Raw genomic sequence first — 288358 nt, 5'->3', positions numbered from 1 at the left:
CATGCTCGTTGCTTAATCTTTTTTGATAATCTTGGTTTATCTTACTTTTTTCAGTTAATAGTTCTTTTTAATGTTTTTATTTAAATTTAACTAAATTTTAAAATGTAATAGCAGCCTGCTTTTTTTCTTTTTAGTTTACTCATTGCCTTGCACTGTTTATTTCATTTTATGTTACTTAATTTATATTTTATTTAGCATGACTGCTATTTTATTGTATTTGAGTCAATCATACTTAAGCCTATTTTCACTAGGTTATTATAATTTATTATCGTTATGCACACTTCATTTCGTAGCTACGATTTTTTTCGTCATTTGTTAGACTTACATGGAGATTTAAAATTTGGCTGAACAACGGAGATGTAGGCTATATCCGTCAATCTTTAGTCTGCTTTCGACAGAGGCACCATTTTTTTTTTCATTCGCGTAAAACTGTACGCTTCTGAAACAATAACAGCCTATATGGGTTTTCTCGAGACTGAGAGGATAACTACCACAGGTAAGAGAAAAGTTTGCGTCGATATATAGTCTACCATACCTCTTTCCCTGAGACATATTTGACGCTTTTGAATAGGCCTGTCATCTACTCGTTCAAATTAGTTTATTAACAGAACACTTAAGTAACATTAATCGAACTACTGATGAAGATGACTGCAATTGTCTGCAGTGAGTCTGCGGCGTCAATTCGGTTTATTGTTACGCTCGTTTATAACTGAAATGTATGTGAACATAACCGCATTAAACGGTCTGAATCAGAACTGACAACTGTAATGTGTTGATTGATGTGTGAACAGTAGCTTTATCAGACAGTAAGGCCTGAGGTATAGGCTATATGTAGTAATATTTATAAAATGTGACCCTGAATCACAAAACCAGTCATAAGGGTCAATTTAAAAAAACAAAAAAATGCTGAAAGCTGAATAAATAAGGTTTCCATTGATATGTGGTTTGTTAGAATAGGACTATATTTGGCCAAGATACAACTATTTGAATATCTGGAACCTGAGGGTGCAAAGAAAGCAAAATATTGAAAAAAATCACCTTTAAAGTTGTCCAAGTTGAGTCCTTAACAATGCATATTAGTAATCAAAATATCACGTTTTGATATATTTACGGTAGGACATTTACAAAATATCTTCATGGAAAAATCAATAATTTTGATACAATGTATTGTTGGCTATTGCTACAAATATACTCCTGAAACTTATGACTGGTTTTGCGGTCCAGGGTCACGAATGACAAACAACGACAGGAATTTTGAATTAATTATATAAAAAAGCAGTTTTTTGTTGTTTGTTTGTTTTAATGAATCACAATGAAGGATTCAGCTGAATCCATTGACACTCTCTTAGATGATTATTGTTTTGGTATGGGAGTAAAAAAAAAAAAAAAGGTAAAGAACAACTTCTCTGCACTTACAAATAAAGCATCTTTACATATTAAAGGAGCTCTAGAGCATGTCTTTTCTAATTCTGCAGAGATTAACAGGCACTGACTTCTTTAGATCTCATCATCCATTTCATTCCATTAGAAGAAATCGAAATACATTTTCTTTTCAATGAAACATCAACAAACCCTTGTACCATGGCAGCACTTCTGCTTGGAAAAGTCAAAGTTTGGTGGGGTGATCCTCCTCTGCACCGCACTCTTTAAAACCAGCCGTATCAGCAGAGCGTTGGCCCATGCTGGGGCTGCATGTGTTATTTAGCCCATGTCATCATGCTCTGTTTATCTCACTGAGGCCATTAAGTGTGACTAACGCGGCCGTGCAGCAGTTAGCCTGCACCACCCTGAGGCCCAGGGATCTGATGTCAGCCCTCTCTCCTGCAGTTTACTTCCAGTCTTGGGATACATTATATCATTTAATACTATGGGGCCATTGAATGCTTGAATCTGATTGGCTGACTAGCGTTCTAAGGTGTGCAGTTATTTTCAGGGAATAAAATAATAATGTGAGCGTCGTTTACAGTGTCTTTTGTCTATGTATATAAGTGCTTGTATGCCAATTGATTGACAGTCAGCTGGCACCCCGTCTCTAAGCCAAACACTATCAATGTCTAATTCAAGGTCAACAATGAAAATGTTACGATTGCACACAAATATGACCTTTTACGTGGTGGTGACCCACTGACTTGCAGCTTGCTCGCATATCCATGGAACATCTTCAATAGCTGGCGGGAATTGTTGCCTCTTTCTCTAGTTCTGCTAATGTTTTTATTTTATAGGCAGTTTTATGCAACCGCCACATCCCAGCATGCAGCTTCACCCAGATTGTTTAAATTTCCCAGTTCATATTTAATTTCAGTTGACCTCATTTTGCTTAACAGAAACATAGGCTGCATTTCTTAGAGTCTTCGCTCTGATTGTTTACATTCACTTCGGCTTCCTCCGCTTATGATTTCTCTATTTAATATTTGACTGTAGGCTAGCAGCAGCTATTGTTCCAGATGATGGCCCATGTTACACGTGGCTGAATGAAGTCAAGCATATTGTTTCCACTTTGACTTCAATTCTTTGTCTCTTTCTAGTTTTCCTGTGAACGAATGTGATTAAATAATCCTGGACAGGGACTTTTGCTCACTGTGTCGGAAAAGAACCGATTGAGGTGCTTTCGAGCTTCTTGCCGTGCTCTGATGGTAACAGAGGAATCTGTTACAGTGCTTGCTGGGTAAAAGAGCTTGCTCTATGTTTCCCCAGAGTCACCGGGGTGCCATTAAGAGCCCTTCTCTTCACGCATGAGATAGAGGGAGAGAGAGGGAATGAGCGGCTTGCGTAACATGCGGCAGAGCTGCAATGCAGGCAGCTGACGAGGGCAGTTTGTCCACGCTCCACTGAACCACAGCTGCGGTCCATCTGGAACTGGGCTGGCATTGTCTACTCTGCCCGCATGGGCTCGCTTGAGCCAGGCTGTGACTGACAGGCCACGGAAGGGTTAAAGGCCACCTTATTGAGCACGCTGACGAGCGGGAGATGAGCAACAAATATTGCCATTAGCTGCAGGTCATGCTGAGTAACATATATGAGGAATATAACATGTTCACATTCTTTTGGAGGGTCCTTTTTAAATCAGGTTTATGACTCATTCTTTTTTGGCTGAATCCATGTATTTATTACAAAGTAAATGAAGAATGCAACTCAGTCACTTCAATACATCTTTTCTGTGATGAGCATATTTCTAAATTAAAATTAATTTTGATATTCTTTGGGGACATAAAGTAAAAAATGTTAGCTGTGTTGATATCATATAAAATAAATTAGCCTAAATGAAAGATTAAAATTCTTATAACGAAAACTCTGTTTAGTAGATTGGCATTTTTTTTTTTCTTAAAAAACAAATGACAAGCAGTGAAGCGGTTTTGTTAAAATATTAAAATATTAATATACTTTTGTCTGTAAAAGCAAAGTCATGTGCTGCAAACAATGTGCTGAAACATGCTGGACAAAAGTGTAGACCCTCATCAACCCCCTCCCCCAAAGTAATGACATTTATGAATTATTAAGTCTTTAAAAAAATGCTTATTTTGAAAAATATATTTAAAAATATTAAGATGTGCACACTTGGATGTAAAAATAAAGCTTCACGATGCCACAGAAGAACCTTTTTGTCTAAATGGTTCCATAAAGAACCGTTAACATCTGAAGAAACTTTTTGTTTCACAAAAGGTTCTTTGTGGCGAAAGAAGGTTCTTCAGATTATTAAAAGGTAAGAAAGAGATGGTTCTTTAAAGAAACTTTGACTGAAAGGTTCTTTGTGGAACCAAAAATGGTTGTTTTATGGCATCGGTGTGAAGAACCTTTTAAGCACCTTTATTTTTAAGAGTGTATATTGTTGAACATAATTTTAAAAATGAAATGGAAAATAAATGGGTAATTTTGAACTGATTATTTTTATATCACATGCATTTTACACATGAAGAAATTAATCTCAACAGAATAGAGGAGTTTAGGTTGCCATACCGTTTCATTGGTTGCCATATAACATTCATTGAAGTCACTTCTCTTTCACCAACTTTTATATATCTCTGAATTTATATATCACTGTCAGCTTTAGCATTTATATATGTTAAAGGTGCAAATGATTTGTTCGTGCTCCTCTTCTGCAGAGGGCAGACTATTGACCCCCAGTATTACAGCAATGCTGCATTAAGCATTGCTCTGGTGTGTTTCCTGCTTTCCACCATTCAGGCATGAACTCAATACTGATTGGTTCCAGTTAAATGCACAGTCTGAATGGTCCTCACACCACACAAAAAGACAATCTCTACTCATGTTTGTCCAAGCTAACCACTTGCAACCAAAAAAAAAAAAAAAAGTTTTCTCTTTTTATTTTTTTTGTGAATATTTTTTCTAATAATAATAATAATGAAAATCTGTACAATGAGGAATATTGGCCTTGATATTTGCTAAATAACTGTAATGTTTTGTAATATTATAAAATTCAGCTCTCTTCTGCAGAAGAACTGTCTGAATGAAAGTCACTTCCACAGAGATGCTTATATAAAGTTGAAATGGAACAAATTTTTTAGTTGTTAAAAAAAAATGCAAACTCATTTAAAAGTGCAGATTGATATTTATATTTTTTTTGATTGATTGAGTTCACACTGTAGGTGCTCCTCAGACTATGCAAAAATGATATAGTTTTTAGTATAATGTTTGAAAACATCCTTCATCCACTACATAAGCACACTCAAATCTGTTTTAATGATTCCAAGTGGGTTCTGAATGAATGATTTAGCAAAATAAATAAGGTAACACTTTATTTTAAGCTGTCCTTGTTGCACATGTTATATGTACTCACTATTATTATAACAATAAATTATGCATAATTACATGCAAGCAACCCTAAGCTAAAGCCTAATAACCCTAACCATAAGTACATGTAGTTAATTCATATTATTCAGTACTTAAATGTATAATTACACTGTAACAAGGGCACCTTAAAACAAAGTGTAACATATCTGCTAGCGATTGTTACACGAACCTTTACTTTTTAATTATCACTCTGCTCTCTGAAATACTTGATTGTGATTGTCTATTGCAGCACCCAGGAGTCAGATATTTCCTAATATTGTCATGAGCATCTGCCGCCATCTTTCATCTCACTTATCGACTTCAATATAATTATACTGTAAGACTATATTTACATAGCAAAAGCTTTAGGATAATAATTTCAACCCAAATAAAATTTATTATGTCCACATTTATGAATGTACATATGCAAGTTTAGTTGTATAATAAGCAGGGAAAATCAAGCCAATATTTTTTGCAAAATAAATCCCTGCATTATTGCCTAAAATAAATCTCATGTCATGCAATCATTGTTTTACAAATGAATGTTGCTGCTTTGTTTCAATCAACAACAAACACATGATAATTGTATGTTGTCCTTGAATTGGACCCATGTAACTGGATTCCTGGATTCTTCTGGTTGCATTTGAATGGCGTCCTTGTCAAAATGTGTCTCTGAGCTGAAAATTTGCTGCCACTCCATTTCATGCTCTCTTTTCTTTATGTATCATACAGCGCTATAGATTTCTGGAATCTGGCTTTTACTTTGCAATCAATTCTTTTCAACAATTGGATTTGTCCCTGCCATTCCACTGGTGTTTGTTTTTTTTAAAGCTGAGTTTTCCCCTTCGCTAACCTTCATATATATATATATATACTGTAAGTACAAAGTCTTTGTTTTGTGGTTGTATTGAGAGTTCAGGTTCAACATACCTTTTCTCTCAAGGCCCTAATCTGTGGCTTCAGGGTTTTTATTTAGTTTCTTTCTTTAGATATACAATTGTATCTGTGTATCTAACTGTACAAAATATCTTGGGCATATTATTACTGACAAGATGGAAGATGATGCTGACATGTATAGGCAAAGACGAATGTTGTATATCCAAGCGAACATGTTAGTTAGGAAATTTCACTACTGTTCTGATGATGTGAAAGTGCATTTGTTTCGTGCTTATTGCACCCCTATGTATGCAGCACCATTATGGGTCAACTACAAAAAGGAGACCATGCGTAAACTGCAGGTAGCATATAATGATTGTCTGAGGATATTGTTGAAGAAGCCCAGGAGCAGCAGTGCAAGTAAGCTTTTTTGTGACTTGAGGCTAAGCTGTTTACAGGCCCTTTTGAGGATGTTTAAGTTTATGTGTCGACTTGATGAGTCACAAAACGGTATTATAGTAAGGCTCACAAGTCCCAGGTGTAGCTCGGTCCGATATCAATCACATCTATGGAAGCATTGGTATGACTGCCTTTTAAGACTCTTGTGAAAAATGTGTGTATTTTATAGGTTTATCTAAATGGGTTTTTTTTTGTGTGTTGTATGTGTTGTATGTCCTACTATTGGGCCTAGAGCCTGTAATAAAGATTATACTAATAACAGTGATGTTTAAATGTCTGAACTGATAAAGAGAGGCAGCAACTCTGAAAGACACAAAGATGACACCTTAATCCTCTTTATCGCTGAACAAAGATAGATTTTATTATTTTCAGAAATATTTATCTTATAAGTGAACAAAATGGGCTGTGAGAAAGCTGATTTAGTGATTTATTTGAATGTCTGTTGCGTCATCGACCATATTTTCAAGGAAGGCCTAACACATGTGCCAAAGATATACAGTATACTTAAATGAGGTGCTGTTTTTTTGGTTTTGATGATGTTTACAGGTGTTTCCATTTATAAAATAAAAGGATTCTTCTGTAGGGTTGGATTCTTCTGTAGGGTTGGTTGGTTGAACAAACTAGATGAGACCCTTTATAAAGGCACACACCAACCCACCGACACACTACTGACAGACCAGGACACAGCTGTGCAAGAGTGCGTTCCCATTCAGCGTTATTCTGAAAAACCATAGTGTTTGGAAGCAAAGCCATGGTGAATGTTCCATTTAAATCCACAGTGACTGGCTGATTGGACAGACTCTTGCAGTTTTTATGGAAAAGCACTGCTGTTTTGGCAAAGGTTACTAAAAGCATTAATGAGATGACTTTAAAAAATATTTGATTAAAAAGTAACCAAATTAATATGATGCGATTCCTTTCATGATGGTGCAACAAGTTCATTCTTATTTTTTCTGCACCATATGCTGGAGAGACTCAGATATTTGTGTAAGCTGTGATTCTAACACGTTCTGTGACCTTGGATGAATACATGAACAAAATTACCATGATCTTATTTAATAGACACTAATTCTTGCTAAATTGAATGTAAAGACCTCCAAATATACGACAGCTTATGCTGTATTTTCCTCACATTGACTAATGTATTTAGTATTCCCTCTAAAAAATCTATTACATTTATTATCTTTTTAGTTAGTGTTAAAATCAATTTAGTCAATCCTTTCATTCAACAATAAACTGAACATTTCTATACAAGTATCAAATAATATTATTCAATATCTTACTAGTAATTCAGTATCATTAATCCAAGGAAATACATAATCACATTATGATGAGAGAAATTAGTGCAGTAATTCACCAAACAACACAAAGTTTATTATTATTATTTTGATAAACATTGTTATGTCACTATTTGAATGCCAAATGTATTATGACTTTGATTTCAATTTTAACCATTGCAATGAAATCTCTTTTTTCTCTGTTTGAGTTTGTTTAAAGCAATGACTGTCAGCTGCTTATATTTTAAACACTGCAGAAATTGGAAAAAGGCCTACTTCAGTCTGTAATGGCAAAAGAAATGATGGTCTATTGAATACCCATACTTCCACCAATTTCATTTGAGCTAGTTTTGCAATCCAATTTTCTTGGAAAAATTAGACCTAATAATTTTAACACAAACAAAGCCATATTTAAGCCTGCACAAATTCAGCTTTTGTAGAATAGGTAACCTTCAACCTTTGTCATATATATAACCATCAAGTCAGTGGGCTACTGTGAAAGCAAAGCCCCCCACACGAGTTCCTCTGCACCTGTTCCTCACACACACATACACAGACACACACAAACAAACCTCATCTGCACCTGCTTCTCGTGCGATCTGGGCATCGTGATGATTCCGGTGGTAAAGCAGAAAAACTCTTCACTCTGTGATTGGAGAAAAGGGTTTGGTGGGTGGGCTTGACTTCTGCAGCTGGTCAGTTACTCTTCAGTGAAGGGCAGGAAGACAGACAAAGAGCTGAGCTGCCTCAAACATCCAAACAAATCAACAGCATCTTCTGAATTCTCATGTAAAACAATACAGACTGGAGGTCTTTCTGCCTTTTCAACTAAATCATCAGGCTTTCACTGAACATTTTATTCACCCTTGGTTCCTGATTTTAGGAACTTCCTGACGTCCTTTTTTATATCATGAAAAAGGTGTAAACAGTCCTCTGACAAAACCTTTACCATAAAAACTGTTACTAGTCTCTTCCGTGGCTTTCAGGTTGTTAAAATAACATCAGTGTGACTGAATCTGACAGAGCTATGGGATATTAAAAGAAAGAGAGAGACACATGGAACGTTACCAGAATACAAAACTATAAAAACTAATTATAATGAACTAAAATTAAATGAACCAAAAAAAGCAAGAAAAAATCTGAAAGCGACAAGGGAAATCATCCATGCTTTAACAGTAGGGAACCAAATATGTGGCAATCGACTTATCTCAGCTGAATTATAAAGCTTACAATAATAATAATAAAAATAAATAAAATGGCAGCAACAATTTCTTTAAAAGGTGTGACAGCTTGCCCCAGTCCTTTAAACTGATGCAAAAACTTGTGCAGACCAAACCAACTGCTATACAAGAAACACATGGCCTTGCACAACATTAAAACAACTTTAACATTAGTTAATGGAATATTTTGCTCAAAAATATTTTGTCATCATTCTGACCACACATTATGAAACACGACATAAGCAGAGTGTCCTAGCATCTGTTTTCCATACAAAAAAGGTGTTTTGAGTCTTGAACATTCTGCTTAAAGTCTTATGTTGAATTTCATAGAAAGGAATGAATAAGGGCAAAAATGGAAATTGAAAATGAATTAAAATTTCTATTTGTGAGTGAACTTCTCCAATAACTAGGCCTATGGGTTATCCAGTGTGAAAGTTGCACAAGGCCGTTTATAAGGCAGCTGAATTTATGTTGTTGTCTTTTTGCTTCATGGCAGAAAAAATAATATGTAGTTGGAAAGACATGTTGAACAGCAAACATATCAGGAAGTATTAGCTTCAGAACACCACCTGACACTTCCTACTAAAGCTGGTCCCTCAAAACTCTCTCAAGTGGCCTGAGTAAGGCCACAGTGAGGTGAAGAATCAGTCTGAAGGAGCTCAGAGTTCACTGGCTTGAGAATAAAGGTGAACCAATCAAGAGCTCTTCATAACAATTGCATGGGAGGGTCACACTCACAACATGCCAATGCAAATAGTATATTATTTTTCTTATACCAAATTCAAATTACCACATTTTCCAAAGAAAGGATTGATTAAGGGTCTGAATACTTTTGCAAAGGACTTTATTTGTCTACAATTATTTCTAGATTTCTGGTAATTATACATACATATATATATATATGCATTAGTTAGTTTCAGAAATGTGTTGATGGTAAAGGCGTATAACATCAACACAAATCTGAAACTTATTTTGATGCTGGTTTCATGTGACAGAAAATATATGTATACCACCACAAGTGACATTCACACATGCAAAATTTTCTGTGTCTCAAATGTAATTCAGACACTGGCCTGTGGGTACTGACATTTTGAGTGGTGAAAACACTCTTAAGAGGCCACTTGAAAGCCTTGGAGTTCATGCCCTCCCTGCCTGGCATCTGGTAACCTTGTCAGATAAGATCACCAGCATGCAGGACTTCAGCTTTCCTTGTAAACTGAGATGTAATCTCTTTAATTGGTGTCAGCTTAGAGTCTCTGCACCCGAGAGACACATCGAGGAGCTCTGGGAGGAGAGCCAGTCTTCGTGACCTTTTTTCAAACCACTTTTGCTATGCAAAGAGGGCATCCGTGACTGGGCCTTACTTTCTTGTATTTGCCTTGGATGATGAGTCCCTGCTCTTCATCAAATCATTGAAAAATTAAAGATGACGTGAGGGCCTCAAACTAGATTGTTGCCTGGGAACTCACCTCCATGCTGTGTTGGAAAACACAGTCATACTCAAGCTTATTATTTCAAGACAGACTATTTACAGTCACAAATGGGCTACAGTCCCAAAATAAACTCATGAAGCACTTAAAATTCTGTCTTGTCTGTACAAAATCTATTGTCTGTGCAAATAACAAATTTAGTTTGGTATAATATAATATAATATAATATAATATAACATAATATGATGAACTGCATCATAGATTGTTAAATTATATTGTCTGATTTTTGCCAGTGTAAGAATGGTCCTCACACAAAGTCTGATTTTAATATTGCAGTAGAAGGGAAATTCTGAGAAAACTGCCATTTGTGCACCATGTTTATCTCCATGACTTACAACGATATACATATTAACAGGTCACAGCAGTTTATTTGAGAGATTTACCTCTAGTGCTGAAGGGCAAAAAGTATAATAAATTATTATAGTTTAACTCTGAATAATAATTTATTATTATTATTAATAATTATTATAATAATATTTTAGATGCTTTTCAACAAGAGTGATAAAAAAAGAAAAAGACAACAAATCAACATTTGTTTCAACAACAAATGTATCAAGGCATCAGATAAAATTATTTCTTATTTCTTACTTTGAATCAGTCACAATGCATATATAAAGAAAGAAAGAAAGAAAGAAAGAAAGAAAGAAAGAAAGAAAGAAAGAAAGAAAGAAAGAAAGAAAGAAAGAAAGAAAGAAAGAAAGAAAGAAAAAGAACAAACAGTGATTTGTATTTTTAAAAGTTTGTTTGTTGTTTAGTATTGTATCATTAGAATTCACATTTTGTATATAATCCTTTAAAATTAATGGATTATATACAAAATTATAATTCTATAATTCTAATAGTAATGGAGTATTTACAAAATTAGAATGTATTTTTTTGACTTTATAGAAATAAAAATTTCATGCTTTGTTGTTGTTGTTTTTTAATGTTCATTGTGCCCCATTTTCTGATCCCTTTCAAATGATGTTTAATTGGATTTAAGTGAAGAACAAAGGTCATTTTTTATGTTTTTTATTTGTATATTATTATGATTACACTAATATTTCCCTTGTCGAATTATGTGGTTTTAGGGGAAAAAATAAATTTTTCAAAATGTCCTTGGCAAAAAGCACAATAATTTTTAATGTAAATGAGGATCGGTGCAACCCTTTTTTTCCAGTGAGGAAATGATTTATAGTTCAACAGCAAGCTTTTTAAATTAAACTATTCAGGCACAAATGGCACCAAATCCTGAGAATGACTTCAATATTGACCCCTTCCTTGACTCCTGAGACCTACCTGCCATGGCAATTACTATTGCACTACTAAATGAAACCTTTGATGAAACCATTAATATATGAAAAAATATAAATATGCATATTCTGCATTGTAAGACGCAAAGTTATAACCAGTGGGGTACATGTGGATTCATCCATATGTACTTGAAAAGTACTGTCAAAAGAAGCAATTATTTCAAGCTCAGTATGATCAGGGACCTACTGGGTTTGAGAAAAACCAGACCGATGATACATTCCTTAATATTCTCTTTGTTCAGATTTTATTAGTGTAAACATATGACTACAGCTGTCTAATCTAGAGAAATTTGCAACCTTGTTAAGTATATCATCTCTTTGTATTAAAATGATCATTTAGGAAAACTCAGGAGCCCAATAAATACAGCATACGCTTTACTGTGCATTTTTTGAAAGATTCCCTATTGGACTCCCACATGTTTGCCACTCTCCTGTCTGTTTCTTTTTACAGCACATGACCCAGCATAAGGACCCAGCCAGGAGACAAAGGGAAGAGACAGCGCAGGCAATCCACTGATGGAGGTGAGGGGAGAATGGTCACCAAGGTGATTCTGAAATTCAAAAGCAATGAAAACAAGTTGACCTTTGGGGGGCGGTTTGAATGTGTCTATTGTGGCACCCCGGGTGGGACCTCTGATGGCAAATGCCCTCCAATTTGCCTGTGTAGAAATCTGAATTGCTATGAGACTTTTCTGATGACAGAAACCATCTTGTATTCAATGTGTTAACAATATACATACTACACATTCAGGATCCACAAATGATTGTCGCTTTCGGCTACTTCTTCATAACTCTTAAAAATAAAGAAGAACCTTGAACATCATTGGAACATTTCAAATGCAGAAAAGGTTCTTTATAGTCAAAAAACTATAAGATTTTTAAAATGTTCTTCAAAATGGTTCTTTTAGGAACAGGTTCTTTTGGGAACCAAAAATGGTTCTTCTATGGCATCACTGCAAAAACACAGTTTTGGAAACTTTATTTTTAAGAGTGAAGAATGATTTCCTCAGAGAACCTTTCAAGATCCACAAATTAGTTATGTTTTTGGCTACTTTTTTTTAAATATAGGTTTCAAAAAGGAGTTTTCTGTAGTGATGCCATAGAAGAATCATTTTGGGTTCCTCAAAGAACCTTTGATTGAACAGTTCTTTAAATGAACCATGTTTTTTGTAGAGTGAAGAATATTTTTATATCATCTAAAGAAACTTTTTTCCACTATAAAAAAGGTTTTGTGCAATGAAGTTTCCATGGATGTTAAAAGTTCTTCATGGAACCATCAATGCCAATAAATAACTTTTTTTTAACAGTGTAATGCCACAGAATAACCATTATTTTTAAAGGGATAGTCCACCCAAAAATGAAAATTCTGTCATTAATTACTCACCCTCACGTCGTTCCAAACCCATCTTCAGAAAATAAATCAAAATATTTATTGATGAAATCCAGCAAGGGAACTACCACGTTCAAGGTAGTAAGGACATCCAGCCCCATTTCACTGCAATTCGTACATATTTTACGAGGTGACTAATTCATACGACCTCTCTTGTACAAATTCATATGATTTTTGCCAAATCGTACGTATTTTACTAGTTGCACAATTCATATGAATTTGTACGAATAACCTACACCAGACCCCGTCCCTAAACCTTCCCATCACTGGGGTTTAGACAAATCGTACAAAATCGAATGAGTGACCCTAGTAACCCTTATGGAACGACATGAGGGTTACTAATTAATGACAGCATTCTCATTTTTGGGGGGAACTACCCCTTTAAGAGTCTGATGCTATAGAAGAACTATTTCAGGTTCCTTTTCGTTGAACAGTTCTTAGAAGATTCATGTTTTTGTAGTGTGAGGAACAAGAACCTTTTTCTACTATAAAGAACGTTTTGTGCAATGGAAAGGCACCATCAAAGTAAAAGGTTCTTCAAGGAAGCATAGCTTACAGATATTTTTAAGAGAGCCGAGCCAATGTATTGTGTATCAGTGAGTTTTCTATGCCTGCGTTCATATTTCTATGCCTCTGGCTGCTTAAATACGGGTCTAATAGTGCGCACATGTGTGAGACCCCAGCACTTTTTTGTTCTCATTGTGCAGACACTTGAAGAGGCGCTCTGAGTTGTTCCAGGCGCAATCTCAATATTTGCCCACTCTACCCAGCAGGAATGCTTTCTCCTCATTACTTGGTGACAAAGTGCTGGCTTTAACAAGCATCCTTCTGCCCCTCCTCAGCATTTAGAGCCCCCCCACCCCACCCCACACACACACACAAAAAAAGAACATCATTTTAATTATGCAGTCAATCACAATTAGAAGCAAATGTTTTCCCTGTTGGGCCTGCCCCTCTTTTCAGGGCTTTGTGCCTTGCCCCTTTGTGCTCCGGGAGAAAGGCCTCAGCGGTCAATGGGGTGGCTGAGTGGTTGTGTGTGAGGTGGAGGCTCGCGTCCTTCAGCGCACCTCGGAACGTGTTTTGTCGGGGTAAGGGGAAGCAGGGGGTGAGGGGAGGAGTTGGAGTACATCCGTAGCACATTTGCTGAATTAAGGAGCACAGTGGGAAGACTATGGACGAGAGGCTGAGGGAACGAGGGGGGTGTTGATGGAAGACTTGTTGCTAGGTGACTAACAACCGCTGCGTGTCCGTCTTTTTCTTTTCCTTTATGCGCTGTTCAATTCTCCGTTCTGCTCCCAGATAGTCACATTGCTTTTTTCCCCCCTTTTCCTCGCCGTATCCTGTCCACTTACTCTGAAATAAAGAGAGGGAAAAAATTGTCTTGCGCTATTTGTGCCCTATAGAGTGATTCTCAGAAGGCTATTGAATAAAAACTCTGTCTATACAGCTAACTAATAGAACACAATATTTCAGCACAATGAAGCACCAAATGCTTGCTGTAACTGTGCGTTTAATGCTCTGCCATTTTTATATTTGCTATTCTATCGCTTTGCACACCGTATCATCATACTAAATTCATGTTTTTGTTTTGAATTTTAAAATATTTTTAGTATATAGTTTTACAGTTTAATGAATGGAAGCACTGACTGCTGCACAATATTGCATATCTGCTGTTTATTTGTAAAATCCTTTTTTAATTTATTGAAATAATAATATCAGGCATTTTACTTTATGTAATATTTATTCAAATGTTTTGTCCATTTATTCATTTTCCTTACACAATATGCATTCATTCATTTATTCACTCATTCAGTTATTGATCAAAAGTGTGAGAGAAATTTACATATGAATCGTGGTCAAAAATGTATTATGATTTATGATGGAATTTACAATTCCTTAAATATGATGTAAAAAATGAATGAATGAATAAACAAACAAATAAACAATAAAACAAATAAGTAAAGGTTTTCTATAATGCTTTGTCTATTTTTGACAAATTGTAAGATTTGTTTTTGTCCCAAATTTATTTTCTTTCTATCTTTCTTGATTCAGAGGTAATTTTCTTGATCATTTTTATCATTAGTTCAGCTGTGTTATAGAAATTTGATTTTGCATAGAAGTGAAGAAGAATTGTAAAGACGTTAAGGTTAATTACTGTCAGATTAAACAAGGGTTCATGTTTCCGTAGTGTTTCTACAATGATTAATTATGAATGCTTTTCTTTTGCATGCTTTGATTGCAAATGTGTCATTGAGCTTTGATTAAAGGTCATATGCTTAAAGCAATTGCCAGCTCTCTTTTTCCAGCATATTTGGTTGAACGTGATTTTTGACATCTGATTATAAGTCATCTCTCCTTATCCTGAAAAAAAAGAAAAATAAACAGCTTCTGTTGTCGCTAGTTGGATGACATCATGTTCTTCAGTGTGGAGCCGTCGCTGAGCTCATTGCATGATATCACAATCTTAAGGCTTGCATTGTTTGAGGTCTCAGAGCACCACTGTCATATACGGAGCATCAGTTCTGCCCAGTCCACCCGATGCATAAATCAGACATCATTTTCAGACATATCACACTATAACGTGCAATACGATGTAACATCCTGAGGATACATGAAGGATTTTGTGTGGGGTTACTGACGATCACAGAGGTCAGGATGACCCCCCCTCCCCTTAGGTCTTTGAGCCTCCATATTTGCACGTGGACAACAGTGCTCGCCACTGGCTGCACTTTCCGTTACACATGCATGTTAAGACAGGTTCCAGAGGGACTCTAAGCTCCTCCACCCGGTCTGGTGACAGCAAGCATCTGACCAGTTACATCAACATTGACGTGCCAACCAGCAACACGAGACTGCACCAGTGCCTATAAGTGACCTGATATGATGTAGGCCTCTGTGACATCTGTCCTTGCCATGCCCAGAAAATCCCTGCCTACTGTGAGAGGCGTTTTAACACATATTTCAGCATTTTCTTCCACTGTTAAGCTTGTGAAATCTTACACAATTCATCAACATGACCTCCTTGGCACTTCTGACAACAACAACAAAATGCAGTGAATAGTTGAATGAAAGAAAAAAAAAAAACTACATTTAAATAAAGAAACAAAAGATTGCACAATAGCTTTTTGGTTTAATCTCAACAATCTCAACAATTAAAAGCAAATTAAATAAATAATAAATACATTTAAATTAAATAAATATATTTCTTAAAGAAATACATTTATTTATTTGAAATAAATAAATTAAATAGCATTTAAACTCTTACCATGTATACTCTTAATAATAAAGGTTCCAAAAGGGCGTTTTTGGAGTAATGCCACAGATTTTTGGAATCTTTCAGTGAACAGTTCTTAAAATAAAAATAAATAAATAAATAAAGTTGTACATTAACCAAAGATTATTAGTATGTTTTACTAAAGATAGTGTATACCAGTAATGGTTTGTCAATCTTCCTTTGCTTAGCAGACAAGTATATGCTAGGCAATTTATGATATATATATATATATATTTATTTACTAATTTGTTTTTTGGAAAAAACTACAAAAATAAAAATCTCTTACATTACTTTATATAGCACCTATACCTTGATGTTGTGTGTGGCTTACTTTCAGCCTCCTTACCCAGGTATCTCCAGAAGTGATTAGGCAATAATGCCCCGTTTATGGACTTATGCCCCGAGCCACTCGTGCATCTGCTTAAGATCCACTGATCATATTAGCAAGCAAAGTCCACACTCCCTCCTCTCAATCCATCCCTAAGCCATGCTCCGATGTACACACAGTGGTAAAGTGATAGTTTCCAGTTCAAGCTGGAGAAATGGAATTAATTTTGTGGATTTAAGCAATTTAAGCTTTCATCTTTATGCGCAAGGATGAAAGGCCACTACATTTTTCTGAATGTACAAATTTGGTTTTATTTTGTTATTTTACTTTAATTTGTTATTCATTTATTTTCTAATTATTTATAGAGCCATATGTACCATATCCAGGATTTTAACCATATTTTTAAATGGTCATTTTAGCTGGTGTGGATTACAGGTCCCTTTCTGATTCCCATCTCCCCCTGGCTTGAACTTTATGAGTTTATAAGAGGCTCAGCAGCACTAAGATGGCATTACTGTAGGCCGCCTGGACATGTGTCACACATGAGGTCAATCTGTGCAGTGGTAACAGAAGGGTAGCCAGCCATCCAAAACAACTGATTAAACACTTGCTCGACTTCTGCAACAGCAGGGTTGATTTTATTTGATTTTAAAACTAAAGTAAAATAAACAACCATTGCAGATTCCATTCTCCATCCTCCAAAAATGTTGGAGAAAATAAAAATGTTGAGAATTTATGTAGAGGGAATTTAACAGTTAGCATTTAACATCTTTGTGACATCTCTATTTTCTATTAGGAGCCTATTCAGGATCTATTCAGGGTCTCAGGTTTTCACATACTGGCACAACAGGATGTTGCCGGTTTAGTCAGAGGTCAAAGAGGTGATGGCTATTTGCATAAACACAGATACTGTATATTTATATTCCCTGAGAGACTTAAGACTACACCTACTCCTAAAACACCTGGGTATATAGTACAGATTACGCAGATCAACAGCAGATTACTCATCTAAGTAAAACAAAGTTAAAACAACCTGACAAAGGGACTCTGGGAAAAGGTCAATATTGTTTAATATGTTGTAGTCTATATTTGTGATTGTGTATGTGTCTTTTACTTAAAGATATGACTGGATATGTTGATGGGATTTTGAAAAACATTTTTTCACAAATATAATGCTTAAATATCATTATTTAAAATTAACAATTATTTGAAACAATTATATTATATTATATTTGAATATGTATAGCCTACATGTCTCACTTGTTAACATTAATGCATATAAACTAGCTTGAACAAACAATGGGCAATATAACATATGAAACAAATGAAATCATATTGATGGCCATTTGGGGGGAAATCACACATATATAGATCTTTCTAGAATTTTTGTTTTCTGTGCATTTGCTGTTATTATCCTTATCACCGATAAAGTAATAATAATAAAACAATATTTATGTGCATCCTCTGTCTATGCAAATGCAATGCAAGCTTGTGTTTTCATATGTTGCCTATAAAAGATGCTGTTCAAATTCATAAGTCTGAGCTCATTAAGACTGACACACAGAAGAAAAAAGAGCCAAGCAAGCACATATATAATGTGGAAACAGGTAGAGAGTGTAGTCAAGTGGTGTGTGTGTGCAGGAGCAAGAGAGATTCTGTGGGGGCAGAAAGAGAGAGAGAGTTTTGCTCACCGAGGTGGAAATGAAAGTTCACTTGTCCTCTCGGTCTGACAAGCTGACACCCGTGAGATGCTCTCGACGCTCCCTGTGCACGGACATGGAGAGCAGGCATCATGAAAGTTGCATGGGTGCCATTGGCCCTCTTCATTATTCAACAGCTTCATATCCACACACAGCACTTTCTCCTAAGTATTAAACATGCACACCAGATCACTGCATGAGAAGAGCTGAGACTATCACAGCTTCCAGTGATCCTGAGAAAAAGGACATCTGATATCTATTGTGAAGATTTATTTGAACCTATTCAAATTCCAAAATAAGACACCAGTTTCAATTGTATTTATTCCATAATGCCACAAACCCATGTTAATGCAGTGTGAGGATATCCTCTGTTGCTTTAAAGTGTTATGTGGTGGTTCAAAAATGTCCCATAATTTATTTGTAGCTGGCAAGTCCTAAAATAGATGACTTAATCTTACTAGCTGAGGCTCTTAAATCGTGACCTATACTTGGAAATTAGGCGGTTCCATTTATAGTGGCAGTGCTATTCTACCTTTTTCTATTTAATTTATAATTCATGCTGTTCACTTACAATATACCAAACACTGATAAATAATTCTGTAGCAAATATGTAATTACAAACTATTTCTGTTATGCCATTTAAAAGCTTGCTTAATAACAAAAGCTTAACAAAACAAGCTACAAATCAAACTTTGAATGTTTGAAATCAATTTTTAATAAACATTAAAACAATAAGTGTGTACCGTATAGAAAATTATTATCATATTAAAAATAAAAATAATATATATATATTTTTTCCTTGAGAATCCATGTAGGCCACTATGCTAGTTTAATAACAAATAAAGCTAAAAATCATGCATTTTTTTCAAACTAAAAATCTAAATAGCTGTGTACTGTATGTAAAAAAGTAAATATTATTTAAAAAAAATATATTAAACTATCTATATATATATATATATATATATATATATATAATTTTAAAATATATATACATAAAAATTACAAAGCTTTTCCTTGAAAATCCATGTAAGCTAATAAGCTTGTTTAATAATGAAGTAAAAATCAAACTAATTTTTGTAGATTAGTCTGTACTGTGTATAAAATGTAAATATTAAGTAAATATTCATAAAAAAAAACTATTCAAATTATTTTCCTTACTTACATTAGAGCTACTGTGCCCTATTTATAATCATTTCTATATTTAAAATGTAGTGGTATTAGTGGTCAAGCAGAACAAACTGTTTCCAAACATTATTTATAGCACCTATCATGGTTCTTGGAATCTCCATAGGCTGGTTATAACCCTAATCTCGTCTGCTTGCAGCATTTAATAGATGTCAGTTCTTTATAATTGCCAGATTGGGCCGTCTTTAGAAAATGCACCTTAGGAGTTTAAAATAGAGCATGATCTACTTTGGTGAACACCTTTCAGACTCTCAGGACGCTCAAGGCTCCAATTGGATGAGTGGGCTGTGTGTGGACACTGAGCTGTCTGCGTGGGTGTGAATAGCAGTGGTCTGTAAAGGTCCTGGGCTCAAGGTCAAGCGAGTGTGTCATTAATCTTGAGGGCAGCTTTGTACAGCTTGAGTGTATTAGACTTTTACATCTACAACATCAATTAAGTGCTCATCTGTGAGCAATGGGGCTGGATTCACTGGGGTGTAATGAAAAAAAACTTGTTGCTGAGCAGGTCAATTTTCAGCGTGATTATGACCGTTTGAGGTTCTCTGTACACTATACTACAGAATGTGCTTTTTACTTAATATTCATAAATTCTAAAAACAGAATTTAAATGCAAAATATGCTAGAGCTGTGGCAGTGCTTTTGCTCTTGCAGTTGGCTCCAGGCACAGAGGTTTCTCATGTCCTCGCTGTCACCCTTACTTTGCTATCTACACTCTACTGTCCTATAAATAATAGTGAAAGTTTTAAATTTTTTTCCAAACAAAATCATGTTTTTAATTGTGCATTCCAATTAATTTCAATCAAACTGCAGTTGGGTTATTTTGATTAGATTAAAAAATAACAAAAAAAAATTGATGCACATAATATTAAACAAAAACAGTTTGCAAAAAATAAAAAATAAACTTAAGAAATATTCTTAGATTTCCTACTCTTAATATGCAATATTAGCTAAATAATACAAAGCAACTTCAATTTTACAATCAGTGAATACAAAACTGCAATTGTATTTTTTTAGTCATGATGGAACATTTAATTTTTGCAGTATATGAGTGATCTGTTAAGGCAACAAAAACAGGCAGCCTATAGAGAGAAGCAGGATATGCAGTAGCCTTGCACATCAAAACAACTTCAGTGAATTGACTAACACACGTGCAATTCTTGTGTGAAAATTAAAAAATGAATCATCAGAAAGAGAGCAATAAATATAAGCAGAGAAAACAGATTGTAATACCAGAAGAATTTCACAAGTTCAAGTTTATTTGTATAGCACTTTTTACGATACAAATTGTTGCAAAGCAGCTCTACAGGAAATTAAGTTTCCACAATATATTTATATACTGCAGAGCCTTAATATATTTAACTTATGGCAGAATTGGGTAATTCTGTATGTTGTCTGAGCGTTGGCATCCTCCGAAGTCCTCTGAGGGGTTGGCATTATCTTTTCTCAGGTGTTTGGTCATCTCAGATCATTTCAGGGTTGGATCCAGACTGAAGCTTCTGTAATTCCCAGTTACCACGGGATGTTAATCAGAAACAGAGAAACAAATAGAGACATAATTAGCGTAGCTGCTGTTCCATCTAAGCAAAAATGATTTGCTCAACCCAAGCTAAAGAATAATAATAATGTACATTTGATCAGATATAACTGCAGTACAAGATTATAAGATGCATTATGTAGATGCATTAAGAAGAATTTCACAGACCAACACCAAACCATAAGTCAGCCTTATGCGAAAGAACATCCTTCCTGGTCCCAACTAATCCAATCGTCACTTCTTCAGAACCTCTACAAGAGTAACACAAAATCTCTCTCGCACAGAAAGATAGCCTGACCCTCCAGCCAAACAAGTCATATTTACAACTGTGCCTTCTGAGCCGATTTACATTTGTTCCCAATAAGCCGATTAGCCAGAGGAAGCTTTGCGCTCTCTTGTGTCTTGTATCATAACGTTAAACATGGTTTAGTCATCATGCACAGACTGCTGGGAACTCCCATCTTCCTCACCCACCTTCCTCCCACCCTCTGGGCGCCTCCTAATAAGGCCTGCTACTCAACAGACTGAAAGTGCACTCACTCTCACCTTGGGCTGTTTGTTTGTGTATATGTGTGCAGACAGAAAAGATTATATACAACAGTGTGTTCATGTGGAAAGATTTATGCATGAAGCCAAAGCTTGCAGTAGCATTTAACCCAAGACAACACCACCACCTCTCTACATCGAGCTACTACATAGATATTTATGGAAGGTGGAATGTTTAAAATAGTTTTATTTCATGTTGGTTATGTATTAATCTAGAGTTCTGCAAAGAAATTAGATGCAAACAAAACAAAGATTACCGGAGTAGCTACGTTTTACTATTTCAGTCTTTCTAAGACAAAATTTCACATTTAATTCAGATGTGTTACTTGCCGTTTCTTTGTAATTAATTCAGAAATTTATTAGCAATTTCTAAGTTAAAAGTTGTTTCTACGCCGAAAGCTGCTGCTGTTTATGGGTAACTGACGTTAAACCTTATCCTAACTTTAAGCGATAAGATTCGAGAGACTAAGGCTGGTTTCACAGACAGGGCTTAGACTAAGCCAGGATTAGGCCATAGTTCAATTAGGACATTTAAGCAATTTTTATAAACATGCTTAGAAAAAAACATTACTGGGGTGCATCTTGAGACACAACAAATGCACTGATATATTTTAAGATCTGTCAGTGCAAGTTTATTTCAGTTGAAACAGCTCAGACTTATATTTTAGTCTAGGACTAGGCTTAAGCCTTGTCTGGGAAACCGGGGGTAAATGTTTGTATGTCCACACCAAACGCGACAACGTCAATCAAATCACAACCAATCATGATAGCGTGTGGGCGGGCTCTCTGTACATTCACTGCTCTCGCAACGAAATTGATAAATAGGCTACTGAAGGTATTACAAATAAACCACTGATAGACTGATAGAGTCTTTGTCATTGGGATAGACTTGTTTATGTATAGCCTACATAATGGTTACAGTTCAAAGTTCAAGTTGTTTCCTTTATTTTCAATTTGAGGTAAATTATCACTTTTGTTATGGTTTTAATTAGTAATGCACAATATAGCCTACAACTTAAACTAAACGATTTTATTATCATTATTATGAAATAAATTAACTTGATTTTTATACTATTTTCAAAAACCGTTTTAATTTAATGACTCCAACGGTGTAACCATAAAGTAAACATATTTCTTTTAGTCTGGGACACCTTAATTGTCATTTTAAAAATAAATAAGCAACAAAGTAGGCTATATATATATATATATATATATATATATATATATGTTTTAAAGGAAAAAAACATTTTTTTCCACAAACATTTACTACTTCAAACAATTAGTAATTAAAAAATATTTATTTTCTTTAGGAGTTGCACCACATGACATTTTACTACCCTGTCCTGCCATAAAATGTTTTTGATGAGGCTTCTTTTTTTTTTTTTAATTGACATGCAGATTCCTTCATTTTGAGTTTGACTGTTGATTAAAAATATCTTTTTTTTTTTTTTTAGATAATTTATATTAAAAAAAGAAGAAAAGAGTAAATATTATTTTAGTGCATTTTTGTATAAAACAAAAGTACTGGACATGCTGGATGACCATGAATTTTCCTGTGAGCCTGTGTGTGGTTGTGTGTGTGTTTTTGTCTGATAATAAATATGTATCTGTGTGCTATGGATATTACATATTCTCTGTTACTGTACATCCGTAGATTATGGTTTATAAAAAGACAGAAGTCAGCTCTTCTAATGCTGTATGGCACCATCCAGAGCAGCAGATTTATCCACTACATTATCCTCAACTGTCCAAATGATCCTGGGATCCCTGTCACTCTAAATGCCCATTTACAGCTTAACCATTGCATATTTAGACCACCAGAGGGGATGTTAATATGACTGCTGGCATGATACCTTAATTACAATATAATCCAGCCAGAGCAATTGCTCTCTGGCCTACGAGAATGTAGCCATGCTTTCTGAAAATTCGGTGGTGCCGTGACAAAATTAGGCCTGTGTTTGCTTAATCTGCTCCCTTATGGATATTTCAAAATTCACAATCTAATGGTCACTGATCCAACATGTTTGATGAACGATAATCCTTAGTTTGGCTAAACAAAGCCAGACATGTACTCTAGGCCATTTGAACAACAAAAGCATGATACTGTGACACTAGCTGTAGGCATGTAAAAGCCGGATGGTGTATATGAACAAGTGTTAGTGAAAGGCATGTTTAGGATGGATTTAGAAAGAGGGAAACAGAGGTGGAGATAACAAAGAGAGAGAGAGAGAGAGAGAGAGAGAGAGAGAGAGAGAAATGAGAGCAGTATGCTCTCAGTCTGTAGGCTGCACAGCACATCCAGAGGAATCTGGGGCAACTAATGGCCCCTCACCTACTATTCCTGCTCTCTCACTCCTTCTCTATCTCCTGCTTTTTTTTTTTTTTTTTGCTGTGGGGCATGCTGTGACCCCACACCGTGGGAATCTGTGGTCCACAACGAATGACTTTAACTGTCTCACAAGAAAAAGGTTGAAGAGACAGAACAAGAGTCTGTCTCTTTTTTTTTTTAATTAAACCTTTGCGATTTAAAAGCAGAGCAAAAATTAAAAATAACAACTGTAATAAATAATAATAATGATCAAATGTAAAATATTTAAACATTTACTATTTGTTTTTCTAATCATTTGCATGGTCATGTCAAAATCATACTAGTAATCATAATAATACATACATTTAAAAGATGTTACTGGAAAGCCAAGGAGAGTTTACCGCGCCCATCAAATGATTTTTGTTGCCTGTACTTTGTTTTTATTCAAAACCCATCACAAAACTAAAAAACGCTATTAATGACAAGCAGTCATCTTGCTCAACTCCACATATAGTATGAAAGTAGAGTATTTATTAATTTACGTCTATATAAATTTATGACATTTTCCCCGGTGATTGAAATGATACACTTAATAACAGAAATGTAAAATGTAAAATAAATTTAAACCCCTTAAAAGCAGTTTCAATGACGAACTTATGAATTTGACTGCAAATGACGAGCTTAGGCTATTTAATTTAATAATTTACCCAAATCCATCAAAAATATTCAGTCAGACAAAATATCAATTGAAAATAGCCTATCAATTCTGAAATCATTGCAGGAACATCTGTAACTTCTTTTCACAACTGAACCTATAGGCCACAGTGTTGCTTTTCTCATTCTTTGGAGCAACACAAAAGAAATTGTGCGGCTATTTCAAACTTACAAGACAGAACATAAAATATTAAACGGCCTGTAAATGTTTGAAGGCTTAAACATGTCAGGCCACTAAAACACCGTTTTTCTTGTTTCATATGCTCGTACTGCCCGCAGTGTTGAGTACGGGGCAATCCAAACCCTATACAATAGCAAGAATGTCTCTGATGAAATCTTCAGTGTTTCCCAGATAAATACAGGCTATTGAAATGTTAAACGAATGGGCTTCTCTTATCTATTTTCTCCTGTTTTAAAAGTTTAAATATTAATGAACCATTTAAGCTAATTAATAAATGCATCCGAAGTCCATAGGAAATGTTATCCTATATTTTTCCCATTCATGTTATTTATGCCTTTTATTATGAAATAGCCTGTTGCCCAAATTATTGTTTGATTTGCATTATTATTATTATTATTATTTTGTTTCGAATGTAACTTGCTGTTAATGGTGTGCAGGTTAAATTGTGTCCGAGGTAATGGTGCAAATCTAGATCTTGATGGTGTAAAGAAGGATCAGTCTCCGTGACATGACTGCAGTGCATGGAAATGAGCAGCTTTCTGTACACAGACGGTAGTTCTATAATCGGAGCTACGGGCAGCTCATACATCATGCAAAAACGGCCTGAAGGGTTTTCTTCAAATGAACTGTGTGGGTCTGTGAAAATAATATCAGGGGCTTTCCGTCAGAATGAACTTTTCCACTGTAGCCAGCCGTGAATTAATCTGACCCGACACTTCAAACCATCTACGCTATCCATCCGTCTTCTTATTTATTGCGAGCTGTAGCTGATACTATACCACACTTTTTATATGATATGGCATCTCCACAAACCGCATAAGTGACAGGTTTGTCCAATGATACCCCTCGCAAATCCTTATCAATTCCCAAATGAGCTCAAAAAATTTCATTGATGCAAAGGGCTGTGATAGCTATAAGAACACTGTAGTTTAAAAATCTAAATACAATAAATAAAAAAGCAATTAAAATACCTAGGACGAAAATATTTGCTTCAAATATTTGTTTATGCTTATTATTTTTGACATGGTCGATTATAACTGCTTATGTAAACTGTTAATAGAGTCTTTAGCCTGCTGGGAACCAAAGATCAGCAGACTCGTGTCCACGTGCAGCTGGAAGGCGGAATGGTTTGTCCAGTTAAGACTCATTTCATTCTAAACAGTGCGATATTAAATTCGACAGGGCAATGACTGTTACGCTGAGCTGTCATATGTCTACGAGCTCATATCGTTGAATGCGTAACTGAACGAATCTTTCTTAATTTGTATCCTTTTTGTGTCAGCGGCAGTTATACTTCACAAGCGAGACTCCGAGGCTGACGACTGACTTCTTCACTGAAAATCCACACAACAAACGGATGATCTTATTTAATGTCATCCGAACCATTCGCGCGGCGCAATGCGCTTCGGATACGTCTGCGCTCGCGTATTCGGAACGATAAAAAGCCAATCACGTCTTCTCCAGTGTTCAGACTATAAAAGCCGACGAGTGGCAGCTTAAATATAACATTTCGCGAACTGTGCTTTCCATTTGGGTTTAAAATTCTCAGAAAGTAGTTTAGGTCGCATAAGCGTCACTTAAAATGTGCGTAAATCACGCAATCGAGCATGATTAACTGGCGGGGATTCGGTAAAAGCAGAGGTCGCTGATGTTTACTTTCTAAAAAGGCGCTGTCGAGGTCTGGGAGGTGCTGAAATCTACTCGAGTTCAGTTCCGCGTGATTGGCACGCTTGACAGTGATTGACAGGCATCGGTGGAAACTACGCAACCAATCTGCCAAGTCCAATAGAAAAACAGAAGCGGGCAGCACGTCTTTTCCCTCCTCAAAAAACATCTTCATTCTTGTGCTATAATCTCGTGCCCTCGAACTCTCGGTGTCTCCAACCGAGGCAGCCTCAGACCGAGAGAGCGACATCTCTGTTTCTCTGCATCATTTACGTTCATCGGCTGACTCTGGAATTGCCTTTTTTTGTCTGGATTCGACTGAGGGAGACAGAGAAAAGCCACAGATAGCACGAAGCTGCTGTGCTTGAGGTAGCGAGGACTCCGAGGGGGAAACAGAAGCCTTCATGTTTCAGTTGCCAATATTGAATTTCAGTCCCCAGCAGGTAGCGGGGGTATGCGAGACTTTGGAAGAGAGCGGAGACATCGAGCGTCTCGGCCGATTCCTGTGGTCGCTGCCCGTCGCACCCGCTGCCTGCGAGGTGCTCAACAGAAATGAGTCTGTGCTGAGGGCTCGGGCTATCGTAGCCTTCCACACTGGGAATTTCCGTGAGCTTTACCACATTCTGGAGAACCACAAGTTCACCAAAGAGTCCCATTCCAAACTGCAAGCACTTTGGCTGGAGTCACACTACCAGGAGGCAGAGAAGCTCCGAGGCCGCCCGCTGGGGCCAGTGGACAAATACCGGGTACGGAAGAAGTTCCCTCTGCCTAAAACAATTTGGGATGGAGAACAAAAGACGCACTGCTTTAAAGAAAGGACCCGGCATTTACTTCGAGAATGGTACCTCCAGGATCCTTATCCGAACCCAAGTAAAAAGAGAGAGCTTGCACAAGCTACGGGACTCACTCCCACTCAAGTGGGGAATTGGTTTAAAAATCGAAGACAAAGGGACAGAGCCGCTGCCGCTAAAAACAGGTGTGTTTCCCCGATTTCAATCATGGGGCTTATAGTGAGCAAATATTTCGTCTTTTAGCTAAAAATGGGTACAAACTAACATAAAATATATCGATAAAATCTAAATGAATGTCTACAGATTTAATAAACGAAAGGCTAGGCTCAAGCATGACATATTGTCAAGGTTAATTGTAGCTAATTGTCAAGGTTAACAAATAAACCAGCAATAGCCTATTTAAACAAATATATATATATATCTATATATAGCCTATCTATGGAATAATCTACAGATGTGACCAGCTATTATTTGTAGCTTAACCGGAGCAATGTGTTTCTTTTCTGATTAAAGCCGACATTTGGTAGATTTAAAAAAATTTTTTATTTCATTTTCACTGAAATAAAGAAAAATAAAAGACAGAAGAAAAAAAACAGCACAAAAGGGGTCGTCACACGAACAAAATACTTGACTAAAATACTTGACTAAAACTCAATGGCTAGCTTTTGTGTGTTTATTATGGCTTGGGCCTAGTCTGCATCACTGAGTAAAAGTCCTTCTCGATATGCCAAATAATAATTAACCATAACTAAAAACTGCTACATCACTTAAATTATGCCCTTTTTCATTTTAGCCCGATAACTAATCTTGCTTGGTTTCGACAGTTTAGCTGAGAATTGAAGAAATTCTACCATGATATCAATAGGCTTTTTGTTATGCAAGGTGTTTGCTGGAGTGATACGAACAAGGACCGTTTCTCACAAATAATAATAATAATAATAATAATAATAATTTACCAAATTGTGTTCTATATTTCGTTTTAAATTTAAATTAAAAAGCTGACAGTAGCCTAACACTGTTAAAATTGGACTATAGTAGCTATTTTAAAACTGATATTTTAAAATCATTCTATTTTTGGTTAAAACGTGTTTAGACTAATAAACTAAGAATAAATGTTTCTACATTGCCATTCGTTTTATTAAACAAAGCCTAGATAGCAGATGTAGGCTAAACGCGCACTGGATCAGACGCTCCGTGTTCTTCCGGGGCATTCCGTTAGTACACTAAACCTGGAGCCCGGAATAAGCAGAGCATCATTTCATATGTGCATAGATTTCATACATGACGTTGACAGTAGGCTATTTTCATTTATTTCCAAAGTAGATTACGTGTTCTTGCATTCATTGCACGTTTTTATTATAAAAACAAATGCAGCAAAATCTACTCTTGTTAATCACCGATTTTATTTAGACTAGTTTTAATAAAACCCCTTAATCTAAACCTCATCCTTTTACTTTTTAAAGGTTACAACAGCAGGTGTTGTCTAATGGCTCGGTTCGGTCCCTAACTGGAGAGGATGGTGCTGTAGACCGACTGGGGAACGCGTCGAGCCCTGAAGCGAGCCTGTCGAGCAAAGCCGCTGCGTCGGCTATCTCCATCACTTCAAGTGACAGCGAATGTGACATCTAACATCGCACCACGATCCGGCCCGCGGGCTATACGGGAAGACTATGAGAAAATTAACACATACGAAGGAAATCGAGACAGACAATCAGCAAGATAAACAAGCACATTAGTGCCTGCCTTAACGTATCAGAGGCCGTGTTTTTATTTTATTTTATTTTTTATTTGGAGGCTGTTACACCAGCCCGGAATCGTGGGATTCATGGAATGCTTTATCTTTAAAATGTATTTATCTTTTTGTGAGAGCAAAGTGGGGGCAAATGCGGGAAAAAAATACTATCTGTATTAAAACTACTTTTGTAATCAATTGCCTCAAGCAAATAGGTGCCCCTACGGAAATGATATTCACACTTTTTGTTCATTTTGAAAAGGACTTCATGGTGAAAAGTTTTACCTCCCAGGTTTTCTAAGGTGTTTACGCATTAAATTGTTGCTCTTATAGAATCTGATTTTTATTTGCTTGGTCATTTCAAGTCTGGTCATTTTCGGTGTTAAACGATCGACTTTTAGAGCATGTGCGCCGATAGTGAAGATATTAGTGAATTACGGACTTACCTCTAATAAAACTTTGATGCTCAACGTAACCATACAGACTTATTCTCGTCAATTACCAATATTAAACCAAAGTCATGTTTATTTCCGATAGCCATTTTGTTGATAAACTAGGCTATAATTTATTATTATTATTAGGCTTTTATTATTATTATTATTATTATTATTATATAGTTACTATTGTGTGTTGGATTTTTTCATCATATTTTAGACTGCGGACTTCCTATTTTGTTTAATAACATTAGCATATGTTGTATCTGCATTCACCCTTCATTTATGCAGACAAACCACTTGAACTTTTGCCTCTGTATTCCTGGTATAAATGGTGTGAGGTTCACGCACAGCCAGTAATCGGTAAATGTAGGCTATAGTGGTGTGTTTTACCTGATAGCTTACTGCGCGTCCAGACGCGTTAACCGCCCCGTGTGATTGGCTTTGCCGTCCAGTAATGCTTTCTGACAGCAGGAGGTCAACGAGAGGGCGAAGCGCCTTGGTTTCAAAACGAGAAAGATAGAGAGGAAAAGCATCCAAAACTTTGTAAAATGTATAAGCCAATACTATAATTTATTGACTAATGTACTTTATAATGTGTGCTTTAATTGCTTTCAGAAATAGGCTTCCGCGGAATTGTGATCGTTTACAGCGTTTTGCCATTTTTGCTTTTTCATTTTCAAGGTCAAATCAAAACCTCAAACCCCTATGAATTTAAACATCTAAAAAAATGGCGCAGGCCTACATTTTTTGATTATTATAATAATGAAAACTCATCTTGTGCTTATGCCATTGTTTAGCCTAATTGCTTTTTTGTATCACGGTTAAATTCTTTTACTGCCGCTTTACGGGAAGGAAAGACAAACTGTATGTTTAAAGTCTGTTAATAATGCTTGGCTAACAAATTATTGAAGGGAAAAAAGAGCCATAGATGTGGGGAAAGGAGAGCACGCTATTGAGTGTGCAATGGGACAAAAGCGGAAAGATTAGGTGAAAAGAGTGTTTCTGACAGTCAATAAGGTTGTCAAACTCTTCAGCGCTAATCAGCGGTAATGACTGGTTCTCAAACCCAACTGGAACAATAGTGAGCTCTTCAAAGCTCTGTTGAGGTTAAGGGGGTGCTTTCTCCCCCAACGTGCTCCAAGAATACTTTTTCAGTGCATATTTATTACAAGAGAAAATATACTGTAAATAATGTGTGTGTTAATAGCAGTATTCTTCATATCATTAGGCACACCGCCGACAATTTTTTTTAAATAAACATGGCTAATTATTTTTTAACAAAAATATTTGGTATAGCTAGATTTTCTAAATATCACCATTAAAACTGAGCAGGGACTTTCATTCACTGAAGCTAAATGAGGTCTTTGAGGCTACAAATGAGTAGTATTTGGAATTCCTTGCCATGGGTTTTTGTGAACATGACACAAATTTGTAGTGCTCAAGGCCAGAGCATGCAGTTGATAGCCTACTAAAATTATGTTTGGAACAGCAAAAGTATCTTTGATAACAATGCTATCGCTTTCTGCGTTTTTATCCCGTCTTAAAATATAAATTATCGTTGCAAGTCACCAAAGGACAGTCAACTAAAATGCCCTAATGAGGCTGGGTGATGTGATGCATCAAAACAAGCACCCCTAGTCTCCTATGGCCCGAGTAAGATAGTAAGGATTACATGCAAAGACACTTATAAACTGATGGTCCAATAGGCCTTTCACATAAACACTTTCACATAAAATCGATTATATCGTGATTGCTTTAAAGCACAACAGACAATGTTATGATGGATTTTACAGTTAAAATGGCTCGGGTGTTTTTGTGGAAAAATAGTTACCACTCTGCAATTATTTGTCAGAATATGCCCTACGATTGCCATTTGGCTTTAAAAATGTACCGCTGTGGTGCGAATTTGCACAGAATTAATTCGTTTCAACATTCTCTTTATTGCTTTTTTTGAAGAGTGGAGCAGAACAAATACAAATTGCATGTAGGCTATTAAACAGTACAAGATTGCAGTAACACATATCTTCTCGATTTGCATTACAGAGTTTACAATATCAAGTTTGTTTGTTTGTTTGTTTGTTTGTTTTTCAACCCCTGATTTAAAAAAAAGAAGGTTACAGACGGTGTGGGTAATATCTTAGGTTAGACACACAGTACAGTGTCACTGTTCACTGTTAAAATGATCAATGACAATGTATCCTTCCCTCCCTTTTTTAAGGTTTTATTTTTATTTATTTATTTATTTTTTGAAAAGGACAAGGTCTTTTGTGTGGGAATGTAGAAATGTGGGGCAATACATTATGTTTGGCTTTGTTAGAGCTTAGCGCCATCTGCTGTTAAAAGGTGTTTATTAATCTGCCCACACCATGACCCTCAATGATTCCTAAAAAACCAAACAAAAAACTGTCTGTGTTTGAAAGCAGCTATCAGTTTGGGCAGAAGTTTTTGATGATTTGGTTAGCCTTAAATGCAAACAACAAAACAACAGGCTAATGTGAAAATAACATAATAAATAACTAAATACGCGAGTTATTATATGCAAGTAATATTAATGCATTATTAATGCATTTCTTGTGAAATTACCATTGTTTAGAATAGGCAACATTCCAAGGTTCCAAGGTTAGTCATGGCTTGCCTTGTAGGCCTAACTTCAGGGAACATGACTGTAATAACTTGAGGAGGCATGAGATCAGTTCATGAGTACGTTTACTCAGCAGGATGCATCAACAAACAGTACTCAATTCCAACACAGGTGGAGTCAATCTATCTGAACCAAGTTCTTCTCTGCTGCTTTTAAAGCAAAGACCCACAGTATTAACCTGCCCTCTACAGGTCATCAACAACAATTGACAATTCAGTGTCACTCTACAACAATGACCTGCACAGATGCGATATGCGATATTTTATAATATACCAAGTATACAATGGCTTTGCAATAATAATCCATTGAATCCGTTTTTTTTTGGCACTTTTACAGATTACATGGTTACATATTGAAGTTCCGCGTCGAGCATGAACTCACATCAGTCACAGGAGACGCAGATAAGCAGAAGTCAGTCAGGTGTCACACCAGATGTGTGTAGGACACACACGTACAGACCGTTACATCGCAGTTAGGAAACAAACATCATGCGTCCATGTCAGTAGCTGTCAGTATAATATCCAAGACCATTGATGACTTTGGAACCAACCGAAGAACCAGCTAAACGTAAGCAAAGATAATGAAACACTTCAAAGTCTCATCGTTTTATGACAGTGTGGTTTAAATAATATGTTCATTTCTGGAGTGTTTTCCCCAGTATTTTTAAAGAAATGTAAAATATTAGGATAATGATTAGTTTTAGTGTTGTCATAATTAGCAGATGCCGCCCCAAAATGTCATTTAATTAAAAGAGCGAGGTATAGCCTACGATTTATACTCTTTTCATTTTGTAGCCTATTTTAATTTGTTGTTTTATTTAAATGCACATTCATTGTAATACGCCCCCTGGTGTAAGACGTCCTCCTCACCTTTAATTTTCCTCTTGGCCATAGATGGCACTAAATCGCAATAAACACATTTTGTGAACGGCTTTGCTCCTCTTATATTCGACTTTTTATATTCGCAATTGTCAGATTTGTGGGGTAAATATGCTTTTGAAATGATAAAAGTGGCATGTTGTTACAGGTGTGATTTAATAATATATATATATATATATATATATATATATATATATATATATATACTTTTTATTTGTTGTATGTTACATTTCTAATTAAAAATTTTACATTATTAACAATTTCGAAATTATAACAGAAATTACATACACTATATTGCCAAAAGTATTGGGTCACCCCCTTCTTTAGAACAGAAAAAGCCACTAACAAAACTGTGGCAACAAAGATGGAAACATAATTTATGTATTTAAAAATTGTATTTTTAATCTCTGTTGCAACAGTTTTGGACGCGTCTAAAATGACAGTACCCTTATGTACAAGTTGATGAGTTTTTGGCTCAAGGTCTGCATTTAAAGTCACACCAGAGGTGTTCAGCTGGGATCAGGACTTGGCTTTCTGCAGACCAGTCTAGTTCTTCCACACTGACTGAATCAATCATGTCTTTTTGAACCGTGTCTTATACACAGAGGCACTGTCATGTTAGAATAGAAAAGGGTCCTGTCCAAACTGTTGCTATAAAATTAGAAGCACACAATTCCCTAGAATATCATTATATACTTAAACACTAAGGTTTGTACTCATAGAAATTACTAAAGTAGTCAAACATGTTCATTAGAAGAGGGTGACCCAGTACTTTTGGCAATATAGTGTATATGAATATTACAGATTCAGATGTGGGACAAGGTGCCTCAGGTAGGAAATCTTTATATTATTTTCAGTTTTATGTTACAACTAAAATAGCAATTTATTTCAATTCGTGCTCTGATGGCCTTGTCCTCTTAGTATAGCTCTAAGTAATGCAAGAAGAAAGACGCTATCTAAAGAATTACAAATGTAGTTTTAGAACATTATTGATGAGACTAAAAAGTAACACTGACTCTGCTCCAAAGATATAACAGATATTTGTATGGAACATCCATGTACTGCAGTGCAGAATCACACTACTTTCTTTTTAATTTCACCATAGGCTATTTGTGACTGTCCTGTAAATCTACTTTACTAATTGTTGTAGCTCATTTGTCTTGTACAATTTCACAATTTCAGCACCATGGCCAGTGCCTGTGCAATCTTCATATGTTTTTTTTTTCTTCTACCGTGCTCTTACGATCATGTGCATTTGTTTAAAGGCCCGTTCACACAAAAGACTACATCGATAAAGATCGATAGAGATCAATGTGAGTTACCGTTCTTGTTGTAGTGTAGTCTGAAGTAGAGGGATCAATGCAACTAGAAAGTTGCTGTCTTCACCATTCATCTACGAAACAGACTTACTTACTGTGAAAATTAAATCAAAGGTAAATCCAAACATAGTCTGCTTTACAGTTAACATATCAGTTACGCATTAAAGCTACAGTTACTTAATCGAACAAAGAAAAATACATTATTTATGTATTTTCTATGTATTTTTTTTATTAAAATTACTTATGAGGTTATTCGTGAATATAAAATAAATGTTCTTATTTTCTGTATATAATTGGAATTTGTTTTATCAGATCTTTCTAGTGTTGTATGATTTATCACTAATTATCTCTTCCCACAGTTGTAAGCGGTTAGGTATATTATGTGGACTGTTATATAAACTCTGTCCACTAGAGAGTGACAAATATAGTAAAATGCTGCACTTTCACGATTTCTTCTCTATCAAACCTGGATCTTTCTTACGTTATTTCACTTTCACATAATTAATAAAGTGCTCATTCAGAATACTTTATAAACTACATGGTTTGTGCGTCATTTTAATCCCACACCTCAACTTAATGCGTCGCTTTGATCATATCTAGAATTGTCAAATGTAACAAACTCTAAGCTCTGACTCTCTTGTAATACTCAGCAATGACCAAAAGATGGGGATCTACCAATGATTTGGCTAACTATTGGCTTCTGAGAATTTGTCCAAGAATTTGGACATGATGGGGGAATGGAAGCTTACAAACACTTTGCTTCTATATTTGTTACATTTTCCCAGTCTGTATGATATCCATTTGAAAGGTATGCCTATTTTTCAAATACTGGGCATTTTTATAACTAATAGTTTGTCACATACTGACTGTAACGACTAACCACTACACCTCATCACACAGTAAGGCAGATATGAAAATGGCAAATGGCTAAATGAAAATGAAAACATGACAAATGAAAAACACAATGGCTGGTTGACTGAATGGCTCATGAGAAACAAGGGATGCACAGCACTAGCTAATCCCATGAGTCCCCTGTAAACAAGCATATGCATATTGAGTCTTTGATCTTAATGAAAAGATGTAAAATGACTCTGGTAATGGCAGAAACTCTTCCTTTTTTTTTGCATGGAGACTTACCTGCAGTCCAGATGGCATGTGGCTTTTGTGCTCTTGTTAGTATGGCAACACATGAATGATGCAGTGACCAGTCTTGAAAACAAAATTGATCCCACAACAGATGCACTGATGGAAAATAAGGAAGACAAGAGTGCTTATTTTTTGTTTTCTATATTTTATTATTTAACAGGTTTAATGGCTTTTTTGTTTTTATGTTTTGGTTGTGCCCTCTCTCATACTTTGTTTGAAAATATACCAATATGATACAAATTTTCATGCATGCTCAGGATTGTTTTTTTCTTTGAGCAAAATGTATAGATTCCTCACATGATGAGTGGCACCAGTTAATAAGTGTACTTGTGTGAGGAGGGATGCTGACTTGAAATGTTACAGTAGGGGTTTTATAAATAACTCTGGTCTCTGGTTTCTGCAGCTGTCACCATAGTTAATTCCTGCTCCTTGTATCTCTCTGAGGACGGTCTGTGAACCCTAACAAGTCCTGGTGTACCAGATAGCTTGTAGATTCATTCAAGACCAATAAACATCCTGTTATAAAGAAAAGGCCACTGAAAAGTCCCTCATGGACTGTGCATTAAGACCATTTGTTGTGGGTTTTGACTTTAATATATTTGCTCTTTGAATATATTCAAAGATTCTTATCAATGGAATCTATTCTTTGAATAGAACACTTCTATATCATCCTGCTTTCAAATTATGAATATATTCAAAGGAGATGCAAATTATGGTTCATCATAGAAAGACCAGATACTCGCTTTTCTTTACAGTCTCTGTAAAGATAGGTACTTGGATACTTTTCATTTGTATTTCTTCCTGTATCCATAATTTGAAGCTTATCTTGCAATGTGAAACAGATCCTGGTTAAGGTGTGTTAAACCCTCATGCAACCCAGTAATTCTGGTCGAGGAGCAGCGGATGCCGACTGAGCCGCTGAATCTCTGTCCTCTTCGTTATTATCCCCGTCTGACACGCTGAACCCGGCGGGCCTTTAGATGAGACCGGGTGCTAATGAGGCTAAAGTGGCCTCTTCCGTGGGGAGCTGAGTGAAGAACACTCACTGGGGCATTAAGGCTTTGTCTCATTCTTTTGACACTGCAGTGAAATAGCTGTAATTAATTCAGTTCCTAGATGTTAAAGGACATAGAAGGAACTAAAAATCAGATGAGGAAGTTCACTTTTTTGGCCTGGCATGTATTCAAACATATATGCACAAAAATTTTAATTTTATCATTTGTAATTCTGCAATATAGTATTCATGGCAACTAGATAAATATATATTGATTTTAATTTAAATTTTTATACAAAAAGAATGGGAAATGTTAGTGACTTCAAGGAAAGAATGCATAGAAACAAAGTGGATGTGGTGTATTTGTGTGTATGTGTGCGCGTGTGTGTGTGTGTTTGTGTGTGTGTGTGTGTGTGTGTGTGTGTGAAACAAAATATATATATAATACATTTGGCAAGAAATTACTACTTTTCTGCAGGAATGCATTAAAAGTGACAGTGAAGGCATTTATGATGTCAAAAGATTTAAAAAATTTGATATAAACACTGTTCCTTTGAACTTTCTATTCATCAAAGAATAGACAAAAATGTACAGTTTCCACAAAAATATTAGGCAGCATTATTGATGATAATAAGAAATGTTTCTTGAGCAGAAAATCAGCATATTATAATGATTTCTGAAGGATCATGTGATACTAAAGACTGCAGTAATGTGGCTGCAAATTCAGCTTATTAAATGAATTGTGGGGAAGTCGTGGCCTATTGGTTAGAGAGTCGGACTCGTAATCTAAAGGTTGCGAGTTCGAGTCTCGGGCCGGCAGGAATTGTAGGTGGGGGGGAGTGAATGGACAGCGAATGTACTCTCCACCCTCAATACCACGACTGAGGTGCCCTTGAGCAAGACACCGGACCCCCAACTGCTCCCCGGGCGCTGCAGCATAAATGGCTGCCCACTGCTCTGGGTGTGTGTTCACAGTGTGTGTGTTAACTGCTGTGTTAACTGCTGTGTGTGTGCACTTTGGATGGGTAAATGCAGAGCACGAATTCTGAGTAGGGGTCACCATACTTGGCCGTATGTCACACCACTTTCATATTTTAAAATATAAAATATTTTAAGGTCTAATTCTCACTATTAACTAAGTATAACTGACTTTTGCCTCAATAAACTCTTAATTACTGCTCATAAATAATTAGTAAGGTAGTTATTGAGTATAGGATTAAGGATGTAGAATACATGGTCATGCATTGATATGTGCTTTATAAGTACTAATAAACAGTATTATTGTAATATAAAAATATTCTGTTTTACTGTGTTTTTGAACAATAAATGCTGCCTTGGTGAGCATGAAAGACCTTTTTCAAAAATATTTAACAACCTTACCGAACCCAAACTTTTCAACTGTAGTGTATATATGATGTAAGTGTTTTAACAGGTCGCCCACCTAACGATAATATTGGACTGACACCCTATATTTCTGCATCTGGTTTGAATATAACGTATTTACTATATACAGCTTATTTATGGAGACATTGGGCCATCAGGCCAAATATTTGTTACAGACTTTGTATTGAAAGTATGAATACATAAACTAACTTTATAATTCTTAACCATCTTCCGAGGTAGAAAATGCTGGCATAGAATAAAGATCCATAAAGATAATTGTTTTTGAACACAGGATACTGATAAACTCAGGACAGTGGCTGAACCTTTAAATTCTTCATCATGTCTGTTAGAATACATTGCAGAGACAATGCAGGATTAGAAATGATTTTATTTCTTGCACAGAGCCGTCCAGGCTTGTCTTAGACGCGGAGGACATCAAAGGTGTTTCGAGTTTGTCTCACCTTATGAGTTTATGCTTTGTCACTCATTTAACTCTCACGATAAGCTTCGGTGAAGCATGACCAGCTCTGCAATGAGCAGTGACAGACAGCACTAAACATTCCAAGCAGTGGGAAACGGGACAGCTGAGAAAGAGAAAGACAACTTGCTTGGTTTTGCAACATGTGACTGCTAAAGTATTTGACTTTTACTGCATGGAAACATCCAAATGCATAGCTTTTTCTTCTTCACTTTGTCACCTTCTCCCTGAGTCACCTCTCTGGCATCCTTCTCTTTTTTCCCTCTCACTCCTCCATCTCACTCTTCCCTCCATCATCTGCTAGGTGAACAGTATCCGCCAGGTTTGTGAGCCTCTTTTGTCTCGGAGCAGGAGATGTTGGTGCAGCCGGATCATGTTTCAAACTTTCATTTCCTGAAATGTTTGAGGGAACATCCAGGGTTTTATCAGTGCCTGTTACACTGAGCGAGGGAAGGGGAGGAAGGGGGAAAGAGCTCGAGTTACCTGGCCAGTCACTTAACCATCAATGAACAAACGACTCTCTCTTTGAGCTGAGATCAGGGGGCTCGTACAGGCCCCCTCCGTTACGATTCAGTTTTGATCAGCGCTCACTCGGACACACACATGCAAAATGTATCGTGCTCATGCTGTATTAACAATATATATATATATATTATATATATATATATATATATATATATATATATATATATAAAGCAGCATGTCAAGGTCAACAGTGTTGTTCCAGATCAAAACTAATGTGTTTAATATTGTGTGTGAACCCAACATAGACTAGCAAGAAGCTACATAAATATTATAGGATATTAATAGGATAGTTCACCTAAAAATGTAAATTCTGTCATCATTACTCACTGTCATGTCGTTACGAACCGGTTTGCTTTTTTCCTGTGAAACACACAGACACACACACCCACACACACACACAAAGATGTTTAAAAGAATGTTGAAAGAACTATTTTTGTCACTACAATGAAAGTCAATGGGGTAAAAAAAAAACATTATGAGAGAGAGTAAATACATTTTTTTCAGTGAACTATCGATTTAAATTCAGTGCAAATTAAAAAAGATTGACCTTCTCTCTTGGACGCAGATCAAGATGTTATGACAGGGTGTCTGTCAGCGCTGGTCACCTGTGAGTCTCCTCCCACAATGCCCCTCTTCACCTCTGTAATTGTGCGTGTCTTCACCTCTGCACTCTACAGGAAGGATCTCCTTTCTGTGTTTGTCAAGTCTACTTAAAAAAAACCAGTGTGGAAATGTCCAGTGTGAAACGATAGCTGGGTTTGTTCAGTTTAGAGCTTCAGAATATGTGTGTAAACAAACAGATATTCTCCCTCACCTTAGATGATCTCAGTCTTTGTGAGACTTTCTTAGATCGGTATCTACACGCTGCTTTTCTTATCATTTCAACTAGGAATGCACAATACTTAAATTAATTTCATGTTATTGCTGACAACAGATAAATGGCTGATATAAAAATGTTTACACTAAATACTTATATACTATAATTAAATATATTAAAAATAAATAATACTAAAATCAATTATTTAAAATTCTACAAATAAATTTTGGCATCACAACATAAATGTATACTTATTTTGAGATTTGCTAAAAAAAATTAAATAAGCTGTTATAAAGAACATTTAACATGCCAATAAATTATTTATTATAAATATATAAATCTAAATGTTTTTGCTCTTTAAAGTCTCTTATGCACACCAAGGCTGCATTTATTTGATCAAGAATACATTAAAAACAGTAAATCTGTGAAATACTATTACAGTTTAAAATATCATTTTTTTAAAAATGTAGTTTATTCCTGTGATGACAGTGCTTAATCTTTAGCATCATTACTCTTTAGTGTCTTCAGTGTAACATGATCCTTCAGAAATCATTATAATATGATGATTTGGTGCTCAAGAAACATTATTATTATTATTATTATTATCAATGTTGAAAACAGTCGTGCTGCTTAACATCTTTATGGAAACATCATACGTTTAAAAAAAAGTTTTTTTGATGAATAGAAAGTTCAATAGAATAGCATTTATTTTTGTAGTGTTATAAATGTCTTCATTGTCACTTTTAATGAATTTGCTGGCCCCAAACTTTTAAACTGTGGTTTGTGTATATTATCATTTCTAGATTATTCCTCCCTTTCTGCCTGTTTATTGCCATCTATATTTAGCACCTGTGCAATATTTCTTTTTTTATTTCTTTTTTTGAAGTACACTCAACCTTACTATGCAATGTAAGCCAGGCCTCCCATAGTCTTGAAAACATGAGGAACAGAATGAGTGTGTTTGTATGTGTGAATGTGACTGTGTACACACACATGTACATGTCCATTTATATGAGGCTGTGCATTCTATGTGCCGGCTGCTCCATGGTCATCACCCTTAAATACCTGCTCTATGAACCCTGGAGCGGCTGACGCCAGGCTCACAGCGAGTCTGTGAAAAACCCCTGCCCTCTTACTCTTCAGACGCTGCTGATGGAGGACTCCCTGCCTGGGTGACAACTGCCTCCACTCGTTTATCAGTGAGGCTTGGCTTTGAAACCTGAGCCTCTGTGACCGCTTGGAAGTAATCCGTTACCCAGCTCTGCAGAACAGACCATGACCATCGAGGGTGCTGGGAAAGCGTGTGACCCTAGACTTTTTACAGATAAAAGCGTGAAGTAATGCCAAATTGATGGAGTAATATTGCTGTCATTTTGACAAATCTATAAAAGACAAAAAACTTCCCCAGAGAGGAAGCTCATCTGAAATCAGCTGTAATTCTGCTGTACAGAGAGATGACGCACAGGCAGGTGTGCGGCACAGGCTTTAGTCCGCCTTTTATGACATGTGTTTGCTCGAGTGCTTGTCAATGCATAAGGGAACGTGGCATTTGTTTGTTCACAAGCGTTGCCTTTTTCTGACCTCCTACATTGAAAATTAGTTCCCTGTATTGTACCACGTGACGCCCTGTGAAGGTCTGAAGCTCTGATTATGTTTTTTCCAAACCTTCCTACATAAGATAATTACAATAATTAAAATGGTATTGTTAATGTAAAGGTTTATGTCATTTTGTAATGGAACACGATGCTGGTCGATCGATTGTCAGAGAAACACGCAGTCACTGTGGTGATGCCATTAGTCATAACTTCCTGTAAGGTGATACAACGTACTGCAATGGGCTCGTTCATCTAGCGTCATTCTTTTGTTTAGTTTGTTTTCGAGAAGAACGAACAAAACCAAAACAAAACAAAAATCTTTTAAAAGCTGTGCACTCATTTTAAACAAGTTATTTTGCCAAACAAGTGGGGAAAAAAATAGGTGACCCAAAAGTTTAAATTCTGTCAAGTCATTCCAAACCTGTATGACTGTCCTTCTTCTGTGGAACACAAAAAAAGGTATTTCAATTTATTTGTATTTTTCATATCTTTGTCTATGCTATGTTGTTTTAGACCCCATTGACTTTTATTGTATGGAAAAACACATTCTTTACAAATATCTTGTTTTGTATTCCACCGAAGAAACAAAATCACACAGGTTTGGACATCAAGGTGGATAAGTGATGAAGAATTGTATTTAATTTTTTCCCCTTTCCCTTTAATAATGGAATAAAAAATAGGGTAGCAATTTATTTTCGTGTTCTTGTTACACACGTGCTTACTGTGGTAATAACAGTAAATTATGCATAATTACTTGCAGGTAACACTAAACCAAACCCTAATCCTAAATCCAAAGTGTTAACTTTTATTACTCAGTTCTTAAACATATAATTACATTCTAACAAGGACACCTTAAAATAAAGTGCAACTGAAAATAGAATATTATTTAATAATATTGATAAATTTGATTTATGATTCAGTGAATTGTAATGAATGCTCCATTGAGATTTCAGAGTCCACTGCAGTTAATAAGGGATTCTCAGCACCTCTCCAAGGCCATATTCTTTGACGACACAACCATACGGAAAACTACTTTTGCGTATTATTGCAAATTCCCAGCCGTTCCTTAGCGCTCCAGTGATTTAAGATGTTAACACAAACTAAAATTTGCCTCCGACACAGAACCGTCTTAATCTTCTAAATCCTAAAGTTCATTTAAACAGTTTATGTCTATCTTTTCTCAACTATTTGTATGTTAATTTGTCATATGTGTGCTGTAGCCACACAGATTTCTCCACTTGATATTTCAAAAACTTTTCAGGCTACAGTTTCCAAAGGTTTTGTCTTGTGTGTATGTTGTTTGTTTGTCCCATCCTGTAATCCCATGATGCCTCACTGAGCCGAACCTCGAGGCGAGGAATGACCTGAGCTCAGGTGACAAAAGGTAATACAGGGAAGGGCAGGGAGCCATGAAGCCCACCTGTTCTCCCTTTACCCCCCTTAACAACTCCCAAAAGTCTCAACTATTATCTGTGAAGAAAATGGCACTCAGTCATTCCCCCTCCTAAACCCCACAAAGGCTGCTCACATTACAGCCGAACCCTTTTCTTCCCACATGAGGAACACTCTATTTGTCTCATTCACGTTCAGCACAGGCCTCTGCTTTGTGTGCTCACCTTGGTTTACAGTGCTGTAGAGCTCATGCTCCGACAGGGAATGAGGGACTGGAAACCTGAACTCTTTAAGAAAGCAGCTTTGGCCCACTAGAGCTCCAAACGCTCTTTCCCAACCTGCCCGCTTTTTGGGTGGTGACAAAATAGGAGCAAACCTTGGTTTAAAAGTTCATACTTATTCATATTTTATTTTCATCTATTATTAGTAATATTTTACTTTTGGTGCTCGGCTTTAAATGGTTGTGGCATATTGAATAAAGCTGTACAGCGCACCAAGGTATATTTGGTTTACTCTTTTTCTGTTTGAGTTCAGTTATCAATACTTAACATTTATTAAAGTGATAGTTCACCCAAAAATGGACAATTCTGTCATTATTGACTCTCCCTTAAGTCATAAAAAATCTGCATGACTTTCTTTCTTCTGTAGAACACAAAAGAAGATATTATGAAGACTGTTGAGGTCGTAAATGACATTAGATTAAATAGCTTTCATTGTATGGATAAAAAAGGATTTAAAAAACAAAATACCTTTCAAAATACCTTTTTTGTGTGTTTCACAGAATGAAGAAAGTTATAGGTTTGGAACAACATGAGGATGAGTAAATGATGAAAGGTTTTTTTGTTTGTTTTTTTTTGGGTGAACTGTCCTATAATTATAATTTTTAGAAAATGTGAATTAGGCTGTATTTGTTAAGAGCACAAGGTATCTCTTCTAATGTCATGTAGATGTATTGTCACATTTTTAAATATACACAAATACATGTTCTCTTCAAATAACATCCGTAAAATACGTTTTGACCATATGTTAACGAAGTGATCTTTTTTTTTTTTACATGAACAAATGTGGATTTACTACCACTGCTATACCACTATTTAACTATTCCTTTTCTCTAAAGCATTAACTAATTAAATTTATAAATACATTTATAAATAGGAAATAATACATTAATTTAACAAATTCTGAGTAGTTCGCTAATCGGATTATCTAATAATTAAAACAAAATAAAGGGAATGTAGATTAGAAACGGAAAATAAAAATGGTACCCGCACAGCTGTCAACCAATGTTGCATTCAACGTCAAAATCGCACGTTTTGGCACCCTTGGGGCAGAATTGAAGTCACCCCTCTATGGGCGGTTCTGGGCCTCCAGTGCTCTACAACGCGAACCTAGCGCAAGCAACTGGTTCCGATTAGCGACCGGAAATCCTCGGTACTCTCTGTTAAAAACAATTACCCTGACATGCGTGCGTGGAAGATGGGTGGGAGGCTGCCTGGTTACTCAACATTTAGCTGGCCTAACGATCAGGGGTCCTTGTAAATTCTTTGATCTGACCACATTTTAAATGAGCCAGCATTGAGCAAAGCCAAATAATGTAGTTGTTCTTTAAGGGTTAAAATTAGTGGAGGATATTTTCTTAATTATTTGTATTAGTATTAGTATTAATGTTGTTGTTGTTGTTGTCTGAAGACCATGAGATAACAAGAACATCAGTCAGCTGGCCCCAAAACCATGTTTGCGTTTTTGCTCAAAAGAAACTTATGAATGAAGCCACGTGAGTTTGCCTCCCGCAGCTGGTATGTCTTCTCTTTGGCCCAGAACCACCAGAACAAACATTGGGAGAGCGCAAAGTAAACACCCCACTACAAACCTAGCGATGCACTGCGACCACAAAAGCAACACGCGCCTCCTGAGGCTAAAGGAAGGCTTTTTGTTGACCCACATTATTAAAAGGACGTTTGTGACATGGGTAGCCTATATTATATAGCCTAATGATGAGCTGGATGAATTAGCCTATAAGAAGTAGGGCTATTATTATAAGAATTTGAATTACTAGCATCATGCAATAGGTATTTTATCTATTAATTTAATTTTTTTGTACATTTTAATAATTCGTTATTAGTTAGGCTATTTCATCATTTCTATTGGGCTGTGTCCTTTGTCAAATTTAAAAGCTAATGGTTTGTTATTCGAATTAAGTTTGATCTTGGATGAACAATGGAGCGGGGAAAAAACACGGTAGTTTTATTATACAATGGTTGCAATAGGATTTAGGAAATAATAGGATGTTTTTTTGTAGCAAATGTGCTTTAGAGTAGATGATGAGCGAGGATAGTTTCGTCTGATACATGAAGTGAATACTCGAATGTGTTATTTTTACCCTTAATTAAAACAAATCGTATTTAACTGTAACGGTGTAAGCTATTATATTCTGATTTTTTTACAGGTTATAATACAAAGACCTGACGCTTCATCTGTAAATATTTTTTTCACCATACCTTTGTCAAACAGATTTATGGCGAAAATTACCATCCCGAAATTGTATTTAAACAGAAATATGAGTTTTCCACTCATTCATCTTAGGATTTTATTGGTGCAAACAGAATGATGAAATGCTAGACGAACGTCTTATTAGTTTAAAGAAAAGAATCGTTTTATTAACTGCTTTTGGTTTGTCTTCTGACCAGTTTAATGACTTGGCAAATGTCAGTCCGTAATAGTCTACCACGGTAAATCGTACCACTGAGTATTTCTCTGAAAACCAGAGAACAATTAAGGAGTTTTACTTAGATTTATATACTGTTCTTTTCCCCTTATATATATTTATATATACAGTAAAAGTGGCAGATCTCAGTCTATATTTGGTACAAAATAAACAAAAATAAATAAAAGCTGAGTCGTAATCGCTTAAGAACCGAGGTCCACTAGGCTTGAAGTTAAAGGTCCCAGTAATGAATCCTGAAGCTGATGTGGGTGTCCTTGCATGCCGTGTACCGACTGTGAGGCGCCGAGGCCGGTCATGGAGTACGCGGACGCGCCGGGGTGGCTCATGTTACCCTGGAGCAGGAGCACGGAGTTCTGGTCAGGACTCTGCGGGGGTGAGAATTCGTCCTCCGAGCTTGACATCAGGGACTTCCCGCCGTCCAGCGGTGACAGCTGGTTCTGTTTGTTGGCGCCAGTGTTGTTGTTCTCGCTGTTCTCTCTGTCAAAGATAATGAGAGCAGGGTTAACTTTATACTGTAGATCAAATATGCTGTGTAAATTATACAGTCGTAGTTTTCTCGAATCTAATAAAATCAATTCTTACACATTCAAATTCAAATATATTTCATAATTACTGAACGGTAAATTGGCCATGGAAATAAAACGAATAATTTTAATTTGAATGATCTGAAAATACCGGTAGTTTATCTTTAATCTGGCTTCACTTGAATTCTCTTTATTCTGACTGTTGACAAAATAAAAATTGTAAAAATAAAAAAAGAAGTAAATATTTAAAAAGAAAAAATAGGTGCTCCATCTGATAACAAATTAATTGCTTAAAACACAACTGAATCAACCTAATTTTATTGGTCACACTAATAAATATATTATGTACAAGGACAGAAATAGATCCTTAAGGTAAGAATTGTGTGCTTTTACAGTGATAGGCTACGACGCTGATCTCTGTTTTGTTCTTTCTAAAATAAAGCAGCGCACTTGGAATCCAAATAAAAATGTCAACAATAGCATCATCAGCACTGCGACAGCCGTCAGCTGTAAAGTAAGTGTTATGAGCAGCTAAACTTGCTATATGAAACGCATTTTTATTTTGTTCTCAGGTGATCGAGATTACCTTTCTTTTGCCTCCGCTGCGCGATCCCTCTGCCGTCTGTTTTTAAACCAGTTGCTCACTTGTGTGGTGGTCAGCCCTGTGGCCTCGGCCAGCTCCCTCTTTTCCCGAGGAGATGGATAGGGGTTGTGCGTGTACCACTCCCGCAGCACACCGCGGGATTTCTCCTTAAAACAGTAGCTGGTCTCCTCGCCGTCCCATATTGTGCGTGGCAGAGGAAATTTCCTCCGCACCCGATATTTCCCCACCGCTCCCAGCGGTCGCCCCCTCAGCTTCTCAGCCTCAACGTAATGGGCCTTAAGCCACAGCTGCTGCAGCTTCGGGTGGTTGTGCGGAGAGAACTGGTGACTCTCTAGTATCTTATAAAGTTCCCTGAAGTTTCCACGGTGAAAGGCGACGACAGCCTTGGCTTTGAGGACGCTCTCGTTCTTGTGGAGATGGTCGCAGGCCGGAAGAGACCACAGAAAACGGCCGAGACGCTCAAGGTTCCCCCCTTGCTGCAGCACCTCACACACACACGCGACTTGCTCCTGAGTAAACCCGAAGGAAGGCAACATTGACATGACGTCTGACTCCCGCTACCAGACCGCTCTCCTCTAGATGCTGTGAAGGAAGCGGAATGGGAGACACCCCGTTTGCCTTCGTTTAATGAGAGCGATTAGGTCGCTTGACAAGATTTTGGGGTTTGGAGATGTCCACTGCGCGCGCCGTGAAGTTTTGGGTGTTTGTTGAAGACAGTTTGCTCACTATCGACTCGTGTCGCGCTAAAAGAGCACTGCGCGACTGCTGATTGGCTCTCCAGCTGCCCTATCCCCAGCAGCAGTGCGGAGAAAACTCTACTTCCATTTCCTCCCACGGGGACTCGGTGGTCTGAAACTGGATCCCCCGTCTCCAGTTCTACCTGAGGGAGCCGGGCACCTCGATATTAATCAATTATAGCAACTGTCTGAAGGCAGCGTTCACTCTTATTGCACCCAAAGCCATTTCATTCTTTTCTGGCACTTATTATTTTTTATCCTAAAAGAATTTGAATGCACAATGCTGTGTAAATGAAGACTGTCAAATGAACTGCATGGTCTTCATTTATTAACTAATAGCTTGAGAAAAGACGTTCCTCAGTTGAAAATTAATTATTAGATAGACTATTCTTATTCGTAACAGATAATCATGCAGTTGATTGCTACACAGTTATTTGTACTCTGCCTGGCTTGTGCCATTGTCAAGGGCACACGCTGCGCACAAGGTCTAGATGCGCACCGAGATATTTGGAGTCCCATTAAAAAGAATCAGCCTCTCGAGCTGCTAAGATAACCTAATGCTAGACACTAGATAAGTAGCGCCCCCGGCTTTTCAAACTGTTCGACCGAACGTGCAAGGCCGGTAAAATCTCTGAAATGGCGCTGCATGGTTACACAAACACTGTGAATCATTTATTTACAAGAAAACCTGAGCCAAATCCAAGTTTATATCGATAAATTACCCACTTCAATTGCTCAATATCTGCTGTTTATTTGAGTTCCACAAAATCTGTAAAGGAAAAATTAGAAAAAAATGAATAAACTTTATTAGGCTATAGAAAATATATTTAGATTAAAAGTACTATTTTTTATGCTTAGTTTTTACATTTAGAACAAAGAAACATTAGCCATAGCCTGTGGCACTTAAATGATTTGTATTCTATAGGCTCAGAAAAAAAAATGCATTCTTCCCAGCTCTTTCTTTCTAGTCCTCTCTCGTCTCTCTGTACAGTGAAATCTAAAACCGGTGCATTAGTAAATGAGTTCTGTGTTCGTCGAGGTCTTTGCCATCCAGACGCTGTTTTAAGGCATAGATCGCGTTTCTTTATCTTCGTCGAAATCTGCAACCTGACACCACGGCGACGCAAAACTCACAATCACTCACCCAGAATGAAGCACCTCTTTTAATTTAATTTGAGACGCGGCGTTCATTTTTGAGACGCTCTTTACGCATGGGGCCGTTAATGTGGCCTATAGCCTACTTAAGGAGCCTCCACTGTTCCCTCTATCTGGCGCTGAAATGATCTTGAAAGCCTCGAGACTTTGGCATAAAACGAGGACTTAATCGGTTTTAGCAGCCAATCCGTACACCTGTGAAAACAACTATTTGCCCACTGTCTCTGAAGGGTCAGAGAGGAGCAGGCTAATGAAAGCTGCCCCATCCATCAGTCCCGAAAGATCACCCAAGGCACAAAAAAAAAGAAAAAACATTTCAAATGTAAAAGCTCTACCACAAATTATTTTCTGGATGTACAAGTTGTTTTAAAATACAAAATTTAATTTTTAGGAAATCCCCAATTTTTTTGTTTACTTTTAAGGGTTGTCTCTTTTTACACAATTAAATAATAACACATAGCCTATCTTACAAAATGGCCTTGCTATAGCCTATATATAGGCCTATATTTTTTAAGGGTTATGGGAATATCTACAGTCTTATTATTTTGGCTTCTGTAGGCTATCACTTTATTTCTTATTGGATTAAATTAAGTTTCTTAAATTTGTAACGGCGGTTTCCTAATTCCTAACCAATTTTCCATTGCTGTGTGTGACTGTAGACTTTATTGAATTTAACGACATTTAGGTCTCTTCGTCAGTAGGGTCAAGTATCAGCTTCGGTGTAACAGCACACGGGCCTGTGATTGACGGCGCTCGGGTTGTCGTAATGTCTCCACCACATTGCGCCGCGCCCCCTCCTTAAACCTCAGAAATCGAAAGGCCGTGCCCGTTCTCAGGCCCTGATCATTTCAAGATGTGCTCTTTTATGGCCTAAAGGCGAGGGTTGGCAAGGTCGACGCTAACTCCTGCACACATACCAATGGTAAACACACCATAAACTGCTTCCCTCAAAAATACATCACGGTAGGCTATACATTGGATAACAATGAGGTAATTCTCTTAAAGTATGTTTCAGTCATGTCCATAACTCTGCAGACGTATTAAAGGAATATCTGAAATGCAGAACGCAATATTAAACCAGCAATAATTTCGTTCGTAAACAGGTTATCTTTATTTTTTAGCAGTTTGAGAGAACGATTTTTAACATGCACGTTCTATTAAAGCGCCATTACTGATTAACATCGGAGTAATCCAAAGAGTAGACAAAAACTGATTGCAAATAAATACATAAATAAAAGCAACTCGCAAATCTTGGTGTAACAAGAGAATCAAAGAAGGTTGCAACTTAAAGGACTTGTACATTCAATTAAGTCATAGGGTGAATTAAGGTAATCTGGGTTTAAAAAAAAGAGGGGAATTGGGTAATGGAACACTTATACTTTCCTCGATGTTGTGATATGGTAAATTACATGACATTGCTGATCTGACATAATGAAGGTAACAATCCCTGAGTCAACTGCAGAAATGTCAAAAATGACCCATGATTTTTCCCCCAATGATAATGATAATGGATTGTTAATATAAACTAATGGGCTTTCACAGTTCACCATCATTCAATTTATGATGCAAATATTTCATGGATAATGTTGGCATTAAGGTCTATTCTACATAAAGTCATTATTTATAGCTTCAGCAATATTCTCCTGGGAACCAGCAATTCTTGAGAACCTGAGTTTTTGTGCATTTCTCTGAGATTGTGCATGCTTAAATGTGACTGCACAAAAGCTTTTCAGAGATACCAGATATTTGGGGCTTAGCCCATGGCACCTTCCTCTTTTGGTTTATAAAAATATGAAAACCTGGCACTAAGAATGTGTATATTATTTATACATGATCTTTGTATTTTTTTTCAGATTGTTTCTTGTTTTCTACGCAGTGTTTAATTTACTGTAGAAGAAAGACATTGATTTTTTTTTCTTGTGTCCTCAGCAGAGGATATTAAGACTGTGTGTGTGTGTGTGTGTGTGTGTGCGTGCGTGTTTTCATCTCCTGGGGAGACACTACAGATTAATTACATAGCTTACTATTTAAAAAATGTTCCTATGAAATAAGATACTTCTATGAAACTTATTTCAGTGTTATTTGTATTACCAGTTGCTGCTAAAAACATGTTATTATAAAAAAACACATTGTGTAAGGTTGTGAATGTGAACTTTTTTATAACCAATGTCTTCACAAATTGTGGATATATCATTATATTATATAAATATAAATATATTTTTTTCTACAACAGTTATATTGTCTTATGTTTATTAATCCCGAAACACTACAATAAAATAATAATAATAAATAAATAACAAGGTGTTTTTGCTGGGTATCAGTATAGATACTGGACACTCATGATATGAACATAATTTTTTTTGTCACTTTTTTGTAGTCTTTTTCTCATTCTAATCAGAAACATCACTGATAATGATCAGTTCAATGCAGTTATTTCAGAAATTTGCCTCAAGACGTAGCTCCACATGTTGTTTTCATGACGGCTTGTAATAGAACACGTTTTTTTCCTTTTCATTAGCTTTTTATTTTGAGAGTTGTGTTTTTATGTGTGGTGTTATCAAGTCTTTGCTTTCACTACATCACAACCCTCATTAGCATTAATCTCTATATTTTGCTCCTGAGACAAAGTTTGCAAAGCCACAGAAGACCTAGAGCAGAAAGCTGAGCAGCCCTTACATTTAATGGACTATTGACATTGAAGTCATGCAGCACTGCCCCCTGCTGGTTTGGATGTTTTAAGGTGCCAAAAGTAAAAGAATAGTAATAATACAAATATATTGTGGTCAACTTTTTGCAATGACAATGTAAATATTTTAAATATTAATATAATCTCTTTTTCTTTTTTTTCTTTTTTTTTACAGTGACTGTGATAATGGATGTACACAAACCTGGCTTGCAACAACTTTCATCCTCAGAAATAAAAATGTTGACTCAGTAAAAAAAACTTAAACGTAGCTCCCTAAATTTTTTGTTCTCTTGATTTAAAAGGGGGTGTACAGAAGTGGTGGGTCTCAGACCCAGTTGCCCCTTGACCTCACATTAGCACAGTGTATAGTGCTGTGGCGCCGTGGGCACGAGGGTCCGGTTACATGTGCTTCACAGTCTGCTGTACTTCACTAAATGTCACACTTTGAAACCACCAGAAAAAGTCAGGGGTCAGGTTCTTTAATAAGCCTACTTCTGCAGGGTTCCTCCTTTTTTTATGGGCTGTCTTTTCCAGGATTTATGAACATCTTCAATGTTTTTAGAAACACACACTGAAAATTGCTGTCTTGTGGAATGTGAATCTATTATTACTTCCTTCATATCTGCTAAACCATTAAAAAAATGATGATTTTGATGTACTTCTCTCATATGTAATATTTGGTTTACTTCATTCACACTGAATGAGCGTTCCCTGTGCTTTACATTCTTTTGGTGAAACTGGAGAGTGAATTAAAAAGAAGGTGTTTTTCTTCTCTTCGGTGCCTTTTGTTATGAAGGATGAAAAGCACTTTAAGGTCACCCAATAAACCATCCCATTTACAGTACAAGGAGATGGAGTGACGTATTTTGTATTTAAATAATACAAAAAAACAACAACATAACACCGCTTCCCATGAAACGCACAGTGACATATAATCTGCCATGGGGAAATAGGGGACATGAAACATACATGTCCCTCTTTCTTGCAGCCACCAGTTCTTTGCTCAAAGCCCCAGACAATAGTGCTTTCTTACCCTTCAGGATTCCAGGAGGCGCCATCTGATACCTGGCAATCAGCTAATCTGGTGCCCTAGGCGACAGGGTCACCTTTGGGCAGGTAACAATAGATTCTTTACCCAATGTGCTTTTTTGTCTCCTCCTTTGTGCGAGGGAGCAAATCCTACCTGGGCGCCATTCAATTAGCGCTGACTCACACGGACTGGTGTAGACAACAGTGCGTCAAGAGAAGGAAATGTTCCCACGCCAGTAAACTGACTTTGTCTCCTACTTTCACACTTTTATGTACACAAAGTGTGCATAAATACCTGTCTCATTCATTTCATTACCTGCTGTCTTATTGCATTATACACAACAATATCTGGATATGGAAGAACAGAGAATGTCCTGTTTAGTAATACTAAGAAGAGAGTATATATCTTTTATCACCCTTTCATATAATCTACCAAATGATGAGCCTGTGTTTTGCCAAAGAGTTCGAGCCAAAAGTCTATTCCTGCTAGATCATGTGAGGACGGTTCAGGAAATCTAATAAGGATATGTAACTTCTCCTCATATACTCTGGCTTTTTGGATGACCTTTACTTTGAGGAATGTCATGACAGGTACCATATGACACTTTAAGAGTGAGCAGGGGCTTATTCAGCTGCCAGGCTTTGGCTAGAGATCACAGAGGACGCCCCTGGTGAGAACACAAGCTTGATCTCCACCATGCTGCATATGTGTTCGTCCATGCATTAGTAATGTCTGAGATCACCGCCAGCCATCCAGGGGGTCCAAGTTGTAGCCTGATCTGGTTAAATGGATAGTCTTGGATGTCCTTTAGGCAGACATCATGCCTGCCATTGGTTAAAAGCATATAGCTGACTTACCTGGTGCTTCCAATAAGAGATGATTCATTGAAAGTGATGTAATTTCCTTTACTTATTGAATTATCAGGCTTAGGACTCTAATGTGAAACAGCGGTGTCAGTGACATAGACAACCCTCCGATCATTCATTATATATGTACAAATATAAATATTTAATAGGGTGGAAGGGTTTAGAAAAATAGGTTTCTTTCAAGCAGGACTGACGTTTTAAGGTTACTTGTGGTTCTTGCAGTATGTACAGAGCTCGTGTTTGGTGTAAAGGTGCGGTCACATTAGCAAAATTAAATGACTGAAAAGATGCAAATTTGTATATTATTCACAGCTCACACAGAAGTCATTTTCGAATCAAGCAGCTTGCTGTTGGTCAACAAATTTGTGTGACTAACTTGAATCTGTTGCGAATCGGTGTGGGGAATCTTTCTCCCTCATGCAAAATTCCCAATTTGAATTGAAATTCGCTTATGAAAATTTGCCAAACTACTGTAAATGTGACCGCACCTTATGAATATTTATCTTGCCCTACAAAGAAACAAATGGCTTGTTTTCTAGCCTAGCTTCCTAGTATATTAACAGTTTTTGAGGACGGCACATGTGACCAGTTGCACTAATGGTCAAGATTATATACTTAAAAGTCCACATTGGGAAGCGTAGAAAGAGAGTTTGAATCAAAAATTCTGTAACATAAAAGTCCAACATAACAAAATAACCTTTATCAAATTTGTACCGTCACACTCAAAGAATTTAAATACAAAAGAGCATAAACAACAACAACAATAAAAACGCATCTGTGCTTCAATAAAATCTTGTTAAAAGAAAACAATCACTATAAAGCTGCATTTTTTGATTCAGTCTAGTCTTTTCATACATTTTTTTGAGGTGAGAGTAAAGACAGTGCATGTAAATAATCTTCAGAAGGTCAGTGCATTGCCTGGTACATTCTGCAGCCCTCTTAGTGCAAGTTGGGATATCTGAGGACAGGAAGGCACAGTTCGCATTTTATATCCATCATCAGGGTTCATTTGAAAATTTTTTGTGCTTACAGGGTCCGTAAGGGCACAATGTGGCGTGACAAAACCAGTGAAATGCAGCTCTTCATTGCTAATGATATCATCATAGGTCACTTCCATCATCGTCCATCTGTACAGTCTGCAGCTTGGCCAGCTCTTTCCCTTCCATGTCCAGATCCCCACAAACAACCATGATTGGGCCTTCTCCTGCCCTAGACACAACTTGCAGACTGTTGGGCAGCTGAACATCTTGAGACCTGTAGTCTGAAGACAGGACTACACTGTCCTCTTGAAGGCCACGTCCAGATTGATTCAGAGTGTGATGTACCTCGGTGCCGGAGAAGGCAGAGGTGACCGTGGCTGTGACGGTAGGGGGAAGTGAACCACCGGTAGAGGAAGAAGAAAGGAAAAGGGAGGCTGTGTAGCCCAGGTTGCTGCCTTGGTCCAGGGGCATTTCAGAAGGATAAGTGAAGCTTCCAGACACATCCAAAGGCTCCTGCTTCACAGTCTGGGTGTAAAGCAGGGTTTGGCTCGAGTGTTGAGGAGAGTCTCTGACCACGTTCCCCAAAGGAGCAGAGCCTAAATGGGGGATAAAAGAGAAGATCCAGTTCAATAAAGGTAGCTCTACACGTCTGGTAAGCTTCATAAATTATTGAATATATGCAATTAAAGCAATTAAAAAAAGAAATAAACTTGAACTTTGATATGTATTGTTTCAGAAGAACATTATGTTGTTTATGACAAAGTCTCAGATTTCAAATTCTGACAGTTTGTAAAATTTTAAACAGGAAATGTCTGTTTTGAAGTTCTTTAATGTAGCTTAGTAGTTAGCAAGAAAAAAATATTTAAGAGAAGAGCATACTGCAAAATATTGCTTAGGTATATTATTTATTAAGTATTACAAATGCATTATATTTTACATAACATCTCATTGATGAAATAATTATTTTATGTATGTCTGAATACATGTAATTCTGTCAAAAATTGAAGTTTGTAATCTTTAGTCTATTTTCTCAGAAAGGGGAGCTAATGTATTAAAACATAATAATTCAATAATTAGAAAGCAGAGACTTTCCTTTTTGATTCATTGCCTAAAACTGAAAACTTCAAGTTCAAACCGGTTCAACGAAAATGATGGGGCAGTTTGCATATAGTGCTGTACTTCAGGGTAACCCTAAACACTTTGGCCAGGACATCAACCCTTCCCAGTTTAACACAATGTTCTTTTCTTTTAGTTGGCAATAGCCGCTTGTAACAACTCAGTAGAGAATGGATGAGAGAGAAAGGACAGAGCGTGAAGGTGTGATCTGTTTATCCAGATGGGACTCCTTCGTTGCTATCTCAAGAGGTTTGCTTCTGTCCCTCTCTGTTTCTTTTATTTCATTCTTTTGGTCAATATGTCTTTGTACCTCTCTTGCTTCTTTTCTTCAGAACTTTTCTAGTGAACTGTAAAATGAAACACCTTTTTCATTTTCTGTTTGTAGTTAGACTTGCTATGATTTCCTTGTAACTCTAGAATGTGGTTCTTGGCACATGTCTCTTGCAGTGACAGCCTCTGGCTTTTAGCCAGACACTTTTCTTCCATTAGGCTTGCACAAATGTCTGATAAATAATCACAGCGCCCAAACCCCTCCTCCCCCGCTTCATACTCACTCACTTTCTGAAACTAGAACCAAGTTTTCTACAAGTTTTCTTTAGCTTCCCGCAGACATTGCTGGTGGGAGGGGGTTGTTGTATAGAGGGGGTCAGGAATACATTTTCTTTCCATCTGACTTGTACGGTTTACTCAGTCCTAGTTTTTCATCTGGACAACTATGCAGATGAAAAATCTGAAGCCATATCTCGCAATTTTTGACTTCATAGACAAAATGGTGCTGCAAGGAAATTTATATTGTTTCTTTGTGTTTGTGAGGCACTGGAGATCAAACTTTGTGTTTTTATGAAGACATGTTTTATTGAATTGCCTTGAAAATTATGGGCACAAGGAAACAGAGTTTTGGCTAAACAATTTTAATATCGTCTTTTTCTTGCTGGATCGTTTGGGCTCAACTGTTTTCCTTCTAAATCAAAAGTTCAGCCAGGGGTGGGTTTGTTTTTATGTGGCTCGTAAACTGCATATTAAAGGATAAAACAGACGAGCGAGAGAGGAGCAGAACGCAGCTAGCCTTGCTGTTATTGATGTGGCCATAAAATATTCATGGAAAGAACCATTAGTGAGTGGTTAGGGCCATGGAGGGGAGGTGGGGACCGTGTTGAGAGACTGCTTTTGGTATGATCCTCTAGCCAGTTGACCTGGACCCCCACATGCCTCTCACAACTTCACCCACAATGCACTCCAACTGTCCGTGACCCACAAGGCTTTCTTGCAAAACCTCTGCTCTTTTGCACTGAGCTCTGCGGTCACTTTTGGCGAGCTTAACCACATAAATGTTCGGTCACAGTATTCTCCAAAGTGATGATGTAATTACTCTGGCTCTCATGAGCTCACTAGAAGTGCTCGGACTACTTTAGATATTGTTGTTATTGTATCTTCAAAGACATATGCTTGAGACCCAGAGGCGCAAATCAGCCATTTTGAACTGGAAGTGTCAGGAAAACATTATGTATATACCCAATTTACAGAAAGAAATAACCCAAAAATGAATTAATTGCTCACTCTCATGTTGTTCCAAATCTGTATGCTGACAAAAGCCCATACAATGAAAGTTAATGGCATCCAAAACAACATTGAACCCCAATGGCATTTATTATATGCACAAAATATCTTCTTTTGTGTTCTTTAGAAGAAAGTCAGTCATAAAAGTTTGGAAGAACATGAAAGATTTGGGTGAACTGTCTCAATATATCTTATAAATGGCCTCCTACCGTGAGTGGATGATGTTGTGGATGGGGGCAGCATTAAAGGAGGAAGCCCCATGGTGGTTTCACTTCCAGGGAGATTTACCACACTATAACTGCTGAGATGAAGGCCTCCTGAGGTAGTGGATGGAGTGGAAGGGGCTGAAGCGAAGGAGACCACTGAAGAAATGACTCCATCTTCAGCATTGGAAACCAGAGTCTGCATGGCCTCCAGCTTTCCAGAAGCAGTTTCAGAAACCCCCATTGAGAACGGAGCATAAGACACAGAGGACCCACCTAACAGCCTCTCCTGACTGTGATGGGAGACTCTCTGGGGATCAAAGGTCAAGAAATGGCCACTCGTGGCGCCAAGTCCATTCAGGAGAGCATTGCTACTGTGTGACTGAACATAGGCTCCACCATTGATGTAGTGAGCATTCACGCTTGCTAGATCACCGTTAAAATTCATTCCTCCAGCTACGTGTGAAGGCATTTTGACATCTCCAATTTGTTGGATGACGGTTGTTCCTCCATCCGAGTAAACCGTAGGGGGGGCTGTTCTGTGTGCGACTGAGCTAGAAGAGCCGCTGGAGAGGGGACGTGGTGACAAGTCCTCCTGGCCTTTACTGGACTCATCTTCTGTACTGTGATTGCCATCTGACTCACTGAAAAAAAATAAAAAAATTTTAAGAAACAGACCAATGGTTTATTTATTGCTTTGGTGCTAAACAATTGTGTTTGGCATGAGATCCTGCTTTTCTACAAAGCCATCAACAATTTGCAGTCTTATGAATTTGGTTTGTTAATTTTGAATTGTTACAGTATGCTACATATTAATTGAAGAACTTTAACTAAATTTACTAACAGTAAATAGTATTAAAATGCCCACAATCATTTGAAAATCTGCTTGGTAAACTGGTAAACCTGTGAACTTTAAATCTGTCAAAAAACGTCATTTTCCAATTGATTTCTCAGTTTGTTTCTCTCATAATCAGTGAATTAAAAATACTTTGGAATTTCACAATGAAGAAAGTGTGTATGCCACTAACTGCTTTATCAGTAGCATTATATGCACTTGTGTTGAAACACTTTAGGAAATAAACTTTATAAACCAACTGTCCAACTTTGAAGCGCATTGCAGTCACAAACACTATTAAAGTCGACCTCTTGTGGACTTCTAAAAGCAGACCGCTATAATAAAAATCATTTTCTGTAAATATCTCAGTCTTCATTTCTAAAGTGGACCTCTTGCCCCCGGGGGTCAAAAATCAGATAAAAGGATATGAGCTCTTGGTGGCATTTGGTGGGTCTCTTTAGAGACTATGACAGCTGCGGGTGCATCGTTCACAGTGACTCGAGCAGGCAAGCCGCATCTATACAAAGATCTTTTTGACACGGCAAGCCGTTGGTCTTTTCTCGTCCAAAGAGCTCCCATAAGGAGTTCATGGACATCTTTGTTCAAACAATGAGTAATTATCTTTGTCATGGTTTGACAGTGCAACATCAAAGCAGCGCTTACTCTTGACGCATACGGAATAGCCTGACCTCGCTTATTTATGAGACTCAAGATTTATTATTTATGATAAAAGCAGCATTTTGCGGGCATAATGGTTAAGAGTTATGTCCACCTCAGTTTGAAACTCTAACGATCTGCAAGCAAAAGTTTACAAACACAGAGCTGCTTCTTATCTGCCTGAGATGCCTCAAGCTGTGAATAGGATTTTGGCCACGTCAGGAGATTGAGTGCAGATCTCTCTGACTGATTATCAGGGTGGGACAATGGTTTTAAAATCCAGAAACAAACATAGACAATGGCTATGGTAAGGTAATGGCTGATCATATCTAATGTAAACCTAAGATCTGTTGGGGATGTATTTGAAAACAGCACCATGTCTGTTAAAATGTTTGTAAGGCCTTTGTTTTGCTTATCCAATTAATGTGACCCTTTTAATTAAATCTGCCAATTTAAGAAATGTCTACATCGTTAAAAGAGGCTTGAGGTGAACTAACAACTCAAAATGTGGAAAAGAAGAACTTCTTCAAATAGCGTTTTCTACTTCAAAAAATGTAGGCTACTTTTTTTTAAAATTGTCTAGACTCATCTGAACGATCTATAGTGCATCATAAACTTTTTCATTTTAAAGTATCATAACCAACTCAAGAAGCCAAAAGGGCTTTTAATAAGTAAACGATTCTTTGGTGAACCAGTGAAGAACCTTTATTTTTAAGAGTAAACGCGTCAAGGTCTCCACGTTCTTCAAAACTGCACATCATTGAAGCGTTCAAAGCTTCGTATTTCAAAACATTGGTGAAACGTGTCCTCCAGTCGCTCTCGCGCATTCCATCATACGTTTTCCGCTCTCGATTAACGACTCCGATACAACTGCGGCTTACCTTTTTGACTGCGCCTCGGATGGATTTCTGTCTCTCTGCCTCCTGTTTTTGAACCAGTTGCTGACCTGCGTCAGAGAGAGTCCTGTCATTTTGGCCAGATTTCGTTTCTCGGCTGGAGATGGGTACCGGTTCCGCTTGTACATATCCTTCAGCGCGTTCCTAGACCTCTCTTTGAAACAATACACGGTCTCCTCTCCGTCCCAGATAGTCCGAGGCAGCGGATATTTCCTGCGTAAGCGATACTTGTCCACGGCACCCAGCGGTCGGCCCCGCGCCTTCTCCGCTTCGAAGTAGCGCGCCTTGTACCACATATCCTGCAGAGACGAGTGGTTTGACGGACTGAAACTGTGGTTCTCCAGAATGCAGTAGAGCTCTTGGTAGCGGGCCTGGTGGAACGCAACTATCGCTTGCGCTTTAAGGATGCTCTCGTTCCCCCGCAGCAGGTCACTCTGCGGCAGTGACCAGAGGAACCTGGCCAGGCGCTCCACGTTCCCACCCTGCAGCAGCGCTTCGCAGACGCATGCGACCTGCTCGGGGGAGAAGGCCAGGGAGGCCGGTGAGCAGTCCAAAAGTTCGGCATTCTCCATCGGCAACTCCGCGGGGTCCAGCACTGACAGCTTGACACTCCCACGATTCTCCCTCTTGATCTCATCGGCACTAATGACCTCGCTTGAGGAAGAAGACATTTTGAGCGCGTCCTGATAAGTCACTCCTCTGGGTTTCAGGCAGCACATCAGGCGATCGGATTTCGCCCCTCCATCCAAGCACGATCAGGTATCTGGCCGCTGTGTGGATAAGATCTGGCGTCCCCCGTTCCACCACAAGTTTAACTCCACAGCCCACGTTGGAAAGGAGTCCAAGTCCTGAGCGCATTTTGATTCGCCGTTCTGCTCCTGCGGGGAGGAGCGACTGGGATGTGAAGACAAATGTTTGCGCTGGGAACTTCCATCAGGCGTGCAGTGGGAACGCGGGTACCTGCGAAAGGTAATCCAGGCTGCACTACGTCCACACGTACACAATACACGCACATTTTCAAATGTACAAAACAGTTGCTTCCTTGTGTCATCACTCAGTAGTTACTCATAAGTAATTACCAAAACATGCCTTCTCTTGAAGAGAACAGCATAATTTTTTTTCAAAAAACAAAACTAAAAAAAAATCAGAAAATTGATATGCTATTGATGAGATTGTATGACCATCACCTTCCAGAGGCGATAGTCGAAGTTATAAGGCACTATGTAAAATATAAAGGATTTACAGTTGAACACAAACTTTGAGATATACGAAGGAGTAAAATTCATGTCATGATGATCATGAAGATTAAATGACCGATGTCATCTGAATAAGCAGATTGTCTTGTTTAGTGATATAAAGCATCCAGCTTTTACTAGCTTTCATCCATATGTTTAAAATACAAATATCATGAGCAGATGGGGAGGGTTGTAACATTTTCCATTTTACTTGTCTATATTTGCCACAGCCATAAGTATGACTCAGGCACACACAAAATGTCATGTTTTAACATTTTTAGCCTGCTTCATGTTTTTATATATTTTATTTGCTGAACTATTTACAATTTTTTATAAATTGTTTATTTAAATGTTTTAAGTGAAATGATGGTAAAAAATGTCAATACCACAAAATTTGAAACAGGTATTGGGGTAGGATGGAACAACACCTCTCTTTGTACTTGACATTCATTTTTATATTTCCAAACTGCTTCAATTTATAGCAGATACATATGGGAATATTTACAGTGACTGAAACAAAATGTGCTCTTCTATTTGACATTGTTGTATGAGCCAATTCATTGCTTAATTTCATCATGTATGATTACATACGTTTTGGAGAGATGAACCATTATTGTCTAGAAAGCTTCACCTTCAACAAAGAAATAATAGCTATTTAGTCATTTATTGTTTGCAGGTTGTATAAGAAGCAGATTTTCAGAATCTCAACTGTAGCTCTGCGACTCTTCCAACTGTTTATGTCTGTCCATTTGTCAGACAGGCACTGACAATCTGCCTCTTGATTGCACTCTTTTTTTCAGTTTGTCATGCTGTTTACTGGAAACCGAAGGTCTGAATGGGAGCCAGCAACCGCAACAGCTGAGAGGAGGCCCCAGAAACCTCTCACAAAAGCAGAGGGAAGTTTAACGTGATTGCATCCCTAAAATTAAACCTAGTACAAACAGAATACCTGGCAGCCGCTCTGGGCACAACCCTGCATTCACATGCTCTGTGGTATGATGGTGGCACGTAGGTACATAGGTTTCAGACTTTATACTGGTCAATTATTTTAGAAGCCCATGCCTGTCCCTGGGGAAAGGCTTTAAACGATGTCTATCTTCAGCCCTATCAGGAATGGACTATGTAATGATGAGAGCTGTCATAAAGCTGTGTTATGGTTTGTTACAAACATCAGGATAAAACCTCTATGTAATCTTGGGAGTGCACAGCTGTAAAATGGCCACATTATTGCCTTTATACCTTAGATTCCCAGTCTAGATTAGGTGAAGTGTTGCCTGTTGTTGTGGGGCAGGGCTTTTGTTAGAAGGTTTAAATTGGTTTAAATTGGCTGTTAGAAACCATTAGAGACAATGATTTATTGTTTGTTTTTTTGTCCTGCTGAATATTCTAAAGCATCGTCATTTGCACTTTGTCAAGTTTTGTAAGTTTGTTGTAGCTATACAAACTTTAGTTTTCCTCATTTCTCTTTAAAATGATGTTATCTGTAATCAGGGTATGATGAAATGTTGTGATATGAAGCGTTTCATTACAGTCAATCATTGTCAACAGAGCTGCATATACATGTGCACACTTCTACATTTTCACATGATTTTTGTTTTACATGCCTTTTCACTGCTTTTTTTGCTCCATTCCTATTGTTAGTTTCTGGACACTGGCTTCTTGGGTGGCTTGTGAAGATTTTCCTGCTTGAATCCTTGTACATGAGTGGGATGATAATAAGTTTGTCATAGGGGGCTGGGTGTTGGAATTCAGCAGAGAATTTCCTGCCAATTTAAATCCACAATATACCTGGAGCTTCAGCAGATGATCCAAAACACATGCAACCAAATCCATCACAATGCTTCAGTCAATTGGCCAAAATACACCAAGCAGAGAGAGAAAGAAAAAAGGAATGAAGGACACTCAAAATCTTTTCTGAAATGTTTGATCATTAATTTGTTCGTTATTCATTAATTAATTGAGCGATTAATTCATTAATTTTATTTAATACATTTTTATTTATTATTATTATTTTATTTTATATTGTCTATATATTTATAATATAATAAATATTTATTCTTATTGTTAATATTTATTATTATTTTGTATTGTTGTTTATCTATTTATTATTGCTTTTATGTACTTTATTTATTTATTTAAATTAGGTTGATCAAAATGTCAAAATTCCTTATGTTGTTTATTTATTTTTAATATTGTATTTTATTCTTTTTAAATGTATTTTTATTATTGCTTTTATTTATATTATTTATACCAGACTAATCAAAATGTCAAAGCTCCTTATAGGGAGTTTAAATTTGTTCATCATTTGATGAATAACTTTTGATGTTCTTGATGTCAAGGTATAAAGAGTGGATCCCTATTTCTCTGAAATATGGTCACTACCCGCTGTCTGTTTCATTGCTTGTGGCATCTCCACATGTGCAACACTATGACCATGAATGAATCCTTTGTGGCACTGCAACTGCACAGAAGCAACCCGCCCCAACCTCTTTGCAACCTCCACCCTTTCCTCCATATGTTCCCAATACATCTAAACCTGTGGCCTGGGGGGCTCCGACTAAGCACCTGCCCCTGCCCAGGCTACAATGGGGGCTATTCTTTAGGAAGGATGGACGGTCTAGCATTGATAATGGCTTAGGAATATCAGCAAGATATGAGGAAGTGGGTTAAGTGTCCTTTTATAGTTTTTCTGAAGGTGATGGTCTGTGAGAGAGCTGATGTGTGCATTTGTATGAGCATGTGTTTGTCTATGTTCTTTGTGCATCTGTTTGTGCACGTCTTTTAGTTTCCCCCATGTCTGGTTTTACCAGTCTTACAAAGGGGATTTTTTTTCAGTTTGTTCGCACCATGCAGTGAGCTGTTATCTGTTCGATCAATGCATGCTAAACGTAGGATAAAATGCCCTTGATTTGACTGTAATGCTGAGTTTAGGATGGAATGTAAGCAAAACAAGCCAGCGCAAGCATTTTTTATTTCTTCTGACAGAGGTTTGGCACAGCATCTTCAGATATGCTTGTCTTTAAAAATGATCAATTTAACTTGCTTCACAGTTTGAACAGAGTTCAGCTTCCTCACTTCACCAGTAATTATCTCATCATGGCTGTAAGTTTACGGCTGAGTGTCCTGATGGTTATGAAGGTTTAATAAGAATGCCAGAGGCAACATACACTTTGATGTAGAATTGTTGTTCTTTGAGAATTGGCTATTTCACGGCCATATTGGTAACAACGCAAAGAACAATATCATTGGAACGATTTTTTCCAGCTGATGAACAATAAATACATTGACAGCCAATCAGAATCCAGCTCGAGCATTTAAAATGGTAGACTTATAATAAACAGAAAGATGTTGTCCGTTGTTATGGACACTAATATAGTTATCATCCTTGGTGTGAACGGGTTTTAAGAGTGTGCGTGGTATGTGCATTAGCAGGAGTATGTTTGCATTAGTGTATGCGTCTCTGTGTGCTCAGGACCTGTTCAATGGGTAGTTCTGACAGACAAGGAAATAAACAGAAACTTGGAATGCCACAAGGGTAAACACACTCATTTAAGGTGAACCGCCCCACTGCGGAAACTGTCTCTCAGATGCTTCCTTCACCTTTATCATGTTGTCAAGGTGATGATGACCACCATGGCTGACTGATTGGTATCAAATATATTGCGTAGGCGCTTTGTAGCTGTTCCATTTTCCACCACTTAAATTGATTTCTAAAGAAATAAGTGTCTTGTCAAATGCTGCAGGCAATCTCTACCAGTAAATTCCATCAGATTAATTTTCTGACCTCTAGGTCTTTGCGGCATGCATACATGTGTTTAATCTAGTCGTCACTTTCTGCTGGAGGGTAAAAACTGACATCAGCCTTCTAAGAATGACTGACAGTGGGACAAGCCATAGTCTTGAAGAATGTGCTTTTTGTTTTTTGTTTCAGTCATGTTGCCTGAAAGGTTGTTGCAGCTAATCATCAACAGCTAATCTTGCACTCCGTATATCAAGTTAAGAGTCTTGCTACCTTTTGGCAAGGGTCCTGCTGTCTATCATCACTTACTGTCTCTTAATAAATATAATTAAATGCAATTTCAACTGTCTTATCTGCAAATAGAAAGGCGTGTAGTTAGAGGTCACACAAAAACCACTGTTGTGAGTCAGTGAAAGGGAAAATCACCTAATCAGTCCTATAGTGTTCAGCCATATCAGATTCCACCAATGAATATGAACAGCCACAGATAAGATGTTAAGATTATGCCTTTGAACACTGTAATGATATATGACATACATTCATTGTCAAATTAAGTGGCGTTACTAATGGCAACAAATAAATGTTAAAATGACAAAAATGACACTTGTATATTGTAGTGTGTCATCTGTGATGACTGTGCAGTATTTTGTATTGCCAACAAATCTTCCATTCCCAGGCCTCTCTGTCCAGGGTGTGTCTTAACCTTGTGTACTGTCAACAACAGAGGAGGGTCACAAACACACACACACACACACACACACACACATATAAATCAATATACAAATACCGACTACAGCCATGATTTCACTTACCTATTTTTGCTCTACAGTGCTTTTTATTTTCATATTAATTAACTGTATTAATCATATATTAATTATATTATGTTATTGTTAAAAGTATTTAAGTTAAGATGCTTTCTCTGAACTGTTCTGGAAAAAAATACATTAATGAATAATGTCATTGTGAATAATATGGTAGTAGTAGTAGTAATAAAGTACTAGTAATAATAATAATAAAAAAGATTGATTAGATACTTCATTTTATGGTTTTGATTAGATACTTAATTTCATGGTTATTGTTATTGGATATGTGAATAAATGTCAAGTTTTCTACCACTCACACACACAAAGTCTGTGTACATACAACCTCACAATGGATAACGGGCACTCTGAGGTTTTGTTGTTTTTTGTAATTACTTCTAAACAGTGTTGCTCAGTTTGGGAGCTTAAGCTGTGGACTTTGTCTTAAGACATCCAGGCTTTAAAAAAGACAGAATAAAAAAGATAAAGTGAACGAAGTATAAAAGCAAAAAATGAATAGTTCAGTATATTGATGAAGAAAGATCTCTTCAAATTCATTAAGCATCTGATAACCTCGCACAGTAGTTTTCCTTCTAGCCCCATCAATGTGGGAAATGTCTTGTCTTATCTTATCAGCTGTTGACTATCTCATTCTCCCTGAGCTTGCAGTGTTTGCATAGGGGCTGCTGCGGAGAGCTTGCAGGTGTGAAGTCTGCTCTGTCAGGGTTTTAGCTCTTGGCATAGTTGGCTCCCTTCGCTGTATTGTTGATGTATACCACCCTCTGGCATCTTTCCACCTTTCACAGGTATTTAATCCTCCATCTCCCCATCAAGCATGTCATTATCAGGCATTATTGTTAAAGAAATGCTTGAGAAAATGTTTTTCTTGGCTTCCGTCTTCTCGCTTGGAGAAAAGAACTCATATTTGGAATAATCCATGCCTCTTATTTTGCAAATGAGGTCTTTGGTTGTTATGATGTGGGAAAAAGATGAATAAGATGATTTTAATCCAATTAAACATAAATAGCTTTAAATAACATCACATATCAAACTTGCATTTCAGGTTGATCTTCAGGTTAATCTTTGAATCATCTTTCTTGATTCTCGTCACTCACGTAGTGATCAAACCCACATTAAAGGTAGTTATGGATGAGTGCCTGCTCCCCATGAAGATGATTACTCTTCACCAGTCTGCTACATGTTTACATAAGCAAAGCAGGCGTGCTGTTTGACAGAACCTCCTACGGTGATAATATTGACTAAAGGCGAGTTCTGCTTAATTTGACTTTTGCTTTGGTACCATCTGTGAATTCAAGCATTGTTAACAGCAAATCAGCTGATTGATTGGCAATGGTTTCTGAGACATGACAGTGAAAATATAGACTATATACTGTAGTATCATTTGAAGGTTTAGGGTTGGTAGATTTTTTAAATGCTTTTGAAAGCAGTCAAGTTAGGGTTTGAAATAAACCCTGTTATATTAAACTTTGGTGCATAATTCATCCTACTGTTTTAAGTGTTTATATACAAATTTTGAACCCATAGTAACACCAAGCAACCCATAACACCCTGGCAGTGCGTTTTGCATCACTTGCATTTACTTCAGAAATGATGTAAAGTTATTAATTATTTTCACAATGCCATTTGGTATTTGTAATGATGTGGAAATTAGACAATGCGCCTTTAAGATTTTTTTTTCTATGAGTGCATGTGCCATTGTTTTTGTAAAAATAGTTGCTGCAGCATTTAACGGATAATGCAGTCAACCCCAAGCACATGGCTGAACATGACTTATACAACACAGTACTCACAGAATTCCTCTTGTAAAGTCGTTGTTCTTCATGTGTTCTATTTTTTCCATCTATGTCCTCATGACAACTTTAATCTGGCCTGCTCATTTGTCTGTGATCAATATTATTCTCCAGAAGGATGAGAAATGGTCATTAGAGAACTGGAGAGTGAGTGCTCTCTTGCCATTACTATTTGCCATTATCTCTGCCTCCACTACTTTAGCCTCTCTCTCTCTCTCTCTCACACACACACACACACACACACATACATTCACAGACTCACTCTTTTCTTTACTTAGGCATGTTTTTTGCTGTCAGGTTTTTATAAGCCAGCTGCAGGAGACCTACATCGGCTCATCATAAATCACCCAGCATATTACAGTGTGAATATGGATCTTGAACCGTGGATGTGGCCAGACCAGCTGCCATTACTCAACTCTTTGTTTATTATACAGGGACAACACTTGTCCTTCAAGCAGTCAAAAAGAAAAAAGTTTGTGGTTAGTTTTTTTTTCCAACTATAAACAGGTTTATACCTCCTAAAATTAGCATCAGCAGTGCAGCAGTGTTGAAGTTTTCTGATGGAAGATTCAAATTTTGATTTCTCTTTTACAACACTGTCTTATGCATGCAGCACTGTTCAAAAGTTTGGGGTCGATAAGATTTTTAAAATGCTTTTTAAATATGCTCACATACTCATCGAGGATGCATTTATTTGATCAAAAATAAATGTATTAATGAACCCATTATTAAAACCCATTATTATTATTAATGTTGAAAACAGTGCTGCTTTATATTTTGTGAAAACACAAAATGATACCTACATTTTTTTCAGAATTCTTTGATGAATATAAGGTTTAAACCATAAAAATATATATTTTTTATTTGAAATAAAATAAACAATACATGAACTAAAATAAAAAAAATGTACATTTTATTTTGGGTAGTTGTCAATGCAACATTTGTAATTTTCATTTAACTTAGTGTACTAAAATAACTAAAACTACAATTTTATTAAAATAATTAAAAACTATATAAGCATAAAACTAATTAAAAAAATAATAATAAAATATAAAAACTAATTCATACTATTAATAAAAATAATATCACAGCATGAATATAAACATCAAAACAAACAAAAAAATCAGTATGAATTTAAAAGTCTTAACTGTCACGTTTGATCAATTTAATGCTTTCTTGCTGAATAGATGCAAATGAAAAAGATAATCTAAATGTAAAAATGTCAATCAGATGTCAAATAATAATCCATAGATGAGTCACTGCTGAAGATCAGGATTAATCCTCAAAGTTTTGAGCCTACGTTAGAAGTGGAAAGCCTTTATGTTTATATAGTCATATGTAATTTATTCACATCGATAAGTGGTGCAAAATGTATCTGAGTGCTCTGACTCATATATTCTGATTTGCTGAGATCTGATTTTCGCAGTGTGAGTGAATGTTTTCCTTACACATATCTTGGCAGTAGGCACCATGTGGAGTTTTAAGGGAGAAACAAAAAAACAAAAAAAAAACAGGAGGATTGTGAGAGTTTGCAGTGCAGTTCCTCAAACCTGAATTAAACCTCAAGCGCTGACAGCGATAGATAGAAAGAGAGAGAGAGAGAAAGAAACAGCGAGCGATCATGCTCTTGTTGCTGTTGGCATAGTGTAAGAAAATGACTTCACCTCGGTGAGACGCAGATTTCTCTGCACTGTCAATCAGGAAAAAAGGCTTTTTCCCCTTTCCGGGTTAATTGGTGTGATACCCAGAAGATTTTCTGTTCATTTGTTTTACCAAGGACCAGTTGTCGGGAAATCATCTCTCATCATCAGAGGAAGAAGAGAAGGACAGCAGTGATGAGTGTTTAGTGCACTCCCACCCTCTCTCCAAGCAGCATGACGACAAAGCAGGAAGTTCTGCCTCCGCCCAGCCTCCTTATGGACCTTTGGGAATCTGAGTGGCTAGAAAAGGTCATGATTAATAATTTAATGTTTATTAGTTTAGCTAACGCCCTTGCTTCACTAACAGAGGGAGCCTCAAGTGGCTCAACGCTCTCTTTACGACCCATAAGATATGTAAGTCACATGGTTAGACTGTGTTTTCTTTTGTGAGGTGTTTTTAATATTAACAAAATGCAGTTTCAGTCTACTGGGCTGTAAACGTTCATAGAACATCGTGTATGGAGACACCAAGTGTTTTGCCTGTTCTGAACTTCTTTTCCGCAAGGTATCAAGGTATCCTCAATGCTTTCATCTGTTTCCCTCTAGGATAAAGTCCCTTTCAGTGTTTTCCCTCCCGGTATATTGCACTCAACACAGCTGGGAAGTCCTAGATCAAGTTTCACACCGAAGCATCACAAGCTCAAAGCTACTGATTCGTAAAGAGGAGGTTTTCGCATTGACAGCAATTTGTCTCGACAAAGCAACCGGAAATCTTTCGTTTTCGATGAGAGCCAGCTACCAGTGAAGTCAGTGATCATGTGATCTCCTTTTAGTCATTACTTGCTCTCTATATGTCTTTGGTAACATTCAGCGATTTAATAAAGAAAAAATATCAGTAGAAAACCATGTCAGAAAGCTCTTCCATTATAAATGCCCTCATTAAATATTATTGGTCCAAATTCCTGCTCTACATAACTGCATATAAAAAAAATTTTTTAATATTTTTTTTTATTTGCATGTCTGAAAACATGTCACATTATGCTTGGTTAGGGAGCAGTATTTATGCCTAACGTTTAACCAATAACACATCAAACACTTGACTCCCATACTTAAGCCAGAGACGATTATTTAATTTGTATTGCCAGGTACCAAGTTTAAAAAGTTACAAATTTCATGGTAGTTCCAGGATAGCTGCTGGGTTTTTCATTTGTCTTGATGTAAAGAATATTATTTTCTCCATCTATCAGTTGTCAAGTCAGTGCCTATAGGCACAGCAAACTTGAGCAGACATGCAGTCCACTAAGATAATATTTTCATTCACATTATATGTCTCTGCCAACCATATCACATCACACTATGATTACTATATATATATATATATATATATATATATATATATATATATATATATATATATATATATATATATATCATGTGACTGAAGATGTCATCACAGGAATAAATTATATTTAAAAGTATATTTAAATATTAATTATTTTTTATAAAAAATTCTAATATTTTTGTATTTAACTATATTACTGTATTTTTGATCAGATAAATGTCTTGGTGATGCTGCAGAGACTTTTTTCAGAAATTAGGTTTTTATACCCATATATGTATTGCCCTTATGTAATGTCAGCTCTCACGTAAGTCCCCAATCTAAATTAAACATGGCCACATAAACGACAGCACACCCTGTGTTGTGACACACACACACACACGTACACAGAGTGGTTTGAAAACAGAGCTGTGTGAAGAATGTTGGGGGTGTTGAGGGGTGGGCAGAGGAGAGGATGATTGGTGTGGGCAGCTGAGATTTGTCTCCCAGCTGTAATGACAGATTACTCAGCAGGTGTGCCACTCATCCCTCACAGTAGAGCCAACACGACTGCCGGACTACACAGCTTAGCTCTCAGATACCTTTTCCGGTTCTGCATGCAGTATAAATAAAAAAATATACAATATATATTTTTAGAATGCATTCATTTCAGATTTTTCAGTGACTTTTTCTGTAAGTTGCATCATTACACCAGTAGGTGGCGACAAATTAAGTGAATCACGGAGTCATTGACTCAACCGATTCATTCAGGAACGAAAAAGTCTGGCCCTATCCCAAATAGCAACAAAAGCCCTAGCAGTCTTCCTCGAGACCACACATAATGTCGCTTTGACTGTCAGGTGGAAGTGGAGGGTGCGGCAAAAATGCATATCAAGCGCATAGCGACTCCAAAGGGGGCAGTCATGAGCACTCTTCTTAAAGCATAACAAATAATTAACTGCACATGAAGCTTTCAGTAAATTAAAAATAAAACACCCAAAACTGTATATGGTATATCATAACGAAGACGAAATGTATGTTGATTCTACGTGAAATTCTGGAGGTATGGCGTCGCGCAGGGACGTAATGACGTGTGCAATTAATCGATCGATGCACTATAACATGTAAATCGGGAACATGAAAGGAATATTCTCAAAGTAAACACCTTAATCATAATATAGTCTTATTTAGAATGTAAATAATTAGATTACTGATGTCCATGTAAACGTAGTCGCTGTCCTACAGAGTTTAACTCCAACCCTAATTAAACACACCTGAATCAGCTAATCAAGGTCTTACTAGGCATGCTAGAAAATTCCAGGCAGGTGTGTTGAGGCAAGTTAGAGCTAAACTCTGTAGGACGCCAGCCCTCCAGGACAGAGTTTGGACAGCCCTGCTCTACGGTCTTGTGAACTTAACGGACACGAATGCCCATTGTACATCCACAAGACTGTAAGTGCACATGAATTGTGGGACAGGGTCTCTGTGTTAATCAGTGAGTTACTGAATCAATCACCTATTCATCATTCAGGCCAATGTGTTGCTCAGAGTCACTTTTATTTGGTAACTTTTTTTATTGGTGGAGCACAAATAGACAAAGTAACTGACAATTATGTGTCTAAAATGTAAGTCAACTCAAATCTGCAGAATCTCTGACTTGAGGCAACCAGCGTCAACTTATCCAAACTGTAAATCGGGGGAAAAATCTTGTTGTATATTCCAGTCTTCGATAACAGTCAAGCACATTGATTGAAAAGCACCACGGACGGTCAGTTGATCTTTTTCTCATTTAGATGTGTGCCTACATGAGACACAGTGACTGTAATAGAGGAAAAACTCTAGTTTATGTCTTCATGCAGACCTGCATTTGTGTATGTGTGTCTGGACTCTCTCCAGCCCCCCATATACCCATTACAGCCCCTTCAGTCTGTCACACTTTCGTTTGATGGCTCTTTACAGCAGGGCGGGCTTGTGCCGCAGGGGGGGACTCAGCCTTTGATAGTCTTTATGCAGAACACATGTGGGACAGAACCTGAAGCAGCCCTGCTGAGAAGACCTGGCCCCCAAAAGTCACTCTCATGTTCATCACTTCCCATCAGTCACCTCAACACTTTACTTTCAAAATCACAACCTAGATTTCCCTCTCGTATCTAGAAATATATGTATATAATTATAGTTTTTGTATATGTTTTGGAAAATGATCTTTTGTGGATTATATTGGCGGCGCTTTAAGAGTGAGGCAAGTGGTACTCTGAGCTGTGAAATGCTAATTATCTCAGTGAGAGATCTGTATTCCCTCAGCATGGCATTCCAGCAGGACTCAGCCTCACTGCAGTGGGATTGTGTGGATGAGTGGGAGGGAATGTCTCCACAATAGGATTAGATTGATTTGTATCTTCATTATGTCCCTAATGGAGTATGAGAGATTGTGTGCTAATGTGGGGCTGGCCTACATATTCTCTTTGTTTGAGTAAGACGGCTTCCTATAGAGATGCTCATCCTCCCTTTTACAGTTTAGACTGTCAGTCAACATATTACACTTTAAATTACACCTTGATGAAGTAGCTATATGACTAGCTACCAACCAGTTTTGCTGAAAAAAGATCCTAAAAAGCTATAAAAACTGTATCTATCTGTGCTATCCTTGAATCTTCTCTCCTCTAGTGCCCCCTGTAGAACAGATCAGTCATGGCAGGAGGCCCTGTATTTATCCAATAACAAGGCTCTGCTTGAGGGCCCGGATCAAGTTGCATCTAATGCAATAGCAAGGACCTGCTGCTGAGAGACGTTGCTATTTGAAACGGCTAAGGTTTCAAGGTGCCTAACAAAGCCTGTGGAAAGGAAATTATACAGAGGGAGAGTTGCGAAATAAAAAGGGAGGGCAAATGTAGGGAGGGGGAAAAGAATATGAAAGACTCGAGCAGGAGGGAATGGATAGGGAGGTGAAATGATTGTGCATGAAATAGTCTGAAGAGTGGGAGGAAGAAGAACTGAGTCTTATGAGGATTGTGGAAACAAGGAAAAATTGAGCACTGTTCATTTTACAATGGCTGTAATCCAATATTAAATGTATGTGGATTATGTGGTTGGTATATGTTATACTGCACAGAATTAAATTAATATAATTTTTATTAATTTATGAGAAGAATTCCATTATATTCATGTTATTATATTTAAATGTTAAATATTGTTAAATGATAAAAAAACATAAATACCATTAATTTATGATTACTGATTAATGCTAAACATAAGATTATTTGTGTAAGATTCTGCGGTTAAAAAAAAAAACTAACAAAAAATCTGACTTATTTTCCCCTTTTCAACCATAATGTACACTACCCACACACATACACACACACTGGTTTTTCTGGGGCCCCTGTTGGTGTTTGGTTACACATTGCTCTCCATTTTCTGGAAGGAATGACCACATCGGTTGCTTAGGGGATCAAACCAGGAAGGACAGCCGCCCGCGTTGAGCTGGAAATAGCCTTGAAGCTCTGAAAAAACATCTGAGCAAATCAATACGCTGATGGCCTCTCAGAGATAATCTCCTTTTAAGTTTTGCTTACCTTCATGGCAGCATCTCCATAAACACCGGTGTATTCCTTCATATGTGTTTAGTGTCCCCTGGCAGTATATGTGTGTGTTTTAGAATTCCCTCACATAGGAGATATGCTGTAACGAACACAGGAAGTATTAGTGTAATTTGAGGTCAAAGGTCAGTTGTTTGGAAGTATATTGGTGTCTGGTTTGGATGAGGTGAACCCACGGTTTCATGTGAAGCATGTGGGGTCCCTTAGCAGTGTTTGAGCATTCTTCTAATATTCATTTTTATATACATTTACATTTATGTTCATATATGAGTTTGGTCAATTGAGTTGTGCATGGGTTAATTCACTCTTTAGTTGATGCATTAGGTATTATGATAACAATAATGAACAATACTTTTACAGTATTCATTAATCTTGGCTATTTTTGTCTTTTTAATTAATATATTATTTTTATTTATTTATTCTATTATGAACTAAGATAAATTAGCAAATAACAATAGTAGCAATATTTGAATAGTAAATTAACATTAAATAAAAAAAAATGCATGATACCTAATAATGCTGAATTAAACATTATTGTAAAATGTTTTTATACTTCATGTCTGGGAACTTTGTTGTCTGGTAAAACTAAAATGTTCAAGACCCCATTTCCAGGAAAATACTTATTAGATTTATTTAAACAATTAAACCCAGATTTGACATCCTGTTAAAGCTATTTCTTCTGTACTTTGTTTGCTTGTTGAGTCTAGGGAATAACTGAAGGATGTTTATTTCCTAAGGGACATTGGCCTACTTTCCTGATCCGTTGTCTATTTTCTTTTAATGCACTCACCAATAATTTTATTCATCATTTGTCACTAAAACACATTTGGACATGAATAACTCTCTAGTATAAGGTAAGTGACATTCACCAAGTAAGATAATAGATATTAGTTCCAATCAAACAATGCAAGTTCTTTTCCCCTGTATTTAACATTTATTTTCAAATAATTTATTACATTATAAATAATATTTATTTTTAAATAAACTATGAATTCTCAAATCGCAATTAACAGATGTCAAGATGTTTATTTGAGATTTTCAGCATGTATTTCAGATGTTCTGGATGCTTTAATCCATGACTACTGACTTCTGCTGCAAAGCTGCATGGGCAAATGTGCCAGTTAGTTGGTACTGTGAATCTCTTTGCTCTCTCAGTACAGTGCCAACTCCATTTACACTGTGCCATGCTGTTCTCGTCTTACTGCACCACCCTGTCAGCATTTTCTTCTCCCCAATACTCTTCCCTCTCTCTCCAAACTCTTTCAGTTGTCCTTCAGAAGGGCAGCAGTATGGTAGCCCCTCTATTCCCACATGTCAATGATAGTAAGCTCCAGAGGGCAATCCTTATGAATGCTCTAAACACATACTTCCTCAAACTTGGCAAGAGTAGAATCACAAAAAAAGCCATTGCTAAGCCTCTTACTCCCTTGCGAATGGTAGCCATACAGAATATCTGTCTGTCAACGAGACAACGAGGTTGTGATAGAGGTTCTTTGATTGTACAACCGCATAGCCAATTGCCAATGACGAGTAGTTGCTACACATTTCAGATACCGCCGACAAACGGTTGATTACACATCAAAATCTTTACTATCATTTTCCCAACTTTTCATTGCAACAAATAAAGTTTTCTGCAACAAAAAATGGAGGAGGACAGCTTTGGAGCTTTTATGTGCTTTGGAGCTAAGTGAAAGCCTATTGATTATACTTTGTACTTTGTCGACCCCAACAGAAGCCTAAAGGCCACAAGCTTTACAGTCTATTCTGCTGACTCTACATAAAGAGGTCACCTAGCCAAAGCTAGTCCATCTTATAGTAGATAATGAGATGTGGAGATGAATCAGGTCAGTTAGGTCAAGATAAAAGATGGAAAGGAAATCCAGTGACCAAAGAGCCTTCAAAGTCAATTCCTTTGGGCCTCTGAAATAAGGGAGGGAAAAAGGACACTGGTTGGATAGTCCGCAGTCATCAGAATTTATAATATGATTCATTTGCTGACTAACAGAAACAGAAAAATACTGAACGTTGCAAATTCCGGAGCGCAGAGGGCATTCTAGCCTATTGTTCTCTCTGCTCCCAGAATCTCTTGTTCTTCTTTTTTGCTCCTTATAACTCTGCCAGAAGAATCCCTCATCTGTGGTTTGAATGATGCACAGATAAAGGTAATTTTTTGTAATGTCTTGTAAAACACAAGGCACCACAACCACTCTGTCCTGTGGAATTATTGCACAATAACCCCATACCAAGGTTGGCTTGCCTGTGCTTTGCCAGAAAAAGCAGGTGTTGTGCTGGTCCGGATCTGTCCAGTTAGAGGAGGATCACTGAGTCATTCCACCCCAGGCACACAAGACAGCTGCAGGGGAGCTCGGACCCACTGTTGGCCCCACAGCTGTCACTGTTCCCTGGATAGAAAAAGCGCAACCCTGCTACACTTAACCAACCACAGTGACACTGAAATGCATTGTTTAACATCAGTCTGTTTACCAATGATGCCTTTAGAGAGATTAATCTGATCTTTATCAGTGTTTTTTAACATAGAAAAAAAATTACATTTATTTTTTAAATTATATTATTTTATATAATTTATTATTAAAAATGTATTTTATTTTATAATTTTAATAAAAGTTATATATATATATATATTATATGTATTGTAAATATTTATTAACTTATTGTTAGTTTTTAATTATCTTAAGTATATATAAATAAATAGATACAAATTTTATATTTCTCTCTAGACATTTTTAGAGCGCTCTCAAAAGGAAGAGATCTTGAAGCCCCCTGCTGATTGTATAGGGCGGATTCTGAATTCTCAACCCTCACGTCCCCTCAGGGGCATCAGGACCACCACCATCAGCCCAGGTAATCCCTAATAGCTTTACTGCAGACCTATCCCAAACTATCCAACAACAAACCAACCCCTACACTTCCATCTACCAAGCTTACCATATGCCACACAATTAGCCCATGTTGAGTAAACATCACTTAGCCCACTTTAATACTGATGAGCTAATTGAGTTTAATTACAGTCCCACTGTTATTGCAAGAAAGCCTGGAGGGAAGGCATTTGTTCTAATTAAGAGGCTGCTGTTTGAGGTGCTGGTGTGTCATGAATTCCATTTCTAGGATGAAGACCTGTATGTCACTCTGAGAGTTTTATACATTTGATATCACATCAGGACATTGCTGTCATTTAGTGGAATCAGAAATAATGGAAATGTCTGGACCTAACAATGATACATTTTTGTATCCACATTACTTCGTAAGCTCAAATAATCATATCCAAGATTAATAATATGTAATATAAATAATCATATCTATGAACATGGAATATTCATCTATGCCATGTTCACAATTGAAAATATCTAAAGGGATTGTTGAGCCAAAAATGAAAATTCATCATTTACTCACCCCAAATGATGAATACTCCCACTAGTCATCATTTACTCACCCTTATGTTGTAATGATAAAAAAACAAAGATTTGAAAGGATTCATCAAGTGTTTCAGAAAAGAAAGTCGCACTGATTTGTAATAACATGAAGATGAGTAAATGATGATACAGAAAGTGAGAAATATAAAATTTTGTCAAAATTAAAACATTTATAATATATTACAGTTGTCATAGACAATATTTGTAATGTTAAACATGGGATACAAAATATATCTCTAGAAATGTATCAAAATAAAAGTATATCCAAAAATGTATGATTTTGAACTTTTTGCCCTCTACAACAATAGAGAAAGCTTTCATCATGAACACAGTATGCATGATTTTTACTTTCATGCTTATCATTAATAGAAAAATGCATAATCCATTCGAGCGCTAATACTAAAGCATTCTGGAATATTAAATATTTATAGTTGTTGTGTTATTGTCAATGTGCATTGCCATTGGCGACCCATTTTAAACTGAAAGACCATCTTCTTATCATAGTCATACGAGAAAGGTTTGAAAGAAATTTCTCTCACGAAATGTCCTTGTGGGGTGTGTTCATGTTGTTGCTTATGATTGCTGAACCCATGTATACCTGCATTTTAAAGCTTCTGTATATCTAATCTGAGACCCACTATGAAGTTTTGTTTAAATTTTTTACGTCTCACTCCTGCTGTTACTGAGCTTGAGCATTTTAGTTTAATTTAAACTTTTATTTTTAATTTAAATGAAACTTCGTGTCTCAGATTAGTTTTAATTTAAAAATGCAGATATGCATTGGTTTTCACACACAAGTCTATGTTTTTTTGACCCATTTCCACCACCAGTGTGTTATTGATGTCATTTAGGTCATTTTGAATGGCCTTGAAACACAAACCAGGTCCAGATTGTCTGTGCTGCTTGGTCCCGTGGCTGATAAGATCCCAAGGCGGCAGCTGGGCAGAGGCTGAACTGTTTCGCGAGGGTCCACCCGGCTCAGTTTACAGTGACAGCTGGCCTGCCGATGGTGGGGAAAAAGGGAGAGGCCAGGGCGGGAGGACTGTTTCTGAATGGGACAGTGTAAGAGGACTACTTGTTGTCTAAGGCCGGGGATTACCTTTGCTGAGACCTGGAGTAAAACATCCCTGAGGGACGCTGTGCTGTGTTGTGGAAGCTTAAGGCTCATGGATGATACGTAGTTTATAGGGATAGAGTGGGGATTGCCATGTAAATATGAAAATATGTGTATGGTCTCGATAACAGCAAACAAAGTGAATAAAAAAAAAATAACAATGCAAAAGAAATGTTTTATGGAGATTTTATGTTTTATTTTAACTGACTGATTTTTTTTCTTTCTCTTCCCCGTGCTTAGCTCTGGGAGAGGGAAGAACGGGATGAAGCTTGAACCCTGAGCTTTGGGGCATCCGGTCGAGGCCTGGATACTAATACTCGTGGCTTTCCGAGAGATTTGCTGAACCTGCTGGCCCACGCTGTAAATAAAGATGCGGAAAACGAGTCTTGGCTTCAATCCATATTGTTTATTTTGAATTTTTTTGGATTATGTGTTCTCATTAGGTCTCAGAATAGTATTTATTTTGGAGCAAGCTCGTAGACTATTTTAGACATGTCCCTCAACTATAGGTCTCAGTCTTCCCAGAAATAGCCATTCACCCTCAGGTTTGCCCTCCTGGCCAAGATTACTGACCACAAATCAACAGGCACCTTGCTTAACCTGCCTTAATGGTGACGAATTCACTGGAATGTGCCTTTCCATCTGGGGTTCATAGTAAACCGCTGTTACTTTGTGAAGTTGATATATCAAGATTCAAGATATTTATTTGTCACATACACAATTATACAGAATATAACCAGCAGTAGGTCAGGTCCGCTCCAAGGACAGTGCAATTATAAAGTATACAAATATTAAGAAAAAGAAAAGTAGAAAAAATAAAATAATAAAATAAAATAAAAGATAATAAATATAAATGTGCAGGTCAGTATGTTGTTGACTTAGTAATAAAGAGGAATGTGCAAAAAGAATGTGCAAAAAGTTGTACAGGGTATTTAAATAGCAGCAATATGAGGTAGAAAAATTTCTGAATAGCTTATTGATATGGTGATATTTACATGGAGTCATGTGATGTTATGACACAAAGTTAGAGTTTAGGAGCCTGATGGCCTGGGGGAAGAAGCTCCTCCTAAGTCTCTCAGTTTTTGCCATCAGGCTACAGAAGCGCTTACCAGATGGAAGCAAGTGAATAGATGGTTACCAGGGTGATTTAAGTCCTTGATGATTTTAACAGCTCTACTTTTGCAGCGTTTGAGGTAGATGTCCTGCAGAGAGGGGAGAGCAGACCCTGAGATGCGCTCAGCTAGGCGCACAACTCTCTGTAGTGCTTTGCAGTCCTGATTGGAGCTGTTTCCATACCACACTGAGATGCACTTTCTATGGTCCCTGAATAGAAAGTTTTCAGGATTGCTGGTGAGACCCTGAATTTCCTCAGCTGTCGCAGATGGTACAATCTTTGCCTGGCTTTCTTAACCTGTGTTTGGATGTGTGTAGTCCAAGTCAGGTTCTCGGAGATGTTTACACCGATTTATTATTATTATTTTTTTTTTCCATATTTATATATCTTGAGACCTGGTAGTATAAATTATGACTAAAGGTGACTGTGATTAGATGTTTGTTTTCATAGAGAATTTGGTTTTGCTATAGGGTCTGATCAAAGCCGAACAGCTCAGGTTCAAGGTTGGTTAGTGCATATACAGCAATACAAGTCCACATATCTTTCATATGGGGATTAGATGAGTAGCCTATACAAGAAAATAATTTTAAGCATTAAATAATATATTTGCTCCTGCTCCTTTGCTAGTAATGCTGCTTGTCTGTGTCCCAGTCACTATCCATCAGTTTGTGGTTTAGTGGTGGGGATTTTTCTTTTAGCAGTTTAGTGGTGGTGGTGTGTGTGTGTGTGGGGGTGGGGTGGGGGGTGGGGGGTGAGTGAATCATTTTAATCATTCATTGAATCGATTCGCTTAAAAACACTGATTCATTCAGGATTCAGGAATGCACCAGATGCTCAGCGGTTCTGCTGTGGCTTTGTTAGCTTTCAAATTTTTAATTTAGTTGTCAATAATTTGCTTAAAATGTAACTTATTCAATATTAACTTTGTGTTTATTGAACTGTTTATATTAATTTATTTTTAACGCAAGAGTGTGCGCAGACATTTTGGTGTGGGCCACCTCCAGTTATTTCAGCTGTACAAAAACAGTCCATTGTGCTCCATATTGCAACCTGATATTTGTAATAATTAAGCTTTAGTTATTTTAATTCATTTTTATTGTAATCATAAACACACTGGTTTGCAGCAAAAAAAATAAAAATAAAAAATAAAAAGTTTTTCTGTTAACTGCACTTTGTTAGGCCTATTCTAGCTTCTTCTTTTTTTTTACTATCTTTCTGTTCTCACTGCTCTTGTGTTATTCAATACAGCAAACCTGCTTGTGAGATGCTGTTTAATTAGCTATGGCGTTAACTAACCTTTGTTAAATCATTCACAGTACTGCAGCAAACTGCAGTTTGATTAATAACAAATCAATGCAGAGTGCTAAACCAAGCACCAACTATCACTGTAAAGTCAGACTAAGATTAGCACTGCTTGTGGGATGGAGGATCCACTGGAAAGGCTTATTGAGAACCAGGTTTCGAAAATGACGTTTCGCTCTCAGTTTCTCCCCTCTGGAGCAGTGGCTGAAGCTTCATCCTCAGAGTGGTGTGTCCACACAGCTGGGCTGAATTAGAGTTTAGTGGGCAAATGTTTCCCACGTGTTCCACAGTCACAGGCGTATGGCTTCATCTCACAAGCGTGGAAATTGTAGCTAACGGTAAAGACTTTAAAAAATAAGTCTGTCATCCTGCAGACCTTGCGTATACAAAGCTTTAAGTCCTTCAAAGGGTGTCCACATCAGTTATTATGGTAAATCCTATGGAGGATTTGAGTTCTACAGTTATACATTGTCTAGGCTGTGTGCTAACACAGGCTATAAAGTATACATTTAATCGAGTTAAGCACTTGCTTTAGAAGTTGAAAACAGACTGAGATGGATATTATTATTGATACAGAATTCACTACTAAAGTACTGGTTTCCATTTCCAGCATGCTTACCGTATGTGCCTGTGTTTGTATGTGTGGGTCCTAAAAGCAGAAGTCCATAAGACATGAACCTCTTTCCTGGCGTCGGCAAAATATGTATATTGATTGAGCACAAAATCTCATAATAATTTCTAATTTAATCATACCTTTCTCTTTCTGCCTCTCTCTCTCTCTCACATACAGTACACATGCACAAGCTTATTTGCCCTTGAAGGAATAACCGAAGAAAATAGACGAAGGTTTTATTGGCCACTCTCAATCATCTGAATGAGCAGCGGGGAGCTTGGGTTACATGTGTCCACATTATTTCCTAAATCGGATCCTTAACATTTTGTTTTTCTTCCTTCAAAGGTGAATTGTGGTGACCTGGTGAAGAGCTTGTAGAATAGATCGATAACTTTAAAATGGGACCACTTTGTATTAGAAGCTCCCTATTAATGTGATACGCTGTGAGCCATTGCCTAAAGCTTGTAGTGTGACATAAATTACTGGCATGCTCCTCAAACACATAGAAGGTGGTGAGTGTAAGCAGCGTTGTCCATAAAAGAATGACATGCAGGGTTAATTACAGGCCTGTTGCTATACAACAGACAGAGCGTTAACAATGCTACAAGTTTTTTACATGTATACAGCATTAATTATTTCAGCCCACTAGACACACGCAATTATCTAATGTCAGTCATGTTGTAGACATTTGTAATGTGCTGTCATTGTAGTTGAGAGAGGGAGGAGAATATATGCTACAGTTACAGTTTTATATAGGCAAACTGGGTGGCAGCTTGCAGGTGGATACACTGGAAAATTCCTCTTGTAAGTAATAGTATAGACATAGTATCGGGCTTAGTTTCAGACACCATATGGCACAATTAAAGAAAAAAAAAATCATGCATGAGCTGTCTGAACGGTCTGCTCTTATGCCACTTAAGAAACCTATAGTTGATTCCTCAGATCAATATGCCCGGATATGTATATGAAGGTGTTTGAGAGAGGCTTTGTATATCTGCAGCGTCTATTTTTATGCCTGTGGTTATGGTGCACGTGTTCCCTGGGGTTCTTTATGGAGCATGATGAATGAGGTGCTATTCACAGTTTGAGGCCTGACTCGTTCGGCTGCCAATATAGAAACTCAGTAGCCCACTTGCTGACATTCACATTGCAGGGCTGTGATGGCAAAGCAGGTGTTGTGTTTTCATATTTTTCGTTGTTTGTTAGTTTAATGTCATATCGTTCACACTGTCTTTTCTGACAGTGCATCAGCAGGTACTTTTCTGTGGTGTCTCTGAAAAAAAGAAATAGTGATATGATACTTCATAGCTTTCTAATTTTTTTTCTTATTGATTTAAATGTTTGAATTTTCATTGTGTAAATGAAAAAAGCACACATGCTTATCAAGCATTATATGATAAAAATGTCTAGTTTAGGTTCTTATCACATTTTACATGAGCACATTTGAAGGTTCAGTGTCATATTTTAATGTAAGGGCACTTCTTGAGTTGCAGTGACATCTAGTGCTCTTTGTGTACAGACTATTTATCTGTACATGCACCATCCACTGTTTGAGCAGACATCAGCTATTGTTTCAGTAACCACAAGAGAAGTGATTTCAGAAGATGTGCTGGATGGCTGGGGGAAGAGGTAGGGAGGAGGTTGCCAGACTTATAATTGGATGGGCCAGACCCAGCCGGGCCCTGGACCTGTGAAGGCTATTTCATGGAAGAGATGTATGATTGGCCATAGTAATTATTATAATTCACTCTTGTCAATTATTTTATAAATGCAATAATAGCTGTGAATTAGTAACGGCAAAAATATTATTTTAAAGGCAGTCTTGCTAATAGTCCATTAATATGTGCTCTGACAACTATACAAGCTAGCAAGTTTAACTTCCATAAATCACATAAATTTGCATTTGCAAATCCAGACTGTAAAGGCCTGGAGGGGCTTTTTAGAAACTTCTACACCTAAACTGGGGCAGTTGGAACTTAAATTCTATTTTAAGATTATATGTGTCTTAAGTACAAGTCTGATCAGCTAGCAGTTAGCCAAGGTGTAATAAAAAAGACCGGTATTAAAGAAAAATATTAGATGACTAACTTGTAGGCCTAATACTAGTCCTAAATCTTTTATACAGTTGCCCCCTGTTAGAGTTGATCTTTGATGTCACAATTCAGCGTTACGCAACATTGCCCTCTTCTGGAAAACTGTGCATAGCACTACTACTTTTGTTTTGTTGATGCTGAAATAAACTATAAATATTCGATGAAAAGCTTTAACTAAAAAAAAAAAACTAAAAAATAAAATAATAATAAAAACTGAAATGTTGCCTTGGCAACTAACTGAAATAAGTTTAAGTTGAATTACTAAAACAATTAAATATGAAACGAGCAAAACAGAGATAAATAGAAATTTTTAAACAAAAAGTAATGACATTATGACAAAAGCACATAACAAAATCACCAAAATATAAACTAAAATTAAAATAAAGGCTAAAAATAAAAGCTAATATATATTATAAAAGCTATATATATATTAAAAGGTGGTCACACAAATTGAAAACACTTATTAATTCAAAATAATAGTGCCATTCCTCGCCAACCCAATTTCAATCAAATGACTGAATCATTGTCGTTTCTCGTGCATCAGTAAATGGTCACAAATCAAATTATAAAATGTGTAAAATGTTACTTACTTGAACATATCTTAGATATGATAATATATTAGTTAATAATATATTATATATTAGTTATTATACTTCAGATTCAGTTACTGAGATTCACATTGCAGGACTGGTGGCAAAGCAGGTGCTATGTTTTAATATTTTTCACTTTCCTCCAGTTCTAGCGGACATCAACATTTTGTCCACTCTGTTTTCTTGGGAAAGTTAGTGTTGGTTGATATATCAGCACAGTCCTGTTAATGCACCTGTTACATATGCAGATCACTTCATGTTATGAAGCATCATATTAGTTTTTGATTGACAGTTGTGTACAGTAAAATAAATAAAAATGTAAAAAATCATGAAAAACCTGCTGCAGTCTAGCCATAATAGTGATGAATTAAAAATGAATGGATTCCCATGTCGCCTGCTGGTAAGGGAAGAACAGAGTCAGGTGTGTCCAATCATCGGCTTTGTCTTTGTTATGCTCGCATTGTCAGCATAGTTTCTATAGTAGATGACGGCACAAACACGGAATGAGGCATGCACCCATGAAAGCTTGTCTATGTACTTCACACAGATCAACAGAGAGAGACAGAATACGATTTCCTGCAGAGGACGGCAGCTCAGCTCTCTGTGGTTTGCTCTTTTGGTTTTTATACTAAACTATGTTACGAAAAGACTTGCTTTATGTCTACGTTTCCTTGAACGTGTTGGTTTGTTCTTTATTATGAGTTCGTGTTAGCTGAACAAAACTTTTAGTATATGACTGTTTTGTTTTGATTTATTGCATAGAAGGTTTTTGCATCGAATATTAAATATTGGAGCTACAATATGAAATTCAACGGATATATGAGGCTGCGTATTGGGGAGGCTGTGGATTTAAAACCAACAACTTTTTCAACCCGTCACACTTTTCATAAGAAAATCGTCCTGGATCCTTATATCGTTGTTAAAGTTGATAATGTGAAAGTTGGACAGACCGCCACAAAAGCAAAGACCAACAAACCAACCTTCAATGATGAATTCTGCCCATTCATCACAAATGGTAAAGAGCTGGAGCTGGCTGTTTTCCATAACACTCCAATAGGATACGACGATTTTGTCGCCAATTACACTATACAGCTTGAGGAATTGATAACGTCGTCAAACACAAGACAAACGTTTGAAGGATGGGTGAGTTTCTACTGTGCAGCCTACACACAAGACCGGTTGCATTGACTGCTTAGACTAGTAAAAAGTAGACTGGGTCTTATTCTGAATAGTAAGATTTATTATCCCTTGGCTAACTGATAGTTGGTCAAACTAGTTTTTAAGAGGCAGTCTTAAAGAGATAGTAGGCTACACCCATTAATGACAATTCTGCTAATCAGTTGACGGTAGCCATTGACTTCCGTAGAATAGGGGGAAAATAGCCTACTATGAAAGACAACGGCTACTGTCTGATTAGCAACATTATTCAAAATACCATATTTTGTTTCCAACAGAAGAAACAAACTCGTATGATTGGAACAACTTGGTTGAGAAATTTAAATGATGACAAAATTTTCATTTTTGGGCAAACTATCCCATTAACATAGTGGCAACTTAATGCAGCTGGCCAATATTGAAGGGGTATTATAATAATTCATTTGAGGCGGAAATGTTTGGTGATATTTTTATTTATTTATTTGTGGTATAATGATTTATACATGCATAATAACATGACAAATAATTAGTTTTATAAATGTAAAGTGCAAAACAGCGAGGTATGGTTACCCTTAGCACAGGTGTTTTCTCTTTTTTGTGTACTTTTTTGACTTATTGAAATATTGTGAAACTTTTTGTTACTTAATAATAAAAAGGAGAGGAATTGGCCTATGTTCTTGGAACTCCCAAAAATTTCACATCCTTTACTTTTGATATAAATACTTTGATATACATTTACAGACAAAACGCAAAATACAAATAAGAGAGATGTGAAAACCACTGGCCTCTTTTCTTTGCACTTTTAGTCTTTCCTGACTACAGGCCTATCAGGGTTCTTGTAAAAGTGTCCTGTTGCTTTCATCTGTGCAAAAACTAGGCTGCTCAAAACCACATGTTGCACACCCCACCATGCAGCACGGAAACTTTCAGAGCGTTATATTTTCTTGCATCTATGGGGTAACCGGGGATGTGCAGTTTGATAAACTCGTGTTCTGCTTTTCATTTAGTCCAAGTGATAAAATCAGATCAAACGAGTCCTTGTGAAGTTTTTTTTTAAGTCTTGAAATCTAATGGTGAGGTTGTTATATTTCATGCTAAAACGTGATTAAAAATTACACATTAACATTTTTCAAGGTTACAGGAATTTGACACTGAACATGATGCCATTATTTTTAGTATTTGCATTAGGCCTTATTTGGATGGTATTAGAGATGTAGAATATTGCTTATGGTCACAGTTTCATTATAGGTTTCAGAAAATGTACTGGTTATTTTGCAGATGCGGTTCTCTCACTTTGTTTGTGGGGGACGTGTTTCCAAACTCACGTACAACCCGTGCAGACATGCTGCTCAACCAAACTAGCTGGATTCCTCTCTTTGGCCCTTATAACCTCTTCTGTGTTTTACATCTTACATTCCCCACATGGATGACTCTCAATAGTTATCAGAACTTAAACTGACATCTTTTTAGAATTTCCATTTTGTTGCGTGGTCTGAAGTGTAATTTTAAAGCCAGCTGCCAAACATATCTGCTGGTTTGTGGGTAACCCCAGCTTCGGCTTCACAGCTGATAGTTGGTCAAGGAAATACTATCGTATATAAAATAATATCTTTGCATCTCTCGTGTGCGTTTTACTGGCAACCTATAGTGTGTTTTATATTTTTAAAAACAATTGTCCTATCAGATGCTGGCATGGTCTCTTTAAATTTTATGCATTTTAAATACGATTAAAGTGGTTGGGTCAATGCTTAAACCTTCCGATCCCTGAAGCGCTTGTTGTGTTTGGTGGTGCGTGCTGTGGACTTGACTCACTGAACCAGCTCGTCCTGCTTTCCTTGTCTTGCCTCATGTTACAGGAATTCCTCCCACATGGCAGGGCAAGCTAAATGATAATAAGTGAGAGAATGACTTAGATGGCAAGATAGAATGACTAAGACTGTGCTAGAAGGGTAGTGTGACCAGCTAGAGATACGATTCTGATAATATATGTGGTTAAATATGATGTTTTATTATGTTGTGTTATACATTAAGCCAAACAAGCTTAGTAATAAGAGCTCACAACATTTTTATTTTATGTTAAGGGGTAACCACATCACATAGTAGCCACATCCTTCATTCTAAAAACATTTCCATTTACCTAAATGTCAGGGTTACCATCTTAGTTAAAAGTCTGGTGCTTTTTAAAAAAATAAATAAATGTTGTTAAATATAATTTTTACATGCAATATATGTGTATATATATATGTGTGTGTGTGTATATATATATATATATATATATATATATGTGTGTGTGACCCTGGTCCACAAAACCAGTCTTAAGTGTCAATTTTTCGAAATAGAGATTTATAGATCATCTGAAAGCTGAATAAATAAGATTTCCATTGATGTATGGTTTGTTAGGATCGGACAATAATTTGGTCGAGATACAACTATTTGAAAATCTAAAATCTGAGGGTGCAAAAAAAATCAAAATATTGAGAAAATCTCCTTTAAAGTTGTCCAAATGAAGTTCAATGCATATTACTAATAAAAAACAAACAACAAAAAATTATATAAGTTTTTATATATTTACTGTAAGAAATTTACAAAATATCTTCATGGAACATCATCTTTACTTTATATCGTAATTATTTTTGGCTTAAAAGAAAAATGGATAATTTTGACACATACAATGCATTTTTGGCTATTGCTACAAATATACCCCAGCGACTTAAGACTGGTTTTGTGGTCCAGGGTCACATACAGTCCCCTCCATAAGTATTGGAACAGTAAAGACAAAATTGCTCTGTTGGCTGTGGAGTCAAGACATTTGCAAATATGATTAAAAGATGAATATGAGACAAAACTACAGAATATCACATTTTATTATTAGCTGTTTCAACACATGCATGTTATACCAAATAAAAAGAACAGCACTTTTAGAGTTCATCCCACTCATTGATGTGAGCATAAGTATTGGGACAGTTGAACATAAGGCAGATATAAAAGATTAAAAGCTATTATTTAGTTGCAGATCCCTTGCGCACAATCACAGCAGTGAGTCTGTGACACATAGACATCACCAGACTCTTGCTCTCATCCTTTGAAATACTTTTCTCAGCCTTTAATGCAGCCAATTCCAGTTGTTGCTTGTTTTGGGGAGTTTCTGCCTTTAACTCTCCTCTTCAGCTGGTGAAATTCATGTTCAATCGGATTTAAATCTGGAGATTGACTTGAGCAATCTAAGACTTTCCATTTCTTTGCCCTTATAAACTCCTTGACTGAACTAGCAGGGTGTTTTGGGTCATTGTCCTGATGCAATATGAAGCACTTCCCAATGAATCTGGTGGCATTTTCTTGAATTATTGGTAGCCAAGATGGTTTTGTACCCTTCCAAATTCATTCTGCTACTGTCATCATACATTAAGTCATCAGTACAGTTGAGAGGGACTGTTCCAGAGACAGCCATGCATGCCCAGGCCATGACACCACCTCCACCATGCTTTACAGACGAGGCTGTATGCTTGGGATCTTTTGCAGTTCCCTTTTTTTCTCCACATTTTTGCTTTCCCATCACTTAGATAAAGGTTCATCTTTGTCTCGTTGGTCCATAAACACAGTTCCAAAACTCTTCTGGCTCACCTTTGTGCTTTTTTGCAAACTCTAATCTTGCCTTTCTATTTTTGGTGCTGGTCAGAGGTTTGCATCTTGCTGTGTAGCATCTGTAATTCTGTGTCAAAGTCTCCTGAGGACAGTAGATTGTCAGAGCATCACTCCAGCCTCATTTTCACAGCTTTTATGATTTGTCTGTCATCAACTGCTGTTGTTTTCTCAGCCGATCAGCTCGTTGTTGGTTGCTGGTGTCGCTGGTGGTTTCCAAACTCTTGATTTCTCCATGCCCTTTGTTTTTGCTAGAGCTCTAACTGACTTGCTCTTTTCTTTTAGCATCCAAATTGCTTGCTTTTCTTTCAAAGTCAGCTCCCTCATTCTCACCCTGGTTTGTGTGTGTCATCATCGAATGCAAGATTCAGAATACAGAAGTAATGGATACAACTGATACGACACATTCCCTGCTTTTAATATCTGAAGAATTAATGCAACAGGACACAGCTGATCACTTAGAAAGACCTGTGAGGCAACTGTCCCAATACTTCTGCTCACATCAGATAGAGGGATGAAACCCTAAAAACGCTGATCTTCTTAGCTGGTAAAACATCTATGTGTTGAATCACCCAATAATAAAATGTGATATTCTGTAGTTTTGTCTCATATTCATCTTTTAATCATATTTGTAAATGTCTTGACTCCACAGCCAACAGAGCAATTTTCTCTTTACTGTTCCAATGCTTTTGGAGGGCACTGTGTATATATATGTATATATATATATATATATATAGGAAACAATGTCCTTCATACATCAGGTCTGCTAAATGTTAGGAAGCTTATGTTAAAAGTGAAATGTTACCATATTGTCAGCACTTATAGTTTTAGTGAGCTTTTAAAGTGTTATCTCACTGACTATATCTTCTTCCAGGTGAATCTGGAACCAGAGGGAAGTGTGTATATCGCCATCTCTCTCACCGGCTCCTTTACAGATGGTTAGCTTTTTTTTTATTTTTTTTATTTTTTAACCATATATGTTTATCTTAATTATCGTTGTATAAAAATCAGTGATATTCTGTGTAACCATTAATTTTAATATAATTAAAATGATCTGCGTTTGTCTGCTATGAAGATTTACTAATTATTAATTAGAACGTTTATGGTAGGGAAGGGAAGCGGTGTGTGTGGCCAAGTACGGTGACCCATACTCAGAATTTGTGCTCTGCATTTAACCCATCCAAGTGTACACACAGTAGTGAACACACACCCAGAGCAGTGGGCAGCCAATTCTGTGGCGCCCGGGGAGCAGTTGGGGGTTGGGTGCCTTGCTCAAGGGTCTCACCTCAGTCGTGGTATTGAGGGTGGAGAGAGTGGTGGTTATTCACTACCCCCACCTACAATCCCTGCCAGACCTGAGACTCGAACCCACGACCTTCGGGTTATAAGTCCAACTCTCTATCCATTAGGCCACGACTGCCCCATAGACTGGTAGACGGTTAAGCTATGAATGAAACTTCATGTGCCATTTTTCTTTTAGACCCACGTATGTTTTGTTCACCATTTTTTGTCTCTTAAAGATTTTGTCGTATTTTTGTCTTTCAACATGATATACAAGCTCTCTTTTAAGTTTTATTCTATTGAAAATTTATAAGGATCATAACAGTTAAACTAGTACTTACCCACAATGCTTTGTTTTAACTTTATGCTTAATTTTGTAAACAGTTTAATTGTGCTTACTGAGTGTTGCCCTGACTTTCAGATGAAGCTGTGAATGGACCGAGACTCCATAAAAAGTTTACAAGAAAAAGGCAAAAAGCTTTGAAGAAAAGAAAGGTCCACCAAGTCTATGGACATAAGTTTATGGCAACCTTCCTTCCCCAGCCTACCTTTTGCTGCCATTGCAGCAACTTCATCTGGTGAGACTTGCACTGAAAACACACCTTCATGCACATAAAATAATCAACAAATCAGACTTGCATAATATGTGTTATGCCAAGTGATTAAAAGTATATAATAATTCCCCAGGGGTGTTTTTGGAAAGCAGGGTTATCAGTGTCAAGGTAAGAATGTTTACTAATATTAATGGAACAATAATTTCCCCATATGTTTTAACATACTGCATGCACAAGGATTAACAGCTTTCACTTTTATGCCTCATTATTCTAGTGTGTGCGTGTGTGGTTCACAAGAGGTGTCATGATTTGGTTGTAAGTGAGTGTACACGTATGAAGAAAGATTCAAATGAGGTAAGAGTGTGTGTATGTAAATGCATATGTGATGAAAAAATTTTGTCTTGTGGATCAATTTCCCACATACATATTATTTTGTGTACAGGGCCAAAGACAGGGCTTTAGCATCAACCTACCCCACCAGTTTAGAGAGCACAACTACAAAGTTCCCACATACTGTAACCACTGTGGATCTTTACTTTATGGCCTGATAAAACAGGGTCTCCAATGCAAGAGTAAGCACATATTTACTCAACTTGAAAAACATTGAAATACAACAGGGGCAAGATTGTTGTTATCATCTGTGTGGTGTGAATTCATCCAGGTTGCAAGATGAACATCCACAAACGCTGTGAACAGAATGTTGCACTTAACTGCGGGGTGAACAGTGCTGAGCTGGCCAGCAAATTGTCAGAGATTGGATTGCTCAACACGCTTTCTAAAAAAAAGTCTAAGGTAATGTCATAAGAACTGTCTCAAAAAGCCTCCTTTATCAGGGAATATTTGGTTTTGTTAAATGTACATTTATTTTTTTGTGAGCTATTTCTCCACATTTGTGTTTGCTTACCTATCTGCATTTTTTTCACAGAGTTCTCTTCACATGACAGGAATAAAGGGTCATAACTCCATTGAAAACGTACAGCCAACGTTTGAAGGGCCAGAGGAAGATACTGTTAAAGTTGGTCTGGAAGACTTCAGTTTCTTGCAGGTTTTGGGAAAAGGCAGCTTTGGCAAGGTGAGATATACTGGCAGGCCTGCTAACTCTCATGCATTCAGTGTGAAACTCACACGATCACACTGATTTGACGCAATCATTTTCTCACGCAGAGAAAAGCACACTCAAATGAAAGCAAGAGCAGTTCAGTTAACACTGTGATAATAGGATATTAATTGGACACAGATTTGGCAACCTCTCCAGTGTGTTTTTGTGTTTGCGCTCTGGACAGCTTCAAAAGTTTTGTTTACAACATGTTTTTGTAGTGTTGAGCAATGTAGCCAATCGCAGATATAGCTGTTGATTTCTTGAACACCTCTTATTGGCAATTGTGTTCAAGCTAGTCAGATTTCACTCACTGCTCACACTTTTTTTAAGACTCCAGAGTTTTGCATGCTTGCGAATCCTCTCATCTGCTTTATTGATTATAACTATTAAATGCAATTTTGTGAGATGGGGATGAACTGAAGTGAGTGGCAGCTTTTTGTCTCACTTTAGGCTAAACATAATCCATTCAGAATTTGAATAAAAGTTTTATTTAATTTTTTATTATTTTTATTTGAGCAGCTAAGAGGTCCAATGGCTACATACACTGTACAGCAAAGTTTCGGGAGTGACATCTAAATCCCTTATCTATCATATAATTTTGAAATTGCAATAATTGACATAATTGATAGCAATGGACAGTAGAGAATATAATTCGGCAAAATTAAGCAATGTAAATGCAGACTAATAGATTCATTTAAAAAAAAATATATCAAAGTTTTTGGTCCCACTTTATTTAAAGGTCCAATTGTCACCATTAGCAAACCATTAACTATGACATTTGGCTTTATTAATTAATAGTTAATAAGATAGTTATAAAGTTTATGTATTGGAAGAATTAGGGATGCAGAATATGGTCATGTGCTTTATAAGCACTAATAAACAGCCAATATGTTAATAATGAGCAGTTGCTAATAGTTGCTAATTAGCAGCTAGTTATTAGTGGGAATTGGTCCCTATACTAAAGTGTTACCATTTTTTAAATGCATTTGCAATTATTTGTAAAAGCATTGACTTGTAAGTTTTGAAATTTGCTCACTGTGCATTACTATTCTTGCTTTGGTGAAAAGTTATTTGTTTTGTAGCATTGTAACAGTTGTTTGACAGAATTTTATGATAAAAACACAGTACCATTTACGGCATTTGATTCTCATCAAGTCTCACTATGTCAATTCTAGTACCAGTTAAGCTGTTGTCACACTAAGAAGAAAATAGCTCTGTGGCATTGCTGCAAAACCCCATTTGAAACCTGTATTTTTAAAAGTGTACTTGTAAACCAGACATGCACTTTTAGATTATAAAATTGTATATGTATGTACGTAGGTGATGTTGGCTCGTCTAAAAAGTGACCACAGAGTGTTTGCTGTAAAAATGCTGAAGAAGGATGTCATACTGCAAGAAGATGATGTGGAAGCAACCATGATTGAGAAGAGAGTGCTGACTCTGGCTCACCAGCATCCATTTCTTACACAGCTCTACTATTGCTTTCAGACTGCGGTAAGAGTCCACAAATAGTTTCAAGGCACTAAATAGCATTTCATATCATGTATAGAGATAATTACAAGACTTTGGACTAATATTGAGCTCTGGACATTACAACTTGTTTTAATAGTGCGCTCTTAAGAAAAGTCTGTGTACAGTGTACTGTGTTAACGTAGTAATTTTCTGCATTGATTTTTTTAGAAGTGTTTTACCCATACATTACATTGTGTTGTGTTTTAGGGTTCAGTGTAACATAAGAGTTAATGCCTGTGCAGAATTTTACTACAGATTATTTTCTACAGATTTATTTATTTCTTTTAGGGTACTTTGAACTCTGTGTGATTCCTAATTATATAAATTAATTCTTAGAAGGCAAATTTTTTGACAACAGAAGAATCTAGAAATGCATCTCAAACAGCCTTCAGCTGAAACAACCAGAGCAAATGCCGATCATAGTCGGTCAGGGGTGAACTCAGTGTAGTGTTAGATGTGTTTACGTGTTGTCGGGTAGATAATCTGTAATGTGAGCCCAGAAGAAATCACGCTAGATGTGGCAGACTGATTTCTGTAACCGTGATTTCCATGTTGACTGACAAACCGGGAAAAAGGTTTTGTTGAATGTAGACACTTCATGTCCCTCACTCTACCAGTAAACACAATGCTATTTGACAAAAACCCCTTGACTTCATATCAACAAAATGTGTTTAAATTCCTGAAATGCCTTGGATTGTACCTTTAGTGTTCTGAAACAGAATGTATATATAAAATCTGACAGCTGAATAGCAGTTCAGTAAAAAAAGTTACAGAAAGCGATATCAGATGCAACTTATTCACTAATATACACTATAGTTTGTTTTAATAAGATTACTGCCCTTTCTGGAAGTGTAATTTAAAATAAAACCCTATCTTTAATGAATGATGACCATTGCAATATCAAATGTAAACAGTAGACGGAGCCTCTCGTTTAGAGTAACATTGTGCGGAAAAGTATTCACTTCCTGCTGAGGAGAAGTATAGTCTGCATACCAGCGCCACTCAGTGAAAGTGGGAGGATAGCTAAAGGGGAAGTGATGCAAGATTTCTGTTGACTTACACATTGTACTGTACCTCTTCTGACCTCAAACACTACATCTCTCTCTCTCTCTCTCTCTCTCTCACTTTCTCTCTCATACATATTTGTATGTGGTTGACGGGACTCTCCATAGGCATTATAGTTTTTATACTGAACAAACTGTATTTTCTATCCCCTTACGCTAAACCTACCCCTCACACAAAACTTAAAGCATCTCAAAAAACAGCTGTTTTGTATGTTTTTTTTTTTGTTTGTTTTGTTTTTAAGTAATTTGGTTTACAAGAACACAGGAAGTGTCCTCATAAACCACGGTCACATTGTAATACCTATGTCATTATACACATTTGTGTCCTAATAAACCTATTAACCTCTACACAAACCGATTTTTTTAAAGAGCATTTTTTACTGTATCAAACAAATACAAAATACTTTTTTCAAAAACATAAAATCTCACATACCCCCATGTTTTGAAAGGTAGTGTATTTTATATTATATATTTTGAAAAATATATAAGTAAAATAGATTTTTATATATATGTAAAAATATATAAAAATATTTAGTTTTATATAGAAATTTGTATACTGTCATTTAAAAATTTGGGACCAGTAAGATATTTAATGTTTTTAAATGGAGTTTCTCATGCTCATCAAGGCTGGATCCATTTGATCAAAAATACAGAAAAAATATAGTGAAATATTGCAATTTCTAATATTGTTTTCCTATTTAAATATACTTTAAAACATTTTTTATTTCTGTGATGCAGTGCTGAATTTTCATCAGCTATTACTTCAGTCTTCAGTGTCACATGATCCTTCAGAAATCATTCTGATATGCTGATTTATTATCAGTTTTGAAACTGTTGTGCTGCTTAATATTTTTAGAACCTGTGATACTTTTTTCTTTGATTACTTAATTAATAAAAAGTTAAAAAGCATTTATTCAAAATATGAAAACAGCATTTTGTCACGGTGCATACATGAGGAGGATACAGGAACACACAGACGAGGAGGTAAACCCAAAATAACAGTCTTTAATAAATCCAAGCAAGACAAGGCAAGGCTGACACAGACAGGACCACCGGGGAGTAACGAGTAGACCAGACGACACGAAATTGAACAGACTGGAACTTAAATACACAGGCTAATGACTAAAGCACAGCTGAACGGAATACACTAATAATCACACTAAACAAGGACAGGAAACAAACTAAATAAGGACACAAGAGGCGGGAACACAAGACACACACGACAGAGGATTGACACATTTGTTCAAAATATTCAAAATAGAAAACAGCATTTATTCAAAATAGAAATCTTTAATAATATAAGTCTTTACTATCACTTTTTTTTATCAATTTAACACATTTTTTTTTACTTTTTTCCATTTTATCCATTTGAATAAAATTCTTTTTAACTTTTTATTCATCAAAGAATCCTGAAAAAAGTATCACAGGTCCTAAAAAATATTAAGGGGCACAACTGTTTCAAACATTAATTATAAATCAGCATATTAGAATTATTTCTGACGGATCATGTGACATTGAAGATTGAAGTAATTATGCTGAAAATTCAGTTTTGCTTCACAGGAATAAATTATATTTTAAAGTATATTAAAATAAAAAACTGTTAGTTTAAGTTGCAATAATATTTCACAAAATTAAAAAATATATATCTGTATTTTTGATCAAATAGATCCAGCCTTGAGCATTAAAAACTTACTGATCCCAAACTTTTGAATGGCAGTTTTTTGTACTTTAACTGCGTCACTGTGTTTAGTACACAAGTTCACATACTGTAGTTAAAAATGCTGGAAAGAGTCAAATAATATATTCCCTTACTTTTATAACATGTGTTTCCATGTTATTTTTCCATGTGTATAACCTGTGCTATTCATTTCTCAGGAGCGGTTATTCTTTGTCATGGAGTTTGTGAATGGTGGTGACCTCATGTTCCACATCCAGAAGTGCAGGCGTTTTGACGAGCCACGAGCACGGTTTTATGCCGCAGAGATCATTTCGGGCCTTATGTTCCTTCACTCCACAGGAATCATTTACAGGTGAGGAATACTGAGGATCGTTTTAACATTGCACATTTCCTGTCATTGCATTATTTTTGAGCTAGCTGTGGAAGTAATAGCTTATCGTTCCTCACTGGTTTAATGTACAACACATATAATTCCCTGTTTTTAAAAAAGAAAGTGTATTTGAAATTCATAATGTTCATCTAAAAATACTGCAGATGTTCACACTCCAATGCCCCTGCCCTCTGTTATTTGCTTTGATACGCCTGTGAAATCTTGTCTGCGCATGTCCTGACACACTTAGTCAGATTTTACAGACAGTCTCCACCCCTGGCTTAGTCTTCCTTTTCCATGGCGGGACATTGTGCTCTTCCTGGCTGTAATCACATGACCTTTGCCTACCTGAGTAAGCTTTCTGTTCACTCCTGTAATAGAGCCAAGCCCAAATATAAACACATCTGACAAACTGCTTTCCCATTCCAATAAGGCTTGTGGCATTTACGAGCTTCCCTGCGGGACCTTTACAGGAATGCCGACGACCTCTGCTGACCCCATGTCATCTTTACAATCGTATGGCCCCTTTTATGACCACTCTCTACTTTCCTTTTGATTTTATTGGGCTTTAAAACTAATTATTTTAGGGTAATTATAAGGCTTCTGTGAAGTGAAGCTTATGGGGAGAATGATAAAGAGTTTTGGGAAAGATGGCAGTGTTGTAGTGCAAGAGGACTGTGGGGGACATTTTGAGTGAGGAACTGATCTGATGTTACAGCCCTGCCCAGCATGCAGTGGAGCTATTATTACATAAGTTGTTTACTCGGGGAAACAGAGAGCACGAGGGAGGGAGAGAGAGAGAGTGAGTAGCCTGTGCACTGCTCTGAGTTTATCACATGATTTGTTTTGTTACGAAAAAAATAGAGATTATTCCAAATATATATTAAAAATTAAAATGAAAACATTTCAGCATAGATTTTACGGGACCACCTGTAACACAATCCAGCAGTACAACGATTCGTTGACCTCTGAGTCATCAAGCTGTTTCTCTCCACTTTACCTTACTTACCCCTGATCCTATATTAGACACTGCTGTAATGCCGTGTAATCTGGCTCTGCTCTAATCTGAGGACTGGACTATACCGGGTGCATTCTAAAACATCGGACAGTGCATGACAGAAACGAGGAGTCCATTAATGTCTTTAGTGATTTAGTCTCACTTCAGCAGATTCTACCCGGAGGCTTGAAGAAACTGCAAATGCAGAATGTTTATTGACCTCTCAAACTGTTCCACTGTTGCTAAAGTACATGTCATTTCCAAAGGGCATCGGAAATTAAGATCTTTCTATTGTTGCTTTCATTTGTTTTTAATTAAAGGTATAATTTACACAAAAATGAAAATGTGCTAAAAATGTATTCATTCTCAGGCCGTCCAAGATGTAGATGAGTTTCTTCATCTCAACAGATTTGGGGAAATCTAGCATTACTTGCTCACCAATGGATCCTCTGCAGTGAATGGGTGCCGTCAGAATGAGAGTTAAAAAACATCACCATAATCTACAAATAGTCCATCCATCAATTAAAATCTTGTGAAGTGAAAAGCTGTATGTTTATTATAAACAAATCCATTTTGATAGTCCTCTATGCATAACATTGCTTTCTCCATTTGAATCAGGAGAAAAATATGCACAGATCAAGCACAGTCCAAATTTCTGAACAAATATTTTAGTGGATTTTAATGTGAGAGGACAACAGGTAATATAATAATAATTAATAATAATAATAATAATTTGTTACATTTATATAGCGCTTTTCAAGGCACTCAAAGCACTTTACATACAAGGGGGAATCTCCTCATCCACTGCCAGTGTGTAGTATCCACCTGGATGATGCGACGGCAGCCATAGTGTGCCAGAAAGCCCACCACACACCAGCTTACTGGTGGAGAGGAGACAGAGTGATGAAGCCAATCAGTGTATGGGGATTGTTAGGAGGCCATGATGGTCAGAGGCCAATGGGCAAATTTGTACTTTTTCACTGAAGAAAGTGTTATTATGGGTAATGGGCTTGTATTTGAGCCAGACATTTTTTTGTTTGTTTGTTTTATCAGCTGTTTTGACTTTCATTCTGACGGCACCCATTCACTATAGAGGATTTACTAGTGAGAAAATAATGTAAAGCTATAAATTTCTCCAAATCCGATGAAGAAACAAACTCATCTAATTCTAGGATGGCCTGGGGGTGAGTAAATTATCATTGAATTTTAATGTTTTGGTGAACTATTCCTTTAATTGATTAAACATTTATTTTTTAAAGTTGTATTTACTGGGCTTCTGCTTTTATTTGACAGAACAGTAGGGAGCAGACAGGAAAGCATTGGGTCAGGAGGGGGGGGGGGGGGGGGGGGGGGCGGGGGGGGTGGGGGGGGGGGGGGGGGGGGGGGGGGGGGGGGGGGGGGGGGGGGGGGGGGGGGGGGTTGGGGGGATCAAAGGGCCTCCATATGGGAATCAAACTCAGGGCTCTGCGAGTACAGTTGCGCTATATGTCAGGGCACTAACCACTATCAGTGCCAAAACACCATTTGTGACCGTGGACCACAAAACCAGTCTTAAGTACCACGAGTAAGTTTGTAGCAATAGCCAAAAATACACTGCATGGGTCAAAATTATCGATTTTTCTTTTATGCCAAAAATCATTAGATCATGTTCCATGAAGATATTTTGTAAATTTCCTACCGCAAAAAAAAAATAAAATAATAAAACTTAAAAAAAAATTTATTAGTAATTGCATTGTTAAAGATTTTATTTGGACAACTTTAAAGGCGATTTGCTCAATATTATATTTAATAATATTACAGATAATATTTTTTTTGCACCCTCAGATTCCATATGTTCAAATAGTTGTATCACGGCCAAATATTGTCCTATCCTAACAAACCATACATCAATAAGAAGCCTATTTATTCAGGTTTCAGGTGATGTATGAATCTCAATTTAGAAAAAGTGACACTTAAGACTGGTTTTGTGGTCCAGGGTAACATTTATTTTTTTATCAGAGTAGTTGGTGCTTGAAGACTTTTGTTGCAAGATTGCAAGAGACTTGGGTAGAGGTTTACGTAGAGAAGAAATGTGCTTATGTCACTGATGGTTGGGCCGAAGAGAGACTTGTTCATTTTTACAGAGCCTGAAATATTTCTGCCAGTTCTCCAGCTGCAGACTTGGGCTGTGGTTGATGGCCAGACTGGTGAGTCTGCCACGCTGTTATTTTTGCCAGTGCCAACTCTCCGACCCTGCGAGCGTGAGGCTCTGCATGTCTCTGTTCTTGTTCATTAGGCATGAAGTACAGCAAGTTAAGATATATTTTTGATTCTCTTGTCTTTCTCCCTCTCTTCCATTTGTGCCATTTACTTGATTCATGAAACGCGAATAACTTTTGTATAAATTGTTTTAGATGAAACAAGAAGACACAAATATTTTAAAATGTAATTTATTTAGCTGAATTTCCAGCATCCTTCAGAAATCCATGATCCTTCAGAAATTACTCTAATATGCTGATTTCCCATTCAAGACACATTTCTTATTATTATCAATGTTGAAAACAATTGTGCTTCTTAATATGACCAAAACGCAATATATATTGATTTTCTTTCCAAGCTATGGTTTCTTTCCAAGCTATTTTTTTCTTCGTAGTAGATAATGTTTTTCTTACCTGCCAATATACTTCCAGATGTGCAAGGAAAATTCCTTTATTATTTGACAGATTCAACTATTCTCGAGTAAAGAGAATGATTTTATGAATGTTTCACACAAAAATGCCTGTATCATTAACAGTGTTGCCCATACATTGATGTATTAATACCCTGACCGAATGAAGTAGTGAGTGACGGAATGAGAGTGTTAAAACACTCTGTTCTTTGTTGTTTACTAGGTAATGCAGCAGAGTCACGTGCTTTTAACAACAGTAAAAGAGGTCACATCTCAATGTCGCCTCTGTTAATTGTGTTCTAATGAAAGCAGACCAAATTTCTTTGGTAACCTTTGACCACAACAAGCTGTTAGTCTAATTTACATTCAGTCACTCTCTTTTCCATTGGATCAATATTGCTTCTCCATCTCTGATGACAGGAGACTGAATGCTGCTTCTTGGGCTGATTACTCTTCACCCTTGTGTCAAGCGTGCAAGCATTTGCACTACATGCTCATTTTGTCATTGTGTGTCAATACTATTTGAAGTCTTTGAACCCCATTTGTTATTTACTGTGATGTGTTTGCGATATTTTGTTTACATTTTTTGTGCTACTACAGGCACACATGAGTTGTAATACCTGTCATTCATAAAATTAAACAAATCATTCAGTCCATTTATAAAATATTTTGGCTATTTAAAGCATTTAATAATTGCTTTTAGCTACCAGTAAGAGTATTCTCTGCTGCATAGAATACATTTTAACATGTTTAAATAAATTCAGTGGAATTACACAGATTTAGTAAAGAAAATCCATACAATTTCTGTATTTTGTCATAAAATAAATGAATAAATAATATATTTAAAACCTGCACTCTTATGTATTCAAGGTGCAAGGAAAATATGTAAAGTATATTACCACTTACTTGATGGGTACACCCTGTGTTATATTATTAATATCATTTTAGTATTTTGAATTAGGTTTTATTTTTAGATTTTCAGTTTTCATTTCAATTTTAGTTTACATTTTAGTAATTTTATGTGCTTTTGTATTTTAATTCTTCAACTTACAATTTGATTTCAAGTAGTACATTTTATAGAATGTAAGATCACTTACTACAGCATGGTAAAAATGTCATCCTGTTTTGTTTTTCTATCAAAGGGACCTCAAACTGGATAATATTCTCCTGGACAGAGATGGCCACTGCAAACTGGCAGATTTTGGCATGTGCAAAGAGGATATACGTGAAGGAAAACTCACTGGTACCTTCTGTGGGACTCCCGATTATATTGCACCTGAGGTGAGCATCAATAAAAGATCATTTAAAAGAAGATGGTGCTTAATATGTGGGAGTGTGTTCTCTTCCTGTACAGCTGTTTTATGCTGCGTCTCTCTCAGATCATCCTGGAGGAGTCGTATGGTGTATCAGTGGACTGGTGGGCTCTGGGTGTGCTGCTTTACGAGATGCTGTCGGGTCATGCTCCATTTGAAGCAGAGACTGAGGACGAGCTGTTTGAATGCATCCTCAAAGATGAGATCATTTATTCATCTTGGCTCAGCAACGAGGCAGAGGATATCCTTAGAGGAGTGAGTCTAGATCTACAGTCAAAATAGCAGACTGATTAAACAAAGGTTGTTTACATGCACTTTAAAAGTTTAATTTCAGTCAGATTAAAACAGTTTGTCTCAATAAATGGTCTTGGAAAAGTCAGGGTAGCAGACTTAATGCGATTGTAGCTCGGCTTCATCCAGCATTGGATTTTAAAAGACAGAGGTATTAGTCATGTATTTAACCTTCAAATATTTAATTTTATATTCTAAATTCTGTCTCCACAGAAGTCTATGACTACATGTCATTAACTGTGTGTGAAACCAGGACTGCTTGGCAAAGTGCAAATGCTAAATTAAAATAAAACCAGCAATGAAGACTGTAGCTCAACTACACAAAAAAGCCTTGTAGCTAGATTATAACTTCATATGTAAAACACTCACAGACATCACTTTAATGAAATCTATCGTTTTGCATAGCAAGTACATTTGTCTGACTTTTACTAGACAAACTGCTCTACTTTTACACTAAGGACACAACCCCAATGTATTGACTCTCAGCCAGCTATGTTGGGAAAGCTGTGACTTTCCTGGCAGTGACGTCTCATTAAACAACTCTCTTCCTCTTATGTTGTGATCACTCATTGCCAAAACATTTATATCAAAACTACTCAAACGCCTTCATGCTGAAACATAACTCTGTACTGGTCTTCAGCTTCTCACCAGAAAAAAAAAATCTAAACTGGCTTCATTTAAGAGCTCCAATTGAACTTGTTTCTTGACTAATGCAGCCGAGAGGCTTTTCTGTGGGTTTTGGCCAGCTGTTCCTATGTAAGCACCAGTAAACATGCTGCAGAGAGCAGAGCAGTGTAAAAAGACAAAGTTGTTCTAGTTTATCCGTATAATACAAATTTCCCCTAAAAATATTTGCACTTATTGGAGTTAAAATATAGTCATGTTCTTGCATAAGAAACAAAGAGGCATTTATTTGAAAGATACTGTAGCTCAAGTGCACTTTTCAAGTAAGATTTCTGTTTACTCTCTACACAGTTACTCACCAGAGACCCAGCGTGTCGGTTGGGCTGCATGGATAGAGATGGAGGAGAAGAGGCCATCACTGTACACCCGTTCTTCACAGGACTGGACTGGGAGAAGCTGAACAGACGAGAGATCGCACCACCTTTTACACCTCGAATAGTAAGCCTACAAATAAATAAATGTACTTTGAAATACTGTTGTTGAATTCTACTCTTTATTGATCCACCAAATGGTGGCATTTTTCAGTACACTGATAAACAAAAAAGAACTGATAACTGATTAATTGGATAAGTGTGAATATTGGTCAAAAATAATGTTTTGTTTTGTTCTGTAGGATTCTATTGAAGATGTGAACAATTTTGACCCTGACTTCACTCAAGAGGAACCCTGTCTTACACCCATTGAGGACAGTCTTTTTCCTTTCCACCAGGACGATTTTAAAGACTTCACCTACACAGCTCCAGATCTGCGGCTGCACTAACATCAGCTGTGGTTTATTTATTTTACATACATAGATTATATGTTACTATAATTAACACCTTCTAGCAAACTTGTAATACATTCTGTTGACAAACTTTTTGCCAAGTCTGTTAAGAATATGGACATGATTCAGACTAGAAGGCAATACAATATACTCCACAGGACCATCCAGACCAAAGGATTATTTGTAAAGGCAATGTCAGAAAGAAAATAATGATCTCCTGAAATGAACTGATGCTTTTTTAAATGTTTTTATCTGCATAAATGTACGCAAAGTCTATGTCATATATTATTTTTACATGTGTATGACTAGCATGATAATACGCGTATTCATGCTGTTCCCAAGTGCTTGGGAAACAAATTTATGTAACTTACATTGAGCTGTTAATTCAGTGTAATGAGTTGTTAAGTTATGTGATGTGTTGTAAAGTAATTCTAACTAAAGTCTAAATTATGAACTTGGAAAATCCTTTTGTAGCAGGCTACAAGAGACAATTTTGGTTTACCTAAAGCACATGTGACAACACATATCACCTGTCCAGTTCATTGAATAATGAATCAGGGGACACATGGTGTGAGATAGAAACATGAAACTTTTATGAGAAAAACAAAAAAACATATCCTTTACACCTCAAAGAACAAACGGAGCTGCGGTCATGTCACGTCTCTGTAGACGTGGAAATCCTCCATGAATAATTTTTTACCTTTGATTCATCTGTTGTTCTCACGAGCTTGAATGAAGCAGCCTTTATACACTGATAATACACCATCAACTAATTCATCACACTGTTAATGGGGTTAAGATGCTTTTATGAGCATAAAATATTCAACTTGAGGTCTGTTATACGCTGCCAACTCACTTCTATTTCACCAAGTAGCTTATACAACTGGACTAAAGACCCCATTCTTTTCTATTGATTTGCTTTGTGCTTGAATTACATGTCTGGAAATTTGGCTTTAGTGATTATTGTTTTCTATTCAAGCATTCTCTTGTTTGAAAAGTGACATTGCCCAATAAGGGTTTTTACGTGCTTTGTAACTGGAAACTCAGTGACACATTTTCATTGGTATTTGTTTGGCAGACAACAGCAGTGTTAGTGAAGTAATTGATGACAAAGCTGTTTTAGAGATGGTGAAGAATGATCTGCTTATTTATTGTCAAGCAATTTATTTTTGGTATTATTTTGGTAATTTATTTTTGGTATTACCTGATTCAGGGACTATTGCAGGTTTAATACAGATTAGGATCAATCAACAAAATTTGAGGCATAATAAAACAATGCTTACTACTGATTTTCTTAAAACAGAAAGAAAAACTTCTCTGAGGCAATTAAAATAACATTTACTCATAGTCAACAAAGTTGTAAAATTTAACTAAAAATAACTTCACTTAGAAAAAATTATTTCTTAACACTAAAATCATGTTAACATGCATAATATTTACTTCTTGTGGCTATAATTGTGACATATAATGAGTATTTTAACATTTACGAATTGGCCCCTTTCACATAAGTTTCTCACTGTTACAGAATATTTTGATATTGTTTCCAGAAGTTTCATGCAGGTGATATGATAAAATACTCTCCATTCTGAATTCTCAGTGATGGTGTGTGAAATGTTTTGACTTGCTGTCAGGTGCTCTGGTGATTTTCCCAGCTTGTGGTGTTAAACTGCCAAAAACCAGCCATGTCTGGTTGGGCGGTGTCTTTATGACTCAAACCATTCATTGAGTCACCACTGCTGAGAAGTTTATTGGGTTCCTCCAGTGAAAATGTGCCAAAGGTATTGCATTTATTTAAGTGGTTCAAATTCAAAAATAATGGTCTTGGAAAGCAGAGTAAGCTCTTACTGGAATTGAAGTGTTTCTGAGTCTCTGCTAATTCTATTCAGTGGCTTTTCTGTATCCTACAGTGTTCCAGTAGAGTTTGGCTGTTCACTTTTCCACCGTCAGAAATAATGTTCACATGATTAGCTATTAAAAACAAATATTTTGGTCCAAATGGCTTGTTGGGAACATGTGATTTTGGAGTTGAAATTAGCAGAAGTCCTGCTCTGGGGTGCTCCATGGAAAAACTCTCCTGATGATGCATGATATCAGCTGTTGACTCCTCAGTCACAACTGGAAAATAAATTATTATTTTTGATTTGCTAGATCTCAGAGATGGACATACTGTGATGATATTTTTAGAACTATAGCAAGACGGGTCATGTATGGCATTTTATCTGCTATCATTATTTCTTCAATATCCTCCCATGCCATATTTGACTCAGACTCTGATAGTCTGTCATTTGGGTCTTGGGCTTCATGCTAAGAGATGACGTTACTGGGAACACAGTGTTTACTGTGTTATTTTGCTTAAGCATTCCCAGCAGCAACCTGGTAATTCCTCTAATCTTTTCCCGAATGGCATGGAGAAAGTAACTGCTTATTTTTAGAGCCTTAAAGCCCTTCACAACCCATTTTGACAGGTGAAAGAGTTTAACACCTGCTAAAGCAACTACTTTACTTGAAGGTTTGATCAAAGCGGTCAGGTGTGGGAAGACGGAAACTCATTTGAAACAGCAAAAAGCAACCATCAACATCAGCAAACTGACATAAAAGCTCAAATCTTCCCTTTCATATCTGGATTAAGAACATGTATCATTCTTTTTACAGTAAGACTCGTGTATGACACCATAGAATTGTGCAAGTCTATTTTTTCCTTAAATTGTAACCTCTATAGAAGTCAACTGGCTGACAGCGAAGAACTGTTTTCAATCTTTTGCTTGCTGTTAGTTTCATCAGTCCATTTTTTCATTGAATTTATCCATGGATATTAACTATTTATTTCCAGTCATGTGCTTTCCACTAAATCAATTCAATTTCATTAGTTTCAACCTTGTCCACTTATTAGAGTTATGTCTGTCTGTGATCACCATGAGTCAAAGCCAATCACGGCCTCCACGTCAGTAGAAACCTTAAAAATGGCTGCATCTGACAGTGCTGTAACCATTGGTACCCATTGGCACACTGCTTGTTATAAACAACAGCTTACAACTTACAGTCATTTTCATGGACTACTGGAGCAATTTTATCTTGAAGAGAATTTGACTGAATTGTGGGTTAAATATGTGCATTTGCATATGTATATAAATAACTACTTAGAAATAACTATTGAAACCTGAATATATAATTTAGGTTGGTGGTGCTGAAAGGAAATATCTTTAAAGTGCAAATGAGGTCATACCAGCAGGAAGAAACAGAAACTCAACACATCTGAGGAAACTGTTGAAATTCTGCTGAAAATTTCATCAGCAACACCAGCCACTTCCTTACAACCATAAAATTGGCCAAAATTAAGGTCCACTAAGACCAATAACTATTTGTTTAACCACATCCTGATAACCAACCAGAGCACTCTTGCAACCGCCTAACAACGGCCTGCTAATGATGACTATACAGCATCAAAAACCTTACATTTCTGCTTTCGTTTGAGTTGAGGCAGATAAAATACCTGGCCATTTCTTTGTGGTTGCAGAGTGTGCTGGTTGGTTACCTGGATGTGGTTAAACAAATAGGGTTGTTTGATGGTTGGTATGGGGTTTTGGCGAGTTGCTAGGTTATTTTCACTGGCTGCTAGGGTGCTCTTGGCTAGTTGCTAGGGTGTTCAGCCTGCTTGCTGGTTGATTCTAGGCAGGGTGTTCTGGAAGGTTGCTAGTAAATGCTAAAGGTCTTCTTCCTGGTTAGGAGATGCTCTGACAAGGTGGCTGGTGTAATTATTTTGTAAAATAATTGTCCTCCGTTACCTAATCGTTATTATAATTAAATAATAATAATTAAAGATTAGACTATATTTTAACAGCAATTACCGGTTATAAACAGTAGCTACACAGTATTCACTGGATGAGAAAAAAAACTTCAATAGATAGTTGTGGGACAAGCAAGAAAATTGAATTTACTACATCTGTGGTGGTGAGATCGATAGTGCTGGTTACATATCACATCGTGCTTTTTGGACTGATGTCCCATCGGTTCTCTGAATGTCATTTTTCGAGCGCGACACCGCTGTCTGCATTCATATGACTGTGCTCGCTCCCTTCAGCGCCTCGTGAACGCGCGGGCCACAGAGAGAGAGTAGTGGAGCGCAGTCGCGTGTAACTCTTTGTACCGACTGGAAGCTGCACCGACCGGTGCTGGACAAATGATTTGACCTTCAGCGAACCGGAGGGTTGCTCTCTACCATTCAGACGTTTTCAACACACACCACTGGACCAGTATCGGATCGTTTTACCGCGTTTGCTCGTTTTCTTTCTAAAACGCATTTTTATTTGTTGGCGAGAGGTGGCCACGTCCTTGATTTTTCTGGCCTCGCGGTTTGGAAAATTTAACACATTCTGAGTGGTTTCACCCAGGAATGGATACTGGAGTTGTCACTGAAAAGAAAAGGTTTGTCAAAGAAGGTGTTCTGCTGAGCGGAATTTGTTGTGTTTTGCATAGTAAACAGGCCAAAAGATATTCCTCCCCCGTCACACAGAACGTGTCGCCATTTTGTGCTGATGGCTAACCAAACAACTAAGAGCAAGCTGAGAGCTCTCATGCCGGCTATTTGTCTCTAACAACCATTAAATGTTAAAGACTCCTATTTGTTGCCTCTATAACACCACATTTGTCTTTTTTTTGTTGAGGTAACAGAGTGTCTAGTTTTCTAACAAAACTAGCTGCATGCTCATTTAAATTTACATTGATTTATTGCTTAAACGGCTAAAACCAGTTTATAATCGTATAGACATAATTCAGCTCTCATAAGAATGTGAGAATGTGTAAACACTTTGCATATATAGGCACAGACACATATGAGCATGAATGTTGAATGCTTATATTAAAAGCTTTTTTTCCTATAGAGTTATGATCAGAGAGCTGCATATCTATTACAGTAGAGGAGAAAGTAAATGGTATAATTTTTATACTTTTTGTAGTTTCATTGTGTACTATGTATTGTGGTGTTTTTACTGTATTCAGCTCTGAATGTTTTATGCAGTTTATGTTCTAAGATAAAAAGAGCCATGAGCTAGTCATATGATGGATCCCTTCTTTACCCCTCAGACCACTTGACCCCACAATTTACATGAACTCGTTGCCCTTGTTCAGCCAGCCAGTCTGGCATATTTTGTGTAGATAAAGGACTGGAAGCAGGAATTTGTCCTTGGTTTTTGCTGACAGTGTCTTATTCTTTGTCAGGCCTGTCATCAGTGTGGGCTCAGATGAGATGAGATGGAAATAAGTGTTGGTATTGCTAAGACTGGAAAATGTTGGTTGGTTTCTCGGTGCGGGTGAATTTACAAGAAGGATGGCACTGGCATTGTAGATAAGCTAAGATCCAGTGTGTCACCATTTATATGGAAGTTACAGCTCAATTTGGCACATTTAGTTTTTTGAGTTGTTGGAATTGCTGGTTAACCTATAATGTTTTTCTTGAAAATTTGTGAGTTCTCATTTGGGGTTGAGAACATGCATGCAAAGTGTTGTGGAATGTGTACTCAATCTCTATTACAATTACGATGTTTGCAGGTCAAATTGTCTGGCGTATTTTATTGTTAGAACCAGCTACAAAGACTTGAAATAAAATCTTTTTGGATATATATTTCATAGTTTCTTAACTACCCTCTGATGGTATTTATGCATTTGGCAGACACCTTTATCTAAAGAAACTTACATTTGAAAGTGAACATTTTTATTAGTTTTTGCTTGTTCATTTCTACTGTTGGAGCTTCAGGAAAGCACGCAGAAGTAGTACTTTTCCACACTTTTAAAGTTTAAAAGTTCACTTTTTTGTAATGTTAGAGAAATATTAATGTTAAAGTATTCCTGTTTTAACTGATTTTTTTCATGTGCTCTTTGGTGAATTGAATCCAAGGTCAGTTTGACCGTCGACAGATAATCTCAATTTTTTTATTTGTAGTTATAACAATACTGTGTGATAGGCCTTTAGTTTATATCCTGTTTAAAGTGAATAATACCTTGTTTTTATTGGCATTATTTTCCTCTGACATTATTTTGGTTGGCATCCAAGTTCAAGCTGCTACACGCTTTTTGCATCTCTTTCTCAAATCTTAATCACTAAGCATTGACGTCAACGCAACATCCTGCTGCCCAGTCTTGTGGAAAGGCCTTTATCGGTTTGAATGTTGAAATGTGTCCCTCTTATGTTTTCCTCTTTAGAGGTGTTTTCATAAGCCTTGGGTTAAAAGGAGGTCTATTGATTCTGTCATTATGTTTTAAGGTCTTGCATGCGATCTATATGAATCCAATTGGGAATCATGTTGTAAAACAGGCCACCTTTTAGACCTGTATCGATTTTAGTTACCGATATTATTTAGTTCTCAATATTCAAGCAGGTAATTCTTTAGGAGCTCAAAAGCCTTCCTAGGTGGAAGGACTAGGTGGTATGACAAATCTTATATCATGCGTGAGTACTTATGAATAACCAATATAGCAGTATATCATAACGTATTAACTTCGATATTAATGACAACCATTAGAGATTCTGCTACATTTTGCCTTTGCGCTTTATTTATCATATGCATATAGAGCAGTCAGCGCATGCAAAACTATATAGCTTCCATATTGAATATTCAGGAGTTTGCTTGGTTTTGGCTTCACCTCGCCCCAATAAGATGTATTTATTTTTGTGTTGAATGCATTCTTGCATTTAAGTGTAACAGATTGGAACAGCACAGCACAGAAGTGTTTTTAAAAGACTATTTTGTAACTAATTTTTCACTTAGTTGACTATCCCTACTGCCCAGCCTTGCTATCTGTTACTAGAAATTGGTTAGAAATGGACGGGCATGGATTATTATATCACAGAGATGAAAAATCAAATAGGTGACTAAGTAATGCCAGTAAATGTAGACATGAGAATCTGGTGATTGCTTTGGCAAATGGACCAAGTGAATACAGCAAATTGGATTTGCATAACAGATTCTGTATCAGAACATGACTTCTTGGTAAGATTATCAGCTTGCTTTATTAGCCATTTTGTTATCGTGATGAGGCGCATCCACTTCCAAGAAAGCTCTTGTATTTTTCTTCTCATTGTGTTTTGAAACCATACAATGCAACCTCATACTTAAGCATTTGCAGTTGAGTAAAAAGCTCCCATTTGCTAAAGGGGCCTTCCAGCTACCCTGAATAGAGTCAATAATGTAGATGTATATATTATTGAGCAGTCCATATATGGAGCTTACATAAGACGACAAGGTACAAGCATGCACAGACACAAACAGGCTTAAAACCACAATTAAATGCGTGTTAACATCCCCTGTGCACAAGGGTTTTCCTCTCTTTCTGGCCAAATCATTGCCGCTTTGTCTTAACCGTTTCCCCTTCTTTGTGTTGCGTGGCTATGATGGTTGACACAATGCCTGCTCTTTGTTTCTCATTGCTGCTTTGACCTTGGAACTCCTAGATGGGGAATATGTAGATTTATTGCCAGTTGCATGGAGATCTCATTGGTCATTTAAATTATAAAGAGCAAAATGTATGTATAGGCCCAAATAGAGTCTGCATCACTTCAGAATCACCACATGCAAATTCAGAACCGTTCAATAAACTATTCAGTTTGATTCTGAATTTTTAAAAAGCTTATTATAAAATAAATGTATTTAACTGCTTCTCCTAATGCCTTTTAGTTCAGAAAACGAAAAATGACACACTGCTGTTTGTTAAATACATAAAAATACAGTAAAATACATAACCAGTAACGCAATCCAACTAGCATGAAATAAAAGTAAAAATCTGACTGCTTTTTATAACTTTTATATCACCTCAAGGCCACATATGTAAATAAAGAAAAGAGAAATAAAATATCAACCAGATGACATTATAGTAAGTTGTATGCATGCCAGAAAATTGGCACTGTTTTAGCTTTGAGAAAAGCGGCAAAGTTTCTATACAGTGAAAGCATTAACTGTATAAATGGTTTGAGACGAGTGGTGTTGAGACTGTGTAATTTGTTGCTTGGCCATTAATAGTTTATAATTGAAAATGCAAAGGAGTTATTTTGCCCCTGTTTATGACAATACATGCAGATGAACTAACACTACAATGAAGCTCTGATGGATCTTGACCTCCGGGGGCTCACGGTGCATTAGGAAATTTCATATTGCTGCAATGTAACTGTCCAATGCAACATTAATTCTCAGATGCTTCTAAACGAGTTAAACAGAAGAACACCATTGACTCACTCCACACGGTCTGCTGTTTTTCAGACACTGATGTGTTTGTGCTGTTATTGCAAATGTTGGCTAAATCCAGTTCCTTAATGTTGTTTCCATATCTGATTTCAAGCTTGTTTGAGGCTTAACATCTTTAGTCAGCTGACCTGATTAGGGCTGTAGCTATTGAATATTTTAGTAATCGAGTATTCTACCGAAAATTCCATCGAGTAATCGGATAAGTAGTACTTTTGCTTTACTAAAGAGCAATACTAAATATACAAGAGAAAATTAGACAGGTCTCTTTAAATGAACCAGTAATTGGTTTCCTTTTTAGAAAAATGAAAGTTTTTATTGCTGAAATTGCATATATTAGTAACCCATTTAGTGCATTTAATTGCCATATTACATTCAAAATACAAATATATAAAAATCAATTTCAAATTACTTTAAAAAAGATAAACACAGTATAACCTAAAACTCGACATAAATCAAAATAATAGTAATAAAAAAATAATAAAACCTAAACAATGTGCAACTTAACTTTCAAGTTTCAGCCTAACTACAGCTCAGGCATGACAACGCTTTACTGTATTCTTAGAAGGCCTTGTGGCTTTTGTAAGAGTCAAAAATTAGTGGACAGGAAGCTAACTTGGAACAAAAACATGAGTCCATACACACAAAATGTCTTACCACATTTTTCAGCAACGTGAATTTAAAGTTATGTGGAGAATGAACCCTCTTAAATGTCTCTCTGCATACTGGTGTGTGTTTGTGTGTAATCCTTTAAAGGAGCATGTAGTTGCAAAGACGGTGCTCCGTATGCAGTTACAGTAAATGGTAGGGATGCACCGAAATTAAAATTCTGGGCCGAAACTGAGAATTCTGGATTAGCTTGGTCGAAAACCGAAACCGAAAATGCTTTGTAATAATTATTTATTTTATTAAATAAAGTAATTTTATAAGACTTTTTAATTTAATAATACTCAATTTTAATGACACAGAATTGAAAAAACACAAGCCAATAAAATAACCACACTTTTATTTAAAGAAAATTGGACAAAATATATTAATATTAAATATCAATGTATTATTTTTATTCAGTTCTATGCGACAGAATCAGACATAACTGTTGTTATTGTTGTTTTTGACTAATTATTCAAATAATGTATAGTCCTAAAATAAAGTTTTCATAATTTTAGTAGTGGTAGTATGTACATTCTGCTGAACAAATATATTTCTGCTGCAATGTCTTCAAATTAAACAGGATTTTATTTTGACGGGTTGCCGTGAATGCCTTTACATTTCTGTGTGTAGCAGATCAGTGAAGGAGATTTAACCAGCGATTCTTCGAAGCACATAATTTGCCTCTGATTTTTTGTATTCGAATTACTCGGGTTACTCGAGGAATCGTTTCAGCCCTAGACCTGATATAAACAGATAAAACGTGGGTTTTTGTTGAATTAGCTTCTGAGGATATCTGAGGTTTTTAACTTTCTGCTTAAAGCCACTTCAAGATTTCTGTGAAATCCTAGAATTAAAAAAGACAAGTTTATCAGCATTTGAATCCATTTGCCTGAAGTGTGGGCTTGTTTTTAAAACAATGAACAGTTTCCTCATCTGTAAACTGTGAATGAACATCTGAAGGTGGTGGTTTTTGTTACAGAGTGTGCATTACTTTGTTGCCAGTAGCTTTGCTTGTTTGACCTCCATTATTGCAGTGAACTGAAACATTTGTTAAATGTGTGAGAGTTGGTCTTGGCAGTGACAGAATAGGCAAAGATCCCAAGGGTAATAGATGGCTGCTTTAGAAATTATGATGAGATAGAGACTCATTTTAGCAAAAAGCTTTTTCATGATGACCTATTTGCCAGGAAAGAGGTTCTTTTCTGGCCAAGAGCTGTTTATTGTTCAGATCCTGACCTTGCTTGTTTGTAATACCAGTTATTTTATGGCTTGTTTGTGTGTAAACGTTTGTTCCTTGTTGTGTGCTGAAACGTTTCTGTTGGGAAATCTGAAAACTGTCTGACACCACTACGTTTATCACCATTGGCTGGGTTGTAACTGAGTCTGTCACAGCATGTCTACACCCCTTTTACCAGCCAGTCAGATTGAAACTATCTTTCTGGCCTCTGACGTAGCAAGTTTTGACGCCATTCAAATTAGAGATTTAAAATAAGTTGACCTTGCTGCTGCCCTCAAGCACTAGCACAGGAGGTCTCTCTTGTCAAACACCTAGCCAAACTAACAAAACGCTGTCCTTCCTTATCTTTTCAGGGTGAGCTCGGAGCGCAGGAAGGAGAAGTCCAGGGATGCAGCACGATCTCGCAGGGGAAAGGAGTCCGAGGTGTTCTACGAGTTAGCACACCAGCTCCCCCTGCCACACAATGCCACCTCCCACCTGGACAAAGCCTCCATCATGAGGCTGACCATCAGCTACCTGCACATGAGGAAGCTGCTCAGCTCTGGTCAGTACGCTGACTTGAATATTTGCATCTACATACACAAAATAGTTACACCACATTCAAATGGGAATCAAAACATTGCAACCAGTAGATATTGTAAACAAATATTGTAAACACTGAGCTGATGAATAGAGGCAAAAAATTTTTTTTACGATCTGCACTGAGGCAGAAACCTCAAAGGGTGCATATTAGTACTAATATGTACTTTTTAGATACGTATATATGTAATAGGGCTGCATGATTAACCTAAATTGCAATGGCTTAGTGGTTATCAGATTCCAAAGGCTGCGATTTGATTAATTTGTTCATTTACACGCAAGCAGCTCATGATCCAATATTTTCAGTGTCTTGGGAACAGCCCTGTTTGCAGTAAATGCTGCTCCACTTGAACTCATCTCTTCATCTGCTCTGACTTTGGAATGCTTATAACATGCATTTGAGAACACATTTTCCAAAAATTGAAATAAGACACACTTATGAATCAACTGTTGTTAACAAAAGTAAAGTTTGCCTTCTCTGCAGTTAAGACAGCCATCAATATTTGTATCGAAATTTTACAGTTCTGTAAAATAAAATGATTAGTTTACTAATAATAATTTTGGTACTAATATGTAGCTTAAGTTGTAACTCTCAACACAGTGTCTCCACGACATGGCGGCAGCAACCACAATACTACAGTGAGAATAAAAGTTACTCCCTCTTTCTTTGCGTTTACATTTTGGCGGTGTTATGCGAATCTTCTCACAACGTGACGTAGACGTGGGGGCGTGTTTGAATGAACCGTTTTAGGAGGGCGTGGCAGAGTCTTAACTTTTATAAAGAATATCTCTTTGGGTTTGAGACTTTAATCTTTGCAACTTTACAGATCTTATATATGCACTCCAAAGACAAAGGAAAACATGAAATTGCATCATATGACCCCTTTAATAGTTGCTAAAGGATGTTGTTTGGCTTTGCAGATGACTCCGAGAAGGAGAATGAGCTGGAGAGTCAGCTGAACAGCTTTTATCTGAAGGCCCTGGAGGGTTTCCTCATGGTCCTGTCTGAAGATGGAGACATGGTTTATCTCTCTGAGAATGTCAGCAAGAGCATGGGCCTCACACAGGTAACTAATTGTTGGTGTTTTGTTCTGTTCTGTTTAGATTTAAAGCGTAAGATATAGCTAACTATCTCTGCCATCTTTTCTTTCAGTTTGATTTGACTGGTCACAGCATCTTTGAATTTTCACACCCATGTGACCATGAGGAGCTGAGAGAGATGCTGGTCCACAGGACAGGTAATCCTCACAAGCTACACTGCAACATTTTTCTGCAAAAAATACACCAGCCATCAATAATGAATGCATTAACTGAATTTTTTGTCCATGTTTAGGATCCAAAACGACCAAGGAACAAAACACAGAGCGCAGCTTCTTCCTGCGTATGAAGTGCACACTCACTAGCAGAGGGCGCACTGTCAATATCAAGTCTGCTACATGGAAGGTGAGATGCTGTCTGAATGTTAACAAAGTTTTCTCAGACTGTCACTAATCTTTTGGTATCCACAGCCTGTATATAATTTCCCCCTATCATTACCTTTTCCTGGTACATTTTTAGCTTGTTTACATGTTTTAGAAGGGTAATATTTGTATTACCCTGATAAGCTGATTTTAAATGGTTCATTCATTTTGTTGACATTGCATGTATACAGGAAATTTAACAAGGAAGAAGGAAATAAACTGGCTTGAGTCTTACTGTGCACAGAGCATCCGTATAGTAGTTTTTTAAGACATACCTGCTATACAAAGACTTTGAACAGACGTTTCCCCTTCTCTGTCCTGCTAAAGGTTCTTCACTGCACTGGTCATGTGCGTGTGCAGGAGCGCGGCGAGGGATCGGAAGATTCTGGCTTTAAAGAGCCTCCTCTGACCTACCTTGTGCTCATCTGTGAGCCCATTCCTCATCCCTCGAACATCGAGGTGCCTCTGGACAGCAAGACCTTTCTTAGCCGCCACACTCTGGACATGAAGTTTTCGTACTGTGATGAAAGGTGAGCAGGAAGATGTAATGCTCTCGTATCCACCTTATTTTGCAAAGTACAAAAAAGCTATTTCCTGTGATGTGCAACACTTTCAATTCATTAACTGCTACAGGTTAATAAATAAAAGATTTAACAAAGTGCAATAAAAGATAAAACTATTTGTGCTATAACCCAGTGCATTTATGTTTGGCATAATAGATTAAAATAACATCAAAAATATAAGTTTGCAGTATAAAGCAGCGTAACACTTTTTAAAACGTAACTGGAAAATGAAAATAACTGATAGGGAATTAAACCGGAAGCGTTGCACATTAAAGTTACAAATGACCATTCCTGCTTTAATGTTAAAAATAGCATGCATGCATACACCCAACAGAAAAAAAACAATTTCCCCCGGATTATGTAAACAGATTTACACACAGCTCCTTTTATTTCTTCCTTTTGTTTTGTAAGTGTAAATGGTTTGGCCTGCCATACTTTATTTCCCTATTTTGCTTTGTTTTATATATTTGGGTTTGTCTTGATTGTATCTGTGCCTAGCAATGAATATTGTGCGTGCCGACCAGTTGTTGACAAAAGCAATGCTGCAGAACGAGTCTAGTAGGCCAAAGCACAAAAGCCTGTGTCCTGTACTTTTACAAATGTTATTAACTCCACCTAGTGGCAGAAGCCTGTAGTATTTTTAAGCCTTTGCTGAAGGCGTAACAGCGCCTCAGTTTCGGTATCACTGAAGATGTAATAAGGTTGTTGGAATTTTTTTTTGTACATATATGTTGTATGTACATACTACAATACCTAGTTACTATCCCTGAGCTGAACTATAAACAAAAAATAAACCTCCCCCACCCCGAAATACACAATTGAAATCTATATAGTAATAATTCTATATAAAAAACCAAACTAATAAAAATGGCAAAAGCAGACAACGGAATTAGTAAAACCTTAAACTAAAATTAAATTAATAAAAAAAATCATAAACAGTGGCCAGGATTGACACAGGATTGTTAATTTTAAGACCAAATACAGATCTAAGTTAAATATTTAATGTGAGAACTAAAAATGGGTTACATAACACAGACGATTAGACTTCTCATATCCAGATCATGTTGAAGTGGCAGTTGTTTCAGTATGTAGCCACTTAATTGCAAACTCAATTCTCTCACTCTTTTTCCAAAGGATCACAGAGCTGATGGGATATGAGCCAGATGACCTGCTGAACAGGTCTGTGTACGAATACTATCATGCCCTGGATTCAGATCACCTTACCAAGACGCATCACAACTGTGAGCACCTAGACAGAATGCATATCTTATCATGATAAAGGTTTCACTTTAATATGCAAAACTGTTACAAAAGATGTCTTGTTGAATACTTCTGATTAGAGTGTGTTATTTTTCCCAGTGTTCGGAAAGGGCCAGGCCACCACAGGCCAGTACCGCATGCTGGCTAAGAAAGGTGGTTTTGTGTGGGTGGAGACTCAGGCCACTGTTATCTACAACCCCAAGAATTCTCAGCCACAGTGGATTGTGTGCGTCAACTATGTTCTCAGGTACGGATTCAGTTTGCCGATCTTCAGTAGACCAGTGGATTTATAGAAGCAAAATATTGTGAAAAGTGCTTTAGTGTGTATACAAATGTGTCTGTGATCATAATTCAACTTACCATTCTGTCCCTTCCAGTGGCATTGTGGAGGGGGACGTTGTCCTGTCCTTGCAGCAGACCGTGACCGAGCCCAAGGCTGAGGAGAAAGAGAACCAGGAGATTGAAGATGAGGCCTCTAAGGTGGACATACTCAAACTCTTCAAGCCTGAAAGCCTCAAGTGTCCCATGAAGAGCTCTGAACTGTATGAGAAGCTGAAAGAGGAGCCTGAGGCTCTCACTGTGTTGGCACCTGCTGCAGGAGACACCATCATCTCTCTGGACTTCAACAACACAGGTGCTTCCTTAAGTATGGTTACATGCCTAAATGGAACAGATTAGTTCAATAGCTTTGGCTCGTTGTGCAGCCAATCTACTAGCGACTGACAGCTCATACACTTCCGTTCAAAAGTTTGGGATTCGTAAGATTTTTGTAATGTTTATCCAAAAAAAAAAGTCTCTTATGCTCACCAAGGCTCCATGTATTTATTCAAAAATACAGTAAAATCAGTAATGTTGCGAAATATTGTTTCAATTTACAATTACTTTATATTTTAATATGTTTCAAAATTTAATTTATTTCTGTGATGGCAAAGCTGAATTTTCAGTCTTCGGTGTCACACGAGCCTTCAGAAATTATTTGAATTTAGGATTCTTTGAATACTAAGTCCAGAAGAACAGCATTGATTTGAAATAGAAATCTTTAGTAACAATGTAAAAATGTTACTGTCACTTTTGATCAATATAATGCACCCTTGCTAAACAAAAATATTAAATTGTTCCCCCCACTCCTCAAAAAAGAAATTCTTACTGGCCCCAAAATTTTGAGTGTACCTTAATATAATATTGCAATCCCTCTGCAACTTTGTAATCTTATGTAGACTTAAAACATATTCAAGGCATTCACTAATCCTCTGAGACTGGGAAATATGGATTCATAATCTTAGTTTTAGAAATAAAATTTATAAATATACACACAATACCTGGTGTGTTGCCAATAATAATTTAACAGTATTTAATTTCCTCCAGATTCTGACATGCAGCTGCTGAAGGAGGTGCCCCTCTACAATGATGTCATGCTGCCCTCGAGCAGCGAGAAGCTGCCCATCAGTGCGTCTCTTCTGACGCCCAGCGACTCCACCCCAGTTCTGACCAAACTAGAGACCGGAGCGGAGGACTTCCCTTTCAACTCGGCCTCTGATCTTGGTCCAGACTCCACAAACACACCTTCCACATCTGGGCTGGGCTCCTCAGGGGTAAAAACTCAAACACTTGCTTTTTTTAGCTGCTATTCTTAATAATTTTAAAAGGATTGCCCATTTTTAATGTTTAATGAGATCCCGTGTGTCTCAAAGACTTGGTTCAACTGTTTGTGGGTTTTTTTTTTTTTCCTTAGCCCAACAGCCCACTGGACTACGGTTTCCAAGTAGACTCAGACATCAGTTCAGAATTCAAACTGGACCTGGTTGAGAAACTGTTTGCTATTGATACAGAGGCAAAGACCCCTTTTAGCTCCCAGGTAACCCTGCATCTGAAATATCTCTCTCTGTGGTCATTACTGCATTGCATAAACTTCACAAGACATATATCTGCAAACTCTAGGCCATGGAGGATCTCGACCTAGAGATGCTGGCCCCATACATCCCCATGGATGACGACTTCCAGCTGCGCATCCCCTCTCCCCTGGATCCGCTTCCATCTGGCCCTCACTCTGTGTCAGCCATGAGCTCCCTGTTCCAGCCCTTACCCTCTCCTGCATCTCCAGCCTCTTCCTCCATCAGCACAGTGAAGCAGGAGCCATCATCTCTGGCCCCTTCGCCCCTGCACCTGCTGCAGGAGGTCTGCAATGCCCCAGTCTCACCCTTCAGCGGCACTCGGGACGCTTCCCCTGCTCTGTCCCCCAACCCACAGAGCAGCAACAGGTAAAGCTCTCACTGGCATGACTTCCTGCTGGCAATCTCAGTCAGACCAATTCTTAAGCAGGGGGATTGGATAGCTGATCAGTATTAAACTGCAAGTAGATTAGAATCGAGCCGAAAACAGTTCTATCATGACCATAGAGCTGGGATTTGGACTTCCTTAGATGCCACTACTAGTAGATTATCTGATTTTGTGTTTGTTTGCTCCAAATTCCCAGAGAGCGGTCTCCAAAGATGTTAGCTATCCAGAACGCCCAACGTAAGAGGAAGCTGGAGGAAGTGACATCACTTTCTGAGGCTGTTGGACTGGTCAGTATGAAAATAGATTTTATGCAAAGATTAAGTAAAAGTGCATAAACTATGACCAAATTTGTTGTTAATAATAAAAAAAATAAAATAATTATTTATATATATATATATATATATATATATATATATATATATATATATATATATATATATATATATATATAAAATACTGTATATAATATATATAAAAATAAATCAACAATATCAAAATGATTATAATATTTAAAAAATTATATTGGTTCAGATTGTCATTGTTTTTTAATTATTATATAAATTATTTAATTGTTATTACTTAATATGAATTTTTTTGCATACATTTTTGAAAACATCGCTGATAATTGAAAAAAAAACAAAAATCTTGAGAAACATCATATGAATAGATTCTTGAAGATTTGTTTTCCATGTAACTCTAAGACTAATGGCCACTCTCCAATTTCCTGCAGAGTGCTTTGCTTCAGAGTGTGGACAGTGCTATAGAGCCTGGAAAGAGGGCAAAAGTTTTAGAGATTAAAGGATCGAGTTTGCTTGGAGGAAACAAAACCATTCTCATACTGCCCTCTGGTGAGTGACAAGACCATCATCATCACTATACCATGTATTTTATCGGTTTTTAAATGCAAACCATTGTTAGAAATGCAAGAAGCTCAAAGAAAAGTCAATTATTTAACCCTTGTGCAACCTTTTGGACATTTTTGTCCATTTTAGTTTTGTTTTTTGATCATTTTGCCTGTTAATGCTAACTGCATACATTTTGGCTCAGGTGTGTATTTTTATTGGAATTATAATATTCCACCCTCATTTCCATTAATAAATCTATTTTACGCTAGGTACAAAAAAAGTGAAACACTCAGCACCTTTTGGACAAAAATGTCCCCATTTAAAACTACTATTTTTAATCGCAGTGCCGTTTAACTGTAAAATGATGCAATTTTTATTAATAGGCTTTCATTCTGTTGGCAAGGTTTCAAAATGTAATTTGTTTTACTATTTTTTTTACCAGATGGTGCCATTTTTTTCAGGTTTGGTGAAGTTTGGTCTATAAAGCAAATACTCTTGTTTATTCCTGTTTTCTGCTTCTGCATATTATAGAGCCAATTGGATAAATAATGCAGATATAATTGTGTGGGTGTGTTGGTATGGATGTCTGAGTGTGGTTTGTTTGTGTGTCATAAAAACAATTGTGTGTATGTGCATGTATGTTCTTGTAAAATTTGAGCGATAGAAACTGCAAATCACAAATCCAAGCACTGTGTGCCCCAGCAGAGTTTTGCTGGCATCTAATGGGGAAAATTTGGTACTGCGCCCAAACAATTTTACCGAAAGCTCATTTTTTGAGAAATCGACCTCAAATTTGGAACACAACTTGTTTAGATTTATGGCTTTGATTTTCTAGCAGGTTTAAAGTTCAACATGTTTCATATATAAAATATTCATAAAATAAAAAATTTAATATTGTTCATAAATCATTTTCATAAACTTAAACCTGTATGACTTTTGTTTGGTTTCACTTTTTTTTACTTCAACAATAATCTGCCATGGGTCTTCTTTAAAATGAGACCAAATATAAGTCTGTGCTCACAAGCTTCCAAGTTTTATGACATGGACATTTTTGTCCACTATGAACCTAAGTGTAACTTTTTTTTATTGATGCACAAGGGTTAAATACATGTGAAGTGTAAAGAGAAATATTTTAGTACTTTTCACCTGATGGCAACACCACTTTGGCATTTTAGTTCTATCCTAAGCATGTATATACAGTTTCTGTCTTTTCCCCTCTGATTCTGCAGATGTGGCCAGTCGTCTGTTGAGCAGTTCTTTAGAGAACAGCAGCGGGCTGCCTCAGCTAACACGTTACGACTGCGAAGTCAACGCTCCCGTGCAGGACCGCCATCATCTGCTGCAGGGAGAGGAGCTCCTGCGTGCTCTGGACCAAGTCAACTGAGCTTTGCTGTGTTTAGCTATTCCGGACACTGCATCCCTCTCTCTCGCCCCTTGATCCCTGCCTGCCCACCCGATCCCTGAAATCTGCCTCCACTTGTCTCCTTTTATTCCAAGCCCTAATATTCTCTATAAGCCCCAGTGTTTTAAAAATGTACTAGATGACCTGCACCTTCCATTGATCTCGCCAGTGAGCCCAGAGGTAGTCCATCCATCCCAGTGTGTAGAGAGCCTGGAGACAGAGGAGCATAATGTAACTTAACAGTGACATCAACCAGACAAGAGTTAAGAGCCTTAATGTAAAACGCACACTGCTGATGCGTACAATCTCCCACACACCCTCTGGATTCCCTAATTTGACCTAAAAACTCTCCATTGTGTTTTATGCCCCTCCCCAAAGTGTGTGTATTGTAGCTACAGTCGCACAATAATCTATTTTCTTAAGACAGAATACCAGCAGTCCATGCAATATACGAAACCCTTTTTACGAATATGTACTTTTAATGAAAGATTGAACAATTTATTTTTTCTCTTCTGAGTTTTGTTGTGTAGCGGTTACGCAAGTGTTTGTGAGTGTTGTTTTCTTATTTGCTTACATCACTTTAAGTTTTCTCTTAAACAGCACAGATGAATTGTAAAAGAGCCATTGAAAGTAATGATGGAGGTTGTGCAAAAAAGGGAATTTAAAATCATGCTGTGGTGTTCTCATGATGGTTTTTGTCTGAACGAGGTTAAAACAGATTTATAGTTTAATTATGCAACAGATTTTTATATTTTTAGTGTTTTTTTTCTGTTTAGTTCTCTTTGTGGTAGATGCTTAAGGTAATTCATGCTTGTGAGATGTCATAGCTGGTAACCATTTTCTTTTTCTGCTTCATGAGGGGTTTTAGATCATGCAGAGCTGATATATAATTTATATCTCAGTTTTACAGTATTCATATTGGCATAAGAACATGAATGCTTAGTTTTAAGACAATATTTGTTTTCATCATGCTTTCAGATGAATGTCAAAGTCCTGCAAGTATTTTATGACCTTTTATCTCGTTTTTCAGTAGGAAAGACATTTTCCTTTATTGTAATCTTCATTTATCTCTGCAGTCTCCAGTCTTCTGCTTTTTACTTAACACTAAATGTTTTGTTTATTGCATAATCAGTAAAAGACAATTGTGGACCAGAATTTTGTGATGTATGCTTCAATTGATGACACTTTATTTTTTTTATCTGGATCTATTATAGACTTTTGGGGAAGTCGTGGCCTAATGGTTAGAGAGTCAGACTCGTAATCCAAAGGTTGCGGGTTCGAGTCTCGGGCTGGCAGGGATTGTAGGAGGGGGGAGTGAATGTCCAGCGCTCTCTCCACCCTCAATACCACGACTGAGGTGCCCTTGAGCAAGGCACTGAACCCCCAACTGCTCCCCGGGCACCGCAGCATAAATGGCTGCCCTCTGCTCCGGGTGTGTGTTCACGGTGTGTGTGTGTTAACTGCTGTGTGTGTGCACGTTGGATGGTTTAAATGCAGAGCACGAATTCCGAGTATGGGTCACCATACTTGGCTGTATGTCACTTTCGCTTAAGTTATTCAGGAGTACATTAAATTGAATTTCAAACATGGTGACAATACACTTCTATGATGAACTTTCTTTCAATATCTGAATTAAAGTAAAGGTTCGACTTTCTGGACTTTTGTAAAGAAAGCCTGAAATTTTGGGTGGAGAAGTTATTGGGAACATAGTTTGATGTAATTTTAATTAAAATTTAATTTAAAAATAAGCACTGAAGCAACTTTGTTTTAAAATATAAACTGGTTTAAACCTGTTTGTTCTTTGTGTTTTTTAAAAGAACGAAAAGAGTTTTATTTTATTATAAAATACAGTTTTAAAAATGCTGTAAGCCATTGTAAAAAACAGGAAATCCCAAGAAAAGCATTTATATTCATGACTTGAATATAGTGATATGTTACTTCAGAGTCATCAATCAATTTTTGAAATTTCACAATCAATTTTCACAACCTGATTTCTTTTACGGTTTGTTTCAGTGTTTCGGTTAAAAAACATCACTCAAACACATGAAAGCACCTTTTTATAGATTATAATAATACGGGTGTTTTATTGCCTTTACATTGAATGACTTTTCGGCACAACATGGATAAGTTTTGTACAATGCAGTTTTGCACCTATAGCACCCAAAACAAACAGTAATGCTCAAGGCCTCTGTATGTTCAGTAGGCCTATCTGATTAGGGAATTTTTTTTAAAAACAAACAACCCTGCTTATAAAAAAACCTAAAATAATTTTCAAGCACAAAAATGCATATTAAAACAAAATCATGGAGGAGGAACATCCTCATCAGGTTGATGAGAAGCCTGCTGTGGCTGGTGGGGTTGATGATGGGAGAAAAGAGGTGAAAAGAAAGAGGGTATGGCCCTCTATCCCCTTTTTTGGAGAAGAGCTGTGGTGGGAAGAAGGGGGATTTGGCTCTGTATAAAGTGATTCACTACAAGGATGGTCTTAATGTATTGTTACTATTAAAAACTCATACTGACAAAAAAATGGTTTACATGTTTTTAAATTCCTGCTTGGAATTTAAGTTGACAACTTCTGTTCAAGATTCAGGACTGGAACAAAATCATTATATATATATATATATATATATATATATATATATACATACAGTGCCCTCCAAAAGTATTGGAACAGTAAAGACAAAATTGCTCTGTTGGCTGTGGAGTCAAGACATTTATAAATATGATTAAAAGATGAATATGAATCAACTACAGAATGCCACATTTTATTATTGGGTGATTCAACACATAGATGTTTTCCCAGCTAAGAAGTTCAGCACTTTTAGAGTTTCATCCCTCTATCTGATGTGAGCATAAGTATTGGAACAGTTGCCTCACAGGTCTTTCTAAGGGATCAGCTGTGTCCTGTTGCATTAATTCTTCAGATATTAAAAGCAGGGAATGTGTTGTATCAGTTATATCCATTACTTCTGTGTTCTGAATCGTGCATTCAATGATGACACACACAAACCAGGGTGAGAATGAGGGAGCTGACTTTGAAAGAAAAGCAAGCAATTTGCAAGTCAGTTAGAGCTCTAGCCAAAACAAAGGGCCTGGAGAAATCAAGAGTTTGAAAAGCACCAACGACACCAGCAACCAACAATGACCTGATCGGCTGAGAAAACAACAGTAGTTGATGACAACCAAATCATAAAAGCTGTGAAAATGAACCCTATAAGACGTGTCTGTGTCACCAGAAAGCTGAGGTGATGCTCTGACAATCTAATGTCCTCAGGAGACTTTGACACAGAATTACAGATGCTACACAGCAAGATGCAAACCTCTGACCAGCACCAAAAATAGAAAGGCAAGATTAGAGTTTGCAAAAGAGCACAAAGGTGAGCCAGAAGAGTTTTGGAACTGTGTTCTTTATCTAAGTGATGGGAAAGCAAAAATGTGGAGAAAAAAATGCTTGGTGTAAAGCATGGTGGAGGTGGTGTCATGGCCTGGGCATGCATGGCTGCCTCTGGAACAGTCCCTCTCAACTTTACTGATGACTTGATGTATGATGACAGTAGCAGAATGAATTTGGAAGGGTACAAAACCATCTTGCCTACCAATATTCAAGAAAATGCCACCAGATTCATTGGGAAGTGCTTCATATGGCATCAAGACAATGACCCAAAACACCCTGCTAGTTCAGTCAAGGAGTTTATAAGGGCAAAGAAATGGAAAGTCTTAGATTGCTCAAGTCAATCTCCAGATTTAAATCCGATTGAACATGAATTTCACTAGCTGAAGAGGAGAGTAAAGGCAGAAACTCCCCAAAACAAGCAATAATTGGAATTGACGGCATTAAGGGCTGGGAAAAGTATTTCAAAGGATGAGAGCAAGAGTCTGGTGATGTCTATGGGTCACAGACTCACTGCTGTGATTGTGCGCAAGAGATCTGCAACTAAATAATAGCTTTTAATCTTTTATATCTGCCTTATGTTCAACTGTCCCAATACTTATGCTCACATCAATGAGTGGGATGAACTCTAAAAGTGCGGCTCTTTTTATTTGGTAAAACGTGTATGTGTTGAAACGGCTAATAATAAAATGTGACATTCTGTAGTTTTGTCTCATATTCATCTTTTAATCATATTTGCAAATGTCTTGACTCCACAGCCAACAGAGCAATTTTGTCTTTACTGTTCCAATACTTATGGAGGGGACTCCATATATATATATATATATATATATATATATATATATATATATACATACATATGCATCTAAAAAAAATTTAATATTGTGAAAAGTTTTTTTCACAATATTCTATTTTTTTCACAATATTCATTTCAAAAGTTTTTTGTTTTAATTTTGATGAGTAGAGCTTACAGCTCATGAAAGTTGAAAGTCAAAAGTCCAGTATCTCAAAATATTAGAATATTTCCTAAGATCAATCAAAAAAAGGATTTAAAAAATTGAAAAGTTCAAGTTCTTTAAAGTATGTTTATTTATCCTTTAGCACAACTGACAGCATCAGTGAGGAATGGCATGGAAGCGATCAGCCTGTGGCTCTGCTGAAGAACTATTGAGCCTTCAGCTCGTCTGTATTGTTGGATCGACTGTTTCTCATATTTCTCTTGAAAATATCCCATAGATTCTATGGGGTTCAGGTCAGGCATGTTAACTGGCCAATCAAACACAGTGATATCATGGTCAGCAAACCACTTGGAAGTGGTTTTGGCAGTGTGGACAGATGCTAAAGTCCTGCTGGAAAAGGAAATCAGCATCTCCATAAAGCTTGTCAGCAGATGGAAGCATAAAGTGCTCCAAAATGTCCTGGTAGATGGATGTATTGACTTTGGACTTGATAAAACACAATGGACCAACACCAGCAGATGTCACAGCACCCCAAATCATCACTGACTTCGGAAACTTCAAGCAGCTTGGATTCTGTGCCTCTCCAATCTTCCTCCAGACATTGATTTCCAAATGAAATGGAAAATTTACTTTTATCTGAAAAGCTGACTTTGGACCACTGACCAACAGTCCAGTTCTTTTTCTCAGGTAAAATGCTTCTGATGTTGTTTCTGTTTCAGAAATGACTTAGTAACCTTTTTCCTGAAGATGTCTGAGCGTGGTGACTCTTGATGCACTGACTCCAGCTTCAGTCCACTCCTTGTGAAGGTCTCCCAAGTGTTTGAATCGGCTTTGCTTGACAGTATTCTCAAGCTTGCAGTCATCCCTGTTGCTTGTGCACCTTTTCCTACCCAATTTGTTCCTTCCAGTCAACTTTGCATTTAATATGCTTTGATACAGCACTCTGTGAACAGCCACTCCTTTCAGTAAAGACCTTCTGTGACTTACCCTCTTTGTGGAGGGTTTCAATGAATGTCTTCTGGACCATTGTCAAGTCAGCAGTCTTCTCCATTATTGTGGTTTCAAAGAACAAGAGATACCCAGAATTTATACTGTAGGGATGGTCATTTAATGAAACTCAAATGTAAATATTCTAATATTTTGAGATACTGTATTTTTGGACTTTCATGAGCTGTAAGCTTTAATCATCAAAATTAAAATAAAAAAAACTTTTGAAATGTTTTACTTTACATGTAATGAATCTAGAATATATGTAAGTCACTTTTTGTTACAAATAAGTTACAAAAAAAACTTTTTCGCGATATTCTATGTTTTTTAGATGCACCTACTATTATACACACAAACATTTGCATTCATAAGTCTTTGAACACACAATTTTATTTTCATTCACATCTTTATTTCAACTAATTCTATCTTCAAGTGGACAAAAAGAATACTGTGCAATGTACGCTGCCTACAGAAGTGCAACATATACATTGTACAACAGTAAACATTTTAATTATCAGTATGCCTAATGCGACATTGCTGTTACATCACATGACTTCATCATGTGCATGTTTAATTCGATGAGTGGATTTTTATGTGAATGTTTTTATATCAATAGATTTTGGGCACGTTACACGCGCGCTCACACACACACAACACCTGCAAGTTCATTAAATCAGCACGCACGCAGGTGCACAGGCAATCCCCATTCAAAGTGTGATAGAGGACTGTAAACAGAAAAGGCCTTGAGGTGATGACGCGAAGTAAGTTACTGTAAATATGATTTTAGATTGCTTGACATCAGTGCTGGGTTCTCATGTGAGTGTGTCGCCGGGTAGAGAAGCTGTGTGAATATTATTGGGCTCCGTTCAAAAGCGACTGTGAGGAGCTTCTGGGCCGCTTCCAGCAAACCGAGTCGGTTCGGTTTGAGGAGTTTTCTGCTATCTGGAGGGAGATGGACTTCGCTAGTGTGTTTTTGTAAGTCACACTTTAACAGAGTTGCACTAGCCTACTACATTTATAGTAGTTGGGGGAATTAAAAATATTTTATTGCTTCTAAATACCAGCTTATCAGACGCGCGCAGTTGTTGAATTTAGTCACTTCACATTAGAGTCCTCATATGTACAGGTACAATGATGGTTTTAAGATGCTTACCACACCTAATAGTTTACCCCCAAATGAAATGGTCATTTACTCATATAATCTTGTTACAAAAGCTTATAATACTGTTGTTGTTCTGTTTTATAATTATAATTTTTTTCCCCAAGGAGAATTTAGCATAATGACTTTTCATAAACGCAGACTGTCATATAATAGCTTTGTCAGAGGAACCGGGATGGTTCACCCAAAAATAAAGATTCCGTCATCATTTAGGCCTATACCATCAGATCGTTTCAAACCTGAGTGACTGACTTTCTCCTGAAAAACACAGGTATTTAGAAACATGTTGGTATGTTGATTACCACTGACTTCCATTTCATCAACCGAAAAAAAAAAAAAAATTATGTTCCACAGAGGAAGGGAAGACATACAGGTTTGGAATGATATGAGGTCGAGTAGGCTAAATGATGACAGAATTTTCAGCTTTGGCTGAGCTTTAGTCCGTATGCTGAAGTGTTAAACTAGATCAGGCTGATTCTGTCTGCAGTACTGAAGTTTAGTTACTCTTACTGATCTGACATAAGTGAAGTCACTTGTCATTGTTTTAACAGTTTTAGTGTTTTCTCATAAAGTAAACATGATGCATGTGTTTTTGGATGTGTTAGTGTAAATTACGGTTTTATATGAGTCTTGTATTTCAAATGCTCTCATCTCTTTTTCCCAACAGTGGAACTCACTCTGACCATGAGAAGAGATCCTTCACGCAGCTTACATTCACCATAGCCTACAGATACATTCTGCCCCCATACAGTTTTCAAATTCGGGTGGGAGGCCTGTATATGATCTACGGCCTTTATAATACACAACTTATTTGGCCTAAGGAAAAGGTGATTTGTTTCTGTGTTCTCACTCTCTTTTCAGTCAAGAGCAATGATTCAGCTTTTCCTGCAAATTGTTTCTAAATATGACAAACGCAAAGTTGAGTATATGTCCGATTTATTCAGATCAGGATTGCTCTGAAGGACTGGTATGATGTGCGGAAGCTCATCACAGATGCAAAAAGTTGCCAGCATTTGGATGTTGTTTACGTCTTTAAAAGGCTTTTATCATCTAAGGCCTTTTGTTTCACTGCCATGCCCAAAAAGGTCAGCAGATTCTACCTCTACAATTGTGTTTTGAGGTGAAGGGCTATATCTTCTAAAAGCATCTAAAATGTGACTGCCTTGCAGCTGACATTTGAAGCGAGTGAACGCATTCAGCTTAATGTGAATGAAGAGTTTCGGGACCACAAGCACAGAGTGGCTGAACTCGCTTCCGCTGAAATGCTAGAAGTGAGTATTTACTATAGCAAAATGTTTTATTGTAAAATGTATTACCTATTTTACACAGTTCTCACTACATAATTTCTCTTGAAATATTGATAATTTGAAATTAATGGATGTTTTTTTTTTTTTTTAAATGCAGGAAATTGCAAATGTGCATGGTCATTATGAGAGGCTAAAGAAATCGTCAGTGCCACCATCATCTGGAGTGACGCTGCTTAACCTGACACATTTAGTTCAGGAATGTGCTTTTGATTACCAACAGTGGCAGGACAAAATTGCAGTAAGTTGATGAACTGTAGTATTATGCATTGACTATTTTTAAAGCTGTTTTCAGTTTGTATGACTTTGTGCATTATTTATAATTACATTTGTACTCAGGCTGAAAAGGATAAAAACTCGAAGGAAACCACTCAAAAATCTGAGGTGCGTTAAACCCCACCAGAAACTTAACACAGTAAAATATGGACCCTTGTTTCCTTGAACCTTGTTAATAAGGGTTTTTTTTTTTCTGGTACAGAATAAAAAAGGTAGCTTTGATTTTCTTACAATTCAGACTATTTTTCCCACTTGAAACACTCGTTCGTAATAAAGAAATGTCATATAGTTATTAAAGTTGTAGCTTCTGAATTTAATAAAGACTACTGACATTGTTTCCGCAGTCCTCCAGTAGAGCTGACACGCTTGCTGCCATCAAGTTCAAATCATATGGTCATGTGTCAAAGGTTTGAAATTTTCTTGCAACAAATGCTGCTATGCTTGTTGCTTAAGTTCTGTAAACATGGTTTACATAGTGGGTTCAGTATTTGAGGATGGTACTCAAAGTAATTGCTCCGTTTAAGATCATTTTTAGAATACAGATGTTTATCATCTGCATATATTTATACCCATGTACAGTTACCTCTTTAAAAAAAAAAAGTCCTGACAAAAATGGTTTGTTTTTCCCTTCACATGGCTTTGGGACATGGTGTAAAGGGAACGAAATCCAGGCGCCACAGACAGGTTGAGATGGTCACATCAGGCTCTGGGACTGATCAAGCCCTGTTCAGTCAGAAAAAGAGACCCCCATCCCTCAGGACCAGAACCTGGCAAAACTTCGGCAAACCAAGTCAGAATTGGCTAACCCCCCTTTTTTTTTTTTTGACATAAAACAACTTTTGAAAACATATGGGTCAAAAGTTGGTGCTGGTGTGATATTTTGCTTTCACTTATGTCTTAAAAAGGTGAGCCAGAACAAACACAGGAATGGCTTCTGAGTGTGATGGAGGAAGACAAGACTGCCTGTAAGTGTATAGTTCCATTTAATAAAAAAACAAAACAAAAAACGATGGTAAAATATATATATATTTTTTTACTTTCAGTGAAACGTAAAGACGTTAGAAGATTCAAGTGGTGAAATAATTATATGGCTCTGAACGGAGTCATTAATTTGTGTCAGTTGACATTGTGTTATGTTATCCACAGTGTTTTATTTAAAAATATGAACACTTCAATGTGAAAGCATTGGTTATGTTTTGGTTTGGACAAAAATAAATAATAAAATGAGATCCTACCATCCTGCTGTTGGGTTTCTAGTTTAATTCTGCTTTGCTTAGGCTGTTACATTTTTAATATAGGGTAAGCTTAGATTTTTAGATTTAGGTTAAGAAATTCACCAAATTTAGGTTAAGGAGGTTTATGTTTTCAGAAAGCATTAGTGGGGTTACACTGTTTTGGCCACATCATTAAAATTTATTTTTAATTTTTTGTAATAAACTGATAAATGTCACTAGAAAATGAAAAGCCATGCAAAGTCTCCCTCTAGTGGAGACATGTTTACAGTGTCACCGAGGTTTTCTTTTTTTTTTTTTTTTTTAAAGCACTGACCACACTCTTTTCCACAATAACTACAAGTATGATAGCCCCACAGTGTAAATGAAATCCTGCAGTAAGGGGAACCCCTTTCATCCGACCACAAAGGTCCCTCTGTGCCCTTCGGTGTGCTCCACATTGTCATAGCACTGTTGTAATCACCATGAGAAAACCCTGATTCCAGTCTTGATATAGTGTTCCTTTTTGTGGGCTTTGTCAAGTCTATCTAAAACCCATGAGATTCAGTTGTACCAGTGTCATCCTATCCTCGACACAGAAAAACGGTCTATACAAAAACGTCGTAACTAGGCTTAAATGACAATTCTGCATATTAATATTTTTTTAGTTGGCTATATTTTACAGAAACGTAATCAGATTCTTGTTTCCAACCCCCCCATCCCCCCCCCCCCCCCCCCCCCCCAGTTGTCTGTATAATGAGGTATTTCATGAGCCGAATAAACCCATGTAACTCATTTACTGTCAGGTTCAAGTAATGTTCCTTTTATATTGCTTTTCTGTTCATACATCAGTTTCTTGCTTTAAGGTACTTGTGAAGTTTCAATTGTATACTGCTACACACACGTTAAAAGATAGAATATAAAAGTCCACAAGTTGTCATGAAGTGTTTCTTGAGACAAAGGATCCTATCTACTCATGACCAATAAAGTTGATGTCATTTTTATGCTATATTCATTTGTTTATGAATCGTTTTCTTTAAAAAAAATTATACAATTGCACCGGTTAACATATTTACAATAATCACCAAAATATTTAGTTTACCTTTAGGTGGCGCGCGACTGCTTACTCCACTGAAAACTCAACTGGGTCGCATAAATTTCGTGTGGTTTTGTCTTGGAGACATATTATCAAACGTATGACAGCGTTATTTCCGAGTATTTGTGCATTTATTCGCAGTTTCGTACAAACAGAAATACTCAGCAATTCCTTAGAAATGATATATTTTTTTAATTAATTCTCGACCACTACTTACAAATGACTGTGATTGGTGAAGCGTAACCAGCGCGGAGAAAAGTAACAGGTACTACGTGAAATCGCCATCAACGAGCTGAAGCGTCCTGTAAAGCACTAAGCGCCGCCTACTTTCTAATCCTCCTGTTTAATGCTAGTTATTGTATTTCATTAGTGTATATTTAAAAAAAAAAAAAAAAAAAAAACATCCACTGCAGACCATAACAAAACGGGGATCTACTATGCGTCACTGCCAGTGCGTGTCCCCGCCTTCAGCTACGTACATACCTCATCTGTCGCACTCCCTGCTTAATAACGGAAGGGTACTTCCTAGCTCCCAGTCAAATAGCCACTCTATTTTACCACTGTCCCCTGTGCTTTGAAGACTCGAGGATTGTATAGCTATGCGCCGTACAATATAACCAGCCATTGTTCAGTGCAGCTTTGCACGCGCTGGTGTTTACAGCCTCTCGCGAGCAGCGCGTGGGATACTGATCCAGCCCTTTCGCTTTCACCATGGCAAGCGACGCGCTCCACAGATTCGTTTGCCTTTGTCGATACCTACAGGATCCCTGCCATGTCGCCAGATTCCAGCAGCTCTGCGGCGTCCGTGGGACGTTTGCAAAAAAAACGGCCGAGGCTGGCGAGACGCTTGGGGTCAACGGTGCTTGCGCGGCTGGTGGAGACTCAGCACACGGACTTCCGGGCCAAAGGCTGAGAAAAAGTTTAAATGTTGTTGAAAATGTTGAACTGGACGAATGTTCCACTAACGGACCCTCGGGGCAAGACGCGGAGAGGGACTCCAAAGGCACAGTGAAGCCGTTACGCAGGAACTCGTTGACCGGAGATGTTGGCCAGGAGTTCATCATCGAGAACAGGGTTCTCTTCTATCTCTTCACCGTCGGCACCGAGCTGGGCAACGAAATGTTCTTCATCGTGTTCTTCCCCTTCTTGATGTGGAACGTCGACCCCTATGTGAGCCGGCAGCTGATCGTGGTGTGGGCCTGGGTGCTGTTCCTCGGTCAGTCCACGAAAGATGTGGTCCGCTGGACCCGTCCCGCCTCTCCTCCTGTGGTCAAAGTGGAGGTTTTCTACAACACGGAGTACAGCATGCCCTCCACACACGCCATGACCGGCACCGCGCTGCCCTTCTGTCTGTTCCTGCTCACGTGCAGCCGGTGGCAGGTATGATGCACTCTTCAGCTGGTTCACACACAAAACCAATCGATAATCGTACCCACGTGAGGCAAGTTGACAGTATTCTGTTGGTCTATTCTTAGCAATGTTTTTTTGCCCCCCTTTAACTAACAAGCTATTTTTACATTAGAATCTATGCATTAACACTTATTCCCAGAGTGATTAATATCTTTTCAATTAGCCAGTAGCACTCAAGTCATTAAATACTTATTGCTTAACTATTAATCACTGTCCAAAGAGTGAGAAGTAACAACGTTAGTTGATGCATTAACTTACATGATCTAAAACTTACATGACCAGTGCAATTATACATTTAAGTACTGAGTAATATTAATTAACTACATATACTTACTATATGTTTTGGATTAGGGTTACATGCATGTAATTATGATTAATTTATTGTCATTATTATTATAGTAAGTACATGTAACAAGGACACCTTAAAATAAGTGTCGTCATTTATTATGTTAGCCCTGGTCCCTTAAGTTAACTACTAATAATGTATTAATAAAGAAATTATTCCATTGTTGTCCAGTGCTAACTAAAGTAGTTATCAAATGAAACCTTATTGTAAAATGTAACCAAATTTGGCCATTGAATTTTGTGGATCTGTAGATATGAACTAGCTGTATTCCAGGTGCTATTATCCATTTCTGTTCTAGTAATTTTACATTTAGGTACTAGTACTTATTTCTAGTTACTAAGAACTATTCCAGTTTTCCAGTGGCAACTGAATAGACACTTTATTAGAAACTAGTATATAGTTAAATTCAAATGTAATATTTGTAAGCAAACTAGTATGATTTAATTAAATTCTGAAGTTGCCCTTTTTTTTTTGCTGTTCTTTGTTTTAATGTCCTAATGAAGAAAGGTCTGTCGCCATTTATTTTCAAAGAAACAACAGAATACTTTGCCCGAGTCAAGATCTCACTGACTGCAAGCAACCTTAACATTTAACAGGCAAGAATGTAAAGGTTTTGTATTCTCTATATACATATAAGTTAATTTAGCTATTTAAACTGTTTATAGATTAAGGTAACATTAGTCTCTCCATTATGAAGCACTGTCTACTTGCATGCGGCATATTTAATAAAGCGTAATATTTGAGGCTTATTTATTTTTATTTATTTAGTTGACAGGGACATTGTATATAATAAAGCATTCCTGTAAATGTACTAGAATTAGCCAAAGGCTATTTTTCATCCATAGTCCCTGGACAAGATGTTACAAGTCACCCTAAAGAAAATTGAATTAAAAATACATACAAGAAAATGTAATAATTACACAATACAAATCATACAGTAGTCTATTGAAAACAATATAGGATCACTTAAAAACAATGCAAACAAAATACAAACAATAATAGGATAGCTAGCAGATTTAAGATTCCAGTGTTGACAAATCTGAGTACTAATTCTTCAATTGAACCCTAAATAAAGCATATGTGTCTAGATCTCTTATGGTTGTCAGAATAGTATTCCATTCTCATGCAGCTGTGACAGAAAAAGCAGACTGACTAAAATTACTTTGTCTAAGCGGTATGATACAGTCTCCTTAATGCGCCTCTTGTAGAGCGATAATCAGTTGTTCTAATCATTATTCCTAATGCTTTGTTCTCAAAACTTACTTGAAGGATGACTAGGACTTGCAGCATCAAAAAGTACTGAAATAAGCTGTTTCTCTTGAGGGGAAGTGATATGTTTTTAGTTTCTATACTAATTCACTTTATTTGCCTGTGCAATGTGAAGTTCATCCAGTTCAGTGTTGACATGCTAGAATGATTGCCCTTCCTTTTAAAAGGGCATTATTCCACTGGTGCTCAAATATTGATTTTCAGATCTCAAGTCATCTGTCCTAAGTCTGTTGCATCCATTGGAAAATAGTTTTACTTTTCCATATTATTGTAGAACTAACTCATCTGGAAATCAAGGTTCCCAGTGAATGCATTTCCAGACAGAATATTAATCTCAATGTTTTTTTTTTTCTTGCAAAATATGCAGGCTTTGTTATTACCCATTAAAGGTTTGTGCAGTGCACTGTATTATTCATAAATATGGATTTCTCTGCTGGGTTATCTGAATCATATGCTTGTTGGTGGCAAAGAAATCATTACTTTTAACAGCAATTAGCATATAGTCAGAAGTTGGGCTATTGCTTATAACTCTTTTTGATGCACCTATAATATACAACAGGGATCTGATCTAGTTCTGTTGAAAGCTTTTCTCAGTCTTCCACTTTTGACAGATACTCATGAAAAACTGCTGGGGAAAAAGAAGTCCGTTTTCTGAAGTCAGCAGAAACAGACTGATAATGTGCTGTGTACCTGCTGAAGACTGAAAGTCTTATCCAGCTGTTTGTGCAGAAAAACAGAACTAAGTCCTTATAGTTTATTTTCTTGCTTTCGTATCCTCATAAATTTAGCCAGAAACTAGGAACAATAGCCTCAAACATGTTTCCTCTTCTTTCGTCATTGCCCTGGCCTCTTGATTTTCTGTAGATTTATTCAAACAACAGATTGGAGAATGAAGAACTAGCAGCTTTGTATTCGTAGATGAAGATTTTTTTTTTCAGGGAAACTGTAAAATTGCGTTGACACTTTATTTTGGAAGTTGCTGGAGAACCAATGAGGTCAAGTCAGCTCAAATTTTGAACTTGCACCCAGAGAAGTCAATGTTGATGGGATTGTGGGAGGTACTGGTATATTGCCCAGACTACTGGAGTGAATAAATGCATGAGCACAGAAGGAAAGTTCAGCTGAATGCCAAAAACTAATAGATCTTGTCTGAATGATGAGAAATCCAGAGGCATTTCTGCATATCAGCAGCTACTTCCATCCACGTCTCTTGCAACTGCACTTGGTCTGCCTCTAAATTCCTAAGTATGTTCAGGAATTCATCAAACATATGAACTTACATTAACAGTGTGCCTGGTGGTCTCAATCCTTGATGGCACTCTGGCCCACTCTGTACTGATGCTGTTGCTTAATTTGTGGTTGATCATTGTGTATTGTAAGTTATATTGTACGGTTTTTAGTCCTGCTGTAAGCAGTAGGTTCAGTCTTTTTTTTTATATGAAAAACACTACATTCTTGGATACACTTGACTAAATATTGGATTATGATATACACTACCATTCAAAATTTTGGGTCAGTAAGATTTATAAATTTCTCTTATGCTCACCAAGGCTGCATTAATTTGTTTAGAAACAGTAATATTGTCAAATATTACTACAATGTAAATTGACTCTCTATTTTAAAATAAGATTCAACAGTGTTGAAAACAGATGTGCTGCATAATATTTTCTCTTTCATCTTTGCTGAATTAAAGTATTTATGTCTTTAAAAAAAAACGTAATGACCCACAGGTTTTAAACAGTAATGCACATTGTTTGAAATTTGAATTGGATAATTTATTTTTTATTTCTAAAATAATATTTTGAGTTTTGTAGTCTGTAAAAATGTAAACAATGTGTTTTAACTAGTGTTAACTTTAATTTCTAGTTGTACTTGTTTTCTAGTTGTTCAATTGTCAAGTTGTAGTAATGTTATGTTTTTTGTCATTTCAGTGTTTATTTTCTCTTGTATGTCTGTATAGAATTTTATAATTTTATTTCATAGTATTTCAGTCGTTTTAGTACATCAGTTTAAACAAAAAAACACAACATTTTTATTACATTTTTATACAATTTTATTTAAGTTAAGGTTTATTTTACCAACAGTTTATTTTTTATTATATATATATATATATATATATATATATATATATATATATATATATGGTGTTGGCTTTAGTTTATAACCCTGTTTTTTACTGATTTTAAGAATTGACTGCCTATTGAACTGCAGTTCCTCAAGTCTTTCCTCTCCGTGTTTAACAGTACCCATTCATGTTTGGACTGAGCATCGCTCTGTTTTGGAGTGTCCTTGTGTGCATCAGCAGGATTTATATGGGCATGCACTCTGTCCTGGTGAGTAGCATTTTCATCACATTTAATCATTCTTTCTTATTGCCTTAAGCCAATGGCTCATCAAATAGTTTTTGGAATAACGTGAGTGAGTAAATGATGACAGTTTTCATTTTTGGATGAACAAACCATTTAATAAGCATGACCATTTCAGTCCATTGCACTAGTTGCTGTGTATAATGGTTATTCAGAGCATATTAATGGTTTATGCAGTTCAGGCACCTTCCACAGCTTTTAAAGTTGAGGAACTTTTCTGCAGCTTCGTGAATAAGGATTTGGGAGCAGTTCAAGAAGAAGCCTAATACATGCTGCTTTAGTCTTTTGCAACCCTCTCCTGTCAGTAACGAAACAAATCAGTGAGTCATCACGGCTGACTCAGTATCCTCTGATCTTCTAACACTCATCTGTTTTGCTTTTCCTCACAGAAGATCTCTCATTGGATAATTGCTTCCCCTGGGCTTGTATGAGCCAGTGGTGATCATTTATATTTTTTATGTGTTGAGCAGACAGAGGCCGATAGACAGTTTGAAACGCAAGCTTTGCATTAGTCATCAAGATCGACATGTGGTGTGTTAGTCATCAGTGCTTAAGGTTGCACATGTAGTAACAATTACCATTGACTTCTTACACCTGTTATTTTTTTGCAAAGACTGTGTGTCTTTATCTGTTTAAATGCTGTTGGTGGGAGCGGACAGATTTAGAAAGCAGATGCTGGTTGCCTAGGTGATGGGAACCTTGTTATTTTAATGCTGTGCTCTCGATGAAGGTGGCTGAATCATCTTTGTGGAAATCTGCACACCCAATGATTTAGAAAGTCTAGATCGGGCTCTGTGTGAAGTCTGTGGACCAGGGCTCAACATTGTATGGTATTCCTGTCGGGCCAGTCCACTGCCGCCACTATATCTTATGTGGTTCATTGACCACATGCAATTTTGTTTTTATGGATGTAATTGCAAATTGTGCTTATGTAAATATGTAAGGTAAAGTCATCCAGATAGCTCAAATTTATGAGAATTTGTCAAAATTGAGAGAGTAACTTAGAGTAAACAGTAGTTACATTATCAACAAATCAGTCATTTTTGGTTTATAAACAGCTGTCATAAAATTATATTATAGCTGTCTAAATGTTTAAAAATGGGCTGTCAATAAAAAAAAAAAAAAAATTACATTTAATTAATGTATTAGCAATAAGTATATAAAGCTTTTTTTAAATTGTTGGTTGCACTCGTGCAGAGGGACGTCTTTGGTGGTTGCATTATATCTCACTTTTTTCAGCATCTTGTTTTCATGTCTTTCTAAACCAATAATACTTTTGTTTATCTTCAAAATACAAATTAAGATTTTTAATGAAACCTGAGCGATTTCTGTCCTTCTATTGAAAGTCTGTGCAACCAGAACTTTGAAAGTTCAAAAGGTTCATAAAGCTCATTAAATATGATAAGCTCAACTGTACTTGTTGCACAAGAACAAAACTCAAAAGTTATTGTGGAAGCTCAAAAAATATATTTGCCTGATACGTGAGAATGAATGAGGTTTATTAAACTTTATAATAAAGTTTTTTTTTTATGTCGGTTTAAAATGTTTATAAGATGAATTCAGGTGAATTTGGACACACTGGGAAAAATGTCCCAGTTATCCTGAATTAACCCTAAATGATCAAATATTTTAGCATTAATATACTAAACAATTATGTTAGAAACATGAAATTGATAGTCCAAAAAATGTGCTAAAAATATTACTTATTTGTTTGAAAATGTTGGCAAGGCCATTCAAAAATCTGAACTAGCGGACCTAAAAAAATCTAAACTAGTCGTCATAGAAATGTTACTAAAAATGTTTCTTATTTGTGGGAAAAGGTTGGCAAGGCAAGTAAAAATCTGAATTAGTGGACCAACCAAGCCAGGATAGAAAAAAATCCTTATTGTTGAGCCCCTGATGGGCTGTTTGACAGCTTAAGGCTGAAGTTCCTGTGATTTAGAGCGCTTTGGTAGAGAAGATTACGAATCAGAATCAGAGACCTTTGTCTTGCAGTACATGGACAGGTTGAACAGGCTACACATTTGCCAGATCTAAGTGAAGAGAGAGGCTTCTTGTTGTGACTGTGGACGGCTCGTGATTAGGCATTTCCTTCTGCAGATTCTGCAGGCTCTTTTGACCTTTTACCCTTTTTAAAGTACATCACAGCATGAGTGTATTATATACAGACAATCAGATTGTAGTGTTCTCGTGAGGTGTCCAAAGTGAGGCTCTAATCTTCTGTTAACCTTGAATGTGTCTCACATCAGATTAGACGACAAGGGGCAAATGGATCATTTACTGAACTGCCTCATGCCTCTCCAGACGCTTGTGACTGACTTTCTTCTGTGGAACAATAATAAAAAAAAAAAAAAATGTGAAGAATATTCTAGCAACTCTATATCATTTCCAAATAATGAAACTGAGGCTGTCAAGCAAATATTAGGCAAAAGCACTCTAAAGGTGTCAACAAAGTGCTCCAAATAGGAAATTATATTACAGTTTAAAATAAATGTTTTCTATTTTAACACATTTTAAAATGCAATTCATTTCTGTAATGGCAAAGCTGAATTTTTAGCAGCCATTACTCAATTCTTCAGTGTCACATGATCCTCAAACATTTCTTATTTTTATCAATATTGAATGAAAACAGATCTGCTGCTTAATTGTGATGCAGAAAGCTAGGGCAGATCTCAAGATTTTCTGTAAATAATGAATTAACTATCAGTCTGTTTCTCACAAAAAGCTATCATGTGACTTAAGATGGCCTGGAATACAACAGATGAGTTACATAGACCATTTTTATGGTACCTTTGCATTCTTTTTGAAGATTGTAAACCATTCACTTTTACTGAAAAGAGTGAGAAGAAGATTCTTCAAAAATGCACCTGTTTCTCATTGAAAAAAGCACATTATATGGGTTGGCAATGGTCATGAGGGTAAATAAATCATTACATTTTTAAATTTTGAAAAAATGTATTACATAAATTCTTTGCTAAACAATGACATCAAAATCAATATAAATTGTCAAAAAACTAAGTCTGAAGGAAGAATGTTACAAAACCAGTTCCTAATGTTCATCAAGGCTGCAGTGTTAGAAAAAGTGAGCTGGAAGCTCAGTTCAGTGAACATCTGCTGTCTGTGAGAGATGCCCTGAACAATATTTTTGTGCAACGCACAACATAAGGCAGCTGAAGTGTGTGTAAAACTTGCATAAATGACACCTTTTTATCAGAGCTACATATTCTTCCAGCCTGTTCTCAGGTCTGTTTTGACATGTTATGGTAACCATGGCCTTACATTAGTGGACTAGTCTCACTGTATAGTTAATAAATACATTGCAATATTTTATTTCAGGGTGAATGTTTTTGTTAATTCTATACACAACTGGGTCCTGTTTCCATAATGACTCATACACTGTTTATACAGATCACTGATGCTAGAACACCACCTTTCTCGTGCCAAGCAATACCAGTTTTCACTAACCTTCACGTATTTGCCTGGCCAGTAGTGAATAAACAATGAGAATTTAAATGGCAGTTTGTCTAAAAATTGCTCACTCTCATGTCGTTCCAAACCTTTAAGACTTGAAACACAAATTAGGATATTTTTAAAGAAACCTGAGATCTTTCTCTCCCTTCAGTTCATTGAAAGTCCATGTAACCAAAAACGAAACAAAAAGGTCATGGTGTTATAAAATGAATGTGAAACAAGAAGTTACGCAACAGAAAACTCTCAGGTTTAAAAAAAAATATATCTTAATTTGTGTTTGGAATGTCTTATTGGTTTGGAATGACTTGAAGGTGACAAAATGATGACAGAATTCCAACTTTTTCAATCTAATAAGTTTGTTCCTTCATCTTCACAGGAGGTGATCACAGGCTTCCTCTACAGTGTGCTCATCCTGGCGGTCCTTCACCCCATGCTGCATGACATCGACACGTTCTACCTGTCCCACAGCTACTCCCCTCTGGTCGTCCTGTTTGTGCATGTTGGCTTCAGCTTGGTGGCCTTCTCGCTGGACTCGTGGAGCACCTCCCGTGGTGACACGGCCCAGGCGTTGGCCACAGCTGCCGGAGCCGCATTGGCATCCCGTCTGAACCACCAACTGGGTCTGCAGCCAGATCCCCCCAAAGAAGCTCTCCCGCTCACCCTGCCCCTGATCGATGGGGCCTTACTGACCCGCTCCATCATGAGGCTCCTGGTAGGAGTGGCCGTGCTTCTAGCTGTCAGGGCTGCTATGAAGGCAGTGGCGATCCCGCTGGCCTGCAGGATCTTTGGCGTGCCTTCGGATGATGTGCGGAAGGCTAGACAGCACGCACACGTTGAACTGGCGTACCGGTTTATGGTCTATGGCACAGTGGCCTACTGCTGTGTTTTCCTGGTGCCACTTCTCTTTGGCTTCCTTGGCTTATCCTGAAGAAAATCCCTCCGTTTAACCTTGTTATTATCCGGTTTTTATCCTAGCTTAACCTATACATGACCTGGACTTGTGAAGGTCCACAGTTGTAGTCAAAACCAACAAACATTTGGTTGCAAACACATATGTTCATAATTTCGATAATTTCACCAGCTCCATTTCCATGCTAATTTATTTCACTGGCTTTTACACATTTTGTCAAACTGATCAATTTGAACAGGGTTTTTTGGCATTTGTTGCCATCGGTGGGCTGTTTTTCTTGAAAGTGAGTGCGTGTGACATAATGATCTTCAGAGGACCTGTTCAAAGCTTCTGACTCTTGAACAGTAATGTTTATAACCATTCTCAAAAAAGTTTCAAATGTTTCCTGTATTTGTCTTCAGTAAATTTCCTTCAGCAGACTGACACCCACCCGTCCTGGACCCTTGTGCTTTCTCTTGCTCAACAATACACTGGATTGTTTCTAGCTGTACAGATTTTGGCTCAGTCTGTGGTCCTTCCTGTCTCTAACCTGAGTGAACACCCTTGTCAGACATTTGTATCCTTGCCATAGTTTTCCCTCAAGGGCTCGTTCTCATAACATTTTGTAATTCTCTGTTCTTCCTAGGGCTTGTTTCTTCTCAGTGGGTCCATTCCAGATCAGTGCTGTGGCCCTAATGGTTCGTTCAGTGGTTCAGGAAAGAGACTCTTAAATCTGAGAGGTGTAGAAAGTTCTTATCTAAAAACTGGATGAGTTCACACCTCACAATAAACGGTAATGCATTGAGAGAATGAGGGGAGGGAACTTCCTGTCAGTATGAAGGCTGTATACATGAAATTCCTGTGGATGTGTTAATCTGAAGCCCAAGCTAGGGTATGAATGCAGCATATCTTTAACATTGTCTTTGTCAATGTATTATTTATACGCGTCAGATATGTTTTCATAATTACAGAGAGTAAGATTTTTGCAGTGAGCGAATAGCTCAGTACTTTTTTTTTTTTGTAGTATTTGTTAGTGTTTCTCATTTCCTTCCAGTTCTTTTTAAAGAGACAGTTCATCCAAAATTCATAGTTTACTTTCATTTCAAACCTGTTTGTCTATTAAAAAAAAAGAAAAGGAACCCACTGACTTTAATTATACTGTTAAAAACTTATTTTGTGCATCACAGATTTGGAATGACATGAGGGTGAAAATTTAAAAAAAAATTGAGTGAACTCACTTTTTGTAACAGTTGGCTAAATTGAGACACTAAAATTCAGCGCTGTCGAGTGCTGCAGGTATTTTGGATGTCTCCATTCGACATCCATGTCCCATACTGTCATTACTTTGGAGGAGATGCACAGAAATATTCTTTCTCCAGGAATACTTTATTTAATGGAATGACTGGACTTCCTTACTTTGTCCACTTGTCTGAATTCACAGCAGTTTTAACTATTTAAATATGATTATGGGCATGATAACATGACTAAAGTAAATCCGACATGTATTTTCTGATTGTCAGTATTAACCTAGGTAGGTGATATGTTGTCTGTCTTTGAACAAGTACTCTATTCTTGCAGTATATTTTGTTAGTGTGTTCAGTTTCACAAGGAAATGTTGTAAAGTCAGTCATAGAAGACAGATCTCTGATAAACATTCAAAGCTCAGAAACCCCAGTGCCTTGCATCCTTCTTTTTCAGGGCAACTTTATCCTCCATCTAGGCACAAGACACCACAGCTGTCTTTCTGTAAACAGTTTTGATGGTGCAAATATTGTCACGCGTCCATTGTTTATTTGCTAAACTCATCGTTGATTTATGTAATTGACGGCTTTTCTTTTTCTTACACATGATGTGTATCTACAGATTTGTTTAATGTGCTATATGTGGAATTTATTACTGGGTTTCTGGTAACATTTTGAAGGTGACAAATTTATCTGTGCACCAGTATAAATAAAGGAAACAGTTGTGCATATTCAATTGTGATCAGTTGTGCATATAGTAAATGTACCATAACTGAATGATAGGCTGTTTTATTTTACAGTGCACCGAGCTGAAGTGGATATGACAGACGGCTGGATGGTGTTTTAGGGTTTCCTGCAAGGAAATGCATTATGAACGAAGCTTGTACACCTTACCTGTACTGAACTTTGAGCCGTTCATGGTCATCTAAACTCACATGTACTGTATCTGTAATATGGCTCTTTGTCTGCAACAATCTTGACATTTTTCTGTTCTCATTATTACCGTGAATAAATAAAAGTATGAATTACCACTGTATTTGTGTTCTTGTCACCTGAAATTAGTCGTTTTTTTTTTTTTTTTTTTTTTTTTTTTTACAAAATTCCATTACAAAGCGGTCACTGGGGAGTATTAACATTTTGGATTACAGCATTATGTTTGTGAAAATTACTTTTTGATTATGACCAACTAAATGCTTGGCTTGCAGTGTTTCCTCTTATCAGTGTTAAGTGTGTGTGCTTGCGTTCTCTTGATCCAGCAAGGTCCAGAGTAGGGCTGTATACCTTGGAGAACCTGGCGATACGATACATACCTCGATACACAGGTCACGATTCGATACGTACCTCGATACAGAGCTGTCTCGATACGATTTGATACAATGTGACACGATTCGATACGATTCAATAAAAATACATGGGCCAGAGCCAATTAGTTAATGCTGAACACATTTACTCAACAAACAGAACTCTGCATTTTTCTTCAATTTATTGAAGACAAAAGTGCATTATAACAAAGTGCATTTTGCTTAAATATTTGCAACTTTAAGTGCTCTGATTAATTGTACACAAATTGTATTAATCTGGAAATTACCACAAGTCAACATTTAACTTTCCAAGGGTACAGTCTGAGCTCACACAAGCACAAAATCTTCTTCTTATTATTCTTAACTTCTTATTAAATCTTCTTTATAATAATTTTTTGTGACACCATGTACTGCCATAACATATTTCACTATGAAATCGCTTAAATGCTACATCTTACTTTAACATTTTCCATGAGTTTTTTTGAAACTCGCGGGCGCCGCTGCGCCCCCTAATGGCTGGGCGGAGTATCGATACTGTATCTTTTTTTTATTATATCAGTATGTATCTAAGAATCGATATTTTGAGCACACCCCTAGTCCAGAGGCACACATACTCATTTCTCAATTTGTCAGCTCTTTGGACAAAGGTCTACTTTCTGCATGATGCATTGATTTTAAGCCACTGTGTAAGTGCTAGAGGACCTTGCTTATTTCCTACCACATGTATATTTCCACACTATAGCTAATTGTACATTACACATATTTAGGCTCTATGTACTGCAGTATATTAGCTAAAGTTTTTTTCCCCCCACATTCACTGCAAAATGAAAAATCCCATTTATTCGGAGGGTAGATAGCATGAAAGCAGTGACATCAGTGTCTAGTAATGTGATTGCTCTAAAACTACTTTAAATGACTTTTTCCCCAAATCTAAAAAAATTAATGCAGTTTTATGATCTCACAATAATTTATGGACTAAATGCAACATTTATACTTTTAAACCAGTAGGCCTACCTGAATAAAAAAATATGAACATTTTATTAGTCATTTCCCCGTGAATAATGTATAACTGTTCGTATTTAATCAAACATTATATTTGATCGTCTTGTACAGAGAGAATCTTCACTGAGAACAGCAGGAACTAAATTAAGGTACTCTATCTCCATCCTGTGGTTACACATACAAAGTACATCGTGAAGAACAGTGGAATGGATTCTCCGTGAACTCTTACAGAAATCTTGATGTAATTATCTTGAAATGGTGTAGATGATCTACAAAAGTCACTTGTAATGACAATTTTGATTCAGTGACTTTTGAACCCGTTCTCCAAAAAGATTTGTTCTGCGTCTTTACACCAGTAGGTGGCGGCTAGAGTATATTATGTGAGTTGTAAGTGACAAATTGGGGGTGCTAAGGGGGGGGGGGGCTTAACAGTTCAGAGGGGGTGCTAAAAAAAAACTAATTAAATTGGGAGAAAGTATGAACACCTAAACTTTAGCTATCAGTTTTTTATACAGCAGCTTCGAAAAAGGCATATTTTACTTTTTTCTGTGTTATTAAACTTCTCATATGCCACTGTTGTTAGTAATATACTAATGCCAACTGCCAAATATGACACTAATATAATTTATGAACGAATATAGAAAAGAGAGGGATTTTTTCTTTTTTCAATTCAATAAAAACTACTTTTTTTCTCTCTCAGTTTTTTATATATATTTTTTATTTTTTTTACAATTCATAAAGCTATTTCCACACGGGCACACATTGCGGGTGATACCGATTTGCATGGCATCATGTGTCGATATAGCCAGAGATAAGCATAAAAAATTGGCAATATTAAGAGGATTTAGCATTTCCAATTAATGTAGGCCTGTTACGTTTTTCTTATTATTATTAGAGTACTTTTATTAATAAATTACATGAAAGTATTGCCCCGCAATAATTTCAAAGCGCTGTGAGGATATTAAAATAGGCTAGCTTACTCATTGAAAATGTTTTTAAAAAGATTTTTTAAAAAAACAGGTCTATTAATATATACAATTAATTATAGGCCCATAATTATTATTATTAACACTGCAGTCATCAATGAAAATTCAGAGCTTTATTTCATGATTTTCAAAAACATCTTCAAGTTTTTCACTATACGAGCCACAAGAGAAATATTAAGGGAATAATTTAAGACAGTTATGTACCGTTATCAGCATTTGTTAGAGTAGATTCGTCTCTCGTTGTCTCAGAGAGAATATGCGCCGTTAATGCAGCGATTTTTTTACTTTCACGTGTCTATAGTGAATTGACCTTCACCGGCATAACTCTTGCTTGAGTTGCTTGACCCCTCCCCCATAATATCAATTGTTTATAGGCCACATGTTAGGCACTTTTTTTTTAGGTTTTTAATGTTTATTTTTCAGTGTTAATGAGAGTGACACAGAGTTAAAAAACAGGAAAATCATTTGGAAATCCTTGGGGGGGCTGTGCCGGGGCCAAGCAAGTTTCTGGTGGGCTATAGCCCCGTCAAGCCCCGCCCCAGCGCCGCCACTGATTATAATACACTTTAGTAAGAAAATGCCCATCTACAAATTTAAAAAAGAGAAAAAGTGAAAATTAAGAATGTCATTTTCGAGTTAAAAAGATTAGTGAGGGAAATGCTTCATTCACTTAAAAGATTAATTCAAACGCACCCATTCATACCAACACTATCATCACTAAACACTGTCTACCCAGATCTAAACCTGCTGGACTTTATTTATGCTCCAGTTACATAGTTCAGAGGAAGTTCGAGGCCAAAATGTTCAATGGTCGAGAGACTACAACTATATAACCATTATATATAACCAGCTATATAATCATGTTAGTAAAACATGTAATTGCAACGGAAACATTAAATTGTCTCAGCTGAGAGAAACGAGAACGAATAGATGAAAGGATGAATGAATAAATGAACGAGGAGAAACATCATCACCGGTCAGTGTCATTTAATTTATAACACCAAATGAGGACTCAGTAATTGAAGAGGGGGGAAAAAATTCCCCCAAATCCTGTTCTAAGAATAGGAAACGTTAGTGTCTTCTAGTAGTCTACGGCGTTATAAGCGTGATTAGTTTGCAGTAATGCGACTCATTCAAGATAAGGAGACCGAGCGGACCACGGCTCGGGTGACATTTCTCGCCGGACGGGCATTTCTGGTCCTTGTCTTCATCCAATCTCCATCTCAGACATTTACGCCGCAACCTACCTCCATAGCTGCTCGACATCAATGACGTTTGACTTTCGAGGCGTGCCTAAACAGTTTTTGATTGACAGTCCGCCGACCAATCCACGCGTTCTTTGTGCGGTGAGTAGCCAATCATTGGCCTAACAGCATAAACCAACGTATCAGCACGCTCGGTTTAACGGTCTGTTTTGAGCCAGGAAAAAATTGGCACAGAGCACTAGCACTGCCTGCTAACATAAACTTGTGATACCACCTTAGCAATTAGTCGCTCTTTGAGTGAGTTTAGCAGTAAGGAGAAGGCCATTCTTACCTCAGTGACCAATATCTGGGTATGTAGTCGGTTAGTGTATGTGTATGAATGTGGCTTTTGGTGCAGGCTGGGACGGCAGCTACAGGGATTAGCTGTACGGGGAGCTCCTGCTAGCAGTGCAATGCTGACATACCTTCAGACGGCTTGCTAATTATCTCATAAACGGGGATTTTGGTGTGACTTCAGTCGGAAAGATCGTCACCATTCATACACGGACTGTATTCCAAAGCCGAGACCGGTTTAAACAGTGCGATAGTGAAGCGTTTGAGTTCGCTGGCTAGCTGGGTCGCCTGCAAGTACAAGGTTAGCTGCTTAAAACGAGCCACCTGGACCCGAGAACCATCGAAAGAGGTAAGAAACACAGTTAAACACTGCATTACCAAGTTAATAGTGATTTTAGAGTTATACTTAACAAGCGACCGGCCATTTAAAGCAGACTGACCAGCCAATTATTTAAAACTAGAGATCTATACACTCTTAAAGATCAAAACCACTGAGGTCGATTTGTGTTTATAGGCAGTTAAACACACGATCGTGCTTTGATTACAATCTTGTTATTCGGTTTCTGACATATTTGAGGTATTCAGAAACGCCTTCTTCATGTCGGTATGGGATAATGCTGTGGAATGAGCACCGGCTGTTCATTATGCAGTGATGATTATTAGTATATTTTCTTCATAAATGTAGAGGTATATTCTTAGGCACCGGTGTCTGATCAGCCTTGGATGGAATGAGAACATAAACTCAATTTCCAAATCTGAGTAAATGCAAATAATTAGTGTTGAGTTTGTCACCTTCAGGTTTTCTTTGGTTTTTGCCCGGCTTTACCAAGTCAACAGTCTTGTTTATTGGCCTTGTCTTTCAGGCTCTTGGGAATGCAATATACTCCACACCTGTTTCTGTTCCACAGCTGCAGTCACGCGTTTCACGGACTGACAATTGAGACTTTTCAGACACACTGATTCGAACTCTTCCGATCTCCTGGTTTTCTGTCTGGCAGTGTTTGTATTGAAGCAAGACACATTTTTATCTGTCAAGGACATGCATTTCATCAGAAAGCACAATGCAAGATCATACCAGTCACTTTGTGTGTGGAAACAAAAATGTAGTTAAACCTTGGGCAACGTGAGTGACTTGCCAGAACTGGCTGTAGTCTCTTATGCATAAAAATGATTTCGATAAAGCATATTGGAGTATGTAGAAGGAAAGTTTGCTGTCTTTGTAAACTCGGATCCAGTGTTAGCTTTGTCAAAAACATTGTGTCAGTGTAAAGGACAACCATTTGTATAATAGTGTTCTAATTAATTGTATGTTACAGGGCCTTTCCTTATAAAACAAACACAGACTTGAGCTGTTGTCTCGCAGCATGTTCTTTAAATTCTAAGCTTGTAAAGTTTGAGATGTATTATTAAAAGTGGTTTCTTTGGGGTAAACACATTTTTGCTACTTATGAAAGCATTGGAAAAGCATTACGATACAGTCAGGTGTGTCACAGCAGATTTTTGAACCGTTTGATTTTGAAACAAAATAGTAAGCTATCTTGGATAATGAAATTGCATGATTATTAGATTAAAAAAATAAAAAGTCACATAGCTAATATCATTAATGTGCATGTCAAAATTTGATCAGTCCAGTGAGAACTATAAAACTGTCATGTTTTAAGCTGCCTTTCCACTTTCTCTGACTTTCACATGTGATTGTCATTATTTGTCTTCACTGAGAGTCACACAGAGCTTTCAATTTGTTCTTAAAGCAGCTGTTGCTCTCTGGTTATTCACCATTGTAAAATAATTGAATGTATGAATATATCCATTTAATTCCCAATACAATTTGAGAATTTTTTTTTTTTTAGGAATAATCATCCTACATAATTAACTACTAAAATAATTATGGTCATAAGTGTTCATAACTGCCTTTTTTACAGAAACGGTGCAACAAGTTGCAGTTTTTTTTTTGCGTCATGTTTTAAATTAACCAAAAAAAAAACCGCAAAGTGGATGAGAACTGCCACTAGTCCCCTCTAAAAATAGGAGCATGGTGATGGTCAGGCATAGAAACGGATTTTGTTTTGTTTTGTTTGACCCATCTAAATGAACTCCAAGAGAGAGGTTTAAAATTTGTATATTACAAAACCCCAGCAGGACACTTGAGGATATGTAAACGCATCAGTTTGTATAGCTAATCAACCACCTAGAAAATGCTCTTTGCACTGCTGTTGTCTGGAGAAGAAAAAAAAAAATCTGTAGTGTCCACGTCCTGTTCGTGATGTAAGGGGGTGTAATTTTTGGAGCTTCTTTGCCGCCTCTAAAAACAAGACAACTTTGCACAGTCGCAACAAAACAAATTCTGTATTTTGCCAGGGTGTTTTGCTGGAGGTTGTGAGGACGTCAAGGTGTCCGTTTGTGAGCCGAAGCTTAACTGAATGTGGGTCATGTTGTACAACAATGATCCTACACTCTTAAGTAAATGTATAACCAAACAGCTTCAGTAGATGACATTTCACGCTTTAGAACAGCCAAGTCCAAGTCCTCACTATCCACTATTTCTTGACATGGCGTGAGTCGTGAGAAGTTTTATAGTTCCGTATATGAAGAAGGTGAGTTTACATTTTACGTTCATTTAATGGACTTAAACATTATCACAGTCCTTCTCTTACCGATGTATGCTAAGACCTTGTGTATGAAAACTTGAACGTCCAATAAACAACTTGGTATCTTGAGCGTTGATTTATAGTACTGTTAGATGAATGGGGAATAAATCCTGGACCGTGGTTAAGTGTGCAGTGCTTTTTCTCAGCACTTTAAATCCAAGGCTCGTACTGGCAGGCCGTCTAGGGCCATATTAGAGCCACCATAATGTAAACACATCTGCAGAATGGAAAAGCATTCAGCTGTTCTTCAAAGCTCACTTTTACGTAAGGGTCTCGTGGTCTCAAGTTCATCTCTGTTTTGGTAAGGTATCCATGCGCTACATGTGGCTCATCATATGAAAAACAGATCACTGAAAACAGTATCTAAAGTTGAGTTGATGTTATGAAGAATTTCAGATTGGTGACCTTTTATATTACAGTTTGGGTTGACTAATGTTAAATGTAACTTATTTTGCTTAAACGACTTGTTCTTGTTTTTCAATTGACAAGCAGCAGTAAGGATGGCAGAAACACTTCCCTACATGGCGTGGCTTTGCCTCCAAAGTCCTTTTGGTTTATGACTGGTGTTATGACAGCCTCACATTTATCAGCCTGATAACTGACAGTGACACACTCAGTTGTGAAATTTATTTGCAAAGAGTGTTTATTAGGCATAAGATCTTGAAAATGTAAGTGATGGCCTTTTGTTTTGGAGGCTGTTCCCTTTTGCTTTGTATGTTGCACAATTAGCCATAATTTTTTTAGATGCCAAGGGCATTTGTCTTATGTAAAATGTCTATATTGGGTTGCATGAGTAGTGTTTGACTACATAAAATAAATGCATTTAGTTGTGTTATTGAACATTTGAAAATGTAATACTTTTTAAATGGACCATGTTCACTGAGTTAAGCTTATCCAGTTCCTTACCAAATGTTCTATTAGTAAACCCATGAAAACAAAAAATTAGATGGATACCCAGCGGCAAATGCTTATCATAGCCACTGGTTATGCAAAACACGTTTTATGTTTTTGCGCAAATTTGTCCTTTTATTTTGACAGTTTTAAAAAAGGCAAATCTGAAGATACACAGGTGGATAAGAAACACAAGCAATATCAGGCCAGAGCAGATGTAATAATGCAGACTTTCAACCTACCAGATAAGTAGACTTAAGGGAATATTTTATGTCTTCATTACACTAACTTTCAGACGAGTCCTCTTCTTCCTTGTCAGCAGATAAGAGGTTTTTAATTGGTAGATGATGTTTGCTTGTCATTGTTGGAGAACTCTGGTGATAATGATGCGAGTTGTCATAATGACAGCACTTGGATTTGCACGGTAACCGTAACTGTGAGGTCTCTCTGTTAGCCAACACCCCTTGCAGGAATCCAGATGAAAGCGAAACGGCTTTGATCATTAACTTTGAGCCAGTGAAGGCTCAGGTCAGTAATACAGTAATATATTGTACAGTAATAAGTGAAAAGCCTTTTCATTGTAATGCATACGCTTGCATTGTAGTATGGATTAAAAAAAGTGTTATACTGGTTGCTAATTTTAATCTTATTAATGTTAATTCATTAATGTGTGTTTTAATATCTAATCCATTATAAGTATTTATAAACTGATGAGACACTAATGACCCTCTTTTTTTCTGGTCTTCAGTTAGTCTTCGTTTTGGTTAGCTGGATCTGAAATTGATGTGTGTCCAAATGTAGGACACAGGGTAGAACAGAAGGTCACATCCATAGACCCCCTGTAGATACTCTCTGGAGAACAAAGCGCCTGCTGTGAAATTAATCAGCTGTCTGTTACTCTCATCCGGCTCCTACCATAGCAAAGTGTCAGGATGTTAACATTTTAGCTGAAAAGACGGTGGGTTGGGAACCAAGAGCTGGTTCTTATTCAGGATGAATAATTTTCCTTACACTCTTCATTGCAGTCTTTTTAAGTATTTAAAAACATAGCATGGTAGAACCAATGTAATTTCCAGTTCATCTTGTTTTGGTTCTTGTTTATGATTCGGGTTTTGTTCTTGTTTTTTGTTTTATTTTTGTTATTGTTTATGATTTTTGTTAGTTTTTATTGTTTGCATGTTTTTTATTTTTGTTTTGCCTTTTGGTTTTGTTTTTGATATTTATTTAATGTTTTATTTCGGGTTTTTTTTTTTTTTTTTTTTTTTCTAGTTTTTATTTTTGATATTTATTTTAATATTTATTTAGTGTTTTTTTTCTGTTTTGTTGTTGTTAGGTTTTGTTGGGGGTTTGTTTTATTTTTTGCCGCTCATCATTTTGTCCGTTACACGCTGCTCCTCCTCATTTTAGTGGAGGTTTGTCCTTGCTAAACACGTGTACAATGTGAAGTCCCCACCTCCTTCTGCCACTTCTCCACTTCCTGCTCTGCCTGGGAGGAGTACTAAAGCCTGATCACTTCCTGTCCCATCCGTCCCATGGTAATCCCAGTGCTTGGCATTCCTGTGGGTGTGTTTTGAGCCCTTACGTAAGGCTGAGAAGCCTCAGGGACACCAGCCTAAGTTCAATTTAACCTGTAATGACCCACCGCTGTTGACTAACATTGAATTTGAAAGGCCAAAGCAGGGCTAGAGTGCACATCTTTCCTGATCATGACTGGGTGAGGATTTTAATTGTAACAGACTTTTCATCTAGAGGGTGTCAATGATGCCTTAAGATGCCTCCTCCATAGGAAGCTCATTTGCTTTTGTCATTTAGATTGAATATTCTACTGCTCAGTAAAGCCAAGCATCTGAATATGTCTTCACTGCCATTCACAACTCCTCTCCTGTGGCCTCATGGGATTGTAAAGTGCCCATTGGATGCACACTTCAAAATATCAGTGGTTTTCTGCACATTATCCCTGACTGTTCTTTTTTTCCTCTTTCTTTGTTGCCCATAAACTCTCTCTGGCACAGGGCATGTCTTCAGCAGCCACCACAGCCCCATCGGTGGACAAGGTGGACGGCTTCTCCAGGAAGTCTGTCAGGAAAGCCAGGCAGAAGCGAGCGCAGAGCTCGTCCCAGTTCAGATCTCAGGACAAGCCCATAGAGCTGGTGCAACTGCCTCTGCTGAAAGGTAAGCTGTGTTTACGTGGTCCGATGAAGTCAGTAGTTGATGTCAGAGTGCTTTGAGCTAGTTTTGTTGGTCTGATAGAGCTGATAAGGTTGGTTGCACTCTAATAACAAAAAAGGAAAGCGACACACTGAATGCAGACGAACTGTCGCTGTGTGACCAAATGAAAGAAGTGTCTCAATTTTCAGGATGGGATTGTTCTGTTAAGTCTGTGTCATGTCCCATTTTTATGTCTCATGCTTACCAAGGTTGTTATTTATTTGAAGATAACCACAGCAATATTGTGAAATATTATTACAATTTAAAATAACTGTTTTCTATTTATATATAAAAGTAGTTTTTATTTATTACTCCAGTGTCACATGATTTTTCAGAAATCATTCTAATATGCTGATTTGGTTCTCAAGAAACATTTCTTATAATCAATGATAAAGTTGTGCTGCTTAATAATTTTGTGGAAACGGTGATACATTTCATCAGGATTCTTTGAGTAATGGAAAACATTGTAATAGTTATTACTATCACTTTTGGTCAATTTAATGCATCTTTAATACTTTTATTTAGCAATTTATTTTAAAAAAATGTAACGTCAGCTATCCTGTTTCATCACATTAATGATGAACATATTACACTTTTGACATCCACACAGCATCTAAATACATTTATGAACAGTAAAATTTGTTTTAACATGTAAAACTTAAACATTTTAATGTTTTGCATTAAAAGGGAGTGTATGCTGTCTGTGTGAAGTGTTTAAATAGTCAGTAAACCCACATACTACATGAACATTGCCACTGTAAGGGGTTGGTTATGGCACATTATATTACGGTGTCTTGAATGGCTTTTCAAACTCAAGCCCCTATCAGCTGGAATATTTAGAGGTCAAATGCCAGATGGACCTCCAAGCTAAAATGTGAAGTATTTTAGGCTTCCTACCTACCAACAGTCCTGAAAAATGGAGAGTAGGAAAGTGAAAGAGGTTGATGTAAACCATTTGTGGAATTGTAGTACTCCATGGATTAATTTGCATGAACTCTTTCTTTCTGTCTGTCTAGATGTTTCTGCACAGGAGCAACCAGAGCTATTCCTCAAGAAAGTGCAGCAGTGCTGTACTCTTTTTGACTTCATGGAGACACTGTCTGACCTCAAAATGAAAGAGTATAAGCGGTCCACCCTCAATGAGCTGGTGGACTACGTCACCCTCAGCCGGGGCTACCTGACTGAGCAGACCTACCCCGAGGTGGTCAAAATGGTGAGATTAGTAGCACACTGTGATTGGAAAATTTCTGTAGTTGTCTAATTTAAATGCCTATATAATTCAGAGATACTTCAAGTGTTCCATTTTTTCATTTATCACAGGTGTCCTACAATATTTTTCGTACTCTTCCGCCTAGTGACAGTAATGAGTTTGACCCAGAAGAAGACGAGCCCACGCTGGAGGCCTCATGGCCGCACTTACAGGTAGATAGCCACAGACAGCATCAAATAAATAGGAATTAATCACCTTTTTTTAAAAAGTAATGCATGTAAAAACAGACAAAGATAAAAAAAAAAATGTTTTAAAACAATCAAACAATATGGGCTTTAAAAAGTCTTTAGGTTGAAATAATTGCAAGGTTTCATTTCAAGGACAAGTTTTCTGATCTCTCTCTCTCTCTCCCTCTCTTCCTTTTCCGCTTAAGCTCGTTTACGAGTTCTTCATTCGCTTCTTGGAAAGTCAGGAATTTCAGCCCAGCGTTGCCAAAAAATACATCGACCAGAAATTTGTATTACAGGTGAGTGATTGTCTGTGAAATGTTCTTTGACTTCTCATCCTAGTATAAATCAAGTGAAGCCAGTATTGCCAGTAAAAGAGCACAGATATAGCTGCCTGAATACTTGATTCTGATTGGTCAGTAGTGGCATTTTTCCATCAAATATTTTTTGAATATTGTCAATGAAAACCAGTTCCAAATAGTTTTTTTTTTTTTTTTTCAATTTTAGTAGCCGTGTATTAAAGGGGTCATATGATGCTTTTTTTTTTTAAAAGATCATTATTTTGTGTATTTGGTGTAACAGAATGTTGACATATTTTATTGTTAAAAAAACACATTTTTCAAATACTGTACATTTATTGTAGTTCCTCTATGCCCCGCCTCTCTCAAACGCTTCGTTTTCTACAAAGTCCCTCCTTCCGACAAGTGCAGTCTGCTCTGATTGGCCAGCTGACACAGTGCATTGTGATTGGCCGAACACTACAAGCCGCATCGGAAATGTAACGCCCCTTTCCATAATCGCGAGCTTCAGCTTTCAAAATTATAAAACAGACAGTAAATAATGTCCTTAGTTTTACCATCAGTTAAAGCTCGAGAGGGGAATAGAGTCGCGTGACACACAGTGATGAAGCTCATATGTGTTTGCACACAAGCCGCGATTGTGTGACCGTTTCTCCCTCACTCACTCACTCACTCACTCACACACATGACGCTGCACTGTGACTCTCTCGCTCTCGCACACACACACACACACACACACACACAGCAAAATCAGAATGACCTCCTCCCCTAGGTTCATGAAACTGGTCGTCCATAAAATACGTTGCTGTTCTGTTGTTCGTAATCTTAATGATTCCTAAATGCATCTACTTTCAGAAGGCCAAATAAAGTGCTTTTGCTTTCACCTAGAAACACACAGCGTCTCCCTGACATGACTGCTTCTTGATGTCTACATCTGATGTCAAGATGTGGGGGCGTGTTTGAACAAGCCGTTTTAGAGGGGCGTGGCAGAGTCTTAATTTTGATAAAGAATATCTCTTTGGTTTTGAGACTTTAGTCTTTGCAACTTCAGGGATCTTGTCTATGCACAATCAGCTTGTAACACTCCAAAGAGAAAGGAAAACTTGAAATCGCATCATATGACCCCTTTAAGAAAGGTAATATGTCGTACACATTGCTCATATACACTGAACAAAATTATAAACGCAACACTTTTGTTTTTGCCCCCATTTTTCAAGAGCTGAACTCAAAGATCTAAGACTTTTTCAATGTACACAAAAGGCCTATTTCTCTCAAATATTGTTCACAAATCTGTCTAAATCTGTGTTAGTGAGCACTTCTCCTTTGCGGAAATAATCCATCCACCTCACAGGTGTGGCATATCAAGATGCTGATTAGACAGCATGATTATTGCACAGGTGTGCATTAGGCTGGCCACAATAAAAGGCCACTCTAAAATGTGCAGTTTTACTGTATTGGGGGGGGTCCGAAAACCAGTCAGAATCTGGTGTGACCACCATTTGCCTCACACAGTGCAGCACATCTCCTTCGCATAGAGTTGATCAGGTTGTCCACTCCTCTTCAATGGCTGTGCGAAGTTGCTGGATATTGGCAGGAACTGGAACACGCTGTCGTATACGCAGATCCAGAGAATCCCAAACATGCTCAATGGGTGACATGTCCGGTGAGTATGCTGGCCATGCAAGAACTGGGATGTTTTCAGCTTCCAGAATTTGTGTACAGATCCTTGCATCATGGGGCCGTGCATTATCATGCTGCAACGTGAGGTGATGGTCGTGGATAAATGGCACAAAAATGGGCCTCAGGATCTCGTCGCGGTATCTCTGTGCATTCAAAATGCCATCAATAAAATGCACCTGTGTTCATTGTCCATAACATACGCCTGCCCATACAATAACCCCACCGCCACCATGTGCCACTCGATCCACAACGTTGACATCAGCAAACCGCTCACCCACACGACGCCATACACGCTGTCTGCCATCTGCCCTCTACAGTGAAAACCAGGAGTCATCCGTGAAGAGAACACCTCCAAAGTGCCAGACGCCATCGAATGTTTCGAATAATAAGAATATATTTTACATAAGTATTTAAAAAATATATAGTTTAAATACATTTTACACAATAAGAATAAATTTGTAAATAAAATTAATTTTATTTACAGCACACAATCATGTGACTGGCCACGTGAGCAGCGCGTCCTCTGGTTCGCAGGATCACAGAACTCACTCGTCCACTGTGAATAAATCGCCGTCCGAATCGGTGATATGTAAATTAATGTTTACAGACGTCCATATGAGAAACAATTACCGTCCGAATCGGGCTTTAGACATATTTGTGAACAATATTTTAGAGAAATAGGCCTTTTGTGTACATAGAAAATGTCTTAGATCTTTGAGTTCAGCTCATGAAAAATGGGGGCAAAAACAAGTGTTGCGTTTATAATTTTGTTCAGTATAGTTAATAAAACTCCTTGTGAATTTCTAGCTCTTGGAGCTGTTTGATAGCGAGGACCCGCGAGAGAGGGACTGCCTGAAGACAGTTCTGCACAGAATCTACGGAAAGTTCCTCGGCCTCAGGGCCTTCATCCGCAAACAAATCAACAACATTTTTCTGTGGTAAGTAACTGTCCAGTGTTTTTGTTGCGAATATACTAGAAGAAATATTAAGTTATGCTGATATCTTTTTTTTTTTTTTTTTTTCCTCTCTCCTGCCCTGATAGTTTTGTATATGAGACAGAGCACTTCAATGGCGTAGCTGAACTGCTGGAGATTTTGGGAAGGTATGTCATATTTTAGGATCCCTTCTTTGGTTGGCAGTGATGTGGAGAAATTTAAATCAGGAAATAAAGAGTTTGGAAAGACATGAAGGGTGACCCACAGAGGTCACATTCCTGTTTTATTTTACTCCACCCTGTCCTCAGTCCTGAGGCATTTAGAAGTATGTGTCTCCTGCATATTATCAGTTTCTTTCATGGTTATCAATGTCAGATCAGAAGTCTCACATGTCTCTGGTTTTACAGCATCATCAATGGTTTTGCGCTTCCTCTCAAAGCTGAGCACAAACAGTTCCTGGTGAAAGTGCTGCTGCCTCTGCACACAGTGAGGAGCTTGTCTCTCTTCCATGCCCAGGTACAGACAATCAGCTGTTTGATAACTTATACACAAGTCTGTGCTTGCTCGCTTACATTTCAAGGGCAGAAGCAGAAGAAACAGATTCCTTGTTTCCATGCTTGTTTATAAATCTAGACATTTGAAATGCATTTATGTTAATCTGAAGTCATCTCCTCTTCTAGCTGGCCTATTGTATTGTACAGTTCCTAGAGAAAGATCCCACGTTAACAGAACCTGTAAGTGTTCCTTGTCACCATTATCTTCCTCATTCTTATCCGAGTTCCATCTTGTTTCAACTTGTTTCTAAAGGATTTTCACTAGTTGGCTTCATTGGGTTTTTTTGTAGGTTATTGGAGGCTTGTTGAAGTTTTGGCCAAAAACATGCAGTCAAAAAGAGGTAATGCCTTAATTTTCTGGAAAGTTAAGTTAATCCATTGTCCATTTTTTGTGACTTGATCTCAGAAATAAAGTCTTCAATTGTTGGAACTTCTACCAAAACATAATATATCGTTGCAAGTGAGAAATACTATGATTTCTTTCACTAAAATACTTTTTTCAAGAGAAATGCTTTACATGCTTTTCCTAAATGTTTTTGTACCCTTCACTGCATTTTCTTTTGTAGGTTATGTTTCTTGGAGAGTTGGAGGAGATTCTAGATGTGATTGAGCCCACTCAGTTTGTTAAGATCCAACAGCCACTCTTCAAACAGATTGCTAGATGTGTGTCCAGCCCCCATTTTCAGGTAAACATACCCCATCCTAAATCTTCCTTACAAACCTTGCAATGTCTTGTAATAGCCAGAAACTTAAACAAAGATTTTCGAAAGTAAGTTCCCTTCTCTGCAGCGTCATAGGTTCTCCATTTTCTGTTTACCCACAACCGTGCTCCATATTTGCTCACATATGCTAGTCCATTTTGAAAGTGAAGTGACGTGGCCAAGTATGGTGACCAAGTATTTGTGCTCTGCATTTAACCCATCCAAATTGCACACACACACACACACACACACACACACACACACACACCTGGAGCAGTTGGGGGTTCGGTGCCTTGCTCAAGGGTACCTCAGTCGTAGTATTGAGTGTGGAGAGAGCGCTGTACATTCACTCCCCCACCTACAATCCCTGCCGGACCTGAGACTCGAACTCACAACCTTTGGATTACGAGTCCATTAGGCCACGACTTCATAAGATCTCTTAAATATAAATCAAGACATACTTTGCTCAAACATCTCTGCTTTCACTAGCAAGTTTTAGGGTAAATTTTCAGTGCAAGTGAAAGCTTCAGGTTCTGCAGCCTAAAATCCCTATGTAGAACACTACTGATATAATATTTTAAATGGTTTAAAATGGAGATTGTATATTGTTTCAGGTGGCAGAACGAGCCTTGTACTACTGGAATAATGAGTATATCATGAGTCTGATTGAGGAGAACTCTAGTGTCATCCTGCCTATCATGTTTGCCAGTCTCTACAGGATCTCCAAAGAGCACTGGAACCCGTGAGTTTTATATTGTCATTTAATTATATGTATTTTTATTTTAGATAAAAACAATTAATATTACCATTTAAAATTTGGGCTCAGTAGGATTTTGTTTTTATTATGCTCACCAAGTCTGCATTTATTTGATCAAATGCAGTGAAAACAGTAATATTGTGAAATACTACAATTTTAAAATAAGTTTTCTGTTTGAATATATTTACAAAATGTAATTTATTTCTGTGATGCAGTGCTGCATTTTCAGCATCATCACTCCAGTCGCATGGCCCTTCAAAAATCATACTAATATGCTGATTTGATCAGCATTTCTTCTTCTTAACCTTTATTTAATCAGGCAAGTCACTTAAGAACAAATTCTTATTTACAACAGCAGCCTGGCAGGAGAATATCATATGATACAATTCACCAACACACACATACACAAAAGTTAAAACATTATCAACGATGAAAACAGTTGTGTTATAGTTTATGGAAACCATAGATTTTTTTTTCCAGGATACTTTGAATAGAAAGTTAAATGAAAAGCAATTATTTGAAATAAATCTTCTGTGACGTTATAAATGTATTTACTGTCACATTTGATCATTTATATATAGAATATAGCCCTACTGGGGGAAATAAAAATCAATTTTAAAGTGTATATTGTTATTAACCTATTGATCAGAAGGTCTGATCAATAATAAGCATGGTCTAACTGGTATTGACTGATTTGCACTCATTCCTGCATTTTTGACAAAGTGGCTTTTCTCCACCATCAGGGCAATATCAGCTTTGATCTACAATGTGCTCAAAGCATTCATGGAGATGAACAGCGCCTTGTTTGACGAACTCGCCGCCAATTACAAATCAGACAGGCAAAGGTAAGAAACAAACAATGTATTGTTGTAAACTCCTGAAGTTTACAGAGAGGCTCAGATAACCTCTACCTCTCTTTTCTTCAGGGAAAGGAAGAAGGACAAGGATCGAGAGGACCTGTGGAGGAAGCTGGAGGAGCTGGAGCTCAGACGGGGCATCCAGAACAGCGACGGCGTCATTCCTACCTAACACGGACCTCATCTCCGCCCTTCTGTGTGGCCTCAACCAATCCATTTTTACTCTGCCACAGGGACCCGTCCCCCTGTTTGCTTCTCATGCTGCGTACTTTACCGCACACTCCCTCGTTCATTTCCTCCCTTTCAACAGCACTGTAAATAATCCTCTCCCTCTTTCCTGTATCATACTACTACACTGAAAGGAAGAAGAAAAAACAGAAAATTTGAAGAGAGACTTAATGTGCACTCCTTGTTGTAAAAAAAATATATGGTAAAATGATAATCAACTATGGTCAAAGAATATATTTTAAAAAACCTTTTCAGTTCAGAAATTGTTCAGGCGTCAGTGCCCTGGGAATTTGGGATCTGTGCTCACCCTGCGATTAAAGATGTCTTGTGTGAGGATCCCGTCACCACCACATATCTTTTTTTTTTTTTGGTCCCGTATGAAGAGAGACTTTTCCATCTAGACATAATTTGACTCCCCTGACTCAGGGGACTCAAACCAGAAACCCATGATGTGAATATAAGAAAAACAAGAGTGGAGAGAGAGGAAAAAAAACATTGAACATCCTCTCTGTGGTGTGCATTTTTTTTCTTTTACAGGATGATCGGCCCAGTCCTTTACTGTACAACATGGGCAGGTGTCCATAACTTAATGTGTGAGATGGGCCGCAGTCGGCTACAGTGGTTACATTCGCTCAATAAAGAAGACAAACCTCTCTGAGGACCTTTTATTTTTTTAACTTGTAAACCAGGTAATGATCTGATCATAGTTTCATGCTGTCTGCTGTGGAGACTCTTGGGAATTCCAATGTGGAAATTCAGTAGTTACCAAGAGTACATCAAGCTCGGACTCGTGGAATTTCAGTGGCACACAGTGTTCAGAGCTCATCCAGTGTTTTTAAAACCGTTAAGTGACACATTTTTTGTGAAGAATATTCTGGACTGCTTCACATGGGCCACCCAGATTTCCACTGCTCGGCTCTGTTCGTTTTGATTTCAGGGTGGGTGGATGTCGTCTACATGACCGAGCTGAGCGAGATGAGGTTTTTCTTTCTTTTCATGGAGTGTTTGAAATGAAATCCTGCTTATGGTGGGGTTTTAAGGCCTATGTAGGTAAACGCTGATCCAGTAGGTCATAATCTCTCTTCTGAAATACCGGCCACCAGGGCAGGTTAGAACTAAAAAGCACTTCCAGTTATAGCTCATTAGTTGTTCTCGTGGGACTTCAGCCCCTTTTCTTCTCTTCTTTTATTTGAAGTCCCAACAATCGTGGTTGTGGATTTTACATGTGAGGAGGATGTATTTTATTATATTTTTTTTTTTTTGGCTTAATCACGTGTCTTTCTCTCTCTTCCTTGTTTTAACTCTCCCAAGCTCATTGTGTGTTTTATGATGGCCCAAGTTTGATATGTAAAAAAATTCAAAAGAAAGGGTTCGATGAATAGAATAAATCTAATTATTTTAAAAAGAAAGAGATATTAAATAAACCTGTTTTTTTTGTGATAAACGTGCTTGCCTGCTTTGATTTTCTTCATTGGTTTTGTAAGTTTCAATGTAATATCTTTTTTTACCAAAACTACACCTGTATCAGTTTCATCTGATTAACCCATGCGGCTTCGTGTCATATTTGTCTATTATTATTATTATTATTAGAGTATACAAAAATACATTTTGATGGGAGAAAATATAAGTTAAATGAATGAGAGCATTAATGTGCAGTTTAAATCCAGTAGGTGGCAGAAGGCTCATTCAAACTGCTCAGATGAGTGTGATACAGGGGAATGAATTTATTAAAGCAATGAGAGGGACAGTGCTTTAAGAAAATGATACTAAATAAGGTTTCACTGTGTTGCAAAAAAAGTGGCTTGATATATTCCTATGTATTATTTCATCAATTTAATATGGTGAATAAATAGGAGTATGGTAGTTGGTAGTCTGGGTAATAATTGGTCTTAAAGATTTGATATTATGTATTTTCTGTTGTCATTTACTCACCTTCTTGTCATTCCAAACCTGTATGAATTTCTTTTTTTTTTCTGTTGAACACAAAAGAAGATATTTGGGGTTATCAAACAGTTTGATTAATAATAAAAAAAAATACTATGAAAGTCAATGGCTACCAACAACTCTTTGATTACCCAAAACATCTTATTTTGTGTTAAACAGAAGAAAGAAATTCATACAGGCTTGGAATGACATTTTAGGGTGTTAAAGACAAAATCAAGCTTGACTACAGAAACCGTACACAATGCATACGTAAAAAGAATCTTAATAGGCCCAGATTTGTCAGATGTGAGGGACCCATTTAGGGGCCAGTGATTTACATTAGGAATAGGATGACCAGACGTCCTGGTGTTTTTTGGTGTCCTGTCCCGGAAATGTCACCGTTTTACAGCAAGTTTAAAACAGCCTACAAGCACACTGCAAATCTGCAAAAAATCATACGTGTAGTAATTATTTTGAAAACTAAACTGGTGATTAATTGCTTGGTCTCGGCGCTCCTTCAGCCATGACGAACATAACCTGGAGGAGAGCAGCGCAATATTATCAATTATCAAAAGAGACACGATTATCGCTTTCAAGGTAGTCACATGCTAGCTATTAGTAACTATTCATGGTGAATTTAAGTAGGCTATTTGTATGCAATGTATGTAACGGGGTGGGGCATTGTTTTGTGCACATTTTTAAAAGTTAACGTTACCCAAAGCCAAAGGTTCACAAACACACCTGTTAAATAGCCACGAAGACCAAAGATGTTCTTATTATGTGGAGATGTCAACTTCTGCACATTTTGCAACGCGGAAGTAATGTACGCTATTTTATTTGAATGTGGGAGATTTCCGGTTCATTAGCTGCTATAGGTCAATAACTCGAAGTGGAGTAAACAGTAAAACTATCTGCGCTACCAAGCAGTGTGTTTATGATTACGATAATACACTACAATAATATTACAACAATATAAACTAGTACAACAGACTGTTTTGTACAGGTAAAATAATGTCACCAGAAGCATTTCACCTTTCAGTTGCAACTAGCCTTGACATTATTTAAAAAGTAGGCTACATAAATCCAAAACTAATATTTAACTGCAAGCAATATTAGCCAATATGTTCACTTTTTGGCATGACAGTGGACCTCCAGGCATTGGAAAAACTTGTGAGAACTTTCATGAATGAATATTTCAAAGACAATTCTAAAGTTTTATCACAAGCTTTAATCACTCTGTGTATATTTACAACACATTTTTAGTTTTGGCAAAGAAAGCTGTCATGTTTTTTAAGCTTATAAATCAATACATGAAATTGAAAGAAAAAAAAAACTAAAAATATTAAATATAAGTTGAGTTCAAGACTGAGTTCAAGTTATAGCTCTTTCAACCAGCGACTGAAAACTGGTCTTCTCATTAGCATTACAGTATATAAACTATTGCATAGGACAATGCAAGGCACAGTGTCGTAAGTGCACTTAAACTGAGTGAAGAAACAAACTCTATACTATATTAAAGGCAAGTGAATGACGGCTCATGCTCTGTGGAGCATGCTTGATTCCTCAGCCCGAGGATGGTTGCTAGCACATTGCGGGCTCCGGAAAGAAGTCCCTGAGGTCAAACTAAGGAACGACTGATGTGAAGAGCAATCCGAAATAATCATTACCAGTTCTGATGTCCATAACATGGTGGTCTGAGAACTACAAGTAGCCGCAGGACAGCTTTTTGGTAAGAGAATATGGATGCTTGAATTGTTGGTTAACCTATACATTGTTCAACAAGTCCAAAACAAAAATCTAAGGGCTACACATAATATGTTCCATATTATTTGACACTTGTACCAAAACAGTAGGGATTTCGAAAAGGCCACATATTTAAGGCGGGACTGCTGAGAGTCCATCAGCAGTGCAGTTTACAGCATGACCACACTACATGCCTGAGGAAAAAAACAAGTCTAAAGAACAAAGCCTTTTGTGTTTGAGCTGATCTTTAAAAGGGAAAATGAGGGGGTGGCTTCAGCCAGAGGCAAAACTGAGCAGTTAGACAATGTATAAGCCTGGTCCACAGTTAATATACGAGTACTTCAGCTGAAATAGAGAGTGATAGGGATTTTTTTTTCACAGTGTCGGATCACGTGGAGGACTATGAATGCCACTTAAAAATAAAATCATATTAGTAATAATATTGTCATTTCAATTTATAGCCTATATTTTAAGGAAAATGACCTTTCATTTTTTTTTTTTTAAGTAGACCTTTTACATTTAATTAATGTTTAAAATGTTAAATTAAACTAAAATCATCCTAATAATACAGTGCTGCAGGGATGATGTATTTTTGTAGGCAAATGTTGAACAGGTTTTTGTTTTAATGCCTCAAATAAGGTCTGCGGTGAACACAAGATCAAAATATTTTCCTGTGTTATTCTGAGACATACAATACACCACTAATACCCCTCGTGACATTTTTAAAGCTTTTACTTGTCTTGAAAATGGCAGTTGATAACAAGTGGCTAAATGAGACTACAGAGGCTTTCGGGGACATTAGTCACCATCACGCTGAACAGGAAAACGTCTACTCAATAGTCTGCTTTTACAGCCTCGATGTGTTTAAAACCACACTCTTGGAAACTATTCTAACTCAAAATATCAGGGAAAATGTCACAGTTGTAAACTTCCATGAGGGGGTTAGACATCACAACAGTTTTGTTTCCAGATGGACAATTAAAGAATGCAGAAAGTCTGTAGAATTTAACCAATCGGATGACGACTTGAAGAACTCCCAAAGTGTTTCCCATTTTGTGCGCCTTATTCATTCAGCCAACGTTCCATGAATGTGATGTCTGAGGCTGAGACTAGAGTAATGGTAACTTCCAGGTTAGATTGCATTTAAAATGATTATATTATTTGTTACATTTAACTACATTTTTAACATAACTGTTTAAAAGATTTATCTATCAATCTATTTACATTGTTGAATTAATAGATTGGTGATTGATTTCTTCATTTTATTTTAAGTGGCATGTACAGTTCCCCATACTTTTAGTCCTCCATCGGCTCATTTTTAATAGAGGAAAACGAGAGCATTTTTTAAAATATGTGTAGGCAGAGTCATTTGAGAAGAAAAAATACACGCCCCTTCAAAAATCTAAATGTAAATGCGTATGAAAAATATAACAATTACAGCACCATTTTATGGCATCATTGTTCTACACCTACACTGTATAAAGATAAAGGTCTAATGGCTCACAGAAACGTGACTAAGTACACTTCAGGGCATCTCAGTTTTAAAAACACAAGGAAATGTAAATGATTCATGGGATAATGTTGTCACGAGATACACTTTCCCTTTATCCTGTCACTGGCAGACTTCACACAGTGTGCTTGATTGTCACTCTTTTTGATGGATAACATTATTTGATGTATCTTTGAATGTGTAGTACTGTAGCGGTTTATCAGTATTGTTAATTTTGAATGACCCAAGGAAGATGCATTCCTTACTCTCGTCTCTCTCTCTTTCCGTCTGATCTACCTCTATTGATGAGTTGGCCATCCTCCAGAGAATTTCTCTTATTAACTAGCTCAAACTGCTGAAGCATTGACTCCAGAAAGAGCGCAATATTGATTTGAGGTGACTGAGAGAAAACCAGCTTGTGTGGAGGAATGGATTTTAATTTTTTCATAAGCCTCAAAATATAGCCGGTTTAAAAAAATCCAGTGGCTCAGAGCGGAATCTGAAATGTTGGATTGGAGATTGGCGAAGACGCACCACATCAGTTCAAGAAACCACAGTCCCGTCTGAGACTTCTTTGGCTTAAGAAGCGAATCCTGTAAGGCAACACGGGGGAAAAATTAAGGCACTTGTTTTGGACAGTGTAGCTCTCCACAAGACATACAAACCGAGGGCAAGACCACTCATTGTCTTGAGGGACAACAGACGGATGGAGAAAGGAAGGATGTACAGCAGACCGGAGGCGGTTTAGGGTCTGTTACTCTGCCCAAAGCTTTGGAGGAGAGTGGGTGTTCACAGTTGGAGAAGTTTTATCCTCACACAATAGCACAACAGCTCCTGCAGGCCGCGCAGCTCCGTTTTTGTTTCTTTGGGCTGAAGATTGTCAGGATGGCCTCATCAAATACTGTCTTAAGTCCCTTCTGAGTCAGTGCCGAACACTCCAGATAGCACTGGGCTCCAATCTGTGGACATCAATATACAATTTTGAAACAAATGGAGAGGTTTAGCAGAATGTCTGAGCTGCTAGTTTCCATACAAAGAAAATGGATAGTGACCATTATCCTTGGATCTTAACACTGAAAATTCACTGAAAATTTTCCTTGAAAATCATGCTTGACAGTTGTAGTCAGCATTTACTCTCATTGAAAGGAAAAGAGTAGCTCAAACACTCTGTTAAACATCTTTGTGTTTCACAGAAGAGAGTCAACATGAGGATGAGACAGAATTTGTATTAATCCTTTCAGTGCTTTGCAACAGTGCTGAAAATGTATAAATCACGCTGTCTATTTTTTTTAAAAACCTGGACAGATCAAGAATAAAACATCTGAAAATTAAGCCAAACCACCAAACATATGAACATCCATCACCTCTCTGGATAGTTTGAGGCCTTGCTCATAGGTCAGTGGCTTCTCCTTCATCTGGAGCAGACGTGCCAGTGTCTTTGGGTCATCTCGCAAGTCAATCTTAAATAGAAATAGAAAAAATAGAGAACCAATTCAATAAAAAATTTTTTTTGTTTTTCATAAAATTTTTTATTTTCCATAAATATTCATAATTTGACTTTGATCTGTTTAGCTTCATCTGATAATAGACAATAATAACTATTATTATTACTATTATTAATAATATTGTTTTATCTGACAATAAAATACAGCAACAATAATTAATAAATTATCTGATAATAAACTAATAATAGTTATTATTATTATGAAATCACATTACTGTGATTATGAACTAGAAACTCTTGCACCTGTGTCCCGATGAGGATGTAGGGCACATGAGGCATGCAGGATTTGAGCTCAGGTACCCATTCCTCCTGCACATTGTGATAGGAAGCTGGATTCACGACAGAGAAGCAGATGAGAAAGACGTCTGTGTTGGGGTAGGAGAGGGGCCGCAGCTGGTTGTAATCTTCCTATATGACGAGTAAAATAAAGCCTGCTTTAGACTCAGTTCGTCTCTCTTACAACTGAAATATGATGCAAAAGATCTTTTTGAAAAACAAAATATAAGTGAAAGAGTGCAGATGATTCATTTAAAGCTTGTTTTTTGTCTAACATAGCCCCATCAGTTGCGCTCAGTTTACATAATTGTATAAATGTACACATTTGCAAACAAATGCACTTTTTTTATTTAACCAACAGACTTTGAATTAAAGACTTTTTATAAAGTGTGCATATTTATTGTGATATAATAATGCAAATATGTCTCGGGATCTATAGCTGTGGACAGCACAGTCTGAGCTGTAATAACAAATATTTTAATTGTTGATTGGTGTTATTTTTAGGTATTAAGACACTTCAACACCACACCAGAAATTTGTTTCTTTTGACTATTATTATGCTCAATACCATTCAGCAATTATCATTCATTTTATTGAAGAGCCTGGGTGAGAGAGGCCAATTTGATTGTTCCTTTAATGAGACACTTTAGCTTGACAGTTCAGGGGGATATCATGGAGAAGTGTTCTTGAAAAAGATCTTTCAATTTATATTCATGCTATACCATTCAAAAATTAGGGGTCAGTTTATTTTTGTAAAGAAGATATTACTTTTATTCAAAAACGATGTCAAAATTGGTAGTAAATATTTGCAATGTTACAAAAGATTTCTATTTCAAATCAAAAACATCCTGAAAAAATATCACGATTTCCACAAAAATATTAGGCAGCACATCTGTTTTCAGCTTATAATAATAATAATAAATGTTTCTTGAACACAAAAGCAGCATATTAGAATGACTTCTGAAGGGTTTTTACAATACTGTAGTTTTACTACATTATTTCTTAAATAAAGGCAGGCTTGATGAGCAAAAAAGACTTGTGTTTAATGTTTAAGTACAACCTAATTTGAATTTGTAAGTACTCCTGATTGGGGATCACTGGACTAAACCATAGCGAAACAGTTCAAAATTAGTATTCTGAGTCAATAAATGTAATGTTTTGGTAAAAACATAACATGTAGAGCCTCATTATTATCCATGACTTTATTCTACCACTTATTCTGAAATGCAAATGAACATAAATAATTAACATCAGGCCTTTAAAATGTCAGTGCCAAATGACAGCTCCGCACCAGCGCCAGCATCTTGTAAAAGTCAGTTCGTCTTGAGTGCCATTGATCTCATAGTGAGTGATCAATAGAAGAGAAGGGCCAGACATCACATAGATGCTCCTCTGTATCAGTGAACTGCTTATGGGAGCAGATGTACTGAATTATATAACTTTCATTTATACAGCAATGTGCAGCTCACTACATTAGTCAGTCTCTTCAATTCTGAAATGCAGCAAATATTCTTCATTACAGCTCATACTGTGCTTTCTACAGCTATATATCCTAAGAAACATTTACATAATTATATCAAGCTGAACAGTAATACTCACACTTTAGCTTTCTTTATTACTTCAATTAAAAACGGTCCTTGAAACAAAGTCAGAAACGTGACCCTCAGTGCTTTGTTAGTAAAAGTTGGTAAATATTTATACTGTTATGCAAATCAGTACCCTATAGCGCTTTTCACCAGTCTGATACAGTATCTGAGACATGCAATGTAAAATATGCATATATTGCTATTTTCCCATGTAGTGCATGTTTTTGCATATAAAAGAATAGTTTATTTCCTCATAAATTATTCAGATTTATGCACTGTTAGAAACTACATCCTGTTTAACGAATGCCATCCCCCTGTGCAATGTCAGCAACTGCCAAAGTCCTTATAAGAGAATATTCCTCATGGGAATAAGAGAATTCCTTATAAAACCCAATAAAACTAATGTTGAAATTGTTAAACAGATGAGTGGAACTGACAGTAACAATCAATCATAAAAAAAAAAATAAAATAAAAAATTATGTGACTATTATTTTTTCCAACCGATTTAAGTTACAACACAAATATGTTGCAATATATTCTAGATTTAAAACTCTAACAACTGGCATCCCATAAGATGCGTATTACAGGGCCGGCTGATTCTGTGATGCCTTTAGACACACAAGGAAAGTAAACAGCTGGGCTTTGGTTCAGATGCATCTATCTCTTCAGGCTGTGTATGAACAGTCATGTGAGTTTCCTTTTGAAGAATTACTGCAATAAGCCAAAATCAAAGCCATTATGGTGGGCTGACAGTGACAAAAACAACCCAGCTAGTGGTTTGTTGTAATTTCAAGTCAGTGCTTGCAGCTTTATTTACAACTATTCAAAACAGGCTGTAAATTCTGCCATTAAACGTGACTGTGATGCAAAAGGAGTTTACATTCAAAGTGATCTAATGCATGGCCACAACGTCATTTAGTAATGTTCTTAAGAGTTTCAATTGATGAAATTAGACTGTTTAGTAGGGGAAAGACATTAACCAAGTGAAAAACATGATTTTTGTGTTATGTCTGGTTTTATTCGGCGGTATATTCATTGGTATTTGGTAACAATAGTGAAGTTGTAATTGAATTTGAATGCATTTGAGGGCAGTCAGTCTTTTTGAGGTTTTCTTATTGTGTGAATAAGGTTTAAAGTTGTCATGAAATAAAAAAATCTGAGATTCGTGTAATAGATCTTATTGTGAGTGATGCAGCTATACATAATGTTTAAATTGCCACATTTTTTACCTTGTATTTAATAATCAAAATGTCGTAACTCGATCTTCCAGTAAAACGTCAGACTGCTATCTGGTGACGTATGCCAGACTTTTCCAATTGTTTTGTCTGCTTAAACCCCGCCCCTTTTCTTACAATATACTGCAAGCTCTCATTTAAAGCTACCTCCATCCAATCAACAAATGACAACAAATTTTCAATAATCCATTTCACTTGAATGTACATCACAGTATAGAAGGGAAGATCTGCTTCTGTTATTGTGACTATACAAACTTCAGAAGCATTAACTCACTTGTCCGGCAGTATCGTACAATCCCAGTAGGTGCTGCCTCCCAGATACTGTTACACTCACTGTAAAAACGAAAACAACAGCAAAAAAGGTTTGTTACATTCATTATGCATATGAAACAGAAAAATACTGTGCAGAATACGCCTATAAAATGTGTTTGTCCAGCAGTGTTTCTGCTCCTGCTGTATCACATCCCTCTGATGTACTTCCAGAACTCTGGACCTGCTGTTTGGTTGTGGGTGGGAATGGAGGTTGATTTGGAACAGGACAGCTGTCAACAGCAAGGGGTGACCGGTTTTGGAAAACAGGGAGGGAAGAGCGGTGTGTGTGCTCGCATACATATTTCATTCTGTGTTGTGGGTGATGAGGGGGGAGAGAACGGCTGTGTTGACACAACTTAAAAGGAAAAAAAACCCAGATAAGTCAATCTTTTGTCATCAAACAACACGCAATAAAAGACCACTGCTGAGAACAGGAGAACAGCTGGACTCAACATTTCACAGAGGTTTCAAACAAACCGCAGATACTAGTCTGCTGTGTGTCCACACTCTTTTCAAATTCAGTGCTCTGATAGTGGTTTGATAACACTGATTAAAGGAATGCGTGCGTGAGAGAAGAAAGAGGCTGTGATGTGAAAGGTGGCCCTCACCAGATTCCTCAGGCCTCAAGCATCTTCTGAGACACCCTGAACTGAATTCAATCTTCTCAACTACATGATGGCCTGGAATACTGATGACTGGGACCATAAAAAGATTATACCAAATATTTCATAACCCATCAACTGTACTGAGCCAGATACCCATGGATGCTTCCAAAATTACCAATAACCTTCCAGAACCAAAGCACTTTCTGCAAATTATAGATCTGGTGCCCTTAATAAGTTGAGAAGCCTCTGGAAAAGGAGAAGACAGCCTCTCCAGCGTCCCTTGAAAATAAGCCCAGCAAAATGTTAGAAAGAAATTCACCACAGATAATTCAGATTAAACACTCTAATATTATGGAAATAAAAATATGGCAATGCAAATTTTGAGTACAGATGAACACCACTGATTATAAAAATGAACTGATCTTTAAAATCTAGGCTCTTCAATGGGGTTCACCTTTGATCCTGCTGCTTTCAAGCTTCACAAATAACAAAGAAGCACCATAAAAGAGTGACAAAAAATACTTGAATGAAGAAATCTTAAAAACTGCTGGCAAAACGCTGAAGCCCGGTTCAGACTAAATGATTTAAGCCCGATTTTGGCACGATCTGCTTGACGTAGTGTGTCGTGTGGATTCGTAAAAGACAACGGGCGTTGGGATACAAGATTCAATCATTTCATCTCATGTAGTGTGTCATAGTGCATGACAACCGATGCCACGTCTGCGATGCTTCACGACTTCAACACAGAAAGACTAGTATGTTAAAAAAAAAATTACGTCGTGCATGATGAGTTCCATCACATTTGTGATACAGACCCATAGGAGCATAGAAGTGCCTTCACACATGCTTTCAAACAAGTCGAAACGAAAGAGAGACAATGGGTATCGGCCCTTTCTCAAGGGATTACCGCAACAGAGTGAAAAGTAAAGTAAAAACTATTTTACCTCAGTTCTCTTAGAAAGTCCTCTTCATGCAATCCGGAATTGTGTCCACTGTCAGGTTTTCTTTCTTTTTTGGGATTTTCTGATGATAATATAGGGCAGAACATGCTGTTTGCTAGCCATTGTTTATTTACGCTCATGTCACCATCTAGTCCCACCCTACTGATGACAGCAAGCACGTTGTTAAAGATGGCAAGCGAGGAATGATAGGGTAGGGTAGCAACGTGTAGTCTGACATGTTTCTTGTTCAAGACACGACAAGATTTTAGGAGTCAAAATCGTATAATCTGGCACAGTGAACGTAAGTGAGTCGTAACTGTCAAAAAATAAATCATGTAGTGTGAACTGGACTTAAAATTTGCGATACAGTTCTTAAATCAACTCATTGATCTAGTTCCAGCGATTAACAGCTCACTTGAGGGGTAGATTTTCATGGAATATAAAGTCAAATTTTTGTTTGATTCTCACCATCATATGATTTCAAAACACTAAGAACGCACCACAAGTCATATGGACCACTTTTATGATAATTTTATAGTGTTCTGTTGACTTTTTAATAATATTGTTTTTGATAATATTTCATTATGAGAACAGTTTTTTTATCGTTCCCCAAACAACAAATATTTTTGAAACTATATTGAATGCATAATTTGAATAATTCTTGTTAGTCATAAATATAAAACCCTAAAAGACACTAAAAACCCTAAAGCAGTTTGTATGCTAGCTTAACTGTTTCCCTTGAAAAGGCATAATGTTTGTTTCATAAATTATGATTGCAAAAAAGGTCTGTGCAGCCCTTTTAAAATTCAAATGAAATTTTCAGTCATATCTTACACCGCTTTAAGCAATTGCTAATCTCAATGCTAATTTTAACAATCATGTGCTCAACACTGGGGACAAGAGACAAACACAAAGCAGCACTAGCTCTAATGCCCCTAGCTTAGCCTCATGGAGTTACAGGGGGTCACTGAGGAGCCGCGTGCACTGTGGTGTGTGAGCTCCTCCAGGGTGGTGTCTTTCTGAAAGGCATTGCAGCTGTAGGAAACCAGCCAAGCGGTGTTTTGATTAGATGTGCTTAGAAGTTCTTTCCCTGTAGACTATGAAGATGGACCAGAAACAGTGGCCTTGAGTCTGTTGCTGTGTATCAGCTGTTCCTGACAGGTCCTTTTACCAGCACGATTCTTTTCCCCTCTTGGGGCTGGGCTAAATAAGGAGTCTAATCTTTTCCTCACTTACTGATTCTCTGACTCTTTCTTTGCCTATAAATACAAAGCCACTAGTATAAAAACAAAGCCAGGGTGATGTGAGGTGAAAGTTTGAGAGAAGTAGAGAAATTCAAGTCTGTAGGGATGGAGAAGGTTTGGTGGCTATGAATCCGGCTCTCAGCTGTTCTCTCCGGTCAGCTGCTTTTCCCCATGAGGCTCGAGCTTTCTGTAAACCCCAGCCCCCATTCTGTGGCCTGGAGAGAAATCAATGTTGTGTTACAGTCTCACTCAAACAAGCCTGACCCACTGTTGTGAAATGCGATTTGAGGCGTCAGAAGCCCACATGCCCCTCCAGACCTTAACATTCTTCATTCCTCTTTTCTCTTTCACAGACTGGCCTGTGACATTGAGTCAGCTAATATATCTGCATTCAGCAAGCTTTAGCCTATAAGAACAGTACAGCGAATTGTATAGGTACTCACATGATCATAGCAAGAGACTGCAAATTTAATTTAGACACTTTCCATTCCATCACTAGGGTATTAGGTCTCAAGTGATAACCATTTACTGTAGACACTTTCACTGCTCACTCACAATTGACACCCATTTTTCAATGGTGGACCGCTGTCCACCATCCATTGCAATAAAACTGTCTTTTAGCAACATTGGCATCTTAGATCTGGTACTGTAATATGGTAATCGATGCATTGTCCACCATTCAGAGTGCAATTGTCACAACTGTTTTATGACAGTAAATTGGACCACCCCTCAATTCAACCTTTACATCAACATGCCAAATATATCCACTATGCTCTTGCAGTGTTGTGATCCATAAATGGGCTTCTGTTTTTTGAGTGGTTGGCATTCCTGAAGTGTGATTTTTATTTTAAGTGTTTCTTTAAAGGCATTGGTGGGTCAATCTGCAAAATAAGCCACTGGGTTTTATCCACTTTTCAATTCCTGTTGCTGCAGTGCTTGCCAGAGGGAAGTGTATATAATCTACATACACATTTTGCATAGCATAACTAAAAAAGACATTAATGTGATTAATCTTGTATTCTGAAGCCAAAAGAATCTGTAATGCCCTTACACAGCACTTGCTATAAGACTGAGCTTTTGCTTGTCAGTGAACATTATGTCAAAGTACTTCCACTCAGCAAAACATGAAGTGAGCTCAACCACTCACGACACTAATTATGAATTTTCATTTAATTACCGATTAGGAACTCTTTCTAGGTTTCTATGAGACACATCTCTTTAAGGTCTTACTCAAAAATATTTACATTTATAATAATACTTGAAGGGCCAGTTCACTCAAAAATGGAAATTCTGTCATAATTTACTCACCCTCATGTCATTACTATTATGTTTTGGACCTACAACAAATTCAAGTGAGCTTTAGATGTAACCACGTAAATAGAGTGGGGGAACTAACCGGAAGAGCAATTCGCCGCTAATTCCTTTGAGATTTTCCTATGGGGTTTTATAGTGAGGTTTTTCAGTTTATGAGTAAAGTAAAGCCTGTGGTAAACATAACGTGACGATATTCTGACGTTTTGTTCTACAACGTAAACCACACACACTCACACCCCAAACGTTCTTATCTAGTTACTTAATAAAAACATATGTTTTCAAAAATGAACATAACTTCTTTAGAATTTGTGTTTTGGGTATGTATGTGTGTAATTTACATTGTAGCTTACTCATAGTTCAAAAGAAGGTCCTTCAACCACTCCATTAGACACAACTTTTATTCTTTCCACCAACCAACCACTAACCAAAGCTGGCGTGTTGATACCACTAACCATCAGACCACATGCACAGGATTATGGGATCTCATAAGCAGCAAAGAATAAAATATCTTCAGAACCAGAACAAAACTCAAAAATTCTCTGGATGTTTCTGATTTCCTTTATTAGTATTCATTTAAATATATAATTATTATTGATGTCAGTGTTAATAATCACAGTCTTTATAGGCTATTGTTTTATTTTGTATAGCTCTGAATATTATTGCTCATGGTGAGTAAAATATCTTTCAAAACCCTGTGCTGCCAATTCAAGGAGAGATCAAATCAAATGGAAAATGTAGTGGAAAGATAATGAAAAAACAATAGGTGTTAAATTAGCGATCTGTGCCCATACAACACCAGCTGTGGCGAATGGAGTGTTGCAGCACAAAGAGTTGCCATTATGGCACAGATGATTGTTTAACACTGAAAAGTGCTACGAACTATAGCTTTCCAGCTGTAGGTATTTTAATATTGACGACGTGGCAATATCCACAATGCCGTATCACTGGTGGATTAGTTGATTTTGTTAGAGGAGTGTAGTGGGAGCCACACTAGACGATGACTCATCTCAAACGCATTAACAGGCACTGTGTCATTGACCGGGAATGTCATTGGTTTGTTTTGGACAAGAGAATTCAGATCCTGTGGGATTTATGGACGGAAACCATAGTCCCAAATACTGCTGTGTTGAGCTCTAGCTCTTGTAGATTGCAATCCCAATGGTTCTGGTGAAAATAATATAATTTTAGTTCAATCACTCATATTATATTTGGCCATATTTACATGAGTTATGTCTTGTAAAGTAGTCTGTATGTGTTACTACAATTAATAAAAAATACTAGGTTGTTTAAAAGACATATGGAAAAGTTAAATTATACGATATTACCTTTTCTAATGTACACTACCAACGTTTTGGGTCAGTAGCTTTTTTAAGTCTATTAAACAATATAAATATATCTCTAAATAGCTACTTCTTGAATTGCTCAGTTCACCATTTAACTAAACATTTAGAAAAAGCTGCTTATTTATTAATTATATTTTCACTTATAATTCAATTACCGTATTCTCAGTGCTTTCTATATTGCAAACTGTTCCATTACTGCTGAGGCATGAATTTCATAGTTTTTCATTTAAGACCAATTCTAGCATAGCAACACAGTAAAGCTTTCAGTGGCCTACAATGGGAGCTCTGTGCTCTTTATCCTACACATTAAGCCACTATGTGACAATTCGCTACTTTATTATGATGCTTTGTCAAGGCCTCTCTCCAGGGGCCTAATATGAATGCAAGTGATTGATTGGCCCTGGAAGAATATTGTCTCTCTTCTCTCTCAATTTTTCATTCTGTACTACTGTGTCTACTTTCATGACATGTACTGTAAATGACGGCAGTCCACATCTAAATGGTGCTTAGGCACTTCTAACTAATACATACCATGACTTAAATCTGGTTGCCAGCACACTATAAAGGAACCAAATGCCTTTCTGTGTCCACTATTCTTTATGAGCACGTTTTCATTTCCTTAAAAGTGAAGTATGTCGTTTATGCACCACTAATGTCACCAAAATTAATTGGAAAAATTGAAACAGGTTTCCCAAACACTCTCACTGTTGGATTCTGGTTTGGATTCTTCAAAGTCTTGTGGCAAATTTAAAGTTGCCTTGGCAGGAGAAGGTATTTACACATTAAAAATAAAATCATTGCAGCTTTAAAAACCAGAAGGTTAAAGTCTGCTCAGTCAGGCCTTCAATTGCTTATTTTTTTACTAGCAAAAAGTGCCTGCATTCAAACTTTTGTTTCGTGACATCAATTTAGTGTCCTCTGGATGGCCTCACTCATCAGTTTAATTCAACCGCAAGAGTTGACCGAGAATCACACTCTCTGGAGGTCTTTCCATCTCATTCAACTCCCAAGACTTTAAAAGTTTTACTCACTTCTTGAATGAGTTCAGTGAATCTGGGTGTTTGTCCTGAGCCAGCACTGACCAGCTGGAGGAAATTGCAACACAGGATACTATTAAAATCTCATAAAAATGAAAAGAGTTCTTCTTTTTGGCACAGCCCAGATAAACATGCCTTATTTGATCATATGAGAGCGAAATGTGCAATAGAAAATCCTTTGACAATACCTGCTTTAAGGTTCTTATACTATAAAAAAACACTTTCACAAATGAGAGCCAAAAAGATTGGGGCTAAACTGAGTTTTTTTCTTCTTCTTCGTGTTTTATAGTAATTCACAAGCTTTTTCTCTCCAGCCCTGGAAATATGTGAATCACTCAGTCATTGTGGTATCACTAATCATCTAAAGACACTGAATAAGAGATCTTGCTTCAAAAGTCAAACAGTATAAGTATGAAATGACAGCAACTCACTCCACTACTTTTCCACTGCTAATAATGACAATTGAAAAGACCTGTATTGCATTTGGAAGATTAGCTACATTCCAAATGACATAGCCTACTTTATAGTAGGTGCTATATTTGGTTTGAAACATACTTTCTGACTGTTAAAACGTGTGTTTTTATATAGAATGAATATGGGAGGTATGAATGAACGTGCTATTATTCGCTATGTTGTCACGTGACCTGTGTCAGTTGCGTACCTTCACTGCCACTTAAAAATCCTCTCCTGTGGCCTCATGGGATAGTAAAGCATCTCAGTGGATGTTATAAGTCAGGTACTTTTTGCCTCCTGTTCTTTTTTTGTGAATACTATGAATTCAGATACACAGCTTCTTCATAGTATGGAAGTAGGCATGTGGACACAGGGCTTGTTTGTAATTGTTCTTCCTACAAGTTCTTTTAAGAAGGTTCTTTCTTTATATTTGTGAGGGAAGTGTCCTGCTGTTTCCAGAGGATGTTGAAGGTGATCTGTCTGCCACTGTGTAATTAGGACTTGACCCTATAATAGGATTCTGGGAGCATGCATGTGTCATAGGGGGCTTTCCCCTGAAGAGAAACCAAAGCCTTTATGCATTCCTGCATATGCATTTGAAAAAACTTCATGGATGGCAACAAATTTGTGACCATAACTCTTCTACAAAGCTATAATGCCTACAGTACAGTACTGACAAAGCTTTTAGATTGCGTTCTTGTGATCAACAGGTTGCGCACTCGCGAGCTCTGACTCTTGCTATTTACATTATTTACCTCTTTGCGCAACATAAATTGTCTTTTGACGTCCCTAGAACAGTAAGGCAATGGCCACCGACGTTAAAGAAGTTTAAAACACTTTTTTGGTATTTTTGCTCAATTATTGTTGAATAATGATAATACTGATTCGGAAACAAAGCTTTCATCAAAGTTGCTATGGTTGCATAGCCTATTTAGTCATTGATGAAATATTTAGGCTATATAGCCTATAGGCTATTTAAATGTAGGCTAGGTAATAATAGCTGCACCCTTTTCAAATTCTTTAAGTAGCCTACAATGTATATTTTTTTATTAACCCTACATTAGAGGGCTCTGATCCCCAAACTATAATTCGTACCCTGTTTCTACTTTTTAGTGTGTCGGGCCTCAGTCCTCGCTCTGGCGGTTGATATCTCCTCTTTCAGATGGCTATTCTTGGGACCGTCCCCTACCCGACTGTAGTGGGGGCGGTAGACAAGGATTAGGCTAGGTAGACATACTGTAAACCGCACTTCATAAACAGGGAATTCAATTGAATGCTGAGATGGAAACAGTCTTACCTGCATAGTGATCGAATACAGTTGGTACATATTCCTCGGGAAAAGCATCGTTTGCGTAACTCATCAGCAAACAGGTTTTGCCCACAGCTCCATCGCCGACCACAACACATTTCAACATCTTTTTGGCCGCAGTATCGAGAGGATCGCTGTTACTGCCTCCATCCTCAACCGCTTCCACTGCGTTCTGCCTACTTTTCGAGCTGAGAGTAGGCATGATAGTTGGACAAGTCCAGAAACTATATCCTCCACAGGTAGTCAAGTCTTCTGTCGACTAGAAATACCAATCTTTAAGACGCTAGTCTTCGTGTGACCAGTTGAAACACTCGAGTTGGCGTGTCGTACGGTGCGCAGGCGAATCCGTCAAGTAGCTAGGTGACCCACGCTTTAGCTCGCGCTTCCAAAGCAATCCCTCGCCATCGACTGCAGTCTCACGAAAACTCACGATAACTCCTACAACTCGCATTCCAATATTTTACATTTTCCTGATCCGACGACGAAACCGTTTCAAAAACAGTGGCTTTGGCTCAGCTTTAGTTCCTTCATACTCCAAACAGCTTTCCACATTCGCCCCTACGCGGCTACACATCGGCAGTGTCAGGAAATCATTGGTTTCCTTGCGAATTCCATATTAGGCAGGAGTGGGCTGGGAACAATAGGGGCTCTGTCCACAGCCTACTCAAACAGGGGACTTCAGCGGCACACGAGGGGCGGGAGGACGTCCCGAATCTAACTGCATTTCCTAAAATATGGCGCCACAGGGAAGGATGGCAGGAGTTGGATTTCATTCATTCATTCATTCATTCATTCATTCACTTTCTCTCTTTCTTTGAATCACCATTAAGCTAACAACAAATTCGTTCATTCATTTTTTTTCAAGCTAAGATAAATTTCCTGATTGATAATTAAATCATTTTGACGTTTCAATAATTAGCTTGTAGTTTCTTTCATATTAATTTATTCAGTGTTCATTTGTTCATATTTTTTCGAAGGCTTTATGGTGAAATACACTCAGGTTTCATCTGAAATGTGTTGAATGAACATAAAAAGTTTTATGAAATATTCACGATGAATAGGCTACTGACGTGGTACCATCATATTGACGTAGGCTAATTAAAAGCACTCTGCATCCCGGTGTAATCAAGATTGCGCATAAACCTTCCGTAAATTCATGGATTATAATTTATAACCCTATAGTAACTCACTTGAACTGTTACATTTACTTTTTCTGCTCACTTAAAATGACATTCCCATCATCATCTACAGTAACTGTTGAGCTTCCATGTAACTAATTCGCGCGCAATAGGCACCATCTGTTGCATGTGACTATCTCCATGGCACCGGGCATCGCGCTCGAGATTCCTGTGCCAGTCAATTTTTATTGTTACAGTTCGCCTGTGCGCAGGCGCAAACCAGGGGAGCGCGGAGCCTGCAGAACTGCGAGCGCTTCGTGGTACAAAGAACCCATACCAGTCAGGCACGGCGCAGCGTTACCATGATCTTCTCCATCCCACCGATAGATTCCCATCCCGCCTGTATCATTTTAACGACCAGCTTCCAGCAAGTCCGCAAGCCTGACCGACGCTGCCCAGAATGCACGGGGGAAAAAGAGGACTGGTGGCACCACAGAACACTTTTTTGGAAAATATTGTCCGTCGCTCAAGTGGTAAGATGATCGCTTTCTTCAGATTGCAGTACCCGATTAAGCAAAGGGGAAAGTCTTATGATGTCTTAAGATATATTTCAATTGTCTCTCTTTTTCTTCTTTCTAAGTTTAATAATGCGTAGAATTATGCGTAAAAGTGAAGCTCGTGAGTTTCTTTCCATAAAAATGGAAACAAACAATTTTTCCTGATCAAAGTAAGATTAAATATTTAGATCTGACGCATCTCAAGTCATTTTTATAAACTCTTCTTTATTGAGTGCTTAATAAAACATTAAAACTGAGAGCTACAAAACGGAAAAACAGTCGTGATTTAAACATGACCGCTTCATTACCATAATAATAGTAATTAAACACAGTTAACAACATCGCTCGCTTCCCAAAACATTACCTTTACTATTGCTATGCATTATCAGCATTAATGTAATGCATAAATTAGACTTGATTATTATATGGCATCAACAGAATCTCACGCGGGGAAAACAATTATTTGCGTCAGCTGACGCTTGTCAGTTTCAGCTTTTCATCACACAACACACCTTTCTTGCTTACTTGAGTTAAACTTTAAACCAAACATTAAATCTGATACTTTAAGTTTATCATGTTCAATTCTTATTTTTGATCCTAGCAAAAGTAAAACTGATGCAGTTTTTCTCTGCTGTTTTGCTGTGGATCTTCTCATGTGTGGAAGGCTTGTCTCCTGTGGCGTCAATTGCAGTGTCATTTTGTGTCACATACAGTTTCCTTGTAAATCTGCCACAGTTTCTGTATGAGTTTGTGTCAAAAGACCTCACCAGCAGAGGTCACACATGGTTACTGCAAAAAAAGCTGTTAATATCTCTTCACTCTATTTCACATAACACAAATTTAAAAGTTAAAGACATTTGGGTGTTTTTGTGTATACATTGAGACCAGACAGTTGTTTCTAATGAACTGTGTGCTTGTGTGTGTTTGAGTGTGTGTTTTTTTTTTTTATGTGGTACCCTCTCAGCTCATAATACCATGCCCTGACATTTGCCGTGGGCAGATCTCTGACCTCCAAGGTCTCTGGATCTCCCACACACTCTTTACTAAATCTGACGCAGAGCTTGTATCTTTTGAGAAGAAGGCTTTTTATAAATCCTAATCACAGTCATTGTAGTAACAAGATGCTGATATTTGTATTCTCTGAGCTCTTCTGTCACTGTGATCATTGTGTAATGTTTAAGCGATGCAGTGAGCGGAAGAATTTTGAATTCTAGTGCAGATAAAGTTGTTCAGCAGATCTCATATTGTTTCTGGACATCCTCCCCTCATCCCATTACTAATTCAGATATGCTGTTAGAATCTCGATGGGCTAGATAATTGATTCTTGCGTTTAAATTTACATTTATTTTCTTGTCATAGGCTTTTTAAATAACTAATTTACAAGGAAGTTCATGCATTCTGTGTCTGGATGAATGAACACTTTTACAGCCGTCAGTACAAGGCACAAGTCAAAGACAAAGTCAGGAAGAGTCAGTATTGCGTGTCAAGAATAAAAATGAGAGGTTGCATGTAATTAAAAGGCAAGGTTAGCGTCTTCTTCCTTACCACAATTTCACCAAGGTACATTTAAAAATGTATCTAAAGCCTGTGCCGATAGGTTGCCAATGAGCTGCCAGCTCCAACCGAGGCTGCATGCTGACGGTGATACAAATTTAAATTTAGGAGTGAAGAATAGAGAACGTATTGATGATGAACATGTCAAAATTCTCCTTGTGGAACGTTTTAGAATTGTAGAGCTGATAATTATTTACAATCTGATTATGCAGCTATAATAAGCCAATAGTGTGCAGGTGGTATATAAAGGATGTGAGCACTGTGTGATTTATGGGATAAATTGGAGAGAGTTTGGCAGGATCTCAGTTGGATTCTAGTTGAGGTGTTTTATGCTGTCTTTATGAAGTTAGCAGGATAGTAAGGTATCAAAAGAAGAAGAGGTATCATGGTTTGGTTTGACTTCAAAAAAAGAAAAGAAAAAAACCCACTACCTTCGTCATTTTAGTTAAAACCCCAAAACACCAGCACGCTTTGAATCGCACTTGGCAGGAAAGTTGAATGGGGTGCAATAAGCCAAGCTATAAAAACTCTGAATTGTTGTCAGTTATGTAATAGCCAAAAATTATCCAATCTCTGAGCATAATTCTGGCAAGATTTTAAATTGTTCAAGCAATTTGTTTTTCATATACCTCTTATATCGTCATATGCAGCATGTCCACCTCAAAATAATGAAACCTTTCATGAGTGCAGCTGTCGAAATGATGTAGGTGTTTCTGAGGCTTTGTGTCTCTGTCCCTCATTTACAACCCAACACCTCCCTGTAGGTCTTCTCCTTTGTTTGCGGACAGCAGAGTTTGTTTGAGGTTTTCCAGCCCACTTAGGGGAATCAAGACACACAGCTGGGGGGTAAACAAAGTCAACTTTCATAAAGCTTTTTACCTTTACATATCATTGTTAGAACAGCAAAAGCAGTGCATATTTCCCTCCAATTTTCTTATGTAAGTAGAGAAACAACTGTGCTGAGTTTTAATGTGCTGGAGAAGCTTTTTGTAGTCAGCTCGATATTTGGCTAATCAATGACAGCAGGGTTCTCACTGACTGGGAAATTAAATGATTTAAATATATATATATATATATATATATATATATATATATATATATATATATATATATTTGATATTGAGGACAGCTATACTGTACCAGCATTTAAGGCTGACAGTTCTGAGAATAAAATTGCATATATAATGATTAGTTATGTGATCGTATAGTTCAGCATTTAATTATTATGTTTTAAATTACTTTCATTTATTATATATTTTATTAATTCTTTTATGTGCTGTACATTTTCTACCACTTTTGTGTTCATTTATTCTCTCTGTTTTTCCTACCTCATTAGAACTGTTCATTTGCGTATGGGGCTTATGCAATGTACCATGGCTCGTCTGAGCAAGGCTGCCCCTGGCCATCCTCAGCTTGCTCTTTTGTAACGCTTGTCACATTGTAAGGTGTAGGCACGCTACAAACACTCTCAAAGAGAAAAAAAAAGACACATGCACAGCAAAGGGATGATAAAGTACAGTTAAAAGAAGTATAATGTAGCAAATTAGCTCAAAGTGAGATTAACATAATTAATCATAATGGGTTGTTATCAATTATATATTCATCTTCAGGAATTATAGCATTAATAGTAAAATAAGATGATTTGTTTGTCCACAGTGCGGACACTTTTAATCGTCTATTGACTCTAAGGAAAATTATTTCTCTGGCCACGAAAAATAATTTCCTCCCTAATACATTGCTCATAGAGCATGTAACAAAACCGGAATGTTGAAGTGACCTCGTTCTGGTCACCGTGGGATTTCCAAGGTGATATGTGTGTCTCCAGGGCACCGAACGTAAAGAGAAGACTCGCCTTTTGGGTGTGGGAGAAGTTTTATCTGGTTTCCCTGTAACACCCATTTTGGTTAGTTAACAAGGCACATAGTTTCAGCGGGAAAGTGTTTCTTTGTCCCACTTGACACTTGACACCTCATTTGCATGTTTTATGAGTGTTCTGGCAAATCGGTGTAAATTTTCCCACAGTACAGTAAAAATAGTATGATGCATTTCACGATCACATAGTGTACATCATTGTTTGAGAAATAAAGAGCAGATCATCAGTGTTAGGGGTAACACATTACAAGTAACGCAAGTTACGTAGTAATATTACTTTTTTCAACTAACTAGTAAAGTAATGCATTACTTTTTAATTTACAAGAAAATATCTGAGTTACTTTTTTCCCCATTTATTGACTGAGAGATGCGCTGTGTGAACATGCTGTTACCGTAGTCCTATACTAAATGAGAATGTGCATTAATTCATCGCACTTGCAAAAAACAGATTTAGTATTCATCAAAATGAATTAAAACAGTGAAATGCAAACTCAGAATATGATGCAAACCTGCAATAATTAAATATGTTAAACAACACAAATGTATCTAATCCCATTTTATTAACCAATGTCTTTGCTGCTGACCTTTTGATGATCCAGTTCAACCATACTAATAAGCAAAAATGACTTTAGATAAACTAACAATTGTGCTTCATTGTTTTTTTTATTGCGTGTGTTAGACCTTTTTTATTAGAGTGTTGAACCTTCTTCTCCTGCGTTCTCCTTTACAGACGTGACTTTACTTTTCCTTCAGCCTGAAGTTTATTCATTACACTTTTTGGTGTGAAATGGCTTTTACATTTGCTATAATTAGAACTTATTGTATTAAAAACAATCAAGCCTTGCTCATATTTAAAAAGTAACGCAAAAGTAACGTAACACATTACTTTCCATAAACACTAGCTACAGTAACGTAATTAGTTACTTTTTTAGGGAGTAACACAGTATTGTAATGCATTACTGTTAAAAGTAACTTTCCCCAACACTGCAGATCATTTTGATATCAAGAAAGAGACAAAGAGACAAAAAAAAGAGACAAACTCTAAAAGAGACAAAAGATATTCAACCATTGACGATTTAGCACTCATATAGCGGTCGAATGTGGGGCCAGGTCTGTGAATGATATGCAACCGTCAAAAGGCTAAAAGGGGTCTCTTAAGACATAAAGTCCCAACGACCATCAAGGATCATAAGCAGATGTTACAATAAAATAAACGAGACAGAGAACAAAAATATACTTTAGCAATAAAGCACAAAAGGGAAGCTGGAAGATTCGATACAATAGAGTAAAATGAAACTTTTGAGAGAACGTATCACAATAGAACAAAAATACCATTAAGGAGACCATAAGACTAGTACCAGAGAGAAAAAACAAACAAAAACAACAGAAAAGAGATAAGAATGCAGATTAGAAAGCCACAGATGTAACGAAAGTGCTATCTTACGTTAACCACAGTTTACCAGAACAGAGAGCTGGTTGTGTTTTGTGTTCACTACCAAAGGGAACCAGTATCTGATTTGTATCTAAACTGAAAATAGTCTGTTTTTCTAACATGCTTAGGATCCATAATGGCCAACAGAAAATCGTTTTCACAAAGATCACAGGCACTAAGAATGGTGTACCCTGTGTAAATATAGGTTTATCTTAATAGGATCTGTTTCTTCTTCGAATTTCCCTAGTCACCCTGTCACTGAGTAGCAGGTGCACCAACATACTTCCAAGTAGACAGTGCAAGAACACATACAATGCTATACCATCACATACACAGAAAAAAAATTAATGCATTATGTTAATGGTTCCAAAAATAGAATGTTTGTGCTTGTTCAATATCATTACTTCTCACTGTAGTGGCCACCAGAAGTAACATGCAGATGAGTGCAGGAAAGACACTTTGTACCTCCTAATGGCACCAGACCTACTGAAGGGAGAATTTACTTGGGGATTCGTTTGTTACAGACTCCAGTAGCACCATCATCTTCTTTTCTAGCCTAGAAGATTGGTAGAATGTCTCTGACAGCCTCCTCAGAAAGTTCAGGCTTCTCTGTTTTTTCTGCTACAGCATCTCTGTGTTGTCAGTCCAGTCGAGTCTGCTGTTTGATGGATTCCCATGTATTTGTGGGTTTGTACCATCTCTGTGTTTTCATCCTGGATAGCTGTATGAAAATGTTTCGATTTCTCTCATCTTTATTGCTGATGGAGACTACAGTGAATTAGCATACAACTAAAAAAGGTTTAAAAAAACAGTAAAACAAAATGCCATTCCAAACTTTCTTCAGGGGAACACAAAATAAGGTTTGAAGAAGCTGTTTAGAATATACCCAGTAAATTATTTGGGGACTAGATCTACTGAGATCCAAAAAGGCCAAAAAGCAGCTTAAAATACTATAAAATGCTCCATTTAACTCATAAACTCATTTGTGGTCACGTCCAATTCAAATATGTCACACTAACCTTTTAAAAGTTAAGGAAACAATATATCCTGACCTACGCTATCATTTAACATTTAAGCTCAGTACGATTTTTTAAAGGTCTTTTTTTTCTCTCACCAAGATTGCAATTATTTGGTCATATACTGTAAAAACTGTAAAATTGTGAAATATAAGTGCAATTTAAAATAACAGCTGTCAATGTGAATGTATTTTAAAATGGTTTTTATCTCTGTGAAGACGAAGCTGAATTTTCATCTGCCATTATTCCAGTCTTCAGTGTCACATGATCCTTCAGAAATTATTCTGATATGCTGATTTGCTGATTATTATCTGTGTTGAAAACAGTTGTGCTGCTTTCTGTGAAAAATAACTTTTTTCAGAAATTGAAATATTTTGGACCATAAAGGTCTTTATTGCCACTTTTGATAAATTTAATTCATCTTTGCTGAATAAAAGTATAAATTAAAGAATTATTATTATTTTTTTATTAACCTCAAACCCTTGAACAGAACAGTAGTATATATTCTCAGTCTCAAAAACTGGCACATATTGGTAAATCAGCGAATGATTAACGAGATTGGGGTTTCCCACCTGAATAGCATTGGGCATGATCCTAAGTCAGCAAGGCAAGATGTTTTCACAGCATTTAATCAGAATAAAATGAACAATTTTGAATCTGAAGCAAACCTTTGGCAGTTTGGACAAATGTGTTTTATTAAAGGCGACATATTAGCCCTCAGGAAATCTCAAAGTTTGTCTGCCCCTGTCTGAACCTTCTCTATTGGAATTTCTAAAGTGTGCGCTTGAGATTGAATCGACAACTATCCTCAAAGCCGTTTGATTAAGGCAGGACCTTTGGCCGGAGATTGGCAGTGGTTATTTCCTAATGCACACGCCGTGGACATCTCTCCTCTTGCTGGAAGTAATGGAGTCAGATGCTGACACAAAGTGTCACGCCGTAATTGAATAGAGAATTATAGAGAGATAAAGAAAGACAGTGAGAGGCGATGGAGCCAGAAAAAAGGTCACAAATTGTCTGACAGCAGAGACTCCTCCGCACAGGGTTTAATAATCAGAGCAATTTATAAATCTACTTCCCTCTTTTGTCAAACCTGAAAATTTTGAATCTGAATCATGGCCTGTCTCTCCGCGTTGCAAATGCCAAGGAATAACATTTTTTCCAGCCTTCTAAGAAATGTGACTTTGAATACATGTAAAAACACATGCAAGAATAATAATATTCCCCAAGAATGTTGTCGCTACTAGCCTGAGAGAGTCGTCAGAACAAACAGATTTATATTGAACAATGTTGCTGACTTGCAAGCTCCCATAATGCATTGCAGCATAAATAAATTGTGCGGACAGTGTATTGTTTTGGGTTTTGCTGACTTTATGCTATTGCTGTAAGTTATTCATTGTGCAATGATCATCTTTTCCCACACTGAGGTTTATTGATTGTCGACATTATTTTAGTCTTGCCTAGTCAGATGTTTGACATGTGGCATAAGATCAGGACATGGTCCTAGTCAGGGACGGATATGACTCACCGGTGCCCTGGGCACGGACTGATTAAAGACCCCCCTCAATTGAAATTGCGCTCATTTTTTCTTAAATTCAAATAGTAATGGATTTTATCTACACTAAGTGAAAATAGCAGTATTTTTAGCGATATGTTATTTAAACTAAGTGCAAATAGCAATAGATTACATTTACACGGTTAAAATAGCAAGATTCTCTGCTATTTATACTATTTTATACTTTATACTACTCGCAAAATAGTGGCAATTATCTGCACTTCTGTATTGTATTACATTATAAAACAGTATTCAATAATAACGTATTGAGTGTAAATTTTTAATAATTTTCATTCAAATTATTAAATGGATGCCACCTTATTGATACAATAAAGCCCTCCCGACACCTACCCTAACCCTACCCGATACTTTATTTTCAACTTTTTGGTTATTTCTTTAATTTTTGTTGACAATAAATGCTTTTACGATGTGATTTGAGATTTGAAAAGGGAGAAAAAAAGTTCGGCAAAAGGCGGGATCGTACGGAGCCCCTAAGAGCTCATGGTGGTGGAAAGATTTTGGGGTGGGTGAAAAAAATTAGAACCCTGGTCCATCGCGTCAAAACAAGCATGCGCTTTACCATCTGCGCCACTGGAGATTACGATTCAAAGGCGATGACTCATCTGGACTCATGTACTCATAAACTCAACAGAATCATGTGTGATTGGTTATAATGCGCCAATCACACATGATTGGCACTATTTTTTGTCTTTTGGAAGCTGCATTCAAAATCAACTTGCCTCAAAAATCTGAGGGGGAAATCGCGGTCCGGGAGTAGCGGTTTTTCGGCTGGGCCCCCCTCTGGTCCAGTGCCCTGGGCACGTGCCCGATAGGCCCGTGCGTTAATCCGTCCCTGGTCCTAGTTGCAATTTTATGTGACCAAGAACTTAAAATTTAAACAGTATAAGACCGCCTGACTGATGTTCAAAGCGAACAAGCACAGTGTGTGTTAATGTGGCGTTTAAGAGCATGTTTAATCAGAAAAAGGAAGTTGGCAGCCAGTCAGATTAGATCTTGCTACCGATTGAAACTATTTCAGATTAGATCATGCTACCAATTGAAACTATTTCATACGATATTAATAAATCTTTGCTTTTATGACTTTATGTTTTAAAGTCATGCAGTGCAAACTGAACTGAAAAATCTCAATGCATCATGTTGGCTTGATTTTTAACTTTCCCAATTTCTTTTTGTTGTGCATTTTATTATGTTGCATTGACGTGTTTTGCTACATGCAAAAGAATATGCAGCTATTTCATGGGTTTGTGTGAGTGGGCAAGTAAAGGTGGAAGAAAACAATGTATAGACTATATGTAAAGGTGTCCATGTGAGTGCTTATGTGAGATGTTTTTCCAGTAAACACGCTGCTGTGGAATTGTGGAGAGCAGCCTAGCAGCTGTCTGTTGGCCTCCCACGTGGGGTTGGCACGCACATCACCAAGTCTTTCATCGCTGTCAATATGCCTCTTATTCACCATTTACACGATAAGCTTTTGGCAGCATCCCATAATACACATAAAGTGCTGACGGACTGCCTTAGGCTTCACATGGATCTGGAAGTGTGATCAATCTATATGTTACAACCACTTGAGCTATTTAAAGTCTGCATCAGCTGACATGAGCTGCCCTTAAAAACAACAAGAGTAATTCAAGAGAGATAGGTAAGCCTGAGTGTTGATTTGCCTCAAGTGAGATTATAAAGATTGAAGTCTTTCTAGTCTCAGTGTTCCATTGATTTTACATGCCGTCAGACAAAACAGCTGTGTCCTCTTATGGCCTGTGAAATGGATGCTCTTTTTGCCTTGAGGTGGATCTGTGTTGTCTGTGTATTGCTTTACTTTATAAAGCAGGCTTTGAATTCTGAAAGGTGTAGTTAACAAAAGATATTTTGAAGATTTGTTTCAACAATTTTTGTTCATATAAGTTTTAATTCAAAATAAATATTTGATCTCATTATTGCAGCTAGTGTTCTTATTGTTAACTGAAATAAAAACATTACAGGGAAAAACAGAAACTGCATTAAAATTCATTTTAATGCCCCAAACTGTAAAAACAATACAATAAAAAGGCCACAAATTAATGTTCAGTTTTTGGTATGTATTATTAGTAATAACAAATTGAAAATTTGTCTCTTAGGGGACATGATGATGGAAAAACAATTATGAGATGGGAGTAAAATTGTTTATTTTTATGCTTTTGGGAACCAGTGTTATAGATGCTATTTTAGCACTAATGTTTGACAGCACTAATATATATATATATATATATATGTTTTGAGTTTTCAATTTTCAAATTAATTTTAGTTTGTTTTATTAATATAGTGTGTGTTTTTGTTTAACAATATATTGTTGGTATTTTTTGCTTTTTATTTTTAGATATGTCTGTATAGTTTTTAACTTTTATTTCAGCTTAAGTTTCAGTTATTTCAGTATATCAAATTAAACACCTTTATTTTTATTTTTATATGTATATATGTATATATAATATTTATATATATAATTTTATTTCTGTTAACGTTTCTTGTTTTTAAAAAAAAATTCAAGTAACAATTTTTTTAATATAGATTTTGTTTCGTTTTTATTAACTATAATAGCCCTGCTATGAGCAAACTGTTTTTTTTTTTTTTTTTTGCACAAAATCATGGAAATACAATCCCCCCCCCCCCCCCCCCCCCCCCCCCTTTCACCACGTCCCCTTAGAGTTCCATTAAAACTAATGAAAAATACAGTAAAGAAAAGAATTAGAAATGGAACTAAATTTAAAAAATGTAAATAGAAAAAAGTAATTAAAAACGTCTAAACTATAATGACTTTTATCACAACACTGTTATCATTCCTTGCATAGACTTTCCTGTATTGTGGTTAAGCTGAGGATGTGACTGTACATGGTCCTGCTCCACTCGCCTGAACTCCTTTTCCATATTAGTTATTAATGCTTGACTTCTTAGCAGGGACTTTATTAGTCTGAAGTTCTAAACGTGCTGTCTTGGCTAAGAATGCGATATATCATCAGTGACAGAGCATTACATGATTCTCATATCACCGAGCCCCGATCTGCAAACAGGATCTGGGTCTTTTGCATCCTCAGGGAGCGCTTCCTCACAATTGGCCCCTGATCCGAGGGCAGGGGCCATGGCATGGAGACTGCTGTAATGAGTCTCAACTCTCCTTCCTCAAGGGGACAGCACTTCACTTTATCCTTTCCGCTTCTCCTTTCAGATGGTCCTGCAGAGGCAAACTGAAAGAGGAGAAGGAGGAGAGATAATGGAGACTATTCAAGAAGGAGAGAAGTGGCCACCTTTTTTAATGGCTGTGTCAAATGCCACGTTCTCTCTCTCTCTTTCTCTTTTCCTCAGGGGGGACTGCATGTGTCCAGAGAGAACTGTAGCTCTGCCGCATTATAAAAGCCTTGTGTGTGTGTGTGTGTGTGTGTGTGTGAGCAAAGATGATTCTGTTGGGTGCATAAGGATTTGTAATGTCACAGACATTTCTGTAACAATTTGTGCCTTGATTTGTTTCCGGTGCTGTAATGTTCTCTTTGCCTTGCTATTTTTATACCTGTGTCGAGAGGCTGAAGTCAGCTGGCTTTAGCCTCACTAAAACACTAATGAAGACTGGAGAGGATAAGCCTTTTTAATGGCAGGAACAATGTTAAGGTCTTTAGCTATGGCTAGACCACTGTGTATCAATTACATTGATGTCAAGACTGCATTCCAATTCGTCAAATGGAAGAATTAACTGATTAAGGCAGTTTCCACAAATGGAGTACAAATTAGGGCTTGAAACTCAAGTCTTTTTCCTTTTCAGCAAATTGCCACTGAAAGGGAAGTGTTTAACCTTTGGAAAAAAGGTGTCTGATCATTTAAAATGATTAGACTAAATGTCTGTTTTATTTTATAGTTATATTATTATTTACTTAATTATTTTCTTATTTTATTTTGCAGTCACACAGCTACAAAAACTAATGCAGTTTATTTGTTAAATAGTTAGTTTGCAGATTTAGCTACCACATGTTGCTTTGTATTTAGTATATTTAGCATATATTTGATAAATAAAATAAGATTTATATATACACTGCTGTTCAAAAGTTTGGGCCAAATTATTTATTTAATGCTTTCTTTTATGTATTGAAAGTAACAATAACAGCAAAGACTTTTATAATGTTCCAAATGATTTTTGATTTCAAATAAATGTTCTTTTGATCTGTCTATTCTTTAAAGAATCCTGAAAAAAAGTATCATGGTTTAACCTAACATAAATATTAAGCAGCACAACGTTTTCAAAATTTATAATAAAAAATAATGTTAGCAAATCAGCATATTAGAATGATTTCCGAAGGACCATGTGATACTGAAGAAAGAAGTAATGATGCTGAAAATTCAGCTTTGCGTCACAAGAATAAATTTTGTTTTAAAATATACTGAAATAGAAAACATTTCTTTTAATTGTAATAATATTTCACAATGTTTCTCGATTTACTGTTTTTTTGATCAAATAAAAGCAGCCATGATGAGCCGACACTTCTTTAAAAAAACTTACCAAACCTAAACTTCTGAAGAATAGTGTGTATATATAAACAGAGTGGAATGTCATGACTTAGAAAATATTTTAATGTTGCTAGCAAAAATGTTGAATAGCATCGATGGAGAAAAAGCTCTACAGGGTCATGCTACTAGCATGTGATTGCCTCTCTATCTTCCCTACAGCGGTTCTGTTTGTTCTCATATATTATGGTTCTGAGAGCTTAGGCTTTCAAGAAAACATCTACATAAATGACTATTTTAAGGTCTGTTAAACCAAAGAAAGTGCTTTAATTCCAATCATTCCATACTAGTTGGTTAAACTGATGTGCCAAACAATAATACGAGCACTAAATATGCATATACATATACTGTACTAGTTATTTATGTACATTTATAAATGTTTTCTCTTATTTTTGATTGCAGAGACAAGTTTCTTGCTGGGGAACGCTCAAATCGTGGAGTGGCCTATAGTTTACAGTAATGACGGATTCTGTAAGCTGTCTGGATACCACAGGGCAGAGGTCATGCAGAAGAGCAGCACCTGCAGGTGAGTGGCTCTCCACCTGTCTATTTTTACCCTGTCCTCATTCAGTAGTCAAGGACAGGCAGTGATGTGATTTAAATTTATATTCATAACTTTTCTGGCTAAGGCATGCAGGATCCAAAAATGCATTAGTGTGCATCATAACTAAATTATGTGTTTTCATGGAATTACATTATTTTGGATCCGAAAACAAACATTTCCAGAGGGATTATGCTCAGAGAGCAGAAGCTGAATCTATTAAAATTATGCAATGCAGAACAGAAAGTAGATGAAGGACAGAGTCTGATCATTTAGTATTGTTTTTTTTTTATCTTTTTCAAGTGAGAACTGACCGCTATTCCTGCTAGTTCCACTCATCAGACAAACTGAGGATTTTTCGCTAATTTGGTGAAGTGTTAGGGACAGAAGTGTCATTTTCTCACTCTGCTTGAGTTAGCAATGATGCTAAAGCAAACTTCTCACATCAGTTCAGCTATGTTGAGCCATAGTAGAATCTGCATGCACTATTTAGCCACTCAGAGAGCGCATTTCTCCTGAGCCATCACTGAACACCTTGTTAGCGCTAAATGCGCTCAGTAAGGTGCCAATCATCGGAGTAGAAATAGAAATACCAACTGCAGCGATTTGGCTCTACCTACATGCAGCGATATGGATCTGCCTACAGACTGTGATATGACTCCAGATTTACTCAGGATTCAAGGGGAATTTTAGAGGTAGAATTGATACAAGCTTTTGTCAGCTAAAGCAACAAGGGTGAGGATTTGATACTAAAAATCTCTGAGTAGCTTAGGGCCACAAAACTCAAATGCACCATACTTAACTCTGTATTTTTAGTTTTATGGAAGCTGAAATGATAATAAGATGCCAAACAAATAAAATCTTTAAAAGGAAACTGGGGAATTTAGCACAATGCTAAAGAAGTTTCAATGTCACCCAGTCCTGGTTGTAGAAATTTGCTAAAATCGCTACATTACCAGACTCATGTGTGGAGCATTGTCCTCCGGTGTCCACTTAAGAAAGAAATGGACAATAGATGAGAAAGATAGAGAAGTGCTCAGTAACATATAAACTTATTTAATTATAACATGATTTGAAAAGATGGAAATAAAGAGCTAAAGTAAAGAAATATGGTAACACTAGGGACCAGTTCCTACTATTTACTAGTTGCTTATTAGCATGCATAATACTAGCATATTGGCTCTTTACTAGTATTTATAAAGCACATATTCTATATCTCGAATCCTACCCAATATCTGAACTTAACATCTACCTTACTAACTATTAATAATCAGCAAATTAGTAGTTTATCAAAGCAAAAGTTGTAGTTAATAGTGAGAACTGGACCTTAAAATAAAGTGTGACCAGAAAAATAAAACAAAAAAATTTACCATATTCACACTGTAATCTTGTCATGAAATTGAAAAATGGAAAATATTAATATACCCATTATATATGCGATATATTAATATCCAATATATATGAATATACTGCATAAAAAGATCCACGTCTACACTCATCCTACGTCTTACCTCTTCCGTGTGTCAATTCCAAAATCTACAGATTAGTCATTGTGTATTGAACATTTTTGTCTTTCATTTTAAAATCAAATTTATATTTTATAAAATGTTAAATCATTTTATGAATGTCTTGTTTGTTATCATTATTAAATTGTATTATCCAAAAGTCTGAAACCAATTTTTTGTCCACATTTTATAATCAGCAATACAAATGAAAGCTAAAAAAGTAAAAAGCTGAATTATAAAATGAACATGAATTTGAGATTTTTCTGTATTTCTCTCTTTAATGACATCATCTCTCAAGCAGCATGAACCAAGGACTGTACAAAGGTGTTGACATGATCAATGTCACAAATCTACTTAACGAGTGACTTAAAAATAGCTACCTCATTTGCAAACATTTACGAGAACTTCAGTCACTAAAAACACAAGAATATCTTGTCTCTTGCTGCTCTCCTAAACTGTTTCAGATTTAATGTTTCCTTCCTTCTACATAACCTTAAGGGCAGAGCATGTCGGAACTGTGGTTCAGTGTCTACTGTTTGTCCAGCCTCCACATGTTAAATAGAGCGGCTGCAGTAGCTGACAGTCTGTGTCATCAGCCACTCCCCCTTGTGCACACTCTGTGAATTAACTGACAGTGAAAGACAAGGTAGAGTTTGCTGGGCGTATGTGTGTGCCACACAGGTGTGCGCTCTCCTCTAACTCTCTTTTTCTGCTCTCTTTGTCTTGGTCATTTTCATCACCTGTTTCTCCTTTTCCCACCCACTTCTCTCATTCTCACAACCTTTTTCCACTTTTCATCCTTTGTCTCTCTGTCCCCCCGGCAGTTTCATGTACGGCGAGCTGACAGACAAGAAGACAATAGACAAAGTCAGACAGACCTTTGATAACTATGAGTCCAATTGCTTTGAAGTGCTGCTCTATAAGAAGAACAGTGAGTATTCCCAGCTACGATTGTTCAGCTGTGCCTGCTGCATCTAGCAGAAAATACAGAGATGCAATTTTGTCCATGTAGGAAGATGAATTCCTGAAATGAAAGAAAACTATTCAAGGAAATGGCTTCATTTTATATACACTTTTGTGACTTTTATCTGTGTTTTTATAACCATAAAACTCTGTTCGTGTAATCATAATGTTATACCGTGTTAAGTTAATCAATATATAAGTGATAAAAAATATAGACCCCGTTTTATTGGTATTCAAATAATATAGGCTTATTTTGAACTTTCTTCTTTTAAATACAGGCACTGTATCAAGCAGCACAAAACCTGCTCATTGAAAAGTGTGCCTGGATGTTACATTAAAAATTCACTAATCCACTTCATTTGCAAACACAGTGTGAATGTCAATACAGCCAGCAGAAAGTGTCTGGTTTTATGGCTCAGTTTTTAGCTCCTGTCCCAGATCGCAAATGAAAAATCTCGCTGATTGGCAAGGCCAGACACAAATCCTAACAAGTTAAGGGGAGGCATTTAAGTCATTTAGTCTTCTCAGGTTGGTTGTTACATTGTTTTATATTATATATTATTTATATTTATATTATTTTTAGCTCGGTTGCCCTGTGGTTCACTTTCTGTTTTCACCACAGCTTTTTTGACGTAAAGCTTGGGTGCACACTTGTACGATTTTGGCCTAAATCCTAAAAGATTCCTCTGATCCTATGCTGAAATCTGTACTCTTGGATCGCTAATTTGACATGTTCAGTGACCAGGGCCACTGCTGGCCAAATGGGTGCCCTAAGCAGAATTGTATTGTTGTGCCCCCTCCCCCAAATATTATGGATGTGAAAAAAAACACACCTTCTATAGGGGTCAAAATAGAACTTTAACAAAATATAAAAGTAAATAAATTGTAATTAAATTGTACTTACAAATTACAATTGTAGCTTTAGACAGTTACCTATGGCTGTTATTTTATTAATACAGTTGTCTGATTGATTTTATATTCTCAAGCACTCAGAAATCACGCGAAAGAAAACTAAGCATTTTTACTACGATAAAACAATGGTTAATTTTTGTAAGGGTTGTGATGTCCACATGTTTCTGTTGACGAAATTATTGAGGCTGTAGCATTTCTGTCGCAAAACGGTGGCCAAAAATGAAAGATTAAGTGGATATTTGGTCAGTAATAAAGGACTTGATCATACTGTAAGTGTAACAGCAGCAATTACCAGGCCTTTGGCTCCCTTTGCAGGCATTTATGTAATGTACATAAATTGTTTATATTGTATTACATTATGTATTTTGACAGTGTTATTCAATGAAACCATATACTTATTAATTAACCAATCATTATTGCCTCATTGTTTTATATAATGCATTTTAAGTAATAGTAAAAGCTGCTGTTGGCTTAGGGCTGATTTTATAACCACAAAAACTATTATCTTAATACCTCTTTGTAAACTAGGCTATTTTTTGAAGTAACAAAACCATGGTTAATCTGTGGTTACCATCCATAGCTACAAGAACCATGATATTTGGTTTTATTCGTAGTAAAACCATGACTAATTTTCAGGAGGTAGCATGCGTTGTTGTTGGTGAAATTATTACCAACATTAAAACACGTCATTAACGTCAACAGCCCAAAAAGTTTCATGCACCAATATAAGCCATTATCAAAATTAATGCTGAAGATTGTTTTTCTTTGCTAGTCACTATTTCAATTCTGCATGTAAATAAATGCAGCTCACCGTCACCGAACACATCACAGATTGATGATGGAAAATTCCAACAGATCTTCTTATTTATGTCTTGACTGTTTATGCAGTCTGATCTTAATGACATCTAAGATCCCACAGTGTGGCAATACGCTGTAACAAGTTAGAAACAGTTATTTTAAAAAGTCTGAAAAACCTGTGTTCTGTTCCATTCAGTTGCACTCGGTTTAGTTGTTGAGTCGTGTCTGTGTGTCCTCGTGCTCTTCTTATCTCCTTCCTCTCCTTATCCAGATTGTAACAGTCACGTAATTTATGATCATGACCGATCAGCAGCTACTCATGCCATCCCTAAAAATGTACCATTCCTTGTTGAGTTATTTGATCATTTACACCTCGAGGCATCTTGCATTTTGAACACAATTGCATCCTGTTTTCGCACTTGAATTTTTCTAATGCGGCTACTATAAAAATAAATCTCCTCATGTAGCCTCTATAAGATAAAGCTGTCCTGTTAAGCTCAGATGTAATTACCCATTAGGCACACGGGGTTATACAGTATATTTCTCATACGGGTGAACCAAGAACCTTGGTCTCAATGATCTTCCTGTCTCTCTCTTTTTTCTCAATTCCTGTCTTTCTCCTGCAATCTTGATTTGCCGCCATAATCTCATTATCATTTATTCTACTCCTTCCCTTCCTTTAACCTCTCTGTCACTTTCACTTTCCCTCACTGTTCTCATCATTTTCATCCATGTCTTTTATCCTCCTGGTCATGACTTCTTTTAAACCCTCAATTGACTTCTTTTCACGTACCACTTTTCATACTTTACTTTCCTTTCATTCCACCCTCTCTCCTCTCTCGTTGTGTTCATCCGGTGCTGTCAGGAACCCCTGTGTGGCTCTACATGCAGGTGGCCCCCATCAGGAATGAGAACGATAAGGTGGTCCTGTTCCTCTGCACTTTTAAAGACATCACTGTCTTCAAGCAGCCCATTGAAGATGAGACCACCAGAGGTAAGAACTCTAAATTTGATTTTGAGTGTTGCATTTTTCAGCCTTGTGGTAAAAAATTGCATTAACACACATACACACAAACTTCAGTTGACAGTCCACATTTCATGTGAATATGATAAAAAAATGATGTAACACAATTTGTCAAATGGTTGCATTGCAATCTGGATGAACAGTGAGATTTTGTTAGACCTTGAAATATTTTATTTGATTCATTTTTAAATGTCAACACATTTTTTTTAATCTATTTTTCTTTTCTTTTCTAATAAAATGTTCTTTACCTGGGAATATTCTGTACCTGGAAACTAATATTTTGAGTTTTAGGTTTCCGAGTATGTTTCTTAAATTAAGTATATTTTTACAAATCTGCTAGCAGATTACTTCATTACTTACTAAAATAATTTATTTGTTTGTTTTCTTCTTTAAGGTACACGTCTAACAAAATTTTGTGAGGTTTACATTTAAAAGTCATTAACAACTTATTTAAAATAATGAAAGTAAATATTTAAGGTAAATTTATGTACACAATATTTAAGGTAAATTTATTTATTTACTTATTTGAAGGATATTCAGATATTTTTACTGGGAAAAGGGGGAAAAAAATACTGTTAATCTTAGATTTTCCAGTAAAAATGTTCTTAAAACAAAATCAGTGTACCTGTCCTGTACCTATTTTTTTGCTGGTTTTTGCCTTCACCTTTACTGGACAGTTAGTTGACTGAAGGGCCACGAGGCTGTCTGCGCCGACACATTTAGACTTTTTAAATGTGTCTGGGAAGTAACATTTTGACTTTTGTTACGTTTCCAACCAGATTTATTTATTAACAGAATTACTTTATACTTTATTAAATATTATTTATAATTTTTTAAGGTATACACCTAACTAAATTTAGTGAGGTTTACATTTAAAAGTCATAAATATCTTACACAATATTTCATCTTATTTAAGGATGTTTAACTTTAGATATTTTTACTGAAGAGCCACACAAAAATACTGAATTAAGGTTGGATGTTGGATGTGTTTTAAGTGGCGATTTTTGTGTGCTGCAGCCTGCTTGGCACATTGTAGTATAATGAGAGCGACAAGCTGTCACTTTATTTTATAGAGTGCTGCTTGTGGGCATCACTGCAGTCAGTCGTGGAGGTTACTTGTATAGGCTATATGTGTATTTATGATTGATGGGCATTGTCAGGTCCTACTTTTCCCACCATTTACTCTTCCTTTCTGCTTCTCTATCTCATATAAACCAGTGGCTATTTTCCTTGCCAGCTTGTGCCACTGCTAAACTGAAGCACTTGTCCTTTGACAGTGATCCTAACCCACGCAGGAGCTCTTTAAAGACACACACACACACACACACACACACACACACACACACACACACACACACACACACAATATATATATATTTGGAATTTCCCCTCAGAGACTTGATGGCAGCTGTTGTCACTTTGTGGCAGGGCACCTGTGCCCAACTGAGACTCTTGTCAGTGGAAGTGTACAGAGCGACAGGACGTGAGTTCAGCGAGTATCACTCTCTAGCAGATAAACAGCCTATCAGATGGAAAGATCATCCAATGAACAGGAAGGTTTGAAATGAAACCATTCTGCATTTAGTAACAGCTGTGGTAGCAAATGCTAATAAAAATAGGTGGATTTTTACAACAATGCCATAGAAGCAGTATTTTGGGTTCCCCAAAGAGCTTTTCAGTGAATAGTTCAGTAACAATTTATTTTAAAGTGTCCTTGTTGCACATGTTACAAGTACTTACTATTATAATAACCCTATAGTAATATAGTAACCCTAAGCCATACAGTAAGTACATGTAGTTAATTAATATTACTCAGTAAATGCATAAATACACTGTAACAAGGACACCTTAAAATAAAGTGTAACCAATAGTTCTTAAAGGAACTGAAAGAAAAGTTTTGATAATCTAAAGAACCTGTTCCCACTAAGAACATTTTGTGGAAAGGTAACACACTCTTAAAATAAAAAATAGGTTCTTTATTGGAATCAGTAGTTCCATGAAGAACTTTCAACATGCATGGAACATTTGAATTCACAAAAGGTTCTTTATAGTGGAAAAAGCTTCTGTAGATTTGAAAATGTTCTTCACACTAAGAAAAAGGGTTCTTTTAAGAAATGTTAACTGAAAGGTTGTTGGGAGCACCAAAAAATGATTCTTCTATGGCATCACTGTGAAAACACCCTTTTAGAACCTTAATTTTTAGAAGTGAAAGGTTCTTCAAGGAACCGTTGATGCCAATAAAGAACTTGAAGTCTAGCTTTAGTGCTTGAATAGTAATCTCCCTGCTTTGGCAGTTACAGTCACATGGTATTTGGTATAAAAATACCAATGAAAACACCACGATTTCACTAACCAATTACTGCCTATCTTCTCCCTGTTGAATAACCAAAACTCTACTGGCTGTACTTATCCATATAGCTTTTATTAAATATTTATGAATAGAAAATTATGCATCAGAGGTGACTGTGCTCACTTTCCTTTGACATACAGTAGATGAGCTTTAGTAATGACCGTGTCGAGAATATAAGCTGCTCATCGCCACACACCGAACCACAAACTTTATTAAGCATCTATCAGGCATTCAAATCACCTACAGTGATTACTTTGTAAATGAAGGACTATTTGCCCTTATCAAAATGTTAATCTATGCCGCTTCTGACCCTTGATGCACTAATAAATATTAACAGCACAATCAGATTATTCATAGCCTGGCACGTCGCTTGAGCTTGTTGTTAGGTAAATATGAGATCTGTTGTTCTAAAGGGGCATTTGTTAAACGTCACATGCCAGGTGTGTATTCAGTATTGCTTCATGAATAGCTCATGTGCGTTTACCGATCAGAGAAGGCAGAATCAGGTTTGGAAAGCCTGCATTGAGAGCTTTGAATTTTGACATCAGCTGTATTGGCAATAAATTAGAAGATGTACTTTATAAGGTTCCTCCAGTAGTGGAAGTATATATTTAAATCATTATGTGATTGATGGCCTTACTGGAATGAGAGTGATGGCCTATAGAGCATCTGCTACTTGATTTAAGAGTTTGTAAGGTGGCTGTTTCCTTTAGGCTTGAAGAGTCAGTAATGGCTGCTGAAAATTTTCATCACATGAATAAATTGCATTTTATATTAAAATAATCAACTATATTTTAAATTGTAATAATATTTCACAATATTACTGATTTTTATTAAACTGTTCCTTTTAATTCCGGCTTTGGCTTCTACTATTGTATTTTAAGGTAAAGCATTACATGCATTGTGCATAGCTAGTGAAGCTTTTAGTGTCATTTGCATCACAGGTATTTTGTAATTAGTTGTATAATCGAGATCTTCCCTAGAGCTTCATTCCATGTGACTGCTGCCCCTGGGGAGAGGATAGAGCTAAAAGCAAGAGTACAGTGTGTATATGTGTGTGTCCATGTACGTTTCCACGTATGCTGTCTCAAAATCCCACTGGAATAGTGTTCCTGTCAGTAATGCCCTGCTCTGCACTGGTGGTCCAATGAAATATGCAAAGCATCTGCATAGAAATAATAAAGCACCGTTAGGCGTCAGTGCTCCCAATGCGCACAGGGTTACTTTGTGTTGACTGTGCATTCGTCCCCAGCATTTAAAGGATCTGTGCATACATTTAAACCACAGGTGAGTGCGTGTTCTTTCTCTGAGGACCTCTGGCCTATCAGCGTGATCTCATTGATGGTGGCTTACCTAGAGGGGCACAAACTTCAAATCATAGCAAATAGGGAAGAAAAACGAGGAATGAATATGGGCTCCATGGCAACAGTGAAACCCTTTAAGATCCTTCTAGATCTTTCTGTAAGCATCTGATAGTTACCTGGAGAGGATTTTCAGCTCATCAGGCGTATACTTTAGGACCTCGGCAAGTCGGCATTGACACCAGCATAAATTGAGAGCTAGCCAGTATAGAAGTTCAAAGGAATGTAGTTAGCAGCCCTCATAAAGGAAGAATATGTGGTATAGGTATGGTATGGATAGTCATATACTGTATTCAGAGCTGTAGATAGAAAAAATAACAGGAGTATGATTTTACTAATTTAATTTTACTTTTTGGTCATGTAAATATCAGCACCTGCACCAAATTACAGATTTTTAAAAATATTTTGTCTAATGTTTCAGTAAACTATTTAAAAAAATTAGATTGTACTGACTATTTATTCATATGTTAAGCTTTACCGGGTTAAAGAATGGAATGTGGCTGGAGCACAGTAGAAGAGCAATACTGTACAATCCCAATAGAAAGTGTGCAATTCACAGTAATCTGCTGCATTCTCTGCGGTCATGCACTCAGATACAACCTCCGAAGAAAATTTCATTCAGAATTTGTTTGTTCATCTGTATCATTACCTGATTTGCTTAATTCCTTTAGTGCATTGGGCATCAAAATGATGCAAATGGCATGCGCAAATAAACACTTCTATCAGTGGGTGTGATTCTTAGTGAAATCTCCCCTTAGTCTGTTTCCTTCACTGCTGCAGTCTGTTGCAGTCTTGCAGACCTAGTTTGCCACTCTTCAGCCAGATGTGGTGCATTTGGGCAAACATATGCTCCATTGTAGCTTAGGTCTGATAGGGTAGAACCGAGCTGCAATGGCCAAACCGAGATTTCTCTGAGGCTTTGCTACCTAGCATCTTTTTGCCCTGTAGAAGGACTATATCTGGAAGATGCCTTAGGGGTCCAGTGCAGATGGCCTGAACCATCCATTGTTTTTCTCCTTTTCCTCCTTCTGTCTGTGACATAGTTCTTTTTTGCACTGTCAGATTTCCTATCTCTATTTCTGTCTGCGTTTAAATATTTCTACTAATCATGTTGTTTTATTGCAGTTCTGTCATAACTTTGTCTTAAAAAAGTAGGAAGAAATAGCTTACTAAACCTTTCTGTGTAAATTTATAGACAATTTTATGACTTTGTCACTGACAACGTAACACTATAAATGCCTTAATATGTAAATTTACAGTATATTCACTGGAGTACAACCTTTGTTACCATGACATAATAATGCTATAAACCCTAAACAGCCTTAAAAGAAAATAATTTAAACAATTTTACTTTTTGTGGTGGTGAACATTATGCCATAAATGCTTTACTTGTATTGTTTGAGTTTAACTTTTAATGAAAGTCCTTTTAACTTAAATGTAGCCAGTTTGCCTTTCTGACATAAAGCTGTCCCCCGCTGAATGGGCTTGAACAGACCAGCGTGCTATTTTCATACATCCTACCAATAAGTGCACATGGCTGATTTCCCCTCCTTATCCCTTCACTGAGTTCATTGTTCATGTGGCCGTGCAGAAAGACTTCCCCTCTATGTCCCTGTTGTAATGAGAGAGAGTGGCTCCAAGAGACCCAATGTGCTCCAGTACTGTATTGTTGTGTTTGAACATTCATGAGATGTGACTTAAATGGGAGAGCCGCAATGTTATTAATGTTTTACCTCTTTTCCCACCCTGTAAGCTTTTAAAACAGTCCTTCCTGAGGGCAAAAAGAGAATGGATGAGATTAACAGAAAGAAATAGCATTTGCATTGGCATGTGCACATTGTACAATCACTTGGTGAAAATCTTACTTTGTAGGACTCAACTGACCCAACTGACTTTAGGGTTAGTGAGATCAAAAGACAATCTTCCCATCAGTCTTTATTAATAAGAAAGCAATGACTTCAAACGAGGCTCCCCGTTGGATGCAACATCTTCCTTCATGTCTCCATCATGTCATAATGCTTTCATTTTAAAGTCATAAAGAAACATTATGCCTTTGTGAAGAGCCCCTAGGGTTCATAACAGTTTCTGTGTGCACAGACTTTAGAAATGGGATATGGGTACACAAAAATATGTGAGTTTTTTGGAAGGAAGGAATGGGGAAGAACAGTTTTCACTGGTGTCAGCATTTGCAGGAGCCTCGGTGGAAATCAGCGTGGGCCATTGCTTTTTGGCTGAGAAGCGTGATGCCAACAGCGCTACTAGTTGTGTGGAAAAGTGTGTTTGTGAGTAAAGTAAACAGGAAGAAAAGTAGAGAGGAGGCAAAGAAGTGTTTCCTGTTGCTGATACACCATTTTGTTTCTCTATGTGGCAGGATGGACCAAGTTTGCCAGGCTGACCAGAGCTTTAACCAATAGCCGGGGTACACTTCAGCAGCTCACACCTATGAACAAGACTGAGGTCAACCATAAGCATTCACGACTGGCAGAGGTGAGCGTCACACACACATTTGTTTTTCTATGGTCAGGAGTTTCCATTGACTTCTATTGTTTTTATGCTAATGATAGCTGATGGTGTTTTCTTTCTGTTTACCATACTCTTGACCTTCATATAAGCCTTTTTTGCATTTTCGCTAAAACTGTATTCAGCATTTTTTTTTCTCGCAAGGACCTTTGGCTGGTCAGGTTTTGTAGCTGATCTTCATTTACTGTCTTTTTGGAGTCATTTTGACCTCACAGTGTAGGCAAAACCTGACCCACACACATTTATATGCACATACAAAAAGGTCAGCCTTTGTCTTCAGTCCCACGTGGCAGAAATAAAGTCTGACTTCATTTCAAGACAAATGACAGTTGACTCAGCTGTCCAATTACTGCTGACATAAGCTTTCTGTCTCTAAAACGTTTCACTGTATTATATCTTATGGTGCCTTTTCATGAGGTATATATTCCTTACAGTGCATAATTTTGACAGGGCAAAAGACTGGCTTAGACCAGCATGAATTTTCATGAAAAAAGCATGAATTTTAATTTTTTTTTATTATTTTTTTTTTTTGTCATAATCAGTATTGTGAAAACAGTTAAAACATCCTTAAAAATGTACTGTATTTTGTAAGATACGTTTTTAGAGAATACCAAGAACTATAAAATGTCATATTAATCGTTCTCACCAGTGGACGATAACGCTCTGTATTTAAGCAAATGCTGTATTTTTGTCATCTACTGCCTTAAAAGCTTGAGCTCTTTAAATTATTGTTCTTGATGAGAACAGGCTTTTATGCTTAAATCAGCAAAAAGTGTGCAAATAAATGTACAGTTTGGTAAGCCAGCTTAGATATTCATCAGCAAAACTGGTCGTATTTAAAGCAAAACTGGTTGATACTTAGTGGTAGCACAGAAACCTTCTAGCGACATCAGAACATCAGATTTGTTTTATGTATCATTTAAAAAAAAAAACTCTCTCAATCTTTTAATTAATTATTTTTTTCTGTCTTTCCAAGGCTCTTCAGCTGGGCTCTGACATCCTTCCTCAATATAAGCAAGAGGCTCCTAAAACTCCACCTCACATTATATTGCACTACTGCACCTTTAAGACCACTTGGGACTGGGTCATCCTCATTCTCACCTTCTATACGGCCATCATGGTGCCCTACAATGTGTCTTTTAAGACCAAACAGAACAACCTGGTGTGGTTGGTACTGGACAGCGTGGTGGATGTCATCTTCCTTGTGGATATTGTGTTGAACTTTCATACAACTTTTGTGGGACCTGGAGGAGAGGTCATATCTGACCCGAAGCTCATACGCATGAACTACTTGAAGACCTGGTTTGTCATAGACCTGCTGTCTTGCCTGCCCTATGACATCATTAATGCCTTTGAAAACGTGGATGAGGTAAGCACAACGTTGAAGAAAGACATTTATTCGAGCAATATCAATGTAGCTATGGTATTTTTATATAGAATACGCATATACACTTATATATATAAATGCTACTGTTTAAGTTTGGGGTCAGTACTTTTATTCAGCAAGAACTCATTAAATTGGTCAAAAGTGTCAGTAAGGACATTTATAATGTTACAAAAGATTTTTGTTTCAAATACATGCTGTTCTTTTCAATATTTACACAAAAAGATAAAGCAGCACACCTGTTTTCAACACTGATAATAATTAAAATAATAGTAATAAATGTTTGTTGATCCGCAGATCAGCATATTAGAATGCATTTCAGAATATATTAAAATGGAAAACAGTTATTTTTAATTTTAATGATATTTAACAATATTACTTTACTGTATTTTTGATCAAATAAATGCAGTCTTGGTGAGAATAAGAGACTTCTTTCAAAAACTTTTAAAAGATCTTACAGACCCCAAAGTTTTGAATGGTCGATGGTAGAAAAACCAACCAGCTCGAGCCTGATTCCTGGGACTCTTTTTAGCCAGTCCTTATTAGTGAATAACAAATATTTATGAATCAGATGGAATAGTTTTTTTTTAATTAATCAGACTAATTTGATTCTTTCAGTGGTATTTTATGAAAAAAATAAGGGAATTAAGTGAAGAACTATCACCACAATTTTTTGGTTTTGCTATTCTACATTTATTCCTGAAACAATCCCAGCTTTCTTTTTCCCCAAATATTTCTTCCTCAAAATCAAAAGAATCATTAATGGAACAGTTAAGGAATAAGTATCTTTAAGAGGGATCTGAATCGTTACCAGAATGGTTAAATTTCTTAAGATTTCCATCCCTAGCCATAGTTTATATCCTCTGATAAACACTTACTTGAATGATGATGAATGATGTGATCATCCCGGTTTATCAGTATAGATTTGCTTTTATTTGTTGGACTCTGCTGTCATAATGATTTAACTAAATACTTTCATACCTTAAATGATGATTTAACTGCAGACCTTGAAACAGTTTACTCTGTGCATTATGTCTGTCATCCAAATTACTGCTAAACAAAAATCTTTTTGTTTACAGTTTATTTGATCAGATATAACATATTAGCTTGTCCCCTGATGACCAATTATAGGCAAAAGCACAAATCAATAAACCTTCCCATTCTTAGCTTTTATTACTTTTGGTGCTATGTTTATGGAGTATTCCAAGAAAAAATTGTTGTACTTGCATTATAATTGATCCCCCTCCATGTTACTAAAGTTGGTGATTATCCATCTGTACATCTTGTTTGTGGTAATTACTGTTTGCATGGGACTTCTACAGCATACATTTCATACATCTCTTACTGAGAAGAAATGAATGCAGCTTGTGTTCCTCTCTTTGACTTGCACGAGCAGTGTTGCATGCATATTTTTGTGCACGTCAGGAATGCTTTATTTTTCTTGATAGAAAGGAGTGGGATTGAGTGGACCCCCTTCCCTCCAACATTTCTTGAGGCTGAAACTCTGACGTGAAAACTAGATCCATTATTGCCATCACTTTCCATATCAGTGGCTGCTCACAGTACTGGGTATTAGCCTAAATGGTCTCAGCTCAGCCAGACAGTTCAATGATAAGTGGGCTGTGTGATTTCTGGAATCTCTGTAGATGTGTGTTGAAGGAGAGACTAGGACAGACTGAGGTGGTTGTGTGATATCAGTTGTGCGTGAGTCTTTTCACTATATATATAGAGCTGTTGTGGTATATTTTTGCCACAGGAGGCAGTATTTGCCAAATGAGAAGTTTTCTGTGGCTCAGAGATTAATATAAACATAAAAGAAGATATATTGAGAATTCACCAAAATGGTTTGGTTAAAAAAAAAAAAAAAAAAGGTTGTGAATGATGATAGCATAGCTACACATACGTACTGTCATGTGTTATCTGTGTTACTGACAGGCCGGGTAAAAAAAAAAAAAAAAAAAAAAACAAAAAAATGGTTTGGTTACCAACATTCTTTAAAATATCTTCCTTTGTGTTCCTCAGAATAAAGTCAGGTTTAGAAAGGCAAGAGTGAATGATTGAATGATTTTTCATGATGAACTTCATTTTAATATTCTTGAAGTAAATTTCAGTATTTTCCGAGATAAACTCTTATACCTGTGTTTTGAATGAAAAGCTCTTCCAGTGCTCTTCTTGTACTTCTGTGTACTTCGAGTTCTTCTGGAGGATCAGTGGGAGATTTTACTTGCCATTTTTTTTTATCTGTCTGGAAGATCTAATAGAGAGCTGAGATGGAAGTGATCATCCGAAAAACTTTAAATGGGCACAGGCATCCTAATGGCTGTAGGTTAAATTGGGCAACTGTGGACATTCAGAATAAAATATGATTCTGCTTTAAGCTTCTTTACATTATTAATCTCCATATGCATGGTAGGATATATTTATTCAATAAAGTAACTCTTTGGATTCCTACTGGTGCCGTAAGTTCATGGTTGCCCAGACAACAGGCATCCTTTCCCATTGTGGTGATGTTGTTGGAATGCATTAGTCTCTGCATCACTGGAACACAATGAAGTCCCAAATCTGTGCCCGGATCTCAATAAAGTGTTCCTGTGGCATGCGGGACCGTGTGGCACTGCTGTATCACTTATGTGGTTGAATTCTGAGAGTAGTAATGTTTGTTTGTGCAGCTGCTTTATTTCTTCATATATACTGTATATATATATATATATATATATATATATATATATATATATATATATATATATATATATATATATATTAGGATATATATAATTGGATTATTAGGAACACCATACTAATGCTGTGTTTGACCCCCTTTCGCCTTCAGAACTGCCTCAATTCTACGTGGCATTGATTCAACAAGGTGCTGAAAGCATTCTTTAGAAATGTTGGCCCATATTGATAGGATGGCATCTTGCAGTTGATGGAGATTTGTGGGATGCACATCCAGGGCACGAAGCTCCCGTTCCACCACATCCCAAAGATGCTCTATTGGGTTGAGATCTGGTGACTGTGGGGGCCATTTTAGTACAGAGAACTCATTGTCATGTTCAAGAAACCAATTTGAAATGATTCGAGCTTTGTGTCGGTGCATTATCCTGCTGGAAGTAGCCATCAGAGGATGGGTACATGGTGGTCATAAAGGGATGGATATGGTCAGAAACAATGCTCAGGTAGGCCGTGGCATTTAAACAATGCCCAGTTGGCACTAAGGGGCCTAAAGTGTGCCAAGAAAACATCCCCCACACCATTACGCCACCACCACCAGCCTGCACAGTGGTAACAAGGCATGATGGATCCATGTTCTCATTCTGTTTACGCCAAATTCTGACTCTACCATCTGAATGTCTCAACAGAAATCGAGACTCATCAGACCAGGCAACATTTTTCCAGTCTTCAACCATCCAATTTTGGTGAGCTCATGCAAATTGTAGCCTCTTTTTCCTATTTGTAGTGGAGATGAGTGGTACCCGGTGGGGTCTTCTGCTGTTGTAGCCCATCCGCCTCAAGGTTGTGCGTGTTGTGGCTTCACAAATGCTTTGCTGCATACCTCGGTTGTAACGAGTGGTTATTTCAGTCAAAGTTGCTCTTCTATCAGCTTGAATCAGTCGGCCCATTCTCCTCTGACCTCTAGCATCAACAAGGCATTTTCGCCCACAGGACTGCCGCATACTGGATGTTTTTCCCTTTTCACACCATTCTTTGTAAACCCTAGAAATGGTTGTGCGTGAAAATCCCAGTAACTGAGCAGATTGTGAAATACTCAGACCGGCCCGTCTGGCACCAACAACCATGCCACGCTCAAAATTGCTTAAATCGCCTTTCTTTCCCATTCTGACATTCAGTTTGGAGTTCAGGAGATTGTCTTGACCAGGACCACACCCCTAAATGCATTGAAGCAACTGCCATGTGATTGGTTGATTAGATAATTGCATTAATGAGAAATTGAACAGGTGTTCCTAATAATCCTTTAGGTGAGTGTATGTATATATATATATATATATATATATACATACAATCATCTAACTAAAAATACAACATGTGTTTGATAATGTTTAGTCACATAATAGTCACATAATATTTATTAGAAAACACATTTAAACAGAGTCTAATGTATTTTAAACCTGACATCATGAGACACTTTTTATTAATCACAAAGGGTTCTTATATCTAACTTCTCATTTTTTTAGAAAACCATCTATGATCTTGTGCTTTAAAAAAACAAAGCAAAACACAGAAACCAATAAGCTGAGGTGACCTATAATATGATATCAAGAATTTTTTTTATTTTCGTAAAGCAATATAGCAACCCAACACAGGGAAAAATATGCGGTAGAGAAACATTTAAGAACCTTTATTAAGATGACCTACATCTTTAAGACAGCCATAGATACTAATAAAGCTGTAGTACTAATAAAGAAGGAATCAGAGAGAGTTAGAGAACAGAACATTTGAGTGATCAAACTCAAAAGCATTCAGAGAATTTATGGAAGGAATAGAATAAATTGAGTAGAACATCTCCGTTTTCCCCATGCATTTATGCATGTGTTTTTCTGAATGTGTATACTGTACATGCCAATATGCATGTTTATATTGTGCATACTGTATATATTAATCAGCAGGGAGTGTTTTTTATGAAAGCTGATGGCCTCTGACACAGCTGCTGTTGAAATATCACACTCAGATGGCCCCCAGTGAATTCAGCTTGTCTCCCAAATCTGATGAAAACCTCAACTGGACACTTGTTGAGTTGGCAGGTGTTAATGCTAGTGTGCAATATGTTAGACCCCCACTGAGCACTGGAAGCCAAGGGCATTTATCAAGATGACAGTCAAAATGATCAACATTAAAAATAATAATAATCTTTATAAATTATATCTAATAATATTTGAATAATTTCATGTTGTTTTATTACCCAAATATCAAATTGCTTGTTTTAAGCAATCAGTTTGTTAGATTTGTCTAAAACGGGAAAACAAATAAATAAATAAAATAAAAAAGACCAAGGAAATTAAAAGTTTTTATATACCTTTGAAAGTTAAGCAAACTGAAAAATTGTGGTCACAAAAAAACGTCTGCTCATAATAAAATGCTACAAAGTGTGTTATAAATATTTGAAGGCACAAGCAGTTGGCTAGAGTACGACTGTCTGTCATGGGGATTGATGTGCAGCTGTCAGATGTTTTTCTATGAACTGGAGACTGTTCTGTCTTTGTGTCCCCTGTGGGCCACATGTCCATGTTTATTGGCTATTCTGGTCTCTTGACTTGTGTTGTGTAATACCTGCTCTTTTTGGCATGTATTAATGGGATATATAAATAAAAATTCTGTCTTCATTTAGTCCCTCTCATATCGTTTCAAACTTTTTTTCCTAAATGAAGTTATTAAGAAGCTCTTTACCATACAGTTTCCCAATTATACTGTACAGTGACCAGGGCAGCTCTTATTGATTATATGCCTATTCAATATATACATATTTAATCATTGTATGGAATTTTGGTAACCGGTGCCCTGTACCACCTGTACAAGGAGGTTGTGGCCTGCACTACAAAAAACCTTTCTTAATTAATATTTTTGTCTTAATTCCTTTTAAAATAAATACATTTATTTGAAAAATACATTTATTTCAGAAGCACAATTACATAGGATATTAAGACTTATTTTTAAGTCATTTTTTTTCCAGCAAATTGTTTTTTTAAGCATAAACCTCAATAAATTTAGTGAGATTTATGCTTAAACATAAAAGAATGGGGTAAAAAAATATTCAATTTATCTATAATATTATCTATAGTATGGTTAAAAGATAGATGCATGAATGAACAAAATATACATTTACTGAAAAGCAAAATTAAAGTGTAAACCTAAATTTAAACCTAAATTCTTAAATTATAAAAATGTTAAAAATTAAACTTTTTCAAGATGTGTTATCTGTAAGACATATTGGGTCTCATTTATCAATCTAACGTAGAAACGAGCGCAGATCCGAGCGCACAAATCAATTTACGACAGAGCTCACGTGTGATTTATGAAACATTCGTATGCCGCCAATCCCATCGTACGAAAGATCGTACGTTGATAAATGTGGCGGCAGAAAACAATCGTCATTTGAGTATCACGCCCCTAAAAACACCCCGGTTTAGAAGCCTCGCCCCTAGAGTTTACGACACGGAGAAATCTTACTCCAAAAACACCCGTTAACCTTATAATTGCAAACAATGGCATTCATTTATATGTATATTAAATACCAGTAAATATAATGAAAAATTTATAAACATTATAAACACTATATAGGTTATTTAGTTCTCCTTAATCCACAACAACCCCTTTAAATTTAACGGTATTACAAAACAAGAATGAAAAAATGAGTAGCTATAAAATTTTATATTAAACTATGAAGTAAAACACAAATTAGGCTATAGTGGCATTCATTAAACAGAATACAACGTCAAGCTAAAATTAATGAATTAAAGCAAAACTAAACGGCATTGGGCTCACAAACCTCTCTCATTCGACATCCAAATGTTTCCATTTTTGCCATGTAACATTTGGTTGCTAAACTATTATCTATGATGTAAACAAGGCTTTGTACTTCACTTCAGCCTTCACATGCGCAATGGATGTTTGTTTCAGTGCTGCACGCTGATTTTACGGTGGACCTGGTAAATTGTGCAATGTTACATTTATGTTTGGTTGACTGCATTTTAGTTTGATTAATGGCTGAAATGTCAAGTTAGTAACGCTGAAATGGTGTGTGTGTGCGTGTGAGGCACCTGCGTGATCACCAATCAGTTAAATAAAAAAATTTAATAAAATTATAGAAAACAAATAAAATGCATTAAGAGTGTCACAAAAAACGAAAGTGGCCTATACTTGTCACACTGTTTTTTTCTTTTGTTAATCTGTTAATTAAGAGAAATATATTTAGTGTAGCCATATTTATTTTATTCATTTTATAATTTATGTTTTTCTCCATTCACAGAAGCACTGCAGGTGTGTGATACAACGATGTGTGATTCCTCACGGTCTGTTGTTTATGCTGCTATTTGCGCATATAAAGCTAAAGCCCCGAAAGGAAAAAAAAAAAAGCTTTGTTTGTCGATTTGGGAAAATAATCTAAATGAACAAAATGCTGTCATTATACAATTCTCCGAAATTTTCTATGCTGCACGCAAGTTCAGGCTAACTCAAAAACTTGCGTACACGAGCTCAGACCTGACATGAGATTTGATCGTAGCCACCGCTCACGCCCATATTGATAAATTCCAAGTTTTGCGTAGAAACGACCGTACGCCCAATTTTCGGTCATACGTTCGTTTCGTAAATGAGGCCCATTGTGTGGTTGTGTTTGTTCCTCACTAAAAGCTATTGTATATGATCTTGTTTTTTAAATTATTTTTGGAAGCTTGACAGCCATTTTATATTTGTACACTGTATAGTTTTTTTGTATGGAAAAGAGCAATATGAATATACTGATGTACAGTGGTGTGAAAAAGTGTTGGCCCCCTTCCTGATTTTTTATTTCTTTGCATGTTTGTCACACTTAATGTTTCAGATCATCAAACAAATTTAAATATTGATCAGAGATAACACAAGTAAACACAACATGCAGTTTTTAAATGAAGGGTTTTTTTTAATAGCTTTTGTGTTTCACAGAATAAATAAAGTCATATCAGTTTGAAACAACATGAAGGTGAATGAGTGATGACAGAATTCTCAAGTGAACTATTCCTTTAATCATTTCACACAAAGGTTTTTCTGGAAGTGCATATTAGGACATGTCAGTTGTTGTTATAGGACACTTGTTATATAACGCTTTTGTGTTTTTTTTAGCATCTTGATATGACGTTCTTTCCGCATACATCTGCTGTTCCGTTCATACTAATTACTTTGACGCATTCAGTGTGCTACTGTTCAGATTGAATATCTGTAAATGGGTCTCTTGAATCCTAAAGTCCATCTCTGTGCTTATTATATGCATGCGCGAGCGTAGTTTGGCATGAAGTGAAATGTCTGCCTCTGTCTTTCTGACTTAGGATCCCATTGCAGACTCTTCTGCAGTGGGACACATGCCAGCTGCGGCCCACTCTCAACGCAACGGCACACGTGCGGAGGACTCTGTGTTGCCTGTAAGTTCGCTCTCCTTTCTTGGGTTGTTTATGGCTCTTCTGTCCCATTTTCTCATTTGTACAGCAGTTCAGTAACCTCTCTCCTATTCAATGTTGAGCAGAGATGCACTAATGGCTCTCTAATTTATGCTAATGTTACTCTGAATGCTGCACCCCTTAGTGTGTTTGTTTATCTAAAGTGATTTTAGATGTGAGTCAATTCAAATTAGACAGCACAAGCTTCATTCCCCATGCCCTGACACACACAACCACATGCAGCATGTTTCACCAATAGGCATTAATGTTTCTCTCTTCCATTATCCCATGATACAACTGTGGGGTCGACACATCTAGCCGAACATTTATGAGCACTCATAACATCTAATGTTCACACCCGATAGCTACTCATCTGTTTGGACTCAAAGACAAAGACAGAAAACTTTATGGTTTACTAAATGCTACATAAGCACAGTTGCAAATTAGATATAGGCCCTAAAAATGATAAATTACTTGGAAAAGTATCCATTAAGAGCTGCTCCGCCTGGGGAGTAAAATTAGCATGTTTTTTTTTTTTGCTAGCGTAATAAAAGCCTTAGGATTTCATGCAATATTGCAGAATGAACACATCTATTTTTACCTTCCTTCCTCGGTGTCAGTGTCTAGGGGAAATTGCTCCTTTCAGGAACATAAAAGCATGTTTGAGAAATTAGCCTTTTGATTATGTGACGGCTGGAATAAAAAAAGCAGAAATCCTCGGTGGAGGAAATGCTAATTAAACCTGTGAGGTACACATCACGGCCTCTATTTATAAACAGTTCTGGGCTGACAGTCCAAAGCTGTTGAGGATGCAACAATTAGGTTTACTTACTTCTCACCTCCTCATTTTTGCTCTGCCAGCTTAAAAAGTGAATTCCATCAAGTGTCTGCACAGAACGCGTCGTTCCATTTTGTCCTCCAGATAACCTCGCAGCTATCCTCTAGAAGATAAGAAACGTTCATGCAGGTTGAATCAGAGAATTTGCAGTTTTTATTTTTTTCTGAAATTCAATAAGAAATGGCTGATTTTCATGGTAAAATTTTAATGTTCTTCATTTACAAAGTTCTGTACTGGACATGCTCATGTCCTTTGTGTGTTTGCATTTTTTTAGTTTAGATATTGTATTAATATTTACTTGGGCTTGATTTTTTTTTTTTTTTTTTTGTATGGTGCACTATCAGCTGATATTATGGCTTTGCTCATTTATTTGTATCAATCTATACTATAGTTATACTAATTTCCTCTAAACCTTTGTTATTATCTAATGCTCATTTAAAGTCAATATTAAAAACACTAAGGGTGGGTTGCACCAACAAGGATTAAGCTTAAATCTAGATTAAATCAAGGTTTATCTAATAATTCTGTTGCACCAAACTTTAAACCTTGTTTAAAAATAAGTAGGTTTACATTTAAACCATCAGTTTGATCATGGATTTATTTTATATTTAAAATAGATTAACTTTAATCCTGTTGCTCCATAACTTTAAACTCAGATTTAAATCTCAATTAAGGATTAACTTTAAATTTACAGGAGAGGAGGTTTAAATACAAGAAAGAGCATTTACAGTAACAGTATGTGGCTGATTGAACAAAGACAGAAACAGTGGGTGTGTCTTCAGGTCTCAGAGAGGTGTTTATTATAAATTAAAATTAAAATTAAAGCGCACTGAGCCCGCAGATTGTGAGGGTCTGTTATCGAATCCGGGATGTGAATCCGTCACTTTATTTCGGTTCATCTCGGCGTAAGACAAAGAAAAGAAGACAGTATCGCGGCCTTGCCTCACGTTTCTCAAGGCCGCTTCACACGCATGCTGGACGGCGATCGAACGGACGGGGCGCCGCTGCCACGAGCGGTGGTAGTCATTCCATGAATCATGCCAGTTATTTTCTCTTATCTCGGTTGTTTTGTCATAAGTTATACTCCATTAATTGATACAATAAATATATTTTTCCAAGATTATAAAATCCATATGCACTGCCTCAAAGTTTTATCGCTTGCTTGATCAGCCGTTTGATCAACAGTCTCTCTACCTATAGCGTTTTATAAAGACCGGGGGACCGTTTGCAAGTTTATTTCCTTTATCGACAAAAGCAACTTATGTCAGAGACAGAGGATAAGGAATATCAACATTGTTGCTGATTAATTACATGACGAATCCATCATGGCGGAGAAAATTAATTGTAGATAGAGGTTTTAATCACAGGTTAGAATTCTAATCCCTGATTTGTTAATCTCAGTTTAAAAGTAAGTGGTGCAACACAACTCCATTTAAAATAAAACCCAGATCAACAAATCCTTGATTAGCTCTAAACTCTGCTTAATTTAATCCTTGTTGGTGCAACCCACCCTAATAATTTTAATACTGTTAAATGTAATCTTTATTAAATCTCAAATGAATATCAGTTTTTTATTCTGTACATTATAGTATTGTGATGTCTAATTAAGCATTTAAGACTATTTTCGTTTTTATTTTCGTTTTTTTTTTATCTACCAAAAAATAGTACAGAATTAGAATCAGCTTTTGATTATAATAAATGATGAACAATACAATTAAAATTTCAAACTTAATATCCATTAAAAATAAATTCACTTGTTCATACTGGTACAGCATTTAAAAAATTTTTTTATTTTTAAAATTATTTAGGTACTGTATAGTATGGAAATTTAATGTTAGCGATTTGTCACTTAAAAAGTATATTGTAAATGTATATTGGCTCATGCCGCTTGTGTGTTTATTAAATATTTATTCATATTTAATATTTACTAAAATTTATTTAATATTTACTAATGCATATTAATAAAGTAATTTTCAGTTGATATTAGAGCTTTGTTAATTTATTCAATATTTAATGTTCCTACACTTTTCCTCTTTTTTTACTTTTAAAACATTTTGTACAAGAGAAAAACCTATTAGCCATTTTTGTATTGTTTACAATTTGAATATTGGTGTGTTCCCAAATTTTGAGCAACACTTAACACAGTTAAATAAATGAGCAGCAATGTGCTGCAGCTATACAGCCAGTGGTAGTGCACACAGTTGGGTCATGAGATCCGATTCCTGATTCTGTTGGATATTGCATTTGTGTATAAGCAAGCAAACTCTAGAAATTAAACCTCTGTAAATGCGAACTTAAGTTAACCTTTAGATTGCAGTTTAACACCATATTAAGTCCATTCTACAGATCTTCTTCTTGCTTGCAGAAAATGTCTGCATACATGTGTACGCTAAGAAAACTCTTACAAATATATGTTAATCAGAGTGGGCTTTTTTTCTTTAAAGACCTATAATCTGCATTGGCCCGAAGTTGACAAGCAATGTTTAAGCTTTTGTTCAAAGGGATAGAGTGCAAGCGTGGGCATAGCTGAGTGAAAGCATCCTCTTTATTTTGCTTTCAGTGCCAAAAAGACTATATTTATTCCACCCTTTAATGATACAGACTCAACAACACACATCCAAACTATTAGCTGTATCTTTCATAAGCTCAAAAGAATTTGCCTGATCCATAAAACAACTTTGTTCGCTCGTGAGATTCTCTTTGGATGTGGCAGATGGAGTGGTTGGATCAGTTGAGGAATCTCAGCTATCCTCTCCTCCTCTGACATGAAAGTAGTCAGATCAAAGTAGCTATAGGCTGAAAGAGCAGGTCTCTGGAGCTATATGACACCCATCAACCTGGAATTATTAATGTTCAAGTGAACATGAAATATCTCACCTTGAAATCCACATCTTGACTTTTTTTAAAGTCATGAACTATGTTAACTAAGCCTTTCAAGTGCACCTTTTCAATATAAGACGATACATGGCAACATTAATGTCTTTATGTTTCTAAGCCTTTTCTTACCCAATTGTTTTCTTTCCAGCTCGTTTACATCGCACACAGAGAAGCCTGTTACCAACCAACTCTACGCAATAATATGCTGCATTAAAGTAAAATGCAAAAAGTTTTTTTTTTGGTCTGGATTTCTTTAAAAATGAAGAAATGTATTTTGATATATACAATGACTTAAACATAACTCTTCTGAAGAATATGAATCATTTCAAAATTAAAAAAAAATTATGATAATTTTTTGAACAAAGTAATACAACTGATTTTAGTCTCATTAAAAACTCTTATTAAAGGATTCAATTCTACAAAATAAATTTTTATTATTATAAAAGTGCAATGGTTGTGTTAAAATATTGTCAAAATATTGTTTTGTTAAAATATAAAAAATTATAATAAGATAAAATTATAAATATTGTTCTATTTATTTTAGATTTGGGACGTTCACACCATAAATATAATGAAAACGACACAGAGTAACAATATAGTTGCAATCAATTGTTGAAAGGATTTTTTTCCAACTGATAAACAAAATGATAAATAAAAAATACATGAAATGAAATCACCCTTTAGTAGATCTATGGTGGAGGTGGGGAAGGAACATGATTTGTGATGGAGGTCAGCTAGTGTTAACATGCTGTACCATCTCTGATGATACATTCTCTTTTTCTTGCCTAGGGTCTCAGCAGCTTGTTCAGCTCATTGAAGGTGGTGCGTTTACTCCGTCTGGGTCGAGTGGCACGCAAACTGGACCACTATCTGGAATATGGTGCTGCTGTGTTAGTTTTACTGGTGTGTGTCTTTGGTCTGGTGGCACATTGGCTGGCCTGCATCTGGTACAGCATTGGTGATTACGAGATCTTCGATGAGGCCAGCAACAACATCAAGAGGGAAAGCTGGCTTTATCAGTTAGCTATCAGCATTGGCACGCCATACCGTTACAATGCCAGTGGCTCTGGCCAGTGGGAAGGTGGTCCCAGTAAGCACACACTCTACATATCGTCTCTCTATTTCACCATGACAAGTCTCACCACCATTGGCTTTGGGAACATTGCACCTACTACAGATGGGGAGAAGATCTTCTCTGTGGCCATGATGATGGTGGGCTGTAAGTATCACTAAGTTGTTTCCTTGCTTCATGGATGCTTTACTAATCAGAATGAGCTTCATGTGGTTGGTTAATGTTTGGAGATTTAGAGGATGCACAATATATCAGTGCCATGACTGTTATTGACTGATATTAGAGGTTATTACTGATACTGACTGATTGACTGATATTAACCACATTATTATGGTTATCATCCAAAACATGGAAATAATTAGCAGCTTTTGGTATCGGACAGAATTTTAATTTCAGTGCATTCTTTATGGTTTAAGCTGATCTTCTCAGTAGGGAATACACTTAAAATAGCATCAGAGTGTTTATTAAATTCTCACCAATTAGGGCATGTCAGCGAACTTTAAGTGCTATTTAAAAGCATTGCAGACATATTAATAGTATCACATAACTTCACATAATTTGATATAAAACTATTTCCTGCCTTTGTAGGATTTCTGTTTAGAAAAACATTTGCATCATGTCCTAATAAGACCCGGATGCGCCTTTGAAAACATTTCCTGAAACTTCTCTCTTTAAGCTGCAACATTTAATCATAAATGAATAAACTTGTGCTTTAAACCTCCTGAACCCATAAAGCCACTATTTGCTCTTCATCACCTAATCTCTTGTTATTTTCAGAATACTTTCTCCAAAGTTCATAAGTACTGCATGTAATAGTCCAGTAGTAGTGCAGGTCAGCTTTTGAGTTACTGAACAGTTCCATCAGTAATCCTCTACAGATCCACAGGGCTAGTAGGTAGAATGAGCTCCAGTAAACTGTAAGCTGTTGGTTGAAACGTAATGTGAGCCACCCAGGAGGCTTAAAAACAATGTCAGTGAGTAAACAGGGAACAGTGGCAAAGCTAAATACACAGTTTAGGAAGAGACCTATAGGGCAATACTTCTGTAAAAGTAAATTAAATAGCAGTTAGATTATTGTAGAATGTGCACTGTTAAAAAAAAAACCTGTTTTTTTTTTTTACAGGTAATTGTCTGTAATTTTTTACAGAATTTTCTCATTTTTTCATTATACAATAAAATAAATACCGTTGTTTTACAGATATTTTCAGTATTTTAAAGTTCCACTAATACATTTACAGATAATTGCTTGCATTTCGGTATTACATAAATTTTCTGTTTTTTTAAACTGAAATTTTCTGTATTTTCACAGAGTAATGTGTAATTTTAAATAAAATGCTATTTAATATTACGAATTATTACTGTAAAAATAGGGGAATTGTTTTTTAACCACAAATCATTCTAAGAATTTTTATTACCACTGAAGATAGTTAATCATGTGAGGGTTAATGAGGTTTTTAAGGTCAAATAATAGTGTTTGTACATACAGTACATGTACTGTAAATTATGCATTGTTTCTTTTACTACTGTTTTAATCTTGTCTTGCAAATAAATGCTAATTTTAATCATTATTTGGTATTGCTTTCCGTGATGGTAGGTTTAGTGTAGTGTGTGTGTGTGTACGAGCACGCAAGACAACGCAAATTCAAATTTGCCGCCAATTTAGCGCCGTCCACGATTATTGGCTGTTCTGCACGACATCGGAACAGCTAGCAAATGATTTGAATATGAGAAAATAAGGCACTCTTTCTTCAGTGCAAGCCTGTTTCGCCAACTACAACAAATTCTGACTATACTACAGCAAACATCATGCCAACTGACTGAGGTAAGTCTTTCATACAACATGTTTGATATAGTGTGGCTGCACATTTGTGTTGTTAAGTGTAACTTGGTTTCGAAGCTAAAATTAGCATTTCTAATTGGTGTTCAGTCACATAACTGGTGTCGAGTATGAGGCCAGGTAGGATTTATCTTATCAATACATACATAAAACACGTGCATACACCTATAAATTACTGGCATATACATGTATACTATTGGATGTTCAATATATATATGAAATACAAGTGCCCACTAATATGAAATCCATACCAATACATATTATGTTAGTAATGAATGCATAGACACTCGCTAATACATATAAACACGATCCATGCATATATGCACATACCTATACATACTCGCATATACATATAAACTTGATCCATGCATATACACCTATAAACACTTGCATATACATATAAACTTTATCCATGCATATACACCTATTAACACTCGCATATACATATAAACTTGATCCATGCATATACACCTATTAACACTCGCACATACATATAAACTTGATCCATGCATATACACCTATTAACACTCGCACATACATATAAACTTGATCCATGCATATACACCTATTAACACTCGCATATACATATAAACTTGATCCATGCATATACACCTATAAACACTCGCATATACATATAAACTTGATCCATGCATATACACCTATAAACACTCGCATATACATATAAACTTGATCCATGCATATACACCTATAAACACTCGCATATACATATAAACTTGATCCATGCATATACACCTATTAACACTCGCATATACATATAAACTTGATTCATGCATATACACCTATTAACACTCGCACATACATATAAACTTGATCCATGCATATATACCTATTAACACTCGCATATACATATAAAATTGATCCATGCATATACACCTATTAACACTCGCATATACATATAAAATTGATCCATGCATATACACCTATTAACACTCGCATATACATATAAACTTGATCCATGCATATACACCTATTAACACTCGCACATACATATAAACTTGATCCATGCATATACACCTATTAACACTCGCATATACATATAAACTTGATCCATGCATATACACCTATAAACACTCGCACATACATATAAACTTGATCCATGCATATACACCTATAAACACTCGCATATACATATAAACTTGATCCATGCATATACACCTATTAACACTCGCATATACATATAAACTTGATCCATGCATATACACCTATTAACACTCGCACATACATATAAACTTGATCCATGCATATACACCTATTAACACTCGCATATACATATAAACTTGATCCATGCATATACACCTATTAACACTCGCATATACATATAAACTTGATCCATACATATACACCTATTAACACTCGCATATACATATAAACTTGATCCATGCATATACACCTATTAACACTCGCACATACATATAAACTTGATCCATGCATATACACCTATTAACACTCGCACATACATATAAACTTGATCCATGCATATACACCTATTAACACTCGCATATACATATAAACTTGATCCATGCATATACACCTATTAACACTCGCATATACATATAAACTTGATCCATACATATACACCTATTAACACTCGCATATACATATAAACTTGATCCATGCATATACACCTATTAACACTCGCACATACATATAAACTCGATGCGCGGACACACCCATAAAACACTCGCGCAAACATACAAAATAAAATTCACAAACGTATACAATTCTGATAAGAAAGACGCATGCTTTATTTGTGTATATATGTATATGCAAGTGATTTCATATGTGGATGTGCGTGAACTTTTCAGTGCAAATGGAAGGCATTTCAGTGTAAAAGGAAGCAGCGGCACTTCCGGCGGGACATTTGAAAATGCTTAACGTGGCTTAATATATTAAAACAGTGTTTTTAAAAGACCAAACTCAATAAACACATTATTATTAGTGTTTAATTACGCATAAAGCGTTTTCCTCTTATAAGGAATACGCTTAACCTGGCTTAATGCATTAGTTTATGGGCGTCGGAAGCAATTCTGTGCGCATTTGTTCGCCTATGCTTATATTATGCATGTATAAGTGCCTATGTTAATCTTATAAGTAATAATAGCTGATATCATCTTTGTGTTCTGATGAAAAGTGAAACATCTTGAGGCCTGAGGTTGTGAGCAAACTGTAATTACATATTGTATTGTTGATTATGAAAATTGCATCTATACTGGACATTTACTCCCCTAGGTAGTAATATGATGCAGCTAAGTCAAAGTAAATAATGTACATTTACTTTCTAAATTTAGCTAAATTCACATTTAGCAAACATCACTGTTAACCTTTCCTGCTCAGCTTCCAGATCATTGTCTCAGTGGAACATAGGCTGTGATGTGTGAATGTAAATACATAATATTAAAAAATGTGTTTTTTTTTTTTTTAGTTCGTGTGGAAAGACTGTGGAGATCTACAGCATATAAGCATGGCAATTCAGGTGTGGAACAAGTCAACTTTTATTATTATTATTATTAATATTTAAATCTTTAATCAGCATAGACAAGTCTTCTCATGCCATATGACAATACAACAAATTCTGTATTTTCTTTTCATGCAGCTGTTTTTTCTTTCTTTTGTCTTTTTTAAATGGTTCTTCTTTGTGTATAATTTTCAGTTCCTATGTGGTAAGGGGTAAATAAATAGACCAAGGACCATTTAAAACCAAAATCAGTGTAAAACAGATGCATGAAAATATGTTTGTGAATTTAATTGTATGAGGGGAAGCACTTTTAAAGACATCTGCATTATGTAATTATGTGAAATCATTGTATTTTAAGCAGAATCAACAGTTTATAGTTAAACCGTAGTGCTTTGTTTCATTAACTCGAACCATATGGATTACGTTTATGCTTTCTACATACAATTTTTGGATATTCAAAATGGTATACCCAATCAGATGCATTTTATGCCTCAACAGATATTGGACAACTTTCTAAAAAAAATAAATAAATAAATAAAACAACTCCAAAAGTGATCTGCAGAAGAAAAACATCTTGGAAGGCATTGGGGTGAGTAAAACTTTCATCTTTGGGTAGGGCTGGGTATCGATTTAGGTACTTTTTAGGCACTGACCGAATCAGGAACCAGAATCAAAGTCAAGATATCGTTATTGATGGTGAGAACTTTTTGAATGTTTACATTAATTTTTGGGTTAACTGGGACCATGAAAACATGTAATTTGGGCCTAGAGTTAAAAATAATTTCTCCTTTGTTATTTTTTCATATGAAAACAAACATTGTATCACTAAAACTTCAACATCAGAACAATTGTATTCATTTAATAAAAATTAATGAGTCATGTTCAACCTCTGCTTTCTCACACAGAACAACCTCCTGGACAGCAACTAGTCTTTCTCATGAACCGCACTACAGTAGTTCAAGTCTTAACTCTCAGGTAGGTCCTTCAGGGTGTCACGACATCTTGTTTCTGCTTCTGGTGTGCCTCAGCACTCAGTGGTTGGAACAGTTCTACTCTCCATGTATATCATGACAATGTCATTCAGAAACATGGCTTTTCATATTACTGCTATTGTAATGACACGCATCTCTCCCTTTCATTCCAGCTGGATGTTTCGATGGATGCTGCTTGCATCTCTGCCTCCTGGACAGAAAAGTCTTGCTGGATGTTGAACGGCCATCAACTCAACCTGGCCAAGACAGAATTGCGCAAGTTTTCAGTCAACCCAACCTTAATGTTAAAGTTGACGCACATAAACTTCACTGACCACATTGCACTGGCCCGATCCTGCAGATTTGCCCTGTACAACATTAGGAAGATCAGACCCTTCATTACGGGGCATGCTACAGAACTCCTTGTCCAAGCTCTTGCTCTCTCCAGACTGGACTATTGTACTACTCTCTTGGCTGATCTTCCAGCATGTACTATCAAGCCTTTGCAACTAATCCAGCATGTGGCACTGAGAGTGGTCTTTAACGAGCTGAAGAGAGTGCACGTCACTCACCTCATCACTTTGCTCTGGTTGCTAGTAGCTGCTTGCATCACATTCCAAAGAGGTATAAATTCACTTTCACAGACCTTTACTTTGACTGTTTGTTGCTTTTGTACTAAACTGCCTGACTCTGCCCATTTACAAGAAATGGCTAAAAATTCCTTTTTTTTCATTTTTTTTTTCAGGGACACTTGACCCATTAAAGGGATAGATCACCCAAAAATGAAAATGACCCCACGAAGCCATCGTATGTGTATATGACTTTCTTCTTTCAGACAAAAACAATCGGAGTTATATCAATAAACATCTGGGCTCTTCCAGGCTTTATAATGGCAGTGAAAGGCTGCCATAACTTTGAAGCTCAAAAAAGTGCATCCAATCATCATAAACGTACTCAACATGGCTCCAGTGGGTTTTTTAAAGGCCTTCTGAAGCAAAGCATATTTTACACTTTATAAAGTAAAATAACTAACTTTCAGGTTAAACAGCCATACAGATTTTACTTAATCATAACTTGCTCGATGTAGGATGTAGCTTTGTATGTCGTGACGTAGTATTTTGCCGGGAGCGATTTTTTTCATAGTGTAAAATATGCTTCACCTTTATTAAACCCTGGAGTCATATGGAGTATGTTTATGAAGGATGGATGCACTTTTTTGAGCTTCAAACTCATGGCAGCCATTCACTGCCATTACAAAGCCTGGAAGAGCCAGGATATTTATTGATATAACTCTGATTGTGTTCATCTGAAAGAAGAAAGTCATATACTGCACACTGAGGATGGCTTGAGGGTGAGTAAATCATAGGGCAATTTTCTTTTTTGGTGAACTATCCTTTTAATACTAACTCTTTCCGTTTATAAAAAAAACCCTGCTATGTCTACTGTGTTAGACTAACTGGTACTTTGTATGTTGCTTTGGATAAAGTGTCAGTGTAAATGTATAAAGGTATACAGCAATTGCCTTTTAATGTAGGTATATTTGTATGCTCTAAATTATGTACTAAATGTATTTCCTGTAATTTTATTTTATTCATTTACCTTGACATACAATGCTTCTGTACAATGACTAATACTGTGAATGTGCAGGTTCCTTTTAATAGGTACAAAATACATTAATTTTACAGAAATTGGCTGACAATGTTGCAATTTTTTTTTTTTTTTTTTACATATTTCTAAGTACTATGCTCACTTCTGTACTGTCCAAACATTTTAAACTGTAATATTTCTGGAAAATGAACAATTAAAATTTATATCTACAGACATCTGTCTTTTTATTACGAATTTACAAAATTTTTCTACAACATTTCTTGGTTATTATAATTAATAATATCTGTATTTTAACAAAATTATTCTAGGTAGACATAAAATAGCTTCTAAATACCTTTTAATTTACAGAGATTGGTTGAAGTTGTGAGATTGTTTCTGTAAAAAGGATTAATCCCTTAAATATACAAGCTTTTTTTTTGTTTTTTAAATACGTGTTTGCTGCATTTTTATAAATATATATCTGTCTATCTATAACCCCTGGCAAAATTATGGAATCACCACACTTGTTGTGATGTTCACCCAAAGTTTTGACTTTATAACAAATAAACAAATCACAGATATGACGAAACAATTTTTGCTTGATAATTCAACACTTTTTTATGTGAAACATACCTCAAACTAATTAAATTAAAACATTTTAATTCATGGAAAATTGTTTCCCATATCAAGTAGAGGGAAAAAATTATGGAATCATTCAGTGTTGAGGAAAAAAATATGGAATCATCTTGTAATTTGCATTTCTGAAATAAATACAGGCAGATTCTGTATCTAAAATGCTAATTAGTCAGCAGTTAAAAGAGAGTGCGTCCAGACCTTAAAGGGATAGTGCACCCAAAAATGAAAATTTGATGTTTATCTGCTTACCCCAAGGGCATGCAAGATGTAGGTGACTTTGTTCCTTCAGTAGAACACAAACAAAGATTTTTACCTCAAACCGTTGCTGTCTGTCGGTCATATAAATGCAGTCAATGGGACTCACTGCTTTGAGAAAAAAAAAACATACACAGACAAAACCAAATTAAACCCTGCGGTTCGTGACGATACATTGAGGTCTAAAGATAGGAAACGATCGGTCTGTGCAAGAAACTGAACAGTATTTATATAGTTTTTACCTCTGATCCGCCGCACTGTTCAACTGTCCTGAGCGCGGTCACTACAGCCGGCGCGTGACGCGTCGTCTTCTTGCTTTACAGCGGATCGCAGACTTATAAGTGCATTACCACCACCTATCTCTCAAATGGACCATTGACACTCTATCTACAATCTCAATTAGGTGTGTCAATGTTCCATTTGAGAGATAGGTGGTGGTAATGCACGTTTGTGTTCTACTGAAGAAACAAAGTCACCTACATCTTGGATGCCCTTGGGGTACGCAGATAAACATCCATTTTTCATTTTTGGGTGAACTATCCCTTTAATGAGCTGTTGGACTTGGCTATATGAAAGGAAAAATGGCCCCAACAAGAGAGCTGTCTCTCTTATATTATATATTATAAACTCCTTCAAGAAGAAAATCCATCACAGAGTGTGGCAAAAGAAGTTGGATGTTCCCAGTCAGCTGTTTCTAAAATTTCAAGTATAAACAAAATGGAAAGGTTACAAAAGGAAAATCTACAGGCAGACCAAGGAAGACCTCAAAGCGTCAGGATAGAAAACTCAAAACTATTTGCCTTGAAAATAGAAAATGCACAACGAAACAAATGAAAAAAAAAAAAATGGGTGGAAACAGGAGTCGATGTGTGTGACAGAACTGTGAGAAACCAGGTGAATGAAATGGGATTTAAATATAGAAAAGCCAAACGAAAACCAGCATTAACACCTAAACAGAAGAAGGTTACAGTGGGCTAAAGAGAAGCAGCCATGGAGTGTGGATGATTGGATGAAAGTGATGAATCACAAATCTGCATTGGACAAGGGGATGATGCTGGAACTTTTGTCTGGTGCCGTTCTAATGAAATATATAAATATGCCTGAAGAAAACAACCAAATTTCCCAACTCATTTATGATATGGGGTTGCATGTCAGGTAAAGGACCAGGGCAAATGACAATCCTTACCTCAACAGTCAATGCACAAGTGTACATTGAAATTTTTAACACTTTTCTCATTCCATCAATAGAAAAGAAGTTTGGTGATGATGTAATTTTTCAGGATGATAATGCATCTTGCCACAGAGAAAAGAGTGTTAAAGGGGTCATCGGATGCAAAATTCACTTTACAAGTTGTTTGAACATAAACGTGTGTTGGAAGTGTGTGTACACATCCATCCTATAATGATAAAAATCCACCCAGTGTTTTTTTAATAATCCCTATTTTAAAATTGCCTTTCTCAAATCAGGCTGTTCTGAGAGCTCTGTCAGAATGATGTCTTTCTGCACAGACAGCTCCCACGATAGTTGATTGACAAGGCCGTCTTACCTTAGACCAGCCCTGAGTGAGCTGTGAGCTGTTTGCCATTGTGTCGACTCAGGGGAAGACAAGATGTCTCCGATTAAGCGATTGAGGTGTTTTGTTGTTGGATATAATAATGAACATAGCAGTCATCATTTACTCCCACTATCTGAGCCGTTGAAGACGCAAAGGATTAACATTACTTTCGATCCCCGACCTGCCTAAATGCGTCTATGTTCTCATGAATCATTCGTAATTCAGCCTCACCTACAGAAGAAGTGAGTATAAGGGTTTTTTATGAATCTTTGCAAATCTCCTTTCCTAATATTGTGCATGCTAGTTAGCCAGTTTCGCGGCTGAAGTTTACAGTCTGCTCGTCACTCCACGGAAGAGAGGGGTGGGGTCAGCAGAGTCATTAGCATTTAAAGCAACATGGACTAAAAATCGGCTTGCTGAAAACAGAGCTGATTTTGACTTTTTGTTTTTTTACACTACTATTGAGAAATATTAACCAAAGTATGCTGTAGACTCATTACGACCCTAAAGAATCATATCAAGTTGTGGGAAATGGGCATCCGATGACCCCTTTAAAGCTTTTCTTTTACGAAAGGCATATCAACTCATGGCCAGCAGAATGGCCTGCAAACAGTCCGGATCTCAATCCGATTGAAAATTTATGGTGGAAATTGAAAAAAACTGGTCCATGACAAGGCTCCATCTTGCAAAGCTGATCTGTCAACTGCTATTCGACAAAGTTGGAACCAGCTTCTTGAAGAATATTGTTTTTCATTAGTGAAGTCCATGCCCCAAAGAATTCAGGCCATCATAAAAGCAAGAGGAGGAGCAACAAAGTACTATCTGTGTGCTTTGGTAGATGATTCCATAATTATTTCCTCAACATTGAATGATTCCATATTTTTTTCCTCTACTTGATATGGAAAACAAATTTTCATTAATCAAAACAGTTTAATATCTTTTTTTGAGGTATGTTTCACATAACCAGAATGTTGAATTATTAAACAAAATTTTTTTTGTGTGATATCTGTGATTCGTTTATTTTGTTATGAAGTAAAACATTTGGGTAAACAACATCTAAATGTGGTGATTCCATAATTTTTGCCAGGGGGTGTATCTATCCAAACCAGCATGTATTTATTTATAAAATGTACTAATGTTCTTTAGATTTGTTTCTTTAATTTTTTTTTTATTTAGCTGTGATTTGTTTATTTAAGCAGTGTGACAATCAGTGGTGTGATTTTTCATTTTTACTCTTTCAATGAGTGCCACTAGTAGCACAGAAATTACACACTTCAGTTTTAAAGTTTTAATTGGAAAGCTGACTAAAGGTAGTTTAATTTGGCAGACTCCAGCTTATAAAGCACAGCTGGCTTCAGATCAGTTTTAGTGGTAGTGGGTTGCCGTGCTGATCGTTTCTTGATTTGTAGTAGCGCATTGCTTGCCGTTGCTTGGTCGTTCTGCACCGTTTCTGTCATACTTCTCTCTGTGCGCACATATGACAGCAGATGGAGAGAAAGTCTTGTGTTTGTGGATTTATCTCACAGTGCTACAATATGGTGCATTGTGTGGTATTCTGTTGTACTGCATTAGTCAAATCCAGCTAATACTAGCATTAATGAACCATATGAATTCATAAAGAATAGCGGATTTACACAAACCCAGTTTAATTGCCTGTTCTTAGAGTTATATGTGTGCTAATCACGGATCTGTGGATGTACTTTTTGTGTGGTGATGGTGAATCAGTGTTTAATGCATTGTATGAATGGGACTGGATTTATATTAGATCTGTGGAATTAGCATTAGGTTAATCACCATGTTAAAGCCAGCTGTGCTGATGAGGGCCTTTTTGTTTTAGTGAAACAGAGCTACAGTTTAGACTCTTGTTCTTCTTGCTGGTGCATAAATTTGCTTTGTACTTCTTTTTTTTTTTTTAAACATAAATCCCGGGCTTGTTAAGTTTCAGTGTATCTTTGCGGTACTGAGCGAGGAGAGAGAGCGAGTACTACTGCTTCTGGGGCCCTTAAAGAGACAGTTGATCCAGAAATGAAAACTTGTTCCAAACTCATATGACTTAATTTCTTCTGTAGAATATGAAATTAGATATTTTCAAGAAGCTTCACATATGTATGTTATTTATAAGTGTATGATATAGTAATATGTTCTTACAAACCAGACATGTATAAAACCTGTTTGATATACTTTTGTAGTATTTATTAATATTTTGAATTAGCTTTTTAATTTTAATTTTTAAAAACATTATTTAACTTAGCTCTAATTTATTTTAATTTCAGGTTTAGCTATTTTAGTACTTCAGCCAACACTGATTTTATTTCAGTTATTTGCCAAGGCAACATTTCTAATGTTCGTTTACATTTTTCATATAATATTTATGCTTTCATTTATTTCAGATTTCTACCAATTTTTAGTTTTAGTGAACAATAACACTACTGCAGAATGAATCAGATTTTTGAATCAGATTAATCAGTTATTTGAAAAGAAGTAGCTAAAAAGAAGCATTTATTTACTGGTCCAGTTCTTGGGTCGTTTTTCTCCCTTTAAACTGTTGTTGTATTTAAAAATGCTTTGTATTTTCAACATTATCCTTTCATGTTCCTAAGAAAAAACATCAAATGGGTTTGGAACCACGTGAGAATTCCATTCCATTTCCATTCTTGGGAGAACTATTCCTTTAAGAGCCGTCTGAAGTGATTAATAAAACATACATACATTACATAACAAATTGCCCACATTGTCCACATCTCCCTCTCTTTTTCTCACTCATTCTCTTGAGTAGGGTGTAAGACAAATGCAAGGCTGTAATTCAGAAGACTCAGCAACATAACATTTTAATACTGTCTAGGTTAAGACTTATGGTGTGTGCTGAGTAAGGAAACTGATGCTCTATGCATCAGGATTCCTCGGGGCCACGCTGTGATGTGACCACAGTCTCATAGGGCCTGAATCTACAGATAAACCTCGTCCATTCTTTGGCAGTGACCAGGGCGCTGCTGCAGTACAGTTCAGTTAGCAGTAATGGTCTCACCCAAGGGTTTTCCAAAGGTTTATGTGTTCCTGGTACACCGATATGATAGTTTCTCCATCTCATAGAGCTCCGCAGTAGCCGTAATGACCCTTCATGGCTCGTTTCGAGCTATCTTTGAGCATCAACTGTTGTAGGGGACTGTTATAGTCAGCACAGGGGAGACATTTGCCTTCAGTGAGGCAGACATTATCAGAAAAAACAGATCTATGTCTAATGGAATCACATCTCGTAAAGTGGCATTATAGTCAGCAAGTGCCTGTGCATTCTCAGCATGTCAACAAACATCAGGGGCATCTGTTAACAACCCCACAGCAAATATGAGCATGCATATGAGAAAATGGTAAATGTTACGTTGCTTGTCTGAAATTGCATATAAAGATGTACTTAAGCATACTGAAGTGTGTTGGAAAGCACTTTAAAATTCAACTAATTCCAATTAATATAAATTTAAACTATACTACGTTTTCATTAAATTGCAATTACCATGAAGTTAAGTGTTGGAAAACATTACAGTCAGTTTGCTCTTAAGTATATTATTTTAAAGTGTGTTACTTATGTCCATAGTAAGTACTCTTTTTAAAAGTATTCTAAAGTGTATTTCTTTTCCTTGAGGGCATTTATAAATAATAAAGACAGTAAGATTACAGTTAGATTTGTAAGATTTGTTTCAACAGCTGTAATTTCAAGGAGACTTACATCAGTTTATAACGGCTATGTTGTTAGAGAGTTTGAATGTGTTGCGTATGACAAGATGTCTGAAACACCCCACTTCGAAAGTAATTTCCACTCACCAGTTGCACAATGTTGTTCTGGATGTCTTTTCTTCATGCTTCATATGTCAATAAGCAGCAGTATTCACAAATAAAGTTGATGTGTTAACTTGTTCAGTCAGTGCAATACATTGATGCATTCCTGCATTTGTGACGTTATTGATCTCACGTCTCTGACCAAATGCTGACTGTGCCTGAGCTCATGGCTGTCCAGATGCTGTTTTTACCATCTCTCCTTTTCATGTTCTTCTGAGAATAGCAGTGCTGTCAAGCGATACATTTTTTAAATCAAATTAATTACATGATACACTAGCATTTCATTACTTACTATGGAATTTAGTACAGGTTACAAGACACAATTACATTTTTAAAAATGTATTATATAATTGTACAATAATAACAAGTTGTATTTATAGCTCTGTTCTCAATGCACCTATAGCAACAAGCTCATTCTTCTATTTGAAGGACAGTCAAACCCAAAGAGTTTGTGTCCTGGTGTATAATTACTCTTCTCTATAATCTCTATAATTGTATAATTAATTAGTCTTCTCTCTCATATGCACACCTCTGACAATCATTTGCTGTATTCTCTGGCAAGACATTTTGGGTTTGCACCAATTCAAATGTAAATCAAATATTTTTCTCCTGCTGCAGTCTTGGGAAAGAGAAACTAGATCGCCCATAATGTCTTACAGCAAACAGGGATAGTGGCTGACATGTATTATGCAATGCATCATTATGTGCAGCAGTTTAAGTTGTAGGTAGAATGTGTCAGGAATTTAAGGTCCAAAGGGTTTATTGATCTCCCAGTCCATTCAAATGACAGGTATATTGATCGTACAATTAATGTTGTACAGAAACAGTATAAATAGCTGAAATTGTTGTCAAACTGTGTGTAATTTAAGAACAGCATAATGCATGTATAATTTCATTAATTTGAGAGAAATTCTCTGACACTGTTTTTTTTTGGGCTCTTGGTGGTTTGTCAGTCACCTTTATTGTTCCACAATATACCAGCTTATTATCAAGCCTGACTCGGATTTGGCAGGAGACTCATAATTCCCTGGGTTAGGTCAGATAATATTGTGAACTATTAAGGTGTCAAGAGATTTCCTTGTGTTTACTGCCTAATGGAGTTGGAATATGTTTGCACTTAAACTGGGGTTGAAAATGAGTACAAACCAACGGGCACTACTGGGAGACAGATGTGGAAAATGTGAGTGATAGACACTGTTGTGGTGCATCTTCAGGGGACTGAGTGCCTCTCTGTGGTGCCGTATCGATTGTAGCGATGTAGAGAGAGGAGGAGGTTACTTAATGCAGTAGGAGAAGGATGGTTAGTTTCGGGAAGATAGACAGCATGTTGTAAATCCCTCTGTTGTTGTAAGCTGAGAAAGATCGCTGACCTCACTACTGAGAAAGTGAGAGTGCGCTCTGATAAATGCATACTGTAAATGTCAAGTGACCGAAATTAACTTCATGGTTCTAAGTGGCATTTTTTCTGACTATATTATATATTTGTTCTTAAAACAGTAACTGACTAAAATATGTACTAGGACAAAAATTTATATATAGGGGTGTGCGATAATGACAAAATCTTGATTACATTTTTGATAACAATAATTAGACGATATTTTGCTGATCGTGTTATTGTGCCGGTACTTTGACAGGTTTAGGCGTGCCATGGACAGATGAATCCCAAACCTTTTAAATATATTCATATTCTGTGCGGTGGTTAGTTTGCAGGGGTAACAGAAATGAACTTTTCCAATAAGCTTTAATAAATTTTTACCTTTATAAGGCCAATTTTTTCTAACCTAATGAAGTGTATGCATCATCTTTTGTGTCAAATTCTTAAATTTAATCAATAAATTTCATTAGTAAGACACTGTAGAACTGTTTTGTTGGCAATAGTAATATTTGAAATGATTTTGAAATATACTTTAAAGGGATCATATGACGATGCTAAAAATTAGGGCTGCCCTTGACTGAGGATTTTTCTGGTCTACTAGTAGTCGTTCATTTTAAGCATTAGTCAACTAATTGCATGTTTATTAATAAACCATTTAAATCATTATAATGAGCCTTTAATTGCCTACATAGCCTATAAGCACTCAAGTTCATACATAAAGCTTGCCATAGCGCACTGGCAGAAGTAATGATTATGAATGTGTCAAGGAAAAACAGTAAGGTGGCTGTATTAACATTTTAATAATTTGATAAACTATAGTGCTTTCTTTTTTTCGGTTTAAGAGATGAACTCGGCGACACTAACTAGTCATCTCCACAGTAATGATGCGCTTGTATGAACGTTTGAGAATATTTGTTTTATATTTGAATTGGTTCATTTGAAAATAGACATTTCACTCTCTATAGATATATTTTTAATGTCTGTAAGGCAAAGATATACACAGAGATTCATGCACAAGTTCACAGAGACCGAGAGGGCAGAAAGCGCATCATGTTTGCTTTCATTATTTTACAAAAGCACAATGTTTTGTTGTTTTTGTGAGTGCACACAAATAAATGTAGAGTCTTTACAGTATGACCAAAAATGAAGCATTAAGAGCAAGTGAGTGCACTGGCGTCGCCATCTGTCCTGCAGTGAGCGTGCTACTGTTCAGCTTCCACACTCCTCACGCATACTTTAATAGCACACATTTCTCTAGGTTAACATTAGATTGATCGGCCATGCAAAGTTGTTAATAGGCTACTTACATATTTCAGATGATAAGCCATATTTGAGAACGATGAATGATAGGTGAGCATTTGGATGTCCTGCCCGATGTACTGTATTACCAGACCAACCTTTAACGATCTGTCTGTCACGGACTACGTGACTTCGCCTGTGATTTTTTTTTTACTGAACAACTAATAATATTTTGGTCGACCAAGCCTCTTCTGGTCGACTATTAGGAGGAAGCCTTACTAAACATAACATTATTTTGTGTGTATGGTGTAATGCAATGTGTTGTTTTTGTTTAAGGTTAAAAAACATTATTTTACACATATCGTACATTATTGTTGCTCCTCTCTGCTCCACCTTTCTGAAACGCATCGATTTTTTACAAAGCTCATCGTTCTAAAAAGCGCGGTGTGCTCTGATTGGCCAGTTATCTAGTATGTTGTGATTTGCTAAACATTTGGATGGTGTTATGCAAACCAACACAGTAATGTAGATATGTGGGGGCACGCTTAAATAAGGCGTTTTAGGAAGGTGTGGACGAGTCTTAACGTTTATAAAGAATATCTCTTTGGATTTGAGACTTTAGTCATTGCAACTTTATGGATCTTATATATGCACGAACAGCTTGTAACACAAAACTTGAAATTGCATCATATGACCCCTTTAAACATAAAGCTAAAATCGTCAGTAGGTGGCGGTAAATAACTGCATGAGTTATTCATTCAAATGATTCATTTAAATGTCAGATTGATTTGGTAACACACTATTGTGTGTTCCCCAGAGACACAAGACTGTTTTGCTGTGGCTTTGTTTGGAACTATTTTCGTTGTTGAAATAGAGCAAAAACAAGAACTGTTGTGTCTAAAATGTAAGTAAATTAATATGAACTTCTTGTTCATTGAACTGTGCACCAAATTTGCATTCATGCTGATATTTGGTGACTCTTCGTGTGACATTATATCAGACAATATAAATATAAAAGACTTGAAAGTCATACAGGGGCATTTTCTCCCCTTATCTTGCATTTCGGGGGAATTCTAAAAGTATTTTAATAGACTAAATCATGTATTGAGAGAGTGAACTTTAAATATGCTCGTGCAGTAGTCTAACCTACGTCTCATAGTCTATACATGCACTCTCTGGGTGTGTTATCAGGGGTATTTCCTCTGAGGAGGCAAGGGAGGCAGTGGCTCAAAAAATTGGATGACAAAAAAAAATCAAAATATAACAATGCAAATATTACAAAATATGACATTAAAAAGTGTATAAATCACCCCTTGTTACATCAAAATAAGATTTGAAATAGCCTGCAAACATGATCTGTGGGAGTTTTTAGTGAGTAATCAGCTTGGTAAAACTTTTAAATAAAATTTACTGCTAAAGTAAAATGAACTACTAAAGTAAAATTAAACATACGTATGTATAATGCTAGTCAGAAGAATCAACTCCATATAGTTAATTTCGGACACTGGTGTATATGTGTGTCATTTGGGTCACTTTGGAGTGTGGCATTTCTTCAGGAGTCCTAGTTCATTTCTGACCCTGCATGTTGTGGACCTTATAAATCTTCAGCTTAAGTGACACCTTACAGATTGACTGTGAATGTGGTGCTCGCTCAAGAGCAAACCCTGGACATCTCCAGCAGGTTGACAGCACACAGGAGTCACACTATGACAGCTGTGAAGAAATGTACTGTCAAACACATTCTGCTTTTCTGACTCTAATGTCATAGTCAGGTGCCAACAGCTTGGTGTTGTGAACATTCAGGGTAATGACCATAGTATGACTTCATCATAATGCAGTTGACATTGTTTGTATTATTTATTACAATCTATTACTAATACTTTTTAAGGACAAAATGTGTTTGTCCTGCTCTATAGCAGTATTCAAAGAGCAGAGGGGAGATATAAAATGATATGGGAGAGAAGTACAACACAGGGAGAGAGAAATAGAGTGATGGACAGAAATGGTGTCTGCCTTCAGGCTCTGTAGTAATTGCTGAACCTGACCGCGTGTGTTATGGCATCTATCCCTGTTGGGCTGATGCTGGAACTGAGGCGACTTTATTCCTCCAATCACAAGAGCATTACATTAACTTACAATTACTGACTCATCTGGGTCATCGCCTCATAAGGGCTGAAAAATGACTGAATTGTATCAGAAAGATGGTTGGGTTAATTCACTAAACACTTGCATCAATTTATTGCTGTATTTCAGCACAAAAACATGGATTGTATTCACTAACTACTCATAGTCCAACTTAATTAGGTGGCAGTGTTATCTGTCAGGGAATTTTTCATGCCTGCATACACGTACAGTAAATCAATATCAGTCAAACCAATGAAATATTGCAGCATGGTAGGTTTTATTATCACATTGTTTTTGCTGTTAATTATGCAAGCATACACACATTTCCTTTCTCCAATATTTTGGAGTAATCTTGATAATTAACAGCTCATTATAATCTCTGGCCAACCCAACACGTGTTACTATAGTAAACAAAAACAACGTACAGTAATGGAGCACCATCCTCCACTCCTTGACTGTGGCAGATTTATAAATTAACCCGTCGTTCAGTCTTTCTCTGTGATTTTCATAATTCCTTTACAGAGCCAATGTGTTCTTCACCTATGAAGTAAATAAAGCGTATAATTCACTGATAAAAAAGATTTTGTGGTGCAGTAAATACTACAGAAAAACAAATGGAATTTCTACATTAAATAATTTAGTTCAGGCAAGAATAAAAAAAAGAGATAAATTCAATATTAGCACTCAATTTAAGCTTGTAGAATTTAAAGTTTGAACTTCTAGATATATTTTTCTTGGAATTGTTTATTATTTTTACAAAGATTGTTTAAGTAAATATCAACGCCATGATTCCATTGTTCCGATTATGCACTTGGCGTGAATAATTAATAAGGTCATTTCTTTGGCTGTTTTCAAGATGTATTTACACTGCTTTATGGTTGCTTTTGTTGTTAAGTAACTTGCTGTTTTGTGACATCTGGAGTTCATTTTTTTTACTCAAAATGATTCATTCATACTCAAACAATATTTACTGATTGTCACTGTCATTGTGTATCATGTGCCAAGTATTCAGGTCTCTGTGTTCATCCAGCTAATAACTATATTGAGTCAACATATTACCTTTAAAGGAATAAAGAGTTGTCTACTTGCTTGCATATGTGGTTGTAACTTAACCACATGCTTTATAGGCATTTTTTTCAGTGCTATGTTGTTTGAGTACAGTTTACAAACTATGACTGAGTGAAATATACTTGAGTATTGCAGGTTAAACTTAAAATAATTAGGTATCAATTACTCATCAAACTCTGCCTGGCCACGTTAAATTTACTTATTTCCTTTGCTAATTTTACATAACTTATTTAAGTAGATTTTACTTCATTCTGTATTTAAATTTTACTTTAAAAATATGCTTGCAAAAACTTGCAAAATAAAAATAATTTTAAGTAAATTTAGCTTCTTGTTTTTTTTTACTGTATATGACATTCATTTATTTACACAGAAATATGGAACTGAAAGTAACAAGCCTGTATGATGACTTGACTGTGACCGACCAAGAATCGTGTGGTCTTGGTTTTCTTTGTCCTTTGGGGAAAAATTCTTATGTGATTCTAGCAATATTAATGATTTGATCAAATCTCTGTTAACCTCTGCCTTCCAGACGGACCTTCTGTCCCCCTCATACTGATCATTACTGCAGAAGTGTGAGGAACAACTCCTATCTCCTCTTGAATAAATCATGCTCAGGGAGATCTCTTGATGATGACTCATCAATCTGAAATAATGCTAATATAATCCTCATTAGCAATGAGTCACTTTATTCAGACATCTTTACCCATCACTAGATCAGCAGTCTTACGTCTGTACATCTAGTGAGAGGAGTGCAGCGCATTTCAATCAGTCAGTCAGAGTTTTGCTTCCATGTTCATGTAATGTCAAACAGTTTTGATTTATAAACAGAAGTGGAAGAGAGCGAAATGACAGAAAATATCTCATCACATGCATCTTTTCTTTAAAGAGAGCATGTTTTATTATCATTTTTGAAGAATGTGTTTGAACATCTTCATTAAGTGGGAGAGTTTGATCTGAGAATGCTCTTCTCGTTCTTCTTTTTATTTCCATCTATGTCTGGTGGGGTTTTACATATACATATAGTTACACTGTGGTTTGAATGTGGTTATTACTCGCATTGAGGCAGTAACAACAGTATGTATTTGTTTTTGCAGGAGCTCACAGCTGCATTGGTAATGTCGGAAGGCTCGTTTCATAGTTCTTCCTTTCATTTGGCCTTGTGTATTGTGCAAGGCGCAGCTATAAATAAAATGTAATGTTTGACTTTCTGTACTTTTAAGGAAAAATCAGCACTATTGAATAATATTGAATCAATCAAGTCTTTTTCTTTCTTTATTTCTGATATGTGTATAGAATATGCATAGATTTAGAGGTGTTTCAGGGAGCACAATTTTTGGCAGTTGCAGTACAGATAAATAAACAGGTGGACAGATTGATAGGTAGGTAAGTAGATAGATACCATAGATAGGTAGATAGAAAGACAGACAAATAGGTACTGTAGTTATACTGTAGATAGACAGATAGATAAAGAGGCAGATAGACAGGAGGTATGTTGATAGATACATAGTTGATAGTGAGGACACACGGGTCCACCTTTAACAAAACACACACATCAACTGTCCCCTGCAAACAATGTTTTTTTTTTTTTTTTTTAGAGAATGTGGGCGAATTTAGTAGATGTGGGCTTTGCTTTAGGGAGTGATGTGTTAGCAAACATCGAAAACACATTCACTTGTGTTAAAAAAATATGAACATGGCCTTTAGCTTTATATATCTGAACATACAGTATACTGGACGTTTCTCTCTGACAAGTCAACATAAATGTACACTACTGCAGCTGTGTCAATAGCATGTCAACCTTCATCTCTGCTCTACGTTTCTGACAGAGCCCCTCTCATAGGACGTAGCATTAAAGGGATAAAACGCAGAGACACCGCTAGAGGGTTTTCCTCAAATTGTGGGTTTAATTGGTCTCCTTTGGTCAAAATTACATGCTCATTACTGCCTAAAGTGCAGCACATGGCCCTATTACCATTGTGCCCTTGAGCAAAGTGCTTAACCCCAGGTTGCCCCAGAGGGACTGTCCCTGCTTTTGTTATATTTTCGATCCATTACTTCTGAACAAAAAGCTTTTGAAGGACGACAAATGTTAAATTTGACCTATAATCTAATGTATGTCCATTAAGGTTAACCTAACATCATCAAATTAGTGTTAATCATTGATAGAGAGAGAAAATGTTTTCTTTTCAGCTCAGCTACTGTTTGATGAAGATGTATTGAAGGAATGTTTTACACAAAAATGAAAATTTGCTGAAAATTTGCTCATCCTCAGGCAGCCCAAGTGATGCAGAAATGTATGAAGAAATGTAGAAAAATGTAGAAGAGCGTTTTTTTTCTTCTTCCGAAGAGACTTGGAGAAATTTTAAAACTACATCACTTGCTCACCAAATGGATCCTCTGCAGTGAATGGGTGCCGTCAGAATGTCCAAACAGCTGATCAAACGCAAACACTTCATGAGACATTAATTGGAGTCATGTGGATTATTGTGATGTTTCTATCAGCTGTTTAGACTCTTATTCTGATGGCACCCATTCACTGCAGAGGATCCATTGGTGAGTAAGTGATGTAATGCTAAATTTCCCCAAATTTCTTGATGAAAAAACTACATTTCAGTAAATTTTCATTTTTGGGCAAAGCATTCCTTTAATACTCAGAATGATGGTGAAGCTCTGCCTGAAGCACACTAAACAAACTCATGATTTGTAAAAATCAGAGATGCTATGAATTATAAGAAATGGTTAAACCGGTTATTTTAATGCTAATAAAGTATATTCTCCATGAAGACGTTACAGTAAGATCTTGAATTTGATGTCAGTATGGTGACTGTGCAAACACCTGGCTTTCAGCATCTGCTCGCTGGGGTACAGTTCTAATTGATCAAGCTGCGATAGAGGTGAGATTCCCACAGCCTTCATATACACTTCAAAGAAGCACAGACTCTGAAACAGACTATGCTGATGAAGGACATCACACCTCGTTTCTGTTCAGCACGTCAATAGAAAAGCTGAGGCCTTAAAAGCACTAATGCCACAATTGTATGCTAAAACATGTTCTTTTGCATAAACTATATACTGTATATAAGATGTTTACGTGGCGTACATAATCCATAATATTTCACATGCAAAACTGACACTTAAAGTCACAATTTTTGTGCCATGGTGGATGCTGGTAAATAGAAGCCGACAACCAGTGCAAAACAAAGCACTAGTGTTTATTTTTTATTTTTCCTAGTAGGCCTACTAAATAATACATGGCCCGGTTTCATAAACAGGGTTTAGCCTGAACTAGGATGAGGCCATAGTTCAATTAGGACATTTAAGTCATTTTTATAAACATGCCTTTGAAAAAAGCATTACTGTGTGCATCTTAAGACAAAACAAAGGCACTGACATGTTTTAAGATCAGTTAGTGCAAGTTTATTTCAGTTGAAACAGCTCAGATTTACATTTTAGTCTAGGACTAGGCTTAAGCCTGGTCTGTGAAACCGGGGGATTGTGTTATATATCCTAATAAGATGGCTTCATTACCAACAGTATATTAAAGTCTCTCAGTACATCACAAACACTGCGCAGACAATGTTTTCCTGTGTGTGAAAGTTTTGGCCAGAGGAGGAATTGAATAGCAAGCTTGACTACACAGTACATTTACGTTCCTCCACATGCATCTCAGAGCTCACAGGCCCACTTCTCGTGCATAACAAATTAAGTCGCTGTGGAGCTCTGGGACTCAGCCCTGCACAATCAATGGTACTTACATGTATTAAGCCATCGCCTTCCCTATCTTGTTAATATTGTCCTACATTGCTGTGCTTATTATTTTGGGATGTGTTCAACACAATTACGCGTGCTGGGCTTGTGTGGACTCTGTGGGGTTGCATCTCATGACTTTGTGCCACCGGGCAACACAGCTCACTGGAGCAGCGCATGAGTCAGCCCAGTAAATATTTAATAAGAGCTTGGATATTGAGCAGTGGAGCTATTACAAAGGATTCGCTTTGTAGTGCTGTCATCGCTCTTAATATCACTGTCACATCCTAGAGATTGCCACCACTTCAATGCGGCGATGAATCATTCATTTGATGCTTGGAGTAAAGGCGCTCTGAGGGATCGTTCTGAGACTTTTTGCAAAGCTGAGTGTATGAAAAATACGGATTTGAATGAATCAAAACCGTTGCTATTTAACACCTGCCTGAACAGACTGTTACTCTGACCCAGATGCCTTTGGGAATCGCTGTGCCTGGTGTAGATCCTTTACTGTGCTCGTTATTCAAAAGGACAGCAATTGTGATTCAACACTGAAAAAAACTGTGTTCTTACTCAGTACTGTTGACTTGCAGGCCATTGAAACATCCTTAAAGGAAAATAGTTCACCCAAAAATGAACATTTGCTGAAAATGTACTCACCTTCAGGCCACTGAAGATGTAGATTTGGAGAACTTTTGCACTACATCACTTGATCATTAATGGATCCAATGCAGTGAATGGGTGCCGTCAGAATGAGAGTCCAAATAGCAGATAAAAACATCACCCTAATCCACTAGTAATCCACACGACTCCAGTCTATCAATTAATGTCTTGTGAAGGGAAAACCTGCATGTTTGAAATAAACAAATGAGCTGAGGATGAGATCTTAGATGGCTTGAGGATGAGTAAACTATCAGCAAATTAAAATTTTTAGGTGGACTATTCCATTAAAACAAGATGCTGTATTTGGACTTGAGAAAGACAGACGACAATAGGTCTGGTTTTCAGAGAAATCTAAAAATATGCTTATGCAAAATAAGAAAAATTAATTTATTTTAAAGGTCATTAATATTTTATGTAATTTTGCTTCTCAGGTAAATGTATATTGTTTTAAGGGTGTTTAGTTTTTATCGATAAACAAGACTGAAATACTGATTTGTGTGTGTGCATGCCATATGCTATAATTTTGTTGGATCTTTTGTATATTTTGTCCTTGCTTTTGGTGCAGAGAATTAATTAGCAAAGCAAGAAACCTTTTTGTTTTTTAATTAAACACACATGCCCCTATCATTTACTTGAAGTATACCAGAAATCTGAGATATGTTTAAATAAAATATCGGTAACACTTTACAATGTGTAATTTGTTAACATTAGTTAATGTATTAACTAACACGAACGAACAATGAACAATTAATTTATTACACTATTTGTTAAGCTTTGTTAATGTTAGTTAATAAAAATACAGTTGTTCATTGTTTGTTCAAATTAGTTCATGCATTAACTAATGTTAACAAGCACAACTTGTGATTTTAATAATGCATTAGTAAATGCTGAAATTAACATTAACTATGATTAATAAATGCTGTAGAAGTATTGTTCATTCTTAGTTCATGTTAGCTAATGTAGTTAATTAATTGATTATTAGAGGCACTAAAATGTAAATGACTTTGTATAATGACCACTACACTTGATATTATTTCAATTGTATTTATTTAAATTTTAGGTACTTTATTTAACAGTTATCCTTTTTAATATTGTCATTTATTTCAAAATCTCACAAAACCCTGCAGTTCCATCATCAACATCTAGGGGCTGTGATCCTTTGTTTGGGAAACCCTTCCTTAGACTATTTTGACAATAAACAGTATTTTCTTATCTGGGCTGCTCCAGGCCCGGGACGATTTTTATAGGTGGACCTTCTACATGCCCTCAGTATCTTTCTGAATACAGTAAAATGGCACAAGGCAAGCTTCCTCCACAGCACATGAATCATTTTACTGTAATTGCAAAGGACAAGGGTGACTATTTCCTCCTCCTGTATGCAGCGCATGAGAGATCCAGTCCAATCGAAAATCCTCTCCAGTCCGGTACCACTCTTTCTTATTTCATTAGCCATCATCAAAAGTGCATCTGCAAGGCCTTTGTTATTCCCATTACCACCCCATAAAAAGGCATCAAATTGGCTATTACCCTGACCTAATGAGAAAATGTCTGCTTCAGTGGAGGAGAGAAGACATTTATGAAAACGATGGTGCCAGAAATGACGATGAGAAATGATGTCTGGCTAACACGCAACCATTCTTTGCCTCCATCAATCAACATTTATCCAACACTCATAGGGATATAATATTCCCTTCTCATGAGGGGACCACCCACTATCATGTCTCCAGTAGATTTGATTAGGCCATGAATGTGAAGTAATGCAGAACTGATGGAGCTTGATGCTCCCGGAGATCAAGTAAGACTACAGAGGCAGTGCTAGAAGCTAAAGAGATCATTTCATAATTTCACATGCATCCTCTCCACTCCAAATCATATCATCTTTGCTTATGGACACTTTTCCACATCCGTGGTCCCCATCCACTTTTACTTTGGAAAAAAAATGAGTTTGAATATTCTGCCAAATATCCTTAGTCCAAATATCCATAGTCTGTGTAATGCAGTGAGACTCTCAGCTCAGCTTCTTCTAGTTTATCGTGTGCTTGCATGACCTTTATACTAACGGTGAACTCCGTCAATAAAAAACTAACCTCATCAATTACCTATAAACTCTGACTAATCCCTTAATTTCTCACTAAAACACATGAGTCATGTACATTATATCAAATTGTATTGTATTTGTGTTGCATTTCCCTCTATGAAACTGCTTTGTTTAAATGACACTGTGTGGCCTGTTGGTTTTCATTCAGGTGTGTGTAATCGTGTGGGTTGGCACGTAATCGCCTTATGCGCAGATATTTCTAGACTACCAGACAAGTTTAAAATATGTCTCAGTTGATGACTCTTTATTGCGCTCGTTCATATTGATTACACTAGTAAAAACCGGCAGTCGACTGACACACAAATGAATCATTGGCCCAAAATTGATCTGCGTCACTGGTATCTCGGCTAGAAATGAATTGCTGCATCAGAGTGCAGATGCTATTATCATCACTCAGCCTGCGTTCACTCACATGGGCAGTTAATTAATGCTTTGGTTTGCATACCGTTAATGTTGATCAAGCTCCAGCAGTCTTTGGCATGCGTGTCAAAAGAGGGTGAATGCGAGAATGATTGGTGCACAGACCCTGGTCTGTTCTCTGAATCACTGGGCTCTTGTCAATCACTGATGTGATTTGAAGTGCATTACCCCTCACCTCTCGCTTTCCACTGGAACCTTACCTCTCTGCTGATGCTGTTCATCCTTTCTGTCTGAGCCATTTTCCTGTCCGCCCTCTCAGAACATACTGGTAACAAAATAACAATAGATTTCAGAAACTATTTTGGTCTGCGTTTCCATGGAAACGCTTGGGTGTAAGTTGGGATAGGATTAGGGGGATATTGCCAATGTTTGCTGGCAAATATATACCAGCAGATTAAAAAGCTACATAGCTGGCTGTTGCTTGGAATAGAATTTCTGTGAATACTTGAAACATTCTTTGACTTTTGGCAGATTTTATTAGTTTGATTAAATCATGTTTCTGTAATAGAATAGACTTAAAAAAATAGAAATAGAAAGTTTTTTTGTTACTTTATAATTTTTATGCAATATTACATCTTGCATCAGTTTAAAAGTATATATGTACATTGAAAAATATGTCACAAAATGTTCACCTATCCCAGTTTGAGCTATAAATAGTGTTGAAAATAAGACTCACTTATTTTAATAATAATAATAATACTAACAATAATGATTATTATTGTTATCATTATTATTATTGTTATTGATGTTATTACTAATATTACTATTATTAATACTAATATTACTAATGTTGTTGATGACAATAATAATAGCAGTAGTAGTAGTAGTAATATAGTAATATATTACTACTATATAGTAATATAGTAATAACAATACAATTATTCATTTATTTATTCATTATTTTGTTGTTGTTGTTACTAATGTTTTAATAATAATATTAAAAACAACAACAACAACAATATAATATAATAATAATTATTATTGTTGTTGTTGCTAATATTACTATTATTAATACTCATATTACTAATGTTGTTGTTAATAATAGTAGTAGTAATATCGTTTTGTTGTTGTTATTACTAATGTTGTTGATGAAAATAATATTAAAAACAACAACAATACAATTTTCATTTTAGGATTTTTATTTTTAATATTTTACTACATTACACGTGTGGTTCAATTTGGTTTTAAATTTTATCTTAAATTTAGAAAAAAAGTAAAAACTTTGAAAAGTGAAGAAATATTGACAATCCATTATTTGTGTCAAAACATTCACACAGGTTTAAATGTGCATACATTCATACAGTTGATGAGAGTTTTCAGTCAGAATCATGTTTCTAACAGTGCTGCAGATTTTACTTTGCTTATAGAAAATGTGATAGAAGGTATACTAGAGGGATTTTATGCACGAGAAAGTTCAAATTACTGATCTCGGTTTCAGACTTTAGCACCAAAGCTCATATGAAGCTCTCCTCAGCCAGAATCACAAACCCCATTTCTCTTTAGATACTTCTAGACACTCTCACTTCAGTAGCCTTTGATTTTTATATATCAGCTTTCTAAAGTGCCCTTCTCTGATTTGCAGCTCTTCTGTATGCCACCATCTTTGGAAACGTGACCACCATCTTTCAGCAGATGTACACAAACACCAATCGCTACCATGAGATGCTGAACAATGTGAGAGACTTCCTGAAGCTCTATCAGGTGCCTAAAGGACTGAGCGAGAGAGTTATGGACTACATTGTGTCCACATGGGCCATGACCAAAGGCATAGACACAGAGAAGGTGGGTAAACCTGGTCCTCTTTCTGATTTATTTAGCACATACCTTGTAAGTCCTAATGAGGGAAATGTATTATTTTTCTTCTTATTGAATATATTGATCAAGAAACATAATTTGTGTAAAAATAAATGGAACATTGGGGTATTTTAATTTTGATCTAATATCATGTAACTATAAAGACTGGAGGGACATTTTAACCCTTTTATACAATAGTGACATTATTTATGCAGGTTTATTCTGTGCAAACATGGGCCATCATGGCTGTTTTCATCAGTGTTTTTTTTTTCTTTTGTGAAAAACACATTTTGAAAACACTTTTTATTTTATTTAGCTAAGCAAGGCTAAGGATGTGGTTTTGATCGTGGAAGGCATTGTTTAATTACTTTTCTTTAATCTTTATAGTGGTAACAGGAATAATAAGCAGTTTCCTCATCTCTCTTTCTGATTTTAATTATGGAGCCCAAATTAAGGCATATGCTGAACTAAAGAGAAATCATTTGCTTTATCTTTTTTTTTCTTCTGATGGATGCTATTATACTGTGAGAAATGTCAAACTTAAAATAAGGGAGGTGGAGAAAAGCGGGCCATCTTTTTTGTGTAAGTGTCTCTCCATCGAGACATTCTTTTGTATTTCATTCTAAAAGAGGAATGGGAAATTGCATAATATCCCAGGAGACATCAACCCTCAGGGAATGTAGTAGATCTATTCAACCTCTGGCTCAAATTTAGACTTCTCATAACGGATTTTCATGCAGCGTGGGGTGAGAAATCCTCTCCATTTATTGATGTATGGCACTGGACATAACAGGCAAATTTATACATTTTCAAAAAGACAGCAGAGATGGACACTTGTAGAGCAAAAAAATGTGCCTTTTGTTACTTTTCATTTATATATTGAGTAGAACATGTTCCAAAAGTCTAGATATTTGTTACACATGCGTATTACATTGTTCATTTGCATTATTTATCATGAACTGAGCAGTAGATCAGAATTGGAATATAGATTAATAGGCCTGACCAGAATAATCTTGTACAGGTAATGAAGGCACAAAGTGTAATTGTTTCTGCAGTTGTAATTGCATTCTGGGGAAGTGAAGTCAAGTATATTAGATCTTTTCCATGCACAGAATGGCCTACATGCGTGTGCATCTGCCCATAATGGAAACATTAGCTTGTAAAAGCATCCAGCATATGCCAAATTTTTTATGGGCACTTAATGATAAAATAAACACCATACGCACTGACACACACGTACTGTGCTTATTTAGATCTACACACATAGATTTTTGGTCAATGCTACATTCAAATAATATACTGTATATGTTTTAAATAACAACAAAATACAAAATACAGATACAGGGCCAGTTTTACTAAACGGGGCAAATTAACGCGAGAGCGCAATTCCAAAACAGCGCCGATGGGCTTGGAAATTTCTGCAGGAGATAGACTAACAACGTGCAAATCATAGAACACAGACGGAACATCTCATTTACATATCGACCAACACAATACATCAAGCGCAGGGCAAATTAGCATAGTATCAAATAAAGAATAAAGAAATAAAGAAGCCACAGTACATTGAAATTAAAAAAATTAAGGGTTGCAAGAAGTTTTGATAGACCTGGTATTGCGTGGGTTCCAAGAGTTTAAAAACCCTTAATTTAAAAAAATTAAGGGTTCCAAGTCGTCTTTTATTTCCTAAAGCAAATTAAAAATAGCATGGCTTGGCAAACGATATGTTCGGATAATGTGTTCTGGCATTCAAAATATATTAATACGTGTGGAAAAATCCTCTCCCTTCTACCACGCACTCTCTGTTCTCTGCTGTGCCTCCTCCTCGCAACAACAATTGCAGCCATTTCAAGCACAAAATAGTTTAAGACATGCTGTCACGGATCTGGACGTTTTGTGTGTTTTTATCCCCACGTGCTTCCAGTGACCCAGTTTGCCCTTGTGTGATTGTTCATTTGGTTCAGGAGTTTCTTAAGCCCCAGTCTGTTCAGTCTGTGTTTGTCGGGTCTTAATGTCGTGCTCATGTGTCTCTGCTGTTTCTAAATGTGGATTACCCTTTGTTCTGGAGTATAATAAAGACTGTTCGTTTGATCCACATCTCCGTCGTCTCTCCTACACAGAGTCGTGACCGAAGACTTGACCTAAACAGTTTGACTGCATGTTTTCCCCTCTGTTTGTTTTCTGTTTATCATACAGTGTTTTTTTACGTAGTTCCCAGTGTTTCCTCCCCTATGGACCCCGTCACCCGCCCGGAATACCTCCTCCTCCTACTGGGGCAGGGGGAGAGAACACTTGAGGGCCACACCAGACTGTTCCTGGTCCTCGCTACTCTTACCAGCTATCCTCGAGAGAATTTCGCCGCCTTTGTGGAGTGGACACTGGCGAGAAATGGATCTCGGTTCCCCATCTGTTTCCAGGATAAATTTGGCAGTTCCACTCCCAACCCAGAGCCCAGCCCACCATCTCCCCGTGGTGCGTAGCATCAACCCAAGCCCACTGTTGATGGAGAGCCTGGAGCCCGCCGCGACCGACGAGCCATCGCATCAAGGAGCGACAGAGCTGAGGATCACCGTGGAGCCAGAGCTGCATAATCCATCAGACCAGGTGTGAGAGCCGGCTACCACGACTGCCACAAGGGAGAAAGCCGAGGCCAGTGAGATAACGGGGAGGAGCTCCACTCACTGCAATATGGATGAGGGTGAGCTGTCTATGGATCTGGGTAGATGTAAAGCGAAAGGGGACCTCATAGACTGGTATGCTGACCTGTCCCCTCTCCTCCCTCCTTCTTCGGAGACCTCTGTCACCCCTGTTCCCACATCCAGCCCAAAGGGGCCTCCCGTTTAGCCCAGAGAGGGCTCCTGTCCCCCTGTCCAGCCCAGAGAGGGCTCCCGTTCCTGAGTTTAGCCCAGAGAGAGCTCCAGTTTCCACATCCAGTCCAGAGTGGGCTCCCATTCCCGAGTTCAGCCCAAAGAGGGCTCCTGTTCCCCTGTCCAGCCCTGAAAGCCCAGAGGCTCACAAATACCCACCCACCCGTTTGCTCCTGCCTCCTCCACCGCTGTTGTCTGGTAGCCCCTCTGCTCGCCCTCAGCCCACCATTTGTACAGTGCGAGCTCCGCAGGTCTGCCATCCTCCATCACCATGGCTGGAGAATCCCTTGCCTCCGCCTTCAGCCTCTAAGCCCCGGACTCTGCCTCGGCCCGTCGACCCTTCGGTTCCAACCTTGGCTCCTAGCTCCTCCTCTCCGCCGTGGCACATCTGTCCACCGGCTCTGCCTTGGTCTGTCGTCGACCATCCTGCGCCTCGGGACTCCACTCCTCCGGCTGCGCATTGTCCCTCCGTCCCTCCGGCTCCGTCAAGCTTCTCCTTCCCTTCAGCTCCACCTTGGTACTCTGCCGCTCTGGCTCCACCGCGGCCTCCTGGATCCCCGCCTCCATATCAGTCGCCTGAGCCATCTGTTCCGCCTTGGCCCTCCGGATCTTTCCCGTCGCCTTGAGTCATCGACTCTCCGCCGCGGGCTCCTCCGCCACCTGCTCCGCTGCCGTTGGTTGGACCCCTGGAGTCGTCAGCCCTGCCTCCACCATGGCTCCTCCCTCCGTCGGCTCCACCGACCAAGTGTGGATTACCCTTTGTTCTGAAGTGTAATAAAGTCTCTTCATTTCAAGTCTCCATCGTCTCTCCTACACAGAGTTGTGACACATGCTTTTTTGGCTGTTAAATAACGGCACAAATACCAGTAATTTGATGAGCAAACTTTAGTAAATCACATTGTGTGATTCATTTGAATACTCTCCTCCCATAAATTTTGCATCTGAAAGGGAAACTCCTATAAATTAATATTCAATAAGGTCAGGTGCAAATACAGGTGCATCTTAAATTAGAAAGAGTAATTCATGCGTAAATCATGTAAAGCGTAATTTTTTTTCTTGTAACTTATTTAAAAAAGTGAAACTTTCATATATTCTAGATTCATTACATGTAAAGTAAAATATTTCAAATATTTATTTTTTTTGATGCGAGGAAAACATAAACGATCGGTTGTGGGACTATTCTCTCATAAATCACATACCATTCATTTCTGAACTTTCTACCGTGCGTTACTGGAAATGAAATAACTGGTTGATATGTTCCGATCTCAATAAAGTTTACACACACTTTTAGTCCATGAACCGGATCTCTCACAGAACGTCTCAGGTTACGTAACAATACAGATTGTGTCAAAGCACTTGGTATGAAATCGGAGGATAAAGTGTCAGTAATGTATAATAATAAGATCAATTAACACTCAATTTTCAGTTAAAGGCATTTCATTATTGAATTCAGTGATGTTATTGTCTAGCTCAGTTTAGTTTAAATAGTATCTGTGAAATCAAATTGACGATAATCGCTAGAAGCCAAGCACAAAAGGCGAGCACCAAGTACCAACTCTACCGGGCTAAGTAAGTTGCCCCTGGGACGGTTAGACGGCTGTCAGTGACATTTTCCCCTACGACCAAAGACCCGAGCTGCATTCCCTAAAAAACTTACCTGTTAAGGGCCGGGACTCCCGGACCCAGGGTAGAGCTCGAAGACTTAGAATCAAAAGGAAAGATTCCTTTAAGGGGATACGGCCAGGAGCCTAGGATAGTAGCTAGGTCCTGGCCTGTCACCCAGGGGCTACCGCTTGCTCTGCACGAGCTTGCTGAGGGAACTGTCTCAACAGACCCTTGGTAATAACCCACTGTTCAAGCCCAGAAACATTGGGAGAAATAGGTAGAGTGGGGCCCAAGGCAAAACCGGGGCCTAACCAACCCAAAGAAAGGGCACGAAGCCTCAGCGTGAAACCCATACCGTACAGGATTTTAGAAAGAATGCAAAACACTTGATGTGCGATCTTACCACAACATGGCTTTCAGAAAGTGCACAGAGACTTAGTATGCACAATTACCATAACATGGATTTTAAACACCAGAAACATTGGGAGAAATAGGTAGAGTGGGGCCCAAGGCGAAACTGGGGCCTAACCAACCCAAAGAAAGGGCACGAAGCCGCAGCTCGTAACCCATACTGTACAGGATTTTAGAAAGAACGCAAAACACTTGATGTGCGATCTTACCACAACGTGGCTTTCAGAAAGTGCGCAGAGACTAGTGTGCTCACTTACCATAACATGGATTTGTAAACACCATTCTAGGGAGCAAAGCGAGCAACTTAACAGGGAGGCAGAGAGAGGCCTAACAACCTGAATTTGCTGACTCACAGAACTCTGGGGGGTGGAGAACTCAACTTTCAGGATGAGAGGGAAACTTCAGGGAGGGGTTGCGTGCTCATAAGAGACCCTCGGAGTGAGGGGAGCACTGCCGAACATACCATGAGATCAGCCTAAGGGGAAGGGAGGGCCAGACCCGTTGGCATGTCTGCACAGTGAATCCCACAGAGCAGAGAATCCAACTCTCAGAATGAGAGGGAACTCAGACGCTCAGAAGGGAGCGGTATGCTCATAGGTGACCCTCTATAGTGAGGGGAGCAATGCTAGCTCGACCAACAAGGAGAGCAACCTAACAGGGAAGCATAGAGAGGTCTAACAAACTGAGGCTGCTGAATGACAGAGCTCTGGAGAGCGGAGAACTCAACTCTCAGCATGAGAGGGAACTCAGACGCTCAGAAGGGAGTGGCATGCTCATAGGTGACCCTCTATGGTGAGGGGAGCAATGCTAGCTCTACCAACAAGGAGAGCAACCTAATAGGGAGGCATAGAGAGGCCTAACATCCCGAGGCTGCTGAATGACAGAGCTCTGGAGAGCGGAGAACTTAACTCTCAGCATGAGAGGGAACTCAGACGCTCTGAAGGCAATGCTCAAGCCATCCCACACGGTGCTGCTTACACCCTATATCAGCAGGTGGTCCCACACTAGCTAGCCTGAAAAACCCCGGTAAGCCCTCCAAAGAAGCTGCCACAAGAGTGGGCTATTTACTTACACCCTAGCAGGGGAGAAGCACACTCTAGGCAAAGGCTCAGGGAGATCGCACAAAGATATCCTCAGATAGCCATGCACCTAGGGAGGCTACCAGAGAGGGACTGACTGAGACTATCCAGACCACAAAGAGTGGGCTGTTTACGTTAAAAGAGTAAAGCCGCTCAGTACCTCAATAAGAGGAGCTTCACTCAGAGAATGCATGATGATAGAGTGGGTAATCTAACAACAGTGGCAGGCGTCCCAGCCATAGAAACTGATAGTAAAAAGACCCGCAGGTCTCGGAATTGCAGCGCTGGAGACCTGATGATCAAGGAGGCTCCCACAGAAACCTATGACTGGGCCACACAACCGGACCTGCACTGACATCAGAGATTTCATGACTGACAATGACAATGACAATGTCGCCCATGTGTGTGTGTGTGTGTGTGTGTGTGTGTGTGTGTATGTATATATATATATATATATATATATATATATATATATTTATATATATAGTGCCTTGTGAAAGTATTCAAACCCCTTCATTTTTTTCATGTTTTCTGTTGCAGCCCTATGTTAAACTGCTTTAAATTACTTTTTCTCTACTCTCTATACACCATAATGACAAAGCAAATAACAGGTTTTTAACATCTTTGCAAATTTATTAAAGATAAAAAACTTAAATGATTCCATTGCATAAGTATTCATATTTTTGTTAGATGTGTGACCAACAACTTGATGCGTCACTCTAGTTGAGCTCCATGATCATATGTGGAGAAACCTACAGAAGGACAAACATCACTGCAATCCTCTCATCAGTGAAGACATGAAAACACACTTGGAATTAGCAAAACAGCACCTAAAGGACCCTCAGACTGTGAGAAAAAAGATTCTCTGGTCTGATGAAGCTCAATTCTAAGCATCATGTTTGAAGGAAACTAGCTCTGCTCATCACCTGCAGAGTACCATCCTAAAATTAAAGTGTGCTGGTAGCAGCCTTATGCTGTGGGGCTGTTTTTCAGCGGCAGGGACTGAGGGACTCATCAGAGTAGAAGACAAGCTCAATGCACCAAAATATTGAGATAGCCCTATGAAAACGCAGTCCAGAGCATTCAGAACCGCAGACTGGGCAGAAGGTTCACCTTCCAACAGGAAAAATACTCAAAGCACACAGCAAGATTGGCTTAGACAACTCTGTGAATGTCCTTGAGTGGCCCAGCCACAGCCTGGGATTGAACCCAATAAATATTTCTGGAGAAACATGAAAATGTCTGCCCCCATCCAACCTGACAGAGCTTGAAAGGTGAAGAGGCGAGGAGAAGAATGGCAGATAATTGCCAAATGATGATGTGCAAAGCTTGTCGCATCGTACACAAAAAGATTAGAGGCTGTAATGATACTTCAGCTAAGTATTGAGTTAAGGGTTTGAATACTTATGCAATGTACTTATTTCACTCTTCATTATTTTTTTTTTATAAATTTACAAAGTTGTGACAGTTCTGTTTTTGCTTTGCCATTATGGTGTAGATGTGGAAAAAAGAATGTTCGCAAGGCACTGTATATACATACATACATACATACATATATATATATATATATATATATATACTGTATATATTGTATACACACACACACACACACACAAACACACATATATATATTATTTTAATTAATATAAGCAGCTGTGTAATTTATATAAAGACATTTCTATGTAGCCAAAAAGTCTATAATATGTAATTGCAGGTCCAAAATAGAACAAATTAATTCAGCACATACTGTTAAGAGAATGTTTCATTAAGACATGACTTTCCTTGCTTTATTTGTTAGGTTCTGTCCATCTGTCCTAAGGACATGCGTGCAGACATCTGTGTGCACCTCAACCGCCAGGTGTTCAATGAGCACCCTGCCTTCCGGCTGGCCAGTGACGGCTGTCTGCGCTCTTTGGCGGTGGAGTTCCAGACCACACACTGCGCTCCAGGAGATCTCATCTTCCACGCAGGGGAGAGCGTGGACACTCTTTGCTTTGTGGTTTCTGGATCGCTGGAGGTTATTCAGGATGATGAGGTTATTGCCATTTTAGGTGAGTTAAATAATTCTTTCCACACTAAAAAATACAAGCGAGACCTCAGGGGTTAGTTCAAATTATGGCAGCGTTAAGGAATTGAATGAGCACGGGTACAGGGCGATGCCGCTGGTCGAGCAGACGCTTGCGAGCTATCTGTCTCTCGACGGCATTGTCTTTGAAGGCTCCTGCGCTGCCCACTAAGCCTCTGCGTACAACATATTTTTTAAGTGGGCAGAGGGTATGCGGCAGGGGGCTGCTGGGCGGGCGCAGCGTCCTCCGCATACCAGCTCCTCGCGCAGGGAAGCGCAAAAGGTCCTGACGGGCGAGCCCCAGGACTACGGAGGGCGACCCCTACTGGGGTGGAGCGGCTTACACCGCGGTACTCGGTGACCGTCTCCCCTCAGTGCCCTCCAGGGACCTGTCTACCAACCCTGCCGTTGCTCCAGGGCGCAGCGGGTCCCAGCGAGTGCCTTTCTCAGGTTTCTCCGCCGGTGAATATAGCGGGCCTAAGAGACTTGCCTCAACCGCCAGATCTCGCGTCTCCCTCCGGTGCGCCGCAGCGAGACTGCGGTCTGGCCATTTCTCTGACACCAGAGGTCAGTCTCGAGAGACTGATTCCCTTAGTAGATCATTTGGCAGCCTGGCAGCATCCTAGCTGTGTTCCGTGCGCTCAATCACTTCCTCCCGGACCTAAGAGATCACCACGTGCTGGTCCGCACCGACAGCACGGCAGTGGTCTCTTACATCAACCACCAAGGAGGTCTGCGGTCGCGCCCCTTGGACAAGCTGGCACACCAGATCCTTGTGTGGTCCCAGGGCAAGCTCCTATCACTAAGAGCTGTGCACATTCCTGGGTATCTCAATGTGGGAGCAGACGTCCTGTCGAGACAGGGGCTGAGGCCCGGGGAATGGATGCTTCACCCCGAGGTGGTGGAGTAGACTTGGAAGGTTTTTGGCCAGGCGCATGTGGACCTCTTTGCGACTCGAGAGTCAGCACAATGTCCCCTCTGGTTCTCTCTAGCTCCTCCAGCTCCTCTGGGACTGGACGCTATGGTACAGACGTGGCCGAGGCTTCGTCTGTATGCCTTCCCCCCGATCGCTCTGCTCCCGGGAGTTCTGGCGAGAGTGTGCCGGGACGAGGTCAGTCTACTGTTAGTAGCGCCATTCTGGCCGGGCCAAGTATGGTTCTCGGACCTGATTTCTCTCCTCGACGGCACCCCGTGGGAAGTGCCCGTCAGGAGGGATCTCCTCTCACAGGCCAGGGGCACCATTGTGCACCCTTACCCGGAGTTGTGGAAGCTGTGGGTGTGGCCTCTGAGGGGGCACATCTCATAGCTTCCGGTCTGTCAACCGAGGTTGACGAGACCATCCTCCAATCCAGAGCTCCCTCCACGAGGAAACTGTACGCCTTGAAGTGGAAGCTCTTCACTTCCTGGTGCGGAGACCGCCAGCTCAACCCAGTCAACTGCCCGATTCGCGCAGTTCTGGAGTTCCTGCAGGCCCGTTTCTCCGCTGGGTTAACCCACTCCACTATTAAGGTCTACGTGGCAGCTATTTCATCATACCATGCCCTTATCGGTGGCCAGTCAGTGGGTGGACACCCCCTAGTTACACGTTTCCTCCGCGGTGCGCTGAGGCCGACTGTGCGATCACGTGTCCCCACGTGGGACCTGGCTGTGGTACTGGAGGCTCTGTGCGTGGCACCATTGAGCCTATTGAGGAGATAACGGACAGACTCCTCACCATCAAGACCGTCTTCTTGTTGGCCATCACTTCTCTGAGGAGGGTGGGTGACCTTCAGGCCCTGTCCACAGCTCCTTCATGTATTGACTTTGCGCCCGGCATGGCGAAAGTTTTCCTCTACCCCCGTGCGGGGTATGTACCGAAGGTTCCGACGGTCGTACCACAGCGGTCGTACTCCAGGCCTTCTGTCCTCCTCCCTTCAGGGAGTCTGACCAGGAAAAGCACAACTGTATGTGTTCAGTGCGAGCACTGGGCACGTACATCCACAGGACATCCCTGTGGAGAAAATCGGACCAACTGCTTGTGTGCTATGGTCCCCCTAAGAGGGGTCTTCCTGCTACGAAGCCCACTCTTAGCAGGTGGATAGTGGATGCCATCAATCTTGCTTACGAGGCCTCTGAGCGTCCCCCGCCGCTGGGAGTCAGAGTGCACTCGACCCGAGGTGTGGCGGCCTCCAAGGCCTTCTGAGCAGGTGTTTCTATGCAGGACAGCTGCAACGCTGCTGGGTGGTCCACGCCCCTGACATTTGCCAGGTTCTATAACCTTGACGTTCGAGCCCTTCCAGGCTCCTCCGTCCTTTCTTCCTGACACCAGGCAGGGACTTGTCATTCTGGCGGCGTTGGTATATCGTTCCCATAGCGTTTTCGGATGCAGTTTGAAGTTCCTGGAAGGGAACGTCCCAGGTTACGTATGTAACCCAGGTTCCCTGAAGGGAACGAGAGCTGCGTCTCGTGGCCACACTTCCAGCATCCCTGCCAGCGCTTGCTTCATGACTTGAAGCTGACGCCGGCTCCGCCGCACGTGCTTATATACTTCCTGGTCGTGACGTCACCCCGCCCATGACGCCTCGCCCTTCTATTGGACTGATTACACATGATATTCAGAGCGTGGTGACGCTGAAGGCGTTCCCATAGTGTTTTCGGAAGCAGCTCTCGTTCCCTTCAGGGAACCTGGGTTACATACGTAACCTGGGACGTTTTCTTTGTATGATTTTGACAAGCGCGTAAATACTTGCTCTCTTCTTCTGAGTGACAAGCGAGTGTCAGAAGCGTAAAGTTGCGCAGCGCCACCTTGTGTACAGGGGTATTTCTGTTTTACATTAAGCACCATCTAATGTCAGGGAATGAATTTGCATGTTCACTTGGCTCATCGCTTGGGTGTAAACACAAAAAACGCGTTGAAAAATGCTGGCGAATAACGTGCGCCGATATTCAGCAACTTACAACTTACCCCTTATATTGTGACAACATACCCCATTGTGGTCACAAGAAATCAGCTGTGTGTACAATAAACTATCTTTTTTCTTAGCCAGTAATGTTGAAAATGTTCAATAGCCTTTGAACATTTAGTCCTCAAGACCGCAAGATATGTGCCTGTACACAAATTAAGAAGAATTGAGAAGTATCCAAAATATTCTGTTTTTAAGCAGCATGAATATTCTTGAACATATACAGAACCCTGTTGTATTTCAATATATATATACTTTGCTACTGCTGTTAATATTTTCTGCACAACATCCTGCATTCTCATTAAACTCAAGAAACCCCAATGCTGCACAATTAGCCAGTTTGTACTACAGTGATACTTCAGAGCTCTGCAGGTTTTTCCTGAGGGCACACACCGCAGCTCCAAAACATATCAAGCTTCAGATAAGCTCAGAAAAATAACAAACTTATAAAGGGCACAATACTATTGCAGTGGATCCTAAAAGATAGTTTTCACATAGGATCTTGCACAGTGAACTCGCTAGCGTTCATTCTCCGCAGTAACATAAAAGCCCACAGTCTGCTTCTTGCGTTACATGTGGCATTTGTTACTCTGTCCATGCCGTCTCCTTATCCTGCAGTAATGGAACTGTGGGGACCGATTCTCCGTCCATTGATTGTTGAGTCTTTTGTTTCACAGGGATGTGCACTGATAGTTCACACAGTCTCCAGTGCAGCCAGTGCTCTAACAGTGACCAGATTTGTTGTCAAGAGAAAAAGGCATATTTTTAAGCATTCAAACTGCTCTTGTAAAAGATGAGTAAGTCCTGGCTTGTAAACCTCTTATTAAAAATGGACAAAACAATAACTATCCTGACATTGTTGATCTGTCCAATTGTATACAGCTTTATTTTTTTCATATGTCTCTGCAACAAAAGGACAGTTGCTACCTCTTTATTTAACTCTGAGCCTGGAACCAATTCCAATATGAACAATAAAAACAAGACGACGGTTTTGTTTTGATGAACACTTGCACATACAGACACGTTTTAAGACTTTTCTCTCTCTTTGAACAAACTATTTCTTGATCTCTTCATCTCTCGAGTTTTGCTGATGTACCGCTGCCACAAGAATGTGACGTGCCCTTCACTGACTTGTGTGTACCTGCAAACGACATGACATTAGACCTTATAAGACACTGTAGAGAGGAAGTTAACGTCTCTTCTCTCTAATGGGGATTTGGATCAGATGCTCTTTTGCTTTAATGATTATGAAATGAAATAAGATGGGAACGCTGTGAGTTAATTAGCCCCAAGGCGTTTACTTGAACCCACCAGACTAAACCTGCTGGGCTCCTAATGATGCCCCTCATCAAAAGCACTGAACACTGGGTACTTTGTACAGATTCTCTCCTGAGTGTGGTGTGTGAACTTAGAAGATACTGTACCTATGTCATACTGTAATAAGATCTATCTATGGAAGCTTGTTTCTGCCACGGGATAAAAAAGAAAATACAAAAGGTTATTGGGCCTTTTTATCCCACAAGTCTGAACTATAGGATATAAACCATTATTTCTGAAAAACAACGTTTTTTTTTTCTTTACAATTCTGTCAAATACAGCTCAAGTTAGACTAAATGCAGAAATCCAGGCAAATACAAAGGGTTTGCATACTTTTTTCCAGCAACTTTATTTCTGATGTCGTTTCAAACTATACTCCCTGTCTCCTCTCCCAGGTAAGGGTGATGTGTTTGGTGATGTGTTCTGGAAGGAATCCACACTGGCTCATGCCTGTGCTAACGTGAGGGCGCTGACATATTGCGACCTGCATGTCATCCGGAGGGACGCGTTACTCAAAGTGCTGGAGTTCTACACGGCCTTCGCCAACTCCTTCTCCCGAAACCTCATCCTCACCTGCAACCTCCGCAAGCGGGTAAGTGCTACATACTTGTTATCACCAAATATCACATTCTAATGGCAACAGACTTTTGCTGAATCCCTTCTAAAAAGCCTTGGAGAATAGAACTCAAACATGATCGCCTGCTTTTTCTTAAGTCTTGGTTCAAGAAGTCTTTTTTTTCCCCATTCATTTTCTGCATTGGCATTGAAAAATCTAGACATTTGAAACCCAAAATAAAACCAACCAGCTCTAAAAGATGTAAAAGTACAGTATACAAAAAACAGATACAAAGAAATAAGTGTGTTTACTGATTTATGAGTGAAATACACTATTTTGTTATTATTATTTTTACATTTCTTTTTTCTTTTGCCTTATCAGTGAGATTTTTGGTTTTAGAGATTCAAGCACATCCTGGTGCACTTTGACCTGAATGTGTGTTGTGCAGTCCTGCTGTGTGCAGTGTTGGCATGAGTTCAGAGCTCTGTTGTGGCTTGCAGACCTGACCTCACATTCCTTAAATACATAAATGATTCATTCTGACAGACCGCCCATGGAGAACTTTGGGTCTCTTGACAAAAGAAAGACCCTGTGCACTCACAACACAATTAGAAGACCTCAGCTGTGAACTTTACTGCCATTGAGTTACATAATTAGTGAGCTTTGTGTAAAACTATATTTAGATGCAAAGATTTCCTCTCTTGCTGTATCTAATCTATATTATTGAGGAAACGATGCACTGAAATTTGGTGTGTTAATGTCATTTTTAAATAATGAGGGAATGGAGATCCTTCTTGTATGCCTTCAAGTAAACAAAATAAATTACTAAATTCTTTCATAGAGCTGCTGGACTTCTTGGACACAGATAGGAATCAGTGAGCCATGATATTAATTTATTTCCTCTGGCCACAGCAAAAGAGGACCTGTCTAATGAGAGGACACTTTGCTAAGGGCACAAATTAATTGATTTATAGGTTTATGGTTCTTCAAGGTCTCTGAGTAAGTCTGAGTTCATGAATTTTGCATGCAGTTGATTTGAGCTTGGGATATGTCTTTCATTAGTAGACTACATGCTTTCATTCCTATAGAATGGAAAAATTCTTGTTCCATTATTACTTTCGGTTTTTAATGAACATCCTGTGATTTTACTGTTGATTATTATTTGAATATGCTATCTTAGACTTTAGTTCCATCATTTATATTAGATTTAAGAACCATCATTTAAAGTGACCAGGCTGAGGTGAAAATAGTGTGAAGTGTTTTAAGGGCAGAGTGTTGGTTTCTTTGTCGGTGGAGTGACAGAGGCCGCCCCCTTGCCCTGCTGTGCTCAGTCGACTGGGTAATGCTGCTGATGGGCCAGCTTTACTAAGGAGAAACGGCCCCCCGCAGCGCACACTCTGAATAAAGCATGAGTCAAATCAGCAGGAATACACGCACACACACCGACTAATACACACCACACACATTTATCATGTATGATAATAAGAAGTGTGGCCTCCTACTAATATTATTACGTTATTGTCATCTCATCTTCACCCTACACACAACATGGCAAATGTTGGTCACGTTGTGTTGGCGTTGGCCAGAAATTTTAATTTGTAATTATAGCATATGAAATGTATAATATACAATAAATATGTAATTACACTGGACTATTTAATTATATTTGAATAATATTAATATATTATATTCATATTAATTCATCAGAAGTGCCTTATGCTCACCAAAGCTGTATTTATATAATCAAAAATATAGTAAAAATGTATTATAATATTGTGAAATATTATTATTAGAATTTTAAATAACTTTTTATTCTGTGATGGCAAAGCTGAATTTTCAGCAGCCATGACTTCAGGCTTCAGTGTCACATGATCCTTCAGAAATCAAGAAAAAAAAATTATTATTAACATTTATTATTAAACTTTTAATATTAATTTTCTTGGATGAGTATAAAGTAAAAAAAGAAATAAAACATTTGATTTGAAATAGAAGTGTTTTGTAAAATGTCTTTACTGTCACTTTAGGTAAAATTTAATGCATCCTTGCTGAATAAAGTGATTAATTATACTTACCCTAAATGTCCTGGATTTATTTTTTCACTGAGCTCATCACAATGTATTCCCGTAATGGGCGAAATATATTTGTGATGATGCTTTAGAATTTGGCTAAAAAGAGGTGTTTTAGGAGGCGGCATTATTATAAAATAAAAGATTCACAGCCCAGGTTCTCACACTTTCTTTAAAGGCTTCTTCAGCTGTCCTTCAGACTCCCTCATTATCGCTTATCTCTGCTGGTCAATGTCTGAACGGCTCACTGAGATCCTGATTGTAAGGAAAAAAGCTCAGTGAAAGCCCTGTAAATATCTCTGAAGCAAAGGTCACTCTAAGAGAGCCGCAGAACCCCAGGCCTTTGGCCACTAGTGTGTTAGTGAGTGAATTTTTCCACTGCTTTACATTCAGTCATGGATTAGCTGTGCGGTGTGCTTTGTAAAGAACTGTTCCTGTGAACTCTCTCTTTTTTAGTTAAAACTCCTGTGGTTCATGATGGTCAGAGTAGATCACATTAATCTTTGTGGAACGATGAGCTTTGATGGTTTGATATTGACAGATATTGTTTGGCAGTTTTAAAGGAAAGGTCTGAGTTTATCTATCCCATTTCAAGGCCACATGTTCAGCAGACGATCCCAGACAATGCAAGCCAGTCTCAAACGAATACTCCACCATTACCCGCTGGGCTCACAACTGTTTGCCTTTGGCTGTTGATTAGTGTCTTTTTTTGCCTGAGCTGATTCATCTAGGCAGCAAACGCAAAGAGGAACCTGAATCCTCCACACCTGCCACGCTTTCCTCCTAACAAGATTTACAAGGCCTTTGGAAAGCTGCAAACCCCTGCCAATAAGGTGGGCGAAGCAACTTTATCATCCCCTCCATTACCGACAGGACAGGCAGAGAGATGCTCTCTCAGCAACAAGAGTAAGATTCATACGGAAATCATCAGAACACAGTGTATCCACACATAAAATAAGCTGTGCTTAATAGAACAGCTCACTCGTTTGCTGCATTGACCAGCAGTGTCCCATAGTGAATCCTTTTAAGAATTTGTGATGACTGAATTTTACATTCAGAGATCTTTTTTCATCCATTTTTAATGCCTTGCAAAAATGAACATTTGGTTTTCTGTGATACACTCTACATTGTTGTAAAATTCTGAGGATTTGTCACCAAGGTAATGGTGACTAGCTGGATGGGATTGATAGGGTTTTGTCAAATTTGCAAAAATTACATGCTAGTCTTGGAAGCATCAGTATGAATGTTTGTGTATTGTACTGTTCAAAAGTTTGGAAAAGTGACAGTAAAGACATTTACATTGTTAGAAAAGATTTTTATCACTGATATTTTGAACTTTCGATTCATCAAAGTGTTGGTTTAGATAATAAAGTAAATGTTTCTTGAGCAGCAAATCAGCAGATTACGGTGATTTCTAAAGGATCATGTACGTAACACTGAAGACTGGAATAATGATCACAGAAATAATAAATGCAGATAAAACTTAAAAAAATAAAATCTTTTCAACAACCCCAAATAAGTGTTATTGTGTGAGTATGCATATAGTGTCATGCTGAACTAAAAAATAAATAAAAATAAGTGCATTTTTAAAGGCAAGAGGTATGGTAAGGGCAGATATGAGAAAACTGCTGTTAAGCTGCAGTTTGGTTGTAGGTTGTGTGCATGTCTTACTGTGTGCATACAGTACATGCTCATCTAAAAACTTGACACAGAGAATATTCAAGTATTAGCTCAGTTTGAGAGAATATGTGGAAGAAAAGTGGTCAGTTGTATTCCAAAGGAAGCAAGACACATTTTTTCTATTTGTCTTTGGTAAATAATGAATAGAAACAATTACAGCTGCTCCATCTCATTGCCAGAAGGCAGCATGAGATATCTGTACAAATTCTTCCTTAATTTTTATGTAAACAACAAGACTGGCTGATCTTATGCTGCAGGCTGTTTCAGTTCTTAAAGCTTTGTTGATAAGTTTGAAAAGCAAAGCAAGTAGATCACTATAATATTTTCTTTGGCCACTGTGGACATTATCGATAAAAATAGTAACTCTAATGGGCCATTTGCCTTCTCTTACAGAATTACTTCAGGGATACATCTAAACGTCAAAGGCAATATCTCAGTATACCAAAATTACTTCAGAAGTATCCATGAAGCTACATTTGTCTTGATCTCAACTCTATATTATCTTCTGTAAACTTTGTGGAGACATTCAATAAGTTTAATAATCCTGAACATTAAGGTACATACAGTAGATGATATCTGAAACTTGATATAGTGATCATGAAACGCAGTGGAAAAGTTCTTTTCACTTTAGAAATGAATCATAAACATACATTTTTCACCAACATTTTAACAATAATACCTCATTTTAGACAACTCGTGGCTGATTTTCTTCTTTGTTAAAGTCTTGAGATTTATTCCACTTGATTGTCATTAAATCTGTGCTGATCCGGAAATGACCCTTTTAGACTAGTTGAGGTTGGCTGGCAGGTCTGTGGGCAGAGACATGAATTGATTAAATGCAGCTTTTTGGCTCCAAGAGCAAAGGCCAAGATAGGTATTGATCCCCAAACAGAGACTCTAATTTTATGGCTTGCAAAATGGCATTGGCTCTCTGTAGCTGATGTATTCTTGACAGGAAACATTATAGGTGAGTGAAAAGAGGCCCTTGAATGTCTGAATACAGAAAAATGGACGTAACCGTCTGAAAGGGACTATCATAGTCCTGACTCTGAAGTAGTGGGCAATAATCTGCTGATTGGCCGGCCGTGATTGGAAAGTGCTTGGGGCGTTCCCGGGCTGGTGATGCCTCAGCATTGGGATGGGGGGGAGTGGACCCTGTCTTTGGCAGATCTTCAGATCTTCTTGCTATTTAAGTAGCAAAGCGGAGGAGTGTTGAATGGGAGGGGGGCTGCAAAGGAAGGATAAATGCCTGCCAGATCCCATTAATCTACACTGTTGGATTTTGCTGTGTTGGAAGACTCAGTGCACTTTTGTTTCAATTCCCTGTGCTTTTTGCCTTTACACCCATTTGCACTGCAGAAAATCATCTGAATCTTTCAAAACTCAGCGACACATTTCTAATCTGTACAGTGATTATCGCTGAGTTGTTTTACACCCAAACATATCTACCAATACCAACTATAAAAACAACTACCCTTGTGGGTCTCAGTCTTCACAGTTTATTTACCCCTATATCTCTACGCAATATATAGCTTATTTTCAGCCCATACACAAGAATAGACTTTTTGTGTTTGTTGAGCTTAAGCAGAAGTGCTCAGTCCAAAATGTATTTCCATTCCTGCTTTAACACAAACCCAGGCATGTTAGAAATACATGACTGCCTACAATTCTGCAAAACTATGTATACACACATTTCAGTTTCCATGTGAAATTAACACTATGGGCAATAAAAACACCCACAGTTTTTGCTCCTTTTCACACAAATTATGGTTATGATATCGATACTGGAGTCACAAGAGCTCAAAACCTTGTATAAAGGAAGCTAAAACAGCATGGTTGCTTTGGCAAATGAGCTTTCATCTCACGTTTGTTTTTGTTAACACTATCAGTTAGGATTAGGTTTTAGTGTAGGTGTATGTTCATTTTAAATGCAATAGAAGACATTTCATTTCTGAACTGCCGTGATACGGACAACAAACAAAATAAAATACTGCCACAGTGACGTTTTGCAGAATATTAAACATGCTATTTAGTGCCAGACACTGGATAGTTCAACTGTCGTTAAACATGTTACAAGCTATGCAATATCAATATTTTAATAAACCCACATCTGCAATGGCGAAAAATGATAGCGCCTCTTGTGGATGTGTCATCAAAGTGCAGCAAAATGTACCTTTAGCAAGGTATTTCAGATTTTGCAAAAATGATAGCAGAATCACACATTTCCAATGGGCCTGGGTCGTCTAACACAGATTCCTGTAATTTTCGAGTGAGCCTGAATTCATAATTTGTGTTTAATTGAGCTGGAGGGATACCTCTGCATGAGTAAGCATATACAAACAAAAATAAGCTTAAGTCCCAAATGCATCTCTTGGTTATTAGACTTTTCTATCATCCTTTGAGTATTGAAGTATTGCTCATTGTAAATGAGCTTTTTCCATTTTAAAAAAATATATATATATTGACATTTCAGAGGGACTGTTCAGAAAATTTAACTAAATGAAACAGAATCAGCAAGTAACCATGCTGTTGCATTTTGCTCTTGGGATAGCAGCTCAAAATTAGGGCTTTACACCACTTTCCTAGGTTTGTATCCTAGTCCACAGATACTTAATTTATCTTCAGCTGCAAATGGATGTAGTTTCAACAGTTTCTAACAAAACTAAAGCTTTGGCAGCTGTACAAAAGACCACAGAGACTGGAAGACTTTCAACAGCTGCTGTTACATCTCAGCGGGGCTAATGTGAGTAATTTGAATAATTTCAAATCGGGCACAGAAATAAACCTTGTGAGTTGATTATCTTATAATATACAAAAAAAAATGATTTCTGCACCTGGGTGTTATATGACTCGTAACCTTTTCAAATCATGTCACAATGCAAACCAGAACAAAGTTTGTTTTTATGCTTCTCAAAAGAAACAATAAGTGTCAGCAGTCATGCTGTGCATTTGACTTTGATTAATTTTCCAATGCTGGTTGTGCTTATTGCTTTATATAAAATGATAAACACCAAACCAGTGTGGAATAATTCGGCTATATGAAATAGGAATTTCTCTTACAGTACATCCTTAAACACACACTTTATACAGTTTATCACCTTTTTTTTCTTGGATTGGAATTCCCAAGAGAAAACGGGTTTAATGAAAAAAAAAAAAGAAAAAAAAAAAAAGGTGTGTAAAAGTGTGCAAAGACTTTTATAACTAGAGTTCTGTGCCTGGCGTTTGAAGTGGTTTTATGAATCTATATTTTTAATCAAGAACAGACTTACTTGAATATTTTTTTTTTTTGGGAGCTTAATCTTCAGTAACCAATTTAAATAAAAGTAAATAATGTAAATCTAATCAGTAGGCAAAAATGATTTATTTATCTTGTTTATCTTAATGCATTTCAGTACTGTATATTTTTTTTAAAAGGAAGAGGCATTCATAAAACCTGAACGAGGAGAAAGAAATTTATTTTTGTATGTTAAGGCCTTTTTCTCATAATCCACCTCATCCCCAGGGAAACATCGGAGCGGTGTAACTGTCACCGTTCCCGCTGTCTGTCACTCAGTCACTGTCAGGGCATGTTATATTCCATGTGGCTCTTGTCATGAGTGATGAAAGTGTCGTCTCATTCCTTTCATGCATTTATCAAAGTCAGGCAACGTCCAAGGGGAATAAACAACACTGTGAGAAAAAAAAAAATCTTCGTAAAACTAAATGTATCTATTAAAGAAACAGGTATTTGTAAACAGGCTCAAATGAGTACAAATGAGTCACGTGATTAAAGTCTCAAATTTACTTGAAATGTTTTCTAAAACAAAAGGAAAACTTAAAAAATGCATAACTCAAATACTCACTTGATCTCATAAGTTTATGTATATATCCTTGACATTTACTTAAATTATAATGAAAAAATACCATCTACCATGTATAAGTAGCAGAATGTATTTAGCACTGAAGGTGCGTTAAAGAGGAAAAATTATAAAGAAAAACACCCTTAGTCTCAGAGCTGGACTCTGTTGTTTGTTTGATTAAATGCTGTTATGAGTTTCTTACAGTATTTCCCAGTGCACACATTTTAGGCATATACTGTAAATGAGTAATTGTACCATTTAAGTTGGACATCTCTTGAGAGCATTTCCTAAATAGATCAGCTAAATAATTGCTTTGTTCAAAAGTATTGCACATCAAGTTAACCAAACATTGTTTATTAATATGTTCACATTGTTATTTAATCTTTTTGGTAATCTTGGTCAGGTGATTTAATTCGAAATCAGGGGACGTGATATAAAGCACATTTTCTAGGTCCAATAAATCATTCATGTTGTCTTTTTTCCTTCGTTAACCAAGTGGCCTGGTTTCTGAGCTCATGCATCTGCTCTACTTCCGTCTCAATCAACCATACATGGTGTTACATGTTGGTGTTTATGTGTTACACTGACAACTTCTTCCGGTAAACTTAACCACACTGACACTTGTGATAATGTTGTTCAAAGGGATAGTCCACCCAAAAAATGTAAATTGTATGATTATATCCTTACTCTAATGTTGTCCCAAACCTGAATTACTTACTTTCATCTGTAAAACACACAATAATATATTTTGAAGAATATCGTTTTAAAGGTTTTTTGTCCATGATTTTTGTCAAAGGGGTCTGGAACAGGTATTTTGGACCCCTTAAACTTTCATTGTAGTGACAAATAATGACTGTTTTTTCCTGTTTTTACAGTAGTCTGAAACAGTCCAGCACCCAAACCCATGCCATTGGCTGAGCCGCTGTTGCTGTGTGGGGCTGATGTTATCTCAAGAAATTTAGAAGAAATGCTGTGTTGATTTGTCCCTAATACTCCTACTGTGACAGTTCTGTTAAATTACAGGCTGGACAGTTTTTGGTGTTCAGACATGCAACAATACTAGTCTAATACTACAGCTCATTAGTTTGAGTTTCTGTCCATGAGTGAATTCACGGCTGTGTTAAATTAAACAAGACTGACCCGGTATGCCTGTGCAAATATTATACAATCCATCTTTGTTGAAAGAGGAAAAAAGTCTCTTCACACAGGTGAAGAATGTTAGAATAATAATGCTTGATCCAGAGAGTGCAAATGAAATATTGGATTCTTCATTAAAATTCCCCATGGATGCTAACAGATCATTATAAATCCCTAATCAGTTTTCCCCCGCAGCAGAGATGCAGGCTGTTGACACATGTTTTTTTCTTTCGGTCTCTGCTTTTATTCAGCAGATAGCTTGAGCGTTGTGATAATTGTCATTATCCAATAAGAGGCTGCACAAAGGGAATAATTAAACAGCGTGCATAGCTGAGGCCAAAGAGTAAATTCTTTATATTCTGGCATAATGGCACTTCACTTAATTCACAGCTCTTGTTTTATTCCAAGGGTACATATTGTTGCATCCATATATTATACACATCACTTACACTGCATTTTAACATTCATATACAGTATATAATGGTGTTTAATGATAGACAGAGATTACGGCACTATATTTAGCTATAATAAGCAGTCTGAAGGATGTGGGTTGTTTTAAGTGTTTGTTCAGATACATGTATGGCTGTATAAATTAAGAATGCATTATATATTGGTTAATGGCAATATTATTTATAATTATAATTATTATTAATTTAAATTACAGGAATCAGTTGATATTGAATATTTAACTGTTTATTCTCAATTTCTTGTTTTTACATTTAGATTGCCTTCATTGTCATCTAACACTTATTTATTTCAAGCTGATCTTTAAAAACTCTAATAATTTAGTAACATTGCTAAATGTGATCTTTGGCAATACTCAAGATTAATATATTTTACATAATGTGTATTATAATGCTGTAATTTTGTGATTTTTGTTAGACAAAATAGCATTGATTTACAGTATGATATTTACCATTTATGAGTTAAGTAAGTCATAACATAAAAAATAATTAACAGCTTATCAGTATTGGCCAAAATTGATATACTGTATCAGTGAAACTCTAATTTGAACTGTTCTGAATAGTGACAAAATAGAAGTTCAGAATGCAAATGAAATGTTAATAGCAGTTATGTGACGACTATTATTTCTAACAAGTGTTTTTTATAACCATTTCCTGTCACGTCCCAAACATAATTAGCATCCATCACTACACACACCTTTGTTTCTTTTGTTGCATTCTCACTCTGCACCCTAGCACTTATTTTGTATTTGGCTACACATTGTTCCTAGCCCACTCTCTCTCTTTCTTTCTAGTTGACTCTGTTACTCCCATCTCATTCTGCTCGTATTAAGCGACATTTAAATAATACGAAGAGGCAGAAAGGGGCTGGATTCATTATTTACCAGAGTCCTCCTGGGAGATGAGAAGTGACATGCGACGCAGCACTTCAGGGTGCCGAAAGACTGCACAGGGATAACTAAAGGGCACGTGACACGCTCTGTTCTATTTTTAACACTACAGACCAATGTTTGCCTGGAGGATTTTTTTTAAGTCAGCATGGTCGCTGTTACATTATCTCACACGACATTGATAGTGATGAAAAAGAAAGAAGTAATTTACAAGAAGTTCATGATTTATTTGCTACTGTAATGTCATGTGTAAGTGATACAAAGATTAGACAATCATTACAAGTGAGAGTTTTACAAAACAAAATGTTATTTCAGGCTGGTCTTTGAACGTGTGATGAAATTCCATTAAAAATAACAAGCTGTGTGGCCGCATGTCCTGCTCTGTATGTCAGGTGGGGCCGTACAGGCCTCCCTAGGGTGCTCAGCTAGGGGGCTTGGGTGGCTAATTAACACTCTAATTAAAACGTATGCATTCAAAGCAACTGCCATGCTCACAGCCGAAAGAGATCCGATGAAGGGGGAAGGAAGAGAAGCAGGCTATTTCTGTGTTGCTGTTGGGTGAAAGTTCTGAAACACTGTACAGGTCTCTGTTAACCTCGAAGTACTGGTAGTTTAAATGGTACAAGTTCCTGAACCTAACTGTTAACCCACTTGGCACAGTTCCAGTGTTGTTCATTTGTGTACTCTACTGTCCTGCTCAATACTGTCATGCCTCAGGAACCATGCCAGTGGCACTTGACTGGATAGCTGGCCGCAAGCATGAGAGCAAATACTTCATCTTTTACAGTGATATGTAAATCAGTAAGGGCTCTTGCTGAAACAGAAACCAGATTGTGGTTCCCATTACAGCATTCAGTTTGTGAAGGGTTCATTCAATAAAATAAGTCATTTTTAAAATATATTTAAATAGCTATGCTTTATGTGACTGTATGTCTCACAGTGCGATTATTATATCATGGCAACTGCTGCACATGCTGTTGCTGTTATTGCTGCTGCTGCAGAGCAGATATGGAGACTTGCTACTGCCGATACATACACAGACACTTCTGTGAGCTTGAAGCCATGTCACTGTTACACAAATAGCATACATGAAATTACCCATACTGGATCTAGACAGGTGGAGCTGGGAGAGGTGGAGGGTCTCATAGGAACTATTTTTGATGCCACTTTATAGTTCACAGTTACGACCTTGCTTCTCACAGTTATGACTTTTTATCACTTTATCACAGAAAAAAAAGTGCAAAATAGTACATTTAGGGATGCAACATCTTGGCACTGGGGCAGTACATTTAAAGACATATTTTTACCTTATCTACATCTAAAAGGTATTATATATTATGGACCAATTCAATGGATATTCGGCAGTGACGTCTTTGTTCCTTGGATGTTTCCGATTAGTGTTTGAGCGCATTCAAAACAATGGCGGCAGGCACTTGATACGCAGTGGGATTGTGATAATTAATTTAATCCTGCTATTTAAAATGTCAAAAATAAAAATTAGATCCTTGTTGCTAGGTGGATGGGTGCTCCCTCTGGCCTGGAACTAACATTAATTTTTAAATAATCGGAAATTAAAGGGTTTAGATTTCCAAGAAACATGCCTGGATTGCAGCAGTGGAGTGAGAAGCAGGCATATTGGGATAATTAATTTAATTATTTTAAATTGTAATAATATTTCAAAATATTACTGTTTTTGTCTGTATTTTTGATCAGTTAAAGGCAGGCTTGATGAGCATAGGAGACTTCTTTCAAAAACTCTTAAAAATAGTAATAGTGCCCAAACTTTTGACCAGTACTGTATGCGCATATGTTTTACTATAAATGTGCATAAAAACACACATACCCACATATATACTGTACCAAAGACTATAGATTAAAGGGACTTTGACTGTATGTAGTGTGTGTGTGCATTTATTAATCTGCATGTAGGTTATACTTTTATCTTAAAAAAAATAATACAGGTTTATGCAAAACACAGTAGCCAGCATTGAATTACATTAATCTTGTTTATTTGTGACCACATGATGGCTCAGATAGAGCATTCAAATGCTTTCTCGCACTGTTCCACAGCAACAAACTTGACCAAACTAAGCACACATTTGAAAACAAATGAAAACAGTAATAATGGCATGTAGTGATTAGTTTACTAGCATTCATTTTTAATATGTGAAACAATATGTATTGTGAAAAGCGCTGTACAAATAAATATGAAAATGAATATTTGCGTAGACACACAGACTGACCCAGCAATGCAAGTGAAATGTCCACTAAAAACCTCCCCGGACATAATAGCGACAAACCATAATAAGTACGTAAGTGACACTGTTTGTCTTGCTTCAGTTTAAACAAACATAAGACTGATGTCATCCATTGTACAAACAAATGATCCCAACCTCTCTAATTATAGTTAATTATAAGCATCCAGACTGTACGATACAAGTATGTATCGCTGCAGCCCGGAGACCTGCAAGTGGGAGGGGCTGCAGCCTGGAGACCTCCAAGTGGGAAGGACTTACGCCGCAAGTAGGTTGGGAGAGGGTAAATTAAGGGTTGAGTTTGGTGTAGACAATATTAACAAATCCCACCCATTTGCGGCTGACCCGCCCATTTGGAGCTTGCTCCGACCTCCGTTTATACCTAACTCGTACGATAGCTTGCACGCAGTATCAATCAGAGCTGCTTTGAGCAGTCCGGAAGGCTACTTTTAATGTTCTTTGTAAGTTTTTGTCTCAGTCATATTTAAAGGTTAATTTCAATCATTGTTTATTTTCATTTTTTTAAATACTGTTGCATTTTCGCTAGACTTAAAAAGTATGCGCTTGTTTTGACAGATCTGAGATTTAAAAATGGTGCTACCGGAAATGCTTCAGGACCAGACATGTGCAGTAGTTCCAATCCTTTGTTATTGTTTACGTCCTTGAAATGGTCTATAGACTCATAGTAATAATATGGACCCTTAGAGTACTGCTTTGAACCTTTTAGCGGTAAATAAGTTACAAAGATGTTGCTTTGAGGGTACTTCCCCAGTAACAAGCTGTTGTGCACCTAAAGGTATAATTCTTGCACATTTAAAAAAGTCACTTTATTTCTGATTTTAAACTTAATTTCACACTTTCACACTTAACATATTTATTCTTTTACTTTGAAGGGGAAACTGGGATTTTAATTATCATCAGGAGTTGTATATGGTGACCTATTCCCATCTGCTTTGGATGTAAAGGTCACGATTGCGGAATCGTAAATCTATGCAGCCCTAATCATGACAAATATGTTCTTGCACCGATGTAATTAGCCAGTGGATGATATAACCAGCATAAAAGTTCTTCATGCCTTCTTAGTAACTAGTGCCTCTTTAGAACTTGAATCAATTCTTTATTTCATTCATTCAAAGCAGACGTGGATTTTAAACATACAGATTTCTTACATATTGTTGTCTCCGCAGATTGTTTTCCGCAAGATTGTTGATGTCAAGAAGGAGGAAGAGGAGAGGAGACACCAGAAAAATGAGGTGACGTTGTCAATCCCTGTAGACCATCCTGTCCGCAAGCTCTTCCAAAAGTTCAAGCAACAGAAGGAGATGCGCACACAAGGTTCATCCCAGCATGACCTGGAGAGGAACCAGTTTCAGGTGGAACACCACCTCCATCAACTGTCCCACCAGATTCATCAGCAGAAATATCAGCCCCAGTACCAGGGCCACCATCCTCTTCAACACCAACATGTGGCCCCCATGCAAAACGGGGCCCCTGGATCGGGAAATGGGAACAGTGGTTCTAGCGTTGTGACCGTCTCGCAGATAACCCCAATCCAGAGTGCCCTAGCCTACGCTCAGACTGAGGAACCAAACAGGAGTGAAGGCCATGAGGCTATGGAGCTCAAGCCCAGCTTTGGCGTAGAGGACTCAAATTGTCTGAAGGTAACAAGTCCAGTGAGACCAAGAGGAGGAAGAGGACGAGGCTGGATGCGCTTTCATAACATTGCATCAGGATCGTCTCCTATGCTTCCACTAGAACTAGAGAAGCAGCCGCAGCAGAAGGAAGAGGAATGGGGGGATGTATCCCAGCCGCTAAATGTGATCTCCGAAGATGGGAAGAGCCAGGAAGCAGAGGGTGGGCAGTCTAACGAAAGGGGTCCCGGTGGAAACGGTAACACAAGTGATGAGACTGATGAGAATAGTGCTCTACACAAGACTGATTCTTGCGACAGCGGAATCACAAAAAGTGACTTGCGTATTGACCGGGTTGGTGATTCACGGAGCCCATACGAGAGATGTTCAATAGAAAGGAGCCCGTATGAACAGCCCAGCCCTGGAGTGGGCGACATGACCCTTCGGGGGATTCACTTTCAGCCTCTTCCTGAACAGACTGTGCTTCAGAACAGTCTGTATGAGGCAAAGCTGGAGCTAAAAGGTGACATCCAGACATTAAACAGCCGGCTAGCGGCTCTGGAGGACCAGGTGGGGGAGATTCTGAGACTTCTCTCAGAGAAGAGGAAACCTTCCCCACCTCCTCAGACCTCCTCGCCAAAACCCCCACTTCAGTGCCAGGACATCTTTGCTGTTTCTCAGCCTGTCACTCCAGAAACAGAGGAGGACAATGGACCCCTCTGAATTAGGATAAATATATTTAGATCTTGATATGCTGTTTTTATCACTTCCCTTCCTCACACTCAGGAAGGAAAGGTGAATACTGATGATGATCCTTGCTGTTGTAAATATATATTTGCATGTCCAGCTGGAATCTGGCCTGCCAATGAAATTTTCTCTACGGATAGTAGTTGCTTGTACACGTACAGAGTCGGCTGCATGCGGAGATGATTTTATTCTGACCTTGCACATGGATCTTCTAACCAGGTGATATTTCAGGGCATTTTCTCTTTGAACGACAACTTGATGCCCTAGACGTGGGATCTTGGGTTGCTTTAAGACAGAATCAGGCTTGGTTTAATACCGCCATCGATCATTCTTCTTAGTGAAATGGCTATTAATAGCTACAGAGATTTAAATTGGATAGTTACTCAAAAAATGACAATTCCGCCTTCGTTTACTGATGCTGTTCCAAATCCGTATACTTACTTTCTTCTGTAGAGCATAAAAGAAAATTACCTGTTTTTGCCTGTAAAAAAATGGTAATACAGCGGGATCCAACATAGCATTAGACCCTATACAGTTTCATTGTATGGACAAAAACTAAGAGACATTTTGCAAGATTTTGTGTTCGACACAAAGAAAGTCATACAAGTTTGCAATAACATGAGCCTGAGTAATTGATGACAGATCTTTGATTTTTAGTTGAACAATCCCTTTAGCACAGTTTGCTCAAATAATATTTCCCCAAGTATGCAGTTCTCCTTTATAAGCATTATGATTGGAAGTTTGCAGGATTGTTTTCCCAGATGATTTCTTGGATGTGATTAAGGCGATAATGTAATAACTAAACTAATTTTTGATATTCGAAACATTTCATTACCAATACCGTTTCAAATTCCATTATCATTATCGACTTTTCTGTATTTATTTCGTGGAACGTTATGATAGATAAGAGAGTAATGACTTGGCCCAATTTTTGAGGGGCTGTTTTACATGTTTTAGAGAGATATATCTGCATGCTCGATGGATTTAGCTCTGGCATGGTAGGACTAGGGACTAATTGTTTTTCCCTTATCAATTATGCAAACATACAAAGTGCAAGTCACAAAGGGGGGCCTGCATTTTGGGAAAGCATGAACACATTCAGGTCATTTGGAAATTATACAAGCATGCACTGAATTCTTTGCATGGCATCAACATTGTGTGTTACATATGAAAGGTCATGGATTCCTAGTATTGTTTCCCAAGAGATATAAATGTATACTACCCACATATAATTTCATTCCAGATGCATATTTCTAAACCTTTACATTTTAATCCAGTACCCAAACTAAAGCTACACTAAACTGCCTAGTAAGGCAGTGATTTTGAATTAACCTTTCAGTTGTAAGTTTTTGTCTCAGTCATATTTAAAGGTTAATTTCAATCATTGTTTATTTTCATTTTTTTAAATACTGTTGCATTTTCGCTAGACTTAAAAAGTATGCGCTTGTTTTGACAGATCTGAGATTTAAAAATGGTACTACCGGAAATGCTTCAGGACCAGACATGTGCAGTAGTTCCAATCCTTTGTTATTGTTTACGTCCTTGAAATGGTCTATAGCCTCATAGTAATAATATGGACCCTTAGAGTACTGCTTTGAACCTTTTAGCGGTAAATAAGTTACAAAGATGTTGCTTTGAGGGTACTTCCCCAGTAACAAGCTGTTGTACACCTAAAGGTATAATTCTTGCACATTTAAAAAAAGTCACTTTATTTCTGATTTTAAACTTAATTTCACACTTTCACACTTAACATATTTATTCTTTTACTTTGAAGGGGAAACTGGGATTTTAATTATCATCATTTACATTTTAATCCAGTACCCAAACTAAAGCTACACTAAACTGCCTAGTAAGGCAGTGATTTTGAATTAACCTTTCAGTTGGTCATTTGAAAGTGCTGTGGGGAACTTTCTAAATATTACGTTATTATAGCCACAGGCGGTGACTCACTGCATATCAGCATACTCGTGGGTGCTTTAGACGGTTTATAGCGTAATGACTAATGCCCCTTCACCTCTTATTTCCTATCAGTTCTATTGTGTTATTAGTCCATGGTGGTGATGTTCATAACTAACACAAGGGATGTTGAATTGTGAATAGGGTTCAGAAGAGAGACTATTAAGATTAATATAACAACAACAGGAGTGTGGTTGCATTAATTTTCCTGTTATTGCATATAGATCCTTCATTAAGCAATCCACAAACAAGCAACAGTATGTCAAATCAAAAGCCTTTATCGTATATCCCTCCAGTTATTCCCTAATTTGGTTCCCTCTTTGATAAACACATGCTCATCACTGTAAGTGTTCAGTTAATAATATTAATTCACTACTAATCGTTTGGATAATCATCGTTTCAGAGTTTATGATGTTCATTGGGACCAAAGATATTAGTTATTTTGTACTAATCGCATTAAATCAGTGTCCTGCTCAAATTCTCAGCCCCATTGTGTCACCAGTGGATGGTGATAAAAGCCTTATTGTGTTTTCTGTTTTGCTACTTGAGCAAAATAAACATAAGAAAGATGAGAGTATTCAGAAAAAATATGGGCATAATATTTCTAAACCCCACGATTTGATGTTGAGAATTGGTTTATAAAGAGATAGTTGACTAAAACTTTAATAAAGGGAAAGTTAACTCACAGGGCAGTTGTGGCCTAGTGGATAGAGAGTTGGAATTGTAACCCGAAGATTGTGTGTTTGAGTCTCAGGTCCGGCAGGGATTGTAGGTGGGGGAGTGAATAACCAACACTCTCTCCACCCTCAATACCACGACTGAGGTGAGACCCTTGAGCAAGGCACCGAACCCCCAACTGCTCCCCTGGTGCTGCAGCAATGGCTGCCCACTGCTCTGGTGTATGTTCACTACTGTGTGTGCACTTCACAAAAGAAACAAACTTTAAACTAGGTTTAAATAAAATGAGAGCAAATAAATTTGACAGAATTTTCATCTTTGGCCAAACTGTCCCTTTCAAGCTGACTTCAACTTTTGAATCATGAAAATAATAATAACAACAACAGTAATAATATCCTCCAATAATAACACACTTGGAGCATCATAAAAAATAAAACACCCTTGATTATGTGTTTTTTTTTTTTTTTTCATTCACTGGTTTCATGCCTTGAGATTTCAGTGTCCTGTGCTCCTTCATTCTGTTTGAGTTATTTTTCCTGTCATTCAGCCCAGTGGAGAGGAGCACAGACAGTGAAAGGATTATATTTTGAGTCTCCCATGAAATTGAAGAGATGAATATAATAGATGCTAAAAGCTGTAATAGTGTGGCAGACAACGTGAGTCTCTGTAATGGAATGGAGCTGACTCGCTGCGTGGACCCCAGAGTGCCTGTTTCGAGGATTACACACAGTTTTTCGGAAGGCTATGAGGGTATTCAGCTCCACTGGGTATTGAAACTTTTCGAAGTGGGGAGGGTTTGTGATGACGTGCCCGGTCCTTACACACGCTGGAGCCAATGGTGAGCACCATGGGCCCAGTGAGGCGTTGGACTCTGGCATCTGACTGCATGCTGCATTTTTGAACTGTATAAAACTTAATGCCAATGAGAATGATATTTGCCTGCCAAAGCAGTGTTTTGCTGCGACTTTTCATGCGCACACACAAAATGGGCAGAGGCCTGGGCACTAAATCATTAAAAGCACATCACAAAATACAGTGTTACTTTGTAAATGAAGACGTTACATGCCAATACAGAACATTTCTAATGTCTGTGAATATATGCTGGCCATTGCAGCACAATCATCAAATATGGTAACTAATATAAAATTGCCATTTATTATATCTCCAGTCTCTATAAAAGGGTACAAAAGTAAAAGATAAAACCAAAATGTGGGATGTTAAAATCAAACAGTACACATAATAAATTAAAGCAGTTTAAATAAAATTAATTTAATCAAATTTTTGATCTACAGTAGTTTATTTTTATAACACATAAATATAGATTGTCTCTCAGCAAATATTAACTACCGTGCCTTTAAAAGGGATTCATGCTGTTGGAATTTTTTTTTCACACAGGATATATTTTGGCTTTTTTGACACAACTTATTGGTCAAAACTTACAGTTAGTTATTAAACAGGTATTTTGCCCTAGCATTTATGTATGTATTTATTTCTGCTCAAGCTCTGTCAGGTTGCATGAATATCTTGAGTAGATGAGCCTTTGTAAAGTGCACCGCATAAATACTCAGTTGGACTGAAATCTGAATTTGTTAAAGGGATAGTTCACCCACAGCTTCTGATTTCTGTCAGTTCTGTCTGAATGTTGGTAACCAGCAGTTGATGGTAGCTGTTGACTTCCAAAACATTGGAAAAAAAAATGCTATGGAAGTCAATGGCTAGCATTGTCACAGTTATGTTCTGTTTCTTTGTATTTTGGTTGTCTTCCTCATTGTCCTTGTTTCTCAGTCTGTTTGATTATCATTCTGTTCACTTGTTGCCTTATTAATTAGCTCATTAGTTCCTTATTTATATATTTTTTTTAGTTAAGTTCCTTTCTCTGGTGTCATCCATGTTATGGCCTATTTTGGAACTTTATCTTTGGTCACACTTTATTTTAAGGTCCAGTTCTCGCCATTAACAAACCATTAACTACAACTTTTGCCTCAATAAACTCCTAATTTGTAAATGTTAAGTATAGGTATTGGGTAGGATTAGGGATATAAAATATGTTCATGCAGAATGTGTGATTTATAAGCACTAATAAACAGCCAATATGTAAATTATACTGTAGGCATGCTATTAAGCAACTAGTTAATAGTGAGAATTGGTCCCTATACTTATCTTCTTCATCAATCTTATCTCTGCAACCGTGTGTGACAACCATCAACTGGTAATCATCATTTTTTTAAATATCTACTTTTGGAACTGTAGGATAAGTAAATTATGACAAAATGTTCACTTTTGGGAACTATCCCTGTAATATTAAGCTTTGGCTTTATGCTAAAGGTCACCATTTTGCAGGAAAACATAGATTCTCTGAAGTCACAAGTGTCTCAAAGACACCATCAGGACTTCTGTGTTTTCCTCAACGCTATCTCACGGCAATTCGTACATATTTTACGAGGTGGCTAATTTGTACGAATTCGTACGACCTCGTACGATTTAGTATGATTTGTCTAAACCCCAGTGGTGGGTAGGTTTAGGGGTGGGGTTAGGTGTAGATCATTCGTACGAATTCATACGAATTAGCCACCTCGTAAAATATGTATGAATTGCCGTGAGATGAGGCTGGTTTTCCTGCATTCATTTTTACCCTCCACCCTTACAAACCTGCCAGGGAAAGAAGCATTCCCACAGCACGATGGTGTGTTGCTGATCATGTGCTGTTTGGCTTACAACAAACATTAGTCTCATGTCCAGAAAGCTACATTTTCATCTCATCAGACAAATTAACCTTCTTCCAGCTGGCTTTAGTGTTTCCCACATGTCTTAGTGTCGACGAGATGTCATATGCCATTTTTCAACAGTGGCTTCTCTGTCACTCTTCCATAAAGCTGTGATTGCAAAGCATTTCCATTTCTTAATTACTGGTTTAAATCCAAGAGATATTCAGTGCCATGTCCATCTCCTGGCTTGCACTTTTCTATTACTCTTTTCAGAGTTGCTTGGAGTGTTAGTTTTTCCTCATGGTTTATGTTCTGCCGCAGTTCTGACTCACCAAATCTTGGACCTCGCAGATAGAAATATTTATAATCATCAGAGAATGCACACAAGTCCATTTAACTATTCATTTAACATTAAGTGTTCATGACTACAAACCATTTGGCTGCACCAGTGATGATTTTGGTGAGTCACATACAAGGGCGAGAACTGATTATATTCATAATCACTTTGTAGAGATCAGTTATCCTTTTTGAAATTAAAGTCTCTTTTTGTTGATCAGTGTCAAAAAGCCAAATTAAGTCCAATGTGATTCAGTGCTGTTCAACAAGGAAACATGAAAAGGAGAGTAAATGTATTTTATAGGCACTGTGAAGGTGAGGATTAGGTATTTACCTCAAAATTATCACGAGAACCTTATGAATAAAAAGGTGGTTAAGGTTAAAATGAACTTTTAACTGGACAGAAATTGGTTTCAGATAAACCATCAATTCAAGCTGATCTGCAGTTCACACACTGTAGGAGGTCAATCTCTTTCTTTCAGACCTGCATGTCTCAGACGTCAGCAGAATTTCATTGCTCTCATCTATTCTCATAGCTGAAGTGCTGCCCAGGCTCCTCTTAACCCTTTTGGAAGCAGTGACCACTGAGTTTATTAAGCTCCTTTTCCACTGTAAATGAGACTGCCTTTTTATCAGTGTAAAAAATATTATGATAATATTTCTGAGGGAAGTGGGGAAAAGTGTTTATTTTTATCACACTGGCATGAATATTAATAATTTGTTATATACAGTGTAATACACTGATGTCATAAAATAAAAATTTAATTGTGCTAATTTACTTGTCATTCTTCTAATTTTACCTGTATTAAAATGCACATTGTTTTTGTATCATTAAGTTATCGCATTACACGTCATTTCACATTAAAATATTGTCCTGTTTCAACTATACAGTTGCTTCTGATAATCTAGAATGTCAAAAACAGATAATTAACTGTATCTGAATGATTTGACACACTGATCCAACTCCAGCAGAACCTTCAGTATTTGTCTTTACGTTGTGATGCAGTGACTCATTTTCCTTGACAATTTAAACACTAATCTCCACTGAAATGTCTTACCTTGGCAACAGTGTTGACATGAGGACTTTTGAATCTATTCCCTATAATCAGATCCCTCAAGATGGACTGCAGAGTTACTCTGTAAGATCATTCACTGAGCACATCCAGGCAAATTTCATATGACATTGCTAAAAAGAACATTCTTTTCTGTATTTGGTGTAATGCAATGTGTTTATGTGGTTTAAGGTTAAAAAAACACATTATTTTCCACATACTGTACATTATTGTTGCTCCTCTATGCTCCGCCTTTCTGAAATGCGAGTTTTACAAAGCTCATCATTCTGAGAAGCAAGGTGTGCTCTGATTGGCCAGCTATCCAGTGCATTGTGGCTGAAGGCCTCAAGCGTGTGACCGAAATGTTATGCCCCTCAACGTATTGTGATGCCATGTCCCGGCACGACAAGAAAAAAACAAGAAAACCCATTATAAATGAGGCATTACTGATTATAATGGCTTATACTGTCTTTTTACGTGCCACGTTGCATTGGGCCGCGTAAACATTACCATGTCTGCATATGTGATCGGAGAATTGACAAACAACAAGCGCAACTCTACACTGCTCAAAACTCACGTTTGAATAGTCAGTGGCAAATTCTTTAAATATGAAAATATCCTTACAGGCTGTGAGTCAGAAGCGCCAGAAACAGCCTTTGTGCATAGCTGGCATTGTAGGCTAACTTTATTCTCCCAGGTTCAGGAAATAGTCCTCCATAAAAAATGTGCTGTACACACTCTAATATTTGGGCTGAACTGTTATGGAACAGCGTTGTAAATACAATTTAATCACTGATTTCTAGTTGTGTCTTCTTTTGGAAATACAATGTTCTTTTGCTTTCACAATGAAACACAGCATCTCCAGGACATGGCACACTGGTGGTAGCAACAATACTACAGCGAGAATAAAAATCACATCTTCTTTCTTTGCTTATACATTTGGGCAGTGTTATGCAAATCTTTCCACACAGACTTGTGGGGGCGTGTTTAAATGAGCCTTTTTAGGAGGGCGTAGACAAGTCTTAACTTTTAGAGACTTTAGTCTTTACAACTTTAGAGATCTTATCATGAACAGCTTGTAACACTCCAAAGAGAAAGGAAAACTTGAAATTGCATCATATGAGCCTTTTAATACAGTAACGCAGTAAGCTTTCAATGAAGCAACATTTTCAAATTAGTAACGAAGGCTCGGGCTCAGCTGTTAAACTGTCAACTTGATAATTGAGTGTGTGGCGGAAGTAGTTCAAACAAAATAAAGTTTTTAAAAACACTCCATTGTTGATTCTTATGTTTTTACACACTTGTGCAATCGAACTGTTGTATAAATGCAATACCACACTCTTAGCCATGCGATCTGGCTGTATATCAGCACGCTGTGATTACCTACAGCCGAATCACAGCCATGCCAATATACAGCGATATCGCACTGCCACGAGTGTGATATTGCTCATGTTTGCATAATATTATATGGTCGGTTTATCCAAGGAATTGGATTCTAGGCTGTATGTTTTCTGTGTCCCATCAGACTCTATATAGGTGATGCTGCTGCTTATATGTCAAGCCAAATGCGTAAGAAGCAACCTAGTGAGACTTTTGTCAAAATAATTTGACAGTACTTAGTTTACATGATGTGTACTTGTTGTGGGAGGGAGGAAGTGCCATCAAGACTTTGTATGTTACAATTATGTTGCATCATGATATCAGCATTGTTAGGGGATTCTGAATGCTGAATGCTCTAGCAGTGCTATGAAAACATGCTTTGATCTTGAGATGCACAATACTAACCCAGTCTTATGAGAAAATTTGGTAACACTTTATAATAACGTCCAGTTATAAGTCATTTATAAGTGATTAGTTAATGATTAACTAATCATTTACAAAACATTCATAAGCGATTAATAAGTGATATGCTAACAATTTGTGTATGTTTTGTTAATTCATTTAAAAGTCATTTACAAGTAATTAGCTAATGATGAACTAATCATTTACAAAACATAACTATACATTCACAAATGATTAAGTAATATGCTAACGATTTATAAATCTGTCATAAGTTATCTTTATAAATAGCATCATGAAATAATTAAACACATCCTTAATGGTTAATAGTTACTAGTTAATATATTATTAATCACTTATAAATCATTGAAATGTCAACATTGTACTATTATCTCAATAAACATTATAAATTATTTACAAAGCTTTCTGCATCCCCTAATCTAAAGTGTAAACTAATCATCAGTTGTAAATGTTTTACAAACCTTCCAGGTTACAGGTTGTTTGTGAATATATATATATATTTACGCACACACGACTGGAAACCATAAAGTTTGTAAAACATTTACAACTGATGAGTAGTTTACACTTTAGATTAGGGGATGCAGAAAGCTTTGTAAATTATTTATAATGTTTATTGAGATAATAGTACAATGTTAACATTTCAATGATCTATAAGTGATTAATAATATATTAACTATTAACTATTAGCCATTAAGGATCTGTTTGATTATTTCATGATGCTATATTTAAAGATAACTTATGACAGATTTATAAATTGTTAGCATATACTTAATCATTTGTGAATGTATAGTTATGTTTTGTAAATGATTAGTTCATCATCATCTAATCACTTGTAAATGATTCAAAACTTATTCTACAAAACATAAATAAAAATATTAACATATCAATTATTAATCATCTATGAATGCATAGTCATGTTTTGTAAATGATTAGTTCATCATTAGCTAATTACTTGTAAATGACTTTTAAATGAATTAACAAAACATACAGAAATTGTTAGCATATCACTTATTAATTGCTTATGAATGTTTTGTAAACGATTAGTTAATCATTAACTAATCACTTATAAATGACTTATAACTGGACGTTATTATAAAGTGTTACCGAAAATTTAACTATTGGTTTAGTGAATTCTAATGAATTTGTACATTTTTTGTACATCCAATTTGTACATCCAGTGGTCAGTTCTACACTGTGGTCACTTATATGTCACTTATACTGTATGCTCAATTTATTTGATATCATTTATCTCCAAAGACCACACAGCACAAGAGAACTGTTTTAAATGGCAAAATAATACATGCATGCACTATTTGTGCAACACAGCTATACTTAGCACACAGCCTTCCAGAAGAGCTGAGGCTGCCACCCACACAATTTTCTTCGCTTCATATAATAGTGTGAAAATAATATCAGGATGAGATGTGTGTTTTTGATATTTAATTATATTTTTATTCTTTCTGGGGAAAGCTATTTCTCAGAATATCGTCATCTGTCAGTGTGTTTCAACACTGTGTGATATCTTGCCAAAAAACACCATCTTTGCAAGAAGACGCGAGGCTTCTCTAAATACTGACTGGACTGAAATCAAAGTCTTCCTGCCAGCTTTTCAGAGGCAGGCGGCCAATGTTGTATTTTAATCTAATTAGTACACCAAACACTCAATGCATTTTTACAACATTTGGTAATGTTTCTCAAGTCAACAAATTGCTGTTGATATTGGTGAGAATGCCAAAAATAATTTTAATGTTACTGTAGGTGTATATTTGTTCTTTCATTGCCTGATTATTTCTAGTACAATGTGATAGTTGTTGTAATCTTCTTTCAGTTAAAGGCTGTGTGTGTCATTTCTTCAAAACTATAGTATCACCAAATGGAATTGCAAAAATTGTGATTGATTTTGAACAGGATTCCTGAACAAAATGTTGCCCTGTTTGGCATTGGTCGGTCAAGTGAATAGTTCCGCCCCCAAACCCATCCTATTACTGAGCCAGTGCTGCTATATTGGGCTGTGGTATGTTTCCTGTACTTAAATTTCTATATACATGTAATGAAAGATAGGTCTATAGATTGTAATGCATGTTAGCTTGCTTATTTTGCTAAAGAGTTGATTCATATATTGTACTAAGAAACTATGCTGCTAACAGCTAACTAGGTTGAATGCTGTAGTTCCAAGCACACAACTTTGTGATGATGCTTGCAAATGTTTGCTGGTTTTGTAAAACACAAAATTGCTGAATTATGTCACTAACAACAGATGCTAGTTGGTTAACACACCCCTGATAAGATGCTCAAACAAACATTTACTAGCTAGTTGTCTGAAATTGTAGTACACTGAAAAAAATAATACTAAAGTTTTTTAAGGTAAGCTATTTATTTTAGCTACATTTAAACAAAAACAACAATAAAAAAACATATAGAAAGTTAGTCAAATAAATTTATGTAAATGTAGCTAAAATAAATTTATAATAAACCTTAAAAAAATTGTAAATTCAATTAATCAATTTTTCCAGTGTAACATGGTCCCACCTCCTTCATTTGAACCATGTTTTTTTTAACAATACAGGACACACAAATATATTGATTAAAATGTATATGTATATAAAAGACAGAATATACAGATCATTGCTTTACTTATTTACTTATTACAAGATCATGATCTTTTTAAGTCCCAATTCACATACTATCCATCCTAAATAGTTTTCGAAAACAGAATTAGTGTCCTAAATCGTAATACGTTGAAATGAGTATCCACAGATTCCTGGATGGTGTATTATTTCTGGCGAAAATTCAAAGTGCAGATCTGTGCACATTTGAACGACTATTGCCCACAACCCATTGTGCATTGATTCAATTAGTATAAACATAAATAAAAAGTGTTACAATGCAAAAACAAGATGGATATACCATGTTTAAATGGTTATGGAATGCACATAACTTGGCAACAGTGGTCCATTAAAGGCACAGTTATGACAAAGTAGTGTGTCCCAAAATGTACATATAAAGTATAAGTAGGCAAATAGGGATGCAGCAGATGATTAGTTTAAACCAGTTCCAACAATGATGCTGTTTGCAAATATTTGTTTGAACTATGATTTCGGAGAACGCCAAAATTTTGAACTACACTCTAAAAACGCTGGGTTATTTTTTCAATCCAAATGCTGGTTGAGACCGCTGGGTAAGGACGTTGGGTTGTTTTAACCCAATTTTGGGTTGAAAATTGGTCTTGATCATAACCCAGTGGCGCTGGGTTGGGAACGTGGACGTGAAAGAGAGCACGCACGTCACGTCAACATCGGACGACACCAGTGCGAGAAGCCGCCATTTTCTCTGCTTGAAAGAAGCGAGAAGAGACTCAGATGAAGGATATTATAAGAATAAGTCATCACCTCGTAACTAAAACCTATGCCACATTATCTGTATGTTATAGTTGTTTTATTTAAAAGTTTCACTTTAACAATTTTGTGACATTACTGAAGTTTGGCCAATCAACAAATGTTGGTAACAAGGAAACTTGTGACTATAGTTGGCAAAAAATGCTTTTGTGAAGATCGATGTATAATGGGTTACTTATTGTAAATACCTGCATATGCCCCAGTGATGCCACATCAGACTGATTTACAATAACCAGAGATAATGAGCACAACATGCACATATGGGGACTCCTATACACTCTTTATGCATATGATAAAGCTACCGCAGTTCCTTTCCAGTGCCACAGCACAGATAGAGCTGTAGCAGAATAGCTGTTCCCTTAGGTCGCTCTTAATGATCACAGTCTGCTCGCGTTTACTGACAGACAGCTCCATATCAGTGCCGTGTGAGAGGAGATATGCAGGATTACATTCATCCCCAGTACTGCAGATCCACGCCAATCATGTGTCCACGTAAACCCTGATGTGACGCGCTTAAAACAATGCAGTTATGTTTACTTAAATACTACATATTTGCAGACAAGTGCAGTATATTATGTGCTGAAAGTTTTCAACAAGGTAAGTTATCTTATTTGCCAAACTTCAGTAATGTCACAAAATTGTTAAAGTGAAACTTTTAAATAAAAAAACTATAACATCACTGTTTTACCATACGGATAATGTGGCATAGGTTTAGTTAATAGTTATAAGAAGTTATAAGAATAAGTGAAGACTTATAATATCCTTCATTTGAGTCTAAAGTCAGTGATTAAGTGTTCATACTCAGAACTATATTCCCTGGTATTACCACAGACCTGAACCCAGCAATCATTCTTGATAGGGTCACCGCGTCTCTATGGCAATGGTAGCCAAGTCCTGTGCCACCAGCATTCAACCTTATGAGACAAGAAAATTGAGTTACTGAAAACAGAATCGGAACTGCTCAGACTACTCCTAAAAAGAGGGTAGAGTACGTTACCCTTTATGCCTTTAACCCTTATCTATGTGCATATGTATTTAGTTACAACCTGAATTCCATAAATGTTGAGACATTTTTTTTTAATTTTAATAAAATGAAAACTAAAAGATCACATGAGCTAATATTTTATTTACAATAAAATATAGATAACATAACAGATGTTTAAACTGAGAAATTTTACAATTTTATGCACAAAATTAGCTCATTTCAAATTTGATGCCTGCTGCAGGTCTCAAAATAGTTGAGACGGGGGCATGTTTACCATGGTGTAGCATCTCCTCTTCTTTTCAAAACAGTTTGAATACGTCTGGGTATCGAGGTTATGAGTTTCTGGAGTTTTGGTGTTGGAATTTGGTCCCATTCTTACCTTATATAGGTTTCCAGCTGCTGAAGAGTTTGTAGTCGTCTTTGACACATTTTTTTTGTTTAATGATGCACCAAATGTTCTCTATAGGTGAAAGATCTGGACTGCAGGCACTCTTCTACTACGAAGACATGCTGTTGTAATAGCTGCACTATGTGGTTTTGCATTGTTAGGGTTAGGGTTAGGCCTTCCCTGAAATAGACGTTGTCTGGAAGGGAGCATATGTTTCTCTAAAACCTTTATATACCTTTCAGCATTCATAGTGCCTTCCAAAACATGCAAACTGCCCATATTGTATGCACCTATGCACCCCCATATCATCAGAGATGCTGGCTTTTGAACTGAACACTGATGACACACTGGAAGATCTCCCTCCTCTTTAGCAAGGAGGACAGGGCGTCCGTGATTTCCGACAAGAATGTCAAATTTTGACTCGTCTGACCATAGAACACTCTTGCACTTTGAAACAGTCCATTTTAAATGAGCCTTGGCTCGCAGTACACGACAGGGCTTCTGGACCATGTTCACATATGGTTTCCTTTTTGCATGATAGAGCTTTAGTTGGCATCTGCAGATGGCACAGCGAATTTTGTTTACCGACAGTGGTCTCTGGAAGTATTCCTGGTCCCAGTAATGTCAATGACAGAATCATGCCGATGAGTGATGCAGTGTCGTCTAAGGGCCCGAAGACCATGGGCATCCAACAAAGGTCATCCAACTTGGGCCTTATACACAGATTCATACTCCAGTTTCTCTGAATCTTTTGATGAGGTTATGCACTGAAGATGATAAGATTTGCAAAGCCTTTGCAATTTCATGTTGAGGAATACTGTTTTTTCAAGTATTCCACAATCTTTTTACGCACTGTTTCACAGATTGGACACAGATTAGACTCTTCCTCTCTAAGAAATCCCTTTTATGTTACAGACCTGATGTCAATTAACTTAATTAGTTGCTAGATGTTCTCCCAGCTGAATCTTTTCAAAATTTCTTACTTTTTCAGGCCTTTGTTGTCCCCGTTCCAACTTTTTTGAGACCTGTAGCAGGCATATTTGAAATGAGCTCATTTGGTGGATAAAAGTGTACAATTTATCCGTTTACACATTTGTTATGTTATCTATGTTCTATTGTGAATAAAATATTGGCTCATGTGATTTGAAAGTCTTTTAGTTTTCATTTTATTCAAATTTAAAAACGTCCCAACATTTCTGGAATTCGGGTTGTATTTTTTTATGTACTGTTTAAAAGTTTGGGTTGTGTAAGATTTTTTGTTTTGTTTTGTTTTGTTTAGTGCTGTCCAACGATTAATCGGGTTTAATCGCATCCAAAATAAAAGTTT

General features: G+C 37.2%; 10 protein-coding genes across 11 annotated transcripts; 7 read left to right on the top strand and 3 right to left on the bottom strand.

Annotated features, from left to right (window-relative positions):
* Positions 1-25739: 25739 nt before the first annotated feature.
* On the top strand, positions 25740-29223 carry six6b (SIX homeobox 6b). Its single transcript, XM_079375254.1, has 2 exons — positions 25740-27203; positions 28482-29223. The coding sequence occupies exons 1-2, from the start codon at positions 26632-26634 to the stop codon at positions 28645-28647; spliced, it is 738 nt and encodes a 245-aa protein (XP_079231380.1). The 5' UTR covers positions 25740-26631; the 3' UTR covers positions 28648-29223.
* Positions 29224-44452: 15229 nt separating this feature from the next.
* six1b (SIX homeobox 1b) lies at positions 44453-46961 on the bottom strand. Its single transcript, XM_079376122.1, has 2 exons — positions 46191-46961; positions 44453-45557 (listed from the first exon to the last, which is right to left on the bottom strand). Exons 1-2 carry the CDS (start codon positions 46748-46750, stop codon positions 45263-45265), a joined length of 855 nt encoding a protein of 284 aa, XP_079232248.1. The 5' UTR covers positions 46751-46961; the 3' UTR covers positions 44453-45262.
* Positions 46962-53188: 6227 nt separating this feature from the next.
* Positions 53189-59745, bottom strand: six4b (SIX homeobox 4b). Its single transcript, XM_079376121.1, has 3 exons — positions 58912-59745; positions 56545-57182; positions 53189-54258 (listed from the first exon to the last, which is right to left on the bottom strand). Exons 1-3 carry the CDS (start codon positions 59643-59645, stop codon positions 53783-53785), a joined length of 1848 nt encoding a protein of 615 aa, XP_079232247.1. The 5' UTR covers positions 59646-59745; the 3' UTR covers positions 53189-53782.
* Positions 59746-83776: 24031 nt separating this feature from the next.
* prkchb (protein kinase C, eta, b) lies at positions 83777-104360 on the top strand. Of its 2 annotated transcripts, XM_079374982.1 has the most exons (14): positions 83777-84462; positions 88988-89051; positions 89816-89972; positions 90082-90116; positions 90223-90302; positions 90391-90520; positions 90610-90740; positions 90874-91020; positions 92368-92541; positions 95499-95653; positions 100458-100596; positions 100695-100883; positions 101895-102041; positions 102217-104360. In XM_079374982.1, the coding sequence occupies exons 1-14, from the start codon at positions 84121-84123 to the stop codon at positions 102361-102363; spliced, it is 2037 nt and encodes a 678-aa protein (XP_079231108.1). In that variant the 5' UTR covers positions 83777-84120; the 3' UTR covers positions 102364-104360. The 2 variants fall into 2 exon arrangements, with proteins under 2 accessions (XP_079231108.1, XP_079231109.1); XM_079374983.1 differs by lacking the exon at positions 88988-89051 and having other exon boundaries at positions 83873-84462.
* A 2082-nt stretch (positions 104361-106442) lies between these two features.
* Positions 106443-122662, top strand: hif1ab (hypoxia inducible factor 1 subunit alpha b). Its single transcript, XM_079376089.1, has 15 exons — positions 106443-106788; positions 112836-113026; positions 113983-114128; positions 114215-114299; positions 114395-114504; positions 114849-115051; positions 116219-116325; positions 116444-116591; positions 116722-116978; positions 117710-117936; positions 118077-118199; positions 118283-118602; positions 118818-118908; positions 119352-119469; positions 120696-122662. The coding sequence occupies exons 1-15, from the start codon at positions 106757-106759 to the stop codon at positions 120848-120850; spliced, it is 2313 nt and encodes a 770-aa protein (XP_079232215.1). The 5' UTR covers positions 106443-106756; the 3' UTR covers positions 120851-122662.
* A 4294-nt stretch (positions 122663-126956) lies between these two features.
* snapc1a (small nuclear RNA activating complex, polypeptide 1a) lies at positions 126957-130110 on the top strand (the record flags this gene model as incomplete). The annotated part of the gene is made up of 11 exons (XM_079376192.1): positions 126957-126966; positions 127042-127180; positions 128032-128191; positions 128309-128449; positions 128534-128635; positions 128769-128909; positions 129008-129052; positions 129289-129351; positions 129602-129734; positions 129850-129909; positions 130091-130110. 11 exons carry the CDS (start codon positions 126957-126959, stop codon positions 130108-130110), a joined length of 1014 nt encoding a protein of 337 aa, XP_079232318.1.
* Positions 130111-131728: 1618 nt separating this feature from the next.
* sgpp1a (sphingosine-1-phosphate phosphatase 1a) lies at positions 131729-143277 on the top strand. The gene is made up of 3 exons (XM_079376213.1): positions 131729-132631; positions 136520-136609; positions 140490-143277. Exons 1-3 carry the CDS (start codon positions 131963-131965, stop codon positions 141039-141041), a joined length of 1311 nt encoding a protein of 436 aa, XP_079232339.1. The 5' UTR covers positions 131729-131962; the 3' UTR covers positions 141042-143277.
* A 3629-nt stretch (positions 143278-146906) lies between these two features.
* On the top strand, positions 146907-161810 carry ppp2r5ea (protein phosphatase 2, regulatory subunit B', epsilon isoform a). Its single transcript, XM_079375145.1, has 14 exons — positions 146907-147419; positions 152622-152781; positions 153834-154030; positions 154138-154239; positions 154461-154553; positions 157041-157171; positions 157276-157335; positions 157576-157684; positions 157849-157902; positions 158013-158063; positions 158289-158408; positions 159038-159165; positions 159924-160025; positions 160107-161810. The coding sequence occupies exons 2-14, from the start codon at positions 152625-152627 to the stop codon at positions 160207-160209; spliced, it is 1407 nt and encodes a 468-aa protein (XP_079231271.1). The 5' UTR covers positions 146907-147419; positions 152622-152624; the 3' UTR covers positions 160210-161810.
* On the bottom strand, positions 161457-179160 carry rhoj (ras homolog family member J). Its single transcript, XM_079375146.1, has 6 exons — positions 178568-179160; positions 170296-170354; positions 167168-167332; positions 166785-166880; positions 166237-166379; positions 161457-162238 (listed from the first exon to the last, which is right to left on the bottom strand). Exons 1-6 carry the CDS (start codon positions 178779-178781, stop codon positions 162205-162207), a joined length of 711 nt encoding a protein of 236 aa, XP_079231272.1. The 5' UTR covers positions 178782-179160; the 3' UTR covers positions 161457-162204.
* A 997-nt stretch (positions 179161-180157) lies between these two features.
* On the top strand, positions 180158-273712 carry kcnh5a (potassium voltage-gated channel, subfamily H (eag-related), member 5a; the record flags this gene model as incomplete). Its single annotated transcript, XM_079375580.1, has 12 exons — positions 180158-180230; positions 192628-192751; positions 195096-195202; positions 197810-197938; positions 204051-204166; positions 205176-205568; positions 213620-213712; positions 218232-218661; positions 245977-246176; positions 253946-254198; positions 258867-259063; positions 272546-273712. The coding sequence occupies 12 exons, from the start codon at positions 180158-180160 to the stop codon at positions 273710-273712; spliced, it is 3282 nt and encodes a 1093-aa protein (XP_079231706.1).
* Positions 273713-288358: the final 14646 nt, after the last annotated feature.

This window comes from Barbus barbus (genome assembly GCF_936440315.1).
Source record: "Barbus barbus genome assembly, chromosome: 24".
Classification (NCBI taxonomy): Eukaryota; Metazoa; Chordata; class Actinopteri; order Cypriniformes; family Cyprinidae; genus Barbus; species Barbus barbus.
Note: the sequence above shows the minus strand (reverse complement) of the source record. Positions and strands in the feature narration are given on the sequence as shown.

Excerpts from the sequence above, each read along its gene's own strand:
- six6b (XM_079375254.1), top strand. The coding sequence starts at position 26,632 with ATGTTTCAGTTGCCAATATTGAATTTCAGTCCCCAGCAGGTAGCGGGG. Across the intron at positions 27,204-28,481 it reads GCCGCTGCCGCTAAAAACAG|GTTACAACAGCAGGTGTTGT; the intron begins GTGTGTTTCCCC and ends TACTTTTTAAAG.
- six1b (XM_079376122.1), bottom strand. The coding sequence starts at position 46,750 with ATGTCAATGTTGCCTTCCTTCGGGTTTACTCAGGAGCAAGTCGCGTGT. Across the intron at positions 45,558-46,190 it reads GCAGCGGAGGCAAAAGAAAG|AGAGAACAGCGAGAACAACA; the intron begins GTAATCTCGATC and ends TATCTTTGACAG.
- six4b (XM_079376121.1), bottom strand. The coding sequence starts at position 59,645 with ATGTGCTGCCTGAAACCCAGAGGAGTGACTTATCAGGACGCGCTCAAA. Across the intron at positions 57,183-58,911 it reads TCCGAGGCGCAGTCAAAAAG|TGAGTCAGATGGCAATCACA; the intron begins GTAAGCCGCAGT and ends ATTTTTTTTCAG. Across the intron at positions 54,259-56,544 it reads CACAACATCATCCACTCACG|GCTCTGCTCCTTTGGGGAAC; the intron begins GTAGGAGGCCAT and ends TCCCCCATTTAG.
- prkchb (XM_079374982.1), top strand. The coding sequence starts at position 84,121 with ATGAAATTCAACGGATATATGAGGCTGCGTATTGGGGAGGCTGTGGAT. Across the intron at positions 90,303-90,390 it reads TGAAGAAAGATTCAAATGAG|GGCCAAAGACAGGGCTTTAG; the intron begins GTAAGAGTGTGT and ends TTTTGTGTACAG. Across the intron at positions 102,042-102,216 it reads CACCTTTTACACCTCGAATA|GATTCTATTGAAGATGTGAA; the intron begins GTAAGCCTACAA and ends TTTGTTCTGTAG.
- hif1ab (XM_079376089.1), top strand. The coding sequence starts at position 106,757 with ATGGATACTGGAGTTGTCACTGAAAAGAAAAG. Across the intron at positions 116,979-117,709 it reads TCTGGACTTCAACAACACAG|ATTCTGACATGCAGCTGCTG; the intron begins GTGCTTCCTTAA and ends AATTTCCTCCAG. Across the intron at positions 119,470-120,695 it reads CATTCTCATACTGCCCTCTG|ATGTGGCCAGTCGTCTGTTG; the intron begins GTGAGTGACAAG and ends CTGATTCTGCAG.
- sgpp1a (XM_079376213.1), top strand. The coding sequence starts at position 131,963 with ATGGCAAGCGACGCGCTCCACAGATTCGTTTGCCTTTGTCGATACCTA. Across the intron at positions 132,632-136,519 it reads TCACGTGCAGCCGGTGGCAG|TACCCATTCATGTTTGGACT; the intron begins GTATGATGCACT and ends CGTGTTTAACAG. Across the intron at positions 136,610-140,489 it reads TGGGCATGCACTCTGTCCTG|GAGGTGATCACAGGCTTCCT; the intron begins GTGAGTAGCATT and ends TCATCTTCACAG.
- ppp2r5ea (XM_079375145.1), top strand. The coding sequence starts at position 152,625 with ATGTCTTCAGCAGCCACCACAGCCCCATCGGTGGACAAGGTGGACGGC. Across the intron at positions 157,336-157,575 it reads CTGCTGGAGATTTTGGGAAG|CATCATCAATGGTTTTGCGC; the intron begins GTATGTCATATT and ends CTGGTTTTACAG. Across the intron at positions 157,903-158,012 it reads ATCCCACGTTAACAGAACCT|GTTATTGGAGGCTTGTTGAA; the intron begins GTAAGTGTTCCT and ends GTTTTTTTGTAG.
- rhoj (XM_079375146.1), bottom strand. The coding sequence starts at position 178,781 with ATGCCTACTCTCAGCTCGAAAAGTAGGCAGAACGCAGTGGAAGCGGTT. Across the intron at positions 167,333-170,295 it reads TGTACGATACTGCCGGACAA|GAAGATTACAACCAGCTGCG; the intron begins GTGAGTTAATGC and ends CTCGTCATATAG. Across the intron at positions 162,239-166,236 it reads AGGAGCTGTTGTGCTATTGT|AAAAAAAAAAGAAATTCATA; the intron begins GTGAGGATAAAA and ends TGTGTTCAACAG.